The 288358-nt window shown below is 37.6% G+C and overlaps 3 protein-coding genes and 2 pseudogenes across 6 annotated transcripts; 2 read left to right on the plus strand and 3 right to left on the minus strand.

Annotated features, from left to right (window-relative positions):
* LOC138821325 (olfactory receptor 8C8-like) overlaps positions 1-534 on the plus strand; it is a 1391-nt pseudogene extending 857 nt beyond the window's left edge.
* A 7118-nt stretch (positions 535-7652) lies between these two features.
* On the minus strand, positions 7653-8594 carry LOC138821379 (olfactory receptor 8C8-like). Its single transcript, XM_070013562.1, has one exon. It carries the CDS (start codon positions 8592-8594, stop codon positions 7653-7655), a length of 942 nt encoding a protein of 313 aa, XP_069869663.1.
* A 5745-nt stretch (positions 8595-14339) lies between these two features.
* LOC138821312 (olfactory receptor 8C8-like) lies at positions 14340-15344 on the minus strand (annotated as a pseudogene).
* Positions 15345-26958: 11614 nt separating this feature from the next.
* On the minus strand, positions 26959-47059 carry LOC138821356 (DCN1-like protein 5). Its single transcript, XM_070013520.1, has 8 exons — positions 46691-47059; positions 44570-44661; positions 40844-40914; positions 40351-40442; positions 32315-32423; positions 32127-32231; positions 29200-29302; positions 26959-27297 (listed from the first exon to the last, which is right to left on the minus strand). The coding sequence occupies exons 1-8, from the start codon at positions 46774-46776 to the stop codon at positions 27242-27244; spliced, it is 714 nt and encodes a 237-aa protein (XP_069869621.1). The 5' UTR covers positions 46777-47059; the 3' UTR covers positions 26959-27241.
* An 8474-nt stretch (positions 47060-55533) lies between these two features.
* Positions 55534-224482, plus strand: LOC138821327 (cytoplasmic dynein 2 heavy chain 1). Of its 4 annotated transcripts, none has more exons than XM_070013461.1 (90): positions 55554-55935; positions 59956-60126; positions 60528-60663; positions 61572-61690; positions 62962-63106; positions 64240-64472; positions 66171-66305; positions 66411-66524; positions 66634-66745; positions 67030-67154; positions 69252-69427; positions 72079-72274; positions 73543-73638; positions 77210-77362; positions 77902-78000; positions 79347-79486; positions 79590-79818; positions 81188-81315; positions 82295-82410; positions 82940-83067; positions 83721-83870; positions 84702-84907; positions 85355-85510; positions 85603-85717; positions 86218-86388; positions 87610-87992; positions 89642-89774; positions 89881-89998; positions 92608-92720; positions 93445-93564; positions 93776-93926; positions 94842-95047; positions 96531-96713; positions 97713-97895; positions 99505-99728; positions 100301-100416; positions 102710-102909; positions 103616-103880; positions 105810-106017; positions 106981-107110; positions 109167-109322; positions 111176-111435; positions 112792-113038; positions 114303-114454; positions 115094-115238; positions 116530-116632; positions 117116-117283; positions 119177-119307; positions 120621-120869; positions 121306-121414; positions 123382-123495; positions 124143-124285; positions 125597-125678; positions 126722-126876; positions 128389-128526; positions 128732-128845; positions 129352-129512; positions 130435-130558; positions 131531-131652; positions 133676-133762; positions 135368-135494; positions 137553-137694; positions 138398-138507; positions 140236-140256; positions 141445-141543; positions 144421-144544; positions 148230-148393; positions 148764-148883; positions 149358-149492; positions 152375-152518; positions 157821-157910; positions 160349-160414; positions 164000-164050; positions 164983-165060; positions 168925-169056; positions 169985-170057; positions 175905-176065; positions 177342-177467; positions 181237-181347; positions 183213-183368; positions 185861-185936; positions 189213-189421; positions 192135-192239; positions 200733-200849; positions 201158-201367; positions 209672-209761; positions 216926-217035; positions 218146-218227; positions 219457-219573; positions 224006-224482. In XM_070013461.1, exons 1-90 carry the CDS (start codon positions 55741-55743, stop codon positions 224162-224164), a joined length of 12942 nt encoding a protein of 4313 aa, XP_069869562.1. In that variant the 5' UTR covers positions 55554-55740; the 3' UTR covers positions 224165-224482. The 4 variants fall into 4 exon arrangements, with proteins under 4 accessions (XP_069869565.1, XP_069869562.1, XP_069869564.1 ...); XM_070013463.1 differs by having other exon boundaries at positions 117137-117283; XM_070013462.1 differs by lacking the exon at positions 140236-140256 and having other exon boundaries at positions 55555-55935.
* The last annotated feature ends 63876 nt before the right edge of the window (positions 224483-288358 follow it).

Here is a 288358-nt window from a genome sequence, read left to right on the forward strand (position 1 = left end):
ACGGTCATCAGGTCTCCTAGCACCTGTTCTCTGCTGATGTTTGGTTCATACTTAATGGGGTTTGTTTCTGGTCCACACAGGATGCATGGTCAGGCTCACCTTTTGTGATTCTAATATTATTAACCATTACATGTGCGACATCTTCCTGCTCCTCCAGCTGTCTTGCAACAGTAGTTCTGTCGATGAGCTTGTGAGTTCTGTTGTTATAGGTATAGCTGTCATTTTATCCAGCCTTACTATCTTAATCTCCTATTTTTTAATTCTTTTTAATGTCATGCACATGTCATCAGGTAAGGGTTGGTTCAAAGCTATGAGCACCTGTATTTCTCACATAACTGCTGTTCGCTTATTTTATGGTTTTGGGCTACTTGCTTATGTCAAGCCCAAATCGAATGAGTCCTTGGGCCAGGGGGAATTTTTTTCTCAGTATTTTATACTCTTTTGGTGCCTATGCTGAGCCCTCTCATTTATAGCCTTAGGAACAAGGATGTCAAAATTGCTCTAAAAAGAACCCTGAAGAGAACCACACACTGAACAAAACTTTAGGTGGTCTTGCCCCTGTCTCTCTATTGCTCTTTCTCATTTTCTTCTCTCTACACACTACCTTCTTCTATTGTCTGTCTTTCTTCCTATGTCATAGAGAGTGTTATCCTGCCCTGTTTTTTTCATTTTCTTTTCTCAGTATGCAACATAAGTTTGTGGACTTTTCTTTATACTGAGACTCATATTCTCACCTAAAATGGGCCCAATCTGGTTTTTATTTTTATTAGATGGCGACCTTTTTCCTATATAAAGATAATACTGCATAATGTATTTTCCTATATATCTGATTCTTTCATGATATGACAAGTAGTATGGTGCTTTCCGATAACTTCTTTTATTTCTGCTTTACCTAGATCAGCCTAGCACTTGATTGGCTGGTACTTTATCATTTGAACCACACCTGAGCCTGTTTTGTTGCTGGCTATTATCAACAGAAGTCTTCTATTAAGGCAACTTCCAATTTCTATCCTTTTGCTCTTAGCTTCCTAAATAGCCAGGATTACAAGTGTGAGCCCTCAACACCTAATTGAAACATTTTAATCATATTTTTATTGTCTTTAAATGGTTGCACATAGGGGTTACCATTCGACATGTCAGTTTATAAGTGTAATGCATCTTCAATGATATCACCCTTTCACCATTCTAAAATAATTTTTGCAAAACTGTTTTGTTTTATTCTTTGTAACTGCACTAAAACAGAAGGGATGTTAAAATTAGAGAGGTGGAAAAATTACAAAAACTCTAAACTGCTATAGAGTTCTTTTGGTAATTGTTTGTCTTGTATTTTTAAACTTCTATTTATAATAAATCTGTGCACTTTGTTGGATTTATTTTCTGCTCTCATGGATGTATAAGTGTAGATCACATCTACTTTTTTCAAACTTTAACAATAGTGAAAAATATATTATATATTAATGGGCAGCTATTTGATCATAAAGAAAGCTAAGGTTATAGCCATTTTGTTCATATGTCTGTGGAATGTATCTGTGCTTGTGTTTCAAAATTAGAAATTACATTCTCAGCTACAGAGCAGAGTGCCACATATAAAGTGAGATTCCTTGGTTCTTCAGGTGCATAATAATAGCTCAAGAATATAGTTGAACACTTTCACAGCATGTGACATCCTCAGTTCAATCTCTATTATCCCATAAAATAAGCTGAAAATGAAAATGAAAATGTATGGGATGCATTACAATGAGTTGGAATGTATTGCTTTAATTAATGTAAACTTAAACTTTCCCTTTTGTATCTTAGAACAATTGTACTTGGTGATCCAAACAATGAAACATCTTCTAAGTGTCTTTAAGAAATCCTATTGGAAAAAAAAAAAGAAAGAAATCCTATTGAAGCTGGGCTCTGGTTGCTCATGCCTGTAATCCTAGCTCCTCAGAAGGCTGAGATCCGAGGATCACAGTTCAAAGCCAGCCCAAGCAGGAAGTCTGTGAGACTCTTATCTCCAATTAACCACCAGAAAACCTGAAGTGGTGCTGTGGGACAGCACTCAGGCCCAGAGTTCAAGCCCCATGACAGACCAGAAAAAAGAAATCTTGTTGTACATAGGTCTCCATAGCCTGTTCTCAGGGTGAGAAAACGTTATGTGATGCTTAAGGACACAGAACTAATTATACACAGTGCAGTTTGGGATGCCTTTGCAAATCCTGTGAAGAAATTTTTTAAAGAAAGTAGAATTATGAACAGAAAATTTCTATAGAGTTGTTCAGAAATAGTAGGGATTATACAGAAATGAGGGCCTTACTAAAAATACCTATAGCACAGAGATGATTTACAAGGTAAGAAAGGAGCTCTAAGATGTCCTCAACTAAATTACAGGAGGACAAGGCAATGAATGAAGAGATCATAACAGATTAAGTGCAGAATCTTTTATCTAAATCAACAAAGTAAAAGAAAAAAAACTTCTCCTCATTCCTCTTCTGCATGTTTAAGGTTTATCATCAGTGTAACATGCATTTTGCTTTTAGAATCAACCAACCAAGAACTTGCAAAACTTTTTCTGGACCCTCTCCTCCTCCTATCCCAAATCTTTTGATAGCTTCGTTTTATTCTGCCCTATCATGTATAACCAATGTGGATTAAAGTAAGTCAATTTTGTTTACTTCTGTTCAAATCTTCATTGCAAAAATGCCCTGGCTCCTTAAACAATATGATTATTTTCCAACTCTTTTCTGGCTATTCTGGCAGTAGATTACAATGTTTGTCCTAAGACTGGTGCTTTTGCTTCTGTCTAGTATCTGTTACAGATCAATGCAACTTTTATTCAAGAGATTTCTTGGTCTCAAATGTTTGATGAAACCAAGGCCTTAATGTCCAAGTAGAAAAAGACATATGCTCTTGCAGGAGTCAGGTTTTATATTGAAATAAAGAAATGTTTCAGGCTGGGAAGGTGGCTCAATGGTAGAGTGCTTGCCTCACACGCATGAGGCCCTGGGTTCGATTCCTCAGCACCACATAAACAGAAAAAGCTGGAAGTGGTGCTGTGGCTCAAGTGGTAGAGTGCTAACTTTGAGCTGAAGAGCTGGGGGACAGCACCCAGACCCAGAGTTCAAGCCCTACCACTGACAAAAAAGAAAAGAAATGTTTCATTTTAATCTGTTTTCAATAGTTATCATTTCTCTAAGATGGCTAAAAGGAGTACTTTGGGACAAGGTTCTGATGACTTCTTCATCTTTCTCTAATATTTTCCTGTATATATAAACTAATTTAATTCAAAGTTTATACTTAACAAGGAAAACAGTGAATGGAATTAACAATAGACCAGACATTACAGAATAAATGAATACATTTGAGTATCAATAGAAAATAAAATGCAATACTATTACTACTATTAAAATTATTAGAAAATATTCAACCCAAAATATATTCCAAAATTCTTAAGGAAAATATATGTGTGTGTTCCTGGAGCATAATTTTTATGAGGTTTTGTTCTTGAAACCCTTCTATAATTCTTGTGTTTTTATTTTTATTTTTTGCTAGTATTGGGACCTGAATTCAGGGCTTCACACAGCTGGTGCTCACCACTTGAGCCATACATTCATTTCTAGCTTTTTGCTGGCTAAGTGGAGATAATAAAAATAATCTCATGGATTTGTTTGCTCAGCCTAGCTTTAAAACTTGATCATAAGATGTCAGCCTATTGAGTAGTTAGGATTATAGGTGTGAGCCACTAGCACCCAGTCATTACCAGAAGTGCTGGCCTGGCCTCCCACAGCACAACACTCAAGCTTAGTACTGTGCTTCCTCCTGAAGTACCTGAAACACAACTCCACTAGCAGCCCCAAGGGTCTCTGGCCCACAGAGGATTCTGTCCTTCTCTTCTTGTGACTGCTGCAGCTTTGCTTAGGCTGTTACAATGGAGCAAGGATACGATTTTATCCCACTGTTCTTGTCTTGCCAAACACATGGTTTGCTGCCATGCCAGGCATCCTTACTCTTGACCTCCCAGACCTCTTCCTAGATAGACTACAACCTGTCATGGTAATCAAACTGGATTTCCTACTACATATCACACCTGACAGGCCTGGACTCAATTCTTGTGGCCCATTTAGCATTCTGTCTGATATGCAAAGGTTAAAATTCTTTGCTCTCATCTATATTCCTGTAGAAGAGGGAATGAGAACTGTAGAAAAAAGTGCCAAAAAGACTTTCATAACTGGGATGGGCAGGGACTCTGGTGGCTTGCGCGTGTAATCCTAGCTACTCAGAGGCTAGGTTCACAGCCAGCTCAGGCAGCAAAATCCGTGAGACTCTTATCTCCAATCAACCACCAAAAAGCCAAAAGTAGAGCTATGGCTCAAGTGGTAGGTGTTAGCCTTGAGCACAAAAGCTCAGGGACAATATCCAGGTCCAGAATTCAAATCCTAGGACTGGTACACACACAAAAAGAAAAAATAATTCTAGGATTCAATTTCAGCATTTTTAGTCATAAGTATTATTAAATTTGGATTTGATGAAAATAAATTGGATTTTCTAGGTCAATGCAAGCAATTGCAATAGTCAATTAAGACTATTGACTTCACAAAACTGAGACAGGCTATTATTTGATTCAATGTCCACCAGACTGTGTTGTTGACTACATTATGGTCTTCAGCATACATGATGTCCTGATTGTGAGTCACATTTTGCTTTTTGGTTAAGTACCAAGGTTTTTATAGAAGTGCATACTACACATATCATTATGTGTCTTCAATAAGCTAGCCATGTCTTTATGAAATCATGTACTTCAGAACAAATTTCAAACCAAAAACATTTAGGAATGCCGTGTAAACATGTACTATCATGAATATAAAGAAAAGAACAACTAGCACTAGAGGTTCAGTCTCGTAATCCTAGCTACTCAGTAGACTGAGATCTGAGGATCATGGTTCAAAGCTAGTCCAGGTAGGAAAGTCCATGAGACTCTTATCTCTAGTTTATAAACCAAAAAGCTGGAAGTGGTGCTATGGCTCAAGTGTTTTAGCACTAGTCCTGAGCAAAAGAGCCCAGGGACAGTATCTAGGCCCTGAGTTCAAGCCCCAGTACTAGAAAAAGAAAGGAAGGAACGAGAAAGAGAGGGAGGAAGGAAAGAAGGAAGAAAGGAGGGAAGGAAGGAAGGAAGGAAGGAAGGAAGGAAGGAAAGAAGGAAGGAAGGAAGGAAGAAAACAAAAGAAAAGTACATACTAGGCATTTAGACATAGCTTCAGAAATTAAATTTGAGATAAGTATCAAAATAAATATAAATGTTTAATACACTGCCATAATAGCAATGTTTTCATCAGATTAAAGTTATTAACTGGGATAATTAGCCTCTAATTATATTCTTTTCTAAACACTTTTATTATCATATATTAGTTATACAGGGGAGTTTCCTTGTAATATTTTCATACATGCTTACAATGTGTCTTGATTAATTCACCCTTTTCATTTCTCTCCCACTTCCTTATCTCCCCCATTCCCCAAAAATTTCAGCAGATTTTTATTGTTCTATTTTTATACAAGAATATAAATCACTTTGACCAAATCCACTCTCTTCAATCACCCTTTCTCCTTCCAGTGATGCCCACCCCACTACAGACTTGTTTTACATTCTTGTCATTTATGTTTTAAAGTGTGTATTATTAATTATAATATTTCACACAGGTAGATTTACCCCCTTTATTTCTTTCTCTTTACCTATCGCTCTTCCTCTTACTATATGTTAACTTTCAATAGGTTTCACTATAGCATTTTAATAAGCAGATGCAATTTATACTGAGATTATTAGCTTTCTATCATTTTTATCTCCTCTCCTTAATTCCCTAAAATACTCCATTATTATGAATACAAATACATCATACATATTTATTGATATACTTATTTTTAGGTCTAGCCTCCAAATTCAGTGTTTCATGATTCCAAAAATTATGATCTTGATATAAAAGTACAATGTTAAGGGATCATGCCTTGTTCTAGTTGGGCACTGAAGCCATGCATACTATCTCTCTGTTAGAGGTCATCTTGGTTGAGGTCATCATTCCCATAGAATACCCACTTTGGGATCCATGATAAAAAAAACTCTCCAGAAGTTCTCTTTCTTCCTCCATAGTCCTCCTTTCTTTCATCTATTTCCTCACTGGATGCACAATGAATTTGAACACTAGCTCATCATTATCAGCTTTCTGGCCTTGAATGAGTCACATCATCCTTTTCTCCTTCAGAAAACAGGATCAGGAGAATTATGCCTAAAAGGATTTGTAAAGAATGTGATACATGGAGTAAGCCTTCAAGCCAATATTTGCTACTGAAATACAAAAGAATTTACATATTAAATTTATATATTAAAAGAAAAAAATCCAATCGGCAGTTTTCTACCATGAGCACATATAAACATATAGTCAAGATATATATGTAAACATACATAATCAAGATATCTTTGTGTATAAATATATTAAATTCAGTGCTAGGTATCAAGCCCAATATCATATGCATACATATCCTCTATTATTGCACTACACTTGCAGCTACAATTTATTTATGAGAGGAAGAAAATAGAGTGTTCTTTGCAAAATGGAATCCTTATGCAGTAAAGAAATAGTTTTTAACATTACCTATAGAGTCAGGAAAAAAGAGTTTTTAACATTACCTATAGAGTCAGAAATGTCAGGATGCAATTTATTTTTAAACAATCACATACACAGTCCACATATCGAAGATAATCCAGTGGCAATTTCATTCCTACTAAGGACAAAAATCAGTTGACCATATATTGTCATTGTTAGTGAAATTTTAGAAGCTTGGTATAGGAGTAGATCTCAAATAACTAGAAGAATTAATTTCAATCCAGTATAGTATGATTGTATGCATGAGGCTAAGATTCTAGAAAACTATTCTTAGCAAGACACTGAAAATTTCTGGAAATTTGGACAGCTTCATTTTGCAATTTTAGTCATTCCTTATCTCTTTGTTGTTGTTGGTGGTGATGGTGATGGTCATAGGGCTTGAGCTCAATGCCTGGGCTCTGTTCCAGAGATTTTATGCTCAAGGCTAGCACTCTACAGCTTTGAGCCACAGCACCACTTCCAGTTTTCTGGTGGTTGATTGGAGGTCTGAGTATCACAGACTTTCCTGCCCAGACTGTCTCTGAACCGTGATCCTCAGATATAAGCCTCCTGAGTAGCTAAGCTCAAGGTAGGCATAAGCCTGGCTCCTTACCTCTTGTAGTTTTAAGTTATAAGCCACTTGAAAGATTAAATAGTTGTACAAAAGTGTCCAAGAAAAACAAAAAGAAATGAACTTGTAGATAGTACACTATCTTTGGCTGGAGAAGGCATGCACATAAAAAAATAGTACATAATAATATGTTTAACAAGGAAAAGTTATCAACCCAGTCTCTCTATCTGGTCAGGGACCATAGCCGTGTTGGAGCATAATGGTATGGAGAGGGACTAGTGAAAGTAAGCTAACACAATCAGATTTCATAGAGAGAGAAAGATATCACACAAGAAATCCAGCATAATTTTTTTTACTAATAAAGCTGATTAGAAAGAAAAAATAGAAGAAAGGTAAAAAGAAGATTTAAGAAGAGTAGAAAAATGGAGCACTATAGACCAAGGTCTAAGGTAGACCCAATGGTTCCCTCAGTCTGTGATTCTCTTTAGGGTTTTCTTCAGAGCAAATTTGACATCCTTGTTCCTGAGGCTATAAATGAGGGGATTCAATGTGGACACTAAAAGAGTGTAAACTACTGAGAAAAATTTCCCCTGGCCTCCAGCCCCAACAGATGATGACTTAATATGAGCGAGTAGCCCAGACCCATAGAATATGACCACAGTGATTATATGAGAACCACAGGTGCTCATGGCTTTGGACCAGCCCTTAGCTGATGACATGTGAATAATATTAAAAAGAACCAAAGCATATGAAATTAAGATAATGAGGCTAGAAAAACAGATAACTATCCCTACAACAATAGAAGTCACAAGCTCACTGACGTGGGTGCTGCTGCAGGAGAGCTGGAGGAGAGGGAAGATTTCACACATGTAGTGATCGATGATGTTGGAATCACAGAAGATGAGCCTGATCACACATGCTGTGTGGATGATGGCACCAACTAACCCCATCAAGTATGAACCCAACATCAGCAGAGAACAGGTCCTAGGGGACATGAGGACCATGTACTGTAGGGGCTGACAGATGGCTACGTAGCGATCATAGGCCATGGCTGTCAGCACGTAGCACTCGGAGTGGACAAAAAAGGAGAAGAAGAAGAGTTGAGTCATGCATCCAGTGAAAGAGATGATGTTTCTTTCTGAGACAAAACCCATCAACATTTTGGGACTAATGACAAAAGAATAACAGAAATCAATGCAGGACAGATTAAAGAGAAAAAAGTACATGGGGGTGTGAAGGTGCAAGTTCAGGCAAATCAGGCTCATTAAGCACAAATTTCCTACCACCGTGACTATATAGTTCACCAGGAACAGGAAGAATAGGGGCATTTGGAATGCAGGTCGGTCTGTTAACCCCATGAGGATAAACTCTTTCACTGAAGATTCATTTTCCATAGCCATCTGCTTCATGGGTGGGATCCGTAGAGGAATGATAGAAGGTGATATTGGCAATGAATTCTAATTCTTTGACCCCAGAAGGAGAACTGGAGTTGCTGGCTTCTGAGTTCAGGATTGTCTGTAAATTCACAGTAAGTTATCCAAAGAGTCATACATCCGAAGTTAATTCCTGGAGAATTCCCATTAGCTTCTTCTCCCACCCATGATGTGTGTCCCTGTCCAATAGAATGTGGTTAGACCTACCAATGTCACTGAACATCATTTCTTCCATTCACTTGAGTCTTCAGTAGCGATTGTAACAGAAAATGACAATAATAGCAAATGGCTCTCCAGGATCCTCCATTCATATAGCTTGGGTTTGAAGACAGATTATGAAGCGAAAGATGATTCAATGCTTACCCTTGCTCCCCTAGAGGTTCAAGACCCCAAGAGGCCTTCCTCTTCACTGTCTTCAGCGTTCCAAGATTCTAATGATAAGCCATCAGTGAAGATTTGCTTTTTACAGGCTAGAAGACAAATACTGGGGAACATTCCAGGATTTTTATTTGGGAATCTCTCCAGAAGGTTATCTTCACATGTGAGAAGGAAAACAAAAACTTTATATGACTGTCTAAAAAATCACCAACCTCAAGTGAAAGTCTATTTCATGCAACATAGTTCTAGAAACGTTGGTTGGAATAACAGTATATGTATATATAGGTATATAGAGATACCTAGTCTCCTTTATGATTTTATCCTAGGTTGGTTGGCTGAACTCCTTTGAGGATGATTACCATGATTACATCCTGGGCCATAGACCAAACATTAGATCTTTTGAGACTGGAACTTCTGTTCAATTTACTTTCCCTACAAGGAATAATTAGTCCTCTGAGCAGAGTATAGGACAGTTCCCTGAATCACTCTGCTGATCCTGTCTTCTATAGCACTTTCAAGGGGAAAGTCCAAGGTTATAGTCACTTTCCCAATCCCAGGTATGTCACACTAGCCTCTAGGATTAAATTAACATGAGGTTAATTTAATCTCTCTCTCTCTCTCTCTCTCTCTCTCTCTCTCACACACACACACACACACACACATACACACACAGAGTTAATAAGAGAGAAACACGATAAATTATTTAATCCAAATTTTATACAACAGAAGCTTATTTAAAAAAAGGACTAAAGACACATACAGAAATGTGACTGGATAAAAAGATGGATCTAACTTACTAGGAGAATGAGGAAGCTCAGGAAAAGTCTGTATCTGATTCTTCTAGGATAATCTGTGCTGCTCTCCTGGGTAATATCAGGACGCTTTCTGGAGTGAGGGTTTATCAGATAAGGAAGGTGTGTGTGTGTGTGTGTGTGTGTGTGTGTGTGTGTGTGTGTGTGTGTGTGTGTGTGTGTGTGTGTGTGTGTGTATGTGTGTGTGCCAATATTGGGGCATAAACTCAGGCTTGGCATTGTCTCTGGCACTCTACCACTTCAACCACACTCTACTTTGGGCTATTTGCTGGTTAGTTAAAGATTAAGAGTCTCTTGTGGGGCTGGGAAGTTGGCTCAGTGGTAGAGCGCTTGCGTTGCATGCAAGAGGCCCTGGTTTCAATTCCTCAAAACCACATAAACAGAAAAAAAGCCAGAAGTGGTGCTGTGGCTCAAGTGGTAGAGCACTAGCCCTGAGCTGAAGAGCTGAGGGACAGCACCCAAGCTCAAAGTTTAGCCTCCATGGCCGACAAAAATAATACTAATAATCATGATAAAAAGAGTCTCTTACGATTTGTCTGCCAAGGCTAGCTTTGAACCACCATCCTCATATTTCAACTTCCTGAGTAGCTATGAGTACAGGTCTGAGCTATACGAACCCAACCAGGAAGTAGTTCTTCATGTGCAGCTTTTTTTTAAAAAATGGGATTTTTGTTATTCATTTTTATTAACTTTATTATTATAAAGGTGCAACTTTTACACAGAAAGACAGAGGAAGGTTAGAATGATATTATAGGTGCTATCTCTGGTTTGGAGGAAAGAGCTATCATTTTCTCTCAGACAACTAGAGGAAGAAATTCAGTTTTCATGGCCTGCCTTATAGAGAAAGGCAGAGCATAAAGAGGAAGAGCTGAGTCCTTCCAATGTCCTTCAGTTCAAAGTACTCAGCAAATCCAAGTAACATATTTGGTCATGTCAGTTTTGAGCCCTGATCCTACCCAAGGGAACTTTGACAACCTCTGGGAAAAATGTTGGTCACAACTGGTGTGTGTGTGTGTGTGTGTGTGTGTGTGTGTGTCTGTGTCTGTGTCTGTGTCTGTGTCTGTGTCTGTGTCTGTGTCTGTGTTTTAGGGGAATAGTACTGGCATCTGATGGGCAGGGCCCAGGAATGCAATACCCTATCCACTGCACAAGATAGGACTACAACAGAAACATACCCAAATGTTAGTAGTGCCAAGATCAAGAAACTCTGCTTTAGATAAATAAGAGCATGGAACATGGGAAGGGGAGCTAGCATCTACCAGGTTCACTTTATATGGTAGGCTCAGTTCTAACATTGTATGTAAATTATCTCATTTAATTCCTATACCAACACATTGAGATAACCCTTTCATTTTTTTTTATTTTTGGGTTGCTATGTTTAAACAAGGACTTTATTTATAGTACACAGAAGCTCTACTCACAAGACTCTGTCCTCTTGTATTCACCTCATTATATATATATATTTATTATATTTATAGTATCTTTATATATTATTGTAGTTATTTATTTTCATCATATATATATATATATATAAAGAGGAGTATGCAGAAATTCAAATAAACAAGGGTCAGGGCATTTACATCACTTGTCTACTAGTCTCATAGTTACAAAGTTAAAAAGTCTGGATTGAAACGACTGGTCGAGAGCCTACTCTTATTCTTTCAATTCTTTGTTACCACATCTACTTGATGTGAGAGAGAGAGCGAGAGGGAGAGCGAGAGCAAGAGAGGGAGAGAGAGAGAGAGAGAGAGAGAGAGAGAGAGAGAGAGAGAGAGAGAATGGCGCTGGAGATCAAACTCAGGTGCTCCCACTTGCTACGCAAGCACTCAGTACTACTGAGCTTCACTCAACCTCTTAAGCTGCCTTTTGTTAAAAGAATTTGGCAGGTGGAGTGGGTGGGGGGGGCTGAGGGTAACCACTAGGAATGCATGTTTGAAATCCCAGGCTTGGGACACTGATGATGGAGGATTGCTACTTTGATACCAGCCTGGACTACATGAGGTGATTACGCCTGAGAAAAGAAAGGAAACGTGCCACCCATGAATGCTGTGATGAGAGGAAAGGGATCACACTCTTGTGTCCATACAGTGGCAGAGCCATCTATATTTGGGAGTCACTGCTCTATCTGTGCCTCCTGCACTTCCATCAAACACCAGCTAGCTGTGGTGCTTCTGCTCTATCAGGACAGAAGGTGTGGTGTGTGAGAAGCTTCTTTGGTTATTCTGGGACTTTGGTGGGATTTTAACACTGCTTAGGGAGCAAGAGAGGTACAGATGACCGTGAGAAACAGGTGATGTCTTCTTCTGACAATGGTAGCCTCAGGAATGGGACTGGTTGGTCGCCTGTCAGCACCAGGGTCCAGAACTTCAGTGGTTGACACCACCAGCCTCAGGGCTGAAACTCAAAGCACCTGAAGTGCTAGTGTCAAGTCTTGCCTCCTCATAGCTCAGAACCCCATGTGGGCAGTGTTCAGGATCTTTCCATCCTCAGTGTCAAGACTCAGAGTGGGACGTCTCTTGTTAGAAGTGATTCCCAGGATTCCTGGGTTGGCCTCATGACAGAGACAGCACTTCTGGGTGAGCATGTACTCTTTGGGCTCCTGAAACCCAACTGATGGGCAGACCCAAGGTTCTCTTACCCACGAGGTCTCTCCTCCTTCAAGTATAACTGCTGCTGCTGCTGCTGATTGAGGGATGACTCTTTGCTTGGGATGTCAGAATGGAGCAGGGATTCCATTTTATCCAATTGGTTTCATTCCTCCCAAAGCCATGGTATGAAGTCACACCATACTTCCTTACTCTTGACCTCCCAGACCCCTTCCTTTCCTATAATCTTCCACGGTGACCAGATTGGAGCTTCAAATGTAGCAGGCCACACCTCAGTGGCCTGGATTCAATACCTCCACTCATTTGTCATTCTGGGTTCCATGCCGTGGTTAGATAGCTGTGTCATCTTCTCTATTCATGAAAGAGAAAGAATGAGAACTGTGGCAGCAATTACCTAAAAACTCTCAATGACCCATCAAATGGAAGACTGTGATGATGTTTCAATTCCTTTGGGTGATGAGATAAACTTGGTGGGGAAATAAGCCTTCTTCCACAGACAACAACATATTTACACTCAGTTTCTGAGATTTCTTTGCTTTTTCAGAAAATTAGACCTTGAGATAGTGCTCTTTTATGTTAATGTTACCTAATCTATTTAAGTCAGCTTGTAATATTAATCTCTTATGGAAAAAAGTCCTCTTTACATTTGTTACTATGGAAGTAAGAGAGCAAATATTCACAACTCAAAATGTGTGTGTGTGCGCGCACGCGTGTGTGTGTGTTTGTGTAGAATCTATGAGATATAAGAAGAGGATAAGGAATGTGTAGACCATATCTATATTTTAACAAATTATACATAGAGTGCTGTTAGACAATTATTGTCAGCTATATTTTTGTGTTCCCAAATTGCTTTACATTTAATTATACTAATATTTGAGTTCCAGACTTAAAGCACTTTTAGTTATTGATAACACATGGATTTGATTAAAAAGTTAAATCAATTGGGCTTTCTAAGTCCATACATGCAAATGGATCTGTTAAATGGGTTTATTGACTTCACCAGGTGGAATCAGACATGTAATTAGCTCTCCACCAGACTGTACTTTAGAGTACAAGATAATGTTCTGACCATAAGTTATGTTCTCTGTCCATTACATTTTATTTTCTGGTAAAATATCAAGGGTTCATAGCAATGAATGTTACATATGCCATTGTATGTCTTCATTAGTGAGCTAGGTCTTTAACATCAGAGCAAATTTCAACCTATTTTTTGGTCAGTGGTGGGGGTTGAACTGGGGGGCCTGGGTGCTGTCCCTGAGTTCCTTTGCTGAAGGTTAGCACTCTACCACTTTGAGTCACAACCCACTTCTGGCTTTCTGGTGGTTACTTGTAGATAAGAGTCTCACAGACTTTCCTGCCTCGGCTGGCTTTGAATTATGATCCTCAGATCTCAGTTTCCTGAGTAGCTAGCACTATAGGCATGAGCTACCAGTGCACAGCCAAATTTTAACCTTATGCTGGAATTTGAACTGAAACTTTGTAAAAATCTGGCCTTCAAAAATTGTTTTCATAATTTTTGTCATTTTTGTATCGATGCAGTCATAAGAAATGAAGCAATTGACACAGAAATGGTTTTATTAAAACTGTTTTAGAAAACCAAGAAATAAAACGAGCTATCAGAAAGCACCCAACTTCCCAGCTTTCAATGAGAAGCAGATATACAAGGAAAGAATGGCATATAGCATTATCTTTATATAGTAATATATGCCAGTCTAATGTTTTTATATGGTACAGAGTATAAAGATCAAGTTGAGCCTTGTTGGGACTAAAGGGAATAAAAAATATTGGGAAATTCTTGATGTCTTAACATGTGTATATATATGTATATAGCTTTGTGATAGAGGAAAAATATTTCATTATATTTTATACCCTAGGACTTCCCAGAACCCAGGGTGTAAAAAGGAATATGAAGAGAACACCAGAGGAAGTTAACGAGTAGAGGCAAGCAAAGGAGAAAGCAACAGAGCAACAGAGACAGGGACAAGGCAGGCCAATTAAAACACTGGATTCAGTTTGTGATTCTCTTCAGAGCAAGTTTCACATCCTTGGTCCTAATGCTACAAATGAGGGGTTCAGCATAGGCACAAAAAGAGTATAAAATACTGAGAAAAATTTCCCCTGGCCCACAGACTCAGTTGATTTTGGTTTGACATAAGCAAGCATCCCAAACCCATCGAAGAGGCCAACAGTGGTCATGTGAGAAACATAGGTGCTCATAGCTTTGGACCAACCCTTCCCTGATGACATATGAATGACATTATAAAAGAATCAAAGCATATGAGATTAAGATAATGAGACTGCAACAAATGATAGATGTATCTACAACAACGTAACTCACAAGCTCACTGACGTTAGTGCTGCTGCAGGAGAGCTGAAAGAGGGAGAAGAGGTCACACGTGTAGTGATTGATGATGCTGGAATCACAGAAGGTAAGCCTGATCACACCTCCTGTGTGCAGCATGGCTGAAGCTAATCCTATCAAGTGTGAAGCAAACATCAGCAGAGAACAGATGCTATCGAACATAATGACCGTGTACTACAGGGGCTGATAGATGGCCACGTAATTATCATAAGCCATGGTGGTCAGCACATAGGACTCAGACTTGACCAAAAAAAGCAGAAGAAAAATAGCTGAGTTATGCATCCAGCGTAGGAGATGATGTTCCTCTCTGACACAAAGCCAACTAGCATGTTGGGGGTAATGACAAGTGTGTATCAGAAATAGATGCAGGACAAATTAAAGAGAAGTACATGGGGGCATGAAGATGTTAGTTCTGGCAAATTAAGTTCATTAAGCCCAAGTTTCCCACCACAGTGATCATATAGTTCACCAGGAACAGAAAAAAAAAGTGGCATTTGGAGCTCAGGCTGGTCTGTCAATCCCTAAGAATAAACTCTATCACTGATGAATAATTTCTCATAGCCATTTGTTAGATGGATGGGATCTGCAGAAACAGCAAAAGGGGTTGACATCAACAATGAGCCATCTTTTCCCTGACTCCAGAGGTAGGTCTGAGGTGCTGAGTTGCTGAGCTGCAGGCAACCCAAGCTCTGGTTTGTCTGAAGGCAATCAGCAAGACAGCCAAATAAGACTTTCTATTCTGATTTCTGAATAATTGGAATTTCTTCTCCCCTTTCTGCCATGATGTATGATTCTGGTCATTAGAATGAAGTGAGATTCTCACGTCTCTGGACATCTTTTCCTTCCTTCACTTTAGACTTCACTAGGGATAAGAAGTGAGAAGTATAATAAACTCCATTTCTCAGAAGCCATGATTTACATAGCATTGTGTGTGTGAAGGTCGAATTGCGAAGACAAAGATGATTTTACACCCACTTTTTCCCTGGAGGTCTCACTGCTACTGAATTTAGTCTTTTCTTCTCATGGTGTGAAAGTGTTCGTTTTCTGTTAATGGACATTGTAGATCTGTCTTTGCAATAGCTAGAAGGGAAACACTGGAAAAAAAACACGGGGCTGTGATTGCTATTTAACAATTTCGGCTGTGTGCTGGTGGCTCACGCCTGTAATCCTAGCTACTCAGGAGGCTGAGATCTGAGGATGGTGGTTCAAAACCAACCAGGGCAGGAGAGTCTGTGAGACTTTTATCTCCAATTTTAACCAACAGAAACCTGGAAGGGACACTGTGGCTCAAGTGGTAGAGCACTAGTCTTGAGCTGAAGAGCTGAGGGGCAGTGCCCAGGACCATGACCGACAAAAAACAAAAACCAAAACCAATAAACCACCAGAAAACCGGAAGTGGCGCTGTAGCTCAAGTGGTAGAGCGCTAGCCTTGAGCTGAAGAGCTGAGGGACAGCGCCCAGGCCCAGAGTTCAAGCCCCACGACTGACAAAAAACAACAACAACAACAACAAAAACAACACTGCCCCCCACCAATTTCTACAGCAGGCTCTTCACAACATGAAAGAAAACAAAACCTTATATGAGCCTCCCACACATTTCCTCACTCTTAAAAGAGAATCTAGCTTATGTTTCACTCTTTTGGGAGAATTTATTAGAAGCACAGAAAATGATTCTGACTTTGAAGATTTCCTCTGAGGTTGGCTGGATCCCTTGAGGGTAGAAATGACTGAATCTATGCTTCTAGTCTATTCCATTGACCTAACTTTGGATCTTTTGAGAATTAAAGTTCCATTCAATTTATACTTTCTTGCCAGGAATCCTTTGAGTTCAGTACCAAGTAGTTGCTAGGGCTTTTTAACATTCTGCTTTTTGTGTCCTAAGGTGAACTTCTTGACTGCAAAGCCACTGACAACAAACCTAACACTTCTATGTCTTGTATATTTATACTTGTATCTGCATATACATCTATATACAGCTATAACTTGAGGCTCAAGGAAAGCTCATATATTGCATTGTGGTGACAGTTAAATAAGATTATTTACAAAAAGTATTAGAACTGCATTTAACATATATAGTAGCGGAAAGCAATTTTTTATGCCTTTCCTTGTTCCACACAGGGCTTCTCAACCTCAACACAAATGACACTGAATGAGAAATTAGATTGTATAGTATTGTCAGTTTAACATAAAACGAACAGTATCCTTATCCCTGTCCTGACCACTCTCCTACCCCAAAGAGAATCTCACTTTTTCCAGACATCTCTCTGTTTCTAGGCTGTTCCAGGGGCTCAGAAAATGGTACTGCAATGTATGACACTTGAATTTGTTGAGTTCTTTAAATTGAAGAAGACTGGGAAAATCTCAGAACAGTGGTTTTCTAATGTAATCTTACATTTCTTTCTTCTTTTGCCCTTAATCCTTAAAACCAATGAATTGTATTCATTATCCTAAAATGCCGTATGTAATGGAAGGGAAAAATGCCATGTTTTGTCAATTGCTCAACAGTTTTCTTTCATATGTTGTCTTCCGAACAGTTGATCGTTCTCTCTAGCATTTACAATCAATGTCATGTAAAACAATTTTGTGGATGCATCTTTTCCAAACCATGTTTGTTCTTCTTGGCTTAATTTTGTGATATCCTTGTAAAATGTTGTAACTCTTGTTTGGTAAGATTCTGATGAAATACAGCTTGGGACAGAGAAACATGAACAGAACTTTAGGGTCCTCAAGACAGACAAAATTAAGATTGGAAACAAGGTTAGTCCAGCCTAAGAACAACACCTACCAAAATCTTACTGGCTTAACTTTGGGTAAAAGTATCTTATTGACAGAACTCCTAGTCAATTCTCTGATGTTGGATAAAATTAGACACTTCAGGACAAATCTTACACCAGAAGGAAGAAAGACCATGCAGGACCAACCAGTGATGAGAGCCAACTACAGAGTAGTTAATCAACAATGTCAGTGATAAGAAAGTTGTCAGAATCAAAACAGTCATAGTGCATATGGTGACCCAAGACTATAATCCCAGCACTTGGCAGGATCACAAAACAGAGTCCTTTGTGTCATCCCTCCCTAAAGTTAACTACCAATGACAACTTATGAAGAGCTCTTACACTTTATCTAAAACTCTAGTCCTTCCATGTATCTATCCCAGAGAGAAGGCAAGGTCATACCTTTGGCAAAAAAATGCAAAACCAAAAACTTACAGGTAAGTAGATATTTAACAAAAATGACCATATCTCTTTAGTCCAAACATATTTTTAGTAGTTCATACTCAGGGAGTTATTTAAAAAAGGGTACCCAGGCTGGGAAGGTGGCTCAGTGGTAGAGCGCTTGCCTTGCATGCTCAAGGCCCTGGGTTTGATTTCCTCAGCACCACATAAGCAGAAAGAAAAAAGCCGGAAGTGGCGCTGTGGCTCAAGTGGTAGAGCGCTAGCCTTGAGCTGAAGAGCTGAGGGACAGTGCCCAGGCCCAGAGTTCAGGCCCCATGACTGGACCCAAAAAAAAAAAAAAAAAAAAAAAAAGGGTACCCTACAGAATTTATTTAATTGGGTATCTTGTCTTTAAGTATTTATTTTATAATTAGGTTACTTTTAGGCTTAAATAACTGGCTCTTCACAGCCACTTCAATATGTCCCTTTCCCACATAGCAGTTTCTCCCCAGCCAGGCATCTTTTTTTTTTTTTTTTGGTCTGATAGCTAACAGGTCTTGGAGAATATTAAGTCCATATCTCTTTTTTCTTGGAGGTCACCTTTTAACTCTTGCTCTCCTACTACTCCTGGCAATTGAATCTGTGAAGGCACTTCCCATTGCTTCTAGAATGTACTAGTGATCTGGAACACCTGCCTTTCTTGTTTAGTCATCTTCCCAGTCATAGCCTACCCTGACTTGTGTTCTTATTTCTTCATGCTATTTCCTTTTTACAAAAACAAAACGCCTTGAAACGCCCCATGACCTTCCCAGGCTAACCTGCCTCTAATAATTTTGAGAACTCATTAGAACATATATATTATGTTCTATACATCTCTCTCTCTCTCTCTCTCTCTCTCTCTCTCTCTATATATATATATATACATCTATATTAAGTGATTTCATCAGGCTTCTTGCCACATCAAGAAATAGCTAATGTGTCTAGCACAGAACACAGCTTAGAGATGATCTATTGTGATTCCGTCATTTTCCAGATGAACAGGCCCAGGGATCTCCCTCCGGATCAGAGCTCCTAATCCAATGTCCTTCCTGTCACCCCCTGAGCTATTTTGTGTTATCTCCTTGCCTAGTCCAATTGTTTAAATGCACAATTCAACTGACATATGATAAAATTGTAATTCCTATCTTGGTGTTTTCCTGGCTCTCCTACCTTCTTTACACTTTCCTTTTCCTTCTGGGGTTGTCACAAAGGGCATTTTCCATCCTTATTTTCATGAGTTACAAGAGGAAAGGAAGCCACTGGTAACAGGACTAGCCATAGACACAATGCGTCTGTCAGTATGGGGTACCTGGTTGAGATGTTAGAGAAAAGAATGAGACTTCATTCTTGCTTTCAGAGAATAAGAAAAAGGTGATTCCAGATCCTATAGCAGCCAGTCATTCTCAGCAAAGTTCAGAGCTGTTTATGTTTTCTCTTTGTTGTTGTTTATGAAGGTTGTAGTTCAAACAGAATCTTCTTTCCACCCTGCCCCAAGGTCAAGGGTTCATTTCCCATGAGTCAGAATGTGGCCTGGATAGTTTACCTTTCACTGGGAGATCTGTGTAGGACCTGGTGTCCTGTAGACTAAGAAATTAGGGACTTTAAGAGTGTTAGCACCAGAATCAAATTTTGTAGGAATAAAGATGAGATCATCTATACACTGGAATAAGGCATCAGAGTTCAATGATAAGAGCATTGATTTTTTTGCTAAGACATTACTAGTTTCTTTTTCTCCTCAAGATATGTGTGTAGCATGCATCTGTATTTATCAGGTCTGACATGTTAGCAGCTAAAATGATTAAATTGTAATCCTCCTTCCCACATATACATTCAACCCATCCTTTCCAATATTTTTCCTCTATAAAGCTATATTCTTATATTTCCTTTTCATGTGTATGAGCTCCATGTTGTCCAGGATCATTGCCTATTTCATTTACTGCTGAATCTGCAGCACCAGAAATAGAGTGTGATACTTTTTAGGGACTCAATGGTTGTGGTATGAAATCATGAATTTATCCCCACCATGGAGATCAGCTTCTAAAGCGCCAATCAGTAACTGTAGTTAGGACAAGGTAAATAGTGCAATGCACACACTGACAATTAACCCCACAAATTACATGTAGGTCATCACTATAGAAAAATGACTTGGGACAGATCTCTCTCAGAATATAGAATTTTTATCTTCTTAATTAAAAACATTGATTAAAACTGATTTACATGATCTCTCATTTACTTTAAAGTATTACTGAAACTTTTCTTGAGCTTTTTTTTTTTTTTTTTGGCCAGTCCTGGGGCTTGAACTCAGGCACTGACCCTGAGCTTCTTTTGTTCAAGGCTAGCGCTCTACCACTTGAGCCACAGCGCCACTTCTGGCCTTTTCTGTTTATGTGCTACTGAAGAATTGAACCGAGGGCTTCATGCATGGTAGGCAAACATTCTACCACTAAGCCACATTCCCAGCCCAAGCATTTCTATTTAAATAAGAGTGATTTTCTAAATTCATGTTAAGCAAGAGGAGGCTGGGTAGTGGCTAGAATCTGGGTCGTGGGCTTTGCTCTTGAGTTATCATTGTTTCTATTGAATTATTCGACTGACGGAGGGAGGACATGCAATTTCCAATAAGGTAACTCAGTTATTTGCTTACACTTCTGAAGAACTTCCTGTTTTGTTGTTTTCTCATTCTATTCACAGATATTATTAGTTTGATTGAGTTGCTTTGTTTTTCCTTAACCTTTCTGGCTGCTTGGTGACTTTTTCCAATCACCAAAACAGGCTATACAACTGGTGGCACTTACAATAGTTGGTGTCATCTCCTCTTGCTTTTCTCCCTCACTCCTCCCACCACGCTGCCCACAAACCCATATCTTTACTTCTGTTTCACCTGGATCTTGGTTCAAGCAATGACCACCACTTATGTCTATAAGCACCTGGTTTAGAGATTTATATAATCTCTATAAAGCTGTAGGCATGTTAATACAAGTCTTTCTATAAAGGGAAAAGTGTGAAAACAGGTTTTTATAACTCCCCAATTCAGTGCTCTTTTCACTTATTTACTCAAACACTCTGAAGTAACCTAAATACCAGGCACCAAAGAGAAATGGGTCAAGATTTTCATTACTGAAGGGGAAAAGACATTTAAATAGACACAGCACATTAAGTGCTTGGATTGCTGATATAGCAGCCTGTTTAGACCACACTTTACTCATATTTGAGCTTCAACTCTTATCACAACTTCCTGGCCACAGCAACTCAATACCCTTCCTGAATAAGTGTTTCCATGTCCAAGAGTTCTAACTGGGCTTCAGATTCTCTTATGTTCATGTGTTTGTTCCACCCTCTGCATCAGATCTGCATAAACAGTCACAGGTTATACATTTCCTTGGATTTTATATGCAAATGTACATTAATATCCCCTGCCAGTCCCAGACATATTAAAAGTCCATTGGGGGGAAAACTAAGTAGCAAACTTGTCATTCGAGAAACAAGTACATTATTGGAACTTTAAAGGTGCATTCATTGGGATTTAACATAGATATGTGCTTGGTTAATTTAATTCACTTGTAAAACTTCAAAATCTAGAACCAAGCCTGCCCTCTAGTGCCGAAACTGACATAAGAACAGCAATCTCCCAACTACCAGAAAAATTAACTAGGAATATAACCTTAAATACCCCCCAAGTTTTAAGAATAAAATGACACATTTGTTACACATTTGTTAACTATTATCATCACATCTAACCTCCCTTTCTAACCCTTTCCTTGCTCACTAGATAAGGATATTGCTGCTTGAAGACCAAGCACAGTTAACAGAGCACCTTCTCACCCTGTGCATCCCGTCTGTCTATAATGCTGTGCTTTAGACATGTGCTGGTTCATTTTGTCTCCCTCACGTCTGCTCGATGTTTTATCACAAAGTCCATCTCCTGACTTCCCTCTCAATTCATTTTCCCCAAATAATCTTGTCACCATAACCTACGTCCTACACACACACACACACACACACACACACACACACACACACACACACACACACACACACACACACACACACACACACACACACACACACACACACACGCGTCAGAGAATTTTAAGACTGTGGCCTGCTTTACATTCAGACCTAGATCACATGGTCTAAAGTACTTAGGATTTATTGCATTAATAAGCTAGTAGATGAATATATGAATAAGATAGATTAAAATATATAGAATAAAACAGGAAATCCTAGTGGTTCTTAAGGATGGTGAAATTTACTGGAGAAAACTAAACTTTTTAATCCATTTTTGTTCCTCTACCAGGAACATTTACTAAGTTCTGATGGATCTTATTTGAACTTCCTGACAATAATGACAGTGATTATTAGCATTTTACAGGAAAAACTTAAAATAACAGAGGCCAAGTAACTTGTGAAAAGTGATAAACCAGGAATGTGTAAAAAAGGGTCACAAACCTGTTTCTCAGGTACTACTATGAAGTCTCAATATTCAAATGTGGTTCCAGACACTATAAATAGGTGAGTTTTCTACATTTGTAGATAAAACTGTATCAGCCTGCTACAGGCCCTGTAATTTGCACAACAGTAGTGCAGGTTATGTCCTATGTACACTAAAAAAATACTATGAAATTTGATAATACAACCTCTCAAATGACAAGCTGTCACTTCTTTGGTTCACATGTGATTGGTAGCAAGTTGAAAGCATATTTACTTTGATTTTCTAAATATGTGAAATTGTAGAAAAATGCATTAGTGCTTTCCTCAATCAATCACACACACACACTTCTAGTTTTCAAGGTTGGGAAAGCTAAAAGGCAGAGAGATAACACTACTCCAAATTATGTAATTTTGGGGAAAACGAAGAAATGTTTAATAAGACTGTTTTGCTATACTTTTCCATTCATGGACCATAGATACATAAAATAAACACAACAAATCAGCATTATAACTGTACTTATGTTAAGAAGTCTAGTCAGAATATTTAACACATAGTAAACCCACATAAAAATAGGCCACATGATAAGGCTTTTAAGTATACACTTCACACACAGCTCACATTGCCAAAATGTCTTGTCCATTCTAAAGACAAAATGTACACATTTCAAACAACTGATCAGCAAAAGGGGCTAAGGAAACACTATCTGTACTTAAAAACACAAAAGACTGAAAAGTGGATATAGAAAGGTAAATAAATTAAGGTTTTTTTTGGGGGGGGGTCCGTTTTTTTTGGGGGGAGGCCTAAACTCAGGGCCTGGGCGCTGTCCCTCAGCTCTTCAGCTCAAGGCTAGTGCTCTACCACTTGAGCCACAGTGCCACTTCCGGCTTTTTTCTTTTTGCTTATGTGGTGCTGAGGAATCGAACCCAAGGCCTCATGTATGCCAGGCAAGCGCTCTACCACTGAGCCACCTTCCCAGCCCCAGGTGTTTTTTTTTTTTTAACTGAAAGATTTGTTTTAGTGAAGTAAAAAGTTTTCCACAATTAAACATTCAGAAAATTTTACTCAAGGTTTGGGAAAGAACTTCATTTTCCCACTATCTATAAAAGTTAGGATGTTTTATGGGTGGGCTTCTACACAATAATCACAGATAACTAGCTCTGTTAACAAAAAAAAAAAAAAGACTTTTTTGAGCCAAGCAATCAGTTACCAAATACTCAGGAAGAAAAAAACTGCATTCATTGAAAATTATGATCCACAATATTTGGTATTTCAGACTAGCCTTTCCTACTGAGGGAAGTAATGAACTTTGCTGTTACGTGTTCTTCCTGAAGAGAAAATGATCCTATCTTTGAAATGTTCCTTCTGTTGATTTCCAGTATCACTCAAGATCTAGTTCTCAAGTTCTTTAGGAATGAGAATTCGTCAGCAGTGACTGAGGTATTTCATGCTTTTTCTCCTAGAAATGCAAACACCCTCAACTTATTTGCTGCTTTAGACATTTAAGAAGCATGAGTTTCCTAAATTATGAGCAATAAGCTTATGACTGAACTTTAAGCTATAGAAGACTCAAAAGCCAGAACACCCATGAGTATGAATTATTACCCACAGTATTAAGTACACGTCTTCAAGAAAGCAGCAAAATCCTAGCTACTTAGGAGGCTGAGATCTAAGGACTGCAGTTCAAAGCTAGCCAACGCAGGAAATTTTGAGACTCTCATCTCCAAGAAACTACTAAAAAAGCCGTAAGTGGAGCTGTGGCTCAAGTGGTAGTGCTAGCCTTCAGCAAGAGTTCATTATCACTATGTACTCTTCAAAAACTAAGTACATAATTTCAATGATTCTTTTAGCAATTTCATATTTGTAATCATGCAAAAAGGACATGTTTTACTGACAAAACACTTAAGAGTGAAGTGTTCATTAGTACTGTACTTTTATGTGTCCTATCTGGGCAACTTCTGATGTCTTGAATGCCTTAAAATGTCATCACTTCAAATTCTTCTCCCATCTTCACCCTACACCCCAAAGTGACTACTGTTAAGATTAATTTTTGGTAAACTAGGTGAAAAGGCATTTGTATACTCACTCCTCAAGGTCAACCTAACAACATCCTCTTGGGAGATCCTCAAATTCCCATTCCATTAACAGTCTACATTTCTTCCGGGTAAAAGCACAATCAACAAAACCTATACATTATACATAAAAATACAATTATCAGAAATGTATTGTCAAGAATTTTATAAGCAGCATTTAAAGCACACAAAAAAAATCATTAGACAGTAAGAAACAAACATAGTAACACAATTTAGATCAGCATATAGTACACCACTTTTTACCAGTTATTTGAATCCCTGGAAATTTTTTAATTAAAAATTATTAGCCCTTTGTGGAGGGCCAGCTGTCTACCTTCCCACAGTTGAGAATCAACACACTTGGCTCTACTTCCTTCAGTAACATTATATTCGAATACTATCCTGTAAAAGCAAGTTAACTGCGTGTTATAAAGCACCAGAGTATTTCATCCCGTACAAAGTAAACACATCTGAAAATTTTACAAGATTCCTGGGAAGGCACTTTAGTCAGAAAAGCCACAATTAGGAGACTTCATTTTTATACCACAGGCTCCTTAATCCTGTCTTTGCTTAACATCTTCATCAGTTTCCCAATAAATTAAAATGGTGTTTAAAAGAAAAGGAAGACACAGCCCTAATCCTGATAGATGAATTAGGAAGAGTAAATGTGCCTCCAATGTAGGTGAATATTACAGCTTTAAAGGTAAGAGAAGACAGAGGCAAGACAGTATGGTGGGTACCAATCAGGATGGAATTTGAATTTACGCTGCAGATCTCATGAAGTAAATTGAATTTTCATTTTCAGACAAGAAAACCTAAAGGTATCCTTGGATGGGTAGATGGAGTAAATATTTTACATTTAATTTTTAAAGCTCATCTGTACATTTTGAATATTCTTTTACTCAAATAAAAAATAATGCAGATGACAAAGACAATGCCATTATCAGTTGAAGCCGTAACTTGACAACTTATAAGACTTGTTCATTTGGAGCTAAAATTTGACAAGATTCCTCAAGTTTAGAAGTTGAACCCTCAGAGAGAACTCAGTTATAACTTCAAAGGTCTAAAATTTGTAATAAATTTGATATTAAATCATTCATGATATAAAATCACAACATTGTTTGTAGGCTCAATGATTCTCCTACAGAAGAGGAACATTCCAAGAACATTATCTTTATCTACTCAACATTCAGGAAACCTTTTATATCCCAGTATTGTATCAGTTTTACAAAACAATACAGAGTAATCTTAAGAAGGCAAGTATAACATTGGCAAGTTTCTCCCTGTACATTAAGAAGCAAACAATAAAAAGCTATGAAATGCTCTTAAGCAATCAATCCTGAAAATTACTCATTAAAACAAAGTTACCCTCTAAAATCAACTTTTATCTCAAATCTCAATAGAAATTTCCTTATTATGAAAATGTAGCCTATTTACTTCTCTTCATTCATACACTGAAACAGTAATTTTGGGGTTGTGACTTGGACTGTGAATGTGCCCAAGTTTCCCTATCACTGGGATATTCAATAGTTTAAATATACAAACAGGCCAGCTGCCAATCTTAAAGGTGCTTCTTATATGAATTAACAAAGGCTGTTACTGCCTCAAGACACCTTATTGCCAATAGTCGGACAACTGTGATAGAACAGCAGAACTGTGATCACCAGTGCAGATGGCCTCATTGAGGCTGGGTGTGTAGCTGTGTGGCAGAGCACTTGCTTATTAGTGTGCGCAGGACATGGTTTGAAATCCCAGCACCTCAAAAAGAATGAATAAATAAAGGAAATGGGCTTGCTGAGTTTGCAGTTGCACCCAACGTTCTCTTCTGATTTCTCGTTATCTTCTTCTATGTGTATCTTAACATCCAACATAAAGTTTTCTTAAGGCAAACATGAATATTCTCAACAAAACTCCCCATACCATAAAATCAATTAAAAAGACCATGAAAATGTAATTTCATAACAGCAAGAATACAATTTCAATATTGTTGTAATTCTTTCACAAGGACGTTTGACTTTGAGACTCATATATAACAACCTTGCACTTTAAAAAATAAATAAAACTTTTTTACTGACAGAAATACAGAAAACTGAGAAGTCATGTTATACATGCAATGCTCATTAGTGCTTATTAAAATACTAGTTCAAGTTAGAAAATAAAATGAGTGGGCTTATCTTTTTAATTCTAAACTGTTCAGGTAAGGTATATATACATAAGATATTGGCAGCTTGTACAGAACCCCAGAGCTAAAGTAGGAGTGATTTCAGTATCTAGAAACATTTTCTATTAGTAGCATCAGAAAATCATTATCCCAGGAGTCATAGCTAATAAGTATTCTTCTTAATTGTGCAAAGATGAATATAATGAGCCATACCAACAACGGACTATATCACCATTGTTTAAAATCTGTGAAGTTCCACAATTTCAGGGTGACTGAGAACTCCAAGAATTCAAGTTTACAAAAATAAATACCACTCTGACACTCAGGGAAAGTTTTCGCTTTAAGGCCTTTGTCACAAATTGGAACCTTTATTGTTCTGAAATAAATGTTAAAAACATAACTTGAAACAAAACATCAATATTCAGTCTCAGAAGAGGTGTGGCTCAATGCCCATCACATGTAACAAGAAAACTTCCTTTAAAAAAAGGAAAACAAAAGTACTATGAGAAGTCTTTCACATGAATGAAAATGCACCCCTTTTTTTCTCATCTTATTAACTTGTATACACGTGGAAACCAAAAAGTTTGCATTTTCTTCAGAATAGTTCTTGCTATGATGACTGACGAACTTTTTGCCACTCAACAAATTCATCAAGAAGAACAGGCCCTGGGAAAAAAAGAAAGGTTTGTTGGAATTCAAAACTCATCTCTGGAAATACACAACCAACTCTGGGCAACTTCTGCAAGGATATAGGCCTGACGGTGAATTCCCCAAGGGTTCTGCTCCTGGCCTTTACAGTGCTTTTTGGCCATTTCCCTTTTGCCCTCAGAACAAAAATATAAGGAAGTATAGATTTCCATACCAACATATCTCAGAACCTTCCAACAACTGACTCAATACCAGTCTGTCCCACAGCATTCTGGCATTATCACATTAAGAGACTATTTTGTCTTCCAAACAGGACATAGTATAAAAATGGACATAAAGCAAATAATACAGAATTGAAGACTATTCAAAATTAGATGTTTTTATCAGTAAAGATCCAAATATTTATCTTCAGAAGCAGTCAAGAGGCAATCTAAATGACTGACAGATTGTTTGATTTCATGCCAGTCTTGGAGCTTGAACTTTTTTGCTCAAGGCTAGCGATCTATCACTTGAGCCAGCCACAGCTCTACTTCTGGCCTTTTGGTGGCTAACTGGAGATAAAGAGTCTCATGAACTTTCCTGAACAGGCTGGCTATGAACCACAATCCTCAAATCTCAGCCTGAGTAGCTAAGATTACGTGCCTGAGCCACTAGCGCCCAGCTGTTTCTCTTTTTTACTTTGTTTAACTTTAGGAAAAATACTTGTCCTATCTTGTCCCTCAAACCATGAACTCTCAGGACCTCTCTCTCTTTTTTTTTTTTTCTCATTTTTAATAGGATCACACACAAAAAACAGCAGAGCAAGCTCAGTAACGAACAACCTAGATGTTGGCATACATGAGGACCGTCAACTTAAGAACAACCTCGGTGTTAGCATACTGTGAGGATTGTCAAACTGGAAAGCAACTTCAGCACAAGCTATTGCTTAGCTCCAACCTCTGAATTCTACAAAGGAATACAGGTACAGTTTTGTCTATTTTTCTTATTCAAACAAATCCAGAAGTTTTATTTCTATACAAAATCTCCTAGTTTTAAATGTTGGTTCAACAAACATCAATTTTCATATCTACTATGTGTAGGCTTTGAGCTGACAATCTACTGCAGTGTTGTCTCATTAAAATATTATTCATTTTATGTTATCCTGTAGAAGGGCATGCTATATATAAGGAAAAATCAAGATTATCCTTTTACAGGATCTTATTTCTTCATCTCACAGAATTAAATGCTTAATTTTAGTTTGCATTTTCAAGGAATATACTTCTCCATGTAGCCATTCCGAATGTTAAAACAATGCATAGTCAAAATAATAAACTGAAAATTTATAGTTCTAGAAATTACATTTATCATTATTCAAAAGTCGCTTTGGACATTCTAGCCATTTCAATGGAGAATACAAATATTTTAACTTGGAAGGACTAGAAAATTATACACATTTCACTTGAGTTTACTCAGAACCTATCTGCAGTTTTGAGAGGGAACTTATTTGGCATTATACTGTTGTTTAATGGGTCCTGTATTAGTTTTAAAAGTCTCTCCTATTATTATTTTGTATTGAAAGCAGATCAGAAAAACCATTTCATTTTCATATTTTAAAAATCAGTAACTGCAGTTTTTCTCCCAAAAGATAGGTATCATTTCTTGAAGCTAAAATCTTGCTTTTGGGAAAAAAAAAACTGTCAAGAAACTGCCATTTAAATTTAGCTGTAATGCTTAGTTTGTAAGGAATGGAAAAAATTTCAGTTACCAGCAAAATTCTGTAACATTGCTGAGTCTAAGCTTTCTATCTCTACGGTACATGATTAAATAATATAAAATACTGTTATGATGTTTTAAGACTATTATTTTCATCAATGCTACTCAATGCATACCTTCTTATTTTCAGAATTTTATTTTCATGGAAATTTATTACATTATACTTACAAGCGCCATCTTCATCGTAGTTACTAAGATCGGCATGGACTGTTCTGCTAAATTCTAACACATTATACCACTGATCTTTGTTCATAACACGGTACTTTGATTGCTGTGGAAGTAACAGATATATGTTAACCACAGAACAAACATTACTTCTTTGAGTAACTCTAGTTTAGTAATTTTAGTAACTCTAGTTGTGATTTGTTTTTTCCCAAAACATTTATTTTTCCATCAATTATTTGTGCTTTTGCAGAATGCTCAAAAAGCATTTACACATTAACACCACCTATTTTTTCCATTATTTTTCTTTCATTTCTGAGGAATAATGGTAAATACAAAGATTCAACTGATAAGACTAAAACTCACTTCATTTCACAAATGAGGATATATACCAATGTATATCTTCTACATATAGATATCTCTATATATCAAAAGACATCTATATATCTTGATATATATATAGATGATAGTTATAAGATATATATCTAATTATATATAGATATCCATATCGCTATGAAAAGATATATATCTTATATGTATGATATAGATATCTATATATATGTACCAACATATATCCTTATGTGTGAAATATAGTAGGTTGACATATCTATCTACGTATATCGTGTAACTACCAACAAAATCAAGATATAGAACACTTACTTTGTATCAATTCCCTATCAATAGTTTCTTGCATGAGCTACATCTTGAGGCTGTTATCTATGGAGGTAGAAGAAAGAATGTAGGCTTGGGTTCAAATCCCACTTGATACTTGTCTGAGTGACAAGGCTATTTAAGAATAGAATCTAAGCCTGGCTTGGTAGTACATGCCTAATCCCAGTACTGTGGAGATTAAAGAAGAATTTTGAGTTAGAGGCCAGGCCTGGACTAGTGAGATATCATTTCAAAGAAAACCTAAACAACAAACAAAAGATGCCACCAAAATTAAGAACAAAACCTAAAAAGACTTAAAAAAGAAAAGGAATATAATCTTTATTCCTCAATTGCTAAATGAGAAAAGTAAAGGAAGTGCTTGAAAATGTTTACTTCTTCTCAGCTCCCTTTACAAGTGATTATTTTTACATTTAATCTCTTTTTGGCCAAAACTACTATTAGGAGAAATGTATGTCACTCACCAATAGTACCTACTTTATCAGGCGTACAAGTTTAACTGTGTGCAAAACTCACTCACACAGTTCTTTTCATACAAACTTTAAAAAAAAAACCACTCCAAAAAACTCAGTAAAGCAATCAGCTTTGTAGGAAATTATTTCCAAAAGGAAAAGGCATCTTTATTCAAGAAATGGTGAGAGTTGTATCAAAAACAAATTAAAAGACAAAGTTTTTTTTCTTTCATACAACTGTTTCTAACATATTTATAAGATGATTTCTATGTTGCTTTGTATGTCCCTCCCCCAAGGTATAATTCATGCTTTCACTGTATTTGATGTTGGTGTAATTTGTGGAGGGGAAGGGAAAAAACAAATCGTTTAAATAGGGATACAGGTGGACCCATCGCAACAATGAGATGTACAAGTCATTATATCGAAAACCGAACTTTACAACTTTGGTGGGAGGGGGGGAGGGGGTGGGGGGAGGGGGGAGTATGGGAAGGGATGGGAAGGGGAAACAAAGAGGAGGCAACAATACTTGATAAGAAATGTACTCGTTATCTTGCCTATGTAATTCTAACTACTCTGTATGGTATTCTCACACACACACACAAAAAGACATAAGGTAAGCCCAGTGTGGGTGGCTCACACCTGTAATCCTAGTACTTAAGGAGGCTGAGATCTGAGACTTGAGGTTCAAAGCTAGCCCAGGCAGAAAAGTCTGTGAGACTCTTATCTCCAGTAAACCACTAGAAAACTGGAAGTGGCGCTGTGGCTTAAGTGATAGAGTGCTCACCTTGAGCTGAAGAGCGAGGGACAGTACCCAAGCCCAGAGTTCAAGCCCCACCACTGACAAAAAAAAAAGACATAAAACATATAAAACTAGACAAAGAAAGGAATGGAAAATGGTCTCTTCTTAGACACTCTGCATCTAGTAGATATCTTTTAAAAGCACTACCTACTTTATGAATTCTGTCTTTTAAAAGCATTACCTACTTTATGAATTTCAGCATATTTTTTAAAAATTATCAGTATAGTTAAGCATGCTATTATAGCGATTCTTATATTTTTGGACATAAAACATTAAAGCCTCATATTGACTCTAAGTAGAAAAGTAGAATTTATTAATATTATGGATTCTCTTATATACATTTTAGCCTAGACCCTAGAAGCTTGAGGTTTGTGTGCTAGGGGCTGTTATCTCTTGCAATCCTCCCCAACAATTTATCTTGTATGAGGAATGTCTATGCCAAAAATCTGTTAGTTCTCTTTTTGAGATGGAGACGTGGGTAAAAATATTTTTTCTTCTTTAAATGGGATACTGAGGATTGAACCCAGGGCCTAAAACATACTAAGCACATACTCTATTATGAGCTACCTAAGTAGTCCAAAAATATCCTACCAGAAGAACATATCAAATAACAAATTCACACCTAAAACACCAAGATATACATACATTTTTGAAGAATTTTAGCACTAACAAGCAGATTTATGTGTGTGTGTATGTATGTGTGGTACTAAGGTTTGGACTCTAGAACCTTGCCTTGCTCAAACCAAAAAAGCCATGCCTCCAGTCCTTTTCAGTTTGTTTTTCAAATAGGATCTCATGCTTTTTTTTTCTTTCCTTTTTTTGGCCCAGTGCTGCCTCAGACCATGATATCTCCATTTCTTCCTCCTGCCCAGTTGGGATTACAGGCCTTGCCTCAAGCTGCTTTTTATTTTTTTCTTTTTTAAAGAATAGTATTAAAAAATCCATTGTGCCTCAATTAAAAATATTTTTTCAATCAAATTAAGTACTAAAACATTAAAACAAAACACACATACCTCCAGGTACTGGTAAAATACTGAAAAGAGTGGCCATGTTCTCCCAAGCAGAAGGGCTAACATAGACTTAGCAGTATCAATATCAAGGCTCCTCTGATCTTTATCCTGAAATGAAGTAAGAAACTTTCCTAAGTATGGTCTGAAGATAAAAAACCATGGCAATGACTAAACACGGAAATTGCACCTACCCTTGCAAAATCAAAGGCATATCTGTATATATTCTTAAACGATGAAATATCATTCAACTGTGAGCGCAAAAAGTCAAATTTGTTCTGTAACTTTTCTGTGCAGTCACACCTTAAATTAAAAAAATATAATCAAGAAAATTAAGTTAAGGCATTCTAAAAAAATGAATTAAGAAAAAAACTAGTGCATTTATACAGTTAATTTAGATTTAAAATCCCAATTCAAATTTAAAATAACAAACTTGCTGTCTTGAATCTTCCATTCAATAACAAAAGAAACCAAGAAAAATCTGCCTGAATTGACTGGAAGTTCATGCCAATAATTCTTTACAAGGAAAAAAAACTCCACAAAATTCAAAGTATCCAATAGAATCATAAATATCTCTTGGGTTGATGGCAGAAATCAGTGTGCAGAGTTTGACTAACATGTGTGAGGTCCTGTCTTTGATCCCCTGCACTGCCAAAAATAAGCCCCCAAACCCCAAACACTCCAAATCAGAGTAACTCTTAAAAGATGTATTAAAATGTGATTTTACCACAAGTGGGGAAAAAAATAAAGAGCAGAGCAAATGAAATCAGGCCTCTGTCAAATTTCCTTTGGATGTTCTTAAGTAATAGCTTGGTGAAAGAAATTAGTGGGTTTAAAGGTTTAGGATACAACTCAGAGGAAATTAATACCTGGAGTCATAAGTTCACATTCCCTCATTTTTAGTTTAAAAGGTCTAAATCAATCATAGAAGCACCTAACTTTAGACATGCAAAGTAACTAAATCAACAGAAAGCTCTTCAATCTTGACTGGATTTCTCTCACTGGGTCAGTAGGTTTTACTATATAGAGCAAGCAGCAAAGCAAAAACCCCCCAAAAATTTGTCATAAACCTGTAGTCTCACTCTCTTTTCACTAAGGATGACTAAAATCCACAGATAGCATATGCAAAACAAACATGAGAAGGCTCTAATCGGTGAAGACCAGTGGAATGACATGGCGGTGAGTACTACCATTCTGGAGAGGCAGAGTAAGGAGGATCACAAGTGCAGTCAGCCTAGCCTAGCTACAAAGGAATCAAGGCCTGGTAAACTAAATACAGAGACTATTACAGAATCAAATCAAGCACCAGGGAAGGGTTGCAGCTGACACTGAGCTGTTGCTTAGCATACATAAGGTCCTACGATTGATCCCCAGCACCAGAGAAACACACTCTATTCCAGTTAAGCATAACTGTGGTCCCACCAATCCAAATCCTACCAATGCCACTAAAGCTTAAATGGGGACCTAAAATGTCCACCCTCCTGTTTCTCTCAAATCCAGCAGTATAGTAGAAACCACAGGGGAACATGAATTCATACTAACCCACTGGTGCCCTCTGGTGCTCAGCTACATGTTTAGTAGTTTTTATAGACTTCAAAGCAATTGTCATAAAAATGCTCTAATCAGCAAATAAGAACCCACCAGCTGGCTGCTGGTGGCTCACACCTTTAATCCTAGCTACTCAGGAAGGTGAGATCTGATGATCCTGCCAGCCTGGGCAGAAAAGTCTATGAGACTCTCATCTTCAATTAACTACCAAAATAAGCTGTAAGTAGAGGTGTGGCTCAAGTGGTAGAGTGCTAGATTTGAGCACAAAAGCTGAGAGTTCAAGCTCTGGGACTGGCAAACAAAAAGCACCAAAACATATGAAAAGACAAAAGTGTAAGCAAAGAAAGAGAAATCTAAGAAAAGAAATATGAATTCAAACTAAAAAGAGGGGCTGGGAAGGTGGCTGAGTGGTAGAGTGCTTGCCTTGATTGCATGAGGCCCTGGGTTCAATTCCTCAGAACAACATAAGCAGAAAAAGCCAGAAGTGGTGCTGTGGCTCAAATGGTAGAGCACTAGCCTTGAGCTAAAGAACTGAGGGACAGCACATAGGCCCAGAATTTAGGCCCCACAACCGGCCAAAAAAAAAAAAAAAAAACTAACTAAAAATCTTCAAACTGCAAAGGGTAGATTTATGTCCTAACATTAACCATGATGAGACATAAATGGTCTAAGTATCAATTAGAAATGACAGAGTGGATTAAAAGAAAACAAACCATAATCCAGGTTTAGGTGTGGTGACAAATGGAATTTTAGTTATTCCCAACTATTTACAAGCAGAGAGTAGGAAGACTGAGTTTGAGGCTAGACCAGTCAAAAGGTAGAAAGACTCCCATTTCAACCAACCCGGGCTTTAGCTATGCAAGAGGCATAGGTTGGATCTCGGTTTGAGAAATGTAAGACAACACACATACAAAAAAACAATCCAACTATTTTATGATTAGAGGAGCATAACTTTTCAAAGTATAAGCTATAAGCAAGCAAGGTAAAATAACTAAAAAATAACATATAATGAAACAATCTCAAGAAAGCAATAGGACCTATTTTAATATTAGCTAACAAACTTTAGAACAATGTGTGAAATTCTTAGTGGGTCTTTAGCTTAATTATGTTCCTTTTCAAACAAAGGGATTAAAAGTCACCTTTACTACTTACTTCTGTATTCTATATTCTATTCTTTTTTTTTTTTTAGTTGGTCATGGGGCTTGAACTCTGGGCTTGGGTGCTATCCCAGAGCTCTTCAGCTCAAGGCAAGTGCTCTACCACCTGAGCCACAGCACCACTTCCAGTTTTCTGGTGGTTAATTGGAGATAAGAGTCTCACAGACTTTTCTGCCCGGGCTGGCTTTGAACCGTGATCCTCAGATCTCAACCTCCTCAATAGCTAGGATTACAGGCGTGAGCCACCAGCGCCTGGCTATATTCTATTCTAAATTATAAATTGTAAATGTTGAGCAGGAAAAAATCTAGAAGAACTGAGTGGAAGAGTAAGAGCACAAACTTCTACACTACAAGTGTCCTATAGCCTTGCAAAAGCTAGTTAACATACCGCAAGGAGTTGCTAACATCAACACATGTTTAGGTACCAAATAAATAGTTCCAAGGGTCTGTATCTCAGGACTTGGAAAGTTTAGAAATACTTCCTTTAAGGAGAAATGAGTTTTAAGTAGTTTATCATGGGAAGCAAGATCATTTTTAAGAACAACCAAATAAAACCATTATGTTTAGAATGAGAACAAAACTTTCAATTTCAGAAATTAACTTTCTGATGTTAACCATCTGATTATAGAAGGTGGCTTTTGGATTTCTGCTTATTTAAGATCTGTAGAACAAGCTGTTTTGGTTCTTGGGACTGAACCTAGGCAAATACTCTATCACTACAGCCACATCTCCAGTCTTGAGGAAGGCCTCTTTTGTATAACAGACCTAAGTGAGGTTCTCTTCTAATGAGTGAATTTTGATAAATACGCTGTGACAAATAAAGGCATGGCAAAGAGCTTTATCCCACAATATTAGGTTTAGAATTTTCAATCGGCTTTACCAACTACAGAAATTTGCTCTACTTGTAAGAGTATCTGAAAATAGTCAGAGCATCTTGAAACTGTCATGTTTACCCTAGGGAACAGCAGAGATGGAAAAGTGAGGAATGCTAATTGCAGTTTCTTGGATACCAAAAGAATGACAGTTACATACCACACCCACCATAGCATCTCAGCTACCCTACTACTTCTGCTCCACTAAAAATGAACAAATGAAAAAAGTATTCCTTTCCTTTAATTTAACAACTCATTCCCTTTTTTCTTCCAAAGTCCAGGGTTACCCCAGTGCTCGTGGCTCACACCTGTAATCCTAGCTACTCAGGAGGCTGAGATCTCAGAATCAAAGTTCAAAGCCAGCCCAGGCAGGAAAAACCATGAGACTCTTATCTCCAATCAACCAGAAATGGCCCTGTGGCTATAAATGCTAGAGAGCAAAAAAGAGCTCAGTGACAGGGGCTGGGAAGGTGGCTGAGTGATAGAGCACTTGCCTTGCATGCCTGAGGCCCTGGGTTCGATTTCTCAGCACCACATAAGCAAAAAGAAAAACAGCCAAAGTGGCGCTGTGGCTCAAGTGGTAGAGTGCTAGCCTTGAGCTGAAGAGCTGAGGGACAGCGCCCAGGCCCAGAGTTCAGGCCCCATGTCCGGACCGGGGGGGGGGGGGCTCAGTGACAATGCCCATGCCCAGAGTTCAAGCCCCACAACTGGCAAACAAAAAAACAAAACAAAATCAAACATGCAACAAACCCTCCAGGGTTCAATATGAAGCCCAGAAAATGTGCTACCTGCACCCTCCTGGCAGGCAACTTTGTTCTACCACTATTATCAGATGCTACCTGCATGCTTATTTCATTATCATAGTCAAGTAAGTACAGGCCTCTTCAAAGGGTTGCAGCTCTTTGAAAACCAGTTTTTTTCCACCAGCATAGGTAGTATTGCTTCAACACCAAACTTGTAGCTAGCAGTTCAGAAAGTTTTTTACCCTAGTATAGCATGTCATGATAAAACTTTCAAATATCCTTGGAATTTTGTAGATGGAAGAATATAGGCAAAATTTGGTGTATAATAGTACATCTTAATAGGTACAAGGTCCAGACTGCATAACATTCTCAGAAGACTATGACTTTAAAACATGAAGAACAATTGCTCAGTGACAATGATCCCCAAAATCTTTGATTCATTCCTGTGCTCAAACATCTGATACCGGGCTGGGAAGTTGGCTCAGTGGTAAAGCGCTTGCCTTGCGTGCTTGAGGCCCTGGGTTCGATTACTCAGCACCCATAAGCAAAAAAACAATCCAGAAGTAGTGCTGTGGCTCAAGTGGTAGAGTGCTAGCCTTGAGCTGAAGAGCTGAGGGGCAGTGCCCAGACTCAGAGTTCAAGCCCACGACTGGACCCAAAATAAAAAAAAAAAAAAATCTGATACCATTTCAGCTGGATACAGTGGCTCATATTGATAATCCTTGCTACTCAAGAGGCTGATTTAGAGGATGGTGAATCAGGGTCTAGAAGAAATGTCTGCTAGGTTTCATCTCCAAAATAAATCAACAAAAGGCAGGGCTGGATAGAGGCATGGCTTAAGGGTAGAGCTCCAGCCTAGCAAGCACATGCTAACAAGCATGAGGTCTTGAGTTCAAACACCAGTCCAAGCCGGGCGCTAAAAAGCAAGCACATGCTAACAAGCATGAGATCTTGAGTTCAAACACCAGTCCAAGCCGGGCACTGATGGCTCATGCCTGTAATCCTAGCTACTCAGGAGGCTGAGATCTGAGGATCTCGGTTCAAAGCCAGCCGGGGCAGGAAAGTTCATGAGATTCTTATCTCCAATAAACAGCTAGAAAACCGGAAGTGGTGCTGTGGCTCAAGTGGTAGAGTGCTCGTCTTCAGCTGAAGAGCACAAGGACAGTGCCCAAGCCCAAAGTTCAAGCCCCACGATCGACAAAACAAAACAAAAAACCAGTCCAAATACATTATATATATATATATATATGTATGTATATATATTTGGAAAGGAGAGTACAGACTTTTATCACCTTATATAAAATTAAGAATATTAAATACCTATCAATTTTTAAAATTTATGCATAAAGATCACTTTTTGTCCCTTGGTTTCAATTTCAAACTTCATGCTACTTAATTCTTGCAAATTTATCACAGGGACATTCAGAGAGTAATAGGTCTTGGCCAATTGAAGAAAAATACTTTGTACTCACATAGCAATCTAGCTCATGGGGAAAAAAATCAACTGCTTTCCCACCTCAGAATGCATACTTGAGTACTTTCAAAGCTCTGTGGCATATTGTTCTAGGCAAATGGGAAAGGAATGATAAACAAGTGACAAAGTTCCTAGGCATTTTACATAGTGAATAATTTACTTTTATTTTAGATAGCCTGTGAAATTCCTATAGCAAATGTATGCTTTAATAGAAAAGTAAGCTCAGTGGCTTGGTTACTTATGTTGAAGACCACATGCTAAATATTCAGGAGTAAAAACAAGTTTTTTGTTTACACATTTTAATTATAGAAGGGCACTTTATATCAACTTATGCAAAAGCATCAACAGTAAGGAACCCTCCCCGCCCCCCAGGGTGGTGGTGGTGGTGGGGGCCCTTGGCACTTGAACTCTGGATATGGGTGCTGTCCCTTAGCTTTGTGCTAAACACCAGCGCTCTACCACTTGAGCCACAGCTCCACTTCCAGTTCTTTTGTGGCTAATTAGAGAGTCTCAAGGACTTTTCCTGGCTAGGCTGGCTTTGAACAGTGATCCTCAGATCTCAAACCTCTGTGTAGGTAGGAATACAAGTGTGAGCCACCAACACCTGGCCAGAACTTTTGTTTTTAAAATACAAAACCATCTATGAGATGGGATACTATAAAAAAGCAGTATGCAAAAAATAGAAATAACAAGAGCACATATGTCAAATATAGTATTTTAGCTTCAGTAATCCAGGTTACACACAACAATTTAAATAGAAACCAGCTTATTTCTTTGTATAATGTTTGTACATGTTATTTTATTTTTCTCTAAAATGGTAACTAAATGTAGGAAATTGCCCAAATAATTTCAGGATTAGTACATTTAATGGGTATATTACGATACCTAAGTATATGACTGAAATCATTCTTGGTGCTCACAAATACTGTAATTTAAAAAGGTAATGATGTTGTTTTATTTTGAAAAGAACCCAATTTATCTATTAGAGAAAAATATGATAGAAGTGTGGTGGCAGACTGTAATCAAGGAATTTAAATTTTAGATCCTAACTCTGCTGTTAAGAAACTGTGTAAACTCTGCCAAATATTTTCTTAACTTAGTTGATGCTCAGGTTGCTCATTTACAAATAATGGAAAGTTTGATTTTATGTTCCATTGCAAAAATTATCATTTGGTTCAGCTGAGGAAAAGTTTTTAGTCAAGAAAAAGAATATGAAATATCTATGTTAATGCTAGTCTAAAAAGACAAACATGCATTAGATAATGGAAATTCAAATGTAACAGAAAATTTGAAGGGTAGATAAGTAAGGATTAACAGTATTTAAGCATGTTAATAAAAGCATAACAACAAGAAATCATTGCTAATAATACTCAGTTCCTGACTTAAAGATAATATAAATTAGCGCTGAGGATGTAACTAAGTAGTAGAGCACTTGCCTGGCCTGTGCAATTCTGCGTTTAATTCCAGGCACCTCAAAACAAACAAGCATGCCAACAAAAAAATATTATAAACTGACAATTCCTCAGCTTTAGAATGTTGACTATAACATCCGAATTACTATTAAGAACTGACATACTATAAAGTTTCCACAAACTACTAATTGATTGTGAAATTAAACACTCAATCTTAGAAAAACAAAATCAAGTTGTTTTAATAGGAAAACAATTCTGTAATTTGCAAAATATTCAGTTAGCTCTAAACTCAAGATATGCAAATATTAAATGGCTACCTGGGAACTACAGAACATCACTAGTTTTATTTTTTTATAAGTTCTTGGCAAAAAAAAAAAATATCTTAAGAGTCATGTTATGGGGCTGGGAATATGGCTTAGTGGTAGAGTGCTTGCCTAGTATGCATGAAGCCCTGGGTTCTATTCCTCAATACCACATAAACAGAAAAAGCTTGAAGTGGCACTGTGGCTCAAGTGGTAGAGTGCTAGGAACAAAAGCAGGTCAGGGACAGTGCTCAGGCCCTGAGTGAAAGCCCCAGGACTGGCAAAAAAAAAGAAAAGAAAAAAGTCATGTCATGTAAATGTAACTAAAAAAAAAAAAAAAAGTCATGTAATGCTATCTTCAAATTTATTAGAGAAGAGAGGAGGCCCTAGATCTTAGGACTGTCAACAAACTTCATATTGTGGAGTTTGTAATTCAGAATGTGAAAGCCTGGAAAACCTTTATTACTCATCCTGTGAACAAATAACTTTGATCAAAGACTTGTAATGTACTCAGGAAAATCAACAAGTTTTAATTAGACTGCACTGAAGTTCTTTCCTTAAAGAGTATGAAAACTGGGTTCACTACTCACTTGTCAAACCCACAATATAACTGTCAATTCCCACGCTGTTATAAATCAAACCAACTGAAAATGATGAAGCACAAAATACCAATAAGATCTTCAAATAGGCTATCAAATTTGTTTTTTAAAAAATTTTCTTACTGTAATGAAGTCATTCCCTTTAACCATTCTTCCTTGGTAAAAAATCCCATGCTTTCAGCCTCCAATTTCCACGCTAAAACTAACATAATAATCTGGAAAGAACAGAACATAAAGGATAGGGGAAAAGTCAGCATAGAGATAATCATGGCTATATTTTATCATGGAGAGTATTTTTATATAACTATTTCAAACCTCCAACTATTAATGAGAACAATCGCTGGGGATTATTAACTATAAAGAAACTGAAAGGTGCCAGACAATTTCTTAAAAGTAGAAATTTCTAATCGTTTATGAAGGTAGAATCTCTCTTACTCTATTGACATTTGTATTGAGAACATTTGCCCAGTTTAAGCAGATTAAAAGTATCTTAAGTGCAAATTTACAATGTTAAATATGAGTAAATCTTCATGTAAGATTAAAATCTCAATTTTTAGAAATTTATGAATATGATATATCCCACTTATATTCCATTCTACTTAGAAATAAAACATACATTTTCAGGTTCAACACCAATGTCTTCACAAAATTTTTCCATTCCTTCTGGCCCTACAACTTCATCAGGACCTTCAAAAACAAAAACGTAATTTATATATTTTAGTATAATTTAATGTTAACATAAAGCAGACTATTATGCTAAGGTCATCCATAAATACAATATAATAATTTACAAGTAACTGAATTTGAATTTGGCATAACATTAATATTTGGCACGTGATTTAGAATTTAAAACTTGTAAAATATTTTTTGAATACATCACAATATGAAGACATTTTAAAAGTAGTAAAGAAATGCTCCACTAATATCTATTACGAGTTTGTTGAAAAATTTAAAGATCCATTAGCAAAAGATTTCCTCAAGTTTTTCTTTACATAGGCTTTGTATATAGTTGATTTCTATAGTCATGAGCTAATCAGAAATACTATCTGTACTAAACATACACAAATTTGTTTTCTCATCATTATGAAAACATCTACATCACATTATATTACATTAGGCATCATAAGCAATCTAGGGATGATAGATATAGAGTATACAGTAGGATATGCATGGGTTAAATGCAAATACTAACCCATCTTATATAAGGGACTTCAGTACCCTAAAATTTTGCTGTGTGCAGAGCAGAACAGAGCTATTACATGGGACAGTTACTACCACTGATTTCTCTTTCTTCAAATTCTATTTCTGAATTAACATCACAGGTAATATTAGGGAGTTCATTGTATCTATCATTGAATTCTCTTGTTCATTTAAGTATTACTTAAGAATAATAAGTCTTAGCAGAGCGTCAGTGGTTCAAGTCTGTAATCCTAGCTACTCAGGAGGCTAAGATCTAAGGATTACAGTTCAAAGCCAGCCCAGCAAGGAAAAAGTCCATTAGACTCCTATCTCCAATTAACCACAAGAAAGCCGGAAGTGGTGCTATGGCTCAAAGTGGGAAAGTGCTAGCCTTAAGCAAGTAAGTTCAGGGACAGCACCGAGGCCCTGAATTCAAGCTCTATGAACAACAACAATAACAACAAAAGTAGCAGGTCTCTTGAAAGAGAAAAATGAACAGTTTATTACATATGACTTACAGCAGGATATTTTCAAAATTATAAGAATTACGTACTTTTGCCTTCCCAATTTCTTTATAACCACAAAGAAATGTTTCTAGCTATATACACGGGTCTAATACCATGTCAGCCATAAAAAAATACTGGGGAAAACAAAAAAACAGAAATTGCTGTGACACAGTGCCTTTGTCAGTAGTAGTTAAATTTTGGAACAACATAAAATATAGGTTGTAGATTCTAATAACTGAGTTGTGTGCATACACACACACAAGGCACTATGCTAAGTGCTTTATATCTATGAGCCTCAATGAAAGACACCCACGTTTTAAGACAGAAAAATTATTATTTATTTAACAATTGATTCTCCTCTATTAGGAAGGTTTCTGCCTAGATAGTCTCTATAGAGAGGTCTTACATGATTACTCTTTTTTTCTTTGTTGGTCATGGGGCTTGAACTCTGGGCCTGGGCGCTGTCCCTCAGCTCTTCAGCTCAAGGCGAGCGCTCTACCACTTGAGCTATAGCGCCACTTCCGGTTTTCTGGTGGTTTATTGGATATAGGAGTCTCACGGTCTCTCCTGCCCGGGCTGGCTTTGAACCGCGATCCTCAGATCTCAGCCTCCTGAGTAGCTAGGATTACAGGCGTGAGCCACCATCGCCCGGCCACCTGATTACTCTTAACTGAAACTTTATCCAACTCTTCCTTATTCTCTATTCCTGAACCTCCTCTTGTTCACCTGCATGACTCTCCACAATCTGCAACTACCTTGCCTACATCCCTGTTCACTATCTACCTTTCTGTTCACTTCTCACTAGAAGCCAAGAATCCTGAAGGAAGAGATCATGTTGCATTCTTCAGTATTATATCTCAAGCACTCAGCAGTGTCTGACTCACAAACAAGTGCTAAATATTTACTGAATGAATCACTGAATGACAGAGAACCTTAACTGTGTTTATTAGTATTTTTCTGTAAAAGTGAAAATTAGTTGCTATTTCCATAGCAGTGTACACATTTGTGTGAAAAAAAAAAAAGCCCTAAATATGAGACAACAGTAATGCAAAGCATGGTTGGAACTGACTGGGGTTTCAATCCTGGCTCTTGGGATTGTATGGCCTTGGGCAAATTACTCAATTTATCCTCAGTTTTCTCATTCATAAAATGAGGATGGCGTCACTTATTTAACAGAAAAGTCACAAGGAAAAAAATGATATACTTAGCACAATTCTTAAAATAATGACAGCAATTAATATGGTGACTACTGAAATGCTGATAATGTTTAACCCCTAGGAATTTATGATAACCAGGAAAGTTCCAAGGAGAGCTACAACATGTAAGCATAAAAGAAAAAAAAATGAACTAGTTATTTTTATGTACTTAGTACTTTTATATATTAAGTAACAGTGATCCTTAGATTGCATAGCATGTATGTCAGTAAAACTGGCATTTAAGATAATGGGTCATCAACTTAAATGGAGGTCAGTAAGAAATGAATTTCCTTCAACTAAATTGGGTTAGTGGTTGTCTTGGGATGCCAGTAATAGCATTCTTTTTTTTTTTTTTCTTGGTCTAGAATAAATCTGCTGAACAATTTTTAAATTATACTTCTGGGACCATTTGACTGCTCTCAACAGCAAAGTCGATGCCCCTTTTCAGTCTTACTTCCCACACAGTTAGGCTAAACTTAACTTCAAATTCAAATTTGAATTTGAAATGAAAAGATCTTAGACCTTAACATGGATTTGTACTAAATATAAGGCATTAGGTATCTACTTGCCTTTATTTTAAATAAAGACTATGAGAATGACAATAAGGGGAAAAAATTAAATAAAAGCAGGGAAAGTAAGCAAAAGGAACAGGGAAGACCCCCGCCCTCCAAAAAAAGTTACTTTGAAATCACTAACTCCAAAAGACATGTGACTAGTTTAAGGGAGAAAAACTTAAAATATATGCAAAAGTAATAATAAGGGAAACAAGTATCGTTTTATGTATTTATCTAACTCTTCAGCCTCAGCTAGCTTAGACTTTCACCTCTATGATATGGCCTTACTTGGTCCTATAGGTTTCCATCTATCACTTACAGGACTTAGCTCAGGTTAGTTCACTACTCCAAAAAGGTTCACTTGATACTTTCAGGGCTGGGTTATGTATTACTCCTATCAAATTCTACACTGTATTAATATTAGTCTATTTACTTGCTTACTTTTTATTATATCTGGAGTAAATATAAATGGCTACATATTAACCATTAATGGTACAAGCACTGCAGGAGGATGTATGTAAGGTTTAAATCTTTGGCTGTCTCCCCACATTTCAGAAAATATTAGACTCAAGACCAGGAAAAAAAATTATAAAAACAAAGAATACTACAAAACAAATTTTAGGCAGCTTTTGTTTCCCAAAAAGACTTTTGTTAGCCAATGGGTATTAATTAGTAAGTGAACTTGTCTGGGTGTGCATACTAACAGTAAGAGTTTCTTCTTCTCCTATATATTTAAGTATCTGTCAGCCTTAAATGGTACCAAATAGCCACCATTTTTAGATCTGACCTTGTCCCAACAAACAGCACTACAACACAGCAGTCCTGCAATAAATAATCTGTTAGCTAAACAAACAAACAAACATTTTTCAAGCAAATGACTGATGTCTTCTTACATTAATTTCATTACCTGCATACTCATAAAACCAAGCCAGGCACTTCTTTCTTGAAAAAACTTCCTCTCCACTTATTAGTCTAGCAGGGGGTTGGGGTCTGCAATAGCTTAGAAAACACAGAAATGCTTAAGATGTTTATTAAGTTCAACTCTTAGTGAAACATAAGAACTAGTTCAATTCAAATGAAACAGTAAGTTGGCATTATCAGGAAAAAATCGAGTTAAATATTTGCAATTTGAAAAAGTAGTTTTCACCTAAGAATTTCTAACAAAACCCAGATTCCAAAATTCCAGAACATAACCAAATTTACTTCCCAGATTTCAAGACTATACAGAAAGTCCAGGCTAAGTCTCCATGAAAAACTAGATATGTATAAATCTTTGTGATTCTGCTACTGACTTACATGGAAATTGTTTTGTATAAATTACATCTATTTGAAAACAATGTCTTAGAAAATGTATTATGATACTTCAATATTTGAAAATAAAATGTTACATTAAGAGTTGCTTATTATCTATTAAACAGATTTTTAAAAGATAAATGACAACTTGGCACTTGAAGGCATTTTAAATTCCAAAGATTAAAACAGCAAAATCACTACAACAAAAGTCTCAAAGAATACTCCAAATAATTAGGTCAAAGCTATTTCATGCCAGATCTTTTTTCATAAAATTGTTAAAAGTTGGAAAGTTAAAAATTGGCCCCTAGGATTTACTGGGCTTCAAAAAACATTTTCTCAAGAAACTCAAATAAGGAGATGAAGCTCAATGATCTAGGAAATACTTAAATTTCGGCACTGGATTAATGGAATGTAAAATGACACAAAATTTTAAATCTCAACTGATTTGAGTTCTAATATTGCCTTATCCTCTATTTTAAGATGTTTTAATTTTGAGACGGTATATACCTATGATGTATGCCTGAAATCTCACTTGGTAGTCTGCCTGGGCTACATAGCAAGACTGTGACTTAACCCCTTCCCCCAAAAGAGAAAATAACCCCAAACTCTAATTTGCCTATGTCTCATAAAATATGAGCAGATATAGTAACCAGGTCAAAACTACCAAGTGGCATGAGGAAAATGTATCACATTTATGGCCCTAGAAGGATTCCTTCAGCTCTTCTGCCAAAGCATACCAATGAAAGAAAAAAACGAAAAGGAAGATAAAACTATACAGAGGTCCCCTCTTTCACATTTTAAATGGGAGATCTCTCTTTAAGGATAGCCCTATCATTACTTCCTCGTTAAAATGGTGGCTACGGTCTTGTTTCAATGGTAGTATCTGAAGTGGACAACCACTGATATACAAACACCAAAGGCCGTGGGGGAATCGAAGCCCATTTCCCACACCTAAATTGCAAGGCCTTTTCTGATGCCTGAATGACATGCAACTACAATTTTGCTTTGTCTCCTTTTTCTCCAAGGGAAAGCAGTACAATAGCTGCTCAAGTTATTAATACTTAGGACTGAGTTACGAGGCTGGAACACAAAAGCACTCGGGGTCTTTCCAACTCCCCACACTGGGAACTGGAAGAGGTGCAGGCACTTGTCCTCCGAGAAAATAGGTTCCAGCAATTTAAAAGGCCTCCTGCCGGTGGAGGAGGGAGGGAGGGAGGGAGGGAGGGAGGGAGGGAAGGTGGGGGGAAGGGAGAGGGAGATCGTCCAGTTCGGGGCCACAGTAAATACTCAACTCCGGACGCCAATTAGCTTAGTTTTCCTTTCTACCATTCCCAAGGCGGTAGTTAAGATTCCGCAGGCTCTGCTCCTTTCTTCACATTCTACAAAGAGGTTCTAGAAGTGACCCTACCCGCAGGTCCGGCCGGGGCTCACTTCTAGGTTTGGGGTTGGGGGGGGTGGGGGAAGGGGAAGGAGGGAAGGGAAAGGGGGGCAGAGCGCAGTTCGCACGGGCACGCCGTTCTTCCCACCCTCCCCGGCCCGCGGGCTGCGAGGTGGGGGGGCCTGCCGCAGCTCGTCCGCAGACGGGCGGGCACACGTGCGAACACCGGGGCGGGCTCGGGGTCCACAGCGAGCGCCCCGGGGGTCCGCCCCGGGCCCTCCCCGCCCCCCGCTTCCACGCCCATCCCCCCCACCCCGGCGGGCCCGCAGGGGGAGGGAGGCGGCGGGGAGGCGGTACCTGGAGATTTTACACTTCTTGAGGCCTCCGTCCTCCGCCACGGCGGCTGACACCCCGGAGGCTTTTCTCTTCTTCTTCACCGGCATCTTCCTCCACCCTCCCCCGGCAGGGTGGGCGGGGGAGCCGGGGAAGGGGGTCGCGGTCGGGAGGGGGCCCCCTCGGCGCCGGCACCCACTCCCCCGACACAGCAGCAAGCCGAGGAACAGGGTCGCCAGTGCACTCCGGCGCGGGCCGCGGCTCCTTCCCAGGTCTCCTCGGCCCCGGACGCGGGCTGGGTTCTCCGCTCGGCGGCCACCACAGGGAAATAACGCGGACAGCGCGGCACCTCCACTAGTCACTGAGAGCCGGGGGCTCAGCCTGACCCGGAAGTCGATGCCCGGGGCCGGAAGTGACGCGAGCGAAGAGGCGGTCGCGGGGAGCCGCTGGGTTTGTGGGACCGGCGTCTGCGTCAGGCCGCGCGGAGGACGACGCTGACCCTGCCAGTCCAGACCCGGGGCCGGCGACACCCTGCGGGACCCGGTCCGGAGCAGCCAGGCCCTGTGAAGCTTTTGCCCCTTGCTTTACAGGTAGTCACCACTGCGAGAGGCGTTGGGAGACCCCAGTGCTCTGCAGCTGCCATTCAAAACCCGCAGGCTGTAGGTCTCACCGTGCTACCTGTGAAATACTTTGTCCCGTGTTTTTACTTGCGCGTGTGCGCGTGCGCGCTGTGCTGGCTCGGGCGCTGCCCCGGAGCCTTTGCACTCCAGCATCGCGCTCTACCCCTTGAGTCCAGCTCCACTTCCGGCTTCTTGAAGTTCTTTGGACATTTCACTTTCTCGTGTGAGCCTCGTGGACTTTCCTGCCCAGACTGGCATGGAGCCAGGATTCCCAGATCTCAGCCTCCTGGGTCCCCAGGCCTGAGCCACTGGCACTTAGGTCACGTTTTGTTCTTCATGGTCCGAAGCCAGCTTCTCATTCACCCATCCTTAGTTCTCCCTTGTGCCCTACCTCTCCTCACGTCCTTCTCGAATACTGAAACCTAAACGTTACCATTTTTCTTTTTATAGTTCATTTCTCAGATAAGAGGTGGGGTACTCACTGACTTAGTAGAGAGGGACTTTGGGGTCAGTTTTAAAGGTCTAGGCTTTCACTTTCTAAACTCCTCCACCGCAGTAGACATTGTTTATAAATAAGGATTACTGTCTGTAAAGATCATCTACCAAAAGGTGATTGTAACTACATAATAATATAAGAATACTCTTTGCAAACCAAACTGATGGTAGAAGGCTAAAAGTTTCTTTTAAATTCAGAAACAGTCCATGTTGTTCTGGTGAGATTGCCTCCTCTATGGCAGGCTAATCTAACCAATCAGAGTATCATATTTCTTTAGTGCTGTTAATTGACTCAGGATGGATGCTTGGTCCAAGCCAGGACAAGAAATGCTAGTGACAAGTTGAGCTGCTTATTTCCCATGGACTTGAACCTGAGGAGATGTTGGGAATGAAGCCAAAATTCAGAGCAGAATCAAGTAAAAAGACAGAAGAACCAAGATATGATTATGTGATATGTCCTGAATTCATGCTATCCCCTGGAATTTTCAGTTGAGCCAATGAATTAAACTATTTTGCCTAAGTAAACTCTGTTGAAACAAACAAAAATCAACCTAATTAAAAATTCAGGAGGCCCTAAAAGTAGACACTCAATCATATCAAGTCTTAATAGAGCTATCTACAGAAAGTAGAGGACAGGAATATGTTAAATACACAAAATATAGTATATCAATCTATAGGACAAATGACCCTGATTCTGCAACAAATTACTACAAAGAGAAGAGAGAAAGAATTTAGAAGGAATTTGAAAAGTATATTAATAATTTTCCTTATAGGAACAAGGATCAAATCCAGAGCTGTATGAATACCAGTCAAGCACTTTCTCATTGATCTATAACCCCGGCCTTAATCATTTTCAGTATGATTCTTATTTAAGTCTATTCAAACATTTTAAACACTACCATGATGTTGTGCAATTGGGATTCTTAACACTAACTCGATATTAGAAATAATTCTAGAACATGTAAAACTTATCTATAATGAAAGCATATCCATGACACTTGGGACTGGTACAAAGGTTAAGTTTCAGGGGCAGACTGCAAGGAAGTTCAGGGACTTTTTGGATAACAGACTATTCTATGATTGAAGTGGTGGTATAGATACTTGTCAGAATTCTTACTAAGATGTAGATAACACATCATTTCATTTTCATTAAAAAGCACCTATAACAAGAAACACACTATTGCAGAACACCTGTGCTATGCCCCCCACCCCGCACCCCATTTCCAGATCTAAAGAAACATTCAGTAATATTAGCAATTTTATCTTCTATCTTACCCTATCATTGTAATAAGGCATGTAAAAACCTTCACAACTAGAAAATAGCTATCTGTAATGACTACACATAATGCTTATATTGAATAGGGAAATATGCTAAGGGCTGAGACATAGGTCTGGCATTTTGATCACACATCTTTTGGCTTTTGTAAATTATAGAACAAAATTATGGAAAGGGTATTTTAAAGGTTATAGCTGTATTGGGGCGTCCAAAAATAGTCCCTTAAGGTATTCTATACATAGTTTTTTTTCCTTAATACTTTTAAAAGAGAATTCCCCACCCCTCCCCCACTTGCCAGAAAAACAAATAATGCAGATAGATATTAAAGGATTTGTGGGAAACAACATTATTTGGCCCTAGATCTTTACATCTCTTTTTACTTCAGTTATTTTTCAGATAGCGACAGAGAAAGGTAAGAGGGCTTGGATCCTCCTACCTTTGCGTTTTGATTAGTTGGAACAGCAATTGTGCATTGTCATGCCCAGCTCATTATTTAGACAAGATCTGATTTCTTTGCCCAGGCTGGCCTCAAACCTCAATCCTGTCTCCCCTGGGATTACAGACATGTAGCTGACATCTGCGCTCACTTTTGTTTTTAAACAAGCCCACTCTTGGCAATAACTAACCCACTGCAGTGATAGTGATACTAATCAGTTTGCCAGGACACAACCTTGATGACCTAACCATTTCTTTTGAAGCTCTACCTCCTATCACTATTGGTTGGGATTATATTTCCAACATGAATTTGGGTCACACATTCAAACCATAGCACATATTAAAAAAGTGTTCCTTTTTGGTTTTGGTTGGCTATCAACTAAAATGTATTTACCAGAACTATTCATAAAGTTATTCATGGAGCAAGGCTTATTGGAAACCTCATCTTGACTTATACTTTAATGATTGCCATGGTAGTAAGAAAGAACTACGGTAAAGAATACATTACCTTTTATATGCATGATGGAGATCAAAATAGAGTGCTTTGGAATGTTTTAATAGGCCACCCAGAGGGGTTTTCAGAAATAATTTCTGAAATAATTCAGAACTGTCCTTTTGTGTGGGAGACTTTCATCTGTCTTTTTTTTGCCTTATCTGAATCAACCCACATATTTTAGAGGATGTCACATAGTCTACTGAAAGCTGTTACCTGTGAACTTCATCTGTATAATATGAGAACTATCAGTTGATGCATTTTTCTTGTCTCACTTCCATAACTTGCGTTGTTACCTTTGCTCCAGCACAAGTACCGATTTTTCCTTCTTTCTCTTTCTTTCTTTCTTTCTTTCTTTCTTTCTTTCTTTCTTTCTTTCTTTCTTTCTTTCTCTTTCTTTCTTTTTTCTTTCTTTCTTTTCTTTCTCTCTCTCTCTCCCTCCCTGCTTGCTTGCTCTTTCTTTCTTTCTTCCTTTCTTTCTTTTCTTTGTTGGTCTTGAACTCTGGGCCTGGGCACTGTCCCTGAGCTCTTCAGCTCAAGGCTAGCACTCTACTACTTGAGCCACAGCGCCACTTCCAAGTACCGATTTCTTTCTGTAGCTCAAGATGTGAATCTATTTTCCTGAACCAATGGCTATAGTCATGTGGTAAGTTATTCCTTGTTTGACAGAAAGTTCTTTTTCTGGCTCTTCTCTTTCTTAGCACACATAGGGTTGCTCTTTTTAAAGAGAGCACAAGCTGACCTCAAATTCACAGTCCTCCTGCCTCAGCCTCCTAAATTCTGGGACCTCAAGAGTGCAGCACCACATCTGGCTTGAAGAGTTTAGATATTCACTCTGAAGATTTGATCATTTTATTCTATGAAATAGGCTAACAAGAAGAACTTACCAGGAAAAAAATGCATGCAAATTGATTACCACGTAGATACTAGGAACCATACACTAGGAGTATGAGTCACATGCTTCCTTTGAGTATGTGACTCAAAGGAAGAGGTAGACTCAAATAGGTGTTTTTTTTTTTTTGTTGTTGTTTTTGTTGATTGTGGGGTTTGAACATAGAGCCTGGGCACTGTCCCTGAGTTTTATTTGCTCAAGTCTAGCACTCTACCACTTTGAGCCACAACTCCACTTCTGGTTTTCTGGTGGTTAATTGGAGAGAAGAATCTCATAGACTTTCCTGCCTGGGTTAACTCTGAACCTTGATCCTCAGATCTCAACCTCCTGAGTAGCTACGATTACAGGTGTGAGCTACTGGTGTCTAGACCCAAATAGCATTTAACATAATCTATTTTTTTTTTTTTTTTTTTTTGTCGGTCGTGGGGCTTGAACTCTGGGCCTGGGCGCTGTCCCTCAGCTCTTCAGCTCAAGGCGAGTGCTCTACCACTTGAGCTACAGCGCCACTTCCGGTTTTCTGGTGGTTTTTATTGGAGATAGGAGTCTCACGGTCTCTCCTGCCCGGGCTGGCTTTGAACCGCGATCCTCAGATCTCAGCCTCCTGAGTAGCTAGGATTACAGGCGTGAGCCACCAGCGCCCGGCTTAACATAATCTATGAGCAAGGATCAGGTGAATGGTGGTCGGTCACTTTGCATATCTCAATTGTTTCAGTTAGCATAAAAAATCCACCAGGCCGGGGCTGGGAAGGTGGCTCAATGGTAGAGCACTTGCCTTGCAATGCATGAGGCCCTGGGTTCGATTCCTCAGCACCACATAAGCAAAAAAAAAAAAAAAAAAAAAATCCACCAGGCTGACAGGAGGACATATGTATGTGGAAGGAACTAAATATTGAGAATTATTTACAGAAAAGAACTAGAATATGAAATTTAGAATATGGATCTAAAATCAAATACATCAGAAAGACTCCATTTTAAGAGAATTACATTAAACTATTTGCTGGATTAAATAAGACTTTAATATTATGATTAAAATATTAAATTATTTAATATGTTAATATTAACATAAGACAACCATAATCATAAGACAACCATTTTCCTCTCAGAGTTTCCCCATCAGGAATCTCAGATAAGTTCTCTTCTTAGGTTATAAATTACTGAGGTGTGAGGCGTTTAACCTGATCTTAGATCTTTTCTTTTTCTAAGGAAAGTTCCTCAGAATGTGTCTCCAAGGGCTGGGCAGCCTTGTTCCTGATGTGATCACTAAATACATGGTAGGAATTACTTTACCTCAATAGACTCACTGAGTATCGTCCTAAGGATGTAAACTCACGAATTTCACACTGGATTAGATATTCTTAGAAATTAAAGGTGTCAAGCCAATGCTTGAAAAATAGGCTTTGAAACTTTAAATTTATCCTGAGCTACCCTGCTGAGTAAGTTGACACTGACAAGTTTTGATGTTCTATTTTCACAGCAACAGGCTGTGATGTCAGTGAGTTATTTTATCACAGAATTTATCCAAAAAAAGATGTTAGGCTCTGAGGCAGAAAGCTCTGATTTAATTGCATATTATTCAACAATCATTTTCTATAAATAAAAATGGAAATAGAATGAAGCCTCAAAATAACCTCTTATGTGAATTTTTTTATTAATAGTTGCCATGGTGTAAAAAAAGCTCCAACACTTTATATGGATGGTATGTATTTTTAAAAAGACATTAAAGACATTCAGCTGTTTCCTGCAAAGAAAAGATAAGCTAGGTAATACACATTGTAAAGAAAGCAGCATTAAAGCATCTAAAAGAATTATTAAAATAATAAAAGTATAATTAGCATAATCATAGAGGAAAATGACCCTAATAGTAGGTTTTTGAAGAGGCAATGTAGATAAAATTGAAGATATAATATATATACATATATATGTATGTATGCATGTATGTATCTATATATGGTTGAACAAACCATTTAAACAGCATTACATAATATCAACACATAAATCAGTGAAGTAGCCTCAATACTAGACACTGGGATAGGTGGACCCTGTGGATGAATTGCAAGTGCTAGCAGTTAATAGCAATAAAGCAGCCAAAAACTCAATTGTTTAAGAAAGCAAAATTTTCTTCCTTGGCCACACTCCTCAGAAAGAGTTAGTTGGGGGCCTCATTCTCTACCATTAGAGCAGCCTTCTGGAATATTACCAGTTCCTGTGGCAGGATGAACATAGTTTTTTTTTTCCTTGTTCAATCATTTTTTTCTTAATTTGAAAGACATTAGAAGGTAGGATTGTTCTCAAATATTCTGTAGCTCTCATTTTGTATACAAGCTATGAAGTTACCTGTCCTTTTGCAGTTAGATGTGAACCATTTCACTTCCTTGGCCAACAAAACATGAATGAAAGAGCCAGTGCCTGATTTTTTTCCCATCAATGGTAACAAGATATATTGTCAAAAATAAAAAATAAAGACTACTCAAGAAAACTCTTTAGCTATAGTCATAGTTCAAGAAGTAGGGAAATTGGGAGGCAGAGGCAGTTTGAGGGTAGGCAGGGCAAAGAACATTGACAATTGATTATTATTTGAGAAACAGAATAACACACATCCAGATATGAGACTTTAAAATTGAGAACTACTGTAGCTCACACAATTATAGGGGTCAGGCAGCCCCACAATCTGTCATCTGCAAAGCTGGAGGAACAGAAAAACCATGATAATGCCTGAGTCTGCAACTTTGAGCATCAGGAGAACCAATAGTATAATTCTCAGTATGAGACTGGAAATTTGAGCACTTGGGCAGGGAGGAGACACAGCTAGGGTTCAAAGTTCCAAGAGCCTGGAAAGCAAAAGAAAGGTTTCAGATTGAGAACGAATTTGTTCTTCTTTGCCTATTTTGTTCAATCTGGACCCTCAGTGGTTCTGTTGATACCCTGGCCAGCCCAAGATATCATCCATGAAGGCTATCATCTTACTCAGTCTGAAATACTCAAAAAGAATGTTTTACCAGCTATCTGGATATCCTTTAGTCCAGTCAAATTGACTGGTATTTTTTTCTTTAAAAAACTAAGTTACTCTAGGGGCTGGGAAGGTGGCTCAGTGGTAGAGCACTTGCCTTGCATGCCTGAGGCCCTGGGTTCGATTCCCCAGCACCACATAAGCAAAAAGAAAAAAGCTGGAAGTGGTGCCGTGGCTCAAGTGGTAGAGCGCTAGCCTTGAGCTGAAATGCTGAGGGACAGCGCCCAGGCTCAGAGTTCAGGCCCACAACTGGATCCCCCCCCCCCACAAAAATTAAGTTACTCTGAATTAATTGAATGAAATTATAGTTATGTGGGAAATACATTATGGCCAACATTACATCTTTAAATTGCTCAACATTTATCAAACATGAGCAAAAGAAATTTTTTCTTCTAGTCACTTTCAAACAATGAATATAGGTAAGAGATCATCTACAACTGTGGGTTTCTGGAGGAACTAGAGACATTTTCATATTTACCAAGTCAAACTTGGTAAAAAAATTTTAATAGACACTGTATGTCTCATTCACTGGGCTTAGCAAGGTACACAGCAGTAGTGGCTATGGTAGACCGAAGTCTGCGATGGACCCTGGGTTCCTACTCCCTGCTCTATATAAGTGGTATAATTTTGTGGGAAGAACTTGTCACTCCCATGCTTAGTGTATTAATCAGTTACTCTGAGTTAATAGAAAAAGGAGATCATCCATCTGACCCTATCAGATAACAGCATAGAATTAAGGACTCATCCTTCCAAATGGAAGGGAATTAATTCTGCTTCAGTGGCAATAGTGTGGGAGAGGGTACCACGCTCTGGAGGGGGAATGCGGGCTTTCCAGTATCTCGATTTAAGCCTGAGATGCTAACCAGAGAACTTGGCCACGCAGCACTGGAATTTCCTGACCTCTAGGACCGTTAGCTAGTAAGCTCGCGTTTAGGTGACTGAATTTTTAGAATTTTAATGTAGCAGTGAAAACATTCTGGTGTTCATGCACTCACGGGAAAAAGATTGCCTTGCTCCGAAGAATGTTCTTGTTGGAGCCAAGTTTATTCAGCCTCAAAGTTTTGGGTAGAAGGCATTCCCAGATTCTGAGTAAAGAAACAGGATAAAGCCGTTTGGCTTCGAAGGTGAACGGATGTCTCAAGGGACAGAGCTCTCAAACCGCGATTCCGAGAATGACTGTCCGAGGACGTAGCGGCGGGTGATGCCCGGTGGGCGCTTATCTTATGTTCTAACTCGCTGTGCCTGTGACTAAACTAACACACACTACTACACAGGCCTTTCAAGAAATCCAGCTCTGTCACGGCAACGATCGTTAAAAAAAATCATAGAATTGGTAAAAATTCTTTAATAAGACAGACCTCGGGCACTAAGGTGCGGTGCGGGACAGCTCGTAGGTCCGACCGTCCGTGGTCCTCGATGCTGACAAAGGTACGTCAGGCCCAGGCCCCGCCCAGCTGCGTCGGAAGGCCAGACCTACGTCCCCTGGCCACGCGTTATAAGGACTCGGAAGGAAGACTAACAACACGATTCTTCAGTCCAAACTGGCTTCAACCTCCTACAATCGACCACCGCACCGCACCGCACAAGGCCTGCCAGGGCTCTGCAGGCGCCCTTGCGTGCGCGCTCCCCGGGCGTGCGTGCGTGCGCGCGCGCGCACGTGTCTGAGCCGTTTAAGTCCGCTGCGCGCCGCCGGAGGCGCCCGTCGCCATAGCGACCGCCCATGGCCCCGCGGAGCTCCGCGGTCCTGCAGGCCTCCCGGAGTTTGAGGTCTGCACGTCCCCGCGTCCACCTCAGGACGGGTTTCTGGTTCCTTCCCCGCTCCCCGCCCTCCGAATCTCCTCTCCATCTCCAGAGCCATGGCGGGCGGGGTCCGGGACATTCGGAAGCTCTTCGTCTTCACCACTACCCAGAATTACTTCGGACTGACGTCGGAGCTGTGCGAGCAGCCGCTGGTGTACCACGGTGTGGAAATCAACAACTTCTTGGATGACGGGAACCAGATGCTGCTCAAGGTGCAGCGGTCCGACGCCGGACTCTCCTTTTCCAACACGGTAGGTTGCCTGACCTGGACCCCAGGCCTAGGCGCGGGGCTGAGCGGCTGCCCCGCGCGCCCAACCCGCGCCCAGCCCGCGCTCAGCCCGCGCCCAGCCGCTCGGGCCCCGAGAGCCCCCGCGCGCCCAACCCGCGCCCAACCCGCGCCCAGCCGCTCGGGCCCCGAGAGCCCCCCGCGCTCCCAGCCCGCTCGGGCCCCGAGAGCCCCCCGCGCTCCCAGCCCGCGCCCAGCCGCTCGGGCCCCGAGAGCCCCCCGCGCTCCCAGCCCGCGCCCAGCCGCTCGGGCCCCGGGAGCCCCCCGCGCTCCCAGCCCGCTCGGGCCCCGCGCGCCCAACCCGCGCCCAGCCGCTCGGGCCCCGAGAGCCCCCGCGCTCAGCCCGCTCCGGCCCCGAGAGCCCCCCGCGCTCCCAGCCGCTCGGGCCCCGAGAGCCCCCCGCGCTCCCAGCTGCTCGGGCCCCGAGAGCCCCCCGCGCTCCCAGCCCGCTCCGGCCCCGAGAGCCCCCCGCGCTCCCAGCCCGCGCCCAGCCCGCGCGGACCCCGAGAGCCCCCCGCGCTCCCAGCCCGCGCGGACCCCGAGAGCCCCCCGCGCTCCCAGCCCGCGCCCAGCCGCTCGGGCCCCGAGAGCCCCCCGCGCTCCCAGCCCGCGCGGACCCCGAGAGCCCCCCGCGCTCCCAGCCCGCGCCCAGCCGCTCGGGCCCCGAGAGCCCCCCGCGCGCCCAGCCCGCGCCCAGCCGCTCCGGCCCCGAGAGCCCCCCGCGCGCCCAGCCCGCTCCGGCCCCGAGAGCCCCCCGCGCTCCCAGCCCGCTCCGGCCCCGAGAGCCCCCCGCGCGCCCAGCCCGCTCCGGCCCCGAGAGCCCCCCGCGCGCCCAGCCCGCTCCGGCCCCGAGAGCCCCCCGCGCTCCCAGCCCGCTCCGGCCCCGAGAGCCCCCCGCGCGCCCAGCCCGCTCCGGCCCCGAGAGCCCCCCGCGCTCCCAGCCCGCTCCGGCCCCGAGAGCCCCCCGCGCTCCCAGCCCGCTCCGGCCCCGAGAGCCCCCCGCGCTCCCAGCCAGCTCCGGCCCCGAGAGCCCCCCGCGCTCCCAGCCAGCTCCGGCCCCGTGGGTTTCCCCGCTCCCCCCCCCCCCTGCCGCGCGCCCCCCTGGGAGCTATCTCGTCCCGCCCGCTTTGGCCTTTTGCCCCTCACCTGGGGAAAGAAACGACTCTGCAGAAGTATGTTTTCCCGTTTTATTTTCCTCCCCATGTTCTCCAGGCTAGCCCCCAACTCCTGGGTCCAAAGAGCTTTCTGCCACTGTAGCTGGGACTTGTGAATACTTGGAACTGTGGGGGCGTGTCTCCCTCCCCTCCGTTTTCTAAGTTTTTAAAGATTACAGATAGGTTCTAGAAAGAAAACGTTTATTTTAATTATTTTTCCCTCCCCCTGCCCTCGTCTTTTCCCACTTGAGGAGAATTCTGGTGTATCTTTTGTGTTATGCACTCAGTTTTACTACTGCCTGAAGGTAAGATTGCCCAAGGACTTCCAGTCTTTACAAAATAACTTGATAGATTCATAACAAAGTTTGCATTAGTTTCTCAGGGAACCACCTGTGGTGTATTTGTTGATCTGTCCTCTCAGCCAACAGGATTGTTTACAAGATAAATGCATTTACAACCAAGTGTTGCAAATGTAAAATTCAAAGCACAAGACCTTGACAGGCTCACTCATAGATGAGCCCTGACAGATTGAAGACAGCTGTAACGGCTAGTTTGGTGTTGGCATTCATCTGTAGGTCTGGCAGTGTCAGACAGTAGTCAGTGCACTTTCCTGTTACAATCATTACAATATCTCCGGCTTTGCCAGGAGGTAAAGACTTTGCTACAACTATAGCTTTGCCATGGTAGTATAAAATCTATATAATACTACATAAATGAGCATGTAAGGCTGTGTTGTGATAAGACTTTATGGACACTGATAATTTGAATTTCATATTACCTTTATATGCCATGAAATAAGAGTCAAGTGTCTGTTCCTGTCCACTAGCTAAAAGTTGTCATTAGGATGAAAGCCAAGTGGCATCAATCTTGCTCACCTTCAAAGGGATCTTTATATACAGCAGTAATAAGTTCATAGACAGCAAAGTGACAATAACTTGAAAATGTGCAAAACTGTAAAAACTTCTTTAGAAAGACGTATACTTTGTGGCTAATAATCTGTTTACTGTGAGCTTTTTAAAATTTTTTTTGTGGTTGTGTGACTTGAACGTGGGGCCTGGGTGTTGTCCCTGAGCTTTTTCTTTCAAGGCTAGTGATCTTCCACTTTGAGTCACAGTGCCACTTCCAGTTAACTGGAGATAAGAGTCTCATGACCTTTCCTGTCTGTGTTGACCTTGAACAATGAGCCCCCTAAGTAGGATTACAGGTATGAGACTCTAGCTCCTGGCATATGAATTGACACTATAAGATTGCTTAAATGAATGTCAATTGAGTTCACCTGGTTCCAGTTTTATCTTTTTGATTTTCTTAATTTTAGTTTTTTGAGATAGGGTCTTGATAAGCAGTTCAAGCTGGACTTGAACTCATGATGCTCTCTTATCTCACCCTCCACAGTGCTGGAATTAAAGGCTTGGAACACCATGCTTGGCTTTGTTCCAAATTTAAGTAATTGACTGTGACAATTGAACTAAAAAAATTTGATGCTCAAACATTTAAAATGTTAGCCAGGTGCTGGTGGCTGACACCTGTAATCCTAGCTACTCAGGAGGCTGAGATCTCCGGATCCACGGTTCAAAGCCAGCCTGGGCAAAGAAAGTCCATGAGACACTTATCTCCAGTTAGCCACCAGAAAACTGGAAGTGGGGCTGTGGCTCAAGTGGTAGAGCACTTGCCTTGAGCTGAAGAGCTAAGAGATAGCACTGAAGCCCAGAATCCAAGCCCCACAACCAACAAAAACAAACAAAAAAATGTTTTCTTAAAGGAAAAACCTTGGTTAAGGTAAAGATAATTTTCGGGAAACTATTGGCAGTTTTCAGTACATATATATTTATAATTTAAAAATAACTTTCTTGGGCTGAGAAGGTGGCTCAGTGGTAGAGTGCTTGCCTTGCATGCATGAAGCTCTGGGTTGGATTCCTCAGCACCACATAAGCAGAAAAAGCTGTAAGTGGTGCTGTGGCTAGCCTTGAGCTGAAGAACTGAAGGACAGCACCCAGGCGCAGAGTGTAGGCCCCAAGACTAGCAAAAACAAAACAAAAACAACCCTCCCCTTCCCAAAACCTTCTTTAAAAACATCACCTTCTAAAATACTCTTTTTTTCTAAATAGGAGAATTAACTGTCTGTCCCAGACTTTCTGGGGTAGTAGACAAGTACACTGCTCATCACTGTGTACCTGTATTACTCAGTTTTGATTTGTAATGTGAATGAATCTGGAGTGGAATAGTTAGCAGTATATGTCAACAATGTATAATATTTTATTCTCATAAATCACTTATGAAAACAGCTCTATGATATAACCACATGTAGGTAGGAATACATTATAAACTCATATATTCTTTTTTTTTTATTTGTATTTTATTTTATTTGAGAACATACTGTACAGAGGGGCTACAATTACATGGGCAGGATAATGCATACATTTCTTACCAAGCATTGCAGCCTCCTCCTTTGTTTACCCTTCACTTCCCTTCCCCCCCTCCCCCCTCCCAATTATACCCCCCTCACCCCACCCAATTATACCCCCCTCCCCCCCCACACCGACATTGTAAAGCTGGTTTTGACATGACATTTTGTACTTCTCATTGTTGCAACAGGTCCACCTGAATCCTTAAACGACTTGTTTGTCCCCATCTCCTCCACATGTTATACTGACATCAAATATAGTGAAAGCGGGGGTTCTTAAGCAGAGATAGAATGGTTTTTAATATATTTACTTTTAAAGTTAACATTTTTTTAGCAAGTATTACAGTGATACAACATTTTAGAGCATGATTCATTTCAAACAATAAATTTTATGATGATTAAATTACAAATTATTTATTTACCAACTTAGATTGATTTTGGTGACACAAAAGATAAAGTGCTGGTGTTCTTCAAGCTTCGACCTGAAGTAATTACAGATGAAAATCTGCATAATAACATTCTTGTTTCATCCATGTTGGAATCTCCTATTAATTCCCTTTACCAAGCAGTACGGCAGGTGTTTGTACCAATGTTGTTAAAGGTGAGTAAAGTTTTATTTAGTAGCTTGTGCAGATGGTATATAAATACATAAATATTTAGTATTTAATTTACTGTCTGTCATGTTTTTGTGGTGCTTGGGATATCAAACCTAGGGCCAAAATTTTTTTCTCCAGTTTTAATTTTAAAGTAAGTTTTGTTGACAAATACACAAATTGGGAAAAGGTGTGAAACATAATTGACATCAGCTCTTACAATGTCCATTAGTAATTAGCTTTATAAAGTTGTTACTGTTCAGAAGACTTCATCCCTCTTACGAAGTGTAGTTAGTGCGAAGTTTTTGGTGAAAATGGGTTTGTGGACTTGGTTCTTTAGACAGTGTTTTAAGCAGCCAGTTTTGCTGGTGATCTTTTGATCAGTAGTCATTCTTGTCCTCTTGTATAGGATCAGGAGTGGAGCAGAAACTTTGATCCAAAACTTCAGAATCTTTTGAGTGAACTGGAAGCTGGATTGGGTGTAGTTCTACGAAGATCAGACACTAACTTGTCAAAATTGAAACTTAAGGAAGATGACATACGAGGTATGTAGCATGTGCAATGTTTTATGTTTCCAAATTGCTTGCCAAAATAGTTTTATAATAAATACCAGTAACATAAAAGACGTACAAAATTATTACATTAGTACATCAGTAAATTAATATAGTTCACAGATTTCTTCTCATTATTTTGAAACTATTTTCAGGATAAAACTTTTTAAAATAGATGTATATGTATTTGGAGAAGAGAAATATATTTTTAAACTATAATAATGAAACTAGGAAATCATCACTTGCATTAATTACATCTTAAAAAGTCACTGTGAACACTGAATTAGAAAACAATGGATGACTGCTTCCAAGGGAAATGCAGGAGAAAGTTACTTTGAGCCTCTGATCATATTTAGCCAATTGATGAGTATATGACTTTTTTTTCAATTTATGTTTAAAGACACATATATATATAAATATATATGATCTATATCAGATATAATACAAATATATGTGTATATGTTTATAATTGATCAGTTAACAAGGAGAACCTTGTGTTTAGGAATACTAGGTCACATTTAGCACTGTGCTTTGGGGGTCATCCTAACAGTGGAGTCAACAAAAAGCTTACTACATGTCACTGAACAAAGAACAAAACATGAATATATTGACATTAGCAAGCTTACAGAGAACAAATTCAGAATGTTTACCAGAGTAGATAAGAGTCATACTGAGCAACAAACTCAACAGGTGCAATGTGAAGTCTAAATTTGGGGCTACCAGTGTTTTAGCGAATTTCAGTAAGACCTTACTGTTGATAGAGATTTTAAGATTCATATTTAGTACATCTTCAAGAATATGGAATATGCATGAATGTAAATACAACCAAAGTTAGCAAATGCACCACCTAATTTTCTGGCTCCCTGTTTTCCATTGATTGTTTTTTCTCTTCACGTTTACAGGCATTCTTACTCCAAATGATGAATTCCAGTTCTGGATAGAACAAGCTCATCGTGGTAGTAAACACATTAGTAAAGAAAGAGCCACATATTTTAAAGAATTGTTTGAAACAGTTGCAAGGGTATGTGATTCATATGTGGTTATGTAGCAAGCTTCTTGTGAATGCACTTTAGGGTTCAGTTTTCACTGCATTTTTCTCTGTTTTAAAATCAACTTGATGGTGAACAAAATGTATACTTCATATATAGTAAAGTTTAAGTCATGTATTTAAAGTGAGTAAAACTTATGAATATAAAACATCAAAGAAAGTTAAATTTTGGCCTAGAATATTTTTTTCTCAAATCACAGGTGTGCTTTTTGCAGATACTTAGTGAAAAACAAAAACCTTATCTATGTAGAGGTAATATGGTTTTCTGAATGAAGGCTTACTTTACACAAATGAACATTTCTGAGGTAATATGAAATATGAAGTCTGTTTTATGCCTATATGATTGTTCCAATGTATATGCATAGAGCTTAATAAGTGATACTTTAAATGTGCTTGTAACATGTCTGTTCTTTTTGAATATGTAGCAATTTTCTACTTGTTTCCACTATTATTTCACCATTATTATTTTAATGATATGTTTGAAATAATGGTAAACTTTTTTTGCATGGCTCAATTGGTAGAGTACTAGCCAGAAAGAGTTCTAGAAAGAAAAACAAGTGAGAGTGTGAGGCCCTGAGTTCGAGCCCCAGTACTGCCACAAAATAAATAAAACTTTTTGTGGTAATAATAGTGAAGAAATATGGCATAATAAATTTTGTGCTCTGATGATACACAACATCATGCAGCACAGTGCAACAATGAATGAAGACAGGTAAACTACAATGCCTACTCTGTTTATGCACTTAGGGACATCGAAAGTGGGAAAATAATGACATCCAAGTTAAGAAAAAATTACCTAAATGTTTAAATAGGCTTTCATAATCATTATTTTTGACTTTATTGAAATCTATGCTTTTGGAGGACTTTTATATAACAAAATCAGTAGAAAAAGAAAAATATGACTAATAATAGAATTACAGTAGTTAAAAAGTTTAGAGACTTTGTTTTTTTTTAGTGCTGGTCCTGGGGTGCGAACTCAGCCTGGGCACTTTGCCTGAGCTTTTTTGTGTAAGGCTAGGGCTCTACCACTTGAGCTGCAGCTCCACTGGTTGTTTTGTTTTGTTTTGTTTTGTTTTTTTGCTTTCCTGTCTGGGCTGGATTTGAGTCATGATCCTTAGATTTCAGCCTCCTGAGTAACTAAGAGTATAAACATGAGCCACCAGACTGTGGTTAGTTCGAGACATTTTGGCTATGTTACATGAGGTATGGATATAATTATGATAAATAATGCACTCTGATTTTAGGAATTTTATAACTTGGACAGTCTGTCTTTACTGGAAGCTGTTGACTTAGTGGAGACTACTCGGGATGTTGTGGACGATGTGTGGCGACAAACGGAACATGACCATTATCCTGAGTCGCGGATGCTACATCTTTTGGATATCATAGGTACTGGGAAAGAAATTAACTTTTAGAATCCTGAAAGTCTGACTTGTCATGTTTTCTTTTACTTCTAGACATTCTTAAGATGCTCCCAATGTAATTTAACAATTGCTGTTTAAAGTAATTCTTAGCGCAAATTATATAGAATTATGTAGATACTTGTATATAGTTGATTCATTTATATGGCATATGTCAACTTCTTTGAGTCAAACTCAATTTATACATATTTTTAATATTTATGCATTAATATATATGTTCAAACTGAAAAATGTTTTAAGTTATATTGGTTTATGTGTGTGTGTGTATGTGTATCTATGTATCTGTATGTGGTAGTGGGGTTTGCATTTGGTGTCTAATAGTTCAGCACTATACCTAAGCCTTGTTGTGTTTTAGTTTTCTGGTTGGTTCTCATGTTTTTGCAAGGATTGGGCTTGACTGGTTTTCTTACCTATTATGATCTACTTTGTAGCTGAGATCACAAGTGTGATCATACCAAGCTTGTTAGTTCATCTTTGGTCTCGATAACTTTTTACCAGGTCTGGCCTCAAACCTTGAGCCTCCTGATCACCACTACCCATGTAGATAGGATTATAGATGTGAGTCATTGTGTCTGGCACCTGTGGCACCTATTACTGTAACTTTTTTTTTTTTTTTTGTCGGTCATGGGGCTTGAACTCTGGGCCTGGGCGCTGTCCCTCAGCTCCAGCTCAAGGCTAGTGCTTTACCACTTGAGCCACAGCGCCATTTCCGGCTTTTTCTATTTATGTGTTACTGAGGAATAGAATCCAGGGCCTCATGCATGTGAGGCAAGCACTATACCACTGAGCCACCTTCCCAGCCCCTACTGTTACATTTTGACCTGGAAAATGCCATTTGTATTTTCCTAAGCAATATTAAATAAGTATTTAAAGGTATGTATACAATGATATTTATTGGAGCACTGTAACATGAATAGAAATATACAAAATAATATATGTACTTTTAACAAGACACATTATTGACAGTGGTGGTCTAAGAGTAATGTGCTACTTCAGAATTTGCTAGCTTGTTAATTTGTATGTTTTAATCTTATTATCATATTTTATAATTATGCATAAGTTATTTATTTCAGTTTCAATCTTTGCCTTATGTTCAATTAGGTGGTTCATTTGGAAGGTTTGTTCAGAAAAAGCTGGGAACTTTGAACCTGTGGGAGGATCCTTATTATGTTGTGAAAGAAAATCTGAAAGCTGGCATTTCAATTTGTGAACAGTGGGTGGTAGTCTGTAATCATCTGACAGGGCAGGTGTGGCAGCGCTATGTTCCTCATCCATGGAAAAGTGACAAATACTACCCTGAAACACTGGACAAACTTGGCAGACGTCTTGAAGAGGTATCAATTGGATTATGTATCTGTCTTTTAAGTGGAAGTAGTCTTCAGTTATTTGTGAATGTGTGTTTCTTCCCTGGAACTGGGGCTTGAACTTAGAATCTCATGATCTCACTGAACTTTTTTTGCTTAAGGTGGTGTTCTGCCACTGCTCCACTTCCTGGTTTTTGGTAGTTAATTGCTTGGGATGACTTTGAACTTTGGTCTTTAAGAGTTTTAGCCTCTTGAGTAGTAAAGATTACAGGTGTGAGTTACCAGCATCTGGATAAAACTGTTACGATATTGTCAAATCTTAATGAATTTTAGCAGTTGTTTATAATCTTGAAGGGTTGTAAAATAATGATTTTTCTAATTCTGTCATTCTTTCTGCATTTTTTTTTTTTTTTGGTCGGTCGTGGGGCTTGAACTCTGGATCTGGGCACTGTCCCTGCACTCTTCAGCGCAAGGCGAGTGCTCTACCACTTGAGCCACAGTGCCACTTCCTCTTTCTGTATTTTTGTAGTGATGATTTAGGAAAATGTAGCAGAATCTTGCTCATCCATTGTTTTTAGTTTCCTGAAATACAGTTTGCATAGGAATGGCAGAATATACAACTTCTTTCTACTTACAATTTTTTGAACAATGAGTAAAACCATAGATTCGTGCCATAGTTCCATAGTAGCAATAAAATATTTTTGGTATTATCATGAATTCATGGGTTATTGTGTTTTATGTGTTTTAGAACATTGTCCTTATTCTTACATTATTCCATAGTTGGGCAGTGAGTGTCCCTTGCAGTTGCCCCTGTTATTTTAATAATTTAGCCTTCACTCTTTTAGGAGTTGCATAGCTGGGCTGATCTCATGCAATTTCTGTATTACTCTTGGAATCATCTACATTTCTAAGAAACTTGATTCTTTTTTTGGTGGAAAATGACAGCAGCAATGTAGTTGGAGAAAGGCTGTTACTTAGTTAAAACTACTTTCTTTTTGTTGTCGGTAGTGGGGCTTAAGCTCTGGGCCTGGGCACTGTCCCTCAGTTCTTCAGCTCAAAGCAAGCGCTCTACCACTTAAGCCACAGCGCAACTTCTGGTTTTCTGAGTGGTTTATTGGAGATAAGAGTCTCACAGACTTTTGTGCCGGGCTGGCTTTGAACCATGATCCTCAGATATCTCAGCCTCCTGAGTAGCTAGGAATACAGGTGTTGAGCCACCGGTGCCTGGCTAGTTAAAACTACTTTTCAAACCTTTTACATAGACAGAATTGGTGATGTTCTTGCAATGAACAAGTTTATACAAATATTTCTAACTGAAATGGAAGATTATAGTGTTTTTACTTAACATTTTTGAGTACTATTTGGTTGTTAATAGAAATTTTCAGTTTAAAATACAATTGTGTTTGTTTTCAGATATTTGTAAGTTATAAATAATGCAGAATAATGAAAATCAGAAGTCATTACAATATTCATGGAAATCTCTATACTTTTACTTAAATGAATCTTAAACACTCTTAAAAATATCTTAATCTTTTATATTTTGTCTAGACTTGAGCACCCTGGCTAATGTTAGTGTGATGACACAGTTATGCCTTTGAGGTCACCTTAATTCTCAGGGTTATGCTTCAATTTGATTCATTTTGGAGAATCTGTTAAATTTTCATTAGACCCATTTATACCAATATTTGATTTAGATAAATTTCATTATTTTCATGTTTTATGTTTTAGGTCTTGGCTGTTAGAACAATTCATGAGAAGCTTCTCTATTTTTTGCCAACCAGTGAAGAGAAAGTCATGTGCCTGTCTCGAGTATTTGAACCTTTTACTGGTCTGAATCCTGTGCAATATAATCCATATACTGAGGTTAAGAATATATGTGTTTATTTCTTTATAATTCCCCATTGTGTTGTTCTTTTTAAAGATAGTTTAAAAAATATTAAAATCTAATAATATTGTTAATTTGTTTAGCCTTTATGGAAAGCTGCAGTATCTCAATATGAAAAAATCATTGCCCCTGCAGAACAAAAAATAGCAGGAAAATTAAAAATTTACATTTCAGAAATTCAAGATAGTCCACAGCAGGTAAAATATTGAAATATTTTACTCTTACTATTTCTTTAACCTACTAAAGATATTTTTACTCCTAAAATACTGACCTAGTCTATCATGATGACATTTTATTTTATGTTAGCTTCTTCAAGCATTTTTAAAATACAAAGAGTTGGTGAAGCGTCCAACTATAAGCAAAGAGTTAATGTTGGAAAGAGAAACTTTACTGGCAAGACTTGTGGACTCAGTTAAAGGTAAGTTTACCAGATATTCTAGTGTTTGCTTGAAAAATATTTTATAAGTTGGTTTTTCTATTTGTTGTATATCCTTTAGTGTTAACTTATATTCTGACATCGTCATCCTGGAGATAGTTATAAAATGACTGGTTATTTTCCTTCTCTTTCTGACTTGGTACAAAGTCGACGGTAAGGGCCAACTTTTTTTTTAGACACAAGTTTTCATGTAGTGCTCGTTACATGGGGGGTGTTCAGGAAATTTGCTACCTCTATGTAATCATTTATTTGATTTAATTGCATAGATTTTCGACTAGACTTTGAAACTCGGTGCCGAGGAATCCCTGGTGATGCATCTGGACCACTTTCTGGCAGAAATCTTTCAGAAGTTGTGAATAATATTGTTTGGGTTCGTCAGTTGGAATTGAAGGTATTTGTTTTAATTTAAGCTGAAGAAAACTAATTGTTTAAAACATAGCAAATTGAGACATGTATAGTAGAATCTCTAAAACTATAGTGAAAACATTCTGTTTTCCTTCACATCTCCAGCTAATTTCATGTGAAATGTATTAGTCTGAGAAAGTGTGAATAGCACAGTCTAATGATGGTTTGTTCACATAGACAAAATTGACAACTCATTTATCATTTTAGTTATACTTGCTCAATGCAAGTGCATTTACACTTTCTTAAATAAGCATCCTTTGCACCGTATTAACAATGTAATTGCAAAATCTTAGATAGTTGCGGTCAGTCTCTAAGTTGGTTTATATGACTAAATCACTTTAGGTTGATAGAAAATTCAAAATTATTGTGACACTGAGGAACTGACAGATTTATAGGTTGAAATGACTATTATTTTAGGATCTGGACACTGTTGGCTCACCCCTCTAATCTTAGCTGTTTAAGAAACTGAGAATTGGAGAATCATGGTTCAAGGCCAGACTGGGCAGAAAAGTTCATGAGATCTCATCTCAGTACACAGTTGGTGCAGTGGCAAGCATCTGTTATTACAGGGCTGAGAATGGGAGGTTTGCAGTCCCAGGCCAGTTCTTGCTGAAAAGTCTGAGACTCTGTCTTTATGGAGGGAAACTAGATGTGGTTATACACCTGTGATTCCAGCAAAAAAAGCCTAAAATAGGTTGATTGTGGTCCAAGAAAGAGCTGATGCAGAAAATGAGACACTATCTCAAAAACCATTGGCAAAAACTGGGCTGGAGGCACAGCCCAAGTAGTAGAGCACCACACTAGCAACCGCTTGTTCCTGACAACAAAAAACTTTAATATTCCTGGTTGTCAGTGGCGGCTCATGCCTGTAATCCTTGTTACTCAGAAGACTGAGCTCTGAGGATCATGGTTCAAAGTCAGCCCACGTAGGAAAGTCCATGAGACTCTTATCTCCAGTTAACCACCAGAAAACCAGAAGTGATGCTGTGGCTCAAAATAGTAGGGTCCTATGCTAGTCTTGAGCAAAAGAACTCAGGGACAGAGCCCACCCAGGCCCTGAGTTCAAGTCTTTCAAACACCTCTTAATAGTATTAGCCGGGTGCCAGTGGCTCTCATCTGTAATCCTAGCTACTCAGGAGACTGAGATCGGAGGATCACGGTTCAAAGCCAGCCCTGGCAGGAAAGTCCCTGAGACTCTTATTTCCAATTAACCACCAGAAAACTGGAAGTGGTGTGGTGGCTCAAGTGGTAGAGTGTTCACCTTGAGCTGAAGAGCTCAGGGACAATGCCCAGGCCTAGGGTTCAAGTGCTTGACCAACCAAAAAATTATTAAAGTTACTTAAGACTCATAAGACCCTACTATTCTTACCATGTCTATTGTCTTTTGTATTTGACATATGCAGTAAATATTAATTTGATCTGTGATTAAGGGCAAGAGAATATTATAAAATCTAGCATTTTGACACTTAGCACTCCAGTTTGTCAGTGTTCTTTGTGTAGTTATGGAAGAACAGTATTTTTCTCTCTTGACATTCAGATTTGCCTCATGGTTTGTTGTATTAACCAGAGCATTAACTCAGGGCAGTATTGCTATGGAACTTGTGTAGGAGTATTGCTGAAGTTTGGAGTTTTCTCTGAATATCAGTGGGCACAAGTATTTTGAGACCTGTCCTTGTTTTATTTTACCCTTAAAATTGTGCCTGTCTGGACTGCCTTCTTGTGAGCTGCTGTTTTGAAGTAATACAAGTCATGACTAAAGCAAGGGCTGATGTCATGTTCTCTGGAAAACTTTGTTTTATTATTTAAAGATGAGGGGAAAATAATTTCTGAATGAAAGATCAGAAGAGGGTGCTAATTTTGTTTGAATTCCAATAATGTTCATTATTATAATTTGACTTTATTAACCTCTTTATTCTTTTTTATACATTTTTATTGTAAAAATACCATATAGAGGGGTTAGTTACATGAGTTCAGGTAATGAGTACATATCCTATTGAGCACTGATGCCTCCTCCTCTGTTTTTCCCTTACCATCCCTTCCTTCCCCACCTCCCCAACTACTCCCTATAATTTGACTTTTAAAGGTAGATGATGCTATGAAGATTGCTGAGGCTCTTTTGTCTGACCTGTCAGGATTTCGATCTTTCCATCGAAGTGCTGAAGATCTCTTAGACCAGTTTAAACTATACGAGCAAGAACAATTTGATGATTGGTCCAGGGATATTCAGTCAGGTTTATCTGACTCCAGATCTGGTTTGTGGTGAGTATAAGTAAACTAACTGTAAAACAAAACCATATACTATTAATCCAAATGGCAAGGTAGAACTAATGATCTTTCTTCTTTCTCCAAACTTAATCCCTCTCCTTTGTCTTTTTGTTTGAAAACAAGTTAGTTGGGTTATAACTAATATGTAGTTAAGTTTGGAAACCTTGATGTTATGGTTAGATTGACCACTGTTTTGCCTTGATTTTTAACATCTATGCCCTGAAGTTGCAGATTCTCATTTGAGAATTAGGTTTTCTCTCTAGGTTTCCTTGAATTAGTATTTACATATTTTCTCTATATTTACATTAGATGCTTATTATTTTATGTTAGTATTGTACATGCACATTACAGCAATTTTAAATTTCTTGAGACAGGGACTTTTTTTTCATGGGGCTCAAAGTAGTAAGCCTTAGGTTAGTATTTATTGAGTTTTATATATTGATTGGTTAATATTATTCAAAAATAACATGTTTTCTAGAACCAAATACAGTTGCTTTGTATCTAGGGTCAATTTTCTTCTCCAGCATATTGTCTGTAATTTTAAACTTGTTTCATTTTTTTTTTTTAAGCTTGGGCCTTGAACATAGTTCATATTGAGCTACATTTCTAGCCCCTTGTTTTTTTCTTCCAGCTTCTTGTTTTTCTAAGACACAGGGCCTTCCTCTGTTGCTAAGGTTGGCCTTTAATTCTTGATTCTCCTGCCGAGTAACTGGGACCACATGTATATATACCAGCATGCCCAACTATATCTTTTAAAAAGAAACTTTTAAATATGAACTTCTATATATGAAGTCTGTCTTTACTGGTATAAAGGATGATTGGGATAAAAGTAATGTTTCTTAAATTGAAGGAATACTTTTGTTTTTATAGAAGAAGAATCGAGGAACCAAAAGGTCTGATACATAATGGTTCTTTCCCTTCCAACTCTGAGCCTAAAATAGGAGAGATGCTCCAGGCCAAAATAATTAAAAGTGCTCTATCCAACAAATTTTGGAACATTTGCATGCTTTAGCACCGTGGTTGTTGGTGATGAATTCTGTGTGGTAGCACACCAGGGGACTGTTATCTGCTGTAGAGAAGACTGTTAAACTTGCTTCATTCTAGTGAGTGCATAAAACCATGTCCTGAGTCATTAGGGTGGTTTTGAATACATATTTGAAAGTGCTGGTATATGCAAACTGATTTTGAAGGTAGTTCTGAATAAAAGTAAAAAGCCAGATGGATACCAGTAGATGTAATAATAGCTACTCAGGAGGTTGAGATCTGAGGATCATGGTTCAAAGCCAGCCTGGGCAGGAAAGTCCATGAGACTCTTATCTCCAGTTAATCACCAGAAAACTGGAAGTGGCACTATGGCTCAAATGGTAGAGCATTCACCCTAAGCTGAAGAGCTCAAGCATAGTACCCAGGCCCAGAGTTCAAGCCCCACAACCAACCAAAAAAAAAAGTATAAAAAGACTATTAGTCAACATTGTCAGACACCTTGTATTCATATACTGTTTTGTAAAATGGGAACTTCTTTGTACAACTACTTAAAGATAATAATAAAAAATTAAAAAAACTCACCATTATAGTTTCATGGCAGGCATAGTATACAGACAGAAAAGCTTAGACTGATTTTCTTTTTTGTTTCTTGTGCTGGTTGGCCTAGGAACCATCCCTGACCTTTTTGTGCTCAAGTTTAGACTATGCTATTTGAGCCCCACAGCTCCATTTTGGAGCTTTTTGGTGGTTAATTGGAGATAAATGTCTTGTGGATTTTCTTGCCTGGGATTGCCTTTGAACTTTGGTCCTCAGATCTCAGCTTCCTGAGTAGCAACCAGGATTACAGGTGTGAGCCACCAGCACCCAGCCTATCTGATCTTTTATAGCCCATTTCAGGTATGCATTTGGTATTGTGTTCTGTTGTGTGTACATTGAAGGAGGTCAGGTATATATGTTCTTTGCTTTTCAGTAGGCTACCTTGAAGAACTGAAGATTTTCTTAACTATGAAAATGATTTTAGAAATGAGCATTGTCTGAAACATCCTAAAAGGGTGTGTGTGTGTGTGTGTGTGTGATGAAAACATAATACCTTAGCTAAATTAAGACTGACATTTTTATAATAAAGCAGATTTGAATATCCTTAACTAATATGGAGCAAATGTAGCAGAATGAAACATTTGAGTATTTCTCTTCTTCTACACTTTAGATTATTTTAGAAAAGATTGGCCTTTCATAGGCGGGTTAAACACTTTATCACTGAGCTAGATCTGTAGCCTCATTTCTATTTTAAGAAATCATTGATCTGTTAATAAAAATATAAAAAACTCAAGTAGACTGGAAATTCTTGGATACCTTTAGAAAATGAATCAAGACGTTTCCTTTTTGGTGGACATGTCGATTTTGAGTCTTAGCTGACAGTTAAGAGATTGATTTTTGTCTTTAAAACTACTTGGTTGAAATATTGATGTAACAATGTTATTTGAGTATTGCAGTTTCTTTCTAAAATCTGGGTTGTGATTTGTGAAAAAAAGACCATAATTTAAAAGTCATAATTATTTTTGTTTTAATACTAATATTTACAGAAAACTCACAAAAATTAAGTTTTTCACCAGTCAAAACAATGATAATATGAGACTTAAAAGATTGTATATTTTTTGTAGCATTGAGGCTAACAGTCGAATAATGGAATTGGATCCTAATGATGGGTCATTAAAAGTACATTATTCTGACCGTTTGGTGATACTTCTACGAGAAGTTCGTCAGCTCTCTGCCCTTGGCTTTGTTATTCCTGCCAAAATCCAGCAAGTGGCAAACATTGCACAGAAGTTCTGCAAGCAAGCAATTATTCTTAAACAAGTATGTCATCATGTAACATGACTGCTCTGAATCCATTGCTTCAACTCGTATGTGCTAAGGGCTTCCTGTTGATATTTTTAGGCTAATAAAATTAGAATAGATCATTAACTTGTGAAATTATAGTTTGGTAAATGAATTGCATTGCAAAATTTGCTTTACAAATGGGATAAGAACTTATTGTTACTACTTTTCATTCAAAAATCATTTAGAAAAGTAGAATATTGTTTGTTTTTTATGTTAATTGCAAGGGTTTTTTTTTTTTTATTTTTTTGGGTCCAGTCGTGGGGCCTGAACTCTGGGCCTGGGCGCTGTCCCTCCGCTCTTCAGCTCAAGGCTAGCGCTCTACCACTTGAGCCACAGCACCACTTCCGGCTTTTTTTCTTTTTGCTTATGTGGTGCTGAGGAATCAAACCCAGGGCCTCGAGCATGCAAGGCAAGCGCTCTACCACTGAGCCACCTTCCCAGCCCCAATTGCAAGGGTTTTAAAGGACCTTCTAATTAACGAGTTCCTCATCTGCCTAGCAAGGGTATGTTCATAGAGAATTCTAGGCTATTGGATTAGTCTTTATTTCTTGTCATTCCTTAGTCTAATTTGGAGTAATATATTTTCATGCATATTAGTAAAAAGAAGAGGACTCCATCATCCCAGCTTGCTTTCAGTAGATTATTGGAGGCTATGATTGGAAGCAGAGAGACTAGACTGTTTTACTCTGTTGCTGAGAGATGGAGGTTTATGAGTTAGTGCTGGATCAAGGGAGCTAGTGAAGTGATAGGATTAAAGATACATTTTCAAAATATAATAGGCTTTTGTTGATGTAGGATGTAAGAGAATACATAAAAGACAACTCAAATAAATTTTGATTGAAGAAATAGATAAGTCCTTTTGCTGTATCCTGAAAAAGGAAGGACTTTTAAAAAAGTACAGAAGTTAAGAATTTAGGTGTATTTGCTTGTTTTAGCACTCAACATGCTTTGCTAACTTCCTTTTTTAGGTGTCTTTGGGCTTCTTGATTCTAGGAACTAGATTCGGTCACCTTTGTTCAGTGAACCTCAATACATCACTTAGAAAACTGTAGGAATTCAATGTATATGTTGACGATATGTATTAACTCATTATTCTTGAATTAGAGAAGACAAACCATTTCTGTTTAATCTTAGGATCGAGAAAAGTTACTATTCCCATTCAAATAGTAACAGTGAAGAAAACTAAAACTTACAGATGAAATCTGTTCTTATCAGTTGTTGCTAATTGGACTTGTACTTTGCAGGTAGCGCATTTTTATAACTCTATTGATCAACAAATGATCCAGAGTCAGAGGCCAATGATGTTACAATCTGCCCTAGCATTTGAACAGATAATTAAGGTAAGTGGATGTCTTATACTTTATTATTAGATTTTACATGTGAAGTGATTATTTTAGTTTCTCAGTATACCATTTAGCTTAACATAGCCACCAATTTACACTTTCTTTTACTCCTTAATGCCTTCCTTTACTGTTAGTAACTTATTTTTTTAATTTTATGTTATTATATAGAAGCTGTACAGAGGGATTACAGTTACATGAGTAAGGCAATGAGTACATTTATTGTTGAGCATTGTTACTCCTTTCCTTGTTGTTCTCCCACTAAGTAACACATTTAAACAATTATTTCACATATTTTGCTATATGTTTTGATCAATTGTAATAGTGTAGGTAATATACAGTTTATATGCTATTTATTTTCCATTGAAATTTGAGGTCTTTGTATACAGGGTTTATTAGCACTTTTATATTATGTCTTAATTTTGTGATTTAAGACTTAATTTCTCATTATTTGTACTTATGTAAAGTCTGTAATGTAAAGTTGGGAAAACTCAGTTATTTTTATTGTAAAGGTGATGTATACAGAGGGGTTACAGTTAACATAAGTCAGGTAATGAGTACAATGCTTTTTGAACAATGTCAGCACTTCCCTCATTTTCTGTCAGTTTTTTCCCTTCTGACCCCCTCCCCGAAACCTCAATAATTTTTAAACTACGTGTTACTTTGTGACTACTGACTTTCTGAGATTTATAGGTTTAGTTTTTCTAGACATAAATTGGTTGGAAAAATACATAAAGAGGAGTGAACTCTTCTTTTACTTGAAAGTGGGTTGCCGTTTCTTTCAGGATCCTTAGGACCCTTCCACATTCTGAGAGTCACTAGGACTTGTGTGATTTAGTGCAGAGTTGTGTTCTCAGTGCTTGGAATGCAGCAGCAATTTACTACAGTGAATGAGTGCAAAGCAAAATTAATACAGGAAGAAGTACATGGGTTGAAGTCCCAAAAAAATTCAGTATAAGCTTCCTGGAGTGGAACCACACAGGGCATTGAATTTCCTTACCAGCAGTTAAAGTCATTAGAGATTCACCACTCAGGTTTATATTGGGGGCTGTCACTTTATCATTTTCTCTTTCACGTGTTCCCAAATCCCAGGATACTAGAAGGAAAAGAGTGTTCAGCATAAACCATGTTACTTAGATATAAATAAGCCATTCTTAGAGTTAGACTGGTGCTCACCTTTCAGAAATCCAACTTCCCACATGTCAACTAAAGGCAGATTTTTTTTTTTTGGTTGGTCATGGGGCTTGAACTCTAGGCTTGGGTGCTGTCCCTCAGCTCTTCAGCTCAAGGCAAGCACTCTACCGCTTGAGCTACAGCGCCACTTCTAGTTTTCTAGTGGTTTATTGGAGATAAGAGTCTCACGGACTTTCCTGCCTTGAACTTTTCCTGCTTTGAACTGTGATTCTCAGATCTCAGCCTCTTGAGTAGCTAGGATTACAGGCATGAGCCACCGATGCCCAGCATGAATAGATTTTTTTTTTTTTTCCGGTCGTGGGGCCTGAACTCTGGGCCTGGGTGGTGTCCCTCAGCTCTTCTGCTCAAGGCTAGCGCTCTACCACTTGAGCCACAGCGCCACTTCCAGCTTTTTTCTTTTGCTTATGTGGTGCTGAGGAATCGAACCCAGGGCCTCATGCATGCAAGGCAAGCACTCTACCACTGAGCCACCTTCCCAGCCCTAGATTTTTTTTTTAAAGCAGGAATTTCATTTCAAATAATAGACCAACCATGTTAACTTTTTTTTTAAGTTCTCAAGCTTAAAATATACTATAAGCTATATGATTCATATTGTAGATACTTTAATAAAGATGATTTAATAACTTTGTTTTCTATGTTTAATGAATTTATTATGGAAAGTTTAAAAAATACAAGTCAATAAAAAGAAATGTCTTCTATATTGCAACATATAGCAGTTTTTCAAGTCTGATATAGTAGTGTAATGTATATAGATATATGTATATATGCATGCTATATATACACATACATACATATTCTTTTAAACTTTTTTCTGTGTATTTATAAATATATGTAAGTATATGTATATCTGTATATACATGACTACTTTTTAATATTTTTCACCAAAGGTAGAGATTTGTTTTCAATTTTAAACCTTTTAACTTAACCTTCTCTAATAAATATATTCAAAATAACATCTGTTGATGCTGAGGTGAGGCTCAGTTGGTTAGAACATCTGCCTAGAGAACCTGAGGCCTGGTGTACAAACTTCAGGACCAACAGAAAATCAAAGCAAACCAAAACAAAACAAAATAACATGCTGATATTTCTGAGGAGAAAACTAATTTACTTTGTGAAATTTTGTAAGAATAAAATATTTTATAATGTATGTATACCATCTTGTAACCAAGAGGTATCAATTTGTACTGCTTCATTGCCTCCCATTAGGGTGTAGGCTTGGTATCTTGATGGACCTCATTGATAAGAGGAACGGTAGAGCACAGGACTGATTGACACTGTTGTGTTGCTCTGAAGTAGAGGTGGAAGTTCTTCCCACCAACACTACCTTAGTGGGGAAATTGGAATGATACCTGCTTCTACAAGTAGGGTAATGGTGGAAGATGAGCATTCTACTTGGTCTTACTGAAAGTGTAGAGAGACGATTTTTCCATTAGTGTTTGACTACAACAGGGCAGGATTTGTTAAAAAAAAAAATATGAGACTACTGTTTTCTGATCCTTTGGGGGAACAGTTGAGTCCTGGAGTATTTTTGGTCTGTGTGTGTTAGCGGTTTTGCATTGAAGTTTCTCCAGGATATGAAGGAGACTGACAAAACCTAATTTCTGAGGTCTTTGCCCTTTGCATTCTATCTTCTTGTCTTCCTATGCTTGCTTGCTACATTGTATCTAGGGTGTTTTCAGTTACTTATATAAAAAAACAAACCCTGCTAGCCCTGTACTGGTGGCTCATTCATGTAATTCTAGCTACTCAGGAGGCTGCTAAGGAGATCTGAGGATTGCCATTCAGAGTCAGCCCAGGCAACAAAGTCCATGAGACTCTTTATCTCAAATAAACCACCAGAAAACCAGAGTAGTGCTGTGGCTCAAGTGGTAGGGCACTGGCCTAGAGCAAAAAAAAAAAAAAAAACAAAAACAAAACCCTAAAACAAAACCAACAAAAACCCTTCTTTCTTCCAGAGAGAACCTGGAAGAAATGGAGCCATGAAATCTTGACCAGATTGCTTTATCCATTATAGAATTGAAGATGAACGCACACGCGCGTGCGCGCCTGTGTGTTGGGGTTTGAACTGAGCCTGGGCGCTGTCAATGAGCTCTTTTGCTCAAAGCTAGCACTCTGCCACTTTGAGTCATAACCCCACTCCTAATTTTTGAGTGGTTACGTGGAGATAAGAGTTTCTTGGGTACTTTTATGTACAGACTGGCTTTGAAATGTGATCCTCAGATCTCAGCCTCCTGATTCGCTAGGATTTTAGGTGTGAGCCACTGGTGCCTGGCTTAGATGCTTTATTGAAGGTCAGAATTGGTGATAATTGTATTTATGAGATAGTATTAAATCTTGTGGAAAAAAGATGTTTATCTAAATAGTAAATGTATCATAGAATTCAAAAGCAGGAAGTGGAGGAAAGTCACAAATTACTTGGGATAATCCTAAAGAATTAGAAGGCTACATCCAAAAACTTCAGAATGCTGCAGAAAGACTTGCCACTGAGAACAGAAAACTGAGAAAATGGCATACTACATTTTGTGAAAAGGTATGAATAATATTTTATAGAAAGTTATTAGTACCTAATTTTTAAAACCTTTCCTATTTGGAAATAATTTGAGTCTTAAAGTTGCAAAATTGTAAATATTGTTCACTCAGTTTTCCCTTTACGTTAACAATTTGTATACTTATGGTCTAGTCTTAAAGCAGGAAATATGCTGCTTTTGAATTTTACACATTTCCTTCTAAAACCTTTTTTATTTTCCAAGTATAATCCAGTTTCTTTGTGTTTAGTTGTTGAGTCTTTGTAGTCTTCTTCTTAGTAATTCCTTGTTTTTCACAACTGTGATAGTTTCAGTGAACCCTGGTTAGTTATTTTGAAGACTGTCAACTTGAGTTTATGTGATATTTTCTCCTTGTAATTTGCTATGTGTACTTCAGAAGTGATGTTTTGTGCTTCTCAGTGCTTTAGTGGATTGTTGATAATGCCATATAGGCTAGTGGTCCTCTGTCAGTTGATGAAGGGTGCCTGAATAGGTACTTACTTTCTAGCAGGTTTTGACATTACTGTGCTTTAACTTTTGGAAGGTGGTAGTTCTTATGAATATTGATCTGCTTCGGCAGCAGCAACGCTGGAAAGATGGATTACAAGAATTAAGAACTGGCCTAGCCAGTGTAGAAGCACAGGTAAGAGTCTGTTTTACTTCTGTATTTTGAAGTACAATCTTTACAGATGATATGAATTGATGGCACATTCAGAATAAAGCTTTATTGATTAGCTCTTAAAAATCTTATGTAAATGACATGAAATAACAATGAATTAAAAAAGTTTGTATGTCTTACTGAGTCCCAAATCCTTCAGAAACTGTATGTGGTTTTTCTGACTTGATGCTTAAATGTTTGTTGTTTGTTAATTCTCTTTTAGGTGATTGCAAAGTTAAGGCAAAAATACAGTGATTGCAATAAGTCTCATGTCATAATTGTTTTATCTTTTGGGTAGTATTTCAGCCTGTTAACATTTTGATCTGAGGAGATAAATATATAGAGAGGTGGCAGCACAGAGCCTGCTACCAAGATAATAATCAAATCTTGGTTGAATATATATATATATTTTAACATAAATTTTTAGCTCTTAGAATTTTATGAAAATGTATGAGAATTGATTTGTAGTTGTTTGGAAGCAAAATAGTAAACTATCCTAAGCTTTATATTTTAAATTACTTTGTTTGTAAATATCCAATGAATTATTTGGGATGGGAAAGCAAAAGAAAAGGTGTATATAATGGGCATTTTAAAAATTGATTTAAGAATTTATAAACTATTGTTTATTACTGCATTCTAAAATAAAATCCAAATAGGTATAATGTTAAGTTTCAGTGATTTTTTTTATTTTTTTATTTTCATTTTTTTTTTTTTTTTTGTCGGTTGTGGGACTTGAACTCTGGGCCTGAGCACTGTCCCTCAGCTCTTCAGCTCAAGGCTAGTGCTCTAACACTTAAGGTACAGCGCTACTTCTGGCCTTTTCTGCTTATGTGGTGCTGAAGAATTGAATCCAGGGCTTCATTCAAGGCAAGCACTCTGCCACTAAATCACCTTCCCAGCTGTTTCAGTGATTTTTTTTTTACATACTATTTATGACCATTTAAATATTTTCACATTTAATGCTGTATCAAATGTCTTACTAATGTGACAACAAGTAGGGTCCTGGTGATTTCTGCCAGTAGTCTAAATTAAGAGTTGAGATCTGAGAATCGCAGTTTGAAGCCAACCCGGGCAGTAGAATCAGTGACACTCTTATCTCCAGTTAACTACCAAAAAAGCCAGAAGGAGAACTGTGACTCCCTTTAACAAAAAAGCTCAGGGATAGCACCCATGCCCAGAGTTCAAGCCCCACAACTGACAAAACAGCTAAGGACTGTGTAGGTTCAGGTATTTAAAATTACCTTGCTTGTAAAGTATTTTCATATGATAAAGAATGAAAACTCTATTCTACTACCTAATTATTAAGCCAAAAATGTGACTGTCAATATTAGGGATTCCAAGCCAGTGACATGCATGCATGGAAGCAGCACTGGAATCACCAGCTGTATAAGGCCCTGGAGCATCAATATCAGATGGGCCTAGAAGCCCTTAATGAGAACCTGCCAGAGATAAATATAGACCTAACTTACAAGTAAGATGATTTTGAACCCTAATTTAACTTCCAATTTATATTTTTCTAACAGTTTATATTGTTAAAATACATATACTATTACACTATTATATTTTATTTTCAGACAGGGGCGGTTACAATTTAGGCCCCCTTTTGAAGAAATCCGGGCTAAATATTACAGAGAGATGAAGAGATTCATCGGCATTCCAAATCAGTTTAAGGGAGTAGGGGAGGCAGGAGAGGAGTCCATTTTTTCTGTCATGATTGACAGAAATGCAAGTGGATTTCTGACAATTTACAGCAAAGCAGAAGACTTATTTAGGAGATTGTCAGCTGTGTTACATCAACATAAGGTATTCAACATGTCATTTTCTTGCCTTTGATCTTAAAATTTCATTTGATTGAATTAACAGTAAATGTACAGATTAATTAATAATTTTATCTGGCATAAAATTAAAACACTGCAGACCAGAAAACCAGACTTAAGAGATTCTTGAACAATTTGGATTTATCCTGATAATGAAAAAAATTTTTTGGTTCTTTATTTTACGAAGTTGAATAAACTTCACAAAATAGCAAAATTGCTATTTTAACTTGGAACGTGACATTGTTGTGTCATTTTAATTCTCCTGAATATATTTTGAGGTGAAGTGCAGGAATGTTAATGAAATCGGACTGATAAAAAAATAGTTACATCGGTAGTAGGTGTTGCTGGCTCACACCTTTAGTCTTAGCTACTCAGGAGGCTGAGGTTGAAAAAATCTCAGTTTGAAGTCAGCCCAGACAGAAAAGTTCAAGAGATTCCACCTTCAGTTAACTAGCAAAAAAGCTGGGCTGGACTTGTGGCTAAAGTGGTGGAAGATTAGTTGTTTTTTTTTTTGTGTGTGTGTCCAGTCGTGGGGCCTGAACTCTGGGCCTGGGCGCTGTCCATCAGCTCTTCAGCTCAAGGCTAGCATTCTACCCCTTGAGCCACAGCGCCACTTCCGGATTTTTTTTTCTGCTTATGTGGTGCTGAGGAATCGAACCCAGGATCTCATGCATGCAAGGCAAACGCTCCACCACTGAGCCACCTTCCCAGCCCTGGAAGATTAATTGTGTGCGATCACGCCTTGTCAACAACTGATGTTTGTTCTGTGAAATCTGTTACTGGGAAGTTTAGTTCTTGGGAGAATGCCATAGGATATGCTTACAAAAACTTCCATAATGAGGTTTTACTGCCCTACTGGACTGTACGGCATATCCACATGAATGTGTGCGGGCTGTCATTGTTTACAACATCATTAGGTGTATCCTGCCAACCAACCACATATAAACTCTAATCCCACTGCTCATTTTTATTGATCCTAAGTGCTAAGACTGAAAACTGGTCCAGTTCCTAGAATGGCTTTGCAGTGCTACTGAATTTTAGATTTGTACACTACTAGGTAAATCTGAATACTACCAGATTTGTACCTTATAGTGAGTTTTGTCTTTGCAGAGTGAGTCTGTTTTTTATATGTGTCTAATTTGGGAAGAAAATCTAAATTAAACTTGTATTTGCTGTATTTTCATGTTAAATTTTTCTTTATTCTTTTGGTTGTGTAATAATGACTACATTTACTTAAATTTGTATTTACTTGAGTACCTTACATTTTCTCCATTTGTTGGTTTAATAGCTGGATACTAATCTTTTACATTTCAACTTATTCTACTTCTTTAACATATTTTTCATTCTTTAAATAGGAATGGATTGTAATTGGACAAGTTGATATGGAAGCTTTGGCAGAAAAGCATCTTTTTACTGTACATGATTGGGAGAAGAATTTTAAGGCACTGAAAGTAAAAGGGAAAGAAGTAGAACGACTTCCAAGGTATTGGAGGTTATGTAGCACTTAGGACTATACTCATTTTTCTTGGGAGCAGTGGAATCAACTTCTTCCTTCCTGTGATCTCAGCTGTGACATTTGAAGTACCATCTGGGGGGAAAGAACTTCTTTCTAGAGGCTCTATTGGCTGAGGTCTAGTTGGGTAGAATACACTGAGGAGGAAGCTACTCTTCAGATCCAGTATGAGAAGGAACTATGTCTGCACAGCCTAACTATGGTCAGGAGCTACTGATGAGAGTTTCTTATATGTTATCCATATAACAGTGCTCTCCTTCCTTTAAGAATGCCCTGGGAGACATACAACATAGTGAGGCATCTACGTATTGATGAGAGGGGTATTTTATAATCCAACATTTTATAAATCTCTCCCCCTTGCTATTTAAAATTCTTATTACCACAACCACTCTTGGCTGAGAGTTTCATGACAAGGCTTGTATAATAGTGTACGTATTATCTATACAAAAGATAACCTCACTTTATTTCTATCAGTGAATATTTAGAGAACATTTGTAACATGAAAATCTTGTGCTGTAGCATACTGAGATGAAGAAGAGAGAACCTGAGATCAAGTTGTTAACTCTTAGTAGTGCCATATAGCCAGTGTATTTAATGATGAAGTCATTCTACAGAAGGGTCAGTGGTTCAGCTCTGTCGTTGGGTAGCTTTTACTGACTGCATGATCTTGGTGGTCATTTAAATTATGATCATTAATTTTTTTAGCTTTACAGTACTTAAAACAATATTATTGGTAATGCTGATGGCTAAATGTATAACCTGCAGATAAATTACTGGTATAGGGTAGATTTTCAATAAACGTTAGCTTTTAGCTGGTATTATTAACACCACATGTCCGTGTTCCAAAAACAGATGTGTTATATAAAGTCATTTTAATGAGAATGTCTTTATGAGAATCTTTCTTAAAATGTTTCTCTCTTACATGGATATGTCCATTGGCATTTTTCAGTACTGTCAAGGTGGACTGCTTAAATATTAATTGCAGCCCTGTGAAGACCGTTATAGATGATCTCATCCAGAAGCTGTTTGATATGCTTGTTCTCTCTTTGAAGAAGTCCATCCAGAGTAAAGATACTTTAATTTTCATTTCTACTCCATTTTGTATGTAATGGCAGTACTTTGATGGTCATAAAATGAGTCAAGGATGAACTAAAAACTAAAATTGAACTAGAAAATGCTATTAAATACTCTCAAGATGAAATTTTGAGAAAGTAAAAAAGTCCTATTCATCCTTAACAAGTGTAAAAAGTGAAGACAATTTCATTATTTGGAATCTGAAATATTATCAGTTTGTTGTTGAAGATGATATTGGAAAGTTTACATGATTTTGGCATAATGTATTTCTCAAAAGATTGAAGTTTCTAACTTTTTAAAGTTTAGTAAGACTGAAGGCATTTTATTTTCAAAGATTTAAAATACAAGGTAAAACAAACTGTCATGGGAAGAAATCTGTTTTAATGCACTTCCTGAAATTTTATTGTATGATACATGATAATTTAGGATTTGATATGTTGACCCTCCTTGATTTAGAAATTTTGTAATTGAATTTCTTTTGGTAATGATAATGTGCCTTATTTTTACTATTACCTACTAGCTCATATACATGAAATTGATACGTTTGTTACTGAGGCAATGGAAAGCTTAACAGTTACACCCCAGTCTGTGGAAGAAATAGGCAATGCAAATTTACAGTATAGCAAGCTACAAGGTCGGAAGCCAGAGGTGAGGACTACAAGGCAAAGTTGTTATTGTTGTACTTACTATGGGTCTCTAGGTATTTTTGTGTGATTATGTAGAAGTATATGTTCTTCTATATAGAGGTCCAGGCAATCTGGTGATCTGGGCATCTACTCTCTGGACTGTGTTGATGCTGTGTTGATATAATAGGACAGTAACTGTAAGGCTTCTTTTTAGCAGTATTTGTTTCTTTTTTCTTTTATTTTTTTATTGTAAAAATAGTGTACAGAGGGGTTACAGTTACATGAGTAAGGTAATGAGTACATTTCCTATCAAACTTTGTTACCTCCTCCTTTGTTTTTCCCCTACCATCCCTTCCCATTTGTAGTTCATTTCATCATTTGTGCCACATTAGAATTCTAAGTTGAGCATGCTACAGGATGAAATTAAAACTGAAATATGAATACCCACACAATAGAAGAGTTCATAGATAAAAATTAGTTATTTTAATGTAAAATGTATTTTAGAAAAGCAAATCATGAAGCAAAATGAATGGGGGCTGGAGGCTTGGTTCAAGTGTTGGAATGCTTGATTATAAAGCACAAAACCCTAAGTTCAAACTCAAGTACCACAAAAAGACATCTTGAAAGAATTGATAAAACAAAAATTTGTTAAATATGCTTTTTTTTAACCTTTAGATTTTGCCCTTATTTCAAGAAGCTGAAGATAAAAACAGACTTTTACGAACTGTGGCAGGTGGAGGTTTAGAAACAATTAGTAATCTGAAAGCCAAGTGGGATAAATTTGAGTTAATGATGGAAAGCCATCAACTTATGATTAAAGATCAGGTAAGAAAAGTTTAGGTATTAAAATGGAAACTTAATTTATTCTTCCTTCATTATAGCCCAGGATTCTGAAAATTTTAGGTTGCTATTGAAATTGACCTCCCTTGGTACATTTATAGTATTTTTATACTTTATATAAATAGTGATTATTTCACATAGTTTGTCTTCAGTTCTTGCTATATGTATAATCTCTAATTTTATGAATGAACTAGTTGTTAATACCTTAGTTGATTTCTTAGTTGATTTTCTTAGTTTCTCAAGCTACAATGCAAGTTAAAATGATGCTTGTACTTTATAAATTTATCTGGAATCCAAATTTCTTCCATTTAATTTCTCACCATCTGAAGGTTACTGTTCCAGATATTTCCCTACCTTATTCATTTGCCACCTAATAGGAAAAGAAAGGGACACAGTCTGTCATTTAGAGGTGCAGCCTGCAGGTTGCACACATCTTGTTGGCCTGAAATTAGTCTTATAAGCTCATGCTTCATGTCAATCCTCTGATAACAAAAGCCAGCAATTTTGACTATACATATATATATATATATGTGTGTGTGTACACACACACACACATACACACACACACATACGCGTCATCTTTGTTGATAGGTGTAGTTGGTGCTGATAATCAGGAATGATTGGCATATTAATAGTTGAGGATTATCTCTTGTTATTGTACATTTGTGTTTTAATTTTGTCATTGAATTGTTACACTTAGGCCATCCTTTGAAAAGTTTTTGATGTATTTTTTACTTTAAATTTTGGAAATAAAAACATGAACATACAATGTGAATTTATTCTGGACTAAATTATTTAAACTTTGCTGGCTTGTAGATTGAAGTGATGAAAAGAAATGTGAAATCACATCTTCAGGTCTACTATGAAGAATTGGAAAAGTTTAAAGCTCGCTGGGATCAACTGAAGCCTAGTGATGATCTCATTGAAACTGGTCAACTTGAAACTCTCGAGAAGAGTGCAAAGTTAATAAAGGAGAAGAAAATTGAGTTTGATTATCTTGAAGTCAGAAGGAAAAATCTGGTGTATGTTTTTTCTCTAAAAATAGTAGTACTTATTTTGGCTGGGTGCTGATAGCTCACACCTGTAAAACTGGCTACACGGGGAGCTATGATCTGAGGATCCAGTACAGAGCCTGGTCAGGAAAGTCCATGAGACTCTTATCTCCAATAAACTACTAAAAACAAAGCCAGAAACGGAGGTATGGCTCTAGTGGTAGAATGCTAGACTTGATCAAAAAGAAACTCAGGGAAAGCACTGAGGACTTGAGTTTAAGCCCTGGAATAAGAGAACATGTGTGCGTATGAGCATGTGCTCATACACATAAGTTCTTTTTGAAAAAGTTTGTTTATATGTGATAGTAGTTTTTCATTGCCTTTGTAAGTGAAGGCAGTTTCCTACTATCTCCACTAATCATACAAGCAGAATTCAGTGAAATAGCTTAGTAACCATTTTTTCTTACCTGTTTGTAGTGATGATTGCCATCATTTTGGACTAGAAGAGCCCAATTTCTCTCTGGCATATACCATCTCTAAAGACATTGAGAGCTGTGCACAAACTTGGGGACTTTATGAAGAATTTCAGCAAGAATTTCAGGAAATGGCCTGTGAAGACTGGATTACTTTTCGGTTTGCTTAAAAAATTATTTAGATTCTTGTAACTTGCAAGTTTTTTTTTTTTGAGATGGGTAAACTTTAAGATGTGTTTCATTATTTTCTAGGACTAAGACATACATGTTTGAGGAGTTCTTGATGAACTGGCATGATAGATTAAGGAAGATTGATGAACATTCAGTTATGACAGTGAAATTACAATCAGAAGTTGACAGATACAAAGTACGATTGTTTTATGTACCCTAAAAACAATGCTTGGAGCTCTCATTTATCCTTATTTACTTTAAAAACAATGCTTGGAGCTTTCATTTATCTTATTTAATGGCTAAACCATATTTTAATTTGTATATTTTTTTCAATTAAGTTACTCCATATATCAAAAAAAGTTGGAAAGAGAATAAATCATAGAAGTTATAGATATTTTTTATTGCCAAATGGAAAGAAGTTATAACTAAGACAGTTATAGTAAAACCTAATGGTATTTTGGATAGTGAGAGATAAGTCAAATCCTAAAGTAACCAAAGAGATACTCTCACGTGTTTTAAAACATGTTAAACTGCAAAGCGAGATTTGCTTGCATTTATAACAATATTTACAAGAATATAATTTCAAGATTGTTAAATAAGATAATGTAATTGAAATTTTGAGAGGTAATAAAAGTAAGTAATAGGTATTTTTCAGATATATGCATATGTACATACATGTGTTTTTTTTTTTAACAGATTGTAATTCCTATATTAAAGTACGTCAAAGGAGAGCATCTTTCTCCAGATCACTGGCTAGACCTTTTCCGTCTCCTTGGCCTTCCTAGAGGGACTAGTCTAGAGAAATTACTGTTTGGTGATCTACTCAAAGTAGCTGATACAATTGTTGTCAAAGCTTCAGATCTTAAAGTAAGAATTCTGTTATAAAAATAGTATACATTTGACCATTATTCATACATAGTTTTTCTTCATATCTTGTTCTTTAAAATAGAAAATGAGATTTTTTTTCCTTTCTGAAGATAATACATGTCCTATTATCCCACTCATTAGTAATGAGTGTTTTGCTCTGTTTAGCTCTGTGTATAGGGTTATAGAAACAGTATAAACCTCTCTTAAAGAAAACATATGAAATATCTTTTAAGAAGGAAGTCAACTTTAATCAGAAAACTAACAAATGCAAAATAATTTACATAAATTTATTCACCTAAATTTATGCAGTTCACTTAAATTTATGCATTTTGGTGTGCTAGAGAATACAGAAATTGAGAGAGCTAAACCAATAACCAGGAAATATCTAAGATAAAATACTTTGTCACAGTTCTGTAATGAGTGGCAGAATTCGTATGCTGTATGCTGCCCATTCTCCATAAAGCTATGAGAACTCTTGATGTCATATTGCTACATTTTTTTGTCCAAAATGTAAATAATTTTACAAAATGTCAAAGAATTGTGAAATATCTTTGATAATCCTGAGGAGTTATAGAAGTGATTAGCACCAGTGGCTCATGCCTGAATTAGTAGCTATTCAGGAAGCTTACATCTGAGAATCTCAGTTTGAAGTCAGCCTGGCGAAAGGCCATGAGACTCTTAATGGCCAATTAACTTACTAAGTGGTAGAACACTAGCCTTGAGTGAAAAAGCTAAGGGACAGTATGGCCCCAGTACCTACACCCACCCACACACACACACACACACACACACACACACACACAGACACACACAATAAAAATGGACTCATGGAGGAGATAATTGTACTTAATTGTTAATTCTTGGTGTATCAGATATACTAAATATTTAGAATACCATAATATTTCTATAGTTTAGTCCCCCAAATATTGGCTTTTTGGTCTCAAAACTTTTAAGCCAGAGCAATTTTTTCTATTATGATAGATGCTTGAATATACTATTTTTCTTTCATAGAAATGAAAAGCATAAGATAGAATCTGTACATACTTTGGCCATATGAATATTAATCCTTATATCTGATATGCCTGGATACAATAACTAGTTAATTTCTTGGATTATATATACTTAGCTTTTTCCCCTGTGGTGAAAAAGCCAGAGAAAATTTTTTATGTATATTTCTTAGAATTAATGTGTAATTTAATGTGGATATTTTGTGTTAAATAGGACTTAAATAGCCGAGCACAAGGTGAAGTTACAATCAGAGAAGCTTTACGTGAACTTGACCTTTGGGGAGTTGGAGCCGTGTTTACATTGATTGATTATGAAGATAGCCAAAGTCGAAATATCAAATTAATTAAAGACTGGAAAGATATTGTAAATCAAGTTGGAGATAATAGATGCCTTCTTCAGTCCTTAAAAGATTCTCCATATTACAAAGGATTTGAAGATAAAGTGTCAATTTGGGAAAGAAAACTTGCAGAGTTAGATGAGTACCTGCAGAATTTAAATCATATTCAGAGAAAGTGGGTGTACTTGGAACCTATTTTTGGCCGTGGAGCATTGCCAAAAGAACAAACACGTTTCAACAGAGTTGATGAAGATTTTAGGTCAGTACAACTACATAGAATGTGGACATACATGTGTTTTTAATTTATATTGTGACATCTGCAATATAAGCTAATTACATTTTCATTATTGCTGTCTTGTGTATTTAATCTTTAGTGGATTTTTCTTCAAGGCTGTTTGCCAGTTATTTACTTCTTGAACTATTTTGTTCTGATCTCTTTACTATTCTACTTATTCATTTTATTTTTGTTGGTCATGGGGCTTGAACTCTGGGCCTTCACTTCAAAGCTAGCGCTCTACTTTGAGCCACAATGCCACTTCCAGGTTTTTCTGCTTATGTGGTGCTGAGGAATCAAACCCAGGGCCTCATGCATGCATGCAAGGCAAACACTCGACCACTGAGCCACCTTCCCAGCCCTACTATTCTACTGTGTGTGTGTGTGTGTGTGTGTGTGTGTGTATGTACACACACATACATGCACGTGTGCGCATATATATATATATGCATTTCCTAAAGTTGCCAGTTACTTTCCATTTATGTATATATATGTGTGTGTGCTGTCGTTCTGATTCCTATCAATAAATGCTACTACCTAATGACTAAACACAGGAATATAATGGTCATATTTGGTGTCTTTCACTCCCTTCATTTCCCAGTCTATTAGAGTATGAAATCGGGTTTGTTGATTCACTACCTAATTAATATCTTGGAAATGCATACCTTGCATACCTCTACTTCTCTAATTCTACTCTAAAGTACTTTATCTTTGACATGGACTTCTATATTAAGCCTTCTGACCTGCTTTTGTCTTCTTGAGTTTTCACACAGTAATCAGAATAGTCATTTTAAAATGCAGCTTCTTCACTTACTACTCTAGGTAAAAGTTCAACTGTTCCCCATTGCTCTAAAGATAAAGGATGATCCTTGTCCTTTTCACTAGCCTCTTCTTGCGCTGTTCTCCTTTTTGCTTCAGTAACTCTAGCTCTGAGTTTCAGTCCCCCTTCTGCTTCCTCATGTTTCTTCATTGTTTACTTCTTTTTTTTTTTTTTTTTTTGTCGGTCGTGGGGCTTGAACTCTGGGCCTGGGCGCTGTCCCTCAGCTCTTCAGCTCAAGGCGAGTGCTCTACCACTTGAGCTACAGCGCCACTTCCGGTTTTCTGGTGGTTTATTGGAGATAGGAGTCTCACGGTTTCTCCTGCCCGGGCTGGCTTTGAACCGCGATCCTCAGATCTCAGCCTCCTGAGTAGCTAGGATTACAGGCGTGAGCCACCAGCGCCCGGCTCATTGTTTACTTCTTAACATCAGTTACTTCCTCAAAAAAGTCATTACATTGCTATCCTACTTGCCACTATAAAAGCACTTTGTACTTTTCTTTCTTGTCATTTTTGATACTTTTATTTAAATACTTTGGGACATTATTTAATGGCTTTTTCTGTCATTGGACATAAGATTTTCTGTCATTGGAGATAAGATTTAATACACGTTTAATGAATGAATTAGATGATTGGTAATATGATCATATAAAAATTATAATGAGAATTATAATGAAATTATAGCATGGTATATTGGAAGCATAAGTTATTAGTGGTAATGTTACCACTAGTTTATTTAAAACATAAAAAACTAAGTGATATAGTCTCGCTTAAGCCAAAACACTGTTGACATGGATGTAAACAATTATTTCTTGCAGATCAATAATGACTGATATCAAGAAAGACAATAGAGTCACAACGTTAACCACTCATGCAGGAATCAGAAATGCTCTCCTAACAATACTTGATCAGCTTCAACGGTGTCAGAAATCATTAAATGAATTTTTGGAGGCATGTTATTTTCCTTTCATCCCCCCCCCCATAATCTATATTTTGTAAAGAACCCAATATCCCAATTATTTGAAAAGAGAGAGTTTTTCTTGTTTCTTTTTACTAGGAAAAACGTTCAGCATTTCCAAGATTTTATTTTATTGGTGATGATGACCTATTAGAAATACTGGGCCAGTCTACCAACCCATCAGTGATTCAGTCTCACCTTAAGAAGCTGTTTGCTGGTAGGATTAAACATTTCTTTAGTCGATATGTATTGAATTTTAAACACTTTCTAGACAGAATTGAGTAAATTGCAATTTATACACTCAAAGAACTTGTAGTTTGAGGAGACAAGCTTAGAGAGTGACAGTTTTTATGACTGTTGTAAGTATATGGTGGTGTTATATGAACTCAGTTTTGGGACATTAGGGAAAAATGACATCTAAGGTATGATCTGAAGAATATACAGGTTTTGGTGAGTAGGTGTAAAGGCAGAGGGAAATAGGCTGTGTGAAGGTCTGGGCTTAGAGGAGACTATGCCTTTTAATTACTGTGTTTAAGATCTCAGTAATGATATAAGGATTGTGATTCAACGGCAGCTAAGGCAGTAAAGTCTGAGAGACTTTTTTTCCAATTAACTATCAAAAATGCTACACTGGGGGTAAGGCTCAAGTGGCAGAGTGCCAGGTGTAATTAGAAAAGCCAAGAAAGAGTGAGTATAAGGCTTTGAGTTCAAGCTCTAGTATAGGTACCAAAAAACCACCAAAAATGTCAACAATAAAAGACAGCCAAGTTGACATATGCAGTAAGTGATTTTTGTTGATGATCCTGAGATTTGGAGGTCATCTGAATAAAGTTAAGTGATAGGAATGGGTGAGGTTACTTGGGGGAGAAGTATAATTCATGTCTTAATGCTTCAGTATTACTTGAATTCAAATGGCAAATGGAACGGGTTTGTTAGGAAAGTAATGATTATTTTTTCCTCAAATACTTTGGTTAAAACCTATATTTTTCAAAAGAAATGAACAATATATCATCTTCACTCATAATCGGAGAATCAGTAAACTATCATATAGACCAAATCTATCTCATTATTTGATGTTTTTCAATAATGTTTGGTTAGAACATATTTATATCCACAGGTTTTACATATATTATTTATAGCTTTTTCTAAGAGTATTTAGTTGAGTATATGACACAGAAATCATATGGCCCATAAGACCTAACTTATTTACTCTGTAGATTATTTCCTTTATAGATCTACTTCCCAAATCTTATGTCTCTGAAGCTCTAGATGCTTGTATCTGTGCTTTGGGCTGTGGGAGGTAATAGAGCTTCTGGAATCAAGCTTTCAAGCACTCAAGCTTTGTACTAGTCAGCTAAGCTTAATTTACTTCTCTAAAGTGTAGTTCAGTTTAGCAAATACGTTTATTTTTGGATCAAAGTGAGATCATATGTTTAGGTTTTTAGTGCTGAAAAATTACTGTAAATTTTTGGACAAGTCTTATGTACCCATCCCTTTGTCTCAAGTCTATTACCTGTAGTGATCACTTTTCTATTCCAACTACAAAAAGTTTTATGCTAGTGTAAAACATTGTTTTATTTACTTTATAGGCAGTACTGTGTTTAGAGTTTGTAGTTTGACAAATTTTGTAAAAAAAAAATACACATCTGTATAACCAACACATAGGCCCAGGAGTTCCCTCATTCTTCTTGGCAGTCGGCTTCTGCACTGTCCTCTTCCAGGCAAGCATGGATCTGAGTTTTATCCCTATGGATTCTTTCCTGTCATTTCTAGAGCTTCATAAAACCTTAAAAACATTTCCTTTTTGATAGATACTTTAACCACATACAACACAATTCTCCGGTGGTTTTTAAAACAAACATACACATATATTTGATTGTATATTCTTTATCACCATTTTCTAGAAAGAGTTTTAAGCATGTAACCAACAAATTCATCAATTAGAACTGTCCTAGCTCAATATATTGTTGGTAGTAGTATAAAATGTTATAATGTCTGAAAGATAACATGCAGTTTCTTTTTTTTTTTTTTTTTTTTGTCAGTCCTGAGGCCTGAACTCTGTGCCAGGGTGCTGTCCCTCAGCTCTTCAGCTCAAGTCTAGTGCTCTATCACTTGAGCCACAATGCTACTTCCATTTTTTTCTGCTTATGTAGTGCTGAGGAATTGAACCCAGGGCCTCACACATGCAAGGCAAGCAAGCACTCTACCTTCCCAGCCTGGCAGTTTCTAATAAAGGCAAACGTACACTTCACTATAGCCAGATATTTACATAAGAAAAAATAGCATGTTAGCAAAAGACTTTTATAAATGTTCTTAAGAGCTTTATTCATGAATGAAAAACTGGAAGTAATCCAAAAGCTGAATAGGTGAATGGGTTAATTCATTACTTGGTGAATGAATAAATTAATCAATATGTGAATGGATAAATTGTAGCATACTATAAATTATAGAATACTGTACAATAAAGGAAATATAATTTGAGGTGTTACAAAAATGAGCAAAATAAGCCATACTTAAATAAGAGTATAGGAATGCATATTGGGCTGCGGATGTGGCGTGGCAGGAGAGTACTTGGCTAGCATGTACAGGACCAGAGTTGAATAATCAGCACACTTCCCAGCCTGCAAAAAGAAAAGATGAACATTATTTTCCCCCTACAATCTGACATTTAAATACTGGAGCACTTACCAAAACATTTCAGGATGCACATTATAATTCTATTATAATGTTATGGGGCATGCAATATGTATTGTGTGGCATGTATATGTATGTATCATATCTAGAAATTAATGTTTTTGCATTTAAATTGTTGCTTTTCTGTAACAGGTATCAACAGTGTGTGCTTTGATGAGGAGTCAAAACATATAACTGCAATGAAATCTTTAGAGGGAGAAGTTGTATCTTTTAAAAATAAAGTTCTTCTATCAAATAATGTAGAGGTAAACTGTTATGGAAATAAGAATTAACCATATGAAATTTGTATCAAAATAGTTCATCAAAGGTGACTAACAAAGGTGTTTTAGGAAAATGTCTTCACAAATAATGTATTTTGTTAGGTAGGGAGAGAGAGAGAGAGAGAGAGAGAGAGAGAGAGAGAGAGAGAGAGAGAGAGAGAGAGAGAGAGAGAGAGGGTGTGTGGGTGTGTGGGTGTGTGGTACTGGGGCTTGAACTCCTGTCCTAGGCGCTCTTTCTTGCTTAAGATTGGTGCTCTACACTTAGGCACCAGCTTCATTTTTGGCTTTTTGGTAGCTAATTGGAGATGAACTCCTCACAGACTTTGCCATCTGGGCTGGTTTGAACTAGCTCTCATCCTTCTAAATAGCTAAAGTTACAAGCTACTGGTGTTTATTTTAGTGTTGTTGATAGTAAAAAGATAAAATGAAGGCAGGGGTGGGCGTAGGGGTGGGAGGGAGGAGTTGGGGAGATAGGTAGGGAAGGGATGGTAGAGGAAAAACAAAGAAGGGGGTAACAATGCTCAATAGGAAATGTGCTCATTACCTTACTTATGTAACTGTAACCCCACTGTACAGTATCTTTCCAATAAAAAATATAAAAATAATAAAAATTATAATACCCTCTCTAGAGATAAAAAAAGATGGTCAGTCAATGGTTTGCATATTTGTTTGATGAATTGTGCATATTGCTTTCTAATTTTACTTTTAGGCTTGGCTGAATGATTTGGCCTTGGAAATGAAACAGACTTTGAAACAGTTGTTGAAAGAATGTGTTACTGCTGGACAAAGTTCACAAGGTGCAGTTGACCCATCTCTGTTCCCTTCACAGGTAAGGGCTTGTGTCTGGAATACAGTCAGGCCTGGTATTTCAGAGAGATTCCTGACCTAGAGGAGAGGAGGTTCTGACAGCTGACATCTTTTTCATCAGTGTCAGAGTACTTAACTTCTGGGTCTCTATTCCCTGCAGCTGTAAAACATGGAAGACAAACTGCAGGATAATGAAGTTATCTTCTTTTTAAAGTAATTTTTCTCTTTAATAGATATTATGCTTGGCAGAGCAGATTAAATTTACTGAAGATATAGAAAATGCCATCAAAGATCATAGTCTTCATCAGATTGAAACACAGCTGGTGAATAAATTAGAGTACTATACCAATGTTGACACCAATTCTGAGGATCCAGGCAATACTGGTATGAAAAAAGCAGTCCCTTTTTGCCAACCTTGGGTTCTTTGAATTGTTTTTGTATTGTATCTTCATCTGTTTTGTTCCTGACTTGAAATGTATCCATCTACCTATTTTGGCCATTATAAATTACATTAAGACTTACGTATTGAATTTTATATTGCTTGTAAAATGAATAGTGTTAAGTGGAATATAGAAACTTTTACCACACATAGGTTTTTTTTCACTCTTTTTTAATGTTGTAGCTATCTTCATATTACATCAACATTCTCAACTCCCTGAGATTATATATATTTTTTTGCTTTTCTCCATTATACAAATTTTATGTGATTCAAGAGGAAAAAGTACTAAATTTATCCATGTTTAGTATTTCTGTTGCCCTTTCATTCTTGATATTCCAATTTTTTTTCTATATGTGGTACCGAGGTTTAAACTGAAGTCTCATACTTACCAGTCAGACACACTACCACTTGAGACATGTTCCCAGGTCTCTACTGAAAATTTGACACCTTCAGTTTTTCAATTTTCTTTCTTTCTTTTTTCTTTTTCTTTTTTTTTTTTTGTCAGTTCTGGGGCTTGAACTCTGGCCTTGGGCACTGTCCCTCAACTCTTCAGGTCAAGGCTATCGCTGTATCACTTGAGCCACAGTGCTATTTCCTGTTTTCTGATGGTTAACTGGAGATAAGAGTCTCATGGAATTGCCTGTGCAGGCTGGCTTTGAACAGTGATCCTTAGATCTCAGGCTCTTAAGTAGCTAGGATTACAAGCATAAGCTACCAGCACTTGACTTAATTATCTTATTTCTTTGGCTTGCATGATTTATTTTACTTACTATTCAAGTGTAATTGACACTAAAGTTCTTTTTTATACTTTCATATATGAAGTACATAAGTTATAGGCCAACATTTTCCTGTTTGCACAGAGTCAGAAATTTTGGAGCTTAAACTTAAAGCACTAATTCTTGACATTATTCATAATATTGATGTGGTGAAGCAGTTAAACCAAGTTCAAGTTCATACAACTGAAGACTGGGCTTGGAAAAAACAAGTTCGATTCTATATGAAAAATGATCACACATGCTTTGTTCAAATGGTGGATTCTGAACTTCAGTATACTTATGAGTACCAGGTATGATTGTGGCAGAAATACTTACCATTTCCACCTAAGAATTAAAGAGAATTTGCTATTAAAAAGTTGTTTTTATTCTTTTTTGTATTACTGTCTTCAGTAATTTAAATTTGTCAGAATTTAGATGTTATGTAAGACAAATAAAATATTGTTTATTAAAATGCTGAAACAATGCTAGTGTTTTACTCAGTTCTCGATGATATACCTTTACATTGAGAGGTATTTATATAGAACTTGGAATATATTTTTAATCAAGGAGAACTGAGCATTGCAACCTCAGTAGTATCAAAATACTGTAATTGTACTTACATTTAACAGGTTTTCTAAACACTTTCTGTTTGTGCAGTAAAGGAATTCTTTAAAAGCCTAGTTCATGTGATTTATCCTTAAAAATACAGCTGTGTCCTTTTTGCCTTTTCCTATCACAGTGAATTAGTTATCTGAATATATTCAATAATTGGTTAATAAGCATATGTCAAGATTGCTGCCAGTTGGGTCTTTCAAAAAAGATTTTTTTTGTTGTTGTTGTTGGTCATGGGGCTTGAACTCTGGGCGTGGGCGCTGTCCCTTAGCTCTTCAGCTGAAGGAGAGTGTTCTACCACTTGAGCCACAGTGCTACTTCTGTTTTTTTTGGTGGTTTATTGGAGAGTCTCATGAACTTTTCTGTCCAGACTGGCCTTGAACTGTGATACTCAGATCTAAGCCTTCTGAGTGGCTAGGATTACTGGCATGAGCCACCGCTGCCTGGCAAGGCGATGGGTTTTGCTTCTCAAATATATATATATATATATATACTTAATTGAGGGAAGAATCCTATAAATGACAGAATTCGAATGTGTTTTCTCTATAGATAAGTAAAACTTTTGAAAATTATTTGATAATTATTTTCTTAGGAAATTAAGATATGATTACACATTGAGGTTTCAGGGAAGTTATTTTTGAGTTTTATAATATGGAATGGAATTTCTTATATAATGCTCCTTTGGATTAGTCTTAAAAGGGTATCTGTGTGCTATTATCAAGAAATTGAGAAACCTAACACTATTACACTTCTATGGTAATTGAGGAAACAAAAATACATGCTTGAGAAATAATTATAGTTTGTGCTTTAAAAAGTTCCTTTCACTGAGAGAAAGTCTGGATAAATTTCTGTTAAAAATTGACCTGTTCCCTGGGGGCGGTGGCTCATTCCTGTAATCCTAGCTACTCAGGAGGCTGAGATCTGAGGATCATGGTTCAAAGCCAGCCTGGGCAGGAAACTCCATGAGACTATCTCTAGAAAACCGGAAGTGGTGCTGTGGCGCTCACCTTGAGCTGAAGAGTACAGGGTCAGTGCCCAAGCCCAGAGTTCAATCCCCATGACCAACAGCAAAAAAAATTGACCTGTTATTTCACTTTTAGCTTTTCAATTAGAATCTCCCCTATATGGTATTGATCCTTGTCAATAGAACAGGAGCACTGATGTTACATTTTTCCTGTGTAGGGTAATGCTCCCAAGCTGGTGTATACTCCACTGACCGACAAGTGCTACCTTACTCTGACCCAAGCCATGAAGATGGGACTTGGAGGAAATCCTTATGGACCAGCTGGAACTGGGAAAACCGAATCAGTAAAGGCTTTAGGTGGACTTCTTGGAAGACAAGTTTTGGTTTTTAATTGTGATGAGGTAGCACACATAATTGCTAAAATATGTAATAAATTCTGTTAAGTGTTAAGATTATTTCTCACAAGTTTGTATATGAAATACACTTTTAAAATATTTTTTATGGTTCTGAGGTTTGATCTCAGGGCTTCATCTTTGCTAGGTAGATGCTTTAACCATTTGAGCCATGCCTTCAGCCCTAAAATATCTCTATTTTTATTTATTTTGAGATGGGGTCTTGATTCATAGCCCAGGCTGGTCTTCATTAAGTGGTCCTCCCTCCTCTTGAGTGCTGACTATGGGAATGTCCCAGTTTTAAAATCATTCTACCTTTAAAACATTTAAATCACTTAAATGTTTTTAGTAAGGACAGTACTAAAAAAAACTCAAAAAGGATATTTGCAAAATTAATTTGAAGTTACTGATTTGTAAGTTACTGAAAGCAGTAAGATGTATATTTTGTTTTAGAGACTAACCAAAAGGTACTCTTAAATTTATGCTGTGTGTTTTTGTAGTTTTGTAGTACTGAGGCTTGAACCCTGGGTGTTGCACATATGATACAAGAGCTCTATCACTGAGCCACATCTCCTGCCCTAGTTCTCTGGGCCTTCCCCTCCCCACCTCTCAGTGTACTCAGGTGTATTAAGAATACTATGTTTTCATTACAAGCCCAGAGATGTGGTATAAGACTAACACTGATAATAATTTTTAAAATAATTATATAGAGTTCTTCACACCTTGAAACTATCCCAAATTTTGAAAAGAGTAGCTAATTCCATATTGAATCCCTCTCCCCTTTTCTTTCAAACTAATACCTTTCTAGCTCTACTTTCTGAATGCTGAGTGCTGGGATGTGTGTGGCATCACATCTGTCTTAACCCCTATTTTGAAAAAAAAACAAGAGGCATAGATGGTAAAATGATTATTTTATCAATAAATGACCTGAATGTAGTTGAACGGTAAAATAATATCAATTAGAGATTTTAATCATTTTTAATGAATTTTATTTAAATTGTTTTTAAGGGCATTGATGTGAAATCAATGGGTCGAATATTTGTTGGTTTGGTGAAGTGTGGGGCCTGGGGTTGTTTTGATGAATTCAACCGACTAGAAGAATCTGTCCTATCAGCAGTGTCTATGCAAATCCAGACAATTCAAGATGCTTTGAAGAATCATAGAACTGTATGTGAACTCCTTGGCAAAGAGGTAAAAAGAAAACTTAATTGAAGAATTTAATGATTTTGAAAGACTTAAACTATATGATAAGACTTGGCTTCATTAACACTGTATTAAGAGTTTATATTTCCTCTACTACTGCCACTTGTGATCTGAGACCAGTATGGTAAGCCTTTTTTTTTTTTATTTTTTATTTTTGGTGAAACTATCGTACAGAGGGGTTACAATTACATGGGCAAGATGTTGCCTCCTCCTTTGTTTCCCCTTCCCATCCCTTCCCATTACACACCCTCCTCCCCCCGCCACTCCCCTAAGCCTTCTTATCTATGAAATAGCTTTTTAAATTCCTGGTCCCCCTTTTACTATTCATCAAACACACACACGAATACATGCATGCATACATACATATATATATATATATATATATATAATTTACATGTCATCTGTGCTGGTCCATTAAAGTACACATACTTTAATGTATTATCTCTTTTAATTCTCACAGTCATTTGACGTAAGTACTGTTATGCATTGACGCATAACAGAAACCAAGATTTCTGGGAATTGAATCTGTATCTATGTAATCCTGAAAGCATGTGTTTAACATGACTCTAGATAATATTGGAGTAGTCACTTTTAGTAGTGCTCAGTTCTAAGTTAACACATGTTCCGCATTGCTACTCACTTTTCACCATGAGAGATTGTAAATGTGCAAAAACTGTAAATGTGTGTTTTTATGAATACTGCTGAACATACCAAAAATTAAAGGAACTGTGTAACAATTCTGTTATTCAAAATAACTTTTCATGGTATTTTTTTGGGGGGGTAGCCCAACAAAGACCAGATTTACTTTTTAATACATTATTTACGTGGTAAAGCTCTTGACAAGTAAAAATAACTTTATTAAGTCATTACCTCATTGCTATCAAAGTTTACTCTGGTCTACATTTTCTTTCCTTTTTTTGTTTTAGAAAGTAATTTTTTCTTTTTACCAAGGACCTTTTCTTGTTATCCTGTGCAACAGCTCTAGCCTGCCTTCCTTCTAATCACATTTATCACCTTTACAAATACTAAAACATATATCTTTATTCATCTTCCCTTCTACTTCCTGATTTTTCTCTTTTCTTTCCTTAATAGATAGATTTTTTTGTTTTATTACTCTTTATTATTATCTTTATTACTCTACTTTATTACTCTTTATTTTGTTTCATTCCTCTTTATTGTTGACATTGTATTTTAGCTTCTGATGTTGTGTTAAATGCTCCTACCATGTGTTTTCATCATTTGTTGTACTATAGTTGGCCTATGTAATTCTAGGTATACTGTGTTTATGCTCCAGAAGGGCATAAGTAATATTAACTTTGGTGCAGACTTGAACTTAGTGAAGTACCTAGTGGAGGAAAAACTTTTAGTAAACACATGTTGAATGAGTGAATACACAATCTCTTAAACATTTCATCTTAAACAACTGATTATGAAGGAAATCTGTATAAAGCTGTGGAGTCCTAAGGAGTTTATGTCAAGTATGAAGATGGTTAGCCCATTGGAAGTTACTTTTTCCAAGATGTAAGTCTTATTCTTATGAAATACAGTATGATTCTTCTATAAATCTTTATTCCTATCTTTCAATTTAACTTTCTAGGTAGAAATAAATTCTAATTCTGGAATTTTTATAACTATGAATCCTGCTGGCAAAGGTTATGGAGGAAGACAGAAACTGCCTGATAATCTTAAACAGCTCTTCAGGCCAGTAGCTATGTCACGTCCAGACAATGAACTTATTGCAGAAGTTATTCTCTATTCAGAAGGCTTTAAAGATGCTAAAGTATTGGGAAGAAAATTAGTAGCTATTTTCAATCTGGCTAGGTGAGTTTTTTTCTTCTAAATATTTTCATATTTTATGTTTCTAGTGATTATACCTATAAGTGACCTTATTTTTCAATAAGTTACCATATTTTTTACTGAAATACTTATATTGGATTGCTTTAGTTTAATGATTATGATTGAACTGATTTACTAACAGACTATTCAGAGGAAACTAAATCTTTAGAGGGAATCTTTTACAATTTATCTTATTTCTTCTTCAAGTAATAGAGATTTGAGTTATTTCTTGTTGGGAAACATGGAATTGTTTTATGTCAGTAGGTAACAGGGAACTAGTTTATATAAGACCATTATGTACTGATAAAAGTAATTTTCATTCAGTATCTTAAGATAATGAGCTCATTCAAGACAGGTTTATCTGGCTTCTGAAGAGCTGTCCTCAGAGGCTTCTATAATGCTTATTATATGTGATTCATACTCTTAAAGGAATTAATGGTGTGTCAATATTCATTTCCTTGTGTTAGTATTCATACTCTGTAGTTCTTTGGATGAAGTGGTACAAGGGATTTATCATAGCTGTTTACCATTTTAAGAGTCTCATGTTTTTATTTCAGGGAACTTTTGACCCCTCAGCAACACTATGATTGGGGGTTGAGAGCTTTGAAGACAGTTCTGAGAGGAAGTGGAAATCTTCTTAGACAATTGAAGAAAACTGGCACTAAGAAGAATGGTATGATTCATTATTCCAATTCTAGTAACTATTTTTTTTTCTGCTTATATGGTACTGAGGAATCGAACCCAGGGCTTTATGCATACTAGGCAAGCACTCTACCACTTAGCCACATTCCCAGCCCCAAATAATTTATTTTTTAAAAATAAGCTTTAATTTAGAATTGTTTCATATTTATGGGAAAGTTGTAGACTATAAGTAATTTCTGTGTCCACTTCTTCTGTTTGGTGTATGGTTATATCTTTTATCATTACTATAGTTATCCACAACTAATGTAGCAATTTTGCTGTATTGTTTTTAAGTTCATGTTTAATTAAGATTTCTCATAATTTTAACCTTCGTCCTATAATAACTTTCAAATGTACTTAAAGTAAAAAACAGTTTTGATATATGAAGGAGTAGGTTAGTCTTCTCGTTCTTTTTGTCATTTATGGGGCTTGAACTCCAGGCCTGGTTGCTGTCCCTAAGCTCTTCAGCTCAAGGCAAGCACTCTACCACTTGAGCCACAGCACTACTTCTGCCTTTTTCTGTTTATGTGGTGCTGAGGAATTGAACCCAGAGCTTCATGCACTAGAGGCAAGCACTCTACCACTCAGCCACTTTGCCAGCCCAGTCTTCTTGTTCTTAAACTCAACAGTCTATTAGGATTACCTAGTAGTGTTGAGCTTAGCACTAACCACATAATCCCATTGTTTGGGAGCCTGAGACTGGAAGATTTTGAATTTGAAGCCAGCTTGGCGAGAGACCCTCTCATAACAAAACAACGACAAAATAATAATCACCTAAACAATCTTGTGTTTTGCAGATTGTTGGACTGTTTTTTGGACTCTACCCTTCAAGTTAATGATTAAATAGAGGTAGAATGCAATTGAGAATTTGTCTAGTCTTAACAGAAACTCTTGAAACACATTGAGTTTTTTCTTTTTCACAAATAAGAATTCCTTGAGTAGAATTACATGGCATACAAATGTTCAGAAGGAGTAAGGCATATTCATAATCATAACCTTCTAATCAGGGGGTGCATAATATAATTTGGCTAATGTGGTGTTTACTAGTTTTTTCTATTGTAAAGTTATTTTCCTTGCTGCCAGTTTTATACTTGGAATTTTATTTAAAGCTAGCTCATCCTCAAAGAAGGGAGGCAAGGATTAAATTTAGGAAGTATCTGCAGGTAGTATTTTAAATTCTCTAATAAAGATTTTTCTTGTTTTCCTCACTTTTTGTATTGATCAGATAATGCATCTTTTTAAAATTTTGTTATCCATTTTTAAGTAGTACAAAGAAGTTGCTATTTAATGATATGTGTCTTTAAAAAAGGAAATGACTAACTTTGTTATTAGGTTGACATATGTAAGTGTAGATCGTTAATTTGTACAGTGGCTAGTTTTCTGTCTGGTAAAGAAATATTTAAATGATACCTACAATAAGTTATAAAGATGGTTTATGAATTTAGTGTCCAAAATAAACTCTAGGATAGTTAAACCTTTTTAATATCTGGGAATATAGCTATATCAAGCATTTCTATACTTGCAAATAGAAGGCAGATTGTGTGTGTGTGTGTGTGTGTGTGTGTGTGTGTGTGTGTGTGTGTGTGTGTGTGTGTGTGTGTGTGTGTGTGTGTGTGTAAGAGAGAGAGGGGTGGGGAGGGAGGGAGAGCAAGAGAAGAGTATCAGTGAGCTCCAGGTATCTTTGAAAATTAGAGCCTAGCAATGATAATAGTTTAATAGTATTTAGTATATTTGGTCTAAGAATGGATTTGTAAAATAGTTTTGATCAAGGTTGTCAGAAGATTTCTCAGTTCGTCAGTTTTTAAAAAATAAATTCTCTAGATGTCATATTGGTATATTTGGAGAGATATGTGAGTCTAGAATTAGTTACCTAGGTTTGAGCCCAGTTTCAATGCTTATTGCTATGCCCTATCAGCTCTGTCATTTGAACCTTTAGAGGCTTAATGCCTCACATCTTAAATTGGAATGTTTTCTTACCTATTTTATAGTTATTATCATAATTCTAATAATTCATAAAGTGGTAGTATAAGTGATAATTTTTATTATCCAAGTCTATGTACCCTGGGATTCAAATCCTATGGAAAGAGTTCATAACTCTGTTTAGTGATACTTATTTTTCAGCAGTTAAAAAATGGCTAAGCTTTCCAGTTAAAATTTACTTTTGTCTTTAAATGTTCTAGCATATCATTTAATGATTAATAGCATATACTAAATCTACAGAGTACATAAATCTTTTTATTTCATTAGATTGTTAACTAATAATTTTGGTGAAACTTTGTCTCTAGCTAATGAAAGTCACATAGTGGTACAAGCACTAAGGCTTAATACAATGTCGAAGTTTACATTTGCTGACTGTACACGGTTTGATGCCCTGATTAAAGATGTCTTCCCTGGCATTGACTTTAAAGAAGTAGAATATGATGAATTAAGTGCTGCATTAAAGCAAGTCTTTGAGGAGGCCAATTATGAAATCATACCTAATCAGGTAACTCAAGAATATTTTACAGTATACTAATACATTTCTAACTGTCCTTATTCATCTTTCAGGGATGCTTTCTCTGATCAAGTCCTGGTTAGGTCCCCTTGTTATGTACTTTCATTACTATCATATATGCTTGTTTAATATTTGAGTATTTGATTAATAATGACCCTTCCCCTCAGTAACCTCCATGAAAGACAAGATCCATATATATTTTTTATTTCAATTTTTGTTTCTGATGCTCATAATAGTGTCTGGCATGTAATAGAGTTGTCATTTGCTAATCCATTTATTTTGTTAATTGTTTACATGTAATTTCATTTCACTAGAACAATTTCTTAGTAAAAATTCTATTTAGAGGTTCTCTTGTATTGTCTGAATACTCTTCCCTCAGAATTGAAAAATCACAGCATATATTTATAAGTGAATAAAATAAAGGATTATTGGATTTGGATGAATGAGTAAAGGAAATAATGTAAATTTTGTAATGTCATCCATGGAAAACAACCTGTTTCTTTTAATCAAATAATGAGTTTTAGAATTTCACTGAATATATAGTCACATTAATTTAGCTATTGTTCTGCTTAAGGTTTTGTCTTCAACTGAAGAAATGGCAGGCTTAATTTACATGTTGAAACAAATTTCACAGAATGAAATCAGAACTATGATTGAATAGCATAAATCACATATGGACATATTTCTTTTCTACTAGATTAAGAAGGCTTTAGAATTGTATGAGCAATTACGCCAGAGGATGGGAGTTGTTATCGTTGGTCCAAGTGGTGCTGGCAAATCTACTCTTTGGAGAATGTTAAGGGCAGCACTTTGTAGAACTGGCAAAGTAGTGAAACAGTACACTATGAATCCTAAAGCTATGCCAAGGCATCAGTTGTTAGGCCATATTGACATGGATACTAGAGAATGGGCTGATGGTGTTTTGACAAACAGCGCTCGCCAAGTAGTTCGAGAACCACAAGGTTGGTAATTCGTTGTTTTACTTAATAAAGCTAAAAGAATATAAGAACCTGTGTATAATGAATGGTGCTGTTTTAATCAAAGCTAATACATGAATATTATATGAAATTTTTTATATGTGACTTTATATGACTTACTTATAAATGACTTATGAAAATTTTATTACATAAATTATCAATTTTATTATTCAGTAGTATAAGAAAACCTTATAATGGTGTTCTTAAAATAGTGTTCTTACAATGTTGTGCCTTTGATTATTTACATGCTATCTTTTTTTTTTTTGAGATACTTATTTTACTATATTCCCCAGGCTCTCAAACTTTTGATCTTAGACTCTCAAGTACTGGAATTATACACTCAATTCATGTTATAATTTTGACTTACATTTATAGTAACTATTAATATAGTAGAAACTCAGAGTGAATAAATTGTAATTTACAACTAATGTACCTGCAGAATCTTTTATTGGTTGCTTAGTTGACATCATAATACCTTATAATCTTAAGTTGAATTTTAAGGCTTAATTTAAAATGTATCTTTAACTTGTTAGTTTGAATACATTGTTCTGGATAATTTTGAAAATTTAAGTGTTAAAACAGTAAATTTCCTGATCTGAATTTTTTATTTGAATTTTAAGGAATTTTTCTTTTTTTGACTGCAATTAGGAGATTCCTTACTTTTTTATTGGGTCATAATTTAATTAATAGCTGTTTTTCTAAGGAAGTAAATGAAATTGAACAATGAAGATATTAGAAGGATTTTTGATGTAGTTTCTTTTTCTGTGTAGTATATTAAGTAAAGGTCAGACATTACTTTCACTTTTATTGCTGACAGTTTGTTTTTTGAATTGTTTCAGAGGTTCAAGTATCTGAACCACGCAAGATGGAGAAAATACACTTGTTACTAGAAAGGCTATACGAGCACACTGGCCATTTTCCCCTTTGGGGTTATCTTTTTATATATTAAAAATGACTGCAGTTATTTTTTTTATTTCTCAAGCAAGGACAGTGAAAATTCAGTTTCCTATGTTTTCTAAAAGAGATATTACATAGCAGTCATTCATTTGTTCTTATGATATGGTAAAGGATAAAGGTCTGAAGAACGTTTTATAGTTATCTTGTGGAAATAGTACTTAGGTCAGTTGATGATGTAGGCCTGTAATCTCAACATTTCTAAGGCTGAGGCAGGAGGGGCATGAATTCGAAGCTGACTGAGTAACATAGTGACATCCTATTTCAAAGAAAAAACCCCCAACAATAACAATTAAAAAACAAATTCCTCTTTAAGTCTTTTGCTGATTTTTCTCTCCCTTGTATATTGAAGAAGAGCTTGAAAACAAGCTGAAGGTTAAATGAAGTTTTACATGACCAATTCTGGATGCTTATAGGTGAATAAGGCATTATCATATGACTTATAACTGAGTTTTTGGCCAGCTGAACTTGATTGCCAATGGGTTCAGAAGCGCTTTTTTTTTGGGTGGGGGGTCGGTTATGGGACTTGAACTCTGGGCCTGAGCACTGTCTCTCAGCTCTTCAGCTCAAGGCTAGCACTCTACCACTTGAACTACAGCACCACTTCCGGTTTTTTGGTGGTTTATTGGAGATAAGAGTTTCATGGACTTTCTTGTCCATGCTGGCTTTGAACAGCGATCCTCAGATCTTAGCCTCCTGAGTAGCTACAATTACAGGTGTGAGCCATTGGTGCCCAGCTCAGAAGCACTTTTATAGTAAAAATTTATATAAAAATTTTCAGCTTGCTCTACTTTGTGTGCATAGGGGGAAATCAGTTATAAATAACAAGACATAGTTAATTTCTTAAAGTTTAATCACTTTCTCTTTCCCTCTGTCTCTCTCTCACTCCCTCCTCTCTCTCTATGTGCATGTGCATTTTTAAAAATCTCTACTATCTTCACCGTTGTGATTTGGCAACAGATGTCAGCTCCTGGATAATCTGTGATGGTGATATTGACCCTGAGTGGATAGAATCTCTGAATTCTGTTCTGGATGATAATCGGCTGCTCACCATGCCCAGTGGAGAAAGAATTCAGTTTGGTCCAAATGTTAACTTTGTATTTGAAACTCATGATTTAAGTTGTGCCTCACCAGCCACAGTGTCTAGAATGGGAATGATATTTCTTAGGTAAGTCACAGAGCTCTTACATATATTAGAATACTCTTTAGTTATTACTTTGGTTTTATAGGTAAGTAAAATAAATATACTGTGAAGGATGTATAAATATTTTGCCTATTTTCTTGAATTAATGTTTAGGATTTTTTACTTACCAACTAATTTTAGGATCATGTGAAGTCATTTTAGATAGAGTATGACAGAACAGTACAATCACTTTAGTTCATACTGTGTTTTATACTTTATTGCCTACTCTTTGATAATATTGTAGGAAACATTTAAATTGAATTAGTCATGAGCTTCCTTTGATGTGAAATAATAATTAGAAAGTATAGCATAACTTAAATTTATAGTTCATAGCATTTATATACAACTTATTCAATATATTCTTAAAATCTTGTAATAAAGTACAGTAAAATATAATTTTACATTAAAATATTTTAATGTTCTTTTGAATGTTTATGATGTGCCTATCATTAAATTGGGCACCTTAGGAAAGATGGTAAGACAGGAGTAAAAGTAACATTTATTGATGGATTGTCATTTTGGAATATACCATAAAGTAGAGATAAACTTCAGTGCAACAATAATTATAATATAGGATAGAATATAAAGAAAATAAGCAGTAAGCAAAGATCATTATTGCTACCTAGGATTATAAAATTGATGGTGAAACAGGTATAGGTTGGAAAAGGTGTAATGAGTATGTACAATTTCCTGTAAAATGTAATAATGTTAACTTTTCCAGGTTGTATATGCATAAATTATACCTTAGTTTTAGATTTATTCCTTAAGAAAATGTTTGTTGCAAGCAAGGTACTTTTTAAAGAGGGAAATTTTTATAAGCAGACGTAAGTAACTAAAGCCAACTCTTACGTTCTAGCAGATAATACATGTGTGGAATTATGCTTTATTGGAGCAGAAATTTGGAAGTTTCTTCTTAAATAATTATGTATTTGTATTATTCTGTTTCAGTGATGAAGAGACAGATCTTAATTCTCTAATAAAATCTTGGTTGAGGAATCAGCCTGCTAAGTACAGAAGTAATCTTGAAAGCTGGATTGGAGATTATTTTGAAAAGGCTTTACAATGGGTTCTAAAGCAGGTAAGTTGACCATAACACTGAGGTGAGGACTTAATGGTGTGTGGCTTACTCTTTTTGCCTCATGAGAGAACGTACCTGGGATCTGGTGGTAGAGGGAGATGTAGATGTTTGCATTGCAGTCTAAATCTTTTGGCCTACCTTTTTGTTAGTTAATCTGAAAACATTTTAAATTTCATACCTACAATACCTTGTCCGACTTTCTGAAAAATAATGAATATTGGTTCACAATAAAAAAAAAGAGCGAAAAAAATGAATATTGGAATGTTTTGTGTTTCTCACTTGCAAAACAACTTACTGTCACAACTTATTATATCAATAAATACCACTATGTATATCAAACTGAATACAGTATTAAATTAATACTAAAGTGGAAAAAGGATTATGAATAATGTGTAGTAATGTTGGGAGACATTTATTCAATAAAGATGAATAAAATATGTTAAGCATTAAACTAGATAGATTTTAAGAGGTGAAGATTAAAAGAATAGCTATTTTTCTGGACAAGGGTTTCTAATGGAGGAAAATTCCATACAAACACATCACCATGATATAGCAGCAGGAAAATAAAATCATTGCTCTCTTTTAGAGGGTTTTAGAAATCAAGATCACTCTTGTTTTTTAATTTGAAGCATGCATAGAAAGGTTTCCAGGTGTGATAGGTGATTTCACCTTTTCCTAGATTTTCTTTTATGCCATTTATTTTATATAAAAACACACATAAAAGAAGTAGAAAAAAGTGCTCTGAAAGTATCTGACTATTAGTCTAAAGGTGATTTAGTGGTCACTACTGTGGAATTGGATAAAACACAGCAGGAAATGGAGATTTTGCTGAGTTTGCTTGACCTTTTTCCTTTCTGGTATTATAAGGATGAAGATAGGTTTCCTAAGAGGCCTCAGAATATGGGGATTAATACCTATTGCCTACATTATAGCCCCATGTTAGTAGATGAGTTGTTTCTCTCTCTTAAACCATTGATTCCTTCCTTCAAGCACAAAATTCCTTTTATTTTTCAGCTGTAGTGTTTTCCTTTGCATGCTCTTTGTATAGCCAGGGAATCTCACCCTACAAATAATAGCTATCACCTATTTCAGAGTCCTTGCTTGAAATTTGAGTTACACTTTCACAGTGCCTTGTTCTTCTGCTCTGTAGTTCTTACCACAACTTGTTAACCATTTTCTCTCCTGTGCTTGACTTCCATGAAGACAAGGACTGTGTTAAATCCACCTTAATAAAAGCTTCTAATGTATGATTTGGTTTCAGTAAATGTTACGGGAAAAAAATGATAATTTTTCAGCTGAACTGTCCAGCATTTACCAAAACCCTAGAGGCCTATAGAACAAAACCCTCTGTATGACCTAAATTCAAAAGCTTGATTTTAAAATTCTGTTTATTAGCTGGGGTTGGGGACTCACTCTTGTAATCCTAGCTACTCAAGGGACTGAGGATTTGTAATTTGAAGCCAGCCCAGGCAGGAAAGTCTGTGAGACTCTTACCTTCAATAAACTACCAAAAAGCCAGAAGTGGAGTTGTGGGTCAAGTGATAGAGTAGTAGCCCTGACCAAAAAGCTCAGAGACCATACCCAGGCCCTGAGTTTCAAGCCCTAGGATGGCAGGTGTGCATATGTGTGACACAAACACATATATACATACATTTCTCTTTATTGAGAAAACTCTAAATCATCTCATTTAGCTTGATTTCTAGTGCTCTTCTTTCATGATCATCAGACAAGCTTTTGCCTATAGTTTCCTTTTATCAGAAGAAGAAATAAACAAGACCAAGCTGGTGATCTATTTTGTAAAAATGTATTCTGCTGGTTTAGGAAGAAAATAGATCAGGTATCTGTTTGAGGACATTAGTATTTATAGCTCAAAAATATAGTTTTATGACTTTATTTTCAAAGTGTATACATAAATTGAGTAGAATCCAAACTCTGACTTGATTCAAGGGTGAATTTAAAGTTATTTTAAAAAAGATATATGAATATCACTTTATCTAAGTTGAGTTTACTGGTTAATATTTGCTTTTTTTTCTGTCCCACGGATTTTAATCAACAGAATGATTATGTAGTAGAAACAAGTTTGGTTGGAACTGTGATGAATGGTTTGTCCCATTTACATGGATGCAGAGACCATGATCAATTTATCATTAATCTCATAAGGGGACTTGGTGGAAATCTGAATATGAAATCACGACTAGAATTCACCAAGGAGGTAATGCATATTTAAGTCTTGAATTCAGTAATACTTTTCATGACCCTTGACTACTGCAATACACCAGTTTAGTTTGTAACTATAAGGTATGGAACTTACTTTTTTGGGGGGTGTGCTCGTCCTGGGGCTTGAACTTGAGGCCCGAGGACTGTTCCTGGGCTCTTTTCCACAAGGCTAGTGCTCTACTACTTGAGCTCCAGCTCCACTTACCGCTTTTTGTAGTTTGAGAAGAATCTCATGGACTTTCTTGCCCTGTGCTGGTTTTGAACTGTGATTTTCAGACCTCAGCTTGTTGAGTAGTTAGATTTTGGGCGTGAGTCACCAGTGCCCAGAAGGTATGGAACTTTCAGGTTTTGAATTTATGCATTCAGTAGAGTAATATCTATATGTTATAGATGCATACATATGCACACACATATGTATACATATATATGAATATATATGAGTAAATACTTTTCCTAATTCATGACACTTGATGATACTCTATTTTTTATGAAATAATGTCTTAGTAGGCTAAAATTTGGGTCATGAAATGTTATGCATTTGTAAACCTATTTAGCTATAGTAAAGAATATAATTTCATTTTTAAATTTTAATTGTCAAAGTGATGTACATACGGGTTGCAGTTACATAAGGTAGAGAATACATTGCTTGTGGAACATGTTACCCCCTTCCCTCATTTTTCTCCCACTTTCCTTCCCCCAACCCTCCCTCCAAGTTGTACAGATCATTTCCTCCCTCCAAGTTGTACAGATCATTTCCAACGTACTGTCTTGTGAGTATCACTGTTTCATTGGTTCCCCCTTTGTCTCACCAATTTTTGGTTCCCCTTCCCTTCCCTTCCCTAATCCTGATAAACATATATACAGTACCTAGGGTACCAAAATCAAATACAGTGACAATGAGATAAACCATATGGGGAAAAAAGACCCAAAAGAAAAAAGAAATCAAGTAGTACATTGAAAACAACAATATAGAAAAATCTCTTGTGTCTATGACTGGGAGTTCATTTGTCTTACATAGCTATTGAGCTATTCTGCTCATCTGCTAAGATTATCCTAGACATATACTAATTATTACAAATAAGGGAAACCATGAGACCTATGTTTCTTTGGGTCTGGCTTATTTCCCTTAATATGATTTTTTTCCAAGTCCTTCCATTTCCTTAAAAGTGGGGTGGTGTCATTCTTTCTGATGAAATCATAGAATTCCATTATAAATACGTAATATATAAAATGTATATGTAAAATATAGTGTGTGTGTGTGTATACATACACACTACATTTTCTTGATCCACTCATCTACTAAGAGGTATTTGGGTTGGTCTTAAACACAACAGTTTTGGGAATGTTAAACTGAATTAGTAATTTGTAAATTTTTTTATGTGTAAAGATTTTGTTTGAGCCAGTTCTTTATAAAACTGAATTCAATACCAGTGAATTTTTTTTTCATTTGGCTTCTGTATAAATAGTTAGAAATGTGTCCCTTAATACTGGCTGCAACATCCTGCTCCAGCTTCCTTTTTCACTTTGCCCCTTTTAGTAGTCTCTTTTGTTACTTCTATTCTCTTTTTCTTCTAGTGGCCTCAGAGGCAACTTCGCATATTTCTCATTGTTACTAGCCAGCATTATTTCAGCCATTGAATAACTCAGTTGACATCTTCAGATAAGCTTTGATATATTTGCTTCAATTATCATTTAGAAATAAAATATTAATTTGTGTGATAAGGTAGTTTGCTTATAAATAGGTTTGGTATATGGGAACTAAGAGGATTCACTTTAAGGAATTTTACTTGGAAAAATTAATTTCATTTCATAGTATGGAGAAATTTATTATAGCTCTTTCCTTTTAAGGTTTTTAATTGGGCACGAGAATCTCCTCCAGACACTCACAAGCCAATGGACACTTACTATGACTCTAATAGAGGACAATTATTACCTTATGTGCTGAAGAAGCCTGAAAACTTGACTGCTGAAGATTTCAGTAATGGCCAAACTCTGCCAGTCATTCAGACTCCTGACATGCAGCGTGGTTTAGATTATTTCAGACCTTGGTTGAGCTCTGAAACTAAGCAGCCATTTATTCTTGTAGGACCAGAAGGCTGTGGCAAAGGGTAAGTGTCCACAGTGGTTCATCTTGTGAACTTAAACATACGTACCTTAACAGCCATTGTTATATTTACATTTTCAAGGAGAACATGTCATTTTTGCTATTGTAAAAGCAATAATTATGGAGATGCATGTCCTTTACTCTGCCAGATTTTATATGATTTTTTTTTTTTTTTTTTTTTTTTTTTTTGGTCATGGGGTTTGAACTCTGGGCATGGGCTTTTTTGATCAAGACTATCCCTCTGCCACTTTGAGTCACAGCTCCACTTCTAGTTTTTAAGTGGTTAATTGGAGATAAGAGTCTCACAGACTTTCCTGCCCAGGGAGGCTTTGAACTGCAATCCTCAGATCTCAGCATCCTGAGTAGCTAGAATTACAAGCTTTTTTTTTTTTTTTAGAAATTGTTTTTAGAAGAGTTTATATATACAATCACAACAAAAGTTGACTACCTCAAACATACTCACAAATTAGCATGTGTTTAAATTATTTATATGTTGACGTTAACTCTATTTCAAAGTTTTAAATGTAGTCCACTTTTACAAAGTGCCTACAGAATATGATTTTTGGTAACAGACTTAATGAAATAGTAGTTTTACATTTTTTTGCTTGGGAGGGGGGTCCGGTCGTGGGTTCTGAACTCTGGGCCTGGGCTCTGTCCCTGAGCTCTTCAGCTCAAAGCTAGTGCTCTACCAATTGAGCCTCAGTGCCACTTCTGGCTTTTTTCTTTTTGCTTATGTGGTGCTGAGGAATAGAACCCAGGGACTCACGCATGCAAGGCAAGCGCTGAACCACCTTCCCAGCCCTAGTTTTACTTTTTTGTTGTGAGAATATTTTAAAATTTTATTAAACCATGGTAATTTTTACCTAAGAGAACTTAAAAATCTTAAATTGTGGAGACCTAATTGGTGTAATCTAGATATACTTTAGCCAAAATATTTAAATGATTATAATTTTTTGGCTGAAATTAATTCCAACAATAGTTTTAAATGTGCATTTTTTCTGGTTTAAAAATTAGAAAGCTATGTGTGGTGACACACTCCTCCTATAATTCTAGTTACTTGGAAGGCGGTGTTAGGAGAACTGCAAATTGGAGGGTATCCCAGGCAAATTAATAAAAGTTTTTTTAAAACTATTTATGAGGCCCTGGGTTCAATCCCTAGTACCATAAGAAACAAAACAACCACAAAAACTCCCAAACCCCAAGAAAGTTTAATAATGAGGCAACCATATCTGTGTTATTTTACTCTTAACTATCATCATACTTAGTTTAAAAACTGAAATATTTAAGATGAATTCTGTATTTAAAAAAAATATTTTGGCTGTTGCATTTTCGAAGTCAAAATTCATCATCTTTTCTATAGGATGCTGCTCAGGTATGCCTTTTCTCAGCTCCGCTCCACTCAGATTGCTACAGTTCACTGTAGTACGCAAACTACTTCTCGCCATCTGCTACAGAAACTGAGCCAGACATGCATGGTCATCAGTACTAATACTGGTCGGGTATACAGACCAAAAGACTGTGAAAGACTTGTTTTATACTTAAAAGATATCAACCTACCCAAGCTTGATAAATGGGGGACCAGTACTTTGGTAGCTTTCCTGCAGCAGGTAAGTCCTATCACTTGACAAGTTAATGCTGTTATTTTTTCTTATCCATTAGGGCCAATTTTATCTAGCATGTGTTATGGAAATTAAACTCCTGAAACATTGTTCTAGGTTGGTTGTTTTGCTCTTCCTTTAGAAGATAGTGCTAGATAGAAAATAATAGATGTTCTATATCTGTGGCCTTTCCTTTTCGCCTAAATTAAGCAGTGAATCAGAAACTGGGTTGGTGCTAGAGGTGGGGAGGGTTGCTGACCTCCTGTGTTGAGGGTGCTTCCATCTGACAGTGGCTACAGTTAGTCACACCATTTCTGACTGCATAGGCCCATTGGGAAGGACCCAGGACCATCCATTTCTTTCTTTTTAGTCAGTCATGGGGGTTGAACTCAGGGCCTGGGTGCTGTCCCTGAGCTCTTTTGCTCAAGACTAGCACTCTACTACTTTGAGCCACAGCTCCACTTCTGGTTTTCTGATGGTTAATTGGAAAAAAGAATCTTATGAACTTTACTGCTCAGGCTAGCTTTGAACCACAATCCCCAGATCCCAGCCTCCTGAGTTGCTAGGATTACAGATGTAAGCCACCAGCATCCAACAAAATCATCCATTCTTAGTGTGGAAAATTTTCCTCATGTTTTGTACATCATATTTGCTATTCTATAAATTTTTAGAGCTCACTTTATATTTCAAAATTTAGCTCTATTATATTACTGCAGAATGTTATAAAATAATTCAAAAAAAACTTTATCTGATCCTGACACTTTTATTCTACTGATTGCTGGGATTTAAACAATTTTAACAATTAATGGTGATAAAAGTTTTGTTTTGTTTTTTTTTTTTTGCTCATGAGGCTTGAACTCTGAGCCTGGGTGCTATCTCGGAGCTCTTCAGCTCAAGGTGAGCACACTAGCACTTGGGCGACAGTGCCACGTCTGGTTTTCTGGTGGTTAGTTGGAGATAAAAGTCTCATGGACTTTCCTGCCTGGGCTGGCTTTGAACTACGATCCTCAGATCTCAGCCTCTTGAGTAGCTAGGATTACAGGCATGAGCCACTGGCTCCCAGCAAACATTTTTAGAAATGAAGATATGAATGAAGTTGTAAACAGTATTTTTATTTCAATGATATGAGAATTTAAAGTACATTTCAGACTGAAAGTCTTGAGTTAGGTAAAGGGTGAGGAATATGTTTGGAAATAATTGACATTTAGGAAAACATTATTGTGATTACAAAATATAATGTCTGAAACATTTAAAAACATGTATTTTTAAATAGGTATTGACATACCAAGGATTTTATGATGAGAATTTGGAATGGGTTGGTCTGGAAAACATCCAGATTGTAGCATCCATGTCAGCTGGAGGAAGGCTGGGAAGGCACAAGCTCACCACCAGATTTACTTCCATTGTTCGTCTTTGCGCTGTAGAGTACGTATCTGAGCAGTTACATCCATTGTTCGTCTTTGTGCTGTAGAGCGTGAATATGAGTGCTTAAAATTGCTTAAAATTATAACAGGTTTCTATTAGTAATATGTCTTCAAACTGTAGACTATAAAAAGTCAATCTTTAGACTTTTTTTCTACTCTTTCCAAATTATAGGCAGTGATTGAGGATGATAAAGGCTTTAATCAAACCATCTTATGTTTTAGAAACTTACAGGAAAATAAAATACCTATCTGTTGATAAAATACCTTGTGTGGATGCCCACGCTGGCCTTGAACCTCAGTTTTCCAGATCTCTGCCTCCTAAGCAGCTAGAATTTCAGTCATGAGTCATCACCACCCAGCTTAAAGTGCTTTTTCTTTTCTTTAGTAAAAATTTCCTTTTGTTCTTTTGTAAAGATTTGTGGGTTATTCCAACAGTTGTGTTTTAAAATAATTTTTATTGGAATCCTCTACCAGGAATATTATTACTGACAATAGATACTTAGGGATCTAACTTGTTTGAAAGTGAGCAAAGTCTCATCTGTATCTCAGAGAAGGAATCTCTCACAGCTGTAATTTAATATTTAAAATAATTTTGAGTGTTGGTTTATTTCAGCTCTCTTCTTTCTTTGACCTTGTTTAGTTACCCAGAAAGAGAGCAATTGCAGACAATTTATGGAGCATATTTGGAAGCTGTTCTACACAAAAATCTGAAGAATCATTCTGTTTGGGGATCTTCATCAAAAATTTATCTCTTAGCAGGATCGATGGTACAAGTATATGAACAGGTGCATTTTACTGTCATTTTTATGTCTGGTGGTTTTATTCTGAAAATATCATATTTAATCTTCATTTTTGTGTTTATGGCCAGGTTTGACTTTGCTACCACTATTAATACAGTGCAGCAAGTGTGACAGTGAAAGTGTGTTCAGTTATAGAGAACACAAAGTTGTGTATGGTAGTTATTGAGAAGGGGAAATTTGATCAGGGTGTCGAAAATTAATAGAAATTCACAAAGTGGTTGAAGATGACAGAGGTTTTAGGAAAGGGACCGATATAAGTTATGGCATGTTTGCGGTATATAATTTTATTTTATTTTATTTTTTGGGTCTGGTTGTGGGGCCTGAACTCTGGGCCTGGGCGCTGTCCCTCAGCTCTTCAGCTCAAGGCTAGCACTCTACCACTTGAGCCACAGCGCCACTTCTGGCTTTTTTCTTTTTGCTTATGTGGTGCTGGGGAATCGAACCCAGGGCCTCAGGCATGCAAGGAAAGCGCTCTACCATTGAGCCACCTTCCCAGCCCCATGTGGTATATAATTTTATAATAGTGGTGTAGAATAGGAAAGGTAAACTAGAAAGCTCCAGGCTAATGACCCATGCCTGTAATTATAGTTACTCGGGAGGCTAAGATCTGGAGAACTGCAGTTCCAGGCCATCCTAGGCAAAAGAGTCTATGAAAATCTGTCTCCAAAATAACGAGCCAAAAGCAGGGCAAGACTGGACATATGGCTCAAGTGATAAGAGTTGCCAGATGAAGAAGTAAGCTGAGTGGGTGAAGCTCTGAGTTCAAATCTCAGAACTACAAAAAAAGATAATCTGGGAAGGAAGAATTACCTTTTATTAAAGTCAGATGATAAATTATCAAGATCACATTGTATTATGTCTGTGTCCATAGAGTAGAAGGGATAGGCTCTTGTGAGGAGAGGAACTGTTTCATACAGAGACATCTTGAACTGACAACTCTGTGGTTCTCATCATTAGAAAAGGAATTTTACCTGCATCTGTGACTTTCAGTCATTATTTTATAAAGCTCAACTTAGCTTTTGTTTAGTAGGACTTTTGAAACTTGTATTTTTGCTGCAATCATCAGCATTCTCTTTAAACTTGTGAATCTTAGAATTATATGTAGAATGTATAAGAAAGAATATATAGATAGACTAATAATAGGTATCAGTTATAGATAGGATAACTGCTAGAAAACAGTTCTGTTAAAATAAGTTTTTGCCCACAGGTAGAAACTGTGAGTCTAAGGTAATAGGAAAATTTATAACATGCATATATCTATGTTTTTCTTTTTCAGGTGCGGGCCAGATTTACAGTTGATGATTACAGTCACTATTTCTTTACACCTTGCATTCTTACCCAGTGGGTACTTGGATTATTCAGATATGATTTAGAAGGAGGTAAGTTGTACCATTGTGGGGTTGTGTATATGCAAATAGATGTAAGCATTTGTTCGGTGTTACATATTTTATTCAAAATCAATAAATGAGTATTAAAACAGTTGTTACATTGATATCAAATTAGCCCTATTTTAAATATTACTACTATATTTCAAACTGATTATCACTTTAATTAAAACTTGATTTTTAGGAAAAATGAAATAATTATTTTTGTAATTAAGCCACAATTAATATACTTTTTTAAGTTCACATTTTTATTGAATGAACTGAGATGATAGTGTTTAAGGTAGCCTTTGAATAATCAAAAATAATATATTAGCTTATTAACAGAATGAATTTTAACTTTTTTCCCCATTTCTTCTACTTATCTGATGCCAAAATAATGGTATGTAGATTTTCACACTCTATTTCTTTTTATTGTTATGTTAAACAGACAATTTAAAACAAATTGAATATTGCCATTTAAAAAATTGCTTATTCTAGGGTCCTCCAACCATCCATTAGATTACGTATTAGAAATTGTTGCATATGAAGCACGGCGCTTATTTCGTGACAAACTTGTCAGTGCAAAGGAACTCCATTTGTTTGACAGCATTTTAACCTCAGTGTTTCAAGGGGACTGGGGCTCAGACATACTAGACAATATGGCAGGTAAGATGGTGGCACCTGCGTAAGTATATGATTTTGATGGGTACTCTTGTTATTTTTCCTGTAGTGTGATTTCATATCTACACAAAACTTCAGGTAATTTTAATGCTGATTTTCATCAAATCATTTTGACCACAACTCATGATTGTGTTCCAAACAAAACACAACAAGAATTATTATATTTTTAAAAGTGCTTTAGCTTATTGTTGTACACTTTAAACACAAAGTTGTTCATCCTAAATGATTTTTCACTAATACAAATTTGGTTAAGGCTATATATTTGGAATTAAAGAAATTGAGGAAATCTATGTTTGGTTATAATATTCTTTTGCTTAATAGTAATATCTTTCTTTTTCCTGTCACTACCCATAACATTCTGACCCCAAAATGTCTCATATGTTCTTACTACCCACTATATCCAATTTTGTGGCAAACAAAGTATAATATTCAGTCAAAGCAGCTGTGTTACATTTAGAATTATTACTGTTTAACAAGCAATTTGCATTTTGAAAACTACTGGGGTTGTAATGTGTATGAAAGAAAATTGTGTAATTAATCATAATAACTTTACTAGTTACTTAGAAATACTATGTTGTGCTTTAATATTTGAAAGCATTTTGAGTGTCTTTTGGGGCTCTCAAGTTTATTCATTCATTGTTTTTCTTCACTACTTACAGCAAACAGAAAGAACAATATTTAAACACACGTGCTCAGTAGACATGAGTGAATGATATGTGACTTGTATGTCTTTTAAACAGTTGTAAATATGGTATGGGATTTGCCTTGAAATAGTATTGAGTGACTTTTGAGGTATATAATTTGTTGATAATTTAATCTAAAGAAAAAAATAGAGGAAAACGTAGAATTAGTGAGTAGAAGACAGATTCCAGAGTACATAATTTATAAGGGATAAGAAAGGAATTGAAAGACAGTAGTAGGGTTTGTGGCTTTGTGAGAAGGTTCATGTATATGTAAGGAAGAAACTTAAAATGTGAGCTGGACACTGGTGGCTCACACCTATAATCCTAGCTACTTGATCTCAGGATCAAAGTTCAAAGCCAGCTCAAGCAGGAAAGTCCATGAGACTCTAATCACTAAGAAAGCTGAAGTGGAGCTATGGTTCAAGTGGTAGAGCTCTAACCTTTAGTCAGAAAAGCTCAGGCCCTGAGTTCAAGTTTCTGAAAAAAAAAATGTATTGTGGGGGTAACAGATGCAAAGATTTGTGTCTGGAGGTTGAGCTACATTGTTATTTCCAAATAGAAGTTTTACTATCCTGGTTTTTACAGGTAGGGATGATGCAGTAAGTGAAGGTGAAGGGAAGGAAAGAAAGATGAACTCTCTTGGCTTTAGGGAAGTTGGGTAGTTGTAGTAAGAATATTAGAACTGAGAATGGGTTTCCCAGAAGAGTTTCAATAGGTTGCTGAGTAGCTTTTCCTTTTATGTTGCTAAAGGTAAAGTTAAGGGAAACTTGGGAGTATTTTTGTTTTCTAATTGTAACTTAGTTGTTATTTCAGAAGATTGTGCCTCTGATGCTATTAATTAATCTATGTTCTTTCATAGAGTTTTGAAATTGTTTTGTTTACTAATGTTGTAGAAGTTATTAATAAAGTGGAGACTATAGAGAAAGAAAATGGGAAAACAGGGAGATAATGAAGTATAGTTAGAAGGAAGCCAGTTCATATGATGAGAAAGATACAGGGAGAAACATAGGCAAGGGCTCACTTAGCCAGTTCTCAGGCACCTTTGTTATTTTAATTTGAAGTCATATTTGATTTTCCAAATAATTAGCTTTGCATAACTTTTTGAAGATAATCTTATTGAGACTGATTAAAATAATTTAGTAAGCAATGAATTTATTAATTCATATCAACCACAAATAATCTTTTATTTCTATAGATAGTTTCTATGTTACATGGGGAGCCCGGCATAATTTAGGAGCAAGAGGAGCCCCAGGACAACCATTACCTCCACATGGAAAGCCACTTGGCAAACTCAATTCTTCAGATCTTAAGGATGTTATTAAAAAGGTATAACATGAATCATGAATTTGAATAAGACTTGTCTGTGATTATAGTTATAGAAATGCTTGTTGGAAACATTTTTAGGGCATGGAGATAGAGTATAGATGGAACTGGTTCTGTTCTTTTGGAATTAAGTCCATTGAAGCAGACATAAGTAAGTACATTTGTACTAATACTGGTATATTAATACTAAGATGTATTTCAAAAGATGGTGTTGGAAATATGAATGATAATGTTAATTGAGAAATCACCCTTGAGTAGTGACTATCAGGTTGGAGAATCAAAATCACCTGGAAACATAGAAAATATGTAGGTTCTTGGTGTCCAGCTACAGAGGTCAGACTCTCTATGTGAGGTCCAGAGAATCCGAAATTTTAACAGGCTCCCCAAGGCTGTTGATGCTCCTGGTCCTAAAACACTGAAGATTGCTGTCCTTGACTTTTTCCCTCTTTGTTTCCTTGCTGGCTTACTTGCTCTTGGCTCCTTACTTCTTTGTTTTCAGTTTAGTTTTAAAATAGAAGAAACAGTGTTGAAATGACTTATAAATACTAATATTTATATGAAAATCATTGTAGGTTTTCTGTCAGAAAAATTTTATTGTCAAACTAATTTGTATGGAGTGGACACTGAAAAGTTTGGGAATATTGGGAAGTTCTTAATCTTAGAGGTGGAATTCTCGGGGCTGGGAAGATGGCCTAGTGGTAGAGCGCTTGCCTTGCATGCATGAGGCCCTGGGTTCGATTCCTCAGTACCACATAAGCAAAAAGAAAAAAGCCAGAAGTGGCGTTGTGGCTCAAGTGGTAGAGCGCTAGCCTTGAGCTGAAGAGCTGAGGGACAGTGCCCAGGCCCAGAGTTCAGGCCCCATGACCGGACCTCCCCCCCACAAAAAAAAATTGAATTCTCTTTTCTCATTTTCTGTACTCTGTTGTGCAGCCTTGGCATGGTACAGTACCTGCCTATGTGGGCTCTTGACTCATTCTCAAGCAGCACAAAAAAGGAGTTTATAAAAAACTTTATAGATGCAGGGTTTCTAAGGTTTTGAGATTAATGATTTATATTAGATCTTCAAATTTGAGAGCTTTTAACTGTCACATTACTTTTTATTCTTTGTATTAATGTCTAAAGGTAACTGGGTTTGTACACCTTTGAATCTGTTTGGCATCAAGTGAATTTGTTATTGGATAGGTACAATGTAGGTGTGAGGTGACATGAGTTCCTTTTCATTTCTTGATTGTGTCAATAATGTAATATTTTACATAAGTGATACTTTTGGAGCAATTGCGTTTAAATCATAAAATATATTCTCTGTTTTTTGAAAGGGTCTTATCCACTATGGACGAGATAATCAGAATTTGGATATTTTACTTTTCCAAGAAGTTCTGGAGTATATGTCTAGGATTGATAGAGTGCTGAGTTTCCCAGGAGGTTCACTTCTGTTAGCAGGACGCAGTGGCGTGGGTCGTCGGACCATCACTTCTCTAGTCAGTCATATGCATGGAGCAGTGCTGTTTTCCCCCAAGATTTCCAGAGGGTATGAACCAAAGCAGTTCAGAAATGATCTCAAACATGTGAGTTGTTAATGTTTTGCTTTATTCCTTTTTCCATTTATAATTATGCCAATTATTAGCTTACTACCTTTTTAAAGTCTTCAATCTCAGATATATATCTTTATTCTAAATTTTGATATTTTACACATAATTACTAGAAAATTACATTTTTGTAGATAGAAAAGAGATTATTAAGATTTCTAATTTCTAGATACCCCAGATGATGGCATATTTGATGGATATAAATGATGAACAAAAGAATGGAATTTGCATAAAAATGGACTCTTTGAAATAATTAAAATATCCCTCATATAGTTTTTATTCATATGTTTGATTTGCTTACCAACCTTTATGTTTGATTTAATATAAATGAATAAAGGATAGTGACCTAGAGAATAGCTTTTAATGGTCTCCAAAACATAGTAAAGAATAGTAACAATTATTTCCCCCTTTGCAGGTGCTGCATCTTGCAGGAATTGAAGCCCAGCAGGTAGTTTTACTTCTTGAGGATTACCAGTTTGTACACCCTACATTTTTAGAAATGATCAATAGCCTTTTGTCTTCAGGCAAGTGGATGGTTTCTACTCAATGAAAGTAAAAGTGTAAATGTGAAAGTTAAGTCAAATTATCTCATATGGCATTTACCTGTGTTTCAGAGAACTTTGGACATGGTCCTTTACTGAGGTAATAATGTAGGCTAAACTTGCTTATGGCTGCAGAATTGGGAAACTCCATTTTTATAACTCCAGGAATATAGAAATTATGTAAAGTTACTGGATATTAGTGAATGTACAGAAAATAAATTTTCTCTCATACACTATCCCTTTTCCCTCAACCCAATCTGTTTTATTTTGCCAAGTTTTGATTTTGGCTTTCTAAGGAATTACACTATTTGAAATCTTCATTAATACATTTATATACACTTGTGTACCATTCAACATTTTTACTTCTGAGTTTGTAAAGTAGATCTGCTTTCCACATATAAGGGAAAACATGGGTCCTTTATCTCTGGGCCTAACTTAATTTACCTAACATAAGTTTTTCCAAGTCTGTTTCTTCACTAATGGTACAATGTCATCATTTCTAATGGACAAGTAAAATTCCATTGTGTATTCCATTTGTCCATTGTGGAGCATCTGGGCTGATTTCATACATTGGCTGTGGTGAATAGGACTTCAGTATACACCAGATTTTGTGCTGGTGGCTTTACCATATCCTGGTTTGTAATCTTTCAGATAAATGCCCAGGAGTGGAATTGTTGGACCCAAGGGTTAAGACACATTCCTACATATTACCAAACATCACTAGATGGAGATCTTGTTCAGTTTGGCTGACATAAATGGATACATAGTTTGTTTCATTTTTGATGTATGAGAGAGGGAGTGAGAAAGAGGGAAATGAGGGGTAACTATGTGATTGGATGATAAAGACAGTCTGATGCCTTTTAGTTAGATCTAAAGAAATTAATTAAATCTTCCTTTCTTAAAATATATAAATTATCACTATGACTAAAATCTACATTCACAGCTTCATTTTGCTAATTTAAACTCAAGCCATTCAAGGGAGATCATAGTCAACTCATATGTCTGCCTTGATAGATTTATTTTTAATGAGTCCTACAGAAATGGGTTCATAGCAAAGGAATTTTCACTTATTCTCATGTTTTTTGTGATTTACAAGCATATTGATTTAGTAATATATATTAAACACTTACTATTTGTGGTGCCAAGTTAGAAGTATTAGATTTAGTGCAGTAAATCAGTCTCAGTCCTCTCATCAAATTCTTACTGTCTTCGTCAACTTGAATTTGTTCCTTACCATTAATCTGCAGCATACCAAGCTATTGAACAGGCTGCTTCTCATACAGGTGCATTTGTCCATTAATTCATTTGTTCTTCTGACAAACATTTGTGTTCTACATATTTATGAAAGATTACCTCATGGTTTAATGTGGAATATCATGAAAGATTTATTCCTCAGAAATTCAGAGTCTGTGGAAAGAAAGGGAAGCAATTCATTAACTATAGTAAATGGTAAACAATATGTGAGAAGGAAGAGTAGTATATGTATATAGTTAAGAAATTTAGTGTATATGTAATTAAGAAATGATCTTAGGAATCGCATTTGGCAAAGTTGTATCCTGAAAGATAAACAATAATTTAGGGTAAATATAAGGAGCAGAGGAAGACTGGAGGATGTATATTCCATGAAGACAAGATATTTTGTTATATTTCTGTAACAAGTTCATTGAGGCTGGATTGTAGGTTATGTTGGGGGGAGTGCAAAATAAACCTATCAAGGCAGACATAAGGGTTGATTGTGATCTCCCTTGAATGGCTTCTTTGAGTTTAAATTTAGCAAAATGAAGCTGTGGATGTAGATTTTAGTCATAGTGATAGTTTATATATTTTAAGAAAGGAAGATTTAATAAGGACATCATTTAACACACAAAGTAAAAAGAATTTGTAAAAGATGTATTTTAGATGAACATATTACAACTAAAATTAAAAAGAAATGTGCTATTTTCTTTCAGGTGAAGTCCCTGGTCTTTATACTCTTGAGGAGTTAGAGCCCTTGCTGTTGCCTCTTAAAGACCAAGCTTCACAGGATGGCTTTTTTGGACCTGTCTTCAATTACTTCACGTATAGTAAGTGATATTCAATTCACTATTGAATGTAAGTTTTGAGTCAAGTGAAATGAAGGCCACTTTAATTTTCTCAATAGATTGCAAAAGTAACAAAATATGGGTTAATAATTTACATCTTTATTTTTTCTGGAGTTTCTAGAATTTATGATACAGTAACTTATAAATAAAACAACTTTGAAACATTTTAACAAAGGGAAATGTTGAAAATGTGGTTATGTTTCCTTTGTTTTACTGTGATAAAATTAGTGCTACTTTAGTATCATCCATCTTAGAGAACTGTTGAACTATTTAAATTGTGCCAAACTTTTATATATTTTAAATACTACATTACCTGTTATTGATAGAGAGGCAGTTTTATGTGCATTGTAGAAATAAAATAGGAATAAATAAAAATAAGGCAATAATCATACCATGCAGACATAATGCACTTATACCCTTGATGTATCTCCTGGATCTTTTTCTTACCATGCATGTACAAATACAAATATTTACAACTATCTTTTAACCAAAGTAAAAATCTTATAATGTTATAGTCTGTTATTATATTTCAGAAAATTTCAGTCTCATGAAACCAGACCATACTTAAATGTTCTGATTATATTACTATTATTATAATTTTCCATGTTTAGTTTTTTTGTATTTTTAAGGAATTCAACAAAACTTGCATATTGTCTTGATTATGGATTCTGCAAATTTAAACTTCATAATAAACTGTGAGAGTAATCCAGCTTTACATAAGAAATGCCAGGTGCTATGGATGGAAGGTTGGTCAGATAGCAGTATGAAGAAAGTAAGTTTAACTGAAGTTTAAATGAAGATGGAAAGATTGAGCATATTTGATTTTTGAAGTTAGTGGCTTTCACAACTTCTCTTTGCTGTTAACTTTAACATTAGCTTAAGTGTGGTGCTGAACATCTGTTATGTTTGAAAATATTGCTATTCATAGTTTTTTGTTTTGGTGTCATTAACAGAGTTTGAACTTGGTGCTTTGTGATCTCACGTGGCTTTCTTGCTAAAAGCTGAGGTTCTATCACTTGACTCACTTCTAGCCTGGCTTTTTGCTCATTAGTTGGAGATACAGGCTCACAGACTTTTCTGTCTGAGCTGGCTCCATGATCTTCTGGGTGTCAGCATCCTTAGTTATTATTTTCTTTTTATTGTTATATGATTGTTGAGCATCAAATTATAAGTTTAGGTTTACTCTTAAATAAGGATCAAAGAGATAATCATACTTTAAAATTTTACAAATGTCACATAACATTTGCATAATGATAATAATTCTAGTTAAAATTTATAAATTCCTCTTTTTAAGATACTCAGATTTGTATTGAAAACCTAATGTTTACTAGAAAATTGTTCTACCACCTGGGCTGTGCTCCAGCCCATTTTTTGCTTTTATTTATATTTTGGATAGGATCCTGTGCTTTTTCAAATGGCTGGCTTTAGACTAGAATCTTATCCTTGTTTCCCATTAACTGGGATTAGAGGCTCCCAGAACCAGGCGAGGCTGTGGTGCAGGTCTATTAAGAGGAGAATGTGAGACTTTGAGGTTTATATGTTAATATGAGATGTTAGAGATCCAAGGTACATGTCTGAGAAGGAAGTGTGTGTGTGTGTGTGTGTGTGTGTGTGTGTGTGTGTGTGTGTGTGTGTGTGTGTGTGTGTGTGTGTGTGTGTGTGTGTGTGTGTGTGTGTGTGTGTGTGTGTGTGTGTGTGTGTGTGTGTGTGTGTGTGTGTGTGTGTGTGTGTGTGTGTGTGTGTGTGTTGGACTTCGACATGCAGAAAAGCAAATGGGGGAATTATCAGGGTATAGGTGATACTTAAGCTGTAAGGATAAAGGTGAATAAAGAGTATAGATAACAGGGGGCAGAAATTGAGGACTGAACCCAAGGCACTTTATTGTTAAGAAGTTGGGAGCACAGACAAGGACCAGCAACTTGAGAAGGAGCTGCTGAAAGCAGTGGTACATGATGTAAAACCAAGGGAAGACAACATTTGAAAGGAGGGAAGGTGATAAATTATGGCATATGGAAGTAAAATAATTGAATTAAGCAACACAAAGTTCACATATTAGTTTAAAGAAACATTATGTCTGTTTTAGATACCAGAAATGCTATTCAGTGAAACAGATGAAGAAAAATACAGTGACAAAAAAAGGAAAGAGGAAAAGAAAAAAGAGTCAGGTAGTACTCTGATAGAACTGATTTTATCTGCTTTTTTTATTTATGAAGTAATTGCTCTTCTAATGTTTTTAGATTCCTTTAAACAATCATGATAATTATGAATCTAAATGTTATTTGTAACAGTTACATTTACAATTTGAAGCCCTCTTTATATTAAAATATGTTATTTAAAATAGAGCTCAACAGAATATCTGTAGTTTGAATTTAAGAAATTCAAAAATTATTTAAAAATTTTATGTTTCTGTTATATATGAACATAAGACTCTGATATAGCAGGTAAATTATGATAGAAATGTGATTAAGTACATGGGAAAGTGCCTTGGAAAGGCATCTGACCAGAGTATATACTAGTGTGGAAAAGGCCAGAGAAGAAATGAAGGCAATTTGTAGACTCACAAAGAGCCTAAATGCTAAAAAATGCTCCAGCAGCCATACAGGACAAGATTGACAGGGTCAGGTAATGGTGAGACAGCTTCCACACATTATATTATGCCCGATTTGGAGTGATCAGGGGTTATTAAGGTATTTTAATAGGTATATAACCAGAGACTTACTTCAGAGACAGCTATCTTGAGGTCCACTCTTCCCTAATAAATTCAGTTATTAGGAAATGGTCTAGTATAGGGAAAAACAGAAGGCAATTAGTTCATGTTAGACATGCATCTCAGTAATCTAAGAAAGACATGATCAAGGTCTGAAATGAGGGGTAAGGATGAGAGGAGGAGAGCTGGGTGGTGCATGCATATAATCTTGGCACTTGAGAGGCTAAAGCAGCATAGTGAACCTTCACTACACAGACTCTCCCCAAGGCAAAAACTAAACAAATAACAAGAAAAAAACTGGAAAGAAAGGACTTTAGATATTAGGAAGATAGGAACTCTAGAACATGTGTAGGAATGCCTATGCATTTGTATAAAATGTATACTTATGGTTATATAAAGTAGAAATATCTAATATGTAATAACTATAATGTTGTTAAGATCATTTTTCCAATTCTTAATTATGCTTTATAACTAATTTTTTTATTTTCTGTCTTTATCTAGTTGATCCTGACTTTCTAAAATCATTTTTGTTAATTCATGAGTCTTGCAAAGCCTATGGTGCTACACCAAGCCGATATATGACCTTTTTGCGTGTGTATTCTGCCATTAGTAGCAGCAAAAAAAAGGAATTATTAAAGAGACAAAGTCATTTACAGGTACAATATTGTTAATCTTGAATGATTTTTGTCTTCATGATTATTTCAAATTTATCTTGTTATTGTTTGTAGGAGACAAGAATTATATAAATCACAATACCACATTGCCTGTGGCATTTATGTTAATGTAATACATCATATAAATTCATGCCTTTGGAATGTACTTATATTAAAAATGTTGGAAAACAATTTTTCTTATTTGCATTATACACTGGATTATGCTAATGATACACTATAGACCTATCTATAATATACGTGTGTGTGCATGTGTGTGTGCCCCACACTGGGGCTTAAACTTGAGGCTTTTTTGTTGCTTGGAGTTTTTGCTCACAGCTAGCATTTTACCACTTGACCCATGCCTCCACTTCTGATTTATGTTTATGATTAACAGTTAAACCTTTTCTTCTTTTTGGTGTTTCTGGAGTTTGAACTTAAGGTCTCATGCTGCTAGTAGGTTCTCTACCACTTAAAGCACTCCACAGTTCTTTAGTTTTACTTTTTTTTTTTTAATATTATCTAAAACTAAAGGGACTGAGATCATGGCTCAAGTTGTAGAATTTTGACTTAAATGTGATACTGGCATGATGCCAGCCTCTAACTTGTCAGCAAATCTTTCCTCTCCAGAGATGTAGTTTCTCTCTGTTAGGGTAATAGACTAGAATCTAGCTTAAGTCACATAATTATTTTTTTCTTTCTAATGATTCATTTTCATTTGTGTTAAGCCACTGTCTTTGATTTTGAGAAGTTTGATTTCCTGATTTGTTCTTAGTATTGTTTGGGTAAAGTACATACACTTGCTGAGTTTCAATCAGACTAGTGTGAGAGTGTATTAGATAATATGTGAGGAACCTAGAATGCTAGCTGTCTTCTACTTTCAGATGATCAGTACATATTGGAATCTTTTTTCTCCAAGACTGTCTTCAAGTCTTCCAATATGTTAGCTGACAAAAACTTTAGCTCACATTATAGAAAAGAGGAATTTACATCAATTCATTCCTAAGATTAACTTTTGGCAATGCGGGGTATCATAATGGTAAATTCAGGATCAAATGCCCACCCATAAAGCAGGAAGGCAGTTTGAACAGTGGTCCACTGGTACACCCATATGTGACCCAGATGGACAAAAACAAGGCATGTCCACTTCAGAGAAGAGTGAATTTTGTTTCCTTTCACCCAGTGAGACTAACAATTGCGAATGGCTTACTAAGTTTTCCCTTGCTTTCTATTTTCTTTTCTAACATGATGACTAAAAAGTCTATAACCTAGTGTTTAAGCAATCGAATATTCATTGAGTACTGTTACTGTTGTTTTAAAATTTGCCTCTCTTTACAACCCCTGAAACCTTTCACTGCATCTCAGTGGGTATGTTTAGTAAGTCTTTGATTAGCAATGAGAAAAAAAACCTAAGACTCCTTTGGTTTCTATGTACCACTTGCATATTTGCTCAGTTCTTTCCCACAGGAATTTATTTATGCTGTGTATGTATGCCAATCAGTTTTTTTATTGACATAGGCTGGTGTGTCTAAACTAAATGAAGCTAAAGCTCTTGTGGATGAACTGAACAGGAAAGCTGGAGAACAAAGCATATTACTTAAAACGAAGCAGGATGAGGCAGATGCTGCCCTTCAAGAGATCACAGTATCAATGCAGGTAATGTGAGACTTAAGTGCAGAAATGCAAGTAATAGAGCATTTATGTCTAGTTATCAACCACTGTAAAAATAACATTTTCTACTTACAGGGACTCAAAATATTGCTCATCCATACTGAGTCAGGCTGATAAAATAATAAACTTGAGCTTTTGTAGAATTGCATGACATTAAGGTTAATTGAATGTCACTTGATAATTCCTATAGGATGCTAGTGAGCAAAAGACAGAACTTGAAAGGCTAAAGCACAGAATAGCAGAAGAAGTTGTGAAAATTGAAGAAAGAAAAAATAAAATTGATGATGAATTAAAAGAAGTACAGGTAAGTTAAGAATGAGACATTCTAAGAGCCATTTACATGCTTCACTACCAGTTGTATGTAGAGTTTAAAAATTACTGGTAGCTTAACATGTGAAAAAAAAAAGAGACAAGGAAAATTTAACAGGAAAGAAAATAAATTAACTGAGGGCAGTTAAAATAATCTGTGCTTCATAGAAGCTTTGTTGTTTTGGTTTCTGAGAAGAAAATGCATTGTAGATAAACTGCTGTACTTTATTTTGCCCAGAGATCACTAAATTAATTACTCAATGAGTCCTAAAATACTAAGAAGCTTTTTATAATGGCAAAATAATTTGCCATTAGAACACTGCAGTTATGGTGGCAAGTAGTCTTACTTGCTCAACTAGAACATTCTTGCTTTTTGTTTAAAAATATACATTATTTGAAAGCAGAGGGTATTAGTAATTGTTTAAATAAAATGATCATCATTTGTGAAGTTACTTGAAAGTTTATATTTTGAAGTAAAGTGACCTTTTTTTTCTCTTTTAGCCTCTAGTTAATGAAGCTAAACTAGCCGTTGGAAACATTAAGCCAGAATCTCTTTCAGAAATTCGCTCACTACGTATGCCACCTGATGTAATCCGAGACATTCTTGAGGGAGTTTTAAGGTTGATGGGTATCTTTGATACATCCTGGGTGAGCATGAAAAGGTTAGTTTTTGAGCCTGTGCAAAATGTTATTTCAACAATGAATTGGACCTTCTTTCAGAGTTTTTAACGTTTATTTTTCTCAAGCAGACCTTTATCTAAATACACTGTGCCCTGAAATTTCAGGTTGTTCTGTATTATCATATGTCAAAATCCTAAGTATCCTCTCCCAGTAAGTGATTGTCAAAAGTGTTGATAGAGGAAGAAAGGAATGCCATAGAATTTTTAATTCTTACAGAGTAGAAAAAGCACTGGTTTACAGATTTACAATCTCTTTTCAGTCTTGTATTTTGAAGGTGAGGAAGAAGAGGTAGTGATACAGGAGGGAGGGAGAGAGAGAAGAGAGGGAAAGAGAGCATGAGTGCAAGCACATGCTTATGCCACAAATCATATAAGAGATACGATCTAGCAAAGTGGGAGGATTAATACAACCTGAAGCCATGGGATTTGGATTGATAGTACACTACTAGTCTTTAAACAGATTAGCCTATATTAGTTATACACAGAGGGGTTTCATTGCTACATCTGCACACGTTTGTCTTCCAGTTGATCTTACTCCAAGATTTATATCTGGAAATAGGAAAAATAATTTCCAATACCTTAGAAAGAAATCATGAAGTTTCCTTACATATCATAGAACATTTGAATAGTTCACATGATGGGAGTGGAATAAAATTTTGTGATTCTAATATGTCACTGAGGCTATTTTAAAAATGGTTACTGCATACTAATTTTTTAGTATTTTTATCTTTAAGAACCTGTACAAAGGAGTTTTAATTCAGTATGTCAGCTTATGAGCAATGTCACTTTTTCCATCATTCTTCCTGCAATATTTAGTATTCTTGTTAATTAAAAGTACATGTATGTGATATTTTCAGAAATAACCCTTTTTAGCCTTATTTGAATTTGTATTCTTTAATTTTAGTTTCCTTGCCAAAAGAGGTGTGCGAGAAGACATTGTAACCTTTGATGCACGAAATATTCCAAAGGAAATAAGAGAAAGTGTTGAAGATCTGCTTTATAAAAATAAGGCCTCTTTTGAGTCAAAGGTAATTTTTAACAGTTACACCATAAGCACCCTTTTCTACGCTGTAATAATTGGCTTTTTATTTTTATTTTTTAATTATTTTTTTGGTTGTGGGGCTTGAACTCTGGGCTTGGGCGCTATACCTGCCTCTTCAGCACAAGGTGAGTGCTCTATTACTTGAGCCACAATGCCACTTCCAGTTTTCTAGTGGTTTACTGGAGATAAGAGTCTCACGGACTTTCCTGACCAGGCTGGCTTTGAACCATGATCCTCAGATCTCAGCCTCCTGAGTAACTAGGATTATAGGCATGAGCCACTGGTACCCAGCTAAATCTGCTTTTTAATATGGGATGCATTGTCATTATTGTTTTGATAGTCTAAAGTCTAAAATTTAAGAAAAGTTAGAAACTATTGTCTGTATGAAGGTTTGTAATAGTAGGCATCATAATTGGGAATTAGTAACTAGAATCCAGGTTACAGGAAGTTAGTTTATTCTCTTAGTAGTAAATTCCCAGCTTGCCATGCTTTTACTTTCAACTTATAAGTTAAGATACTTTATTCCATGTGCTTGTCACATTATAGCAAGTCTCTGGTAGAACAAATTTCAGTGGACTGTCTTAAGTTCCATAATCTGATGTGTTTTGGATCCCTTATGGTGTCATGTACATCTTCCTTGACTCCAATAACAGTGGTTTCAAAATTATTCTTATTTTACAAAATGTCTGTCACATATAGAAGAAATGGAATCAATGCCTGCATGTTGTTGTGAGTGTGGCATGTATTTATTGAAAATAAGGTAATTAGGTTAGGTGGTGGAACATTTTATGATAAGTATGTGGTTCTAAAAGATATATTTTTCTTAATCAGTATAGTTAAAAAATTTCATTAAGTAGAATATTAAATACATGGCTTAAATAAAATGTGTTGAAATTAACTTTGCATTTGTTTGAAATTTGGACTGGGGTGTTGGATAATGTCTAATGAAATCTTTCAGAATGCCAAGCGTGCCAGTACAGCAGCTGCACCTTTGGCTGCCTGGGTTAAGGCCAATGTACAGTATTCCCATGTCTTGGAACGAATTCAGCCTTTGGAAACTGAACAGTCTGGATTAGAATCGTGAGTGAAACATAAAACACAACAGTTCTGACATCTGGATTGCCAGTTGATGAGTGTGTTATATTGTTAGTAATTACTTGGGGCTTTTTAAGGAGCTAACATTATAGAATTTAAAATGAGTTATTTGAAAAGAAAATTAAAAATTAAACAGGTTAAAAAAGAAGCACTTAGGAAGTAGATAGCAGAATCAGCTTTGCTGTCATTTCTTGTTTTAGGGGTAATTTGGTAAAACTTCCTTTAGGAAAAACAAAAGCTTTATAAAGGAATAATACTGAAATACAAAAGAATGGTACAGAATTATGAGCTTTTCTGATTGTTTTCACCATAAGTTCTAGGAAGTATTTAGTATATATATTTCAGAAGTGTGTCTGGGCAGGTAGGGAGATTTAGTCATTTACTTTGGAGCTTAAAGATCTAATTTTTTATTGTTACCAAATCAGGATTGTATTTTATCAGTTTTGTTCTACATGCAGACCAAAAAGTTTACTCGGTGTTATAGTGTTTGACATTACTGGTTAACCTTATGCTTCTGGCCAAAGACTTTAACTCTCAGCTTCTGAATTTTTCAGTATAATTGAATGAAGTTCTTGTGTTAAATAAACACAATTATAATATCTTAATACAAAAAGGTACTCTTCTGAGAAGACATTTGGTCAGCTATTCCAGTTATGCCTTGCAGAAATACACAGCAATATATAGCCCTCTCTCATTCCCACATTGCTGCCTGTAGTTGGTTTTTCACATGTCTCTCCTACTATCGTACTACTTCCTTCTGATTTTTGCTAAGTTTGAATGTTTTTAAAATTTTACTTTAAAAAAACATCAATTCCTCTTACATGAAAGACATTACTGCTCTCGGGATGTTGTTTGCTCTGTTTTTTTTTTTGTTGTTGTTGTTAATTTCCCTTTTTCTCCTATCTTTGATAATTCCATTGTAATTCTTTCTGTATTTGTTTGCTTTTCTTCAAGTTAGGGTCTTTCTAGACACTTCTGGTCTGTGGCAGTCAGTGATTAATTGTGAAGTACTGGAACTCTGATTAGCAGCTTCTAGTGTGGAGTTGACTCCTTGGCTGTTGATGTTGCTCATCATTGTAGGTGATCAAGTATAGATGGGCCTTGGATGGTAGCCCTTCACTATTCATATTTTTCAGAAATGCTATTTATTTTTCTCTAAAAAGAATCCTCATCTCTTCACATAGGATTTGGTTGGGGTCAGTGGAGTCCAGGGGTATAAGCTAGACTTGGTGCATTTGGGGTATAAGCTAGACTTGGTGCATTTGGGGTTAGTTGGAGGATAGTTTGCTTTCAATAGGGGAAAGATTGAGGTCTAAACTTCATAATATGGACCAATAAACTTTGCATTTCACTTCATTATTACCTTTACATATAGATAATGTTATTTTCTTCCTATAGGCATTTAGTTTGGGCTTTGTATGTCCTGGTATGTCAGTTACCACTTTTCAGAATTGCCTTGAAATTTCTCCTTTGCCACATTCTTCTCTTTATCTTTGATATATCTGTGTCTTTGTGGGGGGTGGTGGAAGAGCTAGAGATGATAGGATTAACTATATATTATGGTTGATTTCAAGTTCATGAGACTACTACTTTTCTACAAGCTAAAGAGGGTTTTTGTTGTTTGTTTTACAGTGCTACACATTGAATCCAGGTTTTATATGTTGGCATGTGCATGTGCACACATACTTTCATGTATATATTTTGTGCTTTATTTTAGCTCAATAGAATTCAGGGAAGAAGAAGAAATTATGTGCTTAATCTACTATTTCATCTAGAAGTCTACATGTACAGTATTTTTAAATATAGGCTTCTAGATATGGCATGGTTGGGTCCAAGAATGCATTTTAATTTTGCCACTGCTTCTCAGTTTAAATTCTAATCAAATGTAATATTACTGACAGTATTTATCTTTTATGTTTACTACAAGTTTACCTTTGAAAATGCTTCTGCTGCCTTACTGTTGAGACCTTAAGTAGAATGACTTTTATAATACTGAGTTAAATTTTAGGAATTTGAAGAAAACTGAAGACAGAAAAAGGAAACTGGAAGAGCTTCTTAATTCTGTTGGTCAAAAGGTATCGGAACTCAAAGAGAAGTAAGTTTTGAAGTGAATTTTGGATATTTGAAGTATACAAGTTAAATTGCTTTTAAACTCTTGAAAGTCCTAATTTGATCACTGTTTTACTTCTTCTAGTATACCATTCTAATGTGGGGAAGGGTATAGAATAATACAGAATCAATTTCTTTTTAAAGAACACTACCACTACATATGTTCCCACACACTTGTGAGAAAGTCGAGCAAGAGGAACTAAATGTAATGAGTTAATGCTGGGACTTTTCAGATTTGACATTACCTTCTTTTTAAAATTTTATATTGGGGATTAAAAGGGCCTTGTACATGCTAGGCTAGGGATTTTATCATTGAATTACATCCCAAGCCTTTGATTTCTCCATTTTAATCCTGTTTGACAATTTGAAGCTTTGGCATTAAAAAAAACTTAAACAGAAATGGATGAGTTGATTTAACTTAATATTTACTATAGAACTATTAGAAAATATAGTATAGTTTGAATTGTAACTAAAAAATGTACTTTTTTATTTCCAAGTTCTGAAGGTCAGCATCATTTAGTAGAGCTTTTTTAGATGATGGATGTGTTCTGTAATCTACACTATCCACTGTGGTACCACATAACCATGCAGAGCTATCAATCATACCTGTTTAATATGTCCAAGGAATTAAATTTGTGTTTAACTTAAATAGACCTGTGGCTAGTAGCTACCATATTGGATAGCTCACTTCTAAAGGCTTATGTCTAGAGGAGGAAAGATAAGGGCAGAACCAATGAAATACACCGGTAAATTCATGAAACTCAATGTAAAGGTTACTATACATGAATTTTAGATCCTCTACTGATGATTGTTGAGACTTTTACACTATGTGGTTGGCGTTTAGGTTTTTTATCACTTTAACAGGAAGTATAATACTTATTATGAATTGTTGGTCTAAGAATTACATGAGATGCTATTTTTTTGCTGCCTGGTACAAATCTGGGCATACTATATTTGACAAAGATATGGTAAAACATTACCATAATAGTAAAAATAATACAATTTGCAAGTATTTTTCAGGAAAAAAATTTAAAAGTTATAAGCTCTGGTAAATAGTAAAAGAGAAATGATATATAATATACTGGATATTTAACATGAGTTTTAAAGATAACATTACATGTAAAGGATTGGATATTTGAGGCAGAGGGTATGTGGTTGGAAGATAGGCTGGGCAAATGGAACATACTGAAGAACAAAGGACTTCAAATGTAGGGTCATTTTTGTAATAATTTCAGCTTTTGACACATTTTGCTGGACTAGAACAGAAAGAGAGTAGATTGGTCTTAGAACAGGATTTTCAATATCATATGGAGACATTTGTAATGTAGTAGGATGTGGAGGCTCTGTCAAGAGTTTTGAAGTAGACAGAAAATTGCTTCAAATATATTTGTTGGCATGTTGTTTTACTAATCATTTTATCTATCTATCTATCTATCTATCTATCTATCTATCTATCTATCTATCTATCTATATATATGTAAGTATTATCATTAAGTACTGGAAAAAAAGAATACTATACTACCCACAGATAATTTCATTAAGCATCTCTTAGACTCTTTTTGTTTTTAATTTAAATTTAATGCTTTGATAGATTTCAGAACAGGACTTCAGAGGCTGCCAAACTTGAAGCTGAAGTAAGCAAAGCACAAGAAACAATCAAAGCTGCAGAAGTCTTGATTAATCAGCTTGATCGAGAACACAAGAGATGGAATGCACAGGTTTGTTTTAGAGTTGTCAGAAAAGAAGAAAGGAAAGTGGAGGATCCATTAGTTTTGGACAAATGATTTAGCTATTAGTGGTCATTAAGTAATCTTTAAGTACAGCATCTTTATAGGAATGGATTTATGAAAGAAACCCATTCCCCTTTTAGTTACTGTATTATATAGGGGAAGGCAATGAACATGACCTCCTGGAAACTCAGTACTCTCCTTAGAAATTTTTTGAATTTACCTTCCCCAGGACAGAAATTTTTGAATTCAACACTGTTGGCCATTTCTTTTTTTTTCCCTTTCTTTTTTTCTTTTATTGTGCTAGTCCTGGAGCTTGAACTCAGGGCCTAGGTTCTGTCCCTGAGCGGTTTTGCTCAAGGCTAGCACTCTACCACTTGAACTACAGCTCCACTTTTGGCTGTTTTGGTGCTTAGTTGGAGATAAGAGTCACAGACTTGGCCTGCCTGGGCTGGCTTTGAACCTTAGCTAGGATTAAAGGCATGAGAAACTGGCGCATAGCATGGGGATGTTAGCCATTTCTTTATTCTTTAGATGTTGTGTCATATCAACTCTGTTGGTTTTGTCTCTTAAAAAAATTTAAACCTGATTCCTTCCTTGACTTGATTCTTCTTATTTGCTCACTTAATAACATTGATGATCTTCAGTATTGTTTTCTTCTCTTTTCTGATGATGAACAGAGCTATGGTTTTCTTCTTCATGTCACCCGGTCCCTGTGATAAACAGAGCTGTATTTCTTCACTGCTGAGCTTAAAAGTCCTATTTCCAACACACATTAGACATTTGCTCATAGTTGCCTCTCAGGAACCAAACCCAGTGTATCTTCATGAACTTCCTTTCTTTTCTCACTCCACATCTCTGTTAGTTGTTAATTCACTTATTTCTTCTAGATATTAAATAAAAATAGATGGATTATTTTCACTTATACATTATTTCATTTCCATATCCAATTTTTTTTGTATTTGTCTTCCGTCCTTCATACTAGTCTTTTCTTTGCATGTGTGTATGCTTGTATGCGTGTATGCCAGTCCTGGGGCTTGAACTCAGGGCCTGTCCCTGAGTTCTTTTGCTCAAGGCTAGTGCTCTACCACTTGAACCACAGCTTCACTTCTGAATTTTTATTGGTTAATTGCAGATGAGATTCACAGACTTTCTTACTTGGTCTGTCTTTGAACTATTATCATGAGAACTCAGCATTTTAGGATTATAGGTGTAAGCCATGGGCACCCAGATGAATTGTAGACTTTGTGAGTGTGTGTGTGGTGTGCGTGCACACATGCATCTCTCCTAGGGCTTGAACTTAGGGTCTGGGTGCTGTCCCAGAGCTTTTTTGCTCAAGGCTAGTGCTCTACCACCTGAGCCACACCTTTATTTCCAGCTATTTTTGGTGCTATGAGGCAGGAGTCTCAACGGACTTTGTTTCCAGGGTTGGCTTGGAACTGCAGTCCTCAGATCTCAGACTCCTGAGTAGTTAGGATTACAGGCATGAGCTACCAGTGCCTGACTTGAATTGTGTTTTTTCAATCCAGCCTAATTATGTTACTCATTGCTGGCTTAAATCTTCTCAGTGGCTTGTGCACAGGTTAAAACAGAAATTTTTTACATTGTATAGAGAAAACTTATCAGTCTGCCTCCAGACAGTTTCACTTCTCTCTCTCTTCATTCCTTCTGTATCACTATCTTTTCCAATCAATTTTGTGCTTTATCTGCACCAAAGTTTCCCATTAGTCTCTATGTCTTTATCTTCGTTTATATATTGTTTTAATCTTATTTTACATAGTGATGCAAATTTACTCTGCATTCATTATAATCCTCAGAAAGTTTTAATGACAAAATCTACTTATTTCTACAAATAGGATGCCATACCATACCATACAGCAATTTCTGGAATCTTGTTGATATATGGCTTCTCCACTGATTCCAAGACAAAATGTTAATTACATAAACTAATATATGAGGTTTTTTTTTTTAATAAGACAAAACTCTGTGATGTTGTCAACTTCTTCCATGTTAGAACACAGCCATATCTATCTTTTTCTCTCTTGCTAGGTTGCAGAGATATCAGAGGAGTTAGCTACTCTTCCGAAAAGAGCTCAACTAGCAGCTGCATTTATTACCTACCTTTCTGCTGCACCTGAATGTCTCAGAAAAACCTGTTTGGAAGAATGGACCAAATCAGCTGCTCTTGAAAGTTTGTGTTTATTTATTGATGATTTGTATTTTCAGTGTACTAACAATGTACTTTTGACATCTGTTATTTTTTTAAATAGGAAACATTTTCTGATGTTTAAAATTTTGGGTGTGTTGTTAGATATGCCAATTTTAAAAATTGTTTAAAATTTTTTTTCTTTTTGAGTATCCTGTTCCTAACCACTCTTAGGAAACTGAAACTAATGAAGTATTTGTGTTATTGTATGAATGCATCTAAATATTTTCTAGAATTTCATCTCAAAATAAGATGCAGAGATTTCAAAATTCCCTGTGAATTTTTACAAAATTGTTATGGTTGTAAAGTACTGACTTAGAGCAAATACAGTTTTTTTTTTTTTTGTCGGCTCTTCAGCTAAAGGCAAGCGCTATACCATTTGAGCCACAGCACCACTGCTGGCTTTTTCTGCATATGTGGTGCTGAGGAATCGAACCCAGGGCCTCATGCATGCAAGGCAAGCACTCTACACTAAGCCACCTTCCCAGCCCAGCACATACAGTTTGAATTCTTACTACTTCTCAAAATGCTTTGTCCCTCTGGGGTTTAGGTGCTAATCTTGGACAAGTGGATTTAAAAGTAAATACTGACATAAAACTTTTGCTACTCTATATTGTATTGGTTTTATTCCCTTTGTCCAGTACAGATTATTGCAGTGAAGGATTACTGCTGTCTTTTAACTTTTCAGAATTTGATCTGAGGAGATTTCTTTGCACTGAAAGTGAGCAGTTAATTTGGAAAAGTGAAGGCCTGCCATCAGATGATCTTTCCATAGAAAATGCTCTTGTGATATTACAGGTAATTAATTTACTCAGAGGAGGGTAAGCCTTTGGAAATCATATTTGCCAAAATAATTTTTATTTTTACTGGTATTAATTGAAAATACTTTTATGTTCTGAGTAGTCATTCACAGTGAATACATAGAAATTGCCTTTGAATTAACTTTAATTATAGCTCATATTTGCTTTATATTCAGTATTGCTGAATAGTTATATAGACTTAAATGACAAAACAAAAATTATTTTAAAATTTTTTTTAGAATTTTACCTTATTAAAATAGTCAACATTTTATCTCAGTTCTAAGGTAGACTAGAAAAATTAAAATAAATTGTACATAAAGGTGTAATTGGTTAACATCATTGTTAACATACTATGCGAGATTTGTGATATTCTCTATATACTGGAGTCCTTTTATGAGGAAAAATGCTAGCTAGGTAGTTTTGATTTCCAACATTCAGAAAATTAGTAAGTATACTAAAAGTTTTCTGAGATTCTTTCACAGTGAGGTTTTCCTAGGCTGTAGTTATTCAACAATTTTATTGATGCTACAAAAAGCCTTTGATGTTCATAGTTATTCCTGCTGGTCTTACAGAGATGTTTGAAATTCTGTCATTTAGTCTGAGTATCTGCATTACCTGAAAGGAATCAGTGAAATCCTTGTCTTTGGCCTTTCAACAGGAATTGATGTGTGTTAACAGAATGTTTATTTGACCTAGTCTCTGAGGAGCAGGCAAACTTTAGCCACACCCATTCTAGGTTGTGGGTTACTTGGGCTGTGGTTTATATCTGTTGTCCTGATGTAATTATGTTTTATTTTACTTTCAAAAATTTACTGATATGGGCAATAAACTAATCTTTTTAACATTGAGAAAGTTGGTAATAGAGAAATCAAAGCACTTGATACAGAGGTATGAAAATAGAGGAATGGCATCCATTAAAACTGCTTAAAGAAGGGGAAGGGAGATAAGAAAGGTTAGTAGAATGATGAATCTAATTGAAATACATATTACGCACGTGTGGAAACCCCCCATTTTGTACACTTAGTACATGCTAAGGGCAAAGCTCTTTAGAACAGATCAGAATTGAGTTTACTTTTAACTTTTTATGCCTCACCTTTGATCATACTTTTAAATCTACCTGTGACAAACAACTACAATTTTCCAAAAGTTCCAAGCTTGTTATTTCCTCTCCGTTGTGCTGTTTTCACTCCCAAATGCTTTGTTTGCTTCTTTGCCTTGCTAATCTTGCTTGGCTTGGCTTGAAGTATTTCTTAGTGGCCCACCCTCCCAGTCACCCTTCAGTAGCATCTTGTGCTGTTCTTATGATGAAATTGTCCCTTTTGCTGCTTTATTGAGCATGAAGTCATTGGGAGTAAGAGAATTCTGTACTACTTGTACAGAATTCCTGTAGCTAATATCTAACACAGGTAGAATAGTAAATGCATGAATGAATGAATGCATGAATGAATGAATGAATGCATGAATGAATAAGGGAATGGATGAATGAAAGCTCATCACTTAAAATATATTACAATTTTTATTTAAGCATAACTACATTTTACAATTGTACAATTTTTATTTAAACATAACTACATGGTACAGAGATAAACTGCATCAGAGAAGTTTTATGTAAGCATTTCTAGAGAGGTATAAGATGAAAATAAAGTACCATTGAATTTGTTAAACTCTTTTCCTTGCTAAAAATACAGTTTCAAACCTTCTTTTTTATTTTCTTAAACTGCATCAGATCATTGGTATGCAATCATGGGTAAGAACTTTTCAAATTTTAAAGTAGTTATTTTTGTAGTTAGTTAAGCAACATGAGAATTAGGAAATGTAAATTAGAAGTGAAACTAATGTAATGTTTACAAGGCTATTTACTAACCATAAAACTTGGCTAGGAACAACATATATAATGGATCAGGAAGTGAAACTTCTAGAAACTTCTAGGAACAACATATATAATGGATCAGGAAGTGAAACTTCTAGAAACTTCTAGAAACTCTGTTTCTAGAAGTAATGTTGCATAGGAAAACTATAGTAAAGCTGTTTTAAGATGAGGTGTCTCATTATTGTCACTAGGGGTTAACAGTTCTAAACAGTGTTGTTTATCAACAGTTCTTCATCTATAGCGCAGATATTCCTTCTTGAAATGTTCCTGAAATAGTATGTGCTCCCTTAGATATATTCCAGGCCTAATGTTTCCATGGGTGTTTTCTTACCTCTATAGCAATATACATATATATATATATGTATATGTAATATATGTATATGTAATCTACAATTGATACATTTTTATTAAATTATACAATTAATACATTTTGCAAATGATTTAAAAACAGCGCATTGTTTAAATCAGATTTACTGGTGATGATTAGGTAAATTCTAAATTTATTACGCATGTGCTACATATTTTCTACATAAAACTGGCTTCTTTTGTCTGCTGAGTACTATTATATGTAAGACATTTCTACTGCTCTCTAAACCTTCTGTTTGCCTTAGAGTTTAACAAACACAGGACAGTCTGAATGAATTTAGTTTCTTGCGCATTAGATTTTAACCTATAACACTTAGATGAAATTGTGTTAAAATGTAAATTGATAACTATTTTTATGATTATACCTTTTATGAAATTTTAATGATTTACTCAACCAAAGGATATATGAAATTATAAATAGTTTGATTTGTATTTGGAAAGCCAAACAGAATAATGCATGTGGCATGGATATAAAACTAGAGCTCTTGCTTAGCATGTTGTTAATATATATTTTTGTGTTATTGTATGGTCAATAGGACTATACTCACTTTCTGAATTAAAATTAGTTCGTATAGTCATTGAAAGTTTGTAACTGTGGTTATGGTTCAGATATAAACCATACTGTGTTCTTTCTTGTAGTTGTGCATTTATTTCAAAGTAATTGCTTAATTGCTTTCTTTTTGTTTTAAAAAAAACTAGAGTCGAGTGTGCCCATTTCTCATAGATCCTTCTTCCCAAGCTACAGAATGGTTAAAGACACATTTGAAAGACTCACGGTTGGAAGTTATTAATCAGCAGGTGTGTAATACTTCTACTTTAGATCTTAACTACAAATCGCATCTAACAGTAAAAACTTTTCTGGGCCTATAATCAGGAAACAGATTCAAGACTGAGCCCTGTTACTTACATGGGGTGGGATCTATGGAAGAAATGGAACTTTCTGAGCTTCCATTTTCTAATTTATATAAAAAGGAATAAGAACATTTATTTGGTTCTAGGCATTGATCTATTACTGGATTTGATAATAGTCACTGTTCATTTTCTTCTGAAGATAACACTCTATTAAAATAGTTAGAAAGATAAACATTTTCACAATTACAATTAATGACAATAAGGTACTATAGAGATAGAGTTATGGGAAAATCAAAACACCTCTTGCCTTTTCACATATTTATATTTCTTATATATATCCATTACTAAATACATTTATATGCATTATTAAATATATTTAAGCACAATATATGCATATATTCATATTAATATATGAAGGCCTAAGATACAACTGAGCATAATTGGAAACTGTGAACATTGTGTGTTTAGGTTACTCTCAATACATATAGCCTTTTATTCAATAAGAAATTAATCAGCTCACAATAACATTTTTTTTTGTCACTGTGGGACTTGAACTCTGAGCGTGGGTGCTGTTCCTGAACTCTTCAGCTCAAGATGAGCCCTATACCACTTGAGCCACAGCTCCACTTCTGGTTTTCTGATGGTTTATTGGAGATAAGAGTCTCATGACTTTCCTGCCCCGGCTGGCTTTGAACTGCAGTACTCAGATCTCAGCCTCCTGAGTAGCTAGGATTATAGGCATGAGCCACTGGTGCCTTGCTACAATAACTTTTTTAATGTAACTTTTAATTTTTTTAGCTTACAGACTTGTAATAAAGTTTAAAATACCCATTGTACAATTTTACAAAAGATGTTCTTATGTCCTTATTTTATAAGCTTATTTTTCTAAAAGCTTACCTTGACCTAGGCCTACAAAGTTCAGAATCATCAACATCTTGGGGTAAGAGAGCTTCATGGGCAGGAACACATACGACTTGTGATCTGTTATATTTTATTTTGGAGCAACTCTTGAAGGACTGGCCTGAATATGTTTGGTAGTAAACCCTTTTTCAGAAGTACAAGAACACTCAAAAATTCAGTGTAATGAAAATAAAATGACACATTCATTGGTGATCATGAAGTATTATGTGCTGTACAGGCTTGTATGTGCCATGCCTATGCAACCTGGCAGGTTGGTTAGGTGGTTTGAATTAGCATAGTGACTGGTGTTACTAATGCCATTGTGTCCTAGCCATTAGGGTTATTTTTTTTAGCTCTATTTTAATCTTATTGTGCCACTGTTGTATATGTGAGGTGTTGCTGACCAAATTATTGGTATAGAGTACCAATGTTTATAATCCCATTTATGAGTTGTAATATGAGATCTTAATTATCCCGAATGCTACATTTTTTCCTACCTTACATAAAAGTCTGGAACAAAGATGAAAATTCATTTTTTTTTGCCAGACCACTTCAAAATTCTTGATTGGTTTTAACATTTTGCCTAAGGTTCTTTTAAAAATTATTTTAACCTGTCACAAGAAAACATACAATACTATTAGTATTGTATGTAGCATTTACATTTTATTTTTGAAATAATTTATAACTATAGTAGAAAATTCAAGAATAGACTTTGTATTGAGATACAGTTACTACACAGTAGGTAGTTATGTACATTCCAGATGTGAAAGATGAAAATATCTGTAGCTCTGCTATTTACATTTTTTTAAACAGATTGGTTCTATAGGGGGATTCATTGTGATATTTATGTACATGCATACAGTATCCTCTACTCATTCTCCCTCATTTCCCACTCTTCTTAAAACAATTTCCACAGGTTTTATTTTCTTATAAAGTACATGGACTTCACCCTGTTTGCTTGCTTTTACCCCTCTCCCCACTGGTACCTACCCCACTGACAGAACTTGTTAAAATTCCTTTTTTGCCCCTTCCAAGGCCCTTTTGTGTTCCAAGGCCCTGTTCCCTTTTTCCTTTTCCCTTGTGCTTTTTATCTCCCCCTTCTGCTTTTTCCCTTCTCCTTTTTTCTCTTCCCCTTTTCCCTTATCTCTTGTCCCTTTTACTTTTTCTTTTCTCCCCATCTCTCCCTCTCTCTTCCTTTCTCTCCTCCCTCTCCCTATCTCCTCCTTCCCCTTTCTCCCTTTCCCCCTTTCTTCTTCTCTTCCTCTGCCTCTCTCTCTCCCTCTCTCCTTTCTGTCTTCTCTCTCTCTCCTCATGCATGTTCATGCTCACACATACACACACATGTGTGAGCATGTACATACCAGTTCTCTAGGACTTGAACTCAGGACCTGAGCTCTGCCCTTGAGGTTTTTGCTCCACAGTCTGTGCACGCGCGCACGCATGCGTGTGTGCGTGTGTGTGTGTGTGTGTGTGTGTGTGTGTGTGTGTGTGTGTTTAATTGGTGATAAGAGTCTCATGGACTCTTCTTGCCTAGGCTGGTGTGAGTCACAGTCCTAAAATCTCAAGATTACAGGTATGAGCCACTAGAGTCTGGCTTTTTTTCCCTTTGTTTTCCCCCAGTACTGGGATGTATGCCAAGAATGGTATCAATGGGTTATACGTATGATTCTCATAATTTACTATACATATACAAGTTGGAGAGGGCAGATTCTTTTTTGATACAGTAAATATGTGTAATATTTGTTTATGTATTTTAAGTTAGAAATTTAGAATAATTCAGTTAAAATGAGTCAGCACAACCAAGTACATAGAATTATTCCTAGTCATATTATTTCTGTTAGTGTCTTCATTCACTGTCTCTTAAGGATCTAAGGATTGAGGTAATAAATATATATTAATATATATTCTTTTTTATTCCAATAGGATAGTAACTTTATTACAGCTCTTGAGTTAGCAGTACGTTTTGGAAAAACCCTTATTATACAAGAGATGGATGGTGTTGAGCCTGTCCTTTATCCATTGTTGAGACGAGATCTTGTTGCTCAAGGTAAATATTCAAGAGAGGGCCTTTTTCTTTTTTTCATCAAGTTTTATCAAGGATTTATTTTGGTGTAATAGAGGTTTAAAGTTAGGAGGAAGAGAAAAGGCAGAGAAACCTTTCCTGCTCCTCATGCAGGATATAGGAATTAAAGACTCAAAATAGCTTTTATATTTTCTGAGCTGGGCTCGGTTTACTTCTTAGTATTAACTTCTTGGTCTAGTCCTTTTGAATTTATTAAAAATTGGATTTATTAAAAATATTTCCCTATCTCTTTAGCCTTTTCTCTTTGCTAAAGGTCTTAGGTCTCTTTTAATTGTGATCGGAGTGAAGAGGGTGATAGTGCCTCTTTTAAAACTCCAAAGTTGTGAAGGTTGAGCCTTCAGAATTCCTCTTTGGGGGAGTCACAGGACAGCTCAGTTCTCCAAGCAACAGAGTACTGGGGCCGGAGGGGTGGGAGAGCAGGAAACCACAAAGCACACACTGTTCTTGATCATCTGCTAGCTCAGAAACAAGTTGTGACAACACGTGTAAATGTTGGTTATGAAAGAGGCTCATTAAAACTCTGTTTTATTGGAGACTGATTATATAAGCATACTTCCTAACTCATAGCAAAATTTCCCAAAGGAAAATAGGAATTTAACATAACCCACATTACATATAAAAATTTTAGGCACAATTAACTTTTTTTTGTGTGTGTGAAAATACTATACAGAGGAGTTACATGGGCAAGATAATGAGTACATTTTTTATCAAGCATTGTTGCCTCCTCTTCTGTTTCTCCTTCCTATCCCTTCCCATCTCTCCCCACGATCCCCCATTCTCCCCCCACCCCCGCCAAAGTTGTAAAGTTTGTTTTTCGACATAACTACTTGTATATCTCATTGTTGCAATGCATTTAAACAATTTGTTTTTTTCCCTTCCCCTCCACAAATTATACCAACATCAAATACAGTGAAGGCAAGTGTTATACCGTGAGGGAGGGACATACAATGCAACAAAGAAATCATCTTATTAATATGTTAGAAACAATCGCATGAAAGAAAAAAACATTTGAATACTTATCTTGGGGTTCATTTCACCTAACATCAACTTATCTTCCCTTTTCTGCCTGACTCATACATATACTAGTTATTACAAATAAGGGAAGCCATGGGACCTATGTTTCTTTGGGCCTGGCTTATTTCACTTAATATATTTTTTCCAAGTCTTTCCATTTCCTAACAAATGGGGCAATGTCATTCTTTCTGATGGAGGCATAGAATTCCATTGTGTATATATACCACATTTTCTTGATCCATTCATCTACTGAGGGGCATCTGGGTTGGTTCCATATCTTAGCTATGGTAAATAATGCTGCAGTAAACATAGTTGTGCTGGTAGCTTTAGTATAGTCTTGTTTGTGATCATTTGGGTAAATGCCCAAAAGTGGGATTGCTGGGTCATAGGGGAGCTCTATGTGGAGTCTTTTGAGGAACCTCCATACTACTTTTCCAAAGTGGTTGAACAAGTTTACACTCCCACCAACAATGCAGTAAGGTTCCCTTCTGTCCACATCCCCTCCAGCATCTGTTGTTATTAGAGTTCTTGATTATAGCCATTCTAACTGGAGTGAGGTGGTATCTCAGTGTTGTTTTGATCTGCATTTCTTTTATGACTAGGGAGGTTGAGCATTTCTTCATGTGTCTATTGGCCATCCTTCTTACCTCTTCAGAGAAGTTTCTCTTTAAATCTTTAGCCCACTTATTTATTGGGCAGCTGTTTCTTTGAAGATTTGTTGTTGGGGGATTTAATTTTTTGAGTTCCAGGTATATTTTAGATATGAGACCCTTGTCCGTTGTATGGCTAGTGAAGATGTTCTCCCAATCCGTGGGCTTTCTATTGATCTTGCTAGCTATGTCCTTTGCCATGCAGAAGCTCTGTAGCTTCATGCAATCCCATTTGTCCAACCTTTCTTTGATTTGTTGTGTTTCTGGGTCTCTATTAAGAAAATTTTGGCCTATGCCAAGGAGACCTAGGGTTTCTCCTATTTCATCCTGTAATGATTTCAGAGTGTCTGCTTTGACTCCAAGGTCTTTGATCCATTTGGAGTTGGTTCTGGTGCAGGGTGATATAGAAGGATCTAGCTTTAGTTTTCTACAAGTAGTTAACCAATTTTGCCAGCACCATTTACTGAAGAGGCTGTCTTTCTTCAATTCTATACAATTATTAGTTTTTAATCAGGTCTGAGAATGTTTGGAATTCTTTCCAAATCCATGTTTCTGCATTCTTTGATTATGGGCCAGCTTTGTAAGCAGGTCATTGTGTGGATAGCACTCAGCATTTGTGTGTTAGCACTTACCCCACAAGGCTAAGAGCTTCTTCATGCTCTTTCTCTTAGATTCTTTAGATTCCACATATAAATGAGATTATGACATAATTTTCTTTCTGTGTGTAGGTTATTTTACTTTATATACTGTCTACTATGCTTATTTATATTGTGGCAAATAGCAGAATGCCCATTTTATGGCTATATAGTGTTCCATTTTAAATTTTCTTTATTTTTCCATTACTGAACACTTAAGTCATTGTGTATTATGTCTATTGCAGATAATGCTGCAAGGAATGTAAGACTGCTGATAGCTTTATGATGTGTGGGTAGTGTGAGTCAGTTTTGTTGTTATGACAAAATGCCTAAGATAATGTTGGCAAGAGAATAGACAAAAAGGGACAGAGGGGTTATAGATTTGAGCAGTCATTATGGAAATATATTATGGAGGTCCCTAAAGAAATGGAAGATAGAATTTCTTGTGACTGCTAATCTGAAATGTCCCCTAAAGCTCCTGTGTATCTTCAAAGCCTGATTGCCAGCTGGTGGGTTTTGTCCATGACTGAATCATGAAGGCTCTGATGTTACCAATGGACTATTTCTCTAGTGGAAATGAGAGATGGCAAGACTAGTTAAACAAAATAAATCTGTCTTCTCTTAATTTGTTAATGCAATCACTTATATTTTGATATCTCTAGGTTTCTGTCACCATGTATTTTACATGTTAAATACTAGCACAATAAATACTTCTAGACAATGAATTTAGACATAGAATATAATATATGGTTGAGAGTCTATTTTTGTCATCTATAATACTTCTCTTATAGTTAGTAATTAATAGTAGAACTGTACTATCGCAGATATTCCTTTGATGCTTCAGTGTTCCAGAGACTTTTTCATGAAACTTGTCCACTCTCATTATGCACATGCTGACTAATAGAGCATTCTGCTGAACAGTATCATATACCTTAAGTTTTGTATTAAATACAGTATTAAAAGCTTATAATGCTGGTCACTGGGTACCTCATACCTATATTCTAGTTACTCAGATGGCTGAGATCTGAGAGTTGAGGTTTGAAGCCAGTATGGGTAGAAAATTCCACTATACTCCATCACCAGTGAACCACTAAAATGGCTCAAGTAGTAGAGCCCAAGCCATGAGCAAGAAAGTTTAGTAAGATTGCTAGGCCCTGGATTTAGGGCACAAAAAGAAAGCTTATTTTAAAAATACTTGTCCTACTTTTTTTTTGTTTGTTTTTTTTTGTCCTTTTTTTTGTCCTACTTTTAAGCAGCATGTAACACGAAGATTCAGGCCAACTAATGGTGTGTATGTGTGTGTGTGTATATGTACATATATATATTTATATGTTTGTGTGTCTTATATAGGGCCACGTTATGTGGTACAAATAGGTGACAAAATTATTGACTACAATGAAGAATTTCGTCTGTTTTTATCAACAAGAAGCCCAAACCCCTTCATTCCACCGGATGCAGCTTCCATCGTTACTGAGGTTAACTTCACAACAACGAGAAGTGGGTTACGAGGGCAGGTGTGTAAAATCAGTTACTGTTCATCCTGGAATATTTTGTGTTTTTGTGAACTTTATAGTGTAAAGCCACTTGGTTAAACTGCTTACTATGCAAACCCCTGATTTTGAAAATAAACTTGCAAGCATGTTATTGAGGCTTGTTTTATTATCAGCTGCATGAGACTTATACATTTGCTGCTATCCTCAAATTGCTGCTTTTTCTAATAGGAATCACATTTGCCAGTCTATGACTTTATAGAATGGTAGAATTTGAGAGAGCAATGTTTCATAGAGATAAAGATCAGCATGTTTTTTTTTAATGGTAAAACGAATTTGTGAAAATTGCAACTTTAAACTTTATTGGCTAGAATATCTTTTTTTTTTTCTTAAGCTTTTGGCTTTAACAATTCAGCATGAAAAGCCTGATTTAGAGGAGCAAAAAACAAAACTATTACAACAGGAAGAAGATAAGAAAATACAGTTGGCCAAACTTGAGGAATCTCTTTTAGAGGTAAAATTGAACTATTTGGAATTTTTTTCATATTACTTTTTCTTTAATAAATATAAAAATGCTTTTTAAAAACTTAGCAACTTCAAAATAGTTGATTTTTGCAGAATTTCAAAATTTCAACAGAAGAGAATATAAAATGAAAATTTTAAACAGCTAATAAAGTCTTTATTCTTCATTGTTTCATTATTATATACTTAGAATTTCACAAAATATTAAAAGCATGAAATTGTGATTGAACCTATAACTGTGTAGTATTTTTTAAAGTTTTATTAGATGGATACAATTAGTGTTATTTAATAATTTGTATGATATGGTATTATAAAACACTATACTTTTGTAACAGTAGACATATTCAAGGTTAGAAAATGTTGAAAGTCATGTAGAATAATCTTCACATTAATGATAGCTATTATGGTCTTTATTTAATTGGTTATTTTAATTTGTACTGCAAATTTTTGCTAATATTTTCTACAGACACTTGCAACATCTCAAGGCAATATTTTGGCAAATAAGGATTTGATTGAATCTTTGAATCAGACAAAAGCCAGTAGTGCACTTATTCAAGACTCGCTTAAAGAATCTTACAATCTCCAGATTTCCCTCGATCAAGTAATTATTTCTTTCTTGTGGTATTATGTCAGGTTTAAAAAACACAAAGCTGCTATGTTAGAAAAGGTAGAATCACATAGTCAGGGGAAAAAATTATGTTAAAAAATAAGATTCAGCCAGGCACTGGTGGCTTATGCCTATATTCCTATCTACTCAGGAGACTGAGATCTGAGGATCGCGGTTCAAAGCCAGCCCGGGTAGGAAAGTCTGTGAAACTCTTATCTCCAATAAACCACCAGAAACCCAGAAGTGGCGCTGTAGCTCAAGTGGTAGAGCGCTAGCCTTGAGCTGAAGAGCTGAGGGATAGCACTTAGGCCGAGAGTTCAAGCCTCATGACAGACAAAAGAAAAAAAAAAAGATCCAAAGCCCCAGAGTCTGAAGGTTCATTCTTGTTATTATAGAGAACAGTTAAGATGTAGGGTACAAAGACTGAGATCATATACCCTAGTAGTTTCTACTGAATGCTGCTACTGTGTTATCTAAGGTAGAGCTAAACTTTTTACTGAAATTAAACACAAATACATTGAACGTATATGAGTGTAGAGATCATCTTTGCTGGTTAGTTGGCATTTCATTACTGTAATAAATAACTGAGGTAAATTAACTTAAAAACAGAAAAGGATTATGTCGAGTTTTGGATGTTTCATTCCAGAATTACTTGGCCCCATTGCTTTTGGGCTTGGAATGAGACCATGCATGGCAGTGGTATATGATGATACTACTGTTTACTTATGACTGGGATGTGGAGGAAAGATAAAAGAGCAGGCCCCCCCGATTCTTTTTGAAGGCCCTTCCCATTCGGCCCTATCTCTTTCAAAGTTCTTGCACCACTCTTAAGGCATGCCTGCCTGCCCGTCAGCCCTCCTTTCCTTCCTGCTTTTTCCTTTTCCTTTTTGAGGGAGCAGTTTGCTGTGTACCTCAGATATTCCCTCATCTCTTACTGTGTAGCCCAGACTGGCCTGAGACTTATGATCCTCCTGCTTCAGCCTTTTGAATGCTGGGATTATAGGTGTATGCTGCCACACTCAGCTGGAAGTTCTCTTAAGGCAAATAAATAGTGTTTATAAATGGATCCTACTAGTGTGATGATCTGAACCAGTTTCTTACAAATGGCTTTAAATCCTTCTTGCTTTATTCTTTTGATGTTTCCTTTAGCAAAGTTTTGATCTAGTATCATTGTACTATGTCTTTTTCTATACTGTAGTTACTGAGCTTTATTGGATAGCCAGAGAAATTACTATTCATATGAATTTCTAGGCTCCAGATTGACTTAAGCTCTCTGACATGCTTTAGATTTTTCCCATTTTCTCTAGAAACTTTTCCAATTTTTTCCTAGTAATTTATAGTACAAAGGTTAGACTTATTTATTTCTACTTTTGGGGGAGAAGTCTCTATGGAAACCAGAAAAATAGCAAATTTATAGCCTGATTCCAGCTCAGCTCTCCCTCTTCCCTTCCAAAGATGAACTTGGCAGATGTCGTAATGGTAATTTTCTGCCAAAAGCATTTTGAACTCTCTATGCCTTGTCTTACTTAGCAGTCATTGATATTTTACCAGTGTCATATTTATAATCCCAGTGCTTTTATCATCACAGTATGGAGAATCTTCTTAGTTTCACTCAGAACATTGAGGCCATTAATCTTGTGATGTTCCCATTTCTCTCATTCATTACCTTTACTCAGAATGAAAGACCCTGGCACTTTTTTTTTCTTCAAGGATAGTGTAGGAGTGCCATTCTCATGACTGGCTGTCACTTGAGCCACACCTCCAGTGCTGGTTAATTTGAGATAAGTGTTTCTTGGATTTGTCTGACTAGGCTGGCTTTGAACTGTGATCCTTTATAACTTAGCTTCCTGAGTACCTAGGATTACCAGCATGAGCCGCCAAGCCCACCCTGCCATACCATCTTGCATTACCTAAACAGATACTAATAATACTGATACTGATACTAATCTGAAACTGTATCAGCTCATCTCTGACCCCCAACTGCTTGCTGTTATTCCATTTTACCCTCTTTCCATAAATACTCGATCCTAATTAAGATCCATCTGAACTATTTGTAGCTCTATCATGTGAAGGTAGAAAAGTACTTAAAATAAATTCCTTCAGTCTGAATATCCACCCCTTACCCCATGTTCAAACCTAATTCCCACAGTGGTAGTATGAAAAGGTGGGCCTTTAGGAGGTGACTAGGTCATGAGGGTAAATGGGACCTTTGCCATCTCTAAAGAAGGCTGAGAGAGCTTGTTTGCACCTTCTATGTAAGGATTTGGCAGGAATGACTGTGCCTTTTAACCAGAGAATAGGCTTCACTAGATACCAAGTCTGTAACTGTCTTAACTGGATGTATCAGCTTCCACAAATGGGAGAAATAAATTTCTATTTGTAAGTAGAACCAATAGAATGCATTTTGTTAAAATAGCCAGAATGGACTAAGACATATGTTGTTTTCAGCCTCATATAAAAATAAAGAAACAGCCAGGCACTGGTGGCTTGAGTCTATAATCCTAGCTACTCAGGAGGCTGATCTGAAGGTCACAGTTCAAAGCCAACCCTGGGGAGGACAGTCCATGAGAGTCTTACCTCCAGTTAGCCACCAAAAAGCCAGAAGTACAATTATGGCTCAAGTGGTAGAGCACTAGCTTTGAGCAGTAAAACTCAGAAACAGCACCTAGCCCTTGCATTCAAGCCTCAGAACTAGCATAAGAAAATAATATTTTTACAAAGCTATTTCTTTGCAGTTTTTTGGTTTTTGTCATTTTGATTGGTTGTATGTGTACCATGGCTAGATATGTGCATCACCATGCACATACCTGTAGGTGGCAGTAAAGCTCCAATTCTAATGTGTGTTTTTTTCTCCCCTTTACACCAATGATGCACAGGAACGGGATGCCTACCTTCCCCTGGCTGAGAGTGCCAGCAAGATGTATTTCATTATCTCTGACTTGTCCAAAATTAATAACATGTACCGCTTTAGTTTGGCTTCATTTCTCCGAATTTTCCAACGAGCTTTGCAGAACAAACAGGTAAGCTGTTGTTATTCTGTAGTTGCGTTAGACAGATCACTTAGGTAGTTCATTAATACTTTCCTGAGCAAACTTACATGGAATTATACTTCCAAAGCCCACTCTTAAACTGTATTTAAGAGAATTTAGTTCCTTAATGTTATCTTACTCATAATAAACTGTTCCAATGCATAATTTGGGGAATGGCAAAAAAATATAGATAGATAGATAGATTTTATTTTATTGTAAAGATGCTGTACAGAGGGGTTACAGTTACATGAGTAAGGTAATGAGTATATTTCTTGCCGAACATTATTACTCCCTCCTTTGTTTATCTCCTACTATCCCTTCCCTTCTACACCTACTCCCCCCCCCCCCCCCGGCTCCCCACCCCACAGGTTATAAAGTTCATTTCCAACATAGTGTCTTGTGAGTATCATTGTCGCAATGGATCATCCTGTGTCTTTGTATCAGCATTTTGTTATTCCCCTTCCCCTCCCCAAATTAGATAAATGTCTATACAAGATGCAGGGTACCAAAATCAAATACAGTGACAACAGGGGATATACCATAGGAGGAAGAACATACAAAAACAAAAAACAAAAAAAAATCACATAGTATATTACAAAACATCAACAACAAAAAAAAAACCTCTTGTGTCCATATCTTGGGGTTCATTTTGCTTAGCATCATCTTACATGGTCATATGTACATAGCTTTGAGCTTTTCTGCTCATCTGATAAGATTATCTTAGATGTATACTAATTGTTGCAAATAAGGGAAACCATGGGACCTATATTTCTTTGGGTCTGGGTTATTTCACTTAATATGATGTTTTCCAACTCTATTTCCTAAAAAATGGGGCAGTGACATTCTTTCTGATGGAAGCATAGTATTTCATTGTGTATGTTGTATATATACATGTATATTACATATACATATATATGCATGAGTATGCATATATACATGTATGTATACATATATATGCATGTATATATGTATATGTATATATACACACACTACATTTTCTTGATCCATTCATCTCCTGAGGGGCATCTGGGTTGGTTCCATGTCTTAGCTATGGTGAATAATGCTGCAATAAACATAGTTGTGCTGGTAGCTTTAGTAAGAATGGCCAATAGACACATGAAGAAATGCTCAACTTTTCTGGCCATAAAAGAAATGCAAATCAAAACAACATTGAGATTCTACCTCACGCCAGTTAGAATGGCTATAATACAGATGCTGGAGGGGATGTGGCCAAAAGGGAATCCTACTGCACTGTTGGTAGGAGTGTAAACTTATTCAACCACTCTGGAAAGCAGTGTGGAGGTTCCTTAAAAGACTTCACATACAGCTCCTCTATGAACCAGCCAACCAGCCATCCCACTTCTGGGCATTTACCCAAATGATAGCAATTTATATTTTAAGAATAAATCAAGCAGTGTATAGTTGTTAAATACACCAAGGAAGTCAGGCACTGGTGGCTCATACCTGTATTCCTAGCTGCTCAGGAGGCTGAGATCTGAAGATCGAGGTTCAAAGCTAACCTAGGCAGGAAAGTCTATGAGACTCTTCTGCAGAAAACTGGAAGTGGCACTGTGGCTCAAAGTGGTAGAGTGCCAGCCTTGAGCAAGAGAGCTCAGGGACAGTCCAGGCCCTGAGTTCAAGCCCTACAACCTTCAAAACAAAACCCTACCAAGGATTCATTAAGGTGTAAAGGTACCTGTTTTTTATTTATTTTTTTTTGAGTCTGTAATATATGCTAAGTACTGTTCTACAGTGGGGACATGGCAATATCCATAACCTTTATAAGCTTACGTTCTGATGGAAAGAATGTATTACAGGATAACAAATCAAGTTAACCAAAATGTGTGATGCTATAATTTAAAAAGACAGTATTTTATGGACAACTTCCATGACAATGAATATAAACCTTCAAAAATTTTAAATACCTTAACTTTGTGTAGATAGTATATTGGATATTTTTAACTGAGTATAATATTGCTACTAAAGTTGGCAGATTTAAAGCACTCATGCTCATGAAAAACAAAGGAGGGGGTAACAATGCTCTATAGGAAATGTACTCATTACCTTATTCATATAACTATAACCCCTCTGTACAGTATCATTACAATAAAATATGTATATTAAAAAACATTAATGCTCATGTCAGAAATTTTGTTAGTATACCACATAGTTTGACCATAATTCACAGTGCCTGGGCTCCAGTGGAAACTGAGGGAGTGTGAAAGGGGCAGGTACTCCACTTACTGGCTGCCTGGAATACAGGGCCCTGGCGGCTGGCACTGTGGACTTAAACATCTGACAACACAGATTTATCTGGCATTAGCACACATGGGAAATTTTATGTTACATTTTCTCATATGTTTACAATGTATTACAGTCTCACCTGCACTTCCTTGAGGCACCAAATACTCACCTTCTTACCCAGTCTTAGGTCAGTATTGTATCTGCCATCTTGAGCTGACTGAGACAGTCACACTTTATTCAGATAGAAGACTTTCTGAAAGAGGAAGCATCTTCACTTGATGGAAGTGTAGAAAAGAGTTTGGGCATTGTGTTTTCCAACAGCTTAGAAATGATAGGTTCCCCTCCACCAGAGCTCCGTATCTCTATTTTGCATTTCAGTAATGGTCTGATTAAGCAATGTAAAAAATAATTTATCATTGTTTTTGTAAATCTTTGATTGCTAATAATTCACAGATAAATATCAATTATAGCTAAATATCATTGTAGCCCAGATATTTGACATTTGCATTTTTTCCTTTGGTGAACTGTTTTTTTCTCTTATGTTTCCTTTTATGTTTTTCCTTTTATATTTTGTTAATATCTCAAAAATGAAATTTTAAGACATGCTTATATATATTAAGGATGTTAATCCTTTGCTGTGTGTTATAAGTATTTTATAAGTATTATCTACCTTTTCCCTTCAAAAATATTATTTTTAAGTAGTGCACAAAAGAGTTGCCATTAAACAAAGCAGTTTATGAATACATTGCATGAATACAATGTGCATGAGTACGTTTATGAATACAATGCATCTTAATCACTGCCACCCATTAAACATTCTTACCCATCCTCATAAATATTTGCATAAAACAGATTTCACTTAAATTAGTAACTGTTTTTTAAAATTAGTTTTGGATGAGAAAAACATTTCTTCAGTGTAAAGTTTTAGTTTTCTTTGGACAGATCCTATATTTCAAGATGCTAGAAAATGATGGAAATTTTTGTGGTCCTTAGTTTTAAAGTGTATTAAAAGTTAAGTATGTTGAACCAAATAATTTGTAATATTGTACTGGTGAAACATTTTTACAAAAGACACAGAAATTAGGTTAAGTCTGAGGTTAGTTCATAATATGTGATCAGTCATACTTCTGATTCACTGTACTAATACAACTGAAAATAGTACTTTTGCCTATTTTTTCATATTGAAAATTGGAAAGCATTTGTTGGTAAGTTCATTTTTAATTACTCTTTGGTTAAAAAAATAGTTCTTAAAAAGGCTCATATAGGGGCTGGGAAGGTGGCTCAGTGGTAGAGCGCTTGCCTTGTATGCTTGAAGCCCTGGGTTCAATTCCTCAGCACCACATAAGCAAAAAGAAAAAAGCAGGAAGTGGCTCAAGTGGTAGAGCGCTAGCCTTGAGCTGAAGAGCTGAGGGACAGCACCCAGGCCCAGAGTTCAGGCCCCACAACTGGATCCCCCCCCCAAAAAAGGCTCATATAAACTGGTATAAGAATGAATAAAGAGGTTAGCAGTTCAAATAAGCTTAATAAGCATACTAGTTTCTCTCTGTTTCAGAGTTTCCTCCAGAACAATAGTTCCATCATAAATGATATAGCCATAAAATAAGTCTTGTGTATACTTGCATATGTAATTGTATGCACATATGAATTTATGTCAAAAATTAATATGACTAAATATATGGCGTAAGAACTACCCAAGTGTTTTGATATGGTAGTCCATTTTACAAGAGTATTATTTTATTAAACCTGAATTTCAATTTCACATGTGATTTTCTTGAAAATAAGGAGGTGTATTTGTTTTCGGGAAATGAGCGACCAACTCTCCTGGTTTGAACAAGTTACTACATGGCTAGACAAGTCTTGATGCATCTGAATGCATACAATGCTTTATACCAATTCGCTGCTAATTCTAGAGGTGTTTTTTGAACCATTAAAAGTATTTTACTGGGGATTTTTTTCTTAATAATCACAAGAAAGCAAGCAAATTTAGTCTAGTTGTAACTTTGAACTTTGTAAGATTCATCTTTTTCAAATGCTTCTAAAGTGAGATGTAGAAGTCCCATCACATTTAGAGGAAAGATCAACATATGCAACCTTCCTTTCCTCCATTTCTACCTCAAGCAGTTTTTCTTACTCGAAGAAAATAGCCATTAGTGATATCCTTTCCAATCATGGCAATCATGTATAACACAAGTATTAATTCAGCTTTAAAAAACTTACAGGGTTCTTGTATATACATTTATCTAATTTGGAGAGGGGAAGGGCAATAACAAAATGTTGAAACAAGGACACAGGATGACCCTTTGCAACAATGATAGTCACAAGACACTATGTTGGAAATGAGCTTTACAACTTTAGAGAGGGGAAGAGTATGTGAGGTGGGGATAATAGGAGAAAAACAAAGGAGGGGTTCACAATGCTCAACAAGATATGTACTCATTATCTTACTGATGTAACTGTAACTGTACAGCATCTTTACAAGAAAATAAAACTTTTTAAAAAGCCTAAGGGGTGAGCTTTATTGAAGTAGTTTTAAAATTATTGTTAATTCTTACTGAACCTGAAGGGAACAGTTTAAGATTTATACTGAGGATGAAAAAAATACAAGATGCTTTTAGTAATGTTATTTTAGGATGGGGTTGGTAGTTAATGTAATTAAAATAGCCTATTCCCAGCTTGAAGTACCTATGGATTTTTAATGCTGTAAGAATCAAAGTGTTTTATTTTGGTATGTGATTTTTCATTTCTTAACCTTATATATCTCAGAAAAATTAACCAGTTGAAACTTACCTAGCAAGTACAAGGCCCAGAGTTCAAACCCCAAGCACTTCCTAAACAAGAGAAAAAAATACATCAGTCTTTTAATGTCACATTAGTGTACAAGATTGATGCATTTATTTAGTCCTCTGGGTTTTTTGGACAAAGAAATTTATTCCAGAATCAGCTTTAAGTGCAGGAACTGTTTTGATAAGAATAATTAAGCTATGAAATACCTTTAAGATATTTAAAATTTGTAAATACAAGTTTTTAATTTTCAAATTATAATCTACAGGATTCTGAAAGTACAGAACAGAGAATCCAGTCTCTTATCAGTTCATTAAAACATATGGTGTATGAATATATATGCCGTTGTCTATTTAAGGTAAGAAGCATATTTTTTGAATACAAAATCTTACTACATCCTTGATTTCTTGCAGTGTTTACAGTCTCACCAATAGTATATTTAATGCTTTTTAAATTTCATTTATAAGACCATTACATTAAAATATTTTAGAGGTGCATTTATGTTGTTATTTAAAATTCATTGGAAAGGGAATGTGCTATAAATAAATATTTTCAATTTTTTAATTTTAATTTTAATATATATTTTTTTGTTGGTTGTGGGGCCTGAACTCTGGGCCTGGGCGCTGTCCCTCAGCTTTTTAGCTCAAGGCTAGCACCCTACCACTTGAGCCACAGCGTCCACTTCTGGCTTTTTTCTGTTTATGTGGTGCTGAGGAATCGAACCCAGGGCCTCATGCATGTAAGGCAAGCATTCTACCACTGAGCCACCTTCCCAGTCCTCAAAAAATATTTTAAGAGAAGTGGAGCTGTGGCTCAAGGAGTTGAACACTAGCCTTGGGGAAAAAGCACTCTAGGACAGTACTCAGGCCCTGAGTTCAAGGGCCTCCCACAAATAAAAAATATTTTAAATATAAAAATCATATAAATGTTGTATTCATTCTATAGATTATTAACTATTCTGATTAGTTTTTTGATTACTTCAAACCTGTATTTCAGTTTACATATTTGTTTTATTTATAGTAATAAAAGATCTTTGCTAGTGAGATTTAAATCTTATGTCATATATTTAATAATGCAATTAGGGAAGACTAAGTGTTTAATAGCAAGATAACCTAGTATGTCAATAGAGGGTAGTAAGTGCTATTTCTTTGAAGTTACTTTATCTTTTAAAAATACATTTAACTTAGGCTAAATGGAGCAGTTATTTTCCAATAGGAGAATTCATGAAAGGCTTAACTTCCTTAATGTCTTGGTGTTCAGTTGGAGTTCTTTGCCTGTTTTGAGGAATACAGTTCTGTTGTGACTAGTGGAAAATCATTTTTAGAAAGTGTGGCCTACAGTTCTTCACATGTGTTTTAATTGATGGTGGAATTCATTTTTTAGCAACATTAAACCTGTGCAGAATTCAGCATTCCAGTTTCCATCATGAATAAAATTCAGAAAGCACACTAATCATAAAGCAATGAGATATGTTTCTCAAGACAGTACTATAAGCTTTCTGAGGTGGGAACAATTTTGCATTTTTGTGAAAACACTTTTGGGTTTTCAGCAATCAGTGTAACATTAAACTGCCTGCCAGAGTTGGTCTCGTGCTGATTCAGTTGTTGTGTTGGTGACAGCAGTATGGCCACAACAGGCTCTTGAAATGGAGACAAAGTAGGGATATCAATATTCAGGTCACAGTGAACTGAAAGCAAGTTGACCTAGAACAGAAAAATAATTGACTTGTTTTGTAACAGAACATTTAGTCCTTTTAATAAACTGAATAGAGAAAGCTGTCCAGCAGTTTTAGATTATTAGCTATGCCACTGGTTTTCCTTCAAAAGATCAGAAGTTTTTAGTTCCCTAAGTATCATAAAAAATTACAGGATAAATCACACATTTGGTGTTCCTGGTCCTTACAGTTGTTATAAAACCATATACAAGTACCTCTACACATAACATCTTCACTTCAGTTTGTTGTTTGGGATTGATAGAAAACAGTGGAATATCTTGTCAGGTTTCCAACTATGGTAAGTGAAAGTATGGGCAGGGTTGGGAGAAGCTTGAGGAGATACTCTTACTCATTTCCCTTTGAGAAATATCATCTCAGAAGATAGCTCACATGGTATGAAGAGAATGCTTGGGGTCTCATGAACTTTTTGGCCAGTTTGGCTTTGAACTCTGATCCTTCTATCTCATCCTCCCAAGTAGCAAGGATTTTAAGCCTGAGCCACCAATGCTGCTTCTATACCTTTCTTGATACACCTGTTTTTGATTCTGTGTTCTTACTATAAGATATTGAGTCATCTGATAATTTCTTCTAAGCTTACTTATATTTGAAGTTTATTTCCATTCTGTAAAAAATAACACATGGATGGTAGTACTATGTATTGTTTGGGCTCAGTTGATAAGACTTATTAAGGGCAAAATTAAGAGCTCACTACAATTTCTTGTCTTTAGGAAGGAGAAAACACTAATTGCATGTAGTCATTCATACATTTAAATCTTTGCAGTGGTGGGTTTGGTTAGTTCTGACTGATTGAAAACTACTAGTTTTATCTGGCTAGTAACTTAGTTTTTTTAGCTTAGCACTTTCTCTAGGTAGCATCACTAACTGTCTCATCCATCTTACAACTCAGAAGTATTTTTTTCTATATAGATGTACCGTGAATAATCATTGATAAGACTACTCATTGATAAAATTAGATTCTATGAAAACAGAATATATAGTTTTATAAGGTAAACTTTAAGGACTGTGCTTTTTCTAAGAAATATAGAAAAGTCAAAATACCATGTATCTATTATTCTTTGCAGGCTGACCAGTTGATGTTTGCTTTGCATTTTGTTCGAGGCATGCATCCTGAACTTTTTCAAGAAAATGTAAGTCTGATTGAAGATGATTTTGGAGTTACATACAAATTTGGTAATGAGTGAATTTTTCATTAGATTTCAAATTATCTTATGCTAAAAAATGTGTTTTAACCTGTTAATCATTTATTTAGAAATTAGGGTAAGATAACTATTTTCTGGTTTATCGTTCTGCTGATGAACACAATATTCCAGAATGATGGCAAGGAAAGAAATGTCAGTAACTTAGCTGTCTAGTTTTACTGAATGTAGACCTGTGAGCACAGGATTTCAGAAGAGTTAGCCTTCTTATTTTCCTGGTCCACCAATGGGACATAAAATTGTAAAAAGTGAGATATGTTGGGAACACAACTACATTATTACCTCCTCTGAGTGTCACAAGGTGAGCCAGGCGCTGCTGGCTTGTACCTGTAATTCTAGTTACTCAAGAAGTTGAGATTTTAGGATTGTGGTTTGAAGCCATCCAGGGTAGGAAAGTCCAAGAAATTATTTTTTTTTAAATTGTGAAAATATTGTACAGAGGGGTTACAATTACATGGGCAAGATAGTGAGTACATTTTTTTGGGGGGGGGGAGTCCAGTTGTGGGGCCTGAACTCTGGGCCTGGGCTCTGTCCCTCAGCTCTTCAGCTCAAGGCTAGCGCTCTACCACTCGAGCCACAGCGCCACTTCCGGCTTTTTTTCTTTTTGCTTATGTGGTGTTGAGAAATCGAGCCCAGGGCCTCAGGCATGCAAGGCAAGCGCTCTACCACTGAGCCACCTTCCCAGCCCATTGAGTAAATTTCTTATCAAGCATTGTTGCCTCCTCCTTTGTTTCCCCTTCCCATCGCTTTTCAGCCCCCCCCACCCCCCCAATCCTGCCCTCCCCCCCACCAAAGTTGTAAAGTTCGTTTTTTGATATAACAACTTGTACATCTCATTGTTGCAATGGTTCCACCTGTATCCCTATTTAAACGATTTGTTTTTTTCCCTTCCCCTACACAAATTATACCAACATCAAATACAGAGAAAGCAGGGGTTATACTGTGGGAGAGGGACATACAAAGCAACAAAGAAATCATCTTATAACTATGTTAGAAACAATTGCATGAAAGAAAAAAACATTTGAATACTTATCTTGGGATTCATTTCCCTAACATCAACTTATCTGACCTTTTCTAGCTTGACTCAGACATATACTAGTTATTGCAAATAAGGGAAACCATGGGCCCTATGTTTCTTTGGGCCTGGCTTACTTACCTTAATATAATTTTTTCCAGGTCTTTCCATTTCCTAACAAATGGGGCAATGCCATTCTTTCTGATGGAGGCATAGAATTACATTGTGTATATATACCACATTTTCTTGATCTGTTCTGTCAGCCACCAGAAAGCCAGAAGTGGAGCTGTAGCTCAACTGGTAGAGTGCCAGCCTTGAGCAAAAAAGCTCAGTGATAGCACCCAGGTCCTGATTTCAAGGCCCAGGACAGAAGGACAGTTGTAGGAAGCTTTCTGGAGTCCATAGGTTTATATTACTTCATGTACCTTCTCTGCCTGTAGCTTCATGTTAGGCTGCTGTGAGACACTCATTTGACCTAGACCTAATTCATTTCTGGTCTGCTTCTAATAAAAAAAAATTTTTTTGCAAGTGATTTTTCTCATGGTTTTGTGATTATTATAAGATCAGCACAGCTTGACCTAGTGGCCTTTAAGTGTGCCTGATCAGATTGTGACTGTCTTTTTAGTACCCTCATTCAGTAGGGAAAAGCAAGTAGACCACTCACAATCTGTGCGAGCTCTTGCTTTTTCTCTAGTCTCCTTGCTCTGGTCTCCCTTGGGTTGTTTATCCTGAATTTGTTCATTTGATTCCTTTTGTGTCCACTGTTAACTTTGATGAATTCCCTTCTATAGAATTTTAAACCATTATCAGTATGTTTCATGTAGTATTAAAATCTTACGTTTCCTACTTTTTTCTTCTTGGAATATTAAATTAGCACTTGGAAAAAATAATAAAAATAGTAATAAAAATAGTAATAAAAATTAGCACTTGGAAAAAATAATAAAAATAGTATAAAATCTTATGTTTCCTACTTTTTTCTTCTTGGAATATTAAATTAGCACTTGGAAAAAATAATAAAAATAATAAATAATAAAAAAACATTTTCTAATATATTTTAGTAGTAATCTTTCCTATTTTACTTACATGTAGCTACATAAATCCAATAGGAAAAATAGGTGGCTAGGATGGGTGGCAGCAGGGATTAGGATTTTTAGTAGTTTTTCCATACTGCTCTTAAGCTTTGTTTGCTGACCAGTATGTGACAAATAGAATGGGAGTTTTATTCTGTAAATAGCAGAGTCCCAGAGTGAACATCACACTCACTTGAGTCCTTGACACTGGATTATTCTAAATCCTGTGGCTAAAAATAGAATTAATACCAGTCTTATCCCAGTATATAAGAATAGGTAACTACCTGGACCTCTTTGTCCTTTTTCATCTGTCAGTCATGAGGCTTGAACTCAGGGCCTGGGCACTGTCCCTGAGCTTTTTTGCTCAAGGCTAGTGCCCTACTACTTTGAGCCACAGTGCCTCTCGTTTTCTGGTGGTTAATTGGAGATAATAATCTCATGGACTTTTCTGCCTGGGTTGCAGACAGATCTTCAGATCTCAGCCTCCTCAATAGCTAAGATTACAGGCGTGAGCCACCAATGCCTGACTAATTTTAAATGTTTGGTGTACCTTACTGCTAATATGCTAGTAAAGAATAGGATATGAATTATATTAAGTGAAGTAAGCCAGGCCCAAAGAAACATAGGTCCCATGGTTTCCCTTATTTGCAATAACTAGTATATGTCTGAAACAAGGAGAAATGGTCAGATAAGTTGATGTTAGGCGAAGATAAGGACTCAAATGTTTTTTCTTTCTTGCTATTGTTTCTAACATATTTATAAGATATTTCTTTGTTGCTTTGTATGTCCCTCCCCCATGGTATAACCCCTGTGTTCACTGTATTTTATGTTGGTATAATTTGGGGAGGGGAACGGAAAAAACAAATCATTTAAATAGAGATACAGATGGACCCATAGGGATACAGATGGACCCATTGCAACAATGAAATGTACAAGACGTTATGTCGAAAAACGAACTTTACAACTTTGGCACAGGGTGGGTAGAGAGGGGGAGGTGGGAAGGGATGGTAAGGGAAACAAAGGAGGAGGGAACAATGCTTGATAAGAAATGTACTCATTACCTTGCTCATGTAATTGTAACCCTTTGTATGGTATTTTCATTAAAACAAAACAAAACCAAACAAGAAAAGAATAGGACATGAAATAATGTTCACATTTTAGGTGGTCAGGGTAGCACATAGAATGTAGTTATACCTTTGTTTCTAATAAAATTATTCCTATGGAGATTTCATTAATATTTGATAACGATAAGTGGATGTAGTCCTGTAACGTTAAAATTCTAGAAGTAGGAATGTGTGAGGACCCTCCCTTTACTCTCCCCATGTTCTTAGAAAGGATCTGTATGGTAAGTTATCTTTTAGGAAAATTAAAGTAATTCTATTGATTGGTTAGTATTCTTATATTCTTTGTGTTCATATTTGTATTCAACAGGAGTGGGACACATTTACAGGTGTGGTTGTTGGAGATATGTTACGGAAAGCTGTAAGTTAAAATCTCAATATTTCATGAAAGTGCTCTGGCTTTAGGCTCATGAACTACAATTTGCTTTCAAAATTATTACTGAAATTATACATTTGAGCAGTATGTCCTAGCCTTTGCTGCCATATTATTTAATATACTTTTGGTGCATTTTTTTTACCTTGAAAATATCCAATTTTTGAGAATATTAAATACTAAAAAATTCATATAACTAATTTTTTTTGTGCTGTTCCTGGGACTTGACCTCTGGGCCTGGGCACTGTCCCTGAGCTTTTTTGCCAGCTCTCTGCCACAGCTCTACTTTTGGCTTTTCCCCCCACCCTTTGGTGGTTAAATGGAAATAAAAGCCTCACAGACTTTGCTGCCCAAGCTGGCTTCAAATCATGATCTTCCTATCTCTGTCTCCTGAATAGCTAGGATTACAAGCATGAGCTGCCAGTGCCTAGCTCGATGTATTTTATTCCTAGAAAAAATTTACCATCCTTAGGAAAGTGAAACCTTGTATTATACTTAGGAACATTTTCTATGTATGTTAAGAAAAACTACTTTTTTAAAAAACTCTCTTTTGGTTATACTGGTGTTCTGAACTCAGAGCTTTACCACTTAACCCTTTTACTTTATGCCTGGGCTGGCCTAGACAGCAGTCTTACTACTTGTGTTGCCTGTTGTATCTGAGGTGAAATATGTGTGTAACTGCTCCCAGCCTTAATTTGTTGAAATGGAGTTTCAAAAACTTTTTATCGGGGCTGTCTTTGAATGTCAGTCCTCCAGATCTATGCCTCCCAAGTAACTTAGGATTATAGGCCTGAGCCACTACACTTAGTTTAAAATGGGTATTTTTTTTTAAAGAGTTATAAATGACTGGTTAATTGCTATTTTTTTTGAAGTCTTAAAGTTATGAAGTATACTAAGGAAAATAATTGCTTTCATTAAAGGACTCTCAACAAAGAATACGTGATCAGCTTCCATCTTGGATCGATCAGGAAAGAAGCTGGGCAGTGGCAACATTAAAGGTATTCAATTTCTGCTGTAAGGGATATTTTAATTATGTGTAGTTTGTTTAGTTCTGTTGACATTTTGTAGGTGCTGCTTATTCATGCTAATTGTTGATATTTTTATAAATAAGACAAAAATCTATCAGTAAAGGACACCAAATTTATTCTAATTTGTTCTTTAATCAATATTTAATTTATTAAATCTCATTTATGAAATGTGCCTTCAGTATCTAAACTTTCCAAGTATAGTACTTTCTTTTTCTCACTTTCTCTTTTTAACACAAAGTGTTGAAGAATGAAGGAAAGACATTTCTCCCCAAATCTTTATTTATCTATGTATCTTCCCTCCTTCTACTTTTGTTCACATCATATGATAGCCCATGATAAAGAGAGTCAGAATAGCTAGTAGCTATTGATGTTTTATTATGTTCCTGGCATTCAGAATTTAAAAATGATTTTTAAGTAATTCCAGTAACATCATAAGGTAGTTACTTACTTTGATTAAGAAACTAATGTGCAGAAAGAGAGTATCACTGTGGTCACTTATGAGTAGAACCAGGATTCAGAACTAGACGCTTTGCGGTATAGTCTGCCTTCCCCACCCCCCCTATATTCTCCATACCCTTTTTCATGAATATTTGTTGAATAAAGAAATGGGTTCTGCTTTATATCATTTTATTCTCTTCATTAATCATTTATTTGGTGCTGGCTACAAGTCAACATAGTGCCAGTTACTAATTTTTTAAAATCATTCTCTAAGTAGCTGTATGAAAAGATTTCAATGTAGCATGTCAGTTTGTGAGCACAGTGTATCTTGATCAATGCCGTTCCTTCCATCATCTCTCCCTGTCCCACTTGTTCTTTCAAGTTAGTAAGTCTGACCCAACTTTAATCAACCTACTGAACCCCCTCTTGGGCTCACTTATGTAATTCATGGTCTGATTGTAACAGAAACTATTCTGGGTTGGTATGGTCAGAATTTTCCCATCTTCCATGTTGTATACCTATGATACCTGTTTAGCTCTCTCATCCGCTCCACCCTCCTGGGTGAGTCTAATCTGTACTTGGCTGGGCACTGGTGGCTATTCTGTAGGCTAAGATCTGAGGATTGTGATTTGAAGCCTGATGAGGCAGGAAAGTCTGTGAGACTCTTAATCTCTAGTTAACAAGCCAAATTCTAGAAACAGAGCTATGGTTCTGAGTGGTTTGAATGAAAAAGCTAAGGAATAACACCAGGCTCTGAGTTCAAGCCCTAGAACCGGCACCAAAAAAAAAAAATCTATACTTGTCTTCTTTAGGAAAAATTCTGTTTAGTCAGAATTCTCTCTTACTCTTGATGTTTTCTCTTTGCAATTTTCTATCTAGTTACCTCTACCTTTTCTTGTTGTTGTTTGTTCCCATCTTCCACATCTTCATAATTAAATCCAGCTGTGTACTGACATCTTTTACCCCTATTGCAATAGCCTTACATATAATCTGTTATACTTTATTACCCAGTTCTGGGGTGTTTTTTGACACCAGTTTTTTTTACACCAAATATATGTATTTTATTATTATGAGACTGCGTAATGAACACTCCTACACTGTGAAGAACGTACCTAAATAATTGCCTTCAGATATGGTTTGCACCACACAGAGCTGTATCTTGGTGATCTGACTCAGTACCTAACATTATATATAGAGATCTTCCTAACTTTGCTGAACACATGCTGCTTATGTAAAATGCAGCAAACCTAAATCAGTGATGGGAATTTAGATACTAATTGCCATTAAAGATATTAGCCTACTATCAATTGTTATCCTAACAAGCTTAAAATATTTATTAAAATGATTAATGTAAAATGTTAATTTTAGCTAGATTACATAATGAAATGTGGTCACTATAGAAGATTTTTTAGATATGACTGTGGATGTTCAGATAAAACATCCTAAATGCTTGATTCATGCTTCTAATCCCCTCCCCAGTCTACAATACAGATATATGTCTTCTAAACATTATTTTTTTTTTTTTTTACTAGTCCTGGGGCTTGAACTCGGGGCCTGAGCTCTGTCTCAGAGTTTCTTTGTGCTCAGGGCTAGCTCATTACTACTTGAGCCACAGCACCACTTCCACCTTTTTCTGAGTAGTTTATTGGAGATAAGAGTCTCACAGACTTTTCTACCCCAGCCAACTTCAAACTATGATCCTCAGATCTCAGCCTCCTGAGTAGCTACTGATTACAGGCGTGCACCTGGTCTAAATATTATTTTTAATGGGAATTTTCCATCTGCACACATTTGCTTGCTCTTAAATGTTGAGAAGGAATACTGAGGTAGAAGGAACAGGTATGTTTGAGGAAATCTTTGAGGGATGGTATTAAGAGGAATAGTGAATGCTCAGATATTTATGAAGTAACTAAGTAGATTAAAACATTTAGGTGCAAAATGTTCTTTAACGGAGACAAATGGATATGGTTAGAGAACTATGCTTTGTTAAGGAATTGCTGTTGTTATAGAAAACCAGAACTACACAGAAGTTGACACTAAAGAGTGTTTTTTTAAATATATTGTGTGAAGCTATTTCTTTTTCATTCTTTTTTTCCCCCCTTGGGTTTAAGACCTGTTGTTACCATTTTTTATTTTAGTACCCTGTGTCTTGTATATATGTTTATCTGAATTGGGGAAGGGAGGTAACAAATTGGTGAGACAGAGGACAGAGAGTGAACCAAATGCAACAGCAGTACTCACAGGACACTATGCTGGAAATGAACATTACACCTTGTGGGGGAGGGGAATTTGGAGGGAGGGAAAGTGGGAGAAAACGAGGGAGGGGTAACAGTGTTCGACAAGAAATGTACTCATTACCTTACTTATGTAACTAACCCCTCTGTAAATCACTTTTACAATAAAATAAAACTTTTTTAAAAAAGAAAAGTCTGTTGCATTTGAGGAACAGAGACTTTAGTGTAGGAACTGAGCTGAGTTCTGGTTGTAACCTGGACAAGAAGGCATTCATAGTCAAGGAGAGGCTGGTGTCTCTGGATGGAAATCCACTAAGAGATATATTTCAGATAAAGGAAACAATTCTGGTTCAATCCATTTAGCAGGATTTTTGCTTACTAGGGTGATCAGATATCAAAGGTTGAGGATGAAGAATATGATTACATATTGAAAGTGGGATGGCTTGCTAATTTGAGACTCTTTTTTTTTTCAGTCGTGGGACTTGAACTCTGTGCTTGGGCGCTGTCCCTGCGCTCTTCAGCTCAAGGCCAGTGCTCTACCACTTGAGCCACAGTGCCACTTCCTGGCTTGCTAATTTGATTAGCAAGTTTCTTGCTAAAACTGGGTTCTGAGAGAAGGACGTGAAACATAAGGTTAAAGAGTAATTTTAAAGAGCTCAGTAGAGCCTGGGAAGCCATATCAGATAGAGAAAGTCCTTGTTGATATCAAATTTGACCTCTTTGCATTTGAACATACAACTCTACTGTAGCAGTCACTAAAATCTATTCTTGGTTTTAGTGCCAGTAGTTCTTTTTCTCTCCACAAGATGGCGATAGCAAAGTAAAAATGTTTTTTTTTTATGTGGAGGGAAGATTTTTCTCTTTTAAAATAAGATACTTTAAAAATTGTCTTTAAAGAGTTGTACACAAAGGAATTTACATTAAGATTTCTTATGATTACTGATCGATTTAGTACTATTTGGAATGATTTTACTTAATACTGTTTTTAATATCTGATGAATCTACCACCCTACTTCTAACCTAGAAATGATTAGACAAGTAAACATAAAGTAGAAAACGAGCACCTATGAAAAATTGGTTGTCATTTGCTTTTGCTGTCCTTATTAAAATATATACATAATGACTTGTGGGTTCATTATCTGTGGTTATTTTTATGTTTCAGATTGCCCTCCCCAGTTTTTATCAGACTCTCTGCTTGGAAGATGTAGCTCTTTGGCGAACTTATTATCATAATTCAACATGTGAACAAGAGTTTCCATCTATTCTTGTAAAGAAAGTTTCCTTATTTCAGCAGGTAAGATTCAGTGTTTTTCTTGTGTTCAGAAGACATTTAAATGGGAAGTTTTGCCTTCAGTGGTATAAGGGCCTTCTGCTTTCACCACTTTACCTGGACATGTCACTGGCAAAACTTCTGAGTGGGTATCTCTACCTGTAGCCTTCCTTATTTTCTCTTGCCTCTGTTCCAAATGAAATCTTACAGTAGTTACAATGTCTTTTAGAAAGCAACTACAAAGCAAATGATGCACATTTTTCACTCACCTTTTAGAGTTACATCTAACAAAAGTATGTACTATTAAAATGATATTTTTATTTAATTTCAAAATTAATGAAGAAATCTAATGGTTGATTCACTCAATTTTTTGAAAGGCTAAAAAGTTCAAGGTAGGAGAATTCTCAAGAAATTGAAGGTCCAAGAAATAATCTTTCTTCTTTGGTGGCTGTTTTGAGATCTGACTTTTTTCTGTTTTCTTATATAATGAATTCTGTTTTACCAAATATGCGTTAAAAAAAAAGAATAGTGAAATACTTAGAAATAACAATGGAAATATCTAAGATATGTAAGTATACAGACAACATAGAAATAGTGATTTGAAGATTTTAGGCAGGATTATTCAGCCTTCATTCACTGTAGCTGGAAAAGCTTTGACTGTGCACTGTAATTTTCTCTTGCCATTTAGCCTCTTAAAGGATCTTGAAGAGATGGCTAATCCCATACTTGTCTTAGATAACAGAGTTAAGGAAACAAGTAGGTTTTGGTAATATTTTGGACATTAAAGAGATGCCTAAGATATCTCTTACTATTTGAAGGATAGTAATGACTGTAGAATAATGATGTACTCACCCATATCAATAAATATTTGTTCACCCTGATAATGTTAACTGTTCTTTAGTTAAAGCAGTTGTGGGAAGTTTATTACTTTAAAAATTCTGTTTATTTTAAGGTTCTTGTGGTACAGGCTCTGAGACCAGACAGACTGCAAAGTGCTATGGCTCTATTTGCATGTAAAACTCTGGGTAAGTACAGTACTTTCCAAGAGCTACTCTACAAGCCTGAGGTGCTGGCTTTTAATTTACATTAATTTACGCTTATTTTAATGTAGAAATGTTTTAAAATCCTTTTGCATTCTTTTTGTCATTCCTAGTTTAGAATAATAATTCTCTATTGTACATAACTATATGTTATGTTGAATTCAATTTCAAACATAATTGACATTCTATATTTAATAAGGTGTTTTGAGATTTTGAGAATTATTTTGTTATGAAAATGTCATAGAAGCCGGGCGCTAGTGGCTCACGCCCTGTAATCCTAGCTACTCAGGAGGCTGATATCTGAGGATCGTGGTTCAAACCAGCCTGGGCAGGAAAGTCCGTGAGACTCTTATCTCCAATAAACCACTAGGAAAAAAAAAAAAAACTGGCAGTGGCACTGTGGCTGAAGCAGTAGAGCGCTTGCCTTGAGCTGCAGAGCTCAGGGACAGCGCCCAAGCTCAGAGTTCAAGCCCCACGACCGACCAAAAAAAGAAAATGTTATAGATATTTGCCCATAGTGAACACAAGACAACCAGATGTTTGTGCCAAATGTGTACACTCTTAAGGGCTACTTGTAGTCATACTTCATGAAAAATTAGACAATTTAGGTAAAATATATTCACAGATAACATAGTCTTGGGAAATAAAGCCTTCAAAATGAGTAATTTTTGGCATGTCTAAAACAGAAAATTGAAAATTAATTTGCCTTTTAGATCATAAATTTCATGGTAAAGTTTTGTTAAGTCTTTCAGATAATGTTGTAAGCATGAAGAATTAAGAAGTTATCACCCATCTAGAAATATATTTTTGCAAGAGACATTTAGAAAACCTGTTTTTGGAAAGAGTATGGAAATAATTTTACTTTAATCATAGATTTATCCAGAATAGTGGATTTTTTTTATCAGAATCAAGATTTATTTTACATTATTGCTGTGTCTCAGGTAAGTCTTATATACTTGGGTACACTCTTCTAATATTTTGGACTGTCTCAGTGACAATGACATCAGTGCTAAGGATCAAGCCTAGAGCTTTAAGCATCTTGAAGGCAAATGCTCTACCACTGAGCTACATCCTTAGTCCAACTTATCACATAGGCATGGAAGAGTGGATCTTTACCATTAGTAAATCACAGATTTATACCTATGTTGAAAATGATAAGTCTGGCATTGTAAAATAGACTATGACAATTCTTTTTTTCCATTGAAATCCTTCATTTCTATTTTTTTATATGTAGAGTTTTATATAGAAATTTTCTTAGTTCTCACATACATTAAAACCAAGAAAAAGTATTGTATCAATTGTGCAACTTTTCTATAAATCATAATATCTCATATAAACAAGGTAGCACAGAGTTTTATAAGGTTGAAAAGATAGGCCCTCTATAAATATTTCTGAAAATTTTCAAAGAAGTGAATAATCATTCTCCTGTTAGTATAATAGCATTGTATTGTTTAGGGAAATTATTCTATTAGCTTCTTTCATTTAAACTTGAATGTTCATAAAGACAGTATCATAGCAAAGACTTAAATGGTGCTATTTGCCAGAGACTAGTTTGAGTACCCTCTGTGTATTAGCTTCTATACTCTTACCTCATTAAGCTCCTGCTTAATGTTGTTTTAAAGTATCAGTAGAAAATAAGTGCACATTTCCTCAGGTCCTTCCTTACTCTTGGACCCAGACTTTACAGTATAGTTTGAGTGACAAAAGCAAGTTTTATGTACCATTAAGAAAGGATGGGCATGAGAGATGGGAAAAGTTGTTTGATTCAAAAACATTTTGGTGCAGAACCACACAGGTTTCTGGTTTCTGGGTCTCTGTAAGATCTTATGGGAACCATGTCTCTTGATGTTTTTGATACCTCAATCCACAGAACATAATATCCGGTACCTTTCCTTTGAAGTCACAATTAAGTGAGAATTACACAAACCATAACATTTGCGCTTGTCAATGCTTTAAAAGCACAATAGTAGTAATATGTGGAGATTTTTCCAGTATATAGCTGTACTTTTGTATGCATGCCTAAAAGTTTTTTTTTAAATTTTTTATTATGAAAATACCATACAGAGGAGTTAACAATTACATGGGCAAGATAATGAGTACATTTCTTATCAAGCATTGTTGCCTCCTCCTTTGTTTCCCCTTCCTATCCCTTCCCATATCCTGCCCCCCGCTCCCCGCCTCCCGCATAGCCCCCCTAACCCCTGGCTAAAGTTGTAAAGTTAATTTTCGACATAACGACTTGTACATCTCATTGTTGCAATGGGTCCACCTGTATCCCTATTTAAACATTTTGTTTTTTCCCTTCCCCTCCACAAATTATACCAACATCAAATACAGTGAAAGCAGGGGTTTTATCGTGGGAGAGGGACATACAAAGCAACAAAGAAATATCTTATAAATATGTTAGAAACAATAGCAAGAAAGAAGAAACATTTGAGTCCTTATCTTCGCCTAACATCAACTTATCTGACCATTTCTGCTTGTCTCAGACATACACTAGTTATTACAAATAGGGGAAACCATGGGGCCTATGTTTCTTTGGGCCTGGCTTACTTCACTTAATATAATTTTTTCCAAGTCTTTCCATTTCCTAACAAATGGGGCAATGTCATTCTTTCTGATGCCTCGAGGCATAGAATTCCATTGTGTATATATACCACATTTTCTTGATCCATTCATCTACTGGGGCATCTGGGTTGGTTCCAGATCTTAGCTATGGTAAATAATGCTGCAATAAACATAGTTGTGCTGGTAGCTTTAGTATGGTCTTTGTGATCATTTAAATGCCCAAAAGTGGGATTGCTGGGTTATAGGGAATCTCTATGTGGAGTTTTTTGAGGAACCTCCATACTGTTTTATGCCTAAAAGTTTTTAGGATTGGTCTACTGACTTCTGTCTTCAAAATGTTTTTCATAAACAATCTTTATAAGCTGTCATTTAAAAGTTTATAGATTACAACAAAGATTCTTAAAGCTTAATGAGAATTTCTCCACATGAATGATGCTTGGGAAATTGCATTTAAAATTAAATCTCTAAAATTTGAGAAATACTTATTTTCTAGCAATTTGAAATTTTAAAACATAGGTATATAATAAAATCCCAATTGTTTACATAAATTCTTCATTACTAAAACTGTTTGGTCAAATACAAAGTCATTCATTTTTGCTTGGAAATAATATGGTTTCAGAAGTATGTTAACCTTTCAAAGTATTTGAATAAAATTTGAATATCATGAGATTAGCAGTTAGTGCTTTAAGCCTAAAAAGTCATTTGACCTGGAGATGAAATAGAGTTATTCCCAAGACTGACTTGGTAGAGGGTCAAGCTATAAGATCAATAAAATGAAAAGGTCATGGGCAATGGGCATTCAGACCATAATTTTAGAAAAACTAGGCAAGTGGATAGATGATAAGTAATTAAGAATTCCCCCAAATTGTTAGGTTTTTATTTAAACTTGCTTGAGTCATTATGAGAAATTGTAAGTATATAGATGAATCGATACAAACCAAACAGTGAAAGGTGCTATACAGAAAATGTAAAAATGGGGCTGGGAAGGTGGCTCAGTGGTAGAGTGCTTACCTTGCATGCATGATGCCCGGGGTTCGATTCCTCAGCACCACATAAGCAGAAGAAGCTGGAAGTGGCACTGTGGCTCAAGTGGTAGAGTACAAGCCTTGAGCTGAAGAGCTGAGGAATAGCGCCCAGGCCCAGAGTTCAGGGCTGATTGATATGTTAGAACTGACCAGGTAGCCCATAAAATTTGCCTGAAAATGTGAATTTATAATTTTAACACCTGAATGATAGAGTAGCCATCTTCTGAAAGCAAAAAGAATGGAAAATATAGAAACAGATGGTGCACGAGTCCAAGGGCTGTTTGCACACTGAAGCACAGTGAGCAAGATGAGAAGTGTACAAGGGCATGCCCTGTAGGGTTTGTAATCCTGGAGAAGGAATCTGAATTTTAGTCTGTTTTGAGAAGACTTTAAAGACTGTGCCAAAGACATGTGATTACCCGGTTTTAAAGAAATCTGAGAAGAGATTGAAAACAAAGCAAAAATTGAAGTAGGGAGAACCAGCTAGGAAAATAGCCCTGATTTCACAAACATTTATGTTCCAGAGTTAGTAAGGCCTCAGGGACACATCATAAGACATTTGTTGTGTACCACAAAATGTTTGACATTTTTCATTATTTCCAGTTATTTTTCCATTTTTAAGTAGTTTCTCATTTAATTGGTGGATGTATATTGGGTTAACTAGTGGTTACTGGCTTTTCTTTTATTGATATTTGTGTTACATATTTTTGCAGTTGCCTTTTCTCTCCAACAAAGAAAAGGTAACTTTCTACACCCGATGCCTTTATACAGTCTTATGACGAATCCTAGCTGTGTAGGAGGTGCATAGGAAGGTGAATCACAGTCCAAGGCTGACCTCAGTCAAAAATTTGAGACCCGTTCTCTTCATTTCCAGGGTTTTTGTTTTGTTTTAACAGTTCTAGGGCTTGAACCAGGGCCTGGACACTGTCCCTGAGCTTTTGTGCTCAAAGCTGGCACTCTACCATCTTGAATCACAGCTCCATTTTCAGCTTTTGAGTAGTTAATTGGGAGATAAGAGTCTCACGGACTTTCTTGTCTGGGATGTCTTTGAACCACAATTCCCAGATCTCAGCCTCCAAGTAGCAAGGATTACAGGCATGAGTCCTGGTGCCTGGCTTTGTTTCTACTTTGGGAGGGCAAATGGAAGTCTTTTTAGCCTGAGTAATCACTCTGCTGGATATTAGAGTCTCCAGGACTTTCCTTTAAACATTTGTGTAATTTTCAAGTTAAATTCAAAATTGTATGTTTGAAACTTTTCATTGAAATCAGCTTTATTCAACTTTTTATTAAATACATTAATGGGGAAACATTCAAGTTTTAGCAGAAGATATTTCAGTAAAACAGGAGAGCTATATTGACTAGGACTTTGTAGTTGGGGAAAGGCAGCAGAGTAGAAGAGGCACAGATGAATCACATTTAACTACAACTTACAGCAGCTGGGCATCCTTTGGTAGGACACATTCAGCTTGGAGTATTTTCTTATACACATAAAATGAACATAGTATGTGCTTTTCAAGGTTGTATGGCTTAGCAGATAAATTGACTTTATTAAATATTTTTAGAATAAGAATATGTGATGATGAAGTGGAATTTATTGCCATTTTATTGCCATTTACTCTAGTGTATTTTGACCTCAAACTGTGGATTGATTCATTCCTGTTTTACAAGTGAGAATTCTAAGGCACTGTGTTTTTTAGTGATTTTTATAAGGTCATTCAGCCAACAAATATAAACTGTCATGTATTTTTGTCTCTAAACTAGGCATATTTTTAATTTTCTCTGACTAGTGTGTGAAATGATCTATTAGCCAGTATCATGAAAGTAAATTTGTTTACTCAGATGATTTAGAGTCTGATTTCCCACAAAGAAAGCACAAGAGTCATATAAATTGTATTAGTGAGATGTATATATCATCCATATAGATGGACAGGTTCAATCTTTTACAGGAAAGAGAATTTTGTACATTGAGGCAATGTTGGCTGTATATTCCTTCAGCTCTTAAATGTGGTAATCTGGATACTGATAGCCTGTCAGATGATATCACACATGAAAAGCATTTATAGAAATGCCTGTCTGAAGCATTCAGTAAACATTAGTTAGTTGTGGATTTTAAGGTGAAAACATATTTAATATGTGAGGTTATATAGTTTACACAAGCATTCTCTATTATACACCTTGTAATTGTTTTAAATAAAATGATGTATGATGCTGTTTACTTTTTAAATATATATATTTTAAGGATTGAAAGAGTTGTCCCCACTTCCTCTGAATCTCAAACGTTTGTACAAAGAAACACTAGAAATCGAGCCCATTTTGATCATTATTTCCCCGGGAGCTGACCCTTCTCAGGAGCTTCAAGAACTTGCTAATGCTGAAAGAAGTGCAGAGTGTTATCACCAGGTGGGTGCAGACTGCTTGGTGGTTTTTGTCCTGCTCCTATTGCTGCCACACTAGGTCCTGTTAGTGAAGTGAGCACTTTGTGTGTCAAGCCAAATGATCGCCTGATGGTACTTGTTCTACTCTCCAGTCATTGTGAGGATGCTATCTTCCATGGTGAAAGGACCTGTGCAGACAAAGTTAAGGATCTAGTGATGGAGAAATTTCCCTGGATGATTGAGGTGGCTCATCCAGGTGGGCCACAGCACCTTTATAAGAGGGAGACAAGACTTGAGAATGAAAGTATACAATGTGAAGATGGAGGTAGAAGTCAGAGAGGAAAAGAAGATGAACTAAGGGACCACAAAGGAATAGTAAACAGTTTCCAGGATGCACATGAATGATAGAGCTACTATTTTCAAATTTGGTACTTTGATTTTAAATCTGTGTAAATTCTGACCTCCAGAAGTCTGAAATAGTTTGACTTAAGGCATTAAATTTGCGGTAGCTTGTTAGGGCAGCAATTGGAAACTAATATATTTGCTTAAACTTTTAAGAATGACTTTAAAAGATTTATTTGGTTGCTTTTAATAAATCACAGTAATGTTTACTTGCAATTTCTTGATCTAAATTGGAAAAGACACATAAATATTGTGAATTAGATTTATCCAGTGTGATACTCTATTTCCTCTTAAGGTAGAAGCTTTCTTCTGTTCTGATAGCCCCCTTTTTTCCAAGGCAATTTACATGTGAATTTTGAAAATTAAATTTATTAGTTTATTCTTAGCAAGTGCATAAATCTTTTTCATTAGGAATTTAGTTATTGATTTTAAAACCTTAATACATACAACCAAAACTTGGAAAGTAAGAGGTTTACAAGGAATAATGTAAATAGAAGACAGCAAAATAACATGGCAGTTGGGAAGCTGTGCAGGTTTTTCTCTGACTTACTTAGAGCTGCTTCCTAATGAGTCATTATCATAGTACATTTGTCTATTTAGGAAAATAGTTGTCAGTCGTAAGGCAGTGAACCTTTTCCATAGGTTGTACCTGTCAACAGTAACTTTAGCAGGGAGACTAAACTAAGCATATAAACATTATTTAATGTTCCTGGAGAAGATGATGTAACTCCTGAAATTATTTTGGTTTTTCTTCATTAAAAAGCTGATCATAAAGGTTTACAGATTATTGTTATTAAAGACAGCTATGGAGGTTTGTCAATCATTATTAAAATGCTTACAATGTATATATTAGAATATTACAGATATTTTTTGTTTCACTTTATTTTTTGTGTTTGTAGGTTGCTATGGGTCAAGGTCAAGCTGATTTAGCAATTCAAATGCTAAAAGAATGTGCCCGAAATGGAGATTGGCTCTGTTTGAAGAACTTGCATCTTGTGGTATCTTGGCTACCAGTTCTAGAAAAGGTAGATTCAGATAAATGTGGTACATTTGTATCAATTCAGAAATCACTAAAGAACATCAATATTAAAATGTATACTTAACTATTTTTAATATTATTTAAACAAAAGCTTTTTTTTTCTAAAATAAATATATCTGTGCCAAATGATAGATCTTTTACTAGAAAGTCTCAGAATCTTTTTTCAGGGTGTATGAACAAACTCAAGAATTTATTAATCAAAATTTATGGGAAATCCTAGAAGACTTTTCCAGAAGAAAAATAGAAGATGCATAGAGGATTCTAAAAGATCTTGTTAAACCATTGCTCTGTGCTCATGTTCTGTTACCTATATGGAAAGGAAAGGGAGTCAGGGAACCACACATTCCTAAGGCTGAAGAAGTGGAATGTAAACTAATGAAGTCATTTCATGTAGCCCACTGGCCCCAGGAGGAAAGTAACCATACAACAGAACAATTGCTGGGTAGACTTTGAATGCAAATCTGGGATTAAGTTTGCTGCTCATTTAAGAAAGATGAATTGGTCTTGGGTAAGGATTACAACCAAAGACCAGATAGTGCTGGAAGGCTGAATGTAATTCAGCTAAGTGTAAAGGAAGAAAGGATCTCAGGCTAATACTAGCAACAAAAGTAGATAGGTTAGAGATGCACATGCCTCTCAGAATAATGTGGTGTCTTGGATTGAACTGGATGGTGGAAAGTGGGAGATAGGTGACTGGAGGAGGCGAGGCTACAAAATACCTCAAGAACTCAACAGAGATAGTTTCGTTTTTGTTTTGAACCTTACTGGGGTTTGAACTGCGACATCCTGCTTGCTAAGGTATAGTGCTTAACTACTTGAGCTACATCTATAGCCCTAGTTTGGAAATTTTACCCTGGGACTTAGCCAGAGGAAATCTTCTGTAGGGGTTAGTAAGTAAATGGGCAAAAGTAGCATGGCAAAGAGGATCAAACAGAATAGAGTAGATTGAGGGTGGTCCTAGCCTAGTTGTGAGTTGTTGAAAATTTGTGCAGTTGTAATAAATTGGCAACTACAGAATCTTGCACAAAGAAGATAATCATTAAATCTCAGAATAAATTAATGATTAAATAGATGGCTCAATGGACCATAATGTTATATTATTTGTAGTTAAATAGATTTTGGAACTGAGGTATATAGGAATAGTCATATAATTCTATAGCTTCCTTTCTTCCTTCCTTTCTTTCTTTCTTTCCTTCCTTCCTTCCTTCCTTCCTTCTTTTCCTTCCTTCCTTCCTTCCTTCCTTCCTTCCTTCCTTTCTCTCTTTCTCTCTTTCTCTTTCTCTTTCTCTCTTTCTCTCTTTCTCTCTTTCTTTCTTTCTTTCTTTCTTTCTTTCTTTCTTTCTTTCTTTCTGTCTTTCTTTCTTTTCTTTCTTTCTTTCTTTCTTTCTTTCTTTCTTTCTTTCTTTCTTTCTTTCTTTCTTTCTTTCTTTCTGTCTTTCTTTCTTTTCTTTCTTTCTTTCTTTCTTTCTTTCTTTCTTTCTTTCTTTCTTTCTTTCTTTCTTTCTTTCTTTCTTTCTTTCTTTCTTTCTTTCTTTCTTTCTTTCTTTTCTTTCTTTTCTTTCTTTCTTTCTTTCTCGTCAGTCATGGGGTTCTGGGCCTGGGCACTATCCCTCAGCTCTTCAGCTCAAGGTGAGAGCTCTACCACTTGAGTCACACTGCCACTTCCAGTTTTCAAAGTGGTTTATTGGAGATATAAGTCTCACGGAGTTTCCTGCCCGGGCTGGCTTTGAACTGTGATCTTTAGATCTCAGCCTCCTGAGTAGCTAGGATTATAGGTGTGAGTCACCGATGCCCGGCCTTCTACTGTTTTCTGTAAAAGTCAGTAATGGTATAAAATGAAATTTGTGTGTAATGACTCATATGTCTTAAAACCTAAAGGATAAGTAGTTGTAGCCTGCTTTCACCTATGGTTGAGTGATAGACACTAATCTTTGTAAAATGTAATTATAATTAAGTTTTAATTTTGGAACATAGAATACATTATATTAAAAAAATGTTAAACTTTTTTTTCTTTTGGAAAGTCTATATGAACTCTTTTGATATAAATTTATGTTTATTGTATACCCAACCAAATCACAGATGTGTTGTTTTTATTTAAAAATTTTAATTAAAAATTTTTAGATATGTTAGTTAAAGGCAAATTTTCATATAAACTTTATATTTTAAAGTTATGAAGTATAAATTGATTCACAATTTTTGTTTCATTTTGTTCCAGTTCTGAGGCATGAACTCAGGACTTGCACCCTGTCCCTGAGCTCTTTTGCTCAGGGCCAGCATTTTACCCCTTAAGCCATAACTACACTTCCAAGTTTTTTGGTGTTTAATTGGAGATAGGAGTCTCTTGGGCTTTCCAGGCTGATTTTGAACTACAGTTGTCAGATCTCAGCATCCTGAGTAGTTAGGATTACAGATATGAGCACTAGCACCCAGTAGCACAATGCTTTTATAGTCATTATTTTAATATTCTTTTGTCATCTCACATCTACATTTTACATATTAATAGTGGCAATTTGTGTCAGACATAGAATATATTATACTATTTTAATAGCTATCAGCTATATTTCATATATTCACTCTATTGATACTTGAGTAAACAGTAATAAGCCAAATGCTAGATGCTGGTTGTACCTGCTCTTTAGAGACATATCAAAGGAAACAGACCACATTAGTAAATAAGTATATTGAAGCATGATGTACACTACAAATAAGAATGTATAAACTAGCAAGAATCACTAGTATAAACTAGTGATTCTTGAATTTTTTTGTAGGAAAGTAGAGATTAAATTGTATTTTGACATAAGTAAGAATTTATCTGGTTCCCAAGAAAATAATGGAGCAGAGTGATCATGCTGTGTACAAATACTGAGGCATAAAAATCTGAGCAGATGGCTAAAACATACATTGTCAGGGTCACAGGTAGATGAATCTGTGTTGTGAAATTCCCAGTTTATGGGACAAGACATAGGTACTATGAAAAATTGTCAAGAAGGGAATTAATATCATTATATAATTTCTTAGAAGCATAAATAATAACAGAATTTGAAGGCCTAAGGTAGTTGGTGATTTACATATAGCAATGGTAGCCTAACAAACATATCAAGGATGCAATAAGGGTTAAGTCTAAGGTGCTTAGAGTTGGTGTAAGTCATTGAGACTAAGGTCACAAAGCAAATAAACAACAAAGACAAGGTCTGGATTTTATAGAGTGGAACGACTTGCAGGACCAAGTTGTTATCCATTATACTAAGGGAGTAAATGTACTTTTACTGTTTTTTGTTGTTGTTTTTTTTGGTCAGTCGAAGGGCTTGATCTCTGGGCCTGGGCGCTGACCCTGAGCTCTTCAGCTCAAAGCAAGCAAACGCTCTACCACTTGAGCCACAGTGCCACTTCTGGTGTTCTGGTAGTTAATTGGAGATAAGAGTCTCACAGACTTTTCTGCCCAGGTGAGCTTTGAACTGTGATCCTCAGCTTCCTGAGTGGCTAGGATTACAGGCCTGAGCCTTGGGCACCTGTCTCTGTTTACTCTTTTTTAAGTGAACAAGGCTACCTGTATGCACTGCATTGCACTGCATTGTAGGCTTTTTCATCCTACATTCATCACACTAAGCTGGTAATAGAGAAGCTAAACATTTAAAGCAAAGAATTGATGTTTCAGAATTTCACAGAAATTTTAGTAAGATATGATTTTTCATAATAGATTGTTAAAAGGGAAATGTATGTATTTAACTAGATTTAATTTTGGTTTTGTCAACCAGGAATTGAATACTCTTCAACCTAAAGATACCTTTCGTCTTTGGCTCACTGCAGAAGTTCATCCCAGCTTTACTCCTATCTTACTGCAGTCAAGTTTGAAGATAACCTATGAGGTGAGAAGTTTTGAAATGTATATCACTTGTTATATAACAACAATGATCTGATCATGCTCTCCAAAACTTTATAAGTAATTACATATACTGAACCTGTAAAAACTTCCTTTTATACTTAAATAAGGTGTAATTAATAATGTAAATGATATAAAGCTTCACACGTATTTTAAAAGTATTTCTTATTTACCTCTTTGATTTAATGTGATAAAAATAAATAACATAAAATTTACCTTCTGAACAACTTTGTTATGTAACAGATTCCTTGGAACTATTTATCCTCTGGAATTAAGATCCTATTCTACTGAGTACTGTTAGTGAAATATAAAATATGGCAGCAAGGGGCTGGGAAGGTGGTTCAGTGGTAGAGTGCTTCCTTGCACGCCTGAGGCCCTGGGTTCGATTCCTCAGCACCACATAAGCAAAAAGAAAAAAGCTGGAAGTGAGGCTGTGGCTCAAGTGGTAGAGCGCTAGCCTTGAGCTGAGGAGCTGAGGGACAGCGCCCAGGCCCAGAGTTCAGGCCCCAAGACCAGACCCAAAAATAAAATAAAATAAAATATGGCAGCAAGTATTATGGAAAAATAGTATACACATACTTCAGAAAGTTAAAAAAAAAAGAGCTAGTATATGAGCCAGAAATTCCAATCTTGGTTTATATCCAAATAATTGAGAAAATCATCAAGGTTCCCCAGTTCCACATTTTTCCTTTTCCCTCTCTCTAGCCTCTGGCAACCACCTTTCTACTGTTTTACAGAGTTTGACTCATTTAGTACACTCGTTCAGTGTCTGGTTTTTTGTGACTAACTTATTTCACTTAGCTCAATATCCTTGCTCATCCCCTTTTGAGGGTGGGGCAGAAATGAGGTTAAACTACAGGACTCACATTTGCTACACAGTTGGTCTACTACTTGAATCCCATCTCTAGCTAGGAATTTAACTTTCAGACTGAGTAATGTTACATTATATGTATATACCATCCTTCCTTTCCTCCTTCCCTTCTTCCTTATCTCCTTCCCTTGATGAACTTCTAGGTCCTCAATTTTTGGCTATTAGGAATAGTGCATTGTACATAGGTGACCACTTCTCTTCAAGATTTTGTGGTGATTGTTTAGTTTCCAATGTGTCATGCTTTGTTAAGTTCTGCTGTGAAAATTTGGCATAGTTTATGATAATTTTTAAGTGTTTAATAAACAAACTTTATTCTTAAAGATTAGGTTTAATAGAATATTCTTAGTTTTAACAAAAAAATATTAATGAAAAAGTCTGCTCAGTATGCAGTAGTCAGTATTCTTAAAGTATGAACTTGAATTATTTTCTGCTCACATGAGAAACTATTTTGGAAATAAGATTTTACTTTTAAAACTTTTAATTATGGTTAGCAGACAAATGTAAACCATTTTTTTTCCTTTAAAATTCTCTTTGAGGGCTTTACTGTGCTTTTTTTCTAACTATTGAAATTTTGAAAAGTTATCTTTTAGTAGGTAAAATCTCAATGTCAACTTCAACTCAACATGTCAATTTATGATCAGTGTCACTCATTTTCATTTATTCTAACCCTGTCCATCCCCTCAAGTTACTTGCTTTCATTTTCACATAGGTACATTGGTTATCATGACTGTATTCCCCCACCATCTCTCATGGAATTCTTTTAATCATCTCACGTGCTACGTCTGCTTCACACGGAAGAATATTTTTGAAGTTACAAAATTTTATTTATGTATTTAAAACATTTTATATTTGTACACTTCCAAGTAACTAATTGAAGTCAACCTTCAATTTAGATACCCTATCAACATATGTTCTCAAATATTTCAAATACAAACTCATTTGTGCCTGTTAGGCAATAAGAAAGCTGTTAATTTCTTTAGTCACCTCCAGGTTTGAAGAAGAATTTAATGCGTACTTATGAGTCTTGGACTCCTGAGCAAATTAGCAAAAAAGACAACATACACCGAGCTCATGCTCTTTTTAGTTTTGCATGGTTTCATGCTGCGTGTCAAGAAAGAAGAAATTATATTCCACAGGTAATACAATTATAATGTGGCTAATGTTAATAGATTTGTGTATCTAACTCAGCTTTTTGTACTAATCTTCTGGACTGCATATAGTTTTTGTACTAATCTTCTGGACTGCATATAGTTATCTATTTCACATTTCACTGAAATAAAATGTTAAAACAACCTGTGACCCAAGGTAAATATCCAGTCTAGCACTTCTATACATAGACATCTCAGACTTCAAAAACTGAATCCTTGGACCCTTTTCTGTAATGTCTCCTCTGTAAAAAGCATTGATATCCATCTACTTTCTAGAACTAGAATCCTAGGAGTTTTTTTTTAAATGTATTTCTGTGAATTTCTGACTTGATCCATTATCTACTTATGTCTACTACCTGTGTCCTCTTCTCCATTTTCCCAAGCCTAGTCTTCTCTCACTGGGACTGCTTTGTGAGCTTACCTTCTGACTGTGCTTCCTCCAATTTGCATTCAGCAGCCAGACTTGTCTTTCTGTGAGTTTGATTAGTTCATTACTTTCTGTTGTACTTGGGAAAACTATGCAAATTATGACCCCAAAGGAAAGATCTATCTCTTCAGCCCCTTCTCAGCCTTGGTCTACTCTTATTTATTCTTCAGTTACGCTGGCTGTCTTTTCAGTATGAATCTACCCAAAAGATCTAGACCTCCATTTTTCTGTTGTTGTGGCAGCCTTAGCTGGTGCTAATACCCCATTTAGTCCACAAGCCCTTTTCAGCCATAAATTGGATCTTTGTCCCCTCTTTAGATTTTTTTCCATCCTTAATTTTTCAACTTTGTCTGTTTCTGCTGGGAAACTGTTTCCTCATTCTCTCCTTGTCTTGTCCTCCCTTTAGCTACTGTCTCTACTTCACCTACAGGTCAAAGGAAGAAATCGGTTCTGAACCTAGACAGACTTTGACTGGGTAGAAGCTTTGGTTAAAACATTTGTTTTTAAATTTTACCACTCAGGCCCTTAATTCCTAAATATTTCATAACTTAATACTGATTACACGCTTTCTTTAATGATTCAAAATGCTACTGGCTCTCTAATTTATATTCCTAGCTCAGTTTACTTCTTTTGGGTTTGAGTTTGGATATTCAACTACTCATTTGACCTGCCTACTTATGTATCTCCAAAAAGTGATGGGAAAGTCATGTACTCTGGATCCATTTCTAGAATATAGGCTTCTTAAGAGCAGATTCTTACTGTTGCTGAATTGTCATTGGCCCAAATAGGGCCTGGTACTTATCAGACACTCCATAAGATTTTGTTGACTACATTTTACTTTAAAATTACCTTGGGCTGGAGGTAAGGTTTAGTGATAAGAGTGCTTTACCATCAGTGAGGCCCTGGGTTCAGTCCTCAGTACCTTTAAAACAAAGAACTGTAGGCAACAAGCCTTCCAATAAAAATATTTGAAATTGTTTAACTTTAGTTTACTGATCTCATCATAATTCTTACAACTTTATATTCTTTCAGTGAATAGCTACCATCTGCTAAATTCAACACATGTTTAGTAATCAGTGGTAACACTTCTCTTCTCTTTTGATGTCTTCATCCTTCATTACAAACTGATACGATCACTTTTTTCCTAACAAATTCTCCAATACTTTGTCTTCCAATCCGTTCTTCCCCTTTCCCATCAGGGTAACTTACCACTTAGCCTGGGTTTGATCTCATTCTTGTCTGTACCAAGTACATTCCTTTCTATCAAACTTAATACAGTTTGTAGTTGTGCATATATCTTAAGTGATGGTCTCCACCTCACATATTCCTGAATCTGCCTGAAGAGTACATGAGAACAAGTATTATTTCTATTTGTTTTATTCTTATGTGCCCACAACCTGACTTGTAATAAAATTTAAGAAATATTTTTGAATGATGAATAAAGTCTGTATCAACATTCCTCAAAACCAATGCTACCCAAGTATAAAATACCCAAGTATAAAAATTGAACTTGCTTTATTACATAATTACTTTCAGCTAAGGGGAACCTCACAAAAATTGTTTTTGATGTTTTGTATTCTCTCTATATACAATGTAGAGCTCTATGGATTTTCTTTTACATAGTATTGCTATTAGATTAGGAATGCTTTATAGATTCAGTATGAATCAGAATGAAAGGACAGAAAATAATGTTAAGTACATTTGAGACTGGTAATATTTTCTTATGTTTGTGGTAAAATTTTATAGCTATATAGCATGAATTATAGGAAATAACTTATTGTGCATAGTGTATAGAATAAAAATTCTACACCAGTTTTTAATCATATTTACATGTATTATTATATATGTAAATGATAAACTATATGGTTTATGCTTTAAAGATTAGTATATTTACTTGTTAAATAATATAGTATATTGATTTTATTAAAAATTCTCCAATTATATTTTTTAGGATATCCTGAGCATTTTTTAAAATAGTAAAAGCAGTCAAAAATATATACATATGACTTGATGCTGCTTAATTCTTTACTACATATTAAATTTATCTTGATAGGGTTGGACCAAATTTTATGAGTTTTCTTTATCAGATCTTCGGGCTGGATACAACATTATTGACAGACTCTTTGATGGTAAGTTCTCATGAAGACAGTTTCTATCTCTGATGTTAATGATAGATTTGTTTAGAGTGTTATTAATAGTGTGATTTTTCAGAAGTGTCAAGTTCATATCACATATTTGACTTTTTTAGTTTTTAGTTTTTAATATCCTGACTGTCAAATCTTTGTTATATGAGGGTCTGGTATTAGCTATGGTAGTTATTTTATGTACCCCATTCAATTTATCTGTAGCTTATAGGGAAGCAGAAAGCTAGATAGATCTCATCCTCATTTTGTGACCCACAAACTTCAATTGAGTTAGTCAGATCTCTTTCAAAACAACTGTAGAAGCTGGACATTAGTGGCTCACGTCTGTTATCCTACCTACTCAGGAGGCTGAGATCTGAAGATCAAGGTTTAAAGCCAGCTTGGACAGAAAACTCTGTGATACTCTTATCTCCAGTAAGCTGCCCCAGATTATACTCTATCTGATACTACTTTCCAGTTTCCCCTGTTTACTACCTTTGTTCTGATGCAGTCTGTCCTCAAGTACCTAGCTAATCAGTGAACTTTACTGGTTTCATAAGTCTGGAATCATGCAGCATATATGCCTAGTGACTAGATCTTCTCAGCTAACTTTTTTTTTTTTTTTTTGGGTCCAGTCATGGGGCCTGAACTCTGAGCCTGGGCGCTGTCCCTCAGCTCTTTAGCTCAAGGCTAGCGCTCTACCACTTGAGTCACAGTGCCACTTCCGGGTTTTTTTCTTTTTTGCTTATGTGGTGCTGAGGAATCGAACCCAGGGCCTCAGGCATGCAAGGCAAGCGCTCTACCACTGAGCCAACTTCCCAGCCCCCTCAGCTAACATTTTATGTGACAGTTTTATGTTTGCATGTAGTTACAATCCCCTTATTACTCTATAGTATGCAGTTGTATAGGTACTTCTGCTGCTGAACATGGGGCTAGTTTCATTCTGGGATGGTTAATGCTGCTGTAGCTTTAGGTGACTATAGGACTTGTTTTTGTGGAGTGTATATTCAGGAGTCGAATTACTAGGTCATAACACATGCATTTTTTTTATCATTGTTACTTAATGCCAACTAGTATCCCAACATTATCTTCATTAAATCATAACATCAGAAAAGTACATATAAGTATGTACTTCAACAAACGTTCATAAATTGAACCCATGTCAATAACATCAGTTTCAAGAAGATTTACTACAATTCCAAAAGCACCTCCTAAACTGTACAGCACCTCGTGCTCTTCCACCTCACGCAAGGATGGATACTGTCCTGATTTCTGTGAATTATGACATTAAATGCTAATTTGGAAATTTTTCTAAAGGACATACACTAATACTTAGGATATCTTGGTAGTTTTTCAAAATGTCAGAATTAGTGCCTTTTACAGCTGGGAGAACCAAAGCACAGAGAGTTTGGATAACTCATAATTGCGTTTTAAAGTTGTGGTGGAATCCTGTGGTTTTTACATATGTTGCACCATTGATTTGTCAATAAAAATCAGATACCTCAGAGCAATATTGACCCTTATGGTAAAACTCTTTGCATAATTGTATAGTTTAAAAAATTCCCAATATTAAGAGATTCCGTATATGTAGAATTAAATTCAAAAATAAAAAAGTCATGAGAAAATTTGTATGGAAATTAATTACCATGTAATCTAGAGTAAGTTTCTTAATGTTTAAACCTCAGTTCTGGGTCCATAAAGCAGTAGAAACATTGGCACTATCTGTTTGTCTAGTTATTGAAAGGTTTAAATGAGAAGCCACATGAAACATTGATGTTTAGTACATTTAATATATGGGTTAAGCAGTGTTTGGCTTTGTTGTTGTAATTTAATTTCTCACTTTTGTCTTGAACAACCAACATTTATTTTTGAGAACAGTGAATATTAGGAGAAAAGGAAGATTTTGTTATATAACTTCTGTAAAATATTGTATAAAACAGCCAATGTATTTTATAAATTGGAAGGTCTCCTCCTGGGTGACCTATTTACTCATGACTGGCATATCCATCACTAATACCTCATTTGGGGAATAGCAGTGGAAGGGAGGAAGTGAGGTCTTGATGAAGTGCTCGGCTATTGACCACTGTGTATATGCAGGACAATAGTGGTAACTCTTTCTCTGCCATGTAGGTCCCTTTATCCCAAGGAACATTGTAACACTTCTATTTGTGATTATCTCTGAATTCTGTACTGACGAAATACAATTAAACTAGTACTCCTAACAAAAATCTTTGTTTCCTATACTTACGAGAGATCTGAAACTTCTGATTTTCTACTGTTAATCACTGAATTGTGATTTTAAAGCGATTTCTGTTGCAGAATGAGGTCATATCTTATAGAAAACAATTGTCATTTTTTTAAATTTTGGTGTTTTTTTTTGTGACTCTGGGAACCACCCCACCTTCCTGAAGCCTTTCACACGCCAGGCAAACACTGTACCACTCATCTACCTTACTAGCTCCACCTACACTATGTTTCAATATAGAAGACTATATTGTATGAAGGTGATTTGTAGAATTTCCCTAGTCAGATTATTTTAGGAACCAAATATTTTATCATTCCCCCATTCAATAATTCAGTAATATGCACTAAATATTCGCTCAGAATAAAATTAGGTTTGGGGGAGGTTCTTTTAAGGCGTTTCAGTGTTAAGTAGGCAATGTTTTGTGGTAGAAAAGGATGACTGTGCATTCAGAATACCTCATTACCAATCCAAACTCAAACTTCCTAGACCTTAATGTCTCTATTTATGGAGTAATATTGATACTTCTCTATTTAATACTTCTGGGGTGGCAAAGATTGAGTTTATAAGTATAAAATACTTGGAAATTTTTACTTGGTTAACTAATATTTAAGTAAATATACCTACTGTTAATATGGACCATTATAAGAAATACTTTAGGAAGTTGCAACATGTCCTGGCAGTGTCGTGGCTATTACTGGGAAGGTAAGTGGATGAATGTAGAAGGTGAAGGAAGGCAAACATAGTCATAATAACGTATGTGAACACATAGAAATGGAACAAACTCACTCAGACTGATTTGGGAAGGGGGATATGAGGCATGTGAGAATGGAGTGACTGATCAAAATGCATTGTAACCAAAAGCAGACACGATGAACTGAACCCCTTGTACAACTATGTGATGCTAGTAAGTGATTTAGCTGTGTTTAGTATACACATATATACACCACATATATATCCTTCCACAACTGATAAATATAATTTTTGTATTTTTATTAACCTTTTAAAATGAGATTAATAAAAGTATTTTTAACTTACAGGATCCAAAGACATACAGTGGGAATTTGTACATGGTTTGCTTGAAAATGCTATTTATGGAGGACGAGTAGATAACTATTTTGATCTTAGAGTTCTTCAGTCATACCTGAAACAATTTTTTAACTCTTCAGTAATTGACGTATTAAATCAAAGGAACAAGAAAAGTGTTTTTCCATATTCTATAGCTCTACCAAAATCCTGCAGCATTTTGGTAGGTAATATCATTTTCAGTCTATTAGAGAAATATTGGGATTATTTTAACACTGTTAAAAAGATTTTATTTTCAGAAACCCAAGTTGTTACTCCTAGGACAGACTGTTTTGTCAATATACCCTGTATGTGTTCTGTGAACTTTTGGGTATGTATTGAAGATTTATTGATTCTAGTGATGATTGACTAGTGCTTAGGCAAATCTGCAATTGCCAAGAAAAGTGTAGTGTAGGGCTCATGTTAATATCTAGAATGGGAGATGTTGCTTTCTAATAGATGTGACCTACTCTGAGGAGTGCAAAGAAGTCAAGTTTTCTTAAGTCTTACCTTGAGTTTCTGGCTCATAAACTTAAAACAGGCCTGGATATATGCAAGGAAATCACAGCAACTATTGTGTGTTGCTTTGACCTCCAGTCATCACTTGGAAGACTTCCAGAATACAGTCATCTTCCAGAAAACAGTATTAATATAGCCAAAAGATTTCAATCTACTTCAATTTATCATAAACTTACAGTTGTACAAATGTCCCAATATTTTATTACATCGAATATGTGTGTATATATATGAATATTACAATATTTATTATAATATAAATATTGTAATATATGCATATATATTCGATGAAATAAAATATATATTTATTTTTTTTTTAAATTGTATTTTATTTTATTTGAGAACATACTGTACAAAGGGGCTACAATTACATGGGCAGGATAATGCATACATTTCTTACCAAGCATTGCAGCCTCCTCCTTTGTTTACCCTTCACTTCCCTTCCCCGCCTCCCCCCTCCCCCCACCCAATTTTACCCCCCTCCCCCCACCCAATTATTAAAATATATATTTATATATATATATACACACATCTATCTATCTCTCTATCTATCTATCTATATCCAGGGCTTTGAACTCAGGGCCTCCTGATTGCTCTGGTGCGCTACCACTTGAGACAAGTTCCCAGCTGTTTGTTGTTTCATTTGTTTTAGATAGGATCTCTTGTTTTTGTTCAGTGATCTTTCTATTTAAACCTCCCAGATAGCTGGGGTTACAGATGCACACTAACCACAACTGGTTTATTTGTTGAGATAGGATCTTGCTAACATTTTGCTCAGGCTGGCCTTGAACTGTTGTTCTTCTAATCTCTGCCCTCCTGAGTAGCTGGAATTATAAGGATTAGTCACTACCCTCAGCCTACATCAAATATTATTGTATTTTTTCATGAATTGCAAGTGTATGTGTGTATATATATTTATGTGTGACATTATATATTTTCCTAATTTGTGTGATGTCTTTTTTTCTCACCCAAATATTTTTAAAGATATTTTTGTTTGTGTCATAACTGTCAAAACACCAAAAATTTTAAGAGTAAATATTAACTATATTAATATTACCTTATGTATTATGTGAATGATTATCACATCTGTTTTTGCTTTTAGTATTTTTACTTTTCCCATTCAGTAATTTGCACAGAACACCTGTTTCAGCTGTTCTAAGCATTGTGGATGCAAGTGCTTATTTATGGAATTTACTTTCTAGAAGAACATTAGTTTGAATAAGGAAACAACACATAACATATTTATGTATTCTGTATTTTTCAGATAGTACACCCACGTCTTTTTCATGTGGTACATTTTTCAGACAGTACACACAACATTCATTTCTAACATAAGTATGCTACATTGAGCTTTTATACCTTGAATGCACAGAGCAAGTAGAACACAGCTCCCCAAACGCTCTTCTCATGGCCCTTCTAGTTATTCCTCCCCCACAGATGTTCATGTTGATTTCTCACAATCTACATTTGTTTTCCCTGTGTTCATGCTGTTTATATTAAGGGCATCATGCAGTAACATCTTTTTGGGTCCATGTGAGTGAATCTGGAAGTATAGATGCTAGTTCTTTTTTTTTTTTTTTTTTTTTGCCAGTCATGGGGCCTGAACTCTGGGTCTGGGCGCTGTCCCTCAGCTCAAGGCTAGCGCTCTACCACTGGAGCCACAGCACCACTTCCAGCTTTTTCTGTGTATGTGGTGCTGAGGAATCGAACCCAGGGCCTCATGCTTGCAAGGCATGCACTCTACCACTGAGCTATCTTCCCAGCCCCAGATGCTAGTTCTTTAGTCAGCATGTCAGTATATAGTTCTAGGGAGGCAGAAGACTCCAGTCTAGACAAGACTTCACAGCTGTATTGAAAAGAACCATGTAAGGCCGCATGCCAGGGCCACAAGCAAACTGAGGACTAGCTGTGGGTATGGAATTGCTTTACAATAAAGTGGTAACAAGGAGAACTTGAATAGTAGGCTATTCATCGGTTTAAAGAATTTTCTATATTTTTGAGAAACATTTCTGGAACATTTATCTTAATTTTATACCAGTACGAACTGAATTCTTTAGGTAGACTGAAGGAAAAAAAATGACAAAATTTCCTAAACCGTCTAACAAAACGTTGTTATAGAAATGTAGGTATCATTGTTTTAATCAATTCAGGACACTTTAATGGGAAGTTGCATAAGAAGAAAATAAAGAGTATCAAATAATGCCTAGAGAAGTATTAATGAGAAATTATTTCTAATGGATAACTGAGATAAAGTACAATGAGATTTATGTAGAAAATGTAAAATATGGATAACTAATATTTTACAAATATCTATTCTTTCTGGTTTTGCTGGTTGTAAATTCAATATCTAATGAGAAATCCTTGTACTTCTTTGTGTCCAGGACTATCGTGCTGTCATTGATAAACTTCCAGAGGACGATAAACCGAGTTTCTTTGGCCTGCCTGCCAATATTGCTCGCTCATCTCAGCGCATGATCAGTTCTCAGGTAATCTAAGAAAATAATCTCCCTTTTAGAAAAATGCTGCTGCAGAGCCCGAGTCCAGCAACCTTCAATTTCTTTAGTATAAGGCCCACAAGCTTTGTTTCTTCCATTATTGTTAAAGTATCTGTTCTGCAGTTTTAATGTTCGTTTTGTATTATTGTAAAAATTGTTACCCTGTGTGTTTATGAAAATAAATGTAAGTGTTCCTAGGTACAAATAGGCTCCTTACCTATGCCAACTGAAGATATTCCTGTTGCATTTTCTTAGATAGTGTCAACTCAGATAGTCTATGAGAGGACATGAAGGTTACTGAGTTTCCTTTCATATAAGATTACACTCTAGGTATTTCCCTGCATGCTCTTTATCCAATCTAAAATAAAAGCTTATTTTATGTATTATATAATAGCATAAAATTTTATTATAAACTATATTGTAAAATAAATTTTATATATAAAATATTTTACAATACCCACTTTAATAGTATATACAGGGATTTTTTAAATTGTGAAAATACTGTACAGAGTGGTTACAATTACATGGGCAAGATAATGAGTACATTTCTTATCAAGCATTGCAGCCTCCTCCTTTGTTTCCCCTTCCCATCCCTTCCCAACCCTCCCCTCGCCCCCCCAATCCTCCTCCCCTCCCTCCACCAAAGTTGTAAAGTTTGTTTTCGATATAACAACTTGTACATCTCATTGTTGCAATGGGTCTACCTATATACAGGGATTATTTTGTGTGTATATACACATTATCTCTGAAAATATATTCTCCTGTTTGAAGTAAACCTGAAAGAACTTTATTTAAGAGTAAATATCTAATCCTGTTTTATTTTTCTCTAAGTGAATAAAACATGCATCTAGTGTATAAATTATATCTGTAAATACACATAAATACATGATTGTATATAACTATATTCTATATAAATATATGTCTATAACTATTATAAAATATGATTCTAATTGTAATGCTGTTTTGAGGTATATAGGGACTAGGGAGACAGAAAGAGAATGATTGTCCTATAGCCAACATAATGCCCAAGCAACAGATTGAAAAAATACTGAAATCTCAATATTGTTTTGATTTACATTTCCTTATGGTCAGGAATGTTGAGTATTTCTTCATGTATTTATTGGGTATTTGTACAACTTTTGAGAATTTTCTGTTCAGTTCATTTGCTTATTTATTAATTGAATTGATTCTTTGGGAGTTTAAGTTTTTGAGCTCCTTGTATATTCTGGTTATTAATCCCTTGTCAGATGTATGTCACAAAGATTCCTTCCCATTCTGTGGGTCATCTCTTTATTAGACCAGTCTTCAGATTCACATAGTCTTTCTCCTGCCTTCACAAGTTGTTGAGGCTTACAATTGTATTTTAAAATTTGACTTAATCATTTCATTTCCAAGCTCTCTTTTTGGTTCTTTTTCAAAAATGCTACTGATTTCTCATATTCCCTATTCATCTTTTAATTTCATTTAGCTGTTTTTCTGTATCTTATATCTCATGAAGTTTTTTTTAATTATCATTCTCTTAGGTATTTTGTCTTTATTTTTGTAGTCATGTTTGTGTTGAGAAATTAGGTAGACCAGTGTTTACAACTGTTAGATTTTCTTATGGGTTGTTCCCTTTATCAGTATGAAATAAATTTCTTTGTCTCTTTTGACTAATTTTGTTTGAAGTCTGTTTTGTCATATATTTCTGTAGTTAGTTCTGCATGGTTTGGCGTCTTTTAATCCACAATTACAATATATATTATTTCAAATAATCCTTAAATAGCCGTGATTCCCCTTCCAGCAAAGTTAAATCCTGGGCAGTATCTGTGTTCTGCTGTCTAAAAGGTGAAGTTAAGCGAAATGAACCCCAAGATAGGGACACAAGTGATTTTTTTCTTGCTTGCTATTATTTCTAACGTATTTATAAGGTACCATGTGATTTTTTTGTTGCTTTGTATGTTCCTCCCCCACGGTATTTCACTGTTTTCACTGTATTTGATGTCAGTGTAATTGGGAGAGGGAAAGGGAAAAAACAAAATGTTTAAATAGGGATGCAGGTTGACCCATTGCAACAATGAGATATATAAGGCACTAAGTTGAAAAATGAACTTTATAATTTAGGTGGGGGGAGGGGTAGTGTAGTTTTGGAGGTGGGAGAGAAGGGATGGTAGGGGGAAAACAAAGGAGGAGGCAACAATGCTTGATAAGAATTGTACTCATTACCTTGCTCATGTAACTGTAACCCCTCTGTACAATAAACATTTTTTAAAAAAGGTAAAATAAGTACCATCCAAGGTCTGTAAAATTAGACTGTATAAAAAGAGGGCTTTGGAATCTTATTTTTCTAAATACATGTCTTGGGTGATTCTTAGATACCTCAGCTTTGAGAGCATCTGTGCTTCAGTTAGGAGAGACTGTAGAGAATACCCAGTCTTGTTATTCTAAAAGCATGAAATCTGCCTTTCATATTCTTTTTTTAATCTGATCACATGGAGTAATTTTCCTTAATGTATGAGTGCAGAGTTAAAACAACCTTAGTAAGATATTAGACTGATGGAACGGGGTTTGATGAATAATCTATTGAAAATTTTTTACAGTGCTAATCAGTACCAATGACATAAGTGATAATCTGAGCAGAATAACCTGGGTTTTTTGTATTATTAATGATACTGCAAGCTGTTATCATCAACTCAGTTATTTGAAACATTTTTGCTGTCATGAGTGCTTTAAGCTTAGGAATTTCTAGAATTTGATAGTTCTTAATTTTGCTCTTCTTTTCTTTCTGTCGGTTGTGAGGCTTGAACTCTGGGCTTGGGCACTGTCCCTGCACTCTTCAGCTCAAGGCGAGCACTCTACCACTTGAGCCATAGTGCCACTTTCCATTTTCTAGTGGTTTATTGGAGATAAGAGTCTCACAGACTTTCCTGCCCAGGCTGGCTTTGAACCATAATCCTCAGATCAGCCTCCTGAGTAGCTAGGATTACAGGTGTGAGCCACCAGCACCTGGCTTTAATTTTGCTCTTCTATTCAAAACATACAGATAAAAAATGTCACTTGTACTGAGTTTGTCATTTGGTTCCATGGTTATTAGAAAGAAATGTCATGTTATTGAATATCTTATTTAAGACATTACATGTTGACAATTCTGAGCTGTGATTTATAGACTTAATAAGTTTAGTAAATGGTAGCATAAAATTATTTAAATAGTTTCTAGCAAAAGCTTTCCCTTTTTTAGAAATCAATGAATCTCTGGAGAAATATGAGATAACAATGAAATTTTGGTGTAAATACTTTTTAGTTTTCTGCATCTAGTCAGTGTGTTGGATGACTTACCAAAAATAGATGTCTTAGCTGTCATTTGAATCCACATTTACATAAGCACTTAAATCTTCCTATGAAGATTTTAGATCTAGGCAAATAAGAATGAGTCTCAGCATATCTATGATCTTAGGCCAGTCTGCATCTATCTAGGAAATAAGGTCTTTCTACCAAAAGATAGGTATTTTCGTATTCTGTAGATAGTAATATAAATAGTCTTTTCCTATAGTTTTGCATCTAACTCGGAGTAAAATCAGTCTTCGAGATCTTCACGATCCCACATGCATGAGTCTTCTCCTTAATCTGTTGTAACCACACTGGCCTTATATTTTCTTCTTGAACTTCTGCCTAAAATCCTCCGTGCTTCCCATATCCTTCACCCTGACATCAATACTTTATATATCTTCATGGTTTAAATCTGCAGGTCTATAAATATTATAATAAGCATTCATATAAAATAATATTCCCTTTCAACACTTACACCACTTATTTCCTAACTGGCTTTGTTTTATTTTTGTTATAATCTTCATTTTTTAGTTATTTGTCTTTAAGTAGTTGTACAAAGGCGTTGACATTTAACAAAGGAGTTTATGAATACAACGCATCTTGATCTCTATCATCCCTGTCAACATTCTCACCCATCCCTCCACAACCTCCCTTTCCCTTCCTTTTCCATCCTTGCCCTCGACCCTACCCCACAGGTACTTTCAAACTTCTAAAAATAGTAGTAGTATCTACATACATATTCTCTTTATCTCTCTCACATGCACAAACATTAGACAGGTGGGGCTTACTATGTAAATGTATAGTCAGGCACAGGTAAAGAGGATTACATTAGGAGATATATGTGTGTCTGTGTATGTATGCCTCATAAAATAGTATAAGCTTTTACTATAACATTTTTGGTAGATAGCAATGATAATACCATCAAAAATATGGGAGAAAATTGACAAACTAAAATTACATAGCCAATTACCAGCCAAATATAATAATATTTTCAGATACTTAAGTCTCACAAAATTTAGCTCCCATGTACTTTCTCAACATACATGTGCCTAAAATATAGTTTTATTTTACTTTTTTCTTTTAAGTAGTTGTACAAGAGTTGCCATTCAACACAGTAGTTTATGAACATAGTGTCTCTTGATCAGTGTTGCCCCTTTGAACATTCTAACCCATCCCTCCCACCCTACCTACCCTTTCCCTCATTTTTCTTAATTTTTAGGTTATGTATTTTTTGCCATTTAACAAAACAATGTATATATATAATGCATCTGGATCTATGTTTATTTATTTTTGAATTTTATAAAAGTATGTAGCATGTGATGTTCTAGAACTTGCTTTTTCCTCCAACTTTGTTTTTCTAATAATATCCATATTTTTGCTTTGCTATCCTTTGCTATTACTGTGCCTATTTCACTTTGCATTATACAATTGAGTTACTCTAGATATTTGATTCTTATGTTTGCTATTATGAGTATTTGTGGATGCATCTCCTGGTATGCAGGAACAAGTGTTTCTAATAGAACCATTGTGTCAAATTATTTGATGTTCATCGTAACTTACAGTCATGCCATCCCCATGTAATAGCCACATCCTCCTAATTCCATTATATATGGAATTTTAGATACCTTTTTATTCTGCCAATCTGATGTGTTAAAATATTATTTCCTAAATTAGCATTTTTGATCAGTATGACTAAACATACTGCCATATGTTTGTGGCCATTTCTCTTTGTTTTCAGTTGGAAGGATGGCAGTAAAGCAGACATGGTTGAAGAACAGAGTGGGAGAGGGCTATTAGTGTAGAGCTAGCTAGGATGAAGGTGCTGGAGAGAAGGTTGACCCTTGTGATCTATAGCATTAACTAGATCCTCTGGCAGTGTATAACTTGTAGAGAATGGACAATAGGGGAGTAAGACTTGGCGCAAAGAGGTGAGTTAGAAAGCAGATGCAGAAAGCTGGTGATGTTACTCAAAAACAGCAGGTTTTGGAAGGGAATTGTTACTAATCAAATCTATGAGTAGCTTTACTTTTATAAAAGTTTTATATGTGTTTTCTATAAGAGTACACATTTTTTATTTTCCTAAACATGCTTTGAGTTCCAGAATATGATTATATTTTCATAGACTCAGAAGCAATTTCGTAGCAAAGTTCTTCAAATGTGTCATATTTATTCCTAAAATGCAATGATGAGTTTTCTGTTGCCAAAGATGTGAGGATTAATTGCTGGTATGATCATTTTAGAGCATGGCACTGAATGGCTTTTATGAGCGATTCACAGCAGCTGTGATTCCTCATGTTCAGCAGCTGTGTTATCCTGACTCAGATACTTTGTCATCATTAGTAAAGTCACAAGTTCCTGGTAAATTCAATGTTTGAAATAAAGGAGCTTAACACTTTTCTCTCAGCTAACCTTCTATTTGAATATAAGAATGTGTATTTCAGGAACATATCTGTTTCCACTTTGCCAGTAGCATGATCAGCAGTGTGAGATACTATGTGCCTATATATTAACTTCTGACAAACATGAGTTTGAGTACTTTTCACATCTTAAGTTCTAAGACCATATAAAATAAAAGCAAGAACACTGAAAAACCACATCAGTCTATTTACTTTGGTCATAATATAGTGATATCACTTTCTTTTGAATGTTTATGTGGAAATAATAAAATATTACAAACTTGAATTTTAAGCTTTTATAGGTTATATAGAAAGGAATAAAAAACTCTTAATTTGAATGCAAATGGTAAAAAGAATTTTTGTGAATTAAATCATGGTAAACAAAAATGATTAAAAAACAGTGTGGAAGACTGAATCTGGTAGATGGAAGGTTGATGGGGGAATCTGCTGTTACCCCTTTCCCCAGTGATGAGCTTTTCATTGCAAAGCAGAGGCATTCAGAGTGTAAAGCAGGATAAAAAATGCTTTCCAAAGGAATTCCCTAAAACACAAACTTTTCCATAAGGAGAAACAGAAATAATGAATATATGACATATGACATAGGGTCCAGAATGAGACATTTTGCAAGGTTCCTACCCCCACACACCATGACCTAAGATTTCCCACTCTGCCTCACTTCCCAGCAGCAGCACCCTGGGAACCAAGTCTTTGTTCATAATGGATTCTTGGGGGACACGGAGCTACATGAAAACCATGCCATGTCTTGTAATGAAAACATGCTAGAGACCAGGTGAAGCCTGCCAGGAGACATTTCAGGAATTACTGAATATCTCTTTCTTATAGGTCTTTGAAATAAGGATAGGTGGAATAGCAACAAATTCTGTAGCTTTCCTACAGTTCTTAGGCATGTATTTAGGCTTGTTTTCTGAGGTTCCCAAAGTGGTCTGATTTCATAACACAAGCTTGAATTTTCCATAGAATACAGAAGAATCCATGTAAAAATGCTGTTAATAGATGGTATTCTATCCCCTTTGACATGACCTTAAGGCAGTATTACTGAAAAAAATATTTTAGTGGTTTCAGATATGATTAATAGACATTATCTGTGCTTGTGAAAAGTATGTTAGAATTTGCAGAAATGATGGCCCATTGTTAAAACCTTGTTAATAAGAATATTTTTCCTATTTTTGAACTCATTTTTTTAAGCATCAGAATAATTTGTTAAATAACTCAGCATCATGTGTTTTTCTAGGACAGAAAGCAAAAACCTTTGTCCTTGTTTACATTTTATTAAAATAGTTTTTAGCTTCATGTATAAAAAGTACTTTTACTTCGTTTCTTTTCCCTGTAATCATTTGCTGTCCTGTTTGACAAATTTAAAACACAAGTAAGTGATAGCAATGTTACCAAAGTTAAAACTGCATCTCCTGACTACCAAGTAGTGATGTTTTGAAGTGTAGCAAAGCTGATAAATTAGGTGCTGTTGCAGAGTTCAGCTAGAACAAATGAAAATAATTTATCAGAAAAACAGAGAATCAAACGCTGAATCACTACAGCTTTTTACAAGACTAGAAAATCAATCAAAAGCACAAGAAGTAAATTAACAATATGATTGTGAATGTTAATGATTAAATAGAATATTCATTCTGAAAGACTTGTAGCTCTTATTACAAATTTTACTAATATAGGAACAACAAAATATGGCATATAGGTCATAAGGAAAAACAACTTAGATCTTTCAGAAAACGAAAGCAGAAAAGTAATTAACAGTGCTGCAAATGTCATAAATTTAAAATACTGACTTAGGATAATATATACTTTTTTTAAATTTTGTTAGTTAATAATAGATAATGTTCAGTTGAAACATTAAAGAATCATCACCTTATTGACTTTAGACTTAAACCTTATTATCTATAATCTGGATTATTACTCATAAATGATTATGTTAATTTTCTTAAAATGGGAACCATTAAACATTTTAGAAAGCCTGGGGCTGGTGGCCCACCCCTGTAATCCTAGCTACTCAGGAGGCTGAATCTGAGGATTGCAGTTCAAACCTAGCCCTGGCAAAAAGGTCCGTGAAACTCATATCTCCAGTTCACCACCAGAAAACCAGAAGTGGCACTGTGGCTCAAGTGGTAGAGCACTTGCCTTGAGCTGAAGAGCTGAGAGACAGTGCCCAGGCCCAGAGTTCAAGCACCACAACCAAAAAAAAAAAATTAGAAAGTGTTAACAATTGACTTTTGATGAGAATGATGACAGACTAAGGAAGTTACCGAGGTGAATGTAAATAGTGAATGTTAACTTGGCTTCATTCTAATTAACTGATACTTCTTTGGAGCCTTATGCAGAAGAACACTGAAATGACAGCTTAAAATTACTCTGGGGTGTTAAAAATTAGATTTATAAAATCTTGTCAACCAGTAATGACTCAGCCTTGCTTTACCATTTTACAGTGTTTACTATGCTATTATCTTGCTAGTTTCTGCTTTTAAAGAATGTATCTTTTTCAGCATTTATATTATGGAATTAAAATAGACAAAAATGGATTTCAAAAATGAGCCAAGAAGATATTAATAATAGGTAATGAGTGCTTTCTGAATAAACACCTTTTAAAATGAGAGTTATCACAGTCTATAATGTTTTCCTCATCTTTATTTTTTAACTATTCTGGTAAATCCGTAAAATATGAAGGCAGTTGCACAGAGATAATAAGATTAAAACCTCTTTGTAAGCTGATATTTAGGAGTTATTTTCATTTATTGATACTTTCATCATTCAGGTTATTTCACAGCTGCGGATCTTGGGCAGATCAGTAACTGCTGGCTGCAAGTTTGATAGAGAAATCTGGTCTAATGAACTTTCTCCTGTCCTCAATCTCTGGAAGAAACTAAACCAGGTTCGTGGTTAAATGCTGTTTATCTTTTGTATTGAGAGTGGCAGTGTATCCTGCTCTCTGCTTTGATGTCCTAATAGAGTATTGCTTCTCAATATGATTCCTCTTTTCTGTATTTCCACCCATATAGTCAAATATGCTGAATTCCAGGCTCCCTTGCTTTGTATTTGTAAAATGAATGAATTTGACCATACATAAAATGAGTATTTCAGAAATTTCTTAAAAATAATAAACAGTCCTAATTTTGATGTGGTTTAATATGTCTGTGATTTGTATTAGTATTTGGTAAGTTAATGGCATTTTTCTTTTAGAATTCAAACCTGATTCATCAGAAAGTATCTCCTCCTAATGACCGACAAGGATCTCCAATATTGTCATTTATCATTCTTGAGCAATTTAATGCCATTCGTTTAGTACAAAGTGTTCATCAGTCTCTTGCTGCTCTCAGCAAAGTCATCAGAGGAACTACTTTACTGAGTTCAGAGGTACAAAAATTGGCAAGTGCTTTATTAAACCAAAAGGTAAGCCAATTCTAGCCATGTTTTTTGTTGTTGTTGTTGGTTGTGAGGCTTGAAATCAGGGCCCAGGCCCTATCCTTAGCCTCTTTGTGCTCAAGATGAACACTCTACCACTTGAGCCACAGTGCCACTTTGAGTGGTTAATTGGAGATAAGAGTCTCCCAGGAACTTTTCTGCCCAGGCTGGCTTCAAACCAAGATCCTCAGATCTGAGCATCCTGAGAAGCTAGGATTATGGGCATGAACCACTGGCACCTGGCAGACATATATGTTTTTATTCCATTGTTTAGGTGGTTCTTCCTTTATGCCTACTTCCACCATAGATTTCATAGTTAATAGTTAATAGTAACAGAAAACTAAAGTCAAAGTGGCTGAAGCATGTAAGAATTAATTGGCTAACATAAGTCTAATGATGGCTAACATTGTCATTTGGATGTAGCAGCTTATAAATATCTTTAGATTCTCTTGTTATTTAGCTTCATTTTCATTGCATTTGGAAAGACATCTATTTTGATTTCACTGGGGAAGGTTGTATATACATTCAGTATGTATATGTAGATATATCTGTGTATCTGTATATATACATGTATGTATATACTGTATAGCTGTACCCTACCAGCCCAAGTCTAATACCATTTGAGCACCAAATCCAATGGAAAGAACACTGATCCTAGTAATTTAAGAAAAAAAAATCTTGGTGTTGCTTCTATTTAAAACATTAACATCTTTACATAGAAATTGTGACGATGTACAGTTTTCAATAACTTGTGCTTCAGTCCAGTGCTTGTTCCAGGAGGTGGGTATGTGTTTCTTTTCATCGTTAACACATATACAGGGCTTAAGGGATGATGTTTAGCCTATGGAAAATCAGGAATATGAAAATAATTTTATTAAATGATTGGATCATTTTATATGATAGTAAAATCTATGTAATTCAGATCAATTGAGTAGAGGCAAAACGCCTTGAATTTGATTGTAGCTCTTTGAAAAATATAGACTTTATAGAACTTGATAACTTGAGAAAAATTTCACTAGGGCTCTATGAAAATTAAAAGTTTTTGTGTTCTTTCCTGTTGTGTATATCCAATATAAGAAATTTTCTGATAGTCAACCTAAATTCCTCTTGGTGTGAGTATAATCCTATTGATGTTAATATAAAGATAAAGCCTTTATAGAACGTGTACTCAATGATCTAAGAAGCTATCCAGTGCCTTTCACCATTTATAGAAAAAAAAACTTTTCCTGAATCTATCTGGAAAAAGAATTTTAATAGCTTTGTAATGTATAGACTAATATATTTTAATCAACTGTGATTAACAAAAATTACTATAGTGCTGTACTGTATTATCAACTATAATAGAAACACTGTCAGTCCTGAAAAATCCAGACACAGAAAGAACCAGTAAGGGGGCTGGGAAGGTGGCTCAGTGGTAAAGTGCTTGCCTTGCATGCATGAGGTCCTGGGTTTGATTCATCAGCACCACAAAAGCAGAAAAAGCCAGAAGTGGGGCTGATGCTCAAGTGGTAGAGCACTAGCCTTCAGCTGAAGGAGCTGAGGGACAGCACCCAGGCCCAGAGTTCAAGGCCCACGACCAACCAAAAAAAAAAAAAAAAAAACAGAAGGAAAACTTTGAGAACTTTATATTGACTGATATGTTGAATTACTACAGTAATGAGTGCTCTACTACTACTGTTATTATGATTTACCATGAGAAACTTGAGGAACAAGGACTGTTAAATAACCACAGTACTAAGATCAGCATTTGAATCTAAGCAGATCTTGTTGTCAAAATTAATGTAACTTTAAATTTACTGAAATCAAAAGAGAAATATTCTTCAGTGTGTTTCTTTTAAAGCTCTTCTATATGCTACTTAAGGGCAAAATAATTGGCTTTAAATTAAGGAGAAGGGAGTGATAACATAAGAATGTGATTTGTGTAATATAGTATGACTAGCAGAAATGAAGCTGAGAAAATTTAAGGGATATGGGATTAAGAGCAGTTTTCTCAGCCAAAGTAAAGAAGCTGCATTGATACATTTTGCTGTAGCAAAATGATATTTTATGTAGAAATACAGTATAGCAAAATGGCTAGAATGTGGTCTCTGGAGTCCTAGTATACTTACTATGTGTAACTTGGAAAAGTTACTTAAACTCCACTAAACTATTTTTCTTATTTGTAAATGAGGATAATAATAAAACCTACTTTATAAGAAAAGTGCTTGGCATATAGAGTACCCCATAAATACTATTTTTGTTACTTCAGAAGAGCTTCATTATGAACAGAATAGTTATTTATGTAGAAACAAGCAAAGTGGGTTACTGAATGCTCAGAAAAAGCAAGTCAAGAAGTCTTTTAGATTCCTACTATTTTTTATCAAATAATTATATTGTCATTTATTTTTGCAGAGTGAACAACCGTTTTTACTTCTTTTTTTATTGTGAAAATACTGTACAGAGGGGTTACAATTACATGGGCAAGTTAATGAGTACATTTCTTATCAAGCATTGTTGCCTCCTCCTTTGTTTACCCTTCACATCCCTTCCCATCCCTTTCCCCCACTCCCCTAAGACAAAGTTGTAAAGTTCGGTTTTGACATAACGACTTGTACATCTCATTGTTGCAATAGGTCCACCTGTATCCCTATTTAAACAATTTGTTTTTTCCCTTCCCCTCCACAAATTATACCAACATCAAATAACAGGGGTTATACTATGGGGGAGGGACATACAAAGAAATAATCTTACAAATGTGTTAGAAACAATCACCTGAAAGAAAGAAAAAACACTTGAATACATATCTTAGGATTCATTTCCCTAACATCAACTTAGCTGAACTTTTCTGCTTGACTCAGACATATACTAGATATTGCAAATAAGGGAAACCATGGGACCTATGTTTCTTTGGGCCTGGCTTACTTCATTTAATATAATTTTTTCCAAGTCTTTCCATTTCCTAACAAATGGGCCAATGTCATTCTTTCTGATGGAGGCATAGAATTCCATTGGGTATATATACCACATTTTCTTGATCCATTCATCTACTGAGGGGCATCTGGGTTGGTTCCATATGTTAGCTATGGTAAATAAAGCTGCAATAAACATAGTCGTGCTGGTAGATTTAGTATGGTCTTGCTTGTGAACATTTGGGTAAATGCCCAAAAGTGGGATAGCTGGGTCATAGGGAAGCTCTATGTGGAGTCTTTTGAGGAACCTCCATACTGCTTTCCAAAGTGGTTGAACAAGTTTACACTCCCACAAACAATGCAGTAAGGTTCCCTTCTGTCCACATCCCCTCCAGCATCTGTTGTTATTAGAGTTCTTGATTTTAGCCATTCTAACTGGGGTGAGGTGGTATCTCAGTATTGTTTTGATTTGCATTTCTTTTATGGCTTAGGGAGGTTGAGCATTTCTTCATGTGTCTATTGGCCATCCTTCTTTCCTCTTCAGAGAAGTTTCTCTAAGTCTTTAGCCCACTTACTTATTCGGCAGCTGTTTGTTTGAAGATTTGTTGTTGGGAGATTTAATTTTTTGAGTTCCAGGTATATTTTGGATATGAGTCCCTTTTCCGTTGTATGGCTAGTGAAGATCTTCTCCCCAATCCATGGGCTTTCTATTGATCTTGCTAGCTATGTCCTTTGCCATGCAGAAGCTCTGCAATTTCATGCAATCCCATTTGTCCAACCTTTCTTTGATTTGTTGTGTTTCTGGGCCTCTATTAAGAAAATTTTGGCCTGTGCCAAGGAGACCTAGGGTTTCTCTTATTCCATCCTGTAATGTTTTCAGAGTGACTGCTTTGATTCCGAGGTCTTTGATCCATTTGGAGTTGATTCTGGTGCAGGGTGATATATAAGGATCTAGCTTTAGTTTTCTACAAGTAGTTAACCAATTTTGCCAGCACCATTTACTGAAGAGGCTGTCTTTCTTCCATTCTGTTTTTTTTAGCTCCCTTATCGAAGATTAGATGGCTATAGATCTGTAGGTTCATTTCTGGGTTTTCAATTCTATTCCATTGGTCCTGAGGTCTGTTCTTGTGTCAGTACCAAGCTGTTTTGATTATTATGGCTTTGTAGTAGAGTTTGAAATTTGGTATTGATATTCCTCCAGCACTGTTCTTTCTGTTGAGGAGCGTTTTTGCTATTCAGGTTCTTTTATTGTTCCATATGAATTTTTGGATTGCCTCGTCTATTTCCTTGATGAATGAGCTTGGCATATTGATAGGTATCGCATTGAATTTGTAGATAGCCTTGGGAATTATTTCCATTTTCACGATGATCTTTCCAATCCAGGAGCATGGGAGGTTTTTTTTTTTTTTTTTTGCCACTTTCTAAGTTCTGTTTTGATTTCCTTTTTCAAGTTTTTGAAGTTTTCATCATAGAGGTCCTTCAATTCTTTGGTTAATTCCTAGGTATTTTATTTTTTGTGGGGCTATTACGAATGGAGTTGCTTTCCTAATTTCAGCCACACTTTTCTCATTGTTGGCATACAGAAAAGCCATTGATTTTTGAGGGTTAATTTTATACCCTGCTACTTTGCCAAAGTTTTGAATCAGCTTAAGTAATTTGGGAGTGGAGTCAGTGGGATTCTTTAAATACAAGATCATGTCATCTGCAAAGAGGGAGAGTTTTACTTCTTCTTTCCCTATTTGGATCCCCTTTATGTTTGCATCCTGTCTTATTGCTGCAGCTAGGCATTCTAATACTAGAATGAAGAGAAGTGGAGAAAGTGGACATCCTTGTCTCATTCCTGAGTTAAGAGGAAATGGCTTTAGTTTTTCACCATTAAGTCTAATGCTGGCTGTAGGTTTGTCATCTACAGACTTTATTGTATTGAGGAATGTTCCATGGATTCCTAATTTTTCCAGAACCTTCATCATAAAGGTGTTGAATCTTGACAAATGCTTTTTATGCATCTATTGAGATAACCATGTGGTTCTTATCCTTGCTCTTGTTGATTTGATGAATTATATTAATTTGCATATATTAAACCAGCTTTTCATCCCTGAAATGAATCCTGTTTGATCGTGGTGTATGATTTTTTGGATGAGTTGTTGAAGTCGATTGGCCAAAATTTTGTTGAGAAGTTTTGCATCAGTGTTCATCAACGAAATGGGTCTATAGTTCTTTCTTTGATGAGTCCCTGCCTGGTTTTGGGATGAGGGTTATGATGTCTTCATAGAATAAGTTCAGTAGTGAACTTTCTCTTTCAATTTCATTGAAGAGTTGGAGGAGTATTGGTGTGAGCTCTGCTTTGAAGGCTTGTAGAATTCTGCTGTAAAACCATCTGGTCCTGGGCTTTTCTTAGATGGGAGGTCTCTTATTGCTGTTTCTATTTCAGTGCTTGGTATGGGCCTGTTAAGATGGTTTAACTTGTCTTGGTTTAGTTCAGCATGTCAGTATTTGCTAGGAAAAGGTCCATTTCTGCCAAGTTCTCAAACTTATTAGCATAAAGTTTTGAGAATTATTCCCTTATAATGTTCAGAGTCTTACTTGTTTCTGTGGTGATGTTTCCATTCTCATCTCTAAGTTTATTTATTTGGGTGTGTTCTCTTCTTTTTCTGATAAGATTTGCTAAGGGTCTGTCAATTTTGTTCATTTTTTCGAAGAAACAACTTCCTACTATTTTTGAAATGATCTTATTTCTTCTTTCTCTCATGCCACATAGACCACTTTTTTATTTGGAATTTATATTCTCAGAAGCCTAATATTTCCTTCGTGACCCTTCATTTTTCCTTAACTCTACAAAGTAATGGCTTCAATAAGATATCTTTACATGTGTACAAGTACTTGGATCATATTAACCCTTCTATGACCCATTGTTATGCCCCTCCCAGGTCCTTTTCCTTTTCTGTATCCCTAACATTCCCTGTTTTACTTTCAAGTCTTTTTTTTTCCATGTAAGCTTTACATATGAGAGAAAATATACAATAGTATCTTTTTTTCATCTAAACATTTTTTATTTTTATTTTTTATTGTGAAAATACTGTACAGAGGGGTTACAATTACATGGGCAAGATAATGAGTACATTTCTTATCAAGCATTGTAGCCTCCTCCTTTGTTTCCCCTTCCCATCCCTTCCCATCCTCCCCGCCCCCACCCAGTCCTCCCCGCTTCCCCGCCCCGCACCAAAGTTGTAAAGTTCATTTTTCGACATGATGACTTGTACATCTCATTGTTGCAGTGGGTCCACCTATATCCCTATTTAAACGATTTGTTTTTCCCCTTCCCCTCCACAAATTACACTGACATCAAATACAGTGAAAGCAGGGGTTATACTGTGGGGGAGGGACATACAAAGCAACAAAGAAATAATCTTATAAATGTGTTAGAAACAGTCACATGAAAGAAAAAAAACATTTGAATACATATCTTATGGTTCATTTCCCTAACATCACCTTATCTGACCTTTTCTGCTTGACTCAGACATATACTAGATATTGCAAAAAAGGGAAACCATTGCAAATAAGGGAAACCATGGGACCTATGTTTCTTTGGGCCTGGCTTACTTCACTTAATATAATTTTTTCCAAGCCTTTCCATTTCCTAAGTTAAATAGGCAATGTCATTCTTTCTGATGGAGGCATAGAATTCCATTGGGTATATATACCACATTTTCTTGATCCATTCATCTACTGAGGGGCATCTGGGTTGGTTCCATATCTTAGCTCTAGTAAATAGTGCTGCAATAAACATAGTCGTGCTGATAGCTTTAGTGTGGTCTTGTTTGTAAACATTTGGGTAAATGCCCAAAAGTGGGATTGCTGGGTCATAGGGGAGCTCTATGTGGAGTCTTTTGAGGAACCTCCATACTGCTTTCCAAAGTGGTTGAACAAGTTTACACTCCCACAAACAATGCAGTAAGGTTCCCTTCTGTCCACATCCCCTCCAGCATCTGTTGTTATTAGAGTTCTTGATTTTAGCCATTCTAACTGGGGTGAGGTGGTATCTCAATGTCGTTTTGATTTGCATTTCTTTTATGGCTAGGGAGGTTGAACATTTCTTCATGTGTCTATTGGCCATCCTTCTTTCCTCTTCAGAGAAGTTTCTCTTTTAAGTCTTTAGCCTACTTATTTATTGGGCAGTTGTTTCTTTGAAGATTTGTTGTTGGGGGATTTAATTTTTTGAGTTCCAGGTATATTTTAGATTACAATAGTATCTTTGTGATACCATACTGGTGGTTTCACTTAATGTGATTTCTGGCTCTATTTTCCTAAAAATGATATAACTTATATTTATACTTCGTTGCATATATAGTATATATATGCAATATATATACACACCATATTTTATCCATTCATCTATTGATGGGCAAGTCTATTGATCTGTAACTTGGCTAATGTAAAGATGGGCAAGCAGGTAATTCTGTAATTATTGGATTTTTATTGTTTGGTATTGTTGGATCAACATGGTAATTCCACTTTTTTGAGAAACTTTCATACTGAGTTCCATGGTGGCTGGATTAGAATACATTTATACCAGCAGTGTGTATGGATTGGTTTTTCTATGTATCACTGGAAAAATTTGGACTGTGTTTACTTGATCTTAGCCAGTTTATGGTTAAATGAGAAAAATCAATGCAGTTTTTATTTAGATTTCTCTAATGGGTTATAGGTGTTGAACATTTTTCAGTTACTCATCAGTGGTTTTCTAGGTGCTAACATTATTGAGGTCTTTTTTCTAGATAAAGCAACCATTGTTAGGGTGGTTTTATATTTTTAGTGGGTTTAAATATTTACAGTACCTACTCCTTTTTTTTTATTGTGAAAATACCGTACAGAGGGGTTACAATTACATGGGCAAGGTAATGAGCACATTTCTTATCAAGCATTGTTGCGTCCTCCTTTGTTTCCCCTTCCCATCACCCCCTGTCCCCCACTTCTCTTTCATTTCTCTTCGTACCATATATCTCAATGGAAACTTTGTGGGTAAATTTGCTATTGTGCTGCTTTATATATAAAATACTGTAAGGGACTAACATTCTTTTTTTTTTTTTTTTTTTTTTACCAATTTTAAAATGAATTTAAGATTTTTAATTTGATTTCCTGATGAACCGTATATTGTTTCAAGAAATGGTAATTGACTACTCTGTTTACTAATTTGAGTTCATTTCTGTGAAGGTCCCCCTTTTAGGGAAATATTAATTCATTTTGTGTCTGTCAATTTCAGTGAAATTAAAGGAAACAGACATATCAATGAAATGAATTTACGGTTTGAATAATGTAAATTGTCAGTTTTTCTCTTGCCACTAATGTTGAAGCCTCTTCTGTGTAATATTGTGTATATAAACAGTTTGGCCCTTTTAAATTGTAGTGTCCTCTCACGTGGCAGAGCAAGTGGGAAGGCCCTGACGATCCTTTGCAATACCTCAGAGGCCTTGTGTCCCGTGCCCTTGCAATACAGGTAAGAATGAATTATTCAGTGATTGTATTGTGTGGCTCCTAGTCAGAGAATGCATATTGAGATGACCTTCTTACCAATGAGAATGTGATTTTGCACAGGAAAACATCATGTATTCTCATTTTGTGTTTTGCCATTTGATTTTATTTTTGCATAGGATTCTTTAAAGATTATATATTCCTTCTGATTATTGTGCCTTTCCATCATTTTTGAGAATTTAGAGAAAATTTAGTTACAGATAGTAACTGAACCAGTTCATCACTATGACTAGTTTGCTTTAAGGAATATTCTCCCTGTAGGATCAGTGTTTGAAAGGCTCCTTTTTTGCTTTGTAAATTTTCCACTGCTTTCCTCCCTTCTTTGTCTCTTTTGCCCCTGTTTCACAACTAAGCTGTCTTAACCACATAAACTCAATCTGTGTCCTTCTCTATCCAGTAAGACTTCATCTATATTCTTATACCTACCTACATACTGAATTTGGCCCTCACTATTTACAGCTTCATGTTTAAACCTCTAAGGTGTTCATTACCATTTGTTAACAACTACACATAACAGAGGCCATGAGCTAGGAGCCCTCTCTCATTGTCTTGGTTCTAATGTAAAAGAAATTAGTCATCTGCTGTTCAAGACTCCTCCCTAGTCCTGTGGACTTGAATCCATCTGCTTTCAACTCTTCAGACTCTTAAAGGGGAGGGTAGATATTCCAATGCCCTGGTTGTTTCTTGTTTGTTTTTGGCCAGTCCTGGGGCTTGAATTCAAGGTCTAGCCAGAGCACTGTCCTTGGGCTTCTTTTGCTCAAAGCTAGCCCTCTATCACGTGAGCCACAGCACCATTTCTGGCATTTTCTGCTTATGTGGTTCTAAGAAATCAAACCCAGGGCTTCATACATGTTAGGCAAGCACTTTACAACTAAGCCACATCCCCAGCCCCATGCCCTGGTTGTTTCTTACTAGTTTCAAATGCTTTGAAGAACAAGCTGTAGGTTAAAAATGTCCCTGTTAAACTAGTCATCTCATCCAGGACACCAGATCCTTAAATGCCTCTGAGTTTCTTTGATCAGGCCCATTATGTTTCTGTTTCTTTACCCAGAAATGCCATCTCCCAAATGTCTAAAAGAAACCTTCTCCTCCAAGTGTTCACTCTGATGTCACCTTCTTTGTGAGGTCTTCTGATCATTGTATTTTAAGTTGTAATTACTCTCTCCCTTCTTTGTCTCTCTATGGTGATAATTTCAATATTCTGTATATTTTCGTATTTTTTTTCAACTTTTCTGTGTGTTCTTCAGCTAAAGTGAAAGCTTTCCAAGGGCAGAAATCCAATGATGTTGCTCATACAATAAATACCTGTTGAATAAATGAAATATTAGATCAAAGGGGGCTAATGCTTAAGTAGATTGACAGGCTTTCATTCCTCTTTGTATTTCCCAGTAATCATGACTTAGGCTACAAGGCTAAGAAGCATTCTATAGACTTAATGATATATTTCTGGGATTTTGCCTCTCATCTAAATCTTCCCAGTAAATATAGCTTGTTCACATAGTGTATAAAGTTAAACATTCAAAACTTGTGATTAAGACTTCAGCTGTTAAAAGTTACTAGAATTATACCATTCTTTATTTTTGACTCGTCTTTTGGAAGATTTAGTAGTACTTTGCATTCTTAGAAAAGAAAATTCATCATTTTTCTAACAGCAATTCTTATAATCAGTAACACTGTACTTTTTACACATATTGAGTTCACTAAAATCTTATCAGAAGACTTGTAAAAAGATAGAAGTATGCATGTAGCTCTAAATTGTATAGCATTGCATTTTACAGATAGTATTTGGCTATAAGGACCACCTTGTAAATTCATATACATATTGCTTCTGTTCTATATAAACCTTTGTTCTTAATGTTAAAAAATGTAGAATTGGGAAACATGACATTCTTGACAACAGGAATCATAGTGTTGAAGGATATAAATGTAGATATATTTGATCCAGTTGTGGTATTTATATTTTGGTTCAAATCCTGAAACCTAAAATTAACATACAAACCAAGATCTAAGTTACATTGTCACCATTATTGAATGAAGTTAGCATATGTATATCTGAAATTTACCCAGTGAATAGCTTAATAACAGCAGTATTACAAAATTGAAGAGTTAACATTTTTTTATAGGGACAGTAATTCTTCAACACTATCAGATGATAAATTCTTCCTGTGGTTAACTTACCTTGCACATGGAATACTGAATAGTAGTCTATGGTGATTTGCAGTTTTATACAAGCATTTCTACGAAACACACAATTTACCCTGTTTGCGAAAGATAAATCTTAGTTCTAGAAATGTGACATAATTGGCCTTCTTGAATTCTGTCTGCATTGCAGTATTCATCACAGGCATACAAATTTAAGAACCTTCTGATTGGCATAATAAGAGGACTTTTACACAGAAAACATGCAGTGACTATTTACACTCTTAGGTAGTTTCTTAAAGAATCAGCCAGTGATTGTTACTAGTGTCTATCATGTTGTTACTCTTATTTGGGAAATCATATTTAAATGCTCTCCTTGGGTTAAGGTAGCCATTTTCTACCATTTAGAGATTGGAATATATATATATATATTCCAATCAAGACAGCTGAAAAATGTCTTTAAGTTCATGTAATTTTGCTACAAAACAATAATAGAAGTGGTAAAACTTCTGCTGTGGTCAATAGGTTTGCTCTATTAAACACAATATTGTTTGTGAACAAATGGTATTTGACACCTGGATCAAACAGCTTTCAAAAGATTTGTCAGTGATAATTACATATGACTTTACATGCTTATTCGATTCTCTAATATGTCTTCCATCAGATTTACCTTGATAACTAATTACAAATCTACTGTGCCATCATCTCTGATTTCCTTAGCTTTTCTAGAGGTTTGGTGTGACAAAAGCTGTTCAGTAAGGTATGCACATGAGGAAAGATGCCAGGAAATATCACTCAGCTGCCTCCTATCACTCAGCTGCCTCCTCATGAAATTTTTTATTCAGGCAATAACCCACAGAGGTTAGACTAAGAATTTTAACCCAGAGATCACATAAATATTTTTTCCTTTCAAGTGGCATATAAAATAACTATATATGATGATAACTCTAATTTTTATATATAGTAAAGATACTGTACAGAGGGTTACAGTTACGTAAGGTAATGAGTACATTTCCTATCGAGCATTGTTATCCCCTCCTTTGTTTTTTCCCTACCATCCCTTCCCTCCCCACTTTGTTGGCATTATTTGACAGTATTACATTTATTCACTATGTTTGTACTAAACAAATGTTGGTACTGTTTGTTTCTGGGATAGAACAGTGTTGAAGTAGGCACCTGTTTGTTGCACCGACATGAAGGAAAGACAAGTAACAGATATGACTTAAGTGTTGAGAAGTGAATTGCATTTCTAATGAACATCAGGGTGCTGATGTTGGTTTAAGGGGTTTAGAGATGAATGGGCTCAGAAAAGTAATACTTCAGTATTGCTAAGCAGACATGAGTAAACTTATCTGAGGGACCACAAAGAGACCAGCAAGTGCAAAATCTCTCAGGCAGGAACATGCTCTGCTTGAATATATCATGTACATAAAGAGAGATCTCTGGACATGAGGTTGGAAGAGGTTGCCAGAGACTTTGATATGGTTCATTGTAAGCTTGTTTGGTGAAAAGGACTCCCAAGACTTGAGTGCATGAGAAGTCAGCAGATGAGGTTGGTATACAAGTTGGTATATGAGTAGATGAGAGATGGAAAGAAGGAAAGCAGGTTGACTAGCGGGTTAATTCAACAGTGAAAGTGACATTGTGATGGTTTCATGTTCTTAGCATGGTGGCCTGAAGGGGGTAGAGTGGTCATGTAGATAAACACTGGGAGGAGAGACTTTCAAGCTGAGAGACCAACAACATATGTCAGTCCCCCCCTAAATCAGGTTGGAATATTTTTAACAATTGAATATGTATTGTAAAGTTACCTACTGAAGTGGAAACAGTGCCAGCAATGATGGCTTTAGGACATTTAATACTAAGACACAAAGAAGTTAAAAGTCAAATGATAGGAAAAGATATGGTGTGCTGATACTGGCCAAAGAATTTTAAGTAACCTATGAGTTAAATGGCGCTGTGGCTCAAGTGGTAGAGCACTTGCCTTGAGCTGAAGAGCTGAGGGACAGCACCCAGGCCCAGAGTTCAAGCGCTATGACTGATCTCCCCACCCCCCCAAAAAAGGTTGGAAATTAACTGGATAAAAATCAAAACAGTAAAATTTTAGAGCTGCAATCAAGATTTAAAGGCAATATAATTGGCTAGCGAACATTAATGGATAGAATATTTGCATTAATGTATTCAGCACACATTATTAAAGCAATTCTGTAAGTTAGTGGGGAAAGCAATCTTTCCCTAAGGAAATTTCTTGCTCTATATGGGACAAGAAAATTATTTTTAAGGATATATAGTTAAAAATGACCAGAGTACCAGGAAGTTAGTTCAACTAAACTTAGGTTGAATAGCAAATTTTCTTTTTTTTATTGTGAAAATACTGTAAAGAGGGGTTACAATTACATGGGCAAAATAATGAGTACATTTCTTATCAAGCATTGTAGCCTCCTCCTTTGTTTCCTCTTCCCATCCCTTCCCATCCTCCCCCCGCCCCCCCCCACCCAAGTTGTAAAGTTCGTTTTTCCACATAATGACTTGTTGCTATGGGTCCACCTGTATCCCTATTTAAATGATTTGAATAGCAAATTTTCTATCTCTTCAAAAGCTAGTGAGTAAACTTGACAGAGAATACTTTTGTTTTCTTCTAGGAATAATAATATAACTAGCAAATCTAATGCACAAGATTTATTTGAATGATGATAAACCAAAGTTTGGGCTCAGGAGCAATTTATATTCAAGAATGATATGTCTAGTAATATACCAACAATTTTAAATGTCTTATTTTTAATGATTAATTTGGAGGCTTTAATTCTAGGACAATTTTGGTAAAATACCTTGCTGATGAGCTGTAATTTATTACATCTATTCATTTAGTGATCTGAGAAACTTCCAATGTTTTGTTTCTAGTAAAAGCAGTGACTGAGGCACTTATTTCTTATTTTTTCTGAATAGATTAGACTTTTTAGTTCTGGATGAATTTATTCTCAGATCCCTTGGCTTTAAATTTACAGTAAATTAGAAGAAAAAATGTGGGAATAAAAGATGTCATTGAAAAGAATGATTGACTGTTATTATTGACTGTAAACACCTTTTCCAAGGAACATAGTGAATGAAAAGAGAATGGCCTCAGGTAGGTGCAGAAGTAGTTAAAAAGAAGCCGTCCAGCCATCTAGTTGCTCCATTCTTTCAGCTGTTTAAGAATTTTAGGTATACTGTAAAGTCTCATAATCATAGATCAGACTAAGTCTTATATTCTATCTCAAACCAAATCCTTGGCCATGACTAGAGACATTTGGTGAAAAATATTGCCAGCTAAGTATGCTAGCTACAACATTGCTGCACTCTTTCTTCAGTGTGAAGTATATAGCTTTAACTTATCAAACGGTATCTTTGTGCTACTCTGTACTTTTAAGCTTAATAGACTAGGAGTTATTTTTCCCCATCTGGTCCAATAACATTCTTACCACAGGACTTTAGTTAGGTGAAACAAATACACATTTATTTGTTAATAAGCTTTTTTATTTTTTGTCAGTTGTGTGCTTAACTCAGGTCCTAGGCACTGACCCTAAGCTCTTTTGCTCAAGGTTAGTTCTCTACTACTTTGAGCCATAGCTCCACTTCCAGTTTTTTATAGAGTCTTGCAGGGACTTTTCTAACTGGAATGGCTTTGAACTGAAATCCTCAGCTCTAAGCCTCCTGAAGAGCTAGGATTACGGGCATAAGCAATCAGCGTCTAGCTTAGTTTTATCTAGAATTCTTTGAATTCAAACTTAACTTTCAGGCATTAATGAAATAATATAGTTGAAAAGTTATATTAAATGGTTTTTGAATAACAAATATTTTATGGTAAAAAGGGTGATATGAGCAACTTGTTGACTGTTTAACTCAAAGTAGGGAGTAAAGTTTTACCTTGTATAATTTACTTAGTTGAGAATATTTTTATTATTGTAAAGGATAATATCTGAAAGAATTATACTTGGATTAGGAGGTATCTTTTTAAAGTCTTTGTACTATAGGATTTGAATACTAGTCAATGTATTACAACATTAATGCAAGTAGGGTAGCATTGGAGATTTTAATTTCTCATTCTCATCATGGCTGAGGTGGATAATAGGCTGTTAAGAGTACATAAAACACACCTTTTTCAGAGCAGCAATAAGATTTCTTCTAGGACGTTTATAAATTAGGTAAAATGACTTACTGAGTACATGGCAGTTTTGTTAAGTTTTTAGTAGTTAACATTATTCCAATCCCATCTCTGCACCTGCTAGAATCATCAGTGTACATGCCCATTGACACCTGTAGGAAATAGAAAAGCAAATCATGGCTGACTGAGCTTGTGACCTTGGACAAGACCTTCATCCTTGCTTTGCTCCATTTCTTATTTGTAACCAGGGGCTGCTAATCTGCAGAGCAGTGGTGAGCCTAACATCAGTTAGTAGATGAAACAATCTTGGATAAGGTTTTGCTGGTTTTTTTTTGTTCTAAGTGGGAATTTTTTAAATACTTAACAAACTTTATGTTGAGTTTCCAAATTAACTATGTTGATGTGCAACAGGTAAGTTCAGGTAAGTGGAAAAGCCTTAGCCACCTGTGAAGGAGAATGTTGTCCTCTTGGGTATTACCCTCTCCTTTGACCCTTGGTTCTGTAAGGCGCAAGTCACTCTCACGTCTGATACTGTTTGCAAGCTGATGAGCCTGTGGACTGAGGCAGGCCTGGAGCAACACTGGGAGGTCCTAGTGAAAGGCTATGCAGAAAGCTAACTTCCCAGGCTCTTAGGTTGAGCACAATTTTAGTAGAAGTATATAGAGGGAAGCTTACTTGGACGGATGGATGGATGTAGTGCAAGTTGCTGGGTCAGGCTTCCCAGACACATTTGGACACTTAAGTGCAAAACTCTGAGCACAAATGACTTGTGCATCACAGATCTTCAGTGCTGTAGAGGGTACGTGTGCATGTATATTTATACTTTTCATTTTCTCTCTCTTCCTCTAGAACTGGGTAGATAAAGCTGAAAAACAAGCTCTTCTTTCTGATACACTTGATCTGTCAGAGCTTTTCCATCCGGATACTTTTCTTAATGCACTTCGCCAGGAAACTGCCAGGTAATTAATAATGAGCTGCTTTGAGTTTCTAGAAATACATTTATTGTTCGAATCCAGACAGTTGTTATTCTCTGAAGATTTTAGTTTAAAAAACACTGCTTTTAATTAAAATATTTTATTAGGATTGGAAATAATGAAATTTGACTTTTGAAATTGTCATTTATCTAGATTTGTACTGTGAAATATGGTAACCAGAGGTCACATGGAGCTATTTAAACTTCTAGAAATTAAATTGAACTGTGATCCTTCTGGTCACTTTTAAAGATTAGCATAGCAGAAAAATTAGAGCCTTATCTTAACAAAAAAGCAGGGTGGTGTTGTTCACACTGTAATTCAAGCTACTCAAGAGGTATTAGTAGGAGGATCATAGACTGAGACTTGCCCCAGGTAAAAGTGAGACCGTATTTGAAAAATGAGGGGTGATGCTCTCACATGGTAGAATCTTTTCTGCAAGGCTTTGAAAAGGTTCAAATTCAAGTTCCCCAATCACACTGGCTTGCTCGGTATCCACAGGTGGCTAGGTACGATTTTGGAATATATGAAAACTTTTTTTATATTTGTACTAATGTTTATTGTACAGTGTGAAGAACGGGATCTCATGGTCAAGATCAAATTCCTCTTTATACCAGGGTAGGATTACTAGCTTGTATTCAGAGAACATTTTTTTTTAAACCAGTGAGCACATAGTGAAAGAGATGCTACCACAAATAAGCTGAACAAAATTTAGTTGTATAGTCACTTGGACATTTCATTTTATACTTTCTCAGGATATAAGGAATATTAGTATTTTGATTAATTTGATAAGCATTTATTGGACATTTATAGTGTGCCTACATTTGAGGCTTAGTGTCAAAATGGAGAAAGTAAAAAGCCACTCTGCTAAGAGAGCTTGTAACCTGTATATGCAGTTAGGTATTATTTGCACACTTTGATTTAAAATAAAGAAGAATATCTAGCTGCAGTTCCTTATCTCATTTTAGTGTCTGAGGGTTGTTTTGTGGAATTAACTAGGTCCCCTGAGCCATGTTAAGGTCATTCATCCCTTCTATACCATTGAGCTTGATAGCAGAGAATGACTTCTTTGTAACATTTGATTCCTCAACTTTACAGGGCAATGGGCCATTCTGTGGATAGCCTTAAATTTGTAGCCTCATGGAAAGGTAGACTTCAAGAAGCAAAGCTGCAAATTAAGGTACTAACTTTAGATGGTTATCTGGGTTAAAAATGTATAGCTAATGAAGATAGATTCTGAAACTTCTGTCTTTATTGTTGTGAGATCAACACAGATTGACCTATAAGAATTACAATACAAATAAGAATTTATAATATAAAATCTGATATTAATCCCACCGATGAAAAAATAAAGATGTCCTGTTATACTGAAAGCTGTGCCATATACAAGCAAAGCAAAAATAATTAGGGTAAATGACATGACAGAAGGTACACATTGAGACACCTATTACATTCAACTTCAATGGTAAATATACACAGATACCATGCCACCTCCTGAGTAAACAATGTGTCTTCTACAGTAAGATACTAGTGCCAAATTTAAGGCAGGAAGTATGAAGTACACATGTACAAATAGCATGGGTTATTGTTGACTAGTGGTGGATAATTAGTCAAAGTACAGCATCGCTAAAATTGTAAAGTATGCTCCAATACATTTTCCTCTCATCTACAAATGAAATAATAGGATGGACTCAGTTGTCTATCTGGAATGGAAAAAATGCAGACGGTTTAAAGAAAAAAGGCTTTTGGTTGGAAGGAGCCAAGTAATTTTGCTTCACCTAAACAGTTTTAGCTATTGTTCATTTAATCTAAATTCTTCCAACTATTTTAAATAGCTTGTGAAAGAGGGATTCTTATTTCCCACTAGTGTTTTTTGAATCTGCTGAAGGGTCATCTCTTTATTCCTCCCATCCCAGGGAAGAAGCGCCTTCACCTGGTTGAATTACAGTGAAGAAATTAGGGCCCTTTACTTGTCTCTTCCTCATTCTTTTACTTCAAGTGTAAATATTCTGAATGAAGGGGTTCTGCATTTCTAGAAAGGCTTGTTCCAGCATGATTGTGACTAAAAATTAAGCCTGCCATTTTCCCAGAGAACTGTTGTATGTATCCTCTAAACTATATTTCTTGAGAATAAAGGTGACAAAGTAGATTGACATTGGAGAAAATCAAAGAAGGAGCTCTGTTTTACTTTACACCAGATTTAATTTCTGTTGCCAAGACATCTGAGGGTATATGGTTAATGGCATTTACATATTAGCTAAAATGAGAATTCAGTCTGAGTTACTAGTCTGTACCTTTTCTTTATATTCTCCAATAAGGTGCCACAATGGAACATGTGGCCTTTGATGTTCAAATATGTCCATTTTGAAGTCGAGTCACTGAATATATTAACAATATTTTCTGTGGCAGATCAGTGGCTTATTATTGGAAGGCTGCAGTTTTGATGGGAATCAGCTTTCTGAAAATCAACATGACTCTCCCAGCGTGTCAGCAGTTCTTCCTTGTTTTATGGGCTGGATTCCACAGGTAATTTACCCATAATCTTTCAACAAGTTATTCTGGCCTGTGTATTTCTGCTTTCTAATCTTAACCAAATGATTTTATAGTCAGAATCTTTTTAGATGTGTAGGACATTTTAACCCATTTTGCTTTGGAAATCACATAAAGAATATATAGTGAGAACCCTGTTTGTATTCCTGTTCTTTTCAACATTGTGCTAGGCACCTCATGTACTTTTATGTTAGTTTCCTGATGCAGCTGTGTAAGGCAGATATTTTTCCAGTGCTTAACCATGTTCAGGGGTTAGAGGTTTCCCCACAACTAGGTACAGAGTGACAGAACCAAGGTATAAATACTATTTTAGTTTCACACCAAATAATAGCAGTATAATGCTGAAATAGGCAGATAAAGAATGAAAGCTTCAATTATTGGAAGTATAAGGCAAATTCCTTTTTAAAAAAGCATATAGGTGCTGGGAATGTGGCTCAGTGGTAGAGTGCTTGTCTTGAATGCATGAGGCCCTGGATTTGATTCCTCAGTACCACATAAGCAGAAAAAGCTGGAAGTGGTGCTGTGGCTCAAGTGGTACAGTGCTAGCCTTGAGCTGAAGAGCTGAAGGACAGCACCCAGGCCCAGAGTTCAGACCCCACGATTGGCAAAAAAATAAACATATAGCTGCAGTTGAAACACATGACCTTTCCTCCATGAAGACCTTTAAAAAATGTAAGTATTAATACATGACAAGGAATCCCTTTCCTAAAAAGCAGCAAATATATGTATTGCTTACTACAAGAAAAATGAATTTTATCATTGAGAAATTACACATTGAAATTTCTAGTTTAGTCTTTTTGAAAAGAAAAAGCATATGAATATTCATTTAAGAAAACCCAAAGCTTTAACAGTCATTGTTCAGAGATCCACAAGCAGTACTTACAATAGGATATCAACATCCAATTCTAAGCCAAACACCAGTACTCACACCTGTACTAGCTGCTCAGGTTCAGAGCCAGTCTTGACAGATAAATCCAAGAGATTTTTTTTTTTTTTTATCAGTCATGAGGCTTGAACTCTGGGCTAGGGCGCTGTCCTTGTGCTCTTCAACTCAAGGCAAGTGCTCTACCGCTTGAGCCACTTCCAGTTTTCTTGTGGTTTATTGGAGATAAGAGTCTCACAGACTTTCCTGCCCGGGCTGGCTTTGAACTGCGATCCTCAGATCTCAGCCTCCTGAGTAGCTAGGATTACAGGCGTGAGCCACCAGCGCCCAACCACTGAGAGATTCTTATCTCCAGCTTACCTAGAAAAAAGCTGGACATGGAGCTGTGGCTCAAGTGATAGAATACAAGCCCTGAGAGTAAAGTAGCAAAAGCCATAAAACTGTTCCCCCAGCTCAGTATAACCATAATACTTAGATTTTAATACATTTTAATTATAAACACTTTATATGTAGTGTTAATGTGAATTACTTGAGGTCTTCATTTATCTTTTTTGCATTGAGCAGTCTATGTATGTAAAAGCTCTGATCATGAAAATACTAAAAACCTGAGGTTTGTTTCTACTTTGACCATTAGGTTTTAGTGACTTAAGAGCAAGTTTACACTTTTCTTCCCGCCCCCCCCCCAACCCCCTGCCCAAACTAATAAAAGTCTGTCTCGGGAGAAGGATTTGTCACTGCACTTTAAAACATTGTGTAAGATTCCAACTAGGTTTGTAAGGGTTTAGAAACAGAAAGCCTAGTAGCTGATAGTGCATATGCAGAGTTTTCCTTTTAAAAGGAGATTTTACTGGTGTGAAGAGATAGGGACATCTCCTGACTAGAAAGAAATATATTGCTGAAAGACATTTCCATTTCATTTTTGATCTCAAAGGAAATAGGGAAAGCAAAGCAAATATCAGGTGGCAGAGACAGATAATTCAAGACCTTTTCTGGCTTTAAAATTAGTTGTCCAAAGACAAGTATGCTCTTTGCTGAAAAATCCTGAAGCAGCTCCAGAAGGAAGCCTCTTCAAAGGCTATTAAACTCAGGCCAGCGTGAGCAGTTACAGGCAATGCTTTGCCATTTAAACAGTAAAAAAGAAGGAAAGAGATTGGTTGAAAATATAAACTCTAATCCCTACTTTTTGTATTTTTCAGCTCAACTCAGGATTCATTCTTTCTGCAAATCCTTGTATTATTTTTTATATTTTAATTTTTGAAAGTTTTGAAATTTCCCAAAATACTAGATATTTGTGTTTCCTAAATTGAATTTAAGTCTAAAGAATATTATGTAAAATGCTTAGCTGCTTAAAGTTTTATGTACACTATTAGCACACAAAAATGCTACTAATTGGCAAAATCATCAATGCAGAGAGAGAACTGGAAAGATTTAGGATGGCTGATGTTTTCACCTATTCAGGGAATGATGCTACATGACAAATTTTTTATGCACATCAGGTTAAGATTTAAGAATGTTAGGAACAAATAATTTCTGAAAGAAATGCAGTGGGAGAAAGAGGATTACGATTAGAAAAGATAATAATTGTAATTTCATAAAATTAGTGCCCACTTGGACTTAATAGGCTTTTAAAAATTCTCCATGTAGGAGAGATACATTTCTCTCATAGCAACATGTAGCATGGGTGCTAAAAATTGGATTTTTTTTTTTTTGTCGGTCCTGGGGCTTGAACTCTGGGCCTGGTGCTTGCTGTCCCTCAGCTCTTCAGTTCGAGGTGAATGCTCTACCACTTGAGTCACAGTGCTGCTTCTGGTTTTCTGGTGGTTTATTGGAGATAAAAGTCTCACGGACTTTCCTGCCTGGGTTGGCTTTGAACAGTGATCCTCAGATCTCAGCCTCCTGAGTAGCTACGATTACAGGCATGAGCCACTCTTGCCCGGCTTGGAAATTTTTTCTAGATGATTTAACAATAGAAAGAGCCTCATGGATGGATAAACGGTGTCTTCAGATTCCCTCACCTCCCTGTGAGGTGTCCAGGTGTCACTGGTACTTTTATAATTGGGAAACTGGTATTGGGAGGGTCATCCACTTAGCTCTCTAGAGTGGCATTCCAGGGCCAAAAACTGGTGATTTCCACAAATGCCAGAACTTTAGTCAACTGCCCTCAGTGACTTTGCACATCTTAACTATGTACCATGAGTAAATTTTCACTGCGTTTTAAAACTGACCAGTTTTGGAATATTTTGCAGGGAGTCCAGCTTATTTATTAACTTCTATTTTCAATTTGAACTGGAAGTACCATTATGAACTCATTTAAAAATGTTTTTAGTATATATGTGGGGTGTGTGTGTATTTCTGAGCTTTTATCACTGAAAGATCCTAGAATAAGAATGGTCATTCCTCCACCTAAATTATAATCTCTTCCACCATTTCTCTTGAACCCGTGTACTTATAGGACAAAAGTATGTGACTTTGTACCATCCTACCATACCAGAAGCACAATGAAGCCATTGAAGACAACTAGGGACATAGCAATACTCGGGAGCCAACTTAAAGTACTACCACTAAATATTGACAATTTGAACATTAATAAGATAATTGCACAGGTTGAGCCAAATTAACAAATTGAAATCTATTTAGAAAAGGATATACTTTGGAGGTACATCAACAAACACCAGTTTCATTATTTTGAATGAAATAAACTAGATGCATTTAGACAACCTTTTCTGTGTAAACTTTAAACTGTACATTCTCTTATAAAAACTAATAAATGGAATTGAAAAAAAGGATAGAATCAAATTACCATTTTATACTCTTGAATGAAATCACCATCATTATTAGCTTCTAATATCCCAAAAGACACCAGACATTGTGTTGCATCTTGATAGAAATTAGTTACTGTGTGCTTATATTGGGGCTTGTGTTCAGGACTTCATGCTCTCACTGGCTTTTTTTAAAATTCATGGCTCTATTCAGCCACTTGAGCCACACCTGCACTTCCATTTATGAGAGTGTGTAATAGCATGTATATAATAGTTTTGGCTAATAAGTATGAGGGAAATACCATGCATGGAATGTAACTCCCCTCCCCCCCCAAAAAAAACTCTGTGGTTAGTTTCTTCATAAGTATTGCTAAGGAAAAAGCATACACCTATATAAATTTTGGAGATTTAAGAGACATTAACAAACTGGAAAATGTAGGTTTTATCTGAATTACAATTTTAATTAGAAGTATTAAAATTATATGTTGAGTGAATGGAGATTTAACATTGGGAAATAAATATTGTGAATTATTGGTTCAAAATACTCAAATATCTGGAGACTGAAAGGAAACTCAGTTGGGCATGAGTAATTATTGCAGTGTGATAGTAGGGGCTTATTAATCTAAGTATTCCATAATAACTTACTGGTTAGAAGATTTTAAGTATTCCATAATAACTTACTGGTTAGAAGATTTTCCGTTTGTTTCTTTAGGCACAGAATCTGCTTTGTTTGCAATAATCTATTTTAAACATTGTTTTTAAACAGGGTGCTTATGGTCCCTACTCCCCTGAAGAGTGCATCTCTCTGCCTGTTTACACAAGTTCAGAGAGGGACCGTGTGGTGACCAACATCCATGTTCCCTGCGGGGCCAACCAGGACCAGTGGATCCAGTGTGGAGCTGCCCTGTTTCTAAAAAACCAGTAGGAGCGAGCTCAGCAAAGGATGCCTTACAGGATGAAATAAAATGTGTACCGTCTACATTTGAAATGTTAGTTCAGAATATGCTTCTAGTTCACCTGCACTGTTGATCTCCTTGGGTTCTTGTTTTAATATGTAGTAGTGGTGCTGTGCACCTTTGAAAGTAGTGACTTCATGGAATTAATAGTGGAAGTGTATTATTCCTTTGATAGGCAGTATTTCTGTGAGGCGCTCCATCCTGGTTCAGATATGTAAGTAAAACCTTTAAAAATACTATATTTAAGAAATCAATAGTTTGGCTACCATTTTAAATATTTAATAAAATATGACATTATTTTTTTCTGTCTTCCTTGGCTTATGATGTAAGTATCTACTCTCTTTTTCAACTCTATTAGATCAATATACTTACACATTAATTATTACATATTACATATAATAAAATGCATTAAATAAAATGCTATAATTATAGCTGATATATAACTCATTTATATAATTCATAATACCTATATAAGTTACATTTCAAAATAGTAAAAGGGATAATTCAGATGATAAATATAAATACTGGTGATATTCAGCTGTTGACAATTTTTGGAGCTTGTTACTTCAGCTCTGCTAGACCCTCTGAATCAAAGAAAAAAACATACTGTTCATCTGGATGACAGGTATTTCAGTAGCCAAAAATTGGCTCCAGCTGTACTTAGAATTTCTTTTAAGAACTAAGGTCTACATTTTTGTTAGGTCTTGATAAAAATGAATTAAATCAGAAATAAAACTCTCCCTCTTTGCAGATGACATGATCTTGTATTTAAAGAATCCCATAGACTCCACTCCCAAATTACTCAAGCACTCCCAAATTACTCAAGCTGATTCAAAACTTCGGCAAAGTAGCAGGTTATAAAATTAACCCCCCAAAATCAATGGCTTTTCAGTATGCCAACAATGAGAAAAGTGTGGCTGAAATTATGAAAGCAACTCCATTTGTAATAGCCCCACAAAAAATAAAATACCTAGGAATTAACTTAAGAAGTGAAGGACCTCTATGATGAAAACTTTAAAATCTTGAAAAAGGAAATCAAAACAGAACTAAAAAAATGGCAAAGCCTCCCATGCTCCTGGATTGGAAAGATTAACATCGTGAAAATGGCAATACTTCCCAAGGCTATCTACAAATTCAGCACAATACCTATCAAAATTCCAACCTCATTCTTCAAGGAAATAGAAGAGGCAATCCAAAAATTCATATGGAACAATAAAAGACCCCGAATAGCAAAAACGCTCCTCAATGGAAAGAACACTGCTGGAGGAATATCAATACCAAATTTCAAACTCTACTATAAAGCCATAGTAATCAAAACAGCTTGGTATTGGCATAAGAACAGACCTCAGGACCAATGGAATAGAATTGAAAACCCAGAAATGAACCTACAGACCTATAGCCATCTAATCTTCGATAAGGGAGCTAAAACAATAGAATGGAAGAAAGACAACCTCTTCAGTAAATGGTGCTGGCAAAATTGGTTAACTACATGTAGAAAACTAAAGCTAGATCCTTATATATCACCCTGCACCAGAATCAACTCCAAATGGATCAAAGACCTTGAAGTCAAAGCAGACACTCTGAAAACATTACAGGATGGAATAGGAGAAACCCTAGGTATCCTTGGCTCAGGCCGAAATTTTCTGAATAGAGACCCAGAAACACAACAAATCAAAGAAAGGTTGGACAAATGGGATTGCATAAAGTTGCAGAGCTTCTGCAGGGCAAATGACATAGCTAGCAAGATCAATAGAAAGCCCACGGATTGGGAGAAGATCTTTACTAGCCATACAACGGACAAGGGTCTCATATCTAAAATATACTTGGAACTCAAAAAATTAAATCCCCCAACAACAAATCCTCAAAGAAACAACTGCCCAATAAATAAGTGGGCAAAAGACTTAAAGAGAAACTTCTCTGAAGAAGAAAGAAGGATGGCCAATAGACACATGAAGAAATGTTCAACATCCCTAGCCATAAAAGAAATGCAAGTCAAAACAACATTGAGATATCACCTCACTCCAGTTAGAACGGCAAAAATCAAGAACTCTAACAACAACAGATGCTGGAGGGGATGTGGACAGAAAGGAACCTTACTTCATTGTTGGTGGGAATGTAAACTTGTTCAACCACTTTGGAAAGCAGTATGGAGGTTCCTCAAAAGACTTCACATAGAGCTCCCCCATGACCCAGCAATCCCACTTTTGGGCATTTACCCAAATGTTTACAAACAAGACCACACTAAAGCTACCAGCACAACTATGTTTATTGCAGCATTATTTACCATAGCTAAGATATGGAACCAACCCAGATGCCCCTCAGTAGATGAATGGATCAAGAAAATGTGGTATATATACCCAATGGAATTCTATGCCTCCATCAGAAAGAATGACATTGCACCATTTGTTAGGAAATGGAAAAACTTGGAAAAAATTGTATTAAGTGAAGTAAGCCAGGCCCAAAGAAACATAGGTCCCATGGTTTCCCTTATTTGTAATATCTAGTATATGTATGAGTCAAGCGGAAAGGGTCAGATAATGTGATGTCAGGAAAATGAACCCTTAGATGTGTATTTTAATGTTTTTTTCTTTCATGCATGTGTTTCTAACGCATTTATAAGATTATCTCTTTGTTGCTTTGTATGTCTCTTCCCCACAGTATAACCCCTGCTTTCACTATATTTGATGTCAGTATAACTTGTGGAGGAGATGGGGAAAAACCAGTTGTTTAAGGATACAGGTGGACCTGTTGCAACAATGAGAAGTACAAGTTGTCATGTCCAAAACGAGCTTTACAACGTCAGTGCAGGGGGGAGGGGAAGGGGGGGAAGGAGAAGGATTGGGATTGGGGGGGAGGGGGGAGGCTGGGAAGGGATGTGAAGGGTAAACAAAGGAGGAGGCTGCAATGTTTGGTAAGAAATGTATGCATTATCCTGCCCATGTAATTGTAACTCCTCTGTACAGTATGTGCACAAATAAAATAAAATTTAAATAATGAATTAAATCACTTACAAGAAATTAGGTATTCGCAGGCGAAAGGATGAAATGAAAGGAAAACAGTCTTTTTAAGGACTATAAACTAAGAAAGCATGTAAAAGTATTCCTAGAGAGATGATAGTACAGGAACCAGAGTATAATAATGAAAGAACAAATTGGTAAAAACTTAGTATTTTCCATACATACGCCTCTTTCTAGGAAAGATATTCTGTAATGGCTAGAAGCTTATTCTGTTTTACATTCCAGTTTTGAAAATTCTGGGAAATATTAATTAGATCCAGAAATTATAACCAATTTTCATTATATAACCATTTGTGTCCAATCAAAAGATAAAAACTATAGACCACACTGTGGTTTAAACAGAAAATATGGAGTTAATAACCACCAATGAGAGAGAGGCTGTATGATATAATAGAATACAGATTCCCTATGGCTAAAGGGAACTCAAGGTGGGGGGGAAAACCTCACCAAACTTGGGATTCAGAACAGATTTGTTGGAAAAGGCAGTCACAGATACTCTGTCTTTTATCACACCAGCAAGAGGAACCCCTTCATCTTGGACTTGACATGTTCCCTGTCTGGCTTAACTGAGCATTCTAATGGAAATGCTTAAAGATATGCTATGCATTGTTGCAAAACAGACATCTAAGAGTGAAGTTGGATTCTAGAGGCAATACACTGCTACTGACATACTTGGCATTCAGCAAGTGTTGGACATTCAGCAAGTGTTGGTCAGCTTTATTTGGGGGATACATATTTATCAAGCATTGTATTTCCAATCTGATGTTAAACAGTAAAGATACTAGGACTATCAAAATACATCCTGACCAGAAGTAATAGGTGTGGCCTCTGACTGATGCAGGTTCCCTTTGTTAGGGAGGCAGTGATCACACAGACACAACTGTCTTTCCAGCAGCATGAGAACCTGGGAGTGTTGCTCATACATATATATTTACCTAGGAATCAGCCTAACCAAGGGACCTCTGCTATGAAAATGGAAATCGGCAGCATATTGTGGAAATGGCAATACTCCCTAAGGCAATCTACAGATTCAATGCAACACCCATCAAAATACCAATGTAAGTTTTCACTGAGATAGAGAAAATCCAAATATTCATATGGAACCACAAAAGGCCTCAAATTGCAAAAGCAATCATGGGGGGGGGGTGCAGGGGATGGGGAGGGTGAAGTAGTGCTGGAGGGATAGCAATGCTAGACTTCAAGCTACTACAGAGTTATAATAATGAAAACAGCTTGATCTTGGCACAACAACCTGAGGGCCAATGGAACAGAATACGGAACCCAGAAATAAACCCAGAGACCCATAGCCATCTAATATTTGATAAGGGAACCAAAAACATAATATGGGAATTTTTTAAAAAGCCGCTTCAACAAATGATATTGGGAAAATTAAACATCTACCTGCAGAAAACAGATCGGATCCCTGTCACCCTGTACTACAAATCAACTTAAAATGCATCAAAGACCTCACTCAATATAAGACCTGAAACTATGAAACTACCATAGAAAGGAGAAGACATTAGAACTTCTCAGCATAGGCAGCAACTTTCTGAGTAAAGTTCCCAGGGTTCCGCAAACCAAAGAGAATTGACAAGTGGGATTGCCTCAAACTAAGAAGTTTCTGCATGGTAAAGAACAACACAGTTAACAAGATAAAAAGGCAGCCTACAGAATGGGAAAGCTTGGCCAGCTATATATCAGATAATGACACAACATCCAGAATAGACAAAGTTCAAGAAACTAAATCCTTAGGGAATCAACAACCCAATTAATGAATGGGCAAACAAGAATCTTCTCAGAAGAAGTAGTAAAAATGGCCAGTAGACACATAAAAACTCAACATCTCTAGCCATAAACAGAAATGGCAATTCCAGGTAGGATTGCCATCATCATGAATATAAACAAGCTGGTGCCAGTGGCTCACACCTGTAACCCCAGCTATTCAGAAGGCTGAGATCTGAGGATCATGGTTTAAAGACAGCCCAGGCAGGAAAATCCACGAGACTTACCTCCAGTTAACCATCAGAAAACCACTGGGGCTCAAAGTGGTGGAGTGCTAACCTTGAATGAAAGAGCTCATGGACAGTGCCCAGGCCCTGAGTTCAAGCCCCACAACTGACAGAAAGAAAGGAAAGAGAGAAAGAGAAGAGGGAGGGGGAAGGGAAGGACAAAAGAAAAGAATACACATGGCATGGATGGCTGGGAAGGGGAAGGAACTCGAATACACTGTGGGTCTGTAAACTTGTTCAACCACTGGAAAGCAGCATGTAGGTTCCTCAACCATAGGACTACCCTAGGGTCCAGCAGTACTATTCTTGAGCATTTATCCAAAAGATGGCAAGTCAGGATACAGTAAGGCCACTGTACATCCACTATTCACCACCGCCTACATGTGGAGACAGCCCAGATGCCCCTGAATGAATGGATCAAGAAAATGTCACACATACACACAGGAATTGTACTCATCCATTAGGAAGAACGATAGCACATCATTTGCAAAGAAATGGATGGACCTGGAGGAAAATTAAGTGAGGGAAGTCAGGTCCAGAGAGACAAAAGAGACATGTCCTCTCTCGTAAGTATGCAAGTAAACATACAGAGTTGTATGCTAATATACACAGACGTATAAACCAAAGTATAGTATTTGCAGGGGAGGAGGATTCAAACAGTGTAATTTCTTAGATAAACAGCCTAACAAAATGAATATCTGGAATCTGGCACTTGAAAGGTGTAGGAGACAGGTCAAGGGAGGGAGATCGAGGAATGAAGGGAGGGGAGAAGGCAGTCACAATATTTACCGCTTGTCCTCTGAATCTTAGAAAAGGGAGGGAGGGAACGGGTTGGAAGGAATTGCAGGAGAATGTGAACGCAGTAACATCAAGATGCATTGCTTTTATAAATGATTTGTTGAATGGTAAGTCCTTTGTACAACTACTTAAAGATAATAAAAATATAATAAAATACTCCAGATGCCAGCCTCTACTCCCTGCTCATGGTACTCAGGCTATGTTTGTGTCACTAGATAAATATCTCGAGTACATTGTCTTTGCCTAATGTTATTAGGCAAAGATAAAATATTTTATACGTGATTTAATATATAACATGTATGTATAGCATCAAATTAGAAATCACTTAAAATATTAAATGATCACTTCTGGGTAAAATGATAGGTACTTTTTGTTTAACTTTGAGTATTTCTTTACATTCTTTGCCAGTCATGGGGCTTGAATTCTGGTCCTGGGCACTGTCCCTGAGCTCTTCAGCTCAAAGCTAGCACTCTACCACTTGAGCCACAGCACCACTGCTGATTTGCTAGTGGTTAATTGGGATAAGAGTTTCACGATCTTTCCTGCCTGGGCTGGCTTAGAACTGTGATTCCTCAGGTCTCAGTCTCCTGAGTAGCTAGGATTACAGGTGTGAGCCACTGGTGCCTGGCTTCTTTTCATTCTTCAAATATAATACAAATGATTATATTGTTTTCATAATCCAAATAAAACAAGATTTTAAAGCTAAATATAAACAAAAACTATATTATATTGACACATTCCAATATATAACCTTCAAATTGGCTCTTTACATTGTCATCTTAGAACTAGATATGAATTTATGAATTAATTGTTAAGATTTTAGAAGATCATAATCTGAAGTTTTGTATAAAATGTTAATTTACCATGTGGAAATGAAAATGTAAGTTGAGGTTTAATTATACTATTCTCAAGCTTTATATTGCATGGTTTAGTTATGTTGTTTCTGGAGGTAAAGATTTGCTTTGTTTTCACACAATTTAACACAATGCCTATTTCTGACAATAAGAACAATAACTAGCAAATCCAGCATTGCCTCAACTGACTGGTAGATACACATCCATCGTCATGTGTCATTATTGTGTCCGTTTAGTGGATGACTAAATGGAGATACAGGTGTGGCAGTGGCAAGAAACAAACAAAAAATAACTCTTACTCCACACCCTCAGCAAAGACGACAGCCACGCTGAATTCTCTAAAATCCATCATCTAAAAACTGCGTAGGCAAAGAGGAAAGAGCAGTGGTATTTCAGAACCACATACGGATCAATTCTTCATCTTGACAAATATTTGCTACAGCAGAGCTTCTGGCAAGAAGATAAAATGAACTGACACTGCCAGTCAAAATATATTACATTATATGCTTTCATTGAAGAGTCACCTCCATAAAACTTACAAAGAGAATATAGGTAGAGTGGCAGGGGGTGGGGGTGTTGAATTGTGAACCTCACGTTCAGAAATGTCAGCTCAGACCACTATGTGGTCTCTGCAATGCGCATACTGTTCCAGGGGCCTCTACAGCCTCACAGTCCCATTCTTCACTGCATGAAAGGAGTAATGAAATCAAGCCCATCTTTTATCTTTCACATTTCTTATAAAGAACACTGTAATATTTCAAACAGACAGGAACGTGTGAGTGTATGTGAGCATTTCAGAAATAGCTAATCTCTACTACTATTTGATAGATTGATTCGACCTGCCTAGCAGCTTTCTTCATGAGGTACGTGCCATTTGTTGGAGCTAACAAGAATATTCTAATAGCTCTGGGTACATCTAAACATAACCCCAATCCCAAGAACCCAGGGACCATGGCTCTTTATTCCTGCATGCTGATGATACTGAGAATCAGAGGCAGCTGGGGTCCTACAGAGAAAAGGAGCAGCCACGATGCCTCACCTGTTATTCACTTCTATCTAAGACCACCTTTCCTCTTTCTTCCCACCCTGCAGCAGAAATAGCACCATACAGCTTCAAGCCTGGGTCCAACCCAACACCATTTGTCCCCACCCCACCACTCTCTACAGTTGACCTTCACCTCATGAGATGCATCCTGTGCTGAATGAATCAGCAGATAACTACAATCAAGACATTATGGCTGGGCTGGGAAGGTGGCTCAGTGGTAGAGCACTTGCCTTGCATGCTCGAGGCCCTGGGTTCGATTCCTCAGCACCAGATAAGAAAAAAGCCGGAAGTAGCACTGTGGCTCAAGTGGTAGGGCGCTAGCCTTGAGCTGAAGAGCTGAGGGACAGCGCCCAGGCCCAGAGTTCAGGCCCCACGACCGGAAAAAAAAAAAAAAAGACATTGTGGCCAATACATCTTGCAGATCACAGGATAAGCTGACAAACCAACACTTACCTGGCAACAAAATGGGGGCAAGGAGTACAAAGGAATGGGGTGATAAGGACAAAAGAATGAGATAAGGATAAGACAGAAAATCCCTGACATCAGTCTTACAGGAAACAGAAAGGAGACCCACCAGTCAGAAAGCCATTCAGTTCTCACTATTTAAACCAAGGCCAAGCTCTGTAATAAGACTGCTCACATAGTTAAAGTGGGTGAAGTGCTGTCTTCCCTGTGGCTTATCTGTGCCACATGCTCTCTCTGTCATACTCATTTTCTAATGTTATTTTCTAACAATATTTTCTATCGTTTTATGTTTGCATCTTGCCTGAATCCTTCTCTTACCAGACTCAAGGACTGGTGTTATTCAGCTGCCTGAAACTTTCTACTATTCAGTCTGTGTTCCTCCTCCAAGCTTTCTCTGTGCTGAGGTAAACCTGTCCCCCATGCACTAAACATTGGGCCATGGTGGCTTCTGGAACTATGCGATTGCTGTTTCCTCCTCAAAAGTCAAGTTGGTAGCTATCATTCTCTATAACTGAAACAATTCTGCTACCAGCCTCCCTCAAAACAGGAAACGAAACATGGGCATAAGCATGCCCTGCTCAGTGCTCTCTATCACAATAAACACACACAAGGTCTGAGTTTTCTTTAGCCTTTTTAGCTAGCTATGCAGATGGTGGTCATTCTGTATAAAGAATGGAGGAAATGAAACTCCCATACAAAGCTGAAAACAGAAACGTGTGTGTCTACCCAATAGAGCAATCTCAAAGAGTGATTTCAATGGCAAAGGAAATAATAAACAGCTTTTTATACTTTTTATACTTGATTTGTCCCAAGTCTCAGTTCTTTTTCCCCAGCTGGTCCTAAGCTATATCATGTTGAGTTTTATAGCTTAATGTAACAAATCAGAGAGAAAAATAATAAAAATCTTTTAACTAGTGTTACTGGAAAAATACCATTGCATTTTAGTTCTCAGATTCCTCTACCAAAATACAAACATGTTATCTTATTTATGGGTGCAGATAAGAGACCAAGAAGTGAGCTGTGCATACGAATGAGAAATGTGAGACCTGAGGTAGAAGCAGTAATTGGCTGGTGGCATTAGTGTGGCTTCCCCGGCTGTCACCAGAACTACTCTCTAAAGCTCAGATTCTTTGTGTCTCCATTGCATGCTCTGAAGGAACTCACTGTGACCACAATGAGGCTAGTGGCGTGACTATGGCCGTGCCTCTGACCGCCATGTTGTGGAAGGGTGGAGAGAGCCTGGAGTTGTTGTACTTGCCCAGCTGAGCTATGGCTCCTCTTCCTCCATCATCACAAATCCTCCCCCAAAGCCCTTAGCTGCTTCAGACATCATTCTAGAACACTTCTTTCAGGGGAGAACGCTACACATTGGAGACAGAGCTCTGAGAGCACCACAGCAGGTCATGACAGCAAATAACGCTAGACCCTTGATCCCTTCCAACCATTCATCTACGAAACCATCGGTCAAGTGCTGCGTGGCAGATTTTAAATTACAAACTACTTTGAAGTACCCTGTGATTTTCACTGGGCTCATCCATCTTAAGAAATCTGAGGAGCATTAAAAAAAAATTGGGCACTTTGTGAAACCTTGAGATCAGCCTTGAGGACGGACAGTGAGAATGCACTGAGAATTATGGGGCAGCAGTCCTGTCTCATTTATCCCAGGATTGGTTTGATGGATCGGAGCAACTCTACAGGAAATTCTTGCCTTCCTCTGGGCCTGCAGTATACTTGGTGATGGGAGGTGACCTTCCCCTCAGAGAGAAGTCTTGGTAAGGACTGCTAATGAATCAGGTGGGTCTCGACCCTCCACATAGCTGGGATGAACCACTATGCTGGAATGGGGGTCCTGCTAATTGCTGGCTTTTCCCCTCCCTTGAGCCACAGTCGCCTCAATCTGCAACCTCCAAGTAGCTGGGACTTCAGGCATGAGCCACCATTCCTATTTTGTTTGTTATGTTGGTGGTGCTAGGGTTTAAAGTCAGTTGGTAGGCAAAGTGTCTACCCCTTGATCCACACCCCTCAGCCCTTTCTCCTTAAGCTTGTTTCAGATGAGCTCTCATGCTTTGCCCAACATGGCCTCAGACTACTGTCTTACTTCAGCCTCCTATGTGACTGGGATTATAGATGTGAGCCACCATGCCTGGCCTTTTCTTCGGTGTTTAAAGTTGGATATGGGCCTTTTTTATTGGGAAGGGGGTCTGGTCGTGGGGCCTGAACTCTAGGCCTGGGCACTGTCCCTCAGCTCTTCAGCTCAAGGCTAGCGTTCTACTACTTGAGCCACAGCGCCACTTCCGGCTTTTTTTCTTTTTGCTTATGTGGTGCTGAGGAATTGAACTCAGGGCCTCATGCATGCAAGGCAAGCGCTTTACCACTGAGCCACCTTCCCAGCCGGATATGGGCCTTTTTAAGCTCTTTCCCCTTATCTAGGTTCTGTCAACTCCATTCTCCCAGTAGGAGGACACAGCAGAATACCTGGTGGTGAGCGTTGAAGATGGGACACTAGTTTGTTGTCGTTAGCTTCAGTAAGACAGCTTCTGCCTATACAGAAGGAAATTGGGCAGGGGAAGTTGATTTCCACAGCTCTTGGCTTAAGATCTCAGTTTTCTTTGCATTCCTGGAATCAGCCTCATGGACCAGCACTGGCCAGGTAGCTCTTTTTTTACTAGCAGTCTTCCCTCTACAAGGCTTCACTGTAAGTTCTATAATTTATAGAAAGGTGAGAATAAAAAAGAGGATCCCTCCCTCGAAGATTGTTGGTAATAATGATGGGGTGCCCACAGAGCACTACACTAAACCTGCTGAGCATGTGGTACCGTCTGACTAAAGCCACCCTTGGCCACCCACTGGGCCCAGCGCTGTCTCTTAGTTTCTCTGCCACTTGTGGCTCAGTAGCTGTCTCTGGTGGCTCTGCCACTTCAGATTTCCCTTTTCACTGTTTCAGGTTCTCATACCTATTCCATGCTTCCCCTCTTTAAATGGTTGTACAGAGAGATTTCAAGTCAACATGTCAGTTTAAGAGTATAGGGCATCTTGATAGTGTCACCCTTTCAATTCCTCTTTTTAATTGAAGTATCTTGGATGCTTTGAGTGGACTGTAACCGAGTCCTCTTACTTTGCTTACAACATTGGTTTGGCCGGTCTTGTAAGCAGTTGTGCTTTTCAGGTGAATGGGGTGCTCTGTGGGCTTTTAGGGGATGCCAGTAAAGTCTACTTGTTTTGCGAACAACAACAACAAAACCACATCAAAACAGGAACGCCAGAAATTTAAATACTGAGACATTTTCAAAACGGTCAAAACACACACACACCTATTTCTTGGCTCCTATCTACTTCAGGTGTTAGAACTTTATCTAGTACATCTTTCTTACACAAATTGTTTATCTGGATGTAAATTTTATTTTAAGTAGTATTAGCATTCAATTCCAGTGCATCTATAAGACTAGCAAAAATTACAGACTTCAGAACTTTGCTAAAATGAATAAACAAAAGGCTCAACTCCCTCCCTCTGATCTTCCATGTTTTGAAACAGCACAGTTCTAGAGGAAAATAAAAATGTATGTGGACTGTTAGATGCCTGTCTGTAGGGCCAGAATTCAGTATTGTGATTTGGCTTTGCTAGTCTGCAAAGCACGGGAGATTGCCTGTTTGCATCTGAACAATGAGACACGTGCTGGCTTGCATTTCCATATGTGCCCTACATTAATCACAGCCTGCTGTTATCTAACTGCTGATTGCTTTGAAGGATGGAAAGAGTACATCTGGGTTCTGGCGAATATCATGCTTTTAAGTTGCCAGACATCCACAGAGGCCAAGACAAGGCAGCTACATGGAAGTAGTGGCGCTGTACCTGGGAAACGGAAGATAGCCACTCATAATGCACATACAGAGGTACCTGGAGGAGAGATGGTTTTATCTTGTTCAGGAGCAGCTTTGAGCATGAGATGTTATAATCATTAAAGGCAAGTTGGTTTGGAAACTACTTGCAGAGACAGGAAATGTTAAGACAGCCTTATAAAATGGCAATTCACATCTGATTTGAACTTCATTTGAAACTCCACATGGTAAGGGAACCGAGTTTCCTGTTCAACACAAAAGCTTAAATGAGAACAGAGTCCCCCGAGACCACCGACTGACAAGACCCAGTCTTACCCCAAGGCAGGCCAAGTGGGTACCTACCAGTGCGGTTCATTAAAACCTAGCCCAGCTGCCAGCTGCTTGAGAAGCCTCAGAGCCCAGCAAACAGCCCTGAAGACAGGAGAGTCAGCCAGCAAGAAGGGGACTCAGCTTTCCTTCACATTCTAACACGGATTAGCGGATGGCAGATTTCTGCAGCCCAGTAACTCGGCCAGCATGAATGGGTGATGAAGATGACAGGTCTACACCACCAAATGTCACAACCTCGGGTTCCATCAGAACCTCCAAGGCTGCCACTAAGGTTTGGGGGGTGGGGAGGGGATTACTTCAAACAATTTGACAGAAGGTAAGAGTCTAGTGGTCACTCACACTTACAGATGGGATTTAGCATGCACGCGCGCACACACACACACACACACACACACACACACACACACACACACACACACACACACACACACACACACACACACACACACACACACACACACACACACACACACACACACACACACACACACACACACACACACACACACACACACGACCTTTCCTGATGCTTTGTTCATAGTAGGAGAAAGAGAGAGACTGAGTGTTGAAGAAATAACAGTCTTTTGTTTCGCCAGCTCTACTCTGAGTGAAACTTTACCTACAAAGCAAAGGTTCACACAACTGCTAGACTTGGTTGTGCTGGTGACTCACCCCTGTAATACTACTCAGGAGGCTGAGATCTAAGGATCGTGGTTCAAAGCCCACCCAAACATACAAATCCAAGAAACTCTTACCTCCAATATGCCAGCAAAAAGGCAGAAGTAGAAATGTGACTCAAGTGGCAAAACCATCCTTGAGTGGAAAAAGTCAAGCCAAGAGCTCAAGGTCCTGAGTTCAACCCCCCACTATCACCCCACCCCAATACTTTTGTCTCCCCTTGTAAATGTACCACTTTCCCAAGCTAAATGAACAGTAGCTTACAAGCATGTGAGCCTGGTATTCCTCAGTGGTTTCTCACTTGATTAAACATAATCCAATAAAAAAAGTCTTCTTAGTTGAATACAAATGACAAGAGAGGTGTGCAGATTCAAAGGTACACTTTCCTCCAGAATCCTTTGTATTGCTTGGCAAAGCCACTTATAAATGAGTCCTGAGTGTCTAGACTGATGATAAACTTGCCAAAGCTTTACTTGCTTGTTCTAGATTATGTGTCCTGCTAATGCCTTCCTGGGCTTTACAGAATGGCCATTTCTCAGCCTCCCTCTAAATTGGTTTTCTGAGCACCTATTGTAGACAAAGCCCCGGTGAGGTGCGGTAAGTGGAAGCTCCTGTCTACCTGCTTGGATAACAGATATTAAATCACAGCTTGAAAGCACCGTTTCCCTGGCAGAAAAACTATTGAGAAAAGAGCCTCTGTGGCAAATACCAAGGTACCTGAGATTGGTTTGCCTTTGACAGCTTCATACAAGGGAAGTGCTCTCCAAATGCCTTTCTTTTATCTAATAGGAAATGCTACTGCTGCAAGAGTCTTCTCCCTTTTCCCCTCAGCGAGGTGGTAGGTCTCTGATCTTGATAATCTGATTTATTCTTTTAGTATATCAATCCTCTTTCTGAAATGCAGGCTGAAGAAACTGAGGATGCCTCATTTGAATACTCAGAAGGCAGACTGACTGGACTTAAGCCCAGCTCTGCCCCTTATTAATCTGTTACTTTATGCAAATTACTAATTCTCTGTTACCTGGGTTAATCTACAAAATAGGACAAGTTGAGCATTTCTCTCAAGATAGTGCATACCTACAGTCCCAGTTTATAAGAGGCAGTGATTGGGAGGATGGAGGTTCAAGGCCAGGGTGGGCAAACACGCTGGGCATGGCCATTCACACTATTCCAACTATGCCAAATCTACCTCCCAATGTCTTGTCCCACCCCCAAATATCTTTCAGGATGCCTGAACAGTGAGACTCTGTCTCAGAGAAAAAAAAAAGAACAAAATGGACATGCAGACATGCACACAGCAGTACATAATCAGTATTTACTATAATAAATACATTGATTTTATTTATCGATGTATGTGCATATATTTACACTCAACCTTAAGAGAAATTCAAATTAAAATCACAAGGAGAAATTACCTCACACTTGTCAGAATACTATTATTAACGCATCTGTACCTGTGGTAGTAGCTTTACAAATTTTTCATAAACTTTGGCATTGAAAGATTCTTACTGTGGATTCCTGTATGAGACTAGCTGTGACTGATGAGATATGACTGTATATATTTCATTTATTTATTTTTTTATTGTTTTATTTTTTTATTTTTTTTAATTTTTTTTATTGTAGAGATACTATACAGAGGGTTACAGTTACATGAGTGAGGTAATGAGTACACTTCCACTTTCTCTTGAACATTGTTACCCCCTCCATTGTTTTCCGCCTACCATCCCCTCCCTCCCTCCCTTCCCCAAGGTTCTTTTTTTTTTTTTTTTTTGATCGTGATTAAGTGATTACTTAATTTCCGGAAATTCACAGTATTGTGGAATAATGATGCTCATTTAAAGTCACAAGTTCATTCTAACTTTCCTGGAGCAAATTGTCTATCACAGTCTGTAATATATAATGGTGCTCATATGTTATATACCATATATGTGATCAGCAGCATGGGGATATTTAGTAGTGGTTCAACCAGATGAGTGGGAGTTCTTTATTTCTTAAGTCCTGTTAGTTTTGTCATATCACCTAACATTTTGGATTCATCATCCACTTATCAGGGAGACCATGTACTGTTTGTCTCTTCGTTCTTGGCTTACCTCGCTCAACATGATTCCTTCTAGCTCCATCCATTTCCCTGCAAATGCCATTATTTTGTCATTTCTAATGGCTGCATAATATTCCATTGTGTATAGATACCACAATTTTTGGATCCATTCATCTGTGGTGGGGCATCTAGGTTGTTTCCATATCCTAGCTATTGCGAACAGTGCTGCAATAAACATGGAGGTGCACGTGTCCTTGTATATTGGTTCCTGTTGTTCAGGGTAGATGCCTAGAAGTGGTATGACTGGGTCGTAAGGGAGGTCAATCTTTAGCTTTCTAAGGACCCTCCAGACTGCTTTCCAAAGTGGTTGTATGAGTGTACATTCCCACCAGCAGTGTAATAGCGTTCCCCGTTCTCCACATCCCCTCCAGCATTTGTCGTTGGCTGATTTGTGGATGTGGGACATTCTGACTGGGGTAAGGTGGTATCTCAGGGTTGTCTTTATTTGCATTTCCTTCACCACCAGGGATGATGAACATTTCCTCATGCGTTTCTTTGCCATTTTTATTTCTTCATTTGAGAAGTCCCTCTTTAGTTCCCTTGCCCATTTAGTAATTGGTTTGTTGGGTTTGGGAGGGATTAGTTTCTTGAGTTCCCTGTATATACAGGATGTTAACCCCTTGTCTGATATATTGCTGGTAAATATTTTTTCCCAATTAGTTGGTTGTCTTTCTAGCTTGTTTGCGATAGCTTTATCTGTGCAAAAGCTTTTTATTTTAAGGTAGTCCCATTTGTCGAGTCTCTCTCCAATTTGTTGTGACCCTGGGACTCTGTTCAGGAAGTTCCTTCCTGTGCCTATTAGTTCAAGTGTCTCTCCTACTCTGTCCTGCAGTAGTTTCAGAGATTCAGGTTTAATGTTAAGGTCTTTAATCCATTTTGAGTTGATGTTGGTGCATGGTGATAGGCTGGGGTCCACTTTTAGTTTTCTGCATGTGGCTGCCCAGTTTTCCCAGCACCAGCGGTTGAAGAGGCTGTGTTTCTTCCATTGTATGTCTTTGGCTCCTTTGTCGAATATCAGCTGGCTGTAGGCCTGTGGATTTATTTCTGGATCTTCTATTCTGTTCCATTGGTCTTCGGGTCTGTTTTTGTGCCAGTACCATGCTGTCTTTGTTATTATAGCTCTGTAGTAGAGTTTGAAGTTCGGCATGGATAGCCCTCCCATATTGTCTTTATCCCCTAGAATTGTTTTGGCTATTCTAGGTCTTCTGTTGTTCCATATGAATTTTTGGACTGTTTTCTGTATTTCAGTGATGTACGTCATTGGGATTTTAATAGGAATTGCGTTGAATTTGTATATTAGTTTTGGAAGTATTACCATCTTTACTATATTAAGTCGGCCTATCCAGGAGCATGGGAGGTCTTTCCATTTCCTAGTGTCTTCTGCAATTTCTTTCTTTAACTTTTTATAGTTCTCATTAAATAGTTCTTTTACATCTTTGGTTAGGTTAATTCCTAAATATTTTATTTTTCGGGAGGTTATTGTGAATGGGGTTGCTCCCTTTATTTCCCTCTCTTCCTGTACATTATCAGTGTATAGGAAGGCAACTGATTTTTGTGGGTTTATTTTGTATCCTGCTATTTTGCCAAAGTGATTTATGATTTCTAAGAGTTTGGGGATGGAGTTTTTGGGATCGTGGAGGTATAGTATCATGTCGTCGGCAAAAAGGGATAGTTTAACTTCTTCTTTTCCTATGCGGATCCCTTTAATGTCTTTTTCTTGCCTTATTGCCCTGGCTAAGGGTTCTAGGACTATATTGAAGAGGAGTGGAGACAGTGGGCATCCTTGCCTTGTTCCTGATTTTAGGAGAATTGGTTGTAGCTTTTCCCCATTAAGTATAATATTGGCTATTGGTCTGTCATAAATGGCTTTTATTGTTTTTAGAAATGTTCCTTCTATTCCTATTTTCTCCAGAGCTTTTAGCATGAATGAATGTTGAATTTTGTCAAAGGCCTTTTCTGCATCTGTAGCGATAATCATGTGATTCTTGACCTTGGCTCTGTTGATATGTTGGATTACATTTATTGACTTACGTATGTTAAACCATCCCTGTGTCTCTGGGATGAAGCCTACCTGGTCATAGTGAATTTTTTTTTTATGTGTTTCTGGATTCTGTTAGCTAGAATCTTGTTAAGGATCTTTGCATCTGTGTTCATCAAGGAGATTGGCCTGTAATTCTCCTTTTTGGTTGGGTCTTTGCCTGGTTTGGGGATGAGTGTGATATTGGCTTCGTAGAATGAGTTTGGGATAGCTCCTTCCTTCTCTGTTTCTCTGAAGAGCTTGAGGAGTATGGGTATTAGTTCTTGTTTAAAGGTCTTATAGAATTCTGCTGTGAATCCATCTGGTCCTGGGCTTTTTTTTGTTGGAAGACTTTCGATAGCTTCCTGTATCTCATTATAGGATATTGGCTTATTTAATTGGTTAACTTCTTCTTTGCTCAGTTTGGGCAACTTGTATTTCTCTAAAAATGCATCCATTTCTGCCCGATTTTCTTCCTTTAGAGAGTACAGCTTTTGAAAGTAGTCTGTTAGAATTGTTTGGATATCTTGGGTACGTGTGGTGATGTTTCCCGTGGCATCCCTAATCCTATTAATATGGGTTTCCTCTCTTCTTTTTTTAATTAATCTAGCCAATGGGCCATCAATTTTGTTTATTTTTTCAAAGAACCAGCTTTTTGTTTGGTTTATTTTGGTTATGGTTTTCTGATTTTCTAATTGGTTAATCTCTGCTTTTAATTTGGTTATCTGGCTTCTTCTAGTAGCTTTAGGTCCCATTTTTTCCTGTTTTTCTAGCTGTTTTAATTGCAACATGAGATTATTTACTTGGTCTGTCTCCATTCTCTTGATGTGGGCACTGAGGGCAATAAATTTGCCCCTCAGGACTGCTTTTGCTGTGTCCCACAAGTTTCTTTGTGAGGTGTTTTCATTTTCATTGAGTTGTAGGAAATGCTTTATTTCTTCTCTGATCTCTTCTGTTATCCAGGCATTGTTAAGGAGTGTGCTGTTCAATTTCCATGTATTGGAGAAATTTCTGCGGTATGCTTTGTTATTGAGAGCTAGCTTGATTCCACTGTGGTCAGATAGGATACAGGGGATTATGTCGATCCCTTTGTATTTGCTTAAGTTCCTTGCATGAACTATGATATGGTCTATTTTGGAGAAAGTTCCGTGAGCTGCTGAGAAGAATGTGTACTGTGTGAAATACTCGGTAGATGTCAGTTAATTCCGCTTGCAGTATGGCCTCTCTTAATTCGGTAGCTTCTTTGCCAATCCTCTGGTTGGTAGACCTGTCCTTTGGTGAGAGTGGTGTGTTAAAGTCTCCTAGTATTATCGTATTGGGATCTATTTTATTCTGTAAGTTTGAGAGCATTTGTTTGACATATCTGGGTGCACCAATATTTGGGGCATATAAGTTGATGATGGTTATATCCTCCTCTTGGATTGTTCCCTTTATTAATATGTAGTGTCCGTCCTTGTCTTTCTGTACTGATTTTAATGAAAAGTTTATTTTGTCAGATATCAGGATAGCTACACCTGCTTTCTTACTGGGGGCGTTTGATTGGTAGATCCTTTTCCACCCCTTCACTCTGAGTTTGTTTGTATGTTTGGCTGAGAGGTGGGTCTCCTGAAGGCAACAGATGGATGGGTCTTGTTTTCTTATCCAGTCCTCAGTTCGTTTTCTTTTAATTGGCGAATTCAGCCCATTTATATTAAGAGAAAGTATAGAGAGATGCATTGTTGTCCCTGCCATTCCGTTTTCCTAAGTTTTTCTTTTTTCCTTTCCTCCTGTGCTTGCTCAGTTAGACTTTGAGTAACGCCTGTTTGGGGCAGGCCCCAGTTCCTGGCTGCTTTCTTCAGGTTGTGTCCCCCCTCTTAGAATTCTTTGTAATGCTGGCTTAATGTTTATGTATTCATTTAGTTTTTCTTTGCTATTAAAAGTTTTCAGTTCTCCATCAAATGTGAATGCTAGCTTTGCCGGGTAGATCAGTCTGGGTTGGCAGTTATTGGCTCTCAGGGCTCGTATGGTGCTTTCCCAGGCTTTTCTTGCATTCATTGTTTGTGTGGAGAGATCTGCAGTAATTCTTATTTTTTTCCCCTTGTAGTATAGCTCCTTCTTCATTTTTGCTGCATGCAGGATTGTTTCCTTATTATTCAGATCTATCATTTTTACTATAATGTGTCTAGAAGTGTTTCTCCTGGGGTCTTGCTTGTTGGGTGTTCGATAAGCTTTTGTGATGTAGCTAAGATGGTCGTTTTTGAGGTGGGGAAAATTTTCATTGATTATATTGTTAAATAGGTGTTGCATTCCCTTGCTCTGGAATTCCTCACCTTCGTCCACTCCAATTATGCGAAGGTTAAATTTTTTAGCATTATCTGCTTGCTCTTGAATATCCCTTTGGTTTAATTTGAGTAATTTTTCCATATCTGTCACTTTTTGGTCCAGTTGGTGTATTCTGTCTTCTGTATCTGACACTCGACCTTCCATTTCATTCACTCTGTTGACAGTGGTTTCTATTGTGGTTTGCATGGAGGAAATGGATCCCTTTATGGATTCAATGTTGGTTCTCAGAGTACTGATCTCACCTCTCAATGAGGTATGCATTACCTCTAATTTGGCGTTTATCTCACTTCTTACTGAGGTTTGTGCAGCTTCTATTTTTGCATGCATCTCTTGTTTGATACCCTGTATCTCTTTGGATAGTTCATCCTTGTGCTCTTTCAATTTCTGATCAATTTCTCGCTTTATTTCTTGAGTCATTGCCTCCAGCAACCCTTGGAAGTAGCCTTTGTCTTCCATTCCTGCTTTGCTCCCACTGGGACTCTCCCCTGTGTGGCTGCTGGCTTTTGAGGTGAGCTTGCTGTCCTGGGTGGTAGTAAACCTTGTGATTTTTCTCTGTGATTTTCACATGGAGGTTTAGGAGACTGCTCTTCAATTTTGTTTTGGTGTGTCTGTCTTTGCTTGGTTGCTGATTCTGTATTGGTAGAGAGAGTCTGTGCCTGATCTGGGTTCTGTTGGGAGCCTATTTCCAGCTGCTATTCTGACTTACTTAGGATTCTCAGCTCTCTGCTGTAGATTGCTGGCAGTTCCCGCCTTTGGAAGGGTTGTGCAGCCTAGACTGCTTGTGTTTGCTCCTACGGGTGCTCTTGTGAAGAACAGATGCTCTGGATGCACTCTCCCAAATGCTGGAGTCTGCTATGGGCTCCTGATGTGTTTTTGTTTATTTGTTTTGGGCTGGTTGTGGGCTTGAACTCTAGGTTTGGGTGCTGTCCCTCAGCTTTTCAGCTCAAGGCTGGCACCCTACCGTTTGAGCCACAGCACCACTTCTGACCCTTTTTGCTTTTGTGATGCTGAGGAATCAGATGCAGGGCCTCATACATCCAAGACTATCACTCTATTGCTGAGCCGCCTTAACAGTCTGAGCTCCTGCTTATTATCAGGTGCTGGCAGCCTGTGTTGCCCAATTCCCAGTCTAGGATATATGGGTGGAGTTTTGGTGGGGTTTGGGCTTCTCTTGTCCTGGGCCTCCTGGTCTTTTGTTGTCACAGGCGTGCTTCCCGGGGGAGTGTTGTTTCCTGGTTTTCTCCCCTCTGTTGAGGTATATGCTCAGCTTTTTACTTCAATTGGGAGGAGTTGGTTGTGTTGTTCAGGCGCCGGATCCCCGGGCCTGGTTCCGGCCCCAGCCTGGAGCGCGCTTGTTAGGCCTGTGCTGATGTGTATACCACCTAGGTTATGCAGCCTGGAGCGCACTCGTTAGGCCTGTGCTGATGTGTATACCACCTAGGTTATACAGCCTGGGGGACACAGTTCAAATTTCTTCTACTGTTGGTAGTCTTGACCCAGGGGCGCTGTTCCTGGCTTGGGCATTTAAGCTCCCTTCCAGGGGTGCTCTTGCTCTAGCCTGGCCAGCTGAGTGTGCTCCACGGGCTGGTGGAGCTCTCAAACAGTTCCCAGTTTTAGTGGGTCCTGTGGTACGGGTGCTGGGGTAGGGAGTCTAGGTCAGGGTCTGGGGATTCCCTCCAGCTCTGGTCTCCCTTGAGGGATACACTTCCCCTGTGGGGTACTCACCCTGGAGCTGGTTGTTTCTGTGTGGTGTAGGTCGTCAGTTGTTGTTGCAATCCGGGCTGTGTTGGGCGGTGGTGGCTCTGTGTGATTCTTTTCTGTCTCTGCCTCTGTCGAAGCTGTTGGGTCAAGAGTGTCCACGCTCAGGCAGCTTCTTCTTGGTACCTCTGGGGCCCAAGTGACCCCGCCGGGTTGTTGCGATCGTGATCGGGCGGGCGGGTGGTCTGCAGACAGGACCCTTTGTCGTGCCGAGCAGCTTTGGCGGGATGGAACCTCTCTGCTCGGGTGGAGAGTGCTGGATCGTTGCGATCGCGATCAGGCGGGCTGGGTGGTCTGCCGACATGTCCTTTTGTCACTTCTCTGCTCGGGTGGAGAGTGAGGGGTGGGGGTGGGATCCTCGTGGAGACTCCCGGCTGGTAGGTTTCTCTGTTCCTGGCGATCTGCTGTTCTGCAAACCAGTACCTGATGTTCTGAAAGTGGCCCCCTGTGTCTCTGCTGTTTCTCTGGGGCTCCCCCAGCCCCCGCCGGGCCGGCTGGCCGGGCGGCTTGGCGCACTGCCATGCGGCCAGTAAAGGTTGGGGGAGGGGTCTTCGCTTTTCTCTGTTTTGAAATTCTTTTCCTCTCTTTCTTTTTTTGTTATTCTCCGCCTCTGGTTTTTCTCTGAGTGTTCGTCTTTTTGTTGTTGTCGGTCTCTTGGGGAGATTAAGCGTTGGAACTCGAACTCTCTTTTTGGTTGGAGAGAGCTGTGGCGTTTCCCTACTGCCCCGTCGCCATCTTGGTCCATAAGAGTGGATTTAAAATGCTTTCACCACAAAACAAAAACAGTGGTTGTATGAGAGAATGGGTCGTTTTAACTAGCCTGATTTAATCATTCCACATTGTAAACATATGTCAAAATATCACATATAAACACATGGGATTCCTGGCAATTAAAAAAATTAAAAGAAAATGACTGGCGTTACGACTCTGTGGTAGAGTACCTGACTACCAAGGGCGAGTCCCTGAGTTCAAACCACAGTACCAGGAAAAAAGAACAATTAACAGGACCATACTAAAAAGAGATGCCTTAGCCCCATTAAATTTAGTAGACAACATAAGAAACAAAAGATGTTCAAACCCCTGACAGTTACCAGAATGAAAGCAGGTTTTGAAAATGTCAACCAGTATTGTGACTGTCCATCCTTAATAGGAAACAGAAACAAGGCCCGGGAAGGCCATTACTGGCCTCAGCCTAGAAATCAACAGTCAACTTTTTATAGCTTGTTGCTTATTTTTAGCCCAATCGGTTAACTGGCTACGAAGCTGGCCTTCTGCATCCAGCCAGGCTCAGCTACTGTGATTACGCTCTTCCTTGGCTTGGTCTGTTGGCACCAAGGCAGGTTCTCAGTCCAAATCCAAGGTCTCCCACAAAATCTTAAATGGAAGTGGTATCTGATTTCTGACATCTGCCCATGTCTTCATCATCCAGCTATCTAAAGTGCTTGATAAGGGCTGGGAAGGTGGCTCAGTGGTAGAGTGCTTGCCTAGCATGTATGAAGCCCTGGGTTCCATTCCTCAGTTCCACATAAACAGAAATGACCAGAAATGGCACTGTGGTTCAAGTGGTAGAGTGCTAGCCTTGAGCAAAAGCTCAGAGATAGTGCCCAGCCCCCGGAATGGCAAAACAAAAGAAAACACATATTAAGTGTACTCTCTTGACAAATTTAATATCTGAGACTGCTCATCCAGCCAGACCCAAGGTGAAGCTGGGCGTGGCCTAATAGCAGACTTCCTGTGAGCCACTTCCCAATCCTTTCACTATTCCATTTCTTTCTCTCTCCTCGCCTCAAATCCAACAAATATTTATCATAAATCCCCACACATAATTGTACATCCCATGATATAAGAGATTGTCTTAGATAGAAGAAAGCTTAATTTAAAAAAAAGAAAGCTTAATGATTTACCAAGGAAACACATATATTCATTCAAATCCCAGTCTTGGCTGAAGTTCTACAGAAAACAAATGAACTAAATGGGCAAACTGGAACTGTGTGTGGGTAGTGTGTTTTGTAGGGCAGACAGGCTAAAAACTGGAAGATAAAACAAAAATAAAAACCACCTTTCTCCCATGATTTTTATAGGGAGGATTGAGACCCTTTTAATTTTATACCTTGCTATCTTTTCCTCCTGAGGTAGCACATGCACACAAAATGCCAGATGCCAAGTGACCAGTGAATTGAATTTGGAGAGCTGCTGTGTCCACAGAAGCACGGTTGAGACACAGAATGCTCCTTCACCCCAAAAGCCCTTCACCTTGGCCACCCCTGCTCCCCACTAACAAAGACCATCCCCATATCTGCATGTACACTGGTTTTGCCTGTGGCACAACATGTGGAAGGGTGAATTCTCCCACATTGCTTCTAGTCTGGCAGGGCAGCAGTCCTTCCTTTAATCTGGCAGGCCAGGATTAGACACTGAGGTGAAAAATCACTCTTCCTGCCCAGTGTGGTTTTTACTGTTATGGTTCTTCTCCCATTTCTTTTGAGCTCTCTGTCAAGAGCTCCCATGAGCCAAGGCAGCCACTTTCTAGAAGAGCTCTGAGCAGGCAGAAAGTCAGGCATGGGTGAGACCCCATGAGAAGGTGAAACCCAAATACACAAAACAGAACGAACATTACTCATTTTGCAGAGAAGTGCCTGGTGCTGAGAGAGCCTGGAGAAGGGGGGGGCGGGCAACAGGAACCCAACCAGCTGTGGGGCCAGGCCTTCACTCTGGTGCCCAGGTGTAATCCCTTTGTCTTCCCAGAAGAAGGGGGCTGTGGATTGGCTGGCTGAAAGAGAACACGTGGGAAGGAGGAGCTTATGAATATCTTGGTGGTGTCCCTTATGCTCATGGATCATTGTGATGGGCAGCGGATCAAATCCCTGTGTCACAAATGCTCACATAAGGCAGGGAAGTAAGAACGTAACCAAAACATGTGGAGAGACTAGGTTTTCATTGTTGTTTTGGTGGGTTTTTATTATTTATTTGTGCAGGTCCTAGGATTGAACTCGGGGCCTGGGCACTGTCCTGAGTTTTTTTGCTCAAGGCTAACACTCTACCACTTCAGCCATAGTTCCACTTTTGGCTTTGTGGTAGTTCATTGGAAAGAATCTCATGGACTTTACTGCCTTTGAATTGTGATCCTCAGATCTCAGCCTCCTAAGTAGCTAGAATTGCAGGTTTGAGACACCAATGCCTGGCAAAGACTTGATTTTAAATCATTTACATGAGAGCTGCAAGGGTATACGGAGACACCACCTGTATTATAGGAATTGTGACACCATCTCTTTCTGCTTCAATCTACCTCCTCCCAGGCTCCAGATACCAGGTAGAAGTGCTGCCTACCTCTGCCTCAGGCCGAGTGTACTGGCCTGTCTTGCCCTGAGAACTCTGTTCTGTTCCATGTTGCTAGGTCTCAAAAGTGACAGGAAATGTGCAGGCGGCTCTGAGTCACTGCTTATACCTACGGGGAGAGGAAACAGATGCCATTTGAAAGGGGCCTGATTAGAGGACATGTTTGCCCACAGTGCACCTGATTGGCATCTGCGACTGCAGCCAGACCATCTGTTTCCACTAATGCAAGCTCTAGCGTGGGGCGTAATGAGGCTGGGGGTCAGGATTACTTTGTTCAAGTCTGTGCTTGTGCGTGTGCCTGCAGCTAGGGTGATGGTTGGGGACACTGCCAGGACCCGGAGGACATGCAGAACTTTTCGAATGAGATGAGTGGTGATCACAGGAGACCACGGTGTCCTGCGTGTCTTTGGGGGCCTTTCAGAACAGAAGGCTGGGAGCTAGAGTGGCATGTGGGCTAGGGAGGTTGGGTTTAGGACTGACAGAGGGATGGCATCTCAAATGCAAAGAGGCGCATTTAAAATAAGAGGAAATCAAGAATGCCGGAGAGAAGAGAAAGACGCAACTGTTTATGACTCTTGAGAGCATTTACGAGACAGAACCTCCTAACTCCCAGCCCATTCCCCTGCTCACGAAAAGACTAGGTATCCCTCCACCCTCCATCTAAAATAACCAAAGCACCTATCATGTGACAATTCAGCCATGTAGCCTTGAGCCCCTTGAAATCCTCCCCTCACACCAAAGCCAGGACAAGATCCCCAGTCCATCTACCCACATATGTGTGGGGTAAGACTGCCCTTCAAGTCTGGCATGTGACAAATGATGTTTAGACAATCAAGTCTCTACAAATTGCCGTCATGCAATAGATTGCACAAAATAGGACTGTTTCTAATTTTGTGGGATTCAGATGCACTCCTAGATAATAGAGATTTCTCAGCTGTTTTTTTAGGAGACAACCCCTGTTAACAAGCACAAAACCTATCCCCCTGTAGAGTTACTTGAAGGTTTTTGTTTATTTGCCTTGTGCCAGTTCTGAAGCTTGAACTTAGGCTGCTGTCCTGGGGGGGGGGTTGCTTGTTTTCTTTTTTGTTGCTGTTTTTGTTTCTTTTGTACCACATCTTCACTTCCAGCTTTTTTTGGTGGTTAACTGGAGTTAACTGGTTAACTTTCCTGCCTGGGCTGGTTTGGAACTGGGATCTTCAGACCTCAGCCTCCTGAGTAGCTGGGATTCCAGGAGTGCGCCCATTAGACAATCTTTGAATGATAATGGGGCCAGGCAAAGGGAACTTTTGTGTGTGCATCCTCACACCACAGCCTTATGTTCGGGATGTTGCTGTGACAATTCTTATATTCAGTTGTTGTTTAATAAAGACTGCTAAATTTCTGTTTCTGGATCTTAACCAGGTAAGAATATTTTCAACAAAATCTGTACTACAGGAATTTGTGACACATTCACTCTCCACGGATGTCCTTGTGGTTATAATCCTTGCAAGGCTCTGCCTTTGCTCATCTTGGCTTGCTAGAGGGGTTGGTGAGGTTTCTTGGTTTCCTTTTTCCTTAAGGGTTGAGACTCCACTGGCCCTGGCTCTATATCCCCTGCTGTACTCAGGCACACTTTTCATGCCCTTAGCTAGACATGCCCTAGGCTCTTAGCAATTCTTAGTCACAATATTGGTACAGATATTTCACTTCATCAACCTGTCATGAATCAGAGTTTTCAGAGAGACCTTTACAACAAAAAATCTGAGGCCATGGTGGTGGTGGAAGAGATGGAAAGGGATGGGAAGGGGAAACAGAGGAGGAGGCAACAATGCTTGATAAGAAATGTACTCATTACCTTGCCCAAATTGTAACCCCTCTGTACGGTATTCTCACAATAAAAAAAATTAATTCAAATAGGAAAAAAATATGAGGCCATAACATTGACTAGATTGAAGAATTTGGTTATCAAGATCCCTTAAGTGGGAATACTGACAGGCTGGTTAAGCTGATGAATAATTTCACTGGGCAATAAGATGCATTGATATGTGGTCAAACTTTCTCCGTGGTTTTGTGAGGGGATCTTGCACCATTTTAGCATTGAAGTCCATAGAGGAAAGCAGATTATAGTCTCCAGAAAGTATGAAACCCCGAGTTCAAACCCAGATACCTCAAAAAAATTAAATACTGTAACTGGACATAATAAGCTTTATAGGACGCTAAGCATTCACACACACACAGACTAGAAACAGAACTCAAAGAGGTAAAACCTCTCTGAACATTTGAAATACTATTTATCCAAACAAACTCCAGAAAACGAAAATGTTGAGGGGATTTTTGATGGTGTTATTGGTGTTGGTATTTGTTTTTTCTTTGGGGTCCTTTTCTTTGAGGGGGACAAAGGCGGTACAGAAAGGGAGGGAGGAAGGACACAATCATGCTGTTCAGTAGACCCTGTGGAAAATGACCTATGAACTTGTGAGCTGGGACGGGAGGGGGAAGGTGAAGGAAAGGGTGACATTGTCCAAACAAAGGAAAAAGAAATGTACTCATTACCAGACTTATGAAATGGTAGCCCCTCTGTACACACCTTAATACTTTATATACATATATAAGGCTTTGTTATAAACCAGGCTCTAATTTGTTAATATCTGAAATGGATGATATGTCAAGGAAACTGATTAATTAACCTGATTTTGCAAGTCAGGCATGGACTAGGAGTGATTTTGACAGTTTCCATAGAAATCACAAAAAGCAGCGCAGCCCTCCAGCCTGCCCTCTGTCAGAAGTGGCTCAAATAGAAGCTGTTTTAATTTGGTGCTGCGCCCTGTCCTCCCTCCCATTTAATTATTCAAATTTACTCAGTCACATGCAGAATATTTGCCACACTCAAGATCCATAAATTATTCTTATTCTTCCTCCTATTGTTTGTACCTCAGATAATTTTTAAAAATTGAATTTGATTAAAACTTTGATGAGGCTTTGGGCACCACTGAACAATTTATAAACATCAAGCACACGACGTGGAGTCCTCTCTGATAGGCAAATAAGACTAATATTTAAACATATGATGATGATCTAGGACTTGAGATTTGTAACGATCCATTCTGAAGTTGTAAAAAAAAATCCACTATTTTCAATTAAGTGCTAAGATAATGTATGCTAAGCCAGGCAGAAGAGTGAGAGCTGGTGATAGAGTAATTTCTAGTTTAAACACCTTTTAGGTGAAGAAATTATCCAGAGCACTCTCAGTGATATTTTTGTCCACTTATACATGTACACAGGCATATGGGGCTCAGCTATATTCTGGTGGTTTAGATTTGTATCTGAGTATCTGATATCTTAGGACAACCCCATTTCCCTTCTCCTTCCGGCCTCCTCTCTACATCTCCAATAGAGAATGGTCAGTCTTCTGTCTGCTTCCACCTTGGAAAGGCTACCATTGGCCATCTGCATCCTTGCCCAGCTCCATCCATTCTGTGGATAGAGGGGCAGGGTCCACCCAAAGCCCATTAATCTCCGAAGTTCGTTTTATTGAAAAGTTATAGGGTAACATAAAAGTAACTCCTCAAATTAGATTGTCAAGAGAGAACCTTATTAAACTGTTCACATCTCTTGCATTCCCCCACAACAATGGGGGCAGGGGCAAGGGAGGGTTGGTTATGGCCAAGAATAACAAATGATAGTATGAGAATCTGCATGGCATACTAATGCCAGAGGAGGAATATGTTCCCTGGAAATATCTAAGAGCTGATTTGGTGTTGGCCAATTCCCAAGTAAGAGTCCAGCAAAGGAAGGAAAGAAGGAAGGAAGGAAGGAAGGAAGGAAGGCAGGAAGGCAGGCAGGCAGGCAGGCAGGAAGGAAGGAAGGACGGAAGGAGGGAGGGAGGGAGGGAGGGAGGGAAGTAGGAAGGAAGGAAGGGAAGGGAGGGATGGAGGGAGGGAAGGAAAGGGAAGAAGGGAGGGAAGGGAAGGGAAGGAGGGAGGGAAGGGAAAGGGAGAGAGGGAGATGAGCAGGGAGGGAATAGGGGATGGGAGAGGGGAAGGGAGGGACGGAGAAAAGGAGGAGAGGAGGAAGGAAAGGAAAGAAGGAAGAGAGAAAAGTGGAAAAAGAGAAGTAAGTAGAAAGGGAAGGAGAGAAGGAGAGAAAGAGGAGAGAAAGAGGCAGGGAGGGAGGGAAGAGAAAGGAGGGAGGGAAGAGAAAGAAGAGAAGGAAGGAAAGATATACTTGGAGGAATGTAGGCCAAATTTCTGTTGTAGTACTGCTAGTGTTGCTGATGAATGGAAGCCATGGGTTTCTTAATACTGGACAACTTGATGGAAATATCAACACTTGATAAGGCAGCCTCGCCCATAACTTCAAGGACAGTCACTTGCCAAATAAAGGAAGAGTAGAATGTACCATTATTTAATAATTTCAAATTTAAACTTGCTAGGTGGAAATACTCACACCATATTCATTACACACAAAATGTAGGTACATTGTACAGTTAAACACACTTTTATTTGCAGCTTGAGTGCTAGAGACCAGCAGATTAAATTTGGAGAGCCCTTCCTCTGTTTTAATTGATGGGTTTTCCTTATCTTCTTTATATAAATGAAAATGATGCATAGTGAATCAAGACCCGTGTTATAGATTTATTCCCTGACCTTACAAAAGTTTCTGTCTGTGTAATTCAGATCTCACTGAAGCAAAAGTATATGTGAAACATTTAAAGTTTTTCTTAGTGAAATCTAGGGCAGTATCCATCAAAGAGATAACTTCCAAATGTTTGATGTATACACTTCTCTGCAAGGAATCTTAAGTTTTCCTGTCACAAATATAGGTGGCTCCCTCCTATACTCCTACTCAGGAGGCTGAGATCTGACGATCATTGTTCAAAGCCAGCCTCGGCAAGAAGGTCTGTGAGACTCTTATCTCTAATTAACTACCGAAAAAGCCAGAAGTAGGGCAGTGGCTCAAATGGTAGAATGCTAGGCTTGAACCAAAAGCTCTGGGACAGGGCCCAGGCCCTGAATTCAAGCCTCAAGACAGATAGACAGAGACAGAGACAGACAGACAGACACAGACACAGACAGACAGACAGACACACACACAGACACACACACACTTCACTCTTTCTGGCAACCCTGAGATCTGAGAGAAATTTACTGGTGGGAATGAATGTACTTCGAGACCTATAACACCTGATGACATTACAGCCTATAGAAGGAGGGGAAACAGAAATGAGCTTCAAACTTCAATCACTTGGGATAAAGATGGTAAGACTTGGCATCAGAGAACACTTCTTTTTTCAGAGTCAAATTGCCCTAAGAAAAGCTGGGCCCAGATCCCATTTCTGATACTCAGTCAAAACAGTTATCTTGGATCAATCCAACTCCCAAACATGTACTTAGTCCAAAGTAACAATTTAATATTTATGGAAGAGCCTAAGATTGAACAGCAGTATTTTTTAATGAACATGTATGATGTGATTGTTATGTACAAACTGCTGTTCAAATACTTGCTAATGATTAATTACTTAATTACTTATTAATTAATTAATAAAATTGTAGCCAACACCACAATTTTAAAATTACATGGGCAACAGAAGTCATAATGCTTGCAGTATATTATTGTATATGTCATATGCACTGCACACACACTTTAATTCTCACTCTAATGATCTGCTCTCTGCAAACAACAGATGCCAACTTTGACTCAGCAGAAAAAGAGGTTATAAAAAAGATGGTTATCTTTTTTTCCCCATTTTTGTCAGTCATGGGGCTTAAACTCAGGCCTGGGCTCTATCCTTGAGTTGTTGTTTTTTGGTTTTTGGTTTTTTTCCCTCAATTCTAGTAGTCTATACCACTTTGAGCCACAGCTCTATTTCCAGTTTTCTGGTGGTTAATTGGAGATAAGAGTCTCACAGACTTTGTTGCTCTGGCTGGCTTCAAACTCTGATCCTCATATCTCAGCCTCCTGAGTAACTGGGATTACAGGCATGAGCCACCAGCACCTGGCTGTTATCTTTGAGGATAAATGACAGAGACATTTGGAGGGCCGAAGAATCGAACCCAAGTTCGATTCTGGAATTATATCTGTACTTCCTACAATGATCTGATGAGATATGTTACTACTGTTGCCCTAAACTAGATTTTGATCCACTATTATGTATGTCTATGTTAGAAATGTACAGCAGCGATTTCTACCATTCACAAAGAAATTTCACCCATGGTTACTAGCAATGTACCAGCAGTTACCAAGAGAATAACGAGACACTGGATGGGCTCTCTGAGCACCGCAAAGCTGGGTAGGATATCAGTGATCTAATCATTGCAGTGCCAATCTTTCTACTCTCCACTGATTTCTTAAATCAGGAAGGAATCCAAAGGCATGAAGGACACATTTCTACTCACAGCAACTTTGAAAGGGAAATGTTGTGGTCTGCATCTTAATGGATCCCAGGACCGAGTTTCACGTATTGACTTCTTGCAAATATATTCTTTTTGCAAATATATTCTAATGTTTAAAATTGTGTGCCAAAGGCTACTAGAGAGTGCTCTGAGGAGATACCCCTCTAAAATACGAAGATGGGGCTGGGAAGGTGGCTCAGTGGTAGAGTACTTGCCTCGCATGCATGAGACCATCGGTTCAATTCCTCAGCACCATGTAAGCAGAAAAAGCCAGAAGTGGTGCTATGGCTCAAGTGGTAGAGTACGAGCCTTGAGCTGAAGAGCTGAGGGACAGCGCCCAGGCCCAGAGTTCAGGCCCCATGACCAACAAAAAATAAAATAAAATACGAGGATGTCAGGATGGGGCAGAGGAAAGTAACCTTGGAGACAGTTGAAACTGAGGGCTCAGTCTGTCCCATAGAGACTGCTGGCTGGAGGGAGAAAGGGTTTGCCCATATTAAGACAGAATTGTCTTCCATATCTTGACTATGGGTGGGCCTTGGACAGGGCAAAATCTTTGAGAAAGCAATTTCCTGTGGCCAAGAGGGAAGGAGTTCCTAGTGTGTTTCTGTAAGTGGCAAGGAAACGATCAATTCAATGAAGACTAATTTCTAGCAAAATGTTACTAGCGTATAAGATATGAGAATAGCTCCTGGCTCTATGCGGTCAACCAGATGCTATAAGATAGGAGTGTGGTTCAAGTAGTAGAGTACCCATCTATCAAGTGTGAGGTGTTGGGTTCAAACCCCAATATAGAAAAAAAAAAACTCCTGATGTAATAAAATGAATAAATTTAGTACTTGTGAATCAACAGACTCACATAAAAGTCAGAAATTCTACTGGGTGCTAGTGGCTCATACCTGTAATCCTAACTACTCAGAAGGCTGAGATCTAAGGATGGTAGTGTAAAGCCAGCCTAAGCAGGAAAGTCTGTGAGACTCTGCTCTCCAGTTAAGCATCAAAAGGCTGGAAGTGGAGCTGTGGCTCAAGTAGTAGCGTAGTACAAAAAGCTCAGGGACAGCACCCAGGCCTTGAGTTCAAGCCTCAAAACTGGCAAAAAAAAAAAAAAATCTGAACATCTTATTTCCCTGGGGAATGAGGGAGGGTGAACGAGGACACACGGTAGCAGCGGGCTTGCCTTTCTTTGCGGAAATACTTTGTGCTAAGAGCAGGTTTCTTCCTGTAGGCAAGACAAGCAACTTACATTTCTCCAAAGCCCCAATTCTCCCAGCTGATTCAGCAGTAGCTCATGTGTGTTATCTATGGTATCTTTCTGGCTTCTGAGTTTGCTCCCGATAAATCCCCAAGACTAAAGTTCTCTGACCCAGGCCCTGATTCAGTATCCTGTTCAAACACTATCTCCATGAGGAAGCTTTTCCTACTCAAGCCAGGTGGATACTGTGATCTCTAACCTCATCTGGTGAGAAGGCACTTAACCACACTTTGCTTGACTTTGCTGCTGAAACTTCCTCCTCCTTCTTGAGGAGAGCGAGTAGATACAGAGAAGAGTTGTCTTTAGACATTTGTTCAACAAACGCCCTGCATCGACTACTAATAATGCCCCTTGACAAGCTGATTTTTCACTCTCGCTTGGAAATAGCTTTTTTTCTACACAAGGGAAAAGCTTGCCTGCTTTCGGTTTAAACCGCAAAGTTTATTTTTGAAATTGGATTTCATTTCCTCCTGGAATTGTGGAATCTTTAACCTAGCAGAGAAGAATAATTGAACTTTTCAATGGTAGAACTTCATAGTTGTTAGTGATGTTACCCTGCATCCGCCAGAATGGACTTTTAAGATGCAAACTTACAAATCAAGCTCTTTCCGCTGTCTAGAAATCAATGTTGTCCCATTCTATAGTGCCTAGAGCTTGCAATTGAATTTCTCATTACAAATCAGTTTCAACACAATTGTTCTGGGCATTATTATTTTTTTTCAAGTCACAGTCATTTTTGGGGATTGGAGGCAGATGTAGTTTGCTTTCTTTGAATTAGTATGGACTATTCAAAACAAGTGATAATTGAACATTTGGTAACAGTCTTTGTGTATAGTGAATGTAATATTTATTTCATGTTAACTTTTTCCAAAATTTAGGCCCAGAATATTAGTTTCTTGAAATGTCGCCCAAAACAGCCCATCTAAAAAATTGGGTGACAAACTTACATGACACCATGCTCAAATAGAATAAGCTTTTAAGCAAGCTTAGTATCTGAATTATTTCAAGGACACAAGTCAGTCCATGAAGGAAGAAAAGGGGAAAGATCAACAGCTAATCTTCAAGGTTCCCAAGTCATTCTGCTTTAAGTCTCTAAATTTCTCCTAAGTTCTATCTAGTGACTGCCATTTACCTTCTTATTGGACAAAACTGGGTTGCCTGATTTTGGGGTTGCCTGATTTTGGGGGTGAGAGGGAATAGTGGAGCAGCAAAGACATGTGGGAAATGTAGTTTCTAGATGAATACGATCGGCTCTTATAGTTCAATTCTTTTCTACAAGAACTATGTAGAGCTATTGGGTTGACAAGAAACCCTCATCATTCAACATCTATTTCATTCAGGCTGAACCATATCACTGAGTCAAAAACATCAAATAAAATGAAAACTTGACTGCAAAGACTGAAAAGCAAAAGAATTGTTCTTGGGACAAAAATAAATCCATTGGTTATTTCATTAATGGAACATGGAAATCTCTGACATCTTTTTATGTTTGTTTAAATGAAATACTTGGATTCAAATTTTAGAAAGTAGGCCTTGGAACGCTTCAAATTGTCCAATTTTAAATGAATTCTGCTTTAGTAATGTTTCACAAAAATGAATCTAAATCAGAACAAAAACCTGTAGGGTATAACAAGAGTTGCAATTTCTTTACAAAAACAGTAATGCACCAGTAACCACAAAGCAATAAAGAAAAATTCGAGAACTATATCACAAGGGAAGAAATAATGGAAACCATTAGAGACTCAAAAAGTGGAAAGCCACCAAGAGAGAAGATGGATGTCCTTGCAAATTTTATCACAATTTCCCAAAAAGATACAAGTAAAACCATTTAGTGAAATTACTGATGTAGACCCTTTGTAACCTCCTCCCCCCGCCCCCCACACACAAGAAATGAGATAATCATTTCTCTCTTCCCGAATCCAAAGAAAGCATGAGGAAGACAGACCCAGTCTGCCAATAAAGTCTTTGAAAGGAGATTATAAAATACTCTCCGGGATGGAATGATGAGTCTCCATATGCACACCACAAAGTCAACCTTAAATGACATGGTAGCTTTAGAAAAGCATGGCAGCCCCTGTGTCTATAGCCAGGCCCTGTGCCAAGGTGCAGTAAAAGCAGAGTGATGGGCTGAATTCTCCAGATTCTCAAGCGTAGATTTAGGGAGAGAAAATGACCGGTGGCTCAAGTTGTAGAGACATCACAAGCCCTGCCAGTGAAGGAGACAGTGCAGACAACATGGGATCCTAGGAATGATGTACCCCTTCCGTCCAAAGAAAGACGTTTCAAACAAAGAGCTTATCAATAGAATCTGTCTGGGGATGAAGTGCTATTGGCATATATTTTTTTTCCATTCACACAGGGGCACAGGGGCAAGAATGTATATACATGCCCCTTCATGATGAAATTTTGTTGGTTTGTTTTGCTTTTTAATTTTTGCCAGTCCCGGGGCTTGAACTCAGGGCCTGGGTACTGTCCCTGAGCTTGTTTTTCTCAGGGCTAGTGCTCTACCACTTGAGCCACAGCTCTTTCTGGCTTTTTGGTAATTAATTTAACAGTCTCATGGACTTCCCTGTCCTGGCTAGCCTTGAACTGCTATTCTCAGATCTCAGACTTCTGAGTAGCTAGGATTACAGGTGTGAGCCACCAGCATCCGGCCATGGTGAAGAGTTAAAAAAAAAATCTTTTGTCATGGTCATGCCAAACTTTCTGTGGAAGGAAATGGTCATATATCAACGATAATGAATACTATAAACCTAGATGATTTTCTTATTATATGTTCTTTCTTCCAGTGATTTTGGACTGGAGTTTGAACTCAGTGCCTCATACTTCCTAGCTAGAGGTACTACCCCTTGAGCCAGGCTCCCTGACCCTTTTTTGCTTTAGTTATCTTTTGTATAGGCTCCCATATTATAGCTTGTGGCCAGCCTTGGACCACTATCCTACTACATTTATTTCCCTTTCAGTAGCCGGCACCATAGGCATACACCATGCCTAGTTGAGACAGAATGTCATTCATTTTTGCCTAGGCTGCCTCCTGAGTAGCTTTGACTACAGACATGAGCCACCAGTCCTGGCTTCTTATGTATTCATTCATTTATTCTGGAATTTTTCTGTTAAAAATTATACAGAATAATGGATTTTGTCATTACATTTTCATACACAGTATATAATGTACTGTAATCACAGACATCTTTATTGAGGAATTACTAAATCCAGGGCTCTGTCTAAGCCCTAGGGAACAAAGGCTAACACTTCTCTCCTATAGGTAATCAGAATCTAAAGTGAAGAGAGTCCAAGCAGCTCTAATTTGCTCAGGTGTTCAACTGATGAAGCCTTTCAGGAAGAGGCTGAGGAAGGGAGCGGGCAGGATGCTTAGAGAACTATGAGGAATTCACCTGCAGATGGACAGGTCCAGAGATGAGACCAGAGAGGAGAATGTGTTACAGGTAAGGGTAGGCAAGGGGAAAGATGACAGAGCTGAGTCTGCTCATTTGGAGCCGGTGAAAAATTATACAGACAGAAGGGGATAAGTGATTTGATCAAATGAATCAAACATAAGTCCCAGACACGTCAGTTTCATGGCAATGGAGAGGAAAGACGGAGATCAGATTGGAAGCAGAGATGCCAGTGTGGAAATAACTGCAAGAATTGAAGAGACTGAGGAGGAGGGAGGAGCGGAAGGAGGGAATGGATGTGAGTTTGGGGTGGAGGATGTGATGTGCGGGGGAGAGAGCTAAATGTCTTGGTTGATGTAAATGGTGCTATTTAACAAGATTGAAGGGCAGGAGAAGTTCGCACTGGTGAGATCCAAATGGCTGACCGAATTTGGTCTCCTGTCTCAGAAGAGAATTGCAACAACAGCAATCTTTTATATCCTCTCTCCCTTCTTCTTCTTCTTTTTAATCATCCATTTTTGTTATTTAGAGGTTCAAAATGGAAAACTGAAGCAAAGTCCAAGGAGAGGTTAATATTCCCTGTAGGGAGAGCAGTACACACGCTCTTGAACTAACTGTTTACAAGCCAAACAAACAGCGTAATTGTTTGTTAGCAGAAGAAATTATGAGTTTATTTTAGGCCATTAGCATCTATTTCTCAGTTAAATTGTGTTTGCATTCTGTAAAACTGCAATGTTTCACTGGAGGAGGAGTTTAGCCTCCATTTTCTACTTCAGTGTACCCAAAAAGCTTTAGAGCATGAGCCAAGCAAACTAAAAATTAAAATTAACGTAAGCAAAGGGTTAGTAAATGAATTTGACATTTAAAGCTTCAGTTGCCAGCCAGAAACCAGGTTTTAGTAATATGATGTGCTGTTGTTTTCTTTACAATTGTTTCTAAGTAAAGAAGTTTTCAGCCAAAGCCGGGTCATGCCTGTAATTCTAGCAACTCAGGAGGATAAAATCTGAGGATTGTGGTTTGAAGCCAGCCCAGACAGGAACGTCCATCGACTCTTATCTCCAACTAGTCATCAGGAAACTGGAAGTGGAGCTGAGGCTCAAAGTGGTAGAGCACTAGCCTTGAGCAAAAAAGCTGAAGGACAGCACCCAGGCCCTGAGTACAAGTCACACAACAACAACAATGAAAGAAAGAAAGAAAGAAAAAGTAATTGTTCAAAAGTCGCCTCACGTTTTGTCTCACTTTCTGCATGCTATTTATCTTGAGTCATGGGCAGAGTTCTCTCAATTACAAAGCTACAAGAAAAACTAGATCTTTTTTTTTTGTTCTTTTTTTAATTGTGAAAATACTGTACAGAGGGGTAAAATAGATTGTTTTTAACCTAATATCCTTTCCAGATACTGGGAGAGGGATCAGGCAAATAGATATAGGCCTTGAAACTTCCTCTAACTACTTTCCTCTGGAAATCCTTGAAACTGCATTTTAGAAGGAGCTCTCTGAGGCCCAAAGGCTGAAAGTAGTCATAGGAAAATACCAGGTGGACGGGGACCATCTTCACCCAGTGTCTTTGCTGAGCCTGTGATTAGAAGAGGCCTAGTTTGGGCCTCTAGCAATGGCACCTAAAATCTTTTCAGGCCCAGCCAATCCTGCACTGTGGTTTCTTCCATCTAAAGTGGAGGACGCTGCAAGGGGCCTGACTCCCAGCAGTGGACAAAGATAGAATTACTAAAGCTTTATGACTGGGTTTGGATAGGGTGAAAGTAACAGGAGAAAGAAGAGCTAGAAATAGTAGATTGGCTGGATTATTCCTGCTCACTGAAAGATTTAGCTCTAATAAAGGCAAAAGAAGCATTCAGAGATGTACTAGCTGGGAACAGTGGTACACACCTAAGATTCCAACATCTTGAGAGACCGTGAGAAAAACTCTTTTCTATCAAAGTATATTGCTTAAAATTCCTGTTTTGACTTGGTGGTTTGGCTCTTCTTAAGAAAAAGAGGAACATCTTTGGGATTAGGCAGGATCTTTTGAAGTATAAGGTTTTGTCTTAAATTTCCCAGATGAACTGAAGACACACGTCAGATTGTTAAAAGAAATAGCAGAGGGTAGAGGTATACTTTGAGATGATTTGAATACTGTTAATCTTATTTCAAAGTCACTTTATGTAAATACTCTATTCCAACTATCCAATCAGGGGCAGATTTTGAATTTGAGCAACCAATCTGAGCAGTGGGGCGGGGCCTGGTATGTTAGGGATAAATAGGGGAGCAGCCTGCCTGCTCTGTGTGCTTGCTTGCCAGATTTTTGACTTGTGGTGCACCCTTCTAAAGAGGTAATTTTTGCCTTGCTGAAACAATTCTTTTCTTTCCTTTTTTCTTTCTGGGCCAGGGCACTGGCCCTGAGCTCTTTTTGCTCAAGGCTAGCACTCTACCACTTGAGCCACAGCTCCACTTCTAACTTTTTCTCTGTGATTAATTGGAGATAAAGAGTCTCGTGCACTTTCCTACCAGGCTGGCTATGAACCGTGATCCTCAGATCCTAAGTAGCTAGGATTACAGGCATCAGCCACTGGTGCCTGGCTTTACAATTCTTTATTTTCATGTCTATCACTGTGACTCCAGTGTTCTTGGAGAGCATATTTATAACAGGGGCTGAGATGAGAAGATCATGAATTTGAAACCAAGGTAGGATATATAGTGAGACCCCCATCTTATATATATATATATATATATATATATATATATATATATATATATATATATATATATATGTGTGTGTGTGTGTGTGTGTGTGTGTGTATGTATGTATATATGCTGCCCAGAGAAAAAGAGCCAATAGCAGGTAAGTAGATAGGTAGGTAGGTAGTAGGTAGGTAGGTAGATAAGTAGACAGACACACGGATGAATGGACTTGACCCAAAGTCACGGGTTTAAGGAGGGGCTGAAAGGGGTGTGTGAGTGTACCTCCTTTCCACTATTCCATTTTTCATTCAAAGTTACCTCCAAAGGGACATCATCTGCCTGCTAGTTTTTGAAAACAACTTGCTGTCCTGGTCTTAAAAACCTTTCAAAGGACATCGCTAGGCTAGCTTCTTACAGAGAACTAAAAACACCCACAACTTGTGAGCCTAGGCCCTGTTCTCAAGCTTATCCAGCCAGGATTATGCACCGGCTAATGAACCTATTGCTTCACCAATTACTGTGGTTCTGGGAAGATCTTTCATCCGAGGGTGGCCTCTGGCAGTGCAGAGAGGTGGCGTGGACACAGCACGGCAGTGGGAAGCTCTTGACCTGCCTGCACTGGCGCTGGGCGGACACAGCAGGATGGAGAGAGGCAAGGGAAGGTAATTGCCTATGTAGGAGTGGTGAGAGGTGGGCCATTACGGTCCCCACACTAGCACAGCAGGACCCGGTGCTGATAGCCGAGGGGGGAAGGTGGGAAGCTATGGCTTTTGCTTTGCTGCTGGCCTCTGTGGCATTTCTCATCCTCCCGCTGTGTTTCTTAAAGGTCTCTCCTGGCAGACATCCATGGGGTGGCCTGGATGCCCACCCACAGGGCTGTTGCCTCCAATCAGCTTGCACTGCTTCTTGCAAGGGGCCTGCATCCTTTCTCCTGGGCTGCTCCTCACTTTTGTGCGTGAGGCCACGCATGGCCACGGGTTGCTTAAGCGAGCCTGCTCTTTCCCCAGGCTGCAAAGCTCACGCCTGACACACCACAGGCCAACCACAAAGAGGCCCCCGCAAAGTCCTCTGCACAGGGCTTTTGAGAGTGATAATTCACAGGTGGAGAAAGGGAACTCGCTGCTTGTGTTCAGTTATCAAAGCATGGTGGAGGGAAAGGAAGAGAGGAAGAAGTGGCCTCCAGAATCAGTTGCAGGTGTGAAAATGCTGCACACGACATCTTTTCCTAATTAATATCAATTGTACATTCCGCAGCTCTTCCGGGCTGCGCGTGTGTTGTGTGTTTATTACCGTCTTGTTTGAGAAGGAGGGCCCTGATTGACAACAGTTCTCTTTACAAATCCCAAGTGGTGTATAATTTGGTTTTTCTAATTGTGCATGTTTGCACAATCTGCTTCCACCTCCAGCTAGACTGCTGAGTGGAAAGGCTTGTCAGTGTGGGATTTTGTTTCCCACACTATTATGTTTTGGGGTTGATCTGTGGCTGTAGTATGGACAACAATGGGACATATGCAGCCTTGTGGGACCTCACACACGTCAGCAGGTACTTAGAAGCCACTGTACATGCTACAGTGGAAAGAACAATGGATGGGGAAGAAAGCAAGCTTCACAAATGAAGGTACCCCATGAGTTGGGGCAGGAGGAATGAGGAAAAGTCTGATACGTAAAGGTACTAGTGGAGAAATACAACAAGAATGACACCCAGAAAACCCTGGGATGAATAATGTTTATATGTCTACATATATATATATATATGTACATACATCTATATCTATATTATATCTATATATATACTGTGAGAGAGAGAGAGGGAGGAAGGGAGAGAGGGTATGTGTGTGTGTGTGTGTATGTGAGAGAGAGAGAAAAAGAGAGAGAGAGAGAAGCATATCAACATGAACTCCAAGAATTGGAAACAACAGGCTATTATGCCCTGTATGCAGTTATTTCTATTTTTTTTCTGTTTTAATCTTCTGTACCCTTTGTAAGTTTATCCAATCATGGAAGGGAAAAGGAATCACAGAAACAGCAAGACAAAGGATGAACTAATGCAACAATGATACTCACTAGACACCATGTTGGAAATGAACTTTATAACTTGGAGGCAGGGAAGGGAGTAGGGAGGGGTAAGTGGAAGAAAATGAGAGGGGAGGTAACAGTGTTTAAAAGGAAATGTACTTATTACCTTACTTATGTAACTGTAACCCCCTGTTCATCACCTTTACAATAAAGATCTCTGTCTCTGTCTCTGTCTCGGTCTCTCTGTCTCTCTCTCTCCCTCCCTCTCTAAAATCTTGGAAGCTGGGTGCCGGTGGCTCATGCCTGTAATCCTAGCTACTCAGGAGGCTGAGATATGAAGGTCATGGTTCAAAGCCAGCCCTGGCAGGAAAGTCCCTGAGACTCTTATCTTCAATAAACCACTAGAAAACTGGAAGTGGTGCTGTGGCTTAAGTGGTAGAGCACTAGTCTTGAGCTGAAGACTGCAGGGACAGCACCCAAGCCCAGAGTTCAAGTCCCACGACCTACCAAAAAAAAAAAATAAATAAAAATAAAAAGAAGAGAAAACCCTGGAATCGCAAAGCCTACTTTGAAAATGGTGGCCACAGCCATTATGTCATTTTCTCCATAGCCATTTCCCCGGCACCCCTTAAATTATGTGGAACTTGATGTGTCCACTTAAATTTCAAAGATTGTTTCCAGATTGTTCCATAGTACCATCTAAGCTATGGGGCTCATAAGAAGAAGATGCCACTTCTGGTTGGCATTGAGTTCGGAGAAATCTTTTGTCTTTGAACTGTCAATCAGCTTCCCATTTCTACAACTACTATTCACTATGTTAAGGCAATGGATGAGGGACTGTGAAGGGTCGCCATCCTCTCTGGGACTCAGGAAGGTCTCTGGGGAATGGGGAGGCAGAGATGTGACTGGGAGTTTTCTCGCAGGCTTCTCTGCAATGTACATGGTGATCAGTAGGCTTGGGAAAAGGAAAACGTGCCTGGAACGAAAATGTTGGGACCTTCCACCTGGGGAAGAATGCTTGGAACTCCTAAATTTAGGCTATGTGTACATTTTCCCTCGGAGGATTCATGGTGACCATCAGGAAAATGCACACACGTCTCCGTGACAGTCTCTCAGACTGACGATCTATGAGATGCCGTGAGCACATTTCGTGTTCAAGACAAAGAACGAGTCTCCACAGGGAAAGAGCAGATGGGGGAGCGCTGGGGAGAAGAAGCGACTGAGCAGAAGGAAGAATGGATTTGGGAAATCTTTCTTAAGGCCCAGCTTTGGGTTGAGCGGGTCCTTGGGTTTTCTGTGATACCAGAGTTTGACATCGAAAACTTCTAACAGTACAGATCCCTACATTTCCTGTTTTGGTTTTTGTTTCTTTTATCGTAAGTAATTTAAATATTCCGGAAGCTCTAATAATTCTGGGAGGTCCAACAGTCCTCCTCAATAATTCTTAGGATACAGATGTTAGGAATCAGAGAGTCTCATCTCAGTCTGCTTTATAGAACCAGCCAGACGAGACCTGCAATTAGTCCTTTCTGTCCTTCAGGCCACCCAAGGAGACAGCTAAAGACTCAGCCCTCTGAGGGCGGCCTTCCAAGTTTCTCTGGCTCCCATGATACCATGGACAGTCCTCAGGCTGGAAAAGGAGCTTCCTTGTTGCTCAGGAAGGACAGAGCAGCTAGTGGGCGAGGAGAGGGCGCCCCCTGGCTTCCAGTACATTTTTTTTTTCTGCACAGAGACAATAGGGATCTCTACTTCCTCCCTGGGAGGACAGGAAACAAATTGATCATACATTCATGGGAGAAGAAAAATAGTAAGGAAAAAACATAACTAATTTACCTGATTTATGAAGGTCATTAACAGCCTACTAGGATGTTCTGATTCAGTTGAGACAGTAAATTTTACGTGACAAGAATGACAACTAGAAGAGTGAATGGGAGGACACATAGGAACGGAGGCTTTGTTTCCCTGTGAGTCTTGGTTTTGTACTTGTGGAAATCCTTGCCCTTCTCTCCCTTGATCCTCTCCCAGAAGGAGCTTGAGTCCTATTCTCTTCCCCTTCATTTGGACTGGTAAGCATCACTCAGTCGTTGGGGCTTTTTGTTTAGTTTGGTTTTCTGTTTCCTTCCTGGTCTAAGCATTGACTTTGGAACTGTGGAATCTTCCATACTGGAGGACAATAATCTGCTTGGTTGTGGATTCTCTTAACTAAAAATGAAAAATCATGCAGATGTTGCAAAGCTAAAGACTGTTTATGTGCAATCTTTTTTTTGTGGTGGTGGTCATGGGCTTGAACTCAGGGCCTGGGAGCTATCCTTGAGCTGTTGTGGTCAAAGCTAGAGACTCAATGCCAGTTCTGGTTTTGGGTGGTTAATTGTACATGAGAGTCTCATGGGCCCCAGCTCTGGTGGCTCACGCCTGTAATACTAGCTACTCAGGAGGCTGAGATCTGAGGATGGTGGTTCAAAGCCAGCCTCGGCAGGAAAGTCTGTGAGACTCTTATCTCCAAGTAACCACCCAAAAACCAGAAGTGGTACATAGCAAAAGAGCTCAGGGACAGTGCCCAATCCCTGAGTTCAAGCCTCATAACTGGAAAAAAGAAAAAAAGTCTCACAGACATTTCTTCATTGTGGTAATAATTTTTGAACTCAAAGTTTCATGAACCGTTATTGTTTGAGCCATTTGTCTTTTGCTCTGATTATTTCTGAGTTAGGCTCTTGTTGCCTAGACCAGACTAGACAGTGATACTTCTACTTACGCTTCTCCCTGCGGCTGGGATGACAGGCACATGTCATCATGCCAAGATTTTTCTCTTGAGATGGGGTTTTGCATTTGTTGTTCTTTCTTCTTTTGTCTGGAGTAGCCTAGAACTATGATTTTCTATATCCCAACCTCCTGCACAGCTGCAGTGAGAGGTGTGCATGACCTGACGAGCTAAAGTCTTAAAGATTTTGAGGCCTTAAACTCCAACCTCCCAACTTGCTAGAACTACAAGTCAAAGTCATCATTTTTTTTATGATGCTCAATTTAAAGATTAAAACATTTGAGGCAGATTTAGCAGGTTGCCCAATATTAGGGAGCTAGGAGAGCGGTGTCCTGGGTATTCTTGGCCTTGTGTTCATATTAAACCCAATGATTTTGACTCAAATCCTCAAAAAATAAAAAATAAATGCTTTGTTCAGGTACTGATAGCTCAGGCCTGTAATCCTAGCTACTTAGGGGGTTAAGAATCATAGTTCAAAGCCAGCGGAGGCAGAAAAGACCAAGAGACACTTATCGCCAATTACCTATCAAAAAGCTGGAAGTGGGGCTGGGAAAGTGGCTCAGTGGTAGAGCGCTTGCCTTGCATGCCTGAGGCCCTGGGTTCGATTCCTCAGCACCACATAAAAAGAAAAAAGCCGGAAATGGCACTGTGGCTCAAGTGGTAGAGCGCTAGCCTTGAGCTGAAGAGCTGAAGGACAGCGCCCAGGCCCAGAGTTCAGGCCCCACGACGGGACCCCAAAACAAACAAACAAACAAAAAAAACCACAAAAAGCTGGAAGTGGGGCTGTGGCTCAAGTTCAAGCCCCAGAACAAGCACATGCTTGCACGCGCGCACCCCCCCCCATAGTTCTCTGTAAGGTTTTTTTTTTTTTATTAGTTTACATACCATGATGGCGCTGAAATCTCAAAGTAGTCTTTACATAATTTGATGTTCAAACTTACTTTAAAAGCAGCGTTGTTTTGTATTCTCATCTCCATGCTGCATTTAAATATGCGATCACACATAATTTGACAAAGTCCCTCAAAGAGGATTAGGTGAAGCTGGAAATTGGTAGGGTAATTAAAATGTGCTTTATGCAAAAGAATTTCAGAATTATGGAAAGCGGAAAGGATGAGATAAAGACACGTGCGGAGAGAAAAGTAATTTAGAATAAAAACAAACAATGCCATTAACAATGATAATGATAATAAGCAGCCATCTAAGTGTGAGCTTAATATGCTCAGATCTACCATCAGTACCTATTCATACATGGCTGAAATTCTCACAAGAATCCTTTGAGATTCTTATTACCATCCTACTTGTATAGGTGAGGACACAGAGACTCAGAGCCATTACCTGATCCATCTCTGTAACCACCCAATGGTCAGAGCCCGCGCATGCCACCCTTATCTCTTCCACAGAGTCCACAGAGCCTCTGGTCTGTGAGGCTCTTTCACTCTATTTTTGGTTTGAGTCGTGTTTATTCATGACTCAACACACTGCATTCTCCACCTTAGTTTGTAGTGTTAAGAAACCCTATTGGGGGGGCGTCGGCGGGGGGTGGGGGGACTCTCTCGACAGAAGTAGTTTTTAGAAACCTACAAAAAACAAGAAACAGCGCCAGCAACAGCAACAAACCCAACCAATCAACCCCCAAATATAAACCTAAGTGACAGGCCAGAATGATTCTTCCCAGTAAGAGGCTTGGAAATTTCCCTGGCCAAGGGGTAGAATCTCTGGGATACAATTATAACTTTCCACAATGATAATTTTGGAAGTACCATACTAATTTTGATGTCTGACTCATTTGCTCAAAGATATCCACTATAGCCCAGACGCTGGTGGCTCACGCCTGTAATCCTAGCTACTCGGAAGGCTGAGTTCTGAGATCATGGTTCAGAGCCAGCCCCAGCAGGAAAGTCCGTAAGACTCATCTCCAATAAGCTACTAGAAAACCAGAAGTGGCGCTGTGGCTCAAGTGGTAGAATGTTTGCCTTGAGCTGAAGAGCTGAGGGACAGCACCCAAGCCCAGAGTTCAAGCCCCATGACTGACAAAAACAAACAAACAAAAACAAACAAAAAACCCTCACTATATACAAGATGCAAGATACCAAAGTCAAGTACAGTGACAAATAATGTACTCATTGCCATACTCATGTAACTGTAACTCCTCTGTACAGCATCTTTACAATAGAATCAAATAAATCCACTATATATGAAGTTCATTATACATAAATATATTATAAATATATAAATATATTATACATATATGAAGCAAATTACACATAAACTGTAAGTCCAAAAAACAGCCCCTTGGTTAAAACAATAATCCACTATAGATTGGATTGAGGATTATTTCTTTGTAAGCCTGAAATTCCAGCCATGTTTTCCAACACAGGATTTCAAAGCAGTAGAGTGCCAGCTTGCTTTTTTACATGGCAGTTTCTCACATATCTGAGAGTGAGCTTTCTTATTTTCTCTGTGTTATCTTTTCTTAAGGTTAATCAAGGTTTTTTTTGTCGGTGGTGGTAGTGTTTAATGTCTTTCTTTCATGGAACGATGAAGAGGATATTTCCTCCAGAGAGTTTTCCAGTCAGAGATAACCCCAGCCTAGTTCATTTCTGGTTTGAAAAACAAGGGCTGTGCAATGATACGATACTATTTGGCCTGTTTTCTCTTTGCAAAGGCAGGCTTTAGGACGATGATAAATATTTGTCTAAACTCTGCAGCTGAGCCATATGCAAATTTGCATAATAGCACTCCAGGTGATGTGCTGCATAGTAATTACGTGTTACTTGTAACTTGACAAAGCTGGATCTTAGTAACACAGTTATGACTGAATGCCCCGTCAACAAGCCAGGAGCCCCAGCTTGTCTGCTTGTCACTTCAAATGGCATGGAAGAAGAAGAGGAGGAAGATGTCACAAGGGAGGGTGGAAGTGAGCTGATTTATCACATTTTTCCAAGGTCATAAAGTGTGCAATTTCAAATAAGGACACAATACTGATTCCATGCCAAAGAACGTTTTAAACACTGTACACGCATGAACTCATTTAGTAAATTTTAGCCCCAAACTTCAAAGGGATATTATTTCCTCCACTATACAGAGAAGGAAACTGAAACAGAGAAGAAATTCTCCCAGTCTTCAAACAAGAATGCATGTCAGATCTGAAGTTTGGATTTCAGGAGGCCTGGCTTTGGCATCAACGCATTTAAGCACTGGGCCATAGTGCCTCTGTCCCACTGAGATGTGGGTTTCTTTCTTTTATGATAATTGAAGCAGCAGCATAAACTTGAAGCCTCAGTGTTGGGAAGAAATTTGTAAAACAGGAGAAGAAATAGCCCGTTTAACCTGGACAGCTTCTACTCACACGCAGCTAATGGCCACAACAGGTCTTCCTGGCCCAGAACTGCCAGCCTTCATCCTAAATACAATAATCACCTCCATTAAGCATCTACCAAGAACATAGGTCCTGTAGAAAGCATGAATGTCACTCTGAACCAGATGGGGTCCCGAAGAGTTCTGCCATGGTCTCAGTCTTTAGTGTACTGATGAGTTACCTGGGCATCTTGTTGAAACGCAAGTTTCTGGTTCTGGCCCTGATGGTCTTGTGAATGTAGGTTTGAGTGTGGCCCTGGTCTTTATTTACATGAGCCAGTGAGCCACATGCTGGACTTTGAGAAACACCAATCAAATAGAACAGATCAGGGGATTGGAAAATGTGGACCACTTCCTCAACTATGTCTCTTCCCTCATGGCTTTTTTGATCCAAAGAATCATTGAGTATTCTGAGCCTTTCCCAGTCCAAGGGACCAATGCTGGCTTGTCACTTGCCAGGTCTTCACATATGAACTTACCTTGCATCAGTACGATGCAATGTTCTGTCTTGTTTAGACATAGATTCTCACTGTGTACCCCAGGCTGGTCTCCAACTATTACTAGTCCACCTGCCTCAGCTTCCTGGGGGCAGAGATCACAGGCAAATGCCACTATGACCCGCAAATGATGAGATCTGGGGAAGGTTTTGTGCCCTGATGGGAGAGAGCAGTGCATCATGCCACCACGTGTTTTCTTCTTGGCTTCTGATGGCAGCAGGCTGAGGACACAAGGTCTGGAGCTACTAAGGCCCTATTTAGCCTGACCAGAGGCCAACATTGAGGATGGAAGACCGGAGAAATTGGTTCTTGATACTTTGAATTATTAGAGATTTTGTTATTTAAAATAACTGCCAGTGATATGACATACTACTTGTTTTTAGAGCGCGATAAGAACTTGCTGAACCAAGTAGATAGAATGGAGGAGAGTGGCGATTATTCCCACTCCATAGAGATGATACCTCGTATGTCTGAAGCTACAAAATATTTGATCCAACTGCCAGTTGCTTCCTGAGATGCCGATTCTCTTCTGGCTTGGCTCTAATGTGGAGGGAAAATTCCAGTGTATAGGGGTTTACTGCTGCTTAGAGACTCCTTCCATAAAGCACTCCAAGAACGAGCCCAATCTTGGGAATGTGACCCTCTGAGAACAAAGAGGTTGGCGAACAGGTTTCGCTTAGGGAGGCGTTTTATGCCTAGAGGCTAAAAGCAGAGTCTTTTAATTTGAAGTCTTGCAGTGTTGAAAAGTTTGGTTCTGCCCCCTCAGCTGAAGCTAGTTTATGAAGCAGCAGGGAGAATAGAATTATCAGAAGATAAACTTAATAAGTTTGGCCTCAGGCCTCTTACTCCCCCTTATTAATTACGTCAAAATGAAGTCACGGCAGGTCTGTTTGCAAAGACTAAGTAAAGGTAGGCATGACCCCAACAAGGACGCTCCTTTGGAAGGTCTTAAGGTGGAGGGCTTTGAACCAATGGAGAGGGGAGACAGTCCAGGATAGAGAGGTCAAAGTTTATCTAGTGCATGGGAAGCCGGAATTTCAGAATTAGCCATCATGTCAAATCAAACATTCTAGCTGTGGTTACTAACCCATGAAATCGACTGGAAGTAAATTGACTGGACATCTGCCAGGTTCCTGTGATTGTCGTATTGTGAAAGAAGCGCTGATCCTGACTGAGGCCACTTGCAGGCCTCACACCGAACCCAACAGGAAGTAGATTATGTACACCTGCACATCGGCCAGAGAATCTGGTCCCCACCGTTTGTCTGGGTCTGGTCAGGGAGGATAAAGTTCCAGGTCTACTGCGGACAGTGGCTAAGAGCTATCCTTCCAGAGGGCAGCATGCAGCTCTTTAGACTGATTGTCCAGATAGAACTGGCCACGGGGCATAGGCATCAGGTTGTCAGGGTTCCTGGCTAGGTAGCTGGGTATTAGTGACCGTCGTTGTGAAATTCCTCCTTCTTTCCTATGAGGTTTGGGGCAGCTATCTTGTTTCTATCCAATATATATTGTGGTTTATGGTTGAATATTTAGGGCACTGACTTTGAGATATGGTAGCAAAGAATAAGATGCTGTATCCTCTCGATGTCCAGTGTCTGATACCGCTTTCAAGAAAAGGATGAATGAATGATGCCCAAGTGTGAGGGTATTATACTGGGCATCTCGATAGTAAAATGGCATGGATAGCGACTGAATAGCCAGAGCAGAAGATGATAAATGTATTGGATACCCCTCATCTTTGTCTCCTCTCACTGCGGACTTTTGTATTTTAATACTTCTAACCTTTGTTTTTGTTTGTCTATCCCTGAATCCATTTGCTCCAGGGAGAGTCTCTCCAGCCCTGGAAGGATGAAATTTGATAAAAACTAAGCCAGGGCTGGCAGTCATTTTCAGCGGTCGCTATTAGATCAGCTACGGGACAAGACTACACCGTGGCCAATTAGGCAGCCAGAGCACTGGCCAGGAGACTTGCAGAAAATGTCTTCCTTCCTATCAAAGTGAAATGTGCAGACAAACCCTCCTCCTACGTGGCCTTGCTTCTGGAAGTTTCTATGGGAAAAGAGGCTCAGCTGCAGCATGCATCTGGCAACTTTCCCAGAACCGCAGAATGACAGAGCAGAAAGATGGATGGAGCCCGAGTCCCAGATGACCCTGCGCCGTTTCCGAGTGAGACTGTCTCTGCCTTGTGCCTGGCTACTTCCGGAGTGAGATAATGAATGCTCGGTGTTTAACTTGCCAACTGGGCTGTTACTGAAAGCATTCAGCATCATACACAAGTGACAGAGACAAGGTGCTCCTTGAAGACTAGGTATGGGGGAGGTCTATATTTAGTCTTAAATATGCCATTTCTTAAGTCAAATAAACACCTGAATTGAAAGCCAGACTCTGTCGCTTAGATGTTTGAACACAGTACTTAACCTTCTTGTACCTCAGTTTCTTGCACTGTAAAAATGCAGATAATAGAAACCTACTTGATGAGATTTCCCTATATACAGTAAGTATTCAATAAAAGTTTATTACTTTTCACTCTTGCTTCATTGCTGAAATACCCTAGCTCAGCCTGCAGTACAAGCGAAGGTTGGTAGAGCGTACCAGCACGCTGATTTGAACAGTGCTCTCTGGCACTTTACCTAAAACACAAATGCCAATTACTCCTGGATTTGCTGCATTAGAATCAGGGAAACGGGAGAAAGTTTCTTTACTGCAGTGGAATCTCTCCAAACAGGCAGCTGCTGCCTGCAGCTCCCAGGTAGCCCCGCTGGAATGTGTGTTTCTTGCTCTGGCAGTTGACAGAGAGAAGGAGATGTCTGAACAGGGATGCTGAATTACTTTCAGCATGGGAACAGATTGGCTGGCCCAACAGTTACGGTATTTGTTTAGACCATCCAAACATCATTGCTATTCTCTCTACTTGTGGGAACTGGCTATCTCTGCTTCTCCAGGATGGTGTGTGCCACATATTCCCGGACCACACTGGAGATTCAGGTCCTCTCAAGGGTCACTGATAGGATGGACACAGGGAAGACCCCAGCTGAGACAGAGGGAAGGGGTGAACTTCTGAAGATACTATAAAATCGCTGGGCACAGGTGGCCTGATGCTTATAATCCTAGCTACTCAGCTGCGATCTGAAGATTGTGGTTCAAAGTCAGCCCAGGCAGAAAAATCCATAAAACTCTTTTCAATTAACCAGCAAAAAAGGCTGGAAACAGAGGTGTATCTTAAGTGGTACAGCACCAGCCTTGAGGCAAGCAAGAATGCTTGAACTCAAGCCCCAATTACCGCCCCCGCAAACAATATATACGTATCTGTATAAAACTGGCAGCACCGCAGATTTCTATGAGGATTAACACAGATTCAATGGAAGTGGTTATTTGGTTCTGCATAGTTCTCTGAAGCTCTTTTCTTTCTTTTTCTAATTTTGGCCAGTCCTGGGGCTTGAACTCAGGGCCTGACCACTGTCCCTGAGCTTCTTTTGCTCAAGGTTAGCACTCTACCACTTGAGTCACAGCACCACTTCTGGCTTTTTCTATTTATGTGGTACTGAGGAATCAAACCCAGGGATTCATGCATGCAAGGTAAGCATTCTACCACTAAGCCACATTCCCAGCCCTCTCTGAAGCTATCTGACCATCAAACTTTACTTCCAGACATTTTGCAATAGTTTCCAATTAGCCCTTTATCACAACCCTAAATTGACTACAACAGCTAGAAAACCAATTTCAGCTTCAATTACTGTTTCAAGAACAAATGTACACTAGAAGATGCATTTGAGGGGTGATAGTTGTGGGGGACAGTAGATAACTGATTTCCTTCACAAATGTCCCAGGCCTTGCTTTGGACAAGCTACTGAATCTTAATGAATCGTTATTTCCTAAGGCTATCTTTGCATCTACCATGATACTGCCATGATAGTCAAATCTGGACACTGTTTAGGAAAGGACCAAGGGAAGTAAGTTCACAGCCCAATTTTCTATTTTGGGGTAGCGAAAACTGAAGTATGCTGTAGAGGTATAGGGTACACAAAATCGTGCATCTTTGAATGTCAGGTGTACATTATTTTGGCATGATCATCATAGTGCCCTTTAATCAAACTTAACTCAAAGTGTCTTCCTGACGCGATCAAGAGATTCAGCAAGCACACAGTGTCTAAGACTATGGCTGGCATCAATACAGCAGCAAGTATGCTATTGTAAATACATAAACAAATAACATAGTTGTTTATCATTATCAAGTACTATGTACTCCACAAAGTGTATCCTTACATTTTTTGTATTATTTTATATTTTTGAGAGAGTCTTCCAATGTAGCCCAGGCTAGCCTTGAACTTGTGATCTTCCTGCCTCATCTTCATAAGTGCTGATTACTAGTGTGTATAGCAGTAGTGCACTGTATTAGAACATTATGCTGGCCACCAAGAGGTAGAAATTTTGAGCTTTATTGTCATCTTAAGGGGCCACCATCTTATAGGCTTACGTATGCAGCCCTGTCATTGATCAAGATGTCATTTGGCTGATGACCGATAAAGTGTCTTCCCTTTGAAATTCTCCCTATTTTACTAAATAAATCTTTGTAGAACTTTCATTTTCTCTCTCTCTCTTCTCCCCTTCTCCTTCGGTTGGTTCCTGGGGCTTGAACCCAGGGCCTGGATGGGCTGTTCCTGAGCTCTTTTGGTCAAGGCTAGTGCTCTACCTTGTTGAGCCACAGCTCCACTTCCAGTTTTGAGTGGCTAATTGGAGATGAGAGTCTCATGGGGACTTTTCTGCTTGGGCCAGCTTCAAGCTGCCATTTTCAGATCTCAGCCTACTGAGTAGCCTACTGAGTAGTAGGCGTGAGTCACGGGCACGTGGCTTCTCTTTCCTTTCTCTCCTCTTTTTCTCCTCTGTCTTCTCTTTCCTTTCTTTTGGTGAAACCCCTGAAAATGCTCTCTGCTGTGATTTACTGAAAAATTGGGAAGCTGGTAGAGGATTTCTACCTCCACTCCACTTAATGGCAAATTCTCTGCATCCCTCTCTTTTGCCTGGGGACCGTGCTAAAGAGCAGCACAAGCTGGGAATGCCCAAATCCCTCTGTAACAGGGGTGATGAAGTGCTCAAAGTAAGGACCGAGGTCCTTTCGGGCCTAACAGTCCTGAGAAGGAGGAATGGAAAGCAGGTGAAACCAGGCCGTGCTCCCTCAACAAAGCCCCCTTCCCGGTCCCAGGTCCTCTTAACTCGCAAGTCTGGCAGGAGAGTTTGTAAATAAGAGACACTTTTAACATTGAGCCTAAAAAAATATGAATTCTGTGTTTCCTTCATAAGGTGTTATCAGGAGATCTCCCTTCAAGCCAGGAGGATGGATTCATTCCTGTAGCTTCTGGGGATATTGGTTTGAGAAAGATCAAACCAGTTTGTGTTTCTATACCTCTGATAATAAGCAATAACAATCACCGCTAGTGGAAAGAAAAATTCTACAATAACACACCTAGGGAACTTGTGTGCACTGTGACTATGGACGATCTTCTTCTCTTCCCTTAGATATGAACCAATGAGTAATAGAAGTCCGGGCATAGTGTGACACCTTGTTTTGAGCATAATCAATGTAATGGCATCCCGTAAGAGCCGATCATACCAGATATCTCCCAAGAATGGAGCTCACCAGCTTTGCTATCCGCCACCCTGGGCTTTGCAATGCCTCCTTTTAATATCTAGAAAATATTTCATGCACCATCTCTCTGCCCTGTTCCACTGCCATTTTCTCTTCCGTTTTTTGCATTTCAGGTGTGATGTTACAATTTGCAATTCATGGTAAGATAAGAACAAAACATAAACTCCCAGAGAGGAAACAGCAGAAACCTGGGCACCTGTGGTCTAAAAGAAATCTGCTCTTCAGATAAGGAATATTTAACTATCCTTGCTCTAAATCTTTAGTCTCTTTCAGATTATTTCTTAAAACTCACCTGGTTTTGGGGTTGGGTAGGGGGGTGGGGAGAGGCAGGGCTTTTATAACCTCTTGGGAATTTAAATTTCCTTTGCTAAACCTTCATTTTTGTAAACAGATCCTTAGCTTATACATCATTGCCAGGTTCTGGCTAAGGGTAATACTTCATTTTAATAAACTTTAATTGCTACATTAATCCAGTTCATTATTCGTGTGCATTGCCATTTGCTGCTCTTTTAAAAATCTTTCCAGTGGCGCCTGTGTACATAGCCTGTAAACAAAGGCAGCTGTGGAATTTGTTCGGACTATTACCATTTGGGATGTGCCATCCAGCTCTTGTTCCCAAATTAATTAGAGCAGATGAAACTGATTACTTTACAATCGACAGAGCTGGTGTCTATGTGATAGGATACAAAAAGTAGATCATTTTACTCTCAGAACAGCCTGTCTAACTCACCCTCATAAGTGTGCTTTCCAAGTCTGGGAGCGATCAATTATTCATAGCCAATTGTTTCCAGGGGATGATAGATCAAGTCCTGATAATATCACTCACATTAGAAATTCTCTTTCTCCTCCATGGAGCAACTTTAATCAGACATTGGGGATAGAGATTGCCAGGCAATTCTGCCTGGTTTCAGGCATCATCCAAGCTAGAAGCTACTATATGCATGCCTACCTTCGGGAGCAAGAACAGCACATTTGTCTATTGAAGGTCAGTAAGGACAAGTAACTCTCTTACAATGGATTGCAAACTGGGTTTAGGACAGCAATTCTTACGACAATAGCCTGCTTAATGAAATTACTTTAAAAAATCAAAGAAACACAGAAGAAAACCCTCCATTATAACAAATTTTCCTTCAAGCATGTTTAAATGATACTCAATTTACAAAACCAACCAGATTCAGTATTCAGAGAGCATCTTTCTTCTTAAGGATGAAAAACAAAAACAAAATAAAAATCCTCCCTAAACATCACAGTACCCCCAGCCTTGAATTCAATGCCAGACAATTCTAACCACATTCTAAATTACTATGGGTAGCTCTTAAAATGTACCTGAAAATGTCATTTTATTGGATCATACTTCAGTTACAGAGATTAAACTGTGATTTGTTTCTCTCTCTTTCTTTCTTTCTTTGATGAGATTGCAAAGTGTGGCTTGCTGGACTGTAATTGTAGGAGGATTCTGAGCAGGAAACAACGAGGAACACAAGACAAGGTTATTAAGAAGAAATATGGACTACTAGTTGTGCCATTCCCAAAGCAAAATGATCCTTGCTGGAGAAATGCCAATACATGATGGTTCTGAAACCTTCACCTAACCTCCAAGATGGCAGCCTGAGCTTCTCACATCAGCAATGCTTTGTGTTTTTATGTTTTTTGTTTTGCTTTGCTTACTGAATTGACTGTCTAGTTCTCTTCTTTCTGCTTCAAATAGCATTATCTTAGCATTACAGGACATCAAAGAAAGCCTAATGGTTGTATGATGGGCTATTCGGTTGGCACTGATTAGTAGGTGACCAGGTTATTGTCATACATTTTAATCTGCAAGAAATATGGAGAAGATGTAGCTTGAAAAGCTTTGAACCTGTGCAATCCATGCAGAGAAACAGCATATTTTCATGACTTCGAAGAATTGCTTAAATGTAGAGGCTACACCCAAAGAGAGTACACAGAAGCGAAGTATGGGCACCAGAGGTGGTGAAAAGTTTTACCTAAGGTTGATGCTGTTGTACATACAAAAGGAGCAAAACAACTGAGGAGAAATATCTATGTGAAAGCTGTTCTATGAGAAAAGAAATAAAAGTGGAATACATGAAAGAATGGTTTGCTGCAAATATGCAGTGCATGATGGGAAAAAATGTTATCTGGTCAGAAACAAAGCATATTTCTCTCATCAAATTGTGTTCATGTCAAGGGTCATCTAAATCTTATAAGACTTTTGCTCAATTTTTGCTAACAGTATTTTAACAGATGACAGGGTTCCAGAAGCCCCTAAAATAACCCCCAAGTTATAAGGTTTTAAAACTTCAAAACAATCACAGGATGTATTTTCCTTTCACAGAGTGTTAACAGACACCTTTTACATCTATATCTATACGAAAACTAAGAGCACTACAGAAGAAAAGTGTGTGTTCAATTACAATCGTGAATTGACCAAAGATTATGTAACTGGTACAAGTGGTAAACAAGTCACACATTAAGGAATCCAATGTACGTAAGCTGATGCATCTTGAATGATACTCTTCTGGTTATCTTGGCTAGATAACCAATTACTTGAAAACATAGCAGCTTACTACAGGGGCCTGTGTTTAACTCATGAGTCTGCAATTGGCTGGTACGCTGTGGAGCAGCTAGTCTCTGTTGGAGTTAGCGTGACCCTGCTGGGGTCTGGAGACTGGAATTATCTTGAAGCCTCCCACTTCTGGTACTGGTTGGGAATCTCATTCTGGGGCTGAGGCCAGAGCACCTGCACGTGCTCTCCATGAGGCTCCTTGGCTTTCTCAGAGCGTGGGAGTTGACTTCCAAGCGCAAGCGTCTACTGCTACCAGAAAATTACTTGGACAAGGTTGAAGAATTTATGATGACTTAGCTGTGGAAGCCAGAGAGTATTAACTTCTGCGGTATACAAAGGCCTGCCCAGACTCAAGAGGAAGAGACCAGAACAGTCTTTCATGGGAGAAATGTCAACGTCACGTTGTAAGGAAAGGATCAGAGATGGGCTATCTGCCATCAGAATAATTATTTATCATCCTTAAGAAGATGGAGAAAGATAATCATTTTGATAACTTTTTCTATTTTTCAGCTCAGACTTGGAATGTGCGAGAAAAGCTAAACCCAGTGACTTGGACTTTGGTTAAAATGATGACCCGATGCCTAACACTTCCCAGTAGATCCCTCCCTGCCTCTCGTATAAACTGATTAAGTCCTGTCATTTCTAGGCTCTTACCAAAGAACCAAAGTTAAATTTTAGTTGTTTTAGACTCACATTAATTCATCCAAAAGTCTCTCTTAAAGTGCCATCTTCATTATGTCTGGGAACCAGTTCATCAATTCAAGAATCAGATCTAATAGCATATGTGATAGCATGGAGAGATTTTCTTTTGTTTTATAATTAACAATAAATCCAGTGTCTGTTAATGTGCCATGACCCAAGGTATTGCGTGAGAGACAGCAGAGGAGACAGACGTGATAGGAATTAAAACAAAAAACGTTTCCAAGTTCTCATAGCTTATCAGAATGATGTAATTTAATTGTATGTGGGATTTATAATCTGAGCAACCTGTGTTCAAAACTTGACACATATTCTAATATGACATTAAAGATAATCACAGTAAGGATAGTAGTAGCCAATAACTAATTGTATACTAATACCTATAAATAACTGTTTTCATTAGTTGCCACAAACATGGTTTTACACATCAATAAAAAATGACAATCCTTTGAGACAAAGTCTTTGCCTTGGACTGTGCATGTATGATCATGTTTCCCAGCAATCCAAAGTTAGAATCCTATCATCTCCCTTCACCTCCGTTGCATAGTCTGTGGTTGGGCTAGTCTGAGAACCTGTTCAGTTTCATACAAATTCTTAGCTGCTTTGCAAATTCCTCAAGTTTCCTGCATGTCCTCCTCTATTTCATGGGGGTCGTGTCCTACTTTGAAAGAATATGAATGTGATCACGTTATGAAAACTTAGGACATCCCACAGTAGGCACTCAACAAAGGCTCATTTTTCTTTCTCTTTGGGCATAAAGGAACTCAGTCACAGGTGCTGCCTAACGCAAGCAACACTTGAGCCTTAGAGGTAGCGAAGGCTGGGAGGATCCTTGGGAATCCATTTCACCAGCTTGTTTTTAGGCTGAAAGAAAACCTAAGAACTAGAAGACCACATGTCTTATCTAGAGGTAGAAAGCTAGTAAGTGGCAGAGCTCAGATCTAAGAACAGTGTTCTACTAGTTCATGAGACTACCCTGTCATTTTTTGAACAATGAATTGTGTGTGTGTGTGTGTGTGTGTGTGTGAGAGAGAGAGAGATGGGGAAGCTAATGGTTACGCTCAGAACACTTACCAGCACTTTGTGTGTTATAACTGATATCAATGTAGTTTATATTGATAATTGACTCACTGAGCCATTTATTTATTTTTTTTTAATATTATTTTATTTTGTTTGAGTCACTGAGCCATTTATAAGTCATGTGTATTCGTGTGTATTTCCACATGCCTGCCGCTGAAACCCCTTGGCCTTTGTGATGACTGTTAAGTGGGTAGGCAGAAACTCCTCCTGCCAGGGTTAATTATGACACCTAATAATACTCACGCTAGAAACTCCTGCTTAGACTAATTACTCTCATCAATCTCTTTAGGGAAGTGTAAAATTCGCATTACTTAAATGATAAAACAACTAATCTTTCCTCCTTGTCCCTGTGAGATAATAAGATCGCCAGGACTGCTGCAGTTGAATGATGTCTGGGGGTAATTAATAATGCTACTAGAACCAATGACCTAGAGTTCACAATTATGCCCTGACAGAGGGCGGACAGAACTTTCTGGAGTCAATAAAAGGGAATAATGGGGCGGGGGCAGTGTCTACCTTGAAATTTCTGAAGGGATCCTTTGTCCATTTTGGTCTGACTTCTACCCTTTTTGTTTTGGGTCCAGTCGGGGAGCCTGAGCTCTGGGCCTGGGCGCTGTCCCTCAGCTCTTCAGCTCAAGGCTAGTGCTCTACCACTTGAGCCATGGCGCCACTTCCGGCTTTTTTCTTTTTGCTTATGTGGTGCTGAGGAATCGAACCCAGGGCCTCAGGCATGCAAGGCAAGCGCTCTACCACTGAGCCACCTTCCCAGCCCCTGACTTCTACCCTTAACTGCTGAAAGTCATGTTAGGTTATGTGACTAAGTTCATTTCACCTGAAGCTGGACTTAGTGTTTAATTGGATCATTCTTTCATTTACTTACAAATATACATGAGCCCTGGGTATAAAGCTATCATGGTGGATGGGCGGACACCATCTCTCCCTCTCAGAGGCAAAGCCTGGAGGGTGGTCAACTAAAACGGGCAGTCCACGTACTTCATGACTGTGAAGCTTTCCTAAAGTGGCATACCTTTCTTCAGCATCTGCCCCTAAACGGTCACCCAGAGATGCCACATGGCTTAGAGTCACCCAGCTTGCCGCTCCAGAAAAAGAGTCATTAACTTCTGGGATATCCCACATCTACTTAGTCATTGACAAGACCATTTCAGGTCAGGATTTGGTTGACAGACAAATCATACTTGTTACATATTTGAACAGATTTCAATAGAAAGAACAGGTTCCTATCACGTTGTTTGTTGGTAGCAATATCTATACAATCATTAGATATCAGTAAAATGGTTCTTGAAAAATACATTAAGAACATGACTTTATGGTTTAAGAAGGTGCAAGAGTATTGAATTGATCAGGGAAGGGACAAAGGGCTGGGTCCTGTTAACTGTTTTTCCAAGCTTGTGATTTAAATATAAGTTCCTTTTCTTGGTGACCATTCTCATGAGGAAATTGCCATGGAACTTAATTCTGATTAATTCACTTGTAAAATAATTGATGTTGAATATGGCAGGAAGAGCACAGTGCTGCGATACTACTTAGGGGAAACTCTTTAGAAATATGACAGGTTTACTGAATAGGAAACCCATATTTTATCTGTAAAAATCTGATAACCATTTTTTAAAATGGATGAGGTCAAATTGATCCAAGTCACGCCTTGTTTGATTACTGTTTGTGACCAAGGCTCATGATACTCATGTATGGACATATCACGGCGGAGTCCCTTTGGATAATTAACATAACGCAACAGTAGGGAGAAAACCCAGAGGATATAACTTGAAGGGATCATATACCATTCCCGCCCTGCCCCACCCCATCAACATCTTGCTGTCAGCAGCAGTGGGAATCTGAGAGAGCTGCGTGGCTCTTGCGTCTTAGCATCTTAACCCATACTGTATAAAAACAGAACTTGGAATGACATGTTTTTTTCCCACACTCCATCTGCCTGTCCTAATTCACCATTCCTTTCCTAGCTTTTAAGCAAATTGTCAAAAACAACTGCTTAGAAGGCTTTGTGCCCTTCCCTGGAGGTTAGAGCCAGGGCTGCACAAAAATCACAGAGACCACCGGGTGCTGGTGGCTCACACCTGTAATCCTAGCTACTCAGGAGGCTGAGATCTGAGGATCATATTTCAAAGCTAGCCCAGGCAGGAAAGTCCTGTGAGACTCTTATCTCCAATAAACCACCAGAAAACCAGAAGTGGTGCTGTGGCTCAAGTGGTAGAGCGCTAGCCTTGAGCTGAAGAGCTGAGGGACAGCGCCCAGGCTGAGTTCAAGCTCCATGACTGACAAAATAAAAGAAAAAAAATCACAAAGGCCAACCTGCTGACCTCATTTGTGAGGGCCCAAGTTCCACAAATGCTTGCTTCTCATAGAGTCGGCAGGGACAGCACGGTCAGGACACTACCGCTCCTTTGAAGCTCATTTCTCAGATCTTCTATGGCAAGGGTAACCCTTACAGCAAGCACTAGCTCCTTTGTGTGTGGCGGCGTGCTTTGGCAGATCACATTCTACTTTCCAACACTGGAGTCATTTTCATTTGATCCACAATAAGACACCAAACCATTTTCTCTTAGTCACAAGGCTGTCATACATGTCAAGATGAGTTAGAGCTTCTCAGAGAATTCTCTTCCAAGCCTAAGATCTTTTTTTTCTTTCTAGATTTTAAGCTCAGAATCGACATGTATATTTCATAAAACATGATTTTTTTCCCTCTCTGACTTGCTTTTGAAAGTTTGCCTCTAATGAACCCCCATACAATCCAACAGTTCAGCAATACCCACATGGCAGGTTTCTGAAAATTTTCTACTGAGCTGTAACATGAGAAGATGTTTATACTACTCAATAGCAACTTGTTATCATTCAGGTAGCTTTGCGTAGGACACACACACACACACACAAAGGGTGGTGGTAGTAATGGAATGCATAAGTAAAACAATAAACTATAATTTGCATAAGAGCTAATTTGCTATACAGTAAATGCAATCTATTTTGGTCCTATTGAAATATATTGTGCATTGCCTTGTGAAATCTTCTTTGCAAAACAAATTTAAATTGTCTTGGAGCAGAAATGACTTGAAGACTATAAACAAGAATTAGCAATAAATGGGCAAACTGTAAGTAAGAAAGTGCATTCAGCCATTGGGAACCAAAGCTGTCAGTTATCAGTCTTAGAAGACTGGAAAAGGTGGTGGATTGAGGCAAAGGAAGGAAGTAAGAGAGAGAGAGAGAGAGAGAGAGAGAGAGAGAGAGAGAGAGAGAGAGAGAGAGAGAGAGAGAGAGAGAGAGAGAGAGAGAGAGAGAGAGAGTGTGTGTGCGTGTGTGCGTGTGTGCGTGTGTGCGTGTGTGCGTGTGCGTGTGCGTGTGCGTGTGTGTGTGCGTGTGTGTACTAGGAGTCACTGAAGCCCATGGTGAAGGGGTTTTCAGCATTTCATGCTCCCCTTATGATCAACTGAAATAAGGATACTGAATCTAACCAGTGCCATCTTGGCCACATGGTAGATGATAGGGAATTGGGTTTAACTGATGCCATCTTGTCTTCAGGGTAGAGGCAGGGAAGTTCTACCCTCAGCTGACATACCTGAGTTCCTAGAGATAGGGGCACGTACTTGGATGATAGGTTACTGTGCTTTGAACTCAAGAGACTCTTGAGTTTCCTGTGCCCCTGCGCCCTGCTGCTGACTGTTGAGGCTGGTATTAGTTCAGGCACCAGTTCGTGTCTCCTGGCTCTTTCCTGGTCACCAGGGCGTCCCACTTTGGGACTCTCCAATGGAGATTGGAGTTGATCTGGTTTGTTGGTATTACTTTTCTGCTCTTTCTTTGCTCTCCTGCTCTCATGGCTCAGTTTTCTGACAATGTTAAGCGTATTTGGGGGGCTGCAGGTCTTTGTGGCAGGAGTCCACCTGCAGGCACCGGCTCTCCAATAGAAACTCTTGATTCGACCTCTCAAAAATGTGGCTTCTCCCTTTCTCATGGCTGAGTTCCCCCCCAACACGATCATGATGGTCATCATTTTCTGTTTCCTTCTTAGAATAAAGAGAATGGAAACCTTTTGCTCTGCCTTTCACATAGACTTCCTCTGCACACAGTAGCCTTACTCAGCATGCAGTGCAGGCTCTGGTGCATCCTTTCTTTAGTGACCTGGCAGAAGAAAAGGCACTCTAGATTTTTAAATTATTCATCGCTGGTCACAGCCCTCAGAGGGAGACAATGAACTCAGGAGGCAGTTAGCCACCCATCTCAGGAGCTCAGGACAGTGATACAGACTGAAGGCCCAAACAAGAGAAGACCAGAGCTAGGGCCAGGTGGATTATAGCATCTGCCCTTGCCCTGACCTTCAGCAGAACTGCATGTCGAGTCTGACTATTGCAGTTTTCAGAGCACTGACTCTGGTTCATTTTAGTAATTCAATGAAACCAATCAGGCAGGTCCGTGGTTAACAACTCTCCTTATAAACCCCAGCAGGGAATTTCCTGATCCCAGGCAGAACACAATGGCTATAAATTTGCACCACAAATTATAAAAGGCTGCAGAAATTCTAAACCAGCCTTTAACTGAACAACCCCGGGAGACCTAATTGTCTGCAGACCACTTTCTGCTCCCTCCCCCCAGCTCCCCTCCCTTCCTAGAGTATGGGAGCTAATTTAAATTGCTGATTAAAATGGTTATTTCTTCTCCTGTGTTTGGGTGCTAATAACAACAATCCCATAAATTCCACGGTTAGGAATGATGGAGCTGTCTAATCAGGGAGAGCCCTGTACTAGTACTGAAGACCTAGAGCTTAATGAGGGGTCATCCAGGCTGCCCAGGGCATGCTGGGAAGTCAGAGGCTAGAGGAGTGAGGCCAGTTTCACCTTGAGATAATAATCCAAGACTAGTTCAGGGAGAAAAAGGTTTCTCTATTCTTCTTTAATACCTGTTTTTAAAAATAAAAGCCAGAAGCCCTCAAATACTTGTATGAATCTTGGAATACAATGAAAAGGAAGTTTCAGCTAAAAGCTTCTTGAAAGCCCAATGCTGTGTACAGGTGACTTATTCAAAGTCAGATTATTCAATATGTAGTAGCAACCCCTCAACTTCTGTCTTTTTCTGCTACTCTTGCAGCTCCAAGGTCAAAGGTCAACCCAAAGGACCTTAACTGGTTCTCATTTCTTTCTCTCTATGCAACTGGACTAATTTAAAGAGTTATCTATGCTGAAAGGCTTAAGTGTTCTCTAGAAATCCTGTCCACCATATTTGTAGCTTTTAGGCTGATAAAGTAGGAGGAAGAAGACTGGTTCTAACGAGACTGGAATTCTACATTTAGCATTTACACTGCTAGATCACACCTTTATCTTTTGGATGAATAAACAGCACCCATTTTTGCCACCCAGAGCCATTGTGTGATGATCAGGGGTGGCTAGAGCCATGACTTCATGTATTCCCTGTGAGGAAAATAGATGAGAATGGAAAAGGAAAAGGCCCAACTCGATTGTCAACAGGCTAGGACTGTTTATCGCCAGCCAGGGGCACAGACCTTCCTGTGGGTTTGGAGGTTGTGCAAGGGACTGGATTTTGGGGCCGGGTTTCTATAGGTTTATATAGGGCGATGTCCTTGGCCAGGCCCAGAGTGGAGTGCTCTGTCTGGGGTGAGGGGACCTCCAGCTGAGCCCTGGAGGGAATGGGCTGCCTATGGGCAAGCAGGTGCTTGAGCTGAGGGAATGGGGGGGGGTCAATCCTTCATAGTCTGTCTTTAGAGCCAGAAAAGGATTAGGCCGAGAAGGGAGAGGCAAGTTCTTCATTCTCCAGCTCAGAAAATCTAAGCCCACAGAGAAGAGCCACCATTTTGAGTCCTAACTTCCATTTTGTGCATGGGGAACAGGAAATGTTGTTGTTGTTGTTGTTGTTTGTCTATCTGACTGTCTCTCTCCCATTTCTCCTTATTTTATCCTGTTATACTAAAACAATCCCTTGTGAAAACTTGTCTCACCTTGTGAGACTCTCCTTGTAGTGAGACATCTTGAAATTCTTTTCATGTGTGGAACTCAAGTACCTATGAATCTACCTGAAAACTATGAAGCTTGTGAACCCTTCATCCCTCACCCGGGGACAATAGTAGCCCACCTTAACCTGTTTAGGCCAAAACCTGTTTTGTCACAAGAAACGAACTGCAGGACAGAATGAAAAGTAGCACTCCAGAGCAGAACTTAACCTTAAGGAAGATGTGGCTGTTGAAGAAGAACACAAGTTAGCCAAGTTAAGGGACAAACAGTTGTTGGAAAAACCAGTTTTTGGAAAAGTTCTCAGAAAACCCACAATCGAAACTGCAATTATACCCCTAGCAACTACCAGTTAGACAAAGGGTTGAGAAACACGACCCCAGTTACTGGAAAATGGACAGGTTGGTCAAGTTCCTGGAAAAAGCAGCTGTTGGGTCATAAACAGTTAAAAAAATATATATATTGTTGCCTGCATTCCTATCATTAGTCTTATGTATCCCAACCAATGATCTGCTTGCTATGCATGATTTAACCAATCCTGTAATCACTAAGTTGGAAAGCCCCTACTCTTACTGGAAATGATTACATCCCTAACCCATGAGCCTACCCTGAAACTTGCCCGTGAAATGCTGACCAATTATGTAGAAGCCCGCGAACCTTAAGCCAATCATGTAACTGCTAGGATGGAAGCCCCTTCCTCTTGCTGGAAAACCTATAAAAATCCTGCTGAACATGTGGCCGGGACTCTCAACTCTGACCCGCTGCGTAGGTGACAATTGTGAGTCCAGGCTTGAGCTTGCAATAAATGGCTCTCATGTACTTGCATCGGATTCGGCTCCTTGGTGGTCTTTGGGGGTCTGCAGCCTGGCACAACACTGGCCACACCAAGCTTTCTCCCTATCAGTTTGTATCAAGCCATTTCATAATGGTGTTTTGTTCATTTTTCATGGTGTTTTAAAGTATGTGGACCTAGAAGCTTAGGTCTAGAAAAAGTTGATTTGCAGCATGTGAACATGCAGGTCATGAAAGAGAGAGAACATGGTCTCTCTCTCTCATACTCTCTCCCTCCTCCTCTTTTCTCTCTCATTTATGTTCCATTTGCAGATCTGTAGCATTCATGTCTAACTAGATGCCATCTTGACCAGTGGTGACCTGTGGGGGACAAGGAGCAGGTCTAGGAATATCACAGAGGCACACAGGGTCCTTAAGAGAGCCTCATTATCAGCTGACTGATGCACATGGATTGACTTCACTGTAAAACAAGCCTTAGGAGAAAGTTAAGGGCCAGAATTTTCCTAGTGACTT

Source organism: Dipodomys merriami, unplaced genomic scaffold (genome assembly GCF_024711535.1).
Source record: "Dipodomys merriami isolate MVZ:Mamm:240054 unplaced genomic scaffold, mDipMer1.0.p SCAF_91, whole genome shotgun sequence".
NCBI classification, from domain to species: Eukaryota; Metazoa; Chordata; class Mammalia; order Rodentia; family Heteromyidae; genus Dipodomys; species Dipodomys merriami.

Bases quoted from the DNA above. Each gene is read 5' to 3' on its own strand.
- LOC138821379 (XM_070013562.1), bottom strand. From the start codon at position 8,594: ATGAAGCAGATGGCTATGGAAAATGAATCTTCAGTGAAAGAGTTTATC.
- LOC138821327 (XM_070013461.1), top strand. From the start codon at position 55,741: ATGGCGGGCGGGGTCCGGGACATTCGGAAGCTCTTCGTCTTCACCACT. The intron at 83,068-83,720 runs GTGAGGACTACA...TTTAACCTTTAG, and splicing joins TACAAGGTCGGAAGCCAGAG to ATTTTGCCCTTATTTCAAGA. The intron at 131,653-133,675 runs GTGAGTGAAACA...GTTAAATTTTAG, and splicing joins GAACAGTCTGGATTAGAATC to GAATTTGAAGAAAACTGAAG.
- LOC138821356 (XM_070013520.1), bottom strand. From the start codon at position 46,776: ATGCCGGTGAAGAAGAAGAGAAAAGCCTCCGGGGTGTCAGCCGCCGTG. The intron at 40,443-40,843 runs GTATGTTTTATT...TGTTCTTTCCAG, and splicing joins TTGGTGTTGAACCTGAAAAT to ATTATTATGTTAGTTTTAGC. The intron at 27,298-29,199 runs GTAAGTATAATG...TTTTTTTCCCAG, and splicing joins CTACGATGAAGATGGCGCTT to GGCCTGTTCTTCTTGATGAA.